Source organism: Rhamphochromis sp. 'chilingali', assembly GCF_963969265.1.
Source record: "Rhamphochromis sp. 'chilingali' genome assembly, chromosome: 13".
Classification (NCBI taxonomy): domain Eukaryota; kingdom Metazoa; phylum Chordata; class Actinopteri; order Cichliformes; family Cichlidae; genus Rhamphochromis; species Rhamphochromis sp. 'chilingali'.
This window is the reverse complement of record NC_137940.1, coordinates 36,804,703-37,093,060: the sequence shown is the minus strand read 5'-3', so window position 1 is coordinate 37,093,060 and position 288,358 is coordinate 36,804,703. Positions and strand designations below refer to the sequence as shown.

Sequence of the window (288,358 nt, the reverse complement as noted above, 5' to 3'; positions counted from 1 at the left end):
ATCAACAGGAAGTCTGCCTTTAGTCCTTGCCAGTTGTTCAGTCCTCAGAATATTAATCTGCAGTTCATCTGAGTTAGTGAGAAGTCGAACCAGTTCACTAGTGACTCCACATATTTTATGTCCTAACATTTAGGTATTAATTGTTATGCGAATAACATTGGACATGCCAAGAAATAAAATGCAGATGATTAGTGGCCAATCATGTTATGCTCTAACTTGGGCTGTGATAATGGTGAAATGTTAGGATTAACTTTATTTTTCATGTATTTTATCAAATGGCTTTCTTGTGATGTTCCTACATATTTATATGCATTTTTTTTCCCTTGGCAAGTTCAACTTCTTTCCTGAAATAATGCTTAATAACATTTTCCCATCACTGTGATTTTTACTGCACTGATGGGCCTTGTTGGGAAATGTTCACAGACACTCGAACACTCTCCCTGTTTATCAGTGGATAAGGATTAGATAGTTTCACGTGTCTCTGCCGGCATCGGTCAGTTGTTGTGTGGTGGGTTTGATGGCATCTGACAGATACCAGACCCAGTGCAGATTGCAGCCTCAGATCTATAACCAAGGGTGGCCAGACACGTGAAGTGCTTCCTATCATCGGCAGCTTTATCACTAGTAGTGCTCAGATGTTTTGATCAACAGGCCGTGCACTTGTGTGACAAAAGTAGCAAGTTTGGCTTTGCACCGTCCCAAAAATCCAGAAGTGGAAACTGCTGAGTGTTTGATCTTTGAGCTTTACCAGTCGCTTTGTGCCAAAGTGACCACGCAGCGTAACCGAAAACACGACATGAAACGATTTCCATGAAGTAGGTAACATCTGGGAGCAGAACAGGAGAAAAATACATTATTTGGCCACTTAAAAGACCACCTCTCTTTCCTTATGTTGCTTGACAAGATTTGAGAATACTGCTTTATTTGCTCACAAAATGTTGGCGTTTTGAGAGCGCTCCCTGCTGAAGCGTCAGGTTTTTAGAACCTCATAATCACATGACCTTTTATGGAAATATGACCACTTAAAAAATTGCTTTTGTTGATCCTCTTTCTGTGACACTTGACCTCTGATCCCCCCTTTTTAAATCCTCATTTTAGTTTATGTGCCATGGAAAATCCGTCGTGTATTTAAAACATTCCAGCGTGTCTGCCTCTGACTTATTGTGACCTGGGTAACGGCTCTCTTTCCAGGCTGTAACTGCAGTTATAAATTCATTGTGACCATTCGATCCCGCTGCCCTTTTCCACATATGCCGTAACAGTTCAGAGAACAAGTTCAAAGTAAAATTCAATTTTCAGCAAATGTAATTTTCTGTTGGCACGATCCATTACATTTGACATTTACATCTTAAAATTGGATTACGCTTGTTTGTCTCTGTTTTTAATCATGGGTAAACGTTAGCTTCTCAGTCACTAGGAATTTGATTTTTAAGTTTAAAAGAACATCAAAACCTGGTCAGTGTTCTTCTCGGCATCCTTTTCTTCTTTTTCCTTGTGCCACCAAATACTGCTTCCCTTTGAAACATACCAGGTCCATTTTCAAAGGCCCTTTTCCAGCGACTGGAACATAACATCGATAGTTTTGTCTGCAGGGCGAGCTTCTTTCCAGTACACCTTTTGTTGCTTTCTGAAAACATAAGTCCCCTCCCCCTCTCATGCTCGGCTCCTTCAGGGGAATGAAGTAGATAATAGGACATTTCTTCACGATTTGGCTGGTATTTGAAATGTCCCCGTGTTGTAAGACCTTGACATCTAACACAGCGGCAACCCCGGGGTATGAGTCAAAGCAGCGTTTGTTGCACTAATAGGTTTACTTTTGAGCTCGCATGTTTTCCCCTCGACTCTCGGGATGCCTTGCAAGAACAGAATCGAGGATGTTGGCGGGAATTTTAACTTTTTGTTCGCAGCACCATTGTCCCATACAGTGTGGGTTACAATTTGAATGCCAGGGCAGGAAGACCCTGTGTTTAAGCCTCTTTTCATCTCCCTCTGCTTCCACGGGGTCTTTGGTTTCTTATAAGACACATGGAGTAAGAGGGCGAAGGATTCTCGGCCTATTGTGGAAGACGTGAATGTGAGCACAACTTAGTCTGAAGCTCTTGGAGCGGTTCAAGATTTTCTGTGGCTCACAGAGGGTTAATTGTGAGTCAGAATGTAAGGCTGTCACTCCAGCGGATGATTGACTGACATGCAGTGTTTCTTTTTACTTTTTAGAGGCTGCTGGTTGTGATTGGCATTTCTTTTCCTAATCGGTTAGAGAGCACTTTAAGCACATTCATGCTTGAGCTATGAATTTTCATTTGATTTAAAAGAAGGAGGAAAAAAAGGCGGCAACATACATTTTTAAACAATGTGTCCAGTAACTAAAGTTCGGGAATAATTTATAACCTCGAGTGATTGAAGAACAGCAGCAAAAAAGTGGAATTGAGCCACATTAAAGCTAAGAGACCCTTTTTAAAAGAAACCATAGAAACTCCGTTCACATGGGCGAGCCAGCTGGCCTCTCAGCTTTGATTGACACATTGCCAGGGTGCTACAGAGGGGGCTGATGGACAAGTGGCATTTATGAGGCAATTACATGAAAGCTCATTCAGTGGAGCTCAGTTTAGTCAGAGACGGCTCAGAGTAGCAGAGCAAAGCTTGCCGACCAGTAGCTCCGAATTAATCCACGGAGGCCATGCCTGGCATTGTGAGACTGCTTCTGTTTGTAGCTCCACATATTTCCAGCATATTTATCAGCTCCCTCTTTATGCGACTCTTTATTCTGTGCTTGCTTTGTGTATGAATTCCATTAACAATCCTGCAGGGCTGAGCTTAAGAGTGTCAGGACTCGCATTGTTGGGGACAAATGTCATACCCTCACCCCCCCACCCTCCAGCCACTTGGAGACAGCAGTGAAGCAACACTGGAATCAATGATTTTTCATTTGCTGATGAATATGCAAGTCTTCTTATCTCCTAGCCCTTGCCCAATCCTCCTTTTTTCTACAGCTCCCGTTTCCCTCTATCCCTGTTTTTCATGATGTGCAGTGAGGGAGAGAGGCCAGCCACACCCCTTCGCTGAGTGGCACTCAAAGAGGAGAAGAAAAGGGGAAGGAAAAATCCGGCCTGGTACTTCCCCTAATGAGCAAATCAATGCATCTGTCCCTGAAGAGACGGAGAGAGTGAGAAAGAGAGAGGGAAGCTATTGGGACCTGAGAGACCAGGCCAAAACACTCACACAGAAGCAGTTACCTCAAGCTATGAATAGGAGTCTTTTTTAACTTAGCACAACAATATATCAGCCCAGACCCTCATTGAGCAGAGCTGTAATTAATTCAGCAGTTTGACCTACCCGCTAGCCTCTCGTTACCGTCGCTTGAGCTAATGGATGAACCTGGCTCATAGCTTGGGCTCCGTCTACCCACAACCCACAGCACTGGCATCTGAATATATTTCTCTGTGCTTTGCCAGGGGTTGTACTGTTCATCTTTTGGTCTTGGTCTAGCCATATGTAGTCCCACATTCAGCTGAGGTTGAAACCAGACCCCCTCTTTTAAAAGACACAGCATCATGGTAGAGTGCACCTGATGGCAGGATCTGGGATGGGTGGGTGAGGCAGAGAGGGGAAGGTGAGGGGCAGGGTAGGGGCGAACAGAGGATTCGTCTACATCCCCCCCTCACCATTTGTTTTCATGCCTATGCTTTCACGAGTAAATGGGAAGGACCAGTGGCAGATTATTATTGGTCGTGTAGACAGTGGCAGCGGCAGGCGGGGCTCCGAAACAGGCTTTGTCTCAATCTGAGAATTTGTAGCAGTTCATGCCTTCATAATGAAGTTAAATGAAGCGAGGAAATGCTTGGTTGGCCATGGCCAAAACGCAGCACCCCTGATGTTCTCTTGACAGTTTTGGCATGAGTCTGTCCAGGACCGCAACATTGCAAACTGTAACTCTGTAAGGTGCAGTTGCTGATTTACAATCTGCAAACAATTTTCAGGGTGTGCAGTCAGATTTACTCGATGTCAGATAAATCCGCTTTACACCAATAAAAATTCGACGTATGTGCCATTTCCCTACCAGATTGGAGCTATTGCTCTGCTTTCATCTTAGAGGCATTATTTTGCTCAAATAAGCGTGGCTAATCAAAATACGGTGATAAGCCTCGTTTCCACTCAGCACATGGTTCACATTACCTCTGTCTGCCTTTCCTGACACCATATATCAAAGTTCTGCAGTCCTGACTTTGGCCTTAGAACTAACCTCATCTGTCACCCACATGTCATCAGGTAGATCATGGAGGAAAACAGTGGGTAAGATATATGTTAGAAGTTAATCGTGTGATGAATCCAGTGGAGACTTTGCATCTCCGAGGTGCCACCTGGAGGTCCTGGCTTTCCCGCTGTCTCTCATTTTTTCTCATTTGGCTCTTCTGCCTGTTTTTTTTTTTTTTTAAAGTTAAAATTGTGTCTGAATTAAACTAATGACGCAGGTTGATTACAGGTCAGCACTTTAAAACCAAACCACTTTAATTTAAGGATCATTCGGTTATTTATTTTTTCCCTTACACTAAAGGGAAACATACTTTTTCTTTTCTATTATCTATAATTGCAATCTCAGCGGAGGCTGCGTTCCCTTTGATCTGATGGTAGGATAAGAAAGACATTGAAGGATGCTGTGTGGATCGTTAGTTTGTAGATGCAGTGATCCTGTCTCAAATCTGATCATGTCACTTATCTTTGCAATCACTAATGAAAAGCTTACACCGAAAGAGCAAATGGCTGCTTGCATGTAAATGTGGCAGCGTCTTCTATGATTAAAGCTTTCAATATCAAAACTGAGAGCAAATGGCTTTCAGCGTAAAATGACAGTGCTCATTGAAAGATGTTTCAAATGTTACAACACTTCGACTTCATTGTTTGCCACTAAAGTTGATGGCTTCTTAAAAAAGATTGTATTATAAATCTCTGATTGTATTTCTTCTGTTCGTATGTTGCTGTTTTGACTCATTTTATGATTTTTTTGTCTTTCTTAGATCTGGTTTGCATTCGTCAATGGCTTCTCTGGTCAGATTCTGTTCGAACGCTGGTGCATCGGCTTGTACAATGTGGTGAGTGTTTAGAAACATGTGCCTCTATAGAGACCACTTTACTCCTCTACCTCTGTCCCCTCTTTGACACAGAACGTATTAGCTGTGGTGCCTCAAGCCTGATCCCTTTATTGCGTGACTATGTCATCAGCATCCTGAAAAAGTTCTCCTTTATTTATGACCCGTTGTCAAGCCCGTATTCCCTGTGTGCCCTAAACTATGTACTGAATGCGAAAGAACAACAGCTTCGCTTGCCCCAAAGAGTATAGTTAGTAAGAGCAGCTACGTTTCAACGATAATAAGAATAGGAAGACTGGAGCAGAGCCGGCCGCTGATGTAGGGAGTCCCTCAGAGCGCCGTAACAGGACCACTCCTAATGAACTCATATTTCATATCTGTCATGAATTAAGCAGGAGGGAAAAAAGTGCATCTGTAGTCTGAGGTTTAAGAGTATACTGTTAAGACCACAATGAGTCAACATGTAACTTTAAACTGTTTATAAAAATGAACTCGATTCAATCAACAAAAATGAATGAGAGAAGTGTGAAGTGAAGTTTCCCCACAATCCCAATCGGCCTCAAGCGCAAGTCATTTATGGCAGGTACAAACTGAGATTTGAGCCCTGCCTTTTGCCCTGGTTCATAATATCCTCCCTTTGCCCCACACTCCCACACTTTGTAACCAGCGCTGTTTTGGTTGTGGGAAAAAGCTTCAGTCTTTCACTTTATCAAAAACTGAGGGAATTCCATTGGCTCAGTGGGAGTCTGTTAGAGGCAGTGGGCTGAATCTGCCCCTCAAAGGAGGTCTTCCTCAGCCTGGCTCTGAATAAGAAAAGAAGCCAGTGGAGCATGTCCTGTAGCCCACTGGTCCTGCCGACTGAGGCCTGAAGACTTCCACTCCAGATGGGCCTGTAGGGAACTCACACCAACTGAATCACTTGAGCTACACAAATAGCATCCTTCCTCTCTCAGCAGCTGCTATACAGAACATTACAACACCACCACGAAATGATGCTGTAAATGCCTGCTCCTCAGTCAAGAAGACCACAGATGCTCATTGGAGATGGTTTTTGCATATGAACAGACTTAAAGCATGACAAATCAAAATAAGGTCAGCCAGTCTTCAGTGAAGTAAAATTAAGAGTGGAGCAAGTGGAGAACAAAATGAAACAGAGCTTTGACAGGATGTTGGAGGTCAGATTTACTGTGGCAGCTTTAAAGGGAGATATTTTTAGCAAAATCATATTATTTCATATCAGATTCATCACTGTGTGTTTGTGCACGTCTGCGGGTGTGTTTTTTTTCGTAGATCTTCACTGCCTTGCCTCCTCTCACTCTGGGAATATTTGAGCGCTCCTGCAGGAAAGAGAATATGCTGAAATACCCAGAGCTCTACAAAACCTCCCAGAATGCCATGGGCTTCAATACCAAGGTAATTTGATCCTCTTATCTAGAGCAGGGCGATATGGCCAAAAATATTTATCACGATATATATTTGAAAATTTGCGATAACGATATAACCGACGATATAATTGATGCGAGACAAAATACAACTCCACAACATTACTAGCGCAAAAAGACAACCTTCCATTTATTTTCACTTAAACAAGAAGCTGGTTTTTATGTACATTAAAGCTTTATAAAAATGTAACAGTGCAAATGCAAATTCCTTGCTGAAAGTTTAACCAAAAGGCATTTCCAGTAGAAATGGGCTGACATATCCTGAGCATAACCATGTATAATATCCACTGAAGTTAAAAAGAGGTGCTTTGCAACATTAAACTGCAGTGTGCAGTATGTATTTTTCGGACCATAAGGTGCACGGGATTATAAGGCACATTAAGCGAAACAAAGCAGTCAGATAAATCAAACTTTATTAAACTCATTCTTCTTGCTTCCTCCACTTCTGTAACATTGATTCATTAATGTTGAATTCTCTGGCAGCTGCTCTATTCCCATGTTGTTGCAGTCTATTAATGACTAACCTCGTATTGTGGATGGATTATCTCAGTTGTTCTCCTGACTGAAGTTTGGTCCGTTTACAACATCCTGCCATGCGATTGCATTTGTTTCTAACCATGAAGAACCTTCACGTTAACTTTTATAAGTGGAAAAGTGTTAGTGTTCGTCCTCCAGCTTCACTGTTTATGTTATGCTAACATAGCTGTGTCGCTAGCGATCACGTAGCACATCATTATATACCAGCTAGCCCAACTTCAGTAACCCTACAAACGTCACTGCTGTTTAGTTTCCTGTCTTCATTTATGTTGCAAGTGATAGCAGAGGTGTACGTTTGATTTTTTTTCAGAAATCTCTCAGTCAGAACATGCAATATCATGCTTAGGTAACTAGCGAAACTAGCGAGCTAACTTCCGCTAGCTTCCTGCTAGCTTCTAACTCCGTTAAATGTAATAACTTTTGTTTTCATGGATGCCTGGAAGTTAAACTTCATAGTTACACCTGGTAAAGCAGCAATGCTGATCGTTTTATTAAAGATGAAAGAATTTAGACAGTTTTTAACTCTAAGTGATGCTGCAGTGTTGTTTGACCTGAAGCATATGGAGTTTAGGACCCAGATTACTCCCAGATTTAAGAGCATCTTAGTCCGACAAATACGACAATAACGACGGCCGCTTGCATGTTCTGCAAAAAAATGTGCTTTGTTGTGTATCTGACGGACAAACACCAAACCAGTTCCACATCACTGAAGTTGCACCATTTTTACAAACCAATTCTGGTTCATCTGTTTCACTCAACAATCGGCCATGTGCGTATGAAAACAAAGGCACTGCGCATGCGCATTTTACTCCCATTCTATCGCGATATTTCATTTTCCTATCGTTGCCTAACATTATACCGGTATTACCATGAACGGTATAATATGGCCCAGCCCTACTCTTATCACATGTATGTTATCTATGTGGATGTTTCCTGTAACACGTAAACAGATTTCAGTACTTTTAGATTAATTATTTTTCTCAGTTTGCTCTTCATTGCAGTCCTAAGTATAAGTATCATGTTCTGTGAATATATTTCATGTAAAGTCTAACAGTATGTGGGTGTAACAGTATTTTCCATAGACGTAGTATGTCATTAATACTGTTAGCTTTACTGACATGCTTCAACAGCCCAGTGTCGGTAACAGCCATTTCTTTAATTCTGCTCAAATTAAGTGACAACAACAACAAACTTATACTAAAGTATGTTATGTTCCTTTTTATTGTACCTTTTATGATTGGGAATTAATTTTGTTCTCCACTAAATTAAAAGGTTAAAAGTCCCAGTAATGAAATCACATTAATAACGGGACAGCGATCTGTTGTGTTGACGTCTCAGTGACCTGGCAGCTGCAGTTTGTGGGTATCCGGTCGTAGCCTGGTTTGGCCTGGCTTGACCTGTTCTGTCTGGTTGCGGGGGCTGTCTGTTAGCTTCCCCCTTCAACTGGTAATAAAGTCGTCTCGTCCTTTCTCCATGCTGAGCCAGAGACTCCTGGACCCTCCTCACAGGCGTGGTGACCTGGTTAGCACCACATGGAGGTGGATTAAAAGCAGATTGGCCATGGTGGTCACGGGCATGGAAGCTCAGATCTGTTGGGAGATGGCAGCAGAAAAGGAGGGAGTAGAGAGAGTGTGCTGTCACTGTGTAATGGCATTTGTCGCAGAAAATTATGCAATTTGTTTAAGTGAGGTGTTTTTTTGTTCTCTTAGAAGCCTATCAGATCGCATTTAAGCCACACAATACCAGACTGCACGGATCAGACGACGATGGTCCGATCCCGAGTTCGAGAAATACTCACTTCTGTTTTTAAAAAAGCCATTTTAAAATGCGTCCCAATGAACATGAGCGTTTAGCTCATTTGTTCTGATTTGTGATGAATTGTTACAGATAATAAATAAATAGATAAAATTTAAATGTAGCATCTGATCCTACTATTAAAAAACAGCTGGTTAGTCCATAGGAGGCTCTAGTATATTAGCATCTTAATATTACACCTAACAGCTGGATCGCCAGTCTGCTCTGCATGATATCAGAGTACAAATACACAGGAAGAGGTTGTTTACCAAGTATAACAAGTATACCTTAGTACTTGTCTTGCATGTAGTTTCTATTTTTTTCAAGAACACGTGTAAAGGATAAAGTTGCTTTGATAACACATTCGTTTTAAAATATCTGACACTTGCTGACGCATCCATCTGTCACTGACTCCATGATCACACTGGTTAGAACTGGCACTAACAACACCTCCTGCTTTATCTTTGGCACAATTTGTACTTCTAAGTATGTAAATTTTTCTACCACATTAAATTATAACCTTTCAGAAGTTTGTTTCTTAGCTACACACTTAAAAGTGACAGAAGGCAGCGTTAAGATTGAAACGTCTCATAAAGTTGTAGCTTTGAATCTTGTGTTTTTTTAAATATACATGATATGATTAATCAGTAAGTGTCTGTAGAGCAGCTGTTGCACACAATTAGCCTTTGTTTAATTAAGAAAAACATATCGTGAACATTAGGTGTAGCCCTGCTAATGTCACACATTTTTAATACAGCAAAAAGCTTTTCCCAGCAGTGTGAAATACATATATAACATTTAAAGGCTGTAATGTCACAGTTGATAAATTGGCATAACAGCAGTGAGTGGATGTGTGCTGACTATCTAAATGAAATGGAAAAAATAGGTCATTTCACAGAAAAACAAATAGACTAAATGTGAACCAAGCGCCCTGTGTTCTTTGCACATCACTTCAGATTTTATGATTCACAATTGTTTTATTATTAATCATACTTTAATGATTTATGACCACTTCATAAATCGTATGACATTTTCTGTGAATCCTGTTGTATGATGGATTTCCCTTTAATTAGCTTTTTGCAAAGACTTCATTAAGTTTCTGGTGCCAAAAAAAGGAATCATTAAAAATATTCATGTGATAGTTAGAAGCAAATGAACCTCCATTTTTGTTTGGGCCACATTTTCCAAGACTCATAAATGATGACTTGGCCAGGTCAGCAGGTTGTTTTTGCTGGCTTGTCCACTCTATTCCCGAGATATTTTCCTTGCAGCTGGCCCGAGGCGAGGCGAGAAAATCCAGCAGGAATTTGGCCCCTCGAAGCCTGTCTTTCTGCTCGCCCGGCTCTTTTGTACACAACAGATACTGTCTTTGTGAATTAAAGCTGTTTGTGTTGAGGTGCGAGAAGGGAGAGACGGAGGGTGTTAGAAACTTCAGGCGTGGCTTCAGCTGTGTCGCTCATTCACTTTTAATTACAAATTCTAGACACCTAAACCGCCCTAATAAACCGCGTTCCCCTTCGTGCGGCCTCGGTGATCGCAGCAGTTTACCAGAAGCTATCACCTCCTACATAGCACCATTACTTCTCTTGCATACGGTTTTCCTCAAAACTGAAACAGGAAGCGTGGGAGCAACTCTGGAAATATTTGGCTCGATATTAATTACTGGCCTTCGTGTGGTTTAGGTTCTTTTTCTTATTTTTGTTTTTGGCAATTAGGATTCTGACAAAGGGCCGAATATTTGCAGGACAGACGAGGCATTCATTCGGAGCGCCAGCCCCAGCAACTTGCTGCGTAACAAGAAAGAAAAGAGCCTGGTGGCTGGAGGGGCGAAAGGGAGGATCCTACTGTGACAAATGATTATGAGCATTTATTGATTTCATTAGCATTCATTATGGTAGAGCGGAAACTGGGGCTGGCTTACACTCCCACAGAGTTTGGGATTGAGATAGCTGGGGAGGAGGCTGGTAGAGAGCTGAGCCTGCCAGTGGGAGGCTAATTGGCATAAACATGTGATTGTAACATTGGTGATAATTTAATACACATTTGACCACAGAGATAGAGGAGTGGGGGTTTACTTTGGCTGGCCCTCACTCAGTGTATTGGGTTTTGTGTACACAGTGGGAGAGTGAGGTAATCCAGGATTGGGGGTGGCTGCTAAAGGACTTTAGATGAGGAGGTTGTGCTACAGCGACCAAAAACAAGCCCGTGGCGTAGATTAGAGCAGGACTTGTTCCTTCACTGTGCCCATTCATTTTCCAGCCAGATGATCTCAAGTAACCCTACACAGTAAAATAGTGCGAATAGCTGTTCTGAAGACCACAACATACAGAAAGTGAGTTTCCAGGATGTGTAATTCATCTTGTATAAGTAGTGTTTAATATTTCACTGACAGGTTTGCTGAAGTTGTTGAAAAGCGAGCCTTTTTAAAACAAGCCAGATACTAAAACGTGATGCTTTCCCCCGTTTGCTTTTGATTTTTTAATGCCCTGCTCCATCTGCCCTTTAATCTCCACAAATTTTCTCAGGATTCACAGCAGCGTCTGTGTTAGCACAGCGGGGGAAAGGCGGCACAAATATGGAGTGTTTTTTGGCAGAAAGGATTTTCACGGCTGTTTCATGGTACATCACCCATTAGTGTTTTGTTTGGCCATCGCGTCGCATAATGTAAATTTGAAGCACCGCGGCTTTGGAGAGAGAGAGAGAGACAGTATGGATGTAAACGATTCAAGTCTACATGCTTGCGTAGACAGACGCACACGCAGACTGCGGTCCACGGTTTTCCAGCAGGCTCTCAATAATTACCGTGAAAACAGTTTAATCTCTGTCAGGCCTGTCAGTCTCCCTGTGTGTGTTTCTAGATTTATTTTTGCTTTTTTAAACTCTGCTGTCATTTATTACTACACCAGTTAAAATCCTCACATGAAAGGGCCGAAGCCTAATGAAATATAATGAGAGGAAACCCTCACACTGGCAGCTCATACATTAATGTTATACAGTGTTTGTGTTGTTGAGATGAGTATTTTTCTTACACCCACTGATTCGTTTTGTTTTAATTTATTCTTGACTACAGGGAAAATGTGCAAACTTGTATTAGCTTTAACTGCCCATGAACACATTCAGCAACCTCTTTCTCCCCCATAACACACACAGAGGATATACAACGTGTCTGTCAGCGGGGCGGCCATTCAGCATGGAGGCCCCGACAAAACCGCCACTTAGCCTAGCGCCTGGCTGGCACAAAGGGCCCAGGTCAGGGGTCACTTGGAAAGCTGGAGCTCCCAACACCCTTTTCTCATGCTTTTTTTCCACTCTCTCTCCCTCTCACCCTCTTATTGGAATCTCTTGCTGTCCAACCTCCCCCTCCCCTGTCCTCCCCCTCCTATACATCCTTTCCCTCCATCCCTCTTCCCTCTTTTTTGCAGGTCTTCTGGGCCCATTGTCTGAACGGCCTCTTCCACTCCGTCATCCTCTTCTGGTTCCCCCTTAAAGCCTTCCAGCATGGTAAGTAGCTCCCAGAGACTCCTCCACGGCTCTCGGTGGACCTGGCGCATAAATAAGGAGGACAGTCAAAGACACGTATTTTGTCTTAATTAGTTCTCTTTTCAACCATCCAGTCATGAATTGCAAACATGTGTGTGCTCCAGTCCGAGGGACACGCAATAACAAGCCCATGTTCATGTTTGCCCTAATGACTGCTGAAATGCTTTAGCGTGCAGTTATTGGCACTTACTTAGCTTTGATAGATAACATAGACCCAATCAGGTGCTTTCTCTGCGGCCAAAATGATGTTTTTATTCAAACAGAGAGCTTCGTGAGTGCAAATAACTTTATTGATCCATAGAAGGTCAATTGTGCATGTTTGGCACGTTGAGATGGTCTCTGTGTGTGTGGGTGTATGTGCAGAGAGAATAGGGATCTTTGAGCCGGTAAGTCTTGGCTGGCTGGAGCTAAGGACCACACAAGCTTGGGCCTGCTCTCCAAACAAAAGGCGCCAAGCCCCTCACTGTGACTGACAGGCTGTCAGCAAAGCCTCAGCGCACACAAGACATGTGACCAGCCGGAAGTAAAGGGAAAGGGAGCCTCTCTTTCTTTACTGGCAGTGCACACTGTTGATATTTTAGCCAGAGCCCAGGCCCACTTGGGCGGTATGAAGCAATATGTCTGTGTGACTCACAGCTTATTTCAGTCTTATTAATTTAGGAAGTTATACGAAAAGCATCGGATTCCTTTTTAATGGCAGAATTAATTAAAATGTTGCCAGAAAAATAATTTAACCCTCTCTTTCAGCACTAAATTAGCCAGAACTTTTCGTTTTTGAATATGATTAATGGACACCAATTCTGCTGGATTTGCATACACATACTGCCTTGAAATTAACATTCCAGGCTCTCTCAAGGACAGTAATGGAAGCAGCGTTTGACTGTGGTTTCTACTTTTAGTTCCCTGCTCCACTCCAAGCACTTTATGACAAAACTCACATTGATGTACCTAAAGTGTTACCCTATGTGAAACCTAAGAGCTGAAGAAGGACAGCTTAAAAGCCTCTGCTGCTGATTCCCTTCACAGATACAGTTTTTGGCAATGGAAGAACTCCGGACTATCTCCTCTTAGGCAACATGGTTTACACGGTAAGTGCACCGGTCTTCTTCCCTGGCAGTGTTTCTGCTGTGTTACAGACTTCGGGTGTGTGAGCCAAGTGTTCTTAAATGCCAGCGAATAAACATCAGCTATATTTCCTTGTCTTCTTCTCTTCAATTGTCTGATGATCTTTTCCAGTTTCGTTTTTTCCAGTAAAATGCTTTCTTATTGCGAATTCAGGTATGTGGGATGAACTTCACATGATCCTCTTTGCTGAACGAACATGTGGTTTGTGTCTCCGCAGTTTGTCGTCATCACAGTTTGTCTTAAAGCCGGCCTGGAAACCTCGTCTTGGACCATGGTAAGTTGAGTCCTCCTTCTCTTTTGCTATGCTTCTGTTATCTCTTTTCACTTTTACGTGGCCGCTGATACCTGTGACTAATTTTACATCCTCTTCTTATCGCTAAATCCCTTTATGGTATGTTCTCGCTAGGCTTGTAAATGTAAACCAAGTGAAATGTACGGTACCTCTTTTAAGTTACCGGAGAGCATTCAGTGTTTTAAGCCCAAGGAAGCGTGATTAAAATGGCTCGAGTAAATTGTAGCAGTGCTCAAATCGCAAAACCTTTTGTGATACTTACTGTCCTCTGGTTGCTCCTAACAGTTCAGTCACATCGCCATCTGGGGAAGCATCGGCCTGTGGGTGGTGTTTTTCGCTATCTATTCCTCCTTGTGGCCCCTCATCCCTCTGGCACCTGACATGTCAGGCGAGGTAAACACACATGCCGGCGTGCACACGTACACATGCTTCCCCCAGTCCCAAAAGAAACTGCTGATATAATCAGCTATTATAGACACATCTGTAGCTCCTTATGATTCATTTTCTGTAGAAAGGAGCTGGTGGGAAAACCTTAAAAAAGATCTTTGTAAGTAGAGCCAGAGGAGTGTAAACTGTCAGACCTCTGGCTTGTGTTGCCTAATGACTTAATTGGGCCAATTTGCCCTGTGTTTGTGTTAAAATTTCTCCCTCAGCTCTGAGTATCCACAGGTGAAACTGAAACAGTGAGGCCGTCTAGAAGCTAAGCAAAGAGAGACACGGGTGACTGATAGCCTAAAAATGTACCCGACAATCATTCAACCCCTTGAACATCAATCACATCCGTCCTATTATCCTTCCACTCATTTTCTTTCGTGTTGGATGCTCGTATTGAACATCACTATGAGACAAAGGCTTAAGGCTGCTTTAGCCATCAGGTTTCATTCAGTGTTTCTCTGCTCTTGGATATCAAAGATGTCAAAGAGCTCTGGCTGTGGTTTCAGCAGATACACCTGCGGTTAAAACCTTCTGTTTATGTGGGACAACAACTTGGAAGAAAGTTGTCTTAAAGACAGAGGAGGTAAAATAGCTTTTTGTCAGACGGAGAAAGAAATGAGGGACTACACCAAGGCCCAGAAAAGTTTTAATTATTCAAATATTTTCTTTACTTTTTTCCTTTCAGGACCCGGTATTTACGTGTGAATGTAACTACTGTAACTGTCACCACAGGTGGTTAATGGGAACCTATTAAACAGGTGAAATTTCCCAGTACATTGTGGGCAGGAGACTGAGGCATCTTTTCATTGCGTAACAATAACACTGCAGGAAACCATTCAAAGAAAAGAGGAAAATGACATCTTACAACAAATGTTGTCTTTGCAGAGGTGCTGTGTAGAGATCCCTCTACAATTCACCTAATGTGAAACTGTTCCTTAAAAACAAAAGTGGGTTTTAGTCTTGTTGACAAGTAAGAAAAACTTGGGGTTTTATTACTTAAACAAAGCTTTATTCGTCCTGTGTGCCCAATTTGAGATGAATACTTTATGCATCTGAGGCCTCAGCTAACATGTAAAATGTAACACATTCATCACTGTTTGATTATTTGTGGGCATTTCAGACCGCTTGAGATTGTTCAGGGAAATGTAGAAATAAAAGGAAGAAAATGGCTTGTGAAACTCAGTCCGGGTATATTTTATGTGGACACGCTGAGTTAGTGGATTAAAATCCTCTGAACATATTGTCTCATAATAAACAGCTACAGTGTACTGCCTTATGTGAAGCTGAATAGAAGTGAAAAATATCTGCGCACAGTTATATTTTTTTGTTTCTCAGATTGAGGATTGGGTCTTTTTTCATGTATTATTGCTCAGTAAATTATTATTTTTGGAAAGAGTTTGACATTTAATTAAATGGTGAAAATGAGTAACGTCTGTTAGATATAATAATACAGCCAGCAGACAGTTGGCTTAGTCTAGCAGTAAGACTGGTTGCAGGCTGCAGCTTTGTTTGCCAGTAACAGGATCCACCTACTAGCACCTACAAAGCTCACTGATTAACACGATATGTCCTGTTTGTTTAATCGGTATAAAATCCAAACACGTCTCTTTTTTTTACAGAGTGTGCGTGCTTAATGTTATTTTGGCTCACAGAGCAATAATCCTGCACATATGAAAGCAGTAAAATATTATTTTTACACTTTGGTTTTTGTACAGATCAAACAAATGAGATAGAGCATGTTAAGTGGTGATTTTTGGATAGCCCCTGCTTCCAGTCTCTATATTTGGCCAGATTAACCTCCGGCTTGTGTACATTCATATATACCACAGAGATATAAGAATGGTATCAATCTTCTCTTCAAACATTCTGCCAGAAAGCAGAGGATTTTTCCCAAAATGTCACGCAATCCCTGTAGGAGCTACAATTCTGAGTCAGATGTCCTTCATCTCTGATCAGTTCAGTTGGGGAGATGATTGCAGGTTTTGCTTTTGGAAAGGAAGATCTCTGTGGCAGATTTTCTTTGTTAACCTTTGGACTGAAGAAAGAATTTCTATGTTGCGTCTAGTTGCATGTAGTATTCTCATCTGACAGAGGTTTTACTACTGCAACAGTATGTTTGGCGTACAATAACTCCACATGTTTTGGGTACTTGTTTGTGCGTGACACAGTAAATAACATAAGTAGGTGCACATGTACAGAAATGCTGACTGCTATACCCTCACTGGGCTCAGTGTACTACTCACTCAGTAGTACACACACACACACACACACACACACACACACACACACACACACACACACACACACACACACACACACACACACACACACACACACACACACACACAGGGAGTAGGTATATTAGCTTAATTCTATCCCCTGTCTGTGAAGCCTGCTGCTTTCATCCGTACCCTGCAGCACTTGACTGAAGACAGTAATGGTGTCCTCTGGGTAGTGGGTAACTCTATGCCCAGCCCTAACTCAGGGATGCCAGTATATCATCAAACAGGGACACATCTCTGAAACTCGAGAAGGAGTCAGAGACACAGGCGCCACTTCCAAGACCTTGTAGCCTCTGAAGAGTAGGATTATTCACAACCCTGATGAAGCCCCGCATATTTCACCATAGCCTCCCTAATGTGTACTTGAAGGTAAAAAGAAGAAGAAGAAAAAGCGCTCTCTGTCCTTTATATCTACTTTCTTTTATGCTCTCGGCTTTTTCCTGCGTTCTCCTTTTGTTCACCCCACCCCATCTCTGCCAGCTGAAAAACTGCCCGAGGGCCTACAGCATAACAGACACCAGAACTCCCTTCCACTCCTGCCTCGGCTCTCACACACAACCCAGCTCACCACCTTTAACATGTTAAGCAGCACTCGGCTTCACAAGAACCCATTCATCAATGTCAGGCAAAATATTCCTTGGACGTACGACCGGGCAGGTGCCGGATCAATCGTCCAAACACCCCGAAACAGCTCGTATGGTTTTCACAGGTACTCCCTGAGAATGGCTTTGTCCCAAATGATCACCTCACTGAAGTCTGAAACAAATATCAAAAGAAAATGTCAGATTATTCTGTTCAGGCAGCGTAATCTGCCACACTAAGCGGCTTAGCCTCACCTCAGGAGATGTCTCATGCACACTCTGTCGCACTGACCTGTTGCCTGCTGACATGCCTGTGCTATCAATGCAGCTGTCTCCCTGCACACTTTGTCCCCCGCTCTCTGCTCACACCTCTGCTGTTTTCCAATTTCTGCTGCAAGCTGCAGCGGAGCATCTATCACTCAGTCAGACTCGAGTGCTTGTCATCAGCATATGGATTGTACACTGCAACGGCTTCTTCACAGTTTCTGCTCAGAGACTCTTATTTTTCAAAAAGGAATAGCTTTGCAAAGATGTTTGTTGATGTGTAGCAGGCCAGGAATACACAGGGCTTTCTGTGACAGCCTGTGTGACATGGACAAGAATGAAAACAATTTCTAGAGAAACAGATCAGCTTAGTGACTATTATGAATGATTTTTATTCAGGACTGCTTTTATTTAGTTTAACGTTAGTTGAACTCTTCTACCAAACCACTACATCGCTCCTGTCTTCAGTCGTCTGTTAGCCACTTTATTCCCCCTCAGAGTACGCCTCCTGAAATATCTGCTCTATTTTGAAGCAGTGAAGCAACTTGTAAACAGAAAATATTAATGCAGTAATGGAGGAAAATGGAAGAGCTGCAAGAGTTCAAGCTATCAGTAAGTGTGAATCAGTGTCATTTATCTAAACTACGCTCCATAAAATGCGCATCAGCGTGCTGCGTGCATCCCAGCCAGAAGGTCGTGGGTTTGAATTGGGAACTTTCTTCGGACTTGTCTGTGTGGGATCTCTCTGGGTACCAAACACATCCACTTTAGGTCAAATTGGTGACTCTAAATTGGCCATAGGTGTGAATGCTTGCCTGTGGTTGCCTGTTACTCTGTGGTAGCTCTGCAATAGGTTTGCAGTCTCTGTGGTAGACTCGACAGCTGTGAATCGGATAAGTGGGAGAAAATGGACGGATGGATGGTTGGATGTCATATTAAAAACACAGACATGGATTTTCTAAAAAATTCAGTTATTTATTTTTAGTAGCTTTAAAAAGTGCTTACTGCTTTCATAAACGACAGTACCAGTAACTTATTTTACTCTGTCATTGTATTTTGTGCATTTGAACTTGCAGGGAATCACTCATATCTGCTTATTTCAGCATAGGGTGGAGGAAAAAACCCTACCTCAGCGAAAGCTGAAACCTGTCTGAAACCGCTAATCCATCATCTGTCATATTTAGCTTTCAGTTACAGTTGTTTATTATTGTTTGTAGCATACCTGAAAAGGAATCTAAGATTTGAGTGTTCACTGCCAAATTTCCTCCAAGCGCCAAAAGTCCTGCCCGTGATGAATGCTCTTGTCTGTGAAATAAAAGTCCTAATGAGCTTTTCTTTACAAAACAAACACACAACAGAGCAAAGAAACACGGCAGGTTATCAGATCTGACTGCAAAGTCTGTTCACGGATTAGAATTATTGTCACAATCCCCCCAAAACCTGCCCTATAATTGGTATATCTTCCTGACTATTTAACTTTTTTGAAATATTAGAAATATTATTCCACATCGTTGAGGCTGCCTTTGTCCCTTAATTCTTATAATCCTCCTCCAAGACTGAAGAGTGTTCTTGTCTAAGATTGACAAGCACCACAACACACATTTAGTGTAATTACCTAATTAAATGTACAGTAAGAGTAAAGAGTTATTATTAATGCCACATGTGGAGTTGGCTGTGAGACTGCTGACTTGTGTTTATAAAAGTCATAAGTTATATGTTTCTCTGCTTTTCCTGCTGTCTTTATTAAGCAACACAAAAATAACATGGAGTCGATGAAAAATACAACAGAGGAAGTTGTTTGTTTTCCATATTCTGCATTTTTTGGGTGGGTGTGTGTCTCTGCTGATGACATATGTAGAAGTAGTGGACTTGTCTTGTCTTACTAAGGCTCCCTGTTCGCCGTTTTATTGCCTTTGTTGGACGATTTTTGCGTTTCATACCCTTCTGTTATCGGATTGCTAGCTATGCTTCCATAACAAGTCTGAACTTTGTATTTGCACAAGAAAGGCCGCTGAGGGTTGAAACCACACTTGGCCAAATATATACTTTCATCTTCAATTTCCCTTCTCTCCTTGAAGCCGACATGCACATTGGTGTCCGGTCAAGCCAGTTGAGGGAAAAAACATAGATGCAGACTGAAGTCGAAGACAGGATGTAGCATATTAGTCTAACCCGTCTCCTCTCAGCCTACCTGAAAGCAAAAAGAAAACGTCAAACACAGAAGCTCTGTGTACTCAAACTGCCACTGTCTGAATATTAGCATCTCTTGGATGCAGCTGCTAAGTGTTATGAAGTTGCCTTTTCACAGTCTTGTTTGCAGAATCCAGAGCATATCTTGGGCCTGTGGAGTGAATAGTGGAGCAGTGGACAAACTCAGCTCACATTTACCATTACAATGGCAGGTATTAGCATAATTCAAGCTGCTGAGACTATGGGCTTTCTTAGGCATGAGCACCTGGCTGCTCATGCCTAGGATCAAGAATCAAGTCTTGATGGAAAAACAATCCTAAAATACTTTTGAGTTTTCCCTTGAAGCTTTTTTCTGAAGTTAAAGGATTTACGTCTTTCAATAAAGTTACCTTTTTGATGTTCTGTATGTTTAAACTTTTATTTAAACCAGGTAGATTTGCAGATCACAAATTACTTTTTTTCCTGGAACCTCTTCATTCAGATTCCACCTTGATAAGCAGACACAGCTCTGATTTTGTTCACTGGCCCCTGATCAGCTTTGTGGGGGCAGATTTTTAACTGCTTTTTACTATTCATCACACTGGTTTTGCATGACGCACAGTCCAAAATAATCCTTAATTTATATATATATATATATATATATATATATATATATATATATATATATATATATATATATATATATATATATATATATATATATATATATATATATATATATATATATATATGTATGTGTGTGTGTGTGTGTGTGTGTGTGTGTGTGTGTGTGTGTGTGTGTGTGTGTGTATATATATACATACACATATATACACATATATATATGTATACGTGTATATATATATATATATATATATACACACATCCTGAATAGGATGTGTGTGTATATATATATATATATATATATACACACATCCTGAATAGGATGAGGGACCTATGGATATATATATATATATATATATATATATATATATATATATATATATATATATATATATATATATATATATATATATACGTATACATATATATATATATATATATATATACGTATACATATATATATATATATATATACGTATACATATATATATATATATATGTATATATATATATATACATATGTGTATATATATGTATATGTGTGTATATATATGTATGTGTGTATATATATATGTATATGTGTATATATATATATGTATGTGTGTATATATATATGTATATGTGTATATATATATATGTGTGTGTGTGTATACATATACACGTGTATATATACGTGTATATATATATATATATATATATATATATATATATATATATATATATATATATATATATATATATATAAAAAATATAGATAGAAAAGATAGAGACAAATACTGTTAACCTGACTGTCTGCAGGTTTTACACACAGTTACTGTCCCTCTGTTTACAAAGGCAGAGGCGTCATGGTGTGATTATTTTACATGTAGTTGTTTTTTCCTGTGTAATAATATTCAACACTGTTATCAATACATTTTTCAAAAATGCCTCTCTGTGCAAAATGGGTTCAAAAACATAAACAGCTGTGACATCCTGTTTGTCCGTGATTTGAACAGGAGGAACAAATCGTGGCAGGATCAGCCTGATGTTATTTGTATCCTGCTGCAACTTTACTGTATAAAGAGCAAACATCTCCAACATGTCAGGAGTAGTTAGTCATTACAACAAGTGTTTGTAAAGTAAAAATCACGAATCTGGGATCCTGTTTGTCTGTGATTTGAACAGCCCAGCGCTGCTCCTGATGCAGGGGAAACCAATCCTGCAGGGAGACCTACCTCAGCAACTGTGCAGGTGAAGCCAAAGGGCAGATTTGCTTCACCGTATTTTCTAGTCTTTGGCTTAGAATGAAGTTGGGTTGGAAACATATTCAGTGATGCTTCATCTCCTGCTTTGCGTTTGTGTGGGCGCCCCGTGCTAGCAGTGTCCAAGCGGTTTCTTTTTTCCCCTCTTCATACCGCGCCCCCCCTGCAATGGCTCTACGCCCCCCCTAGGGGGTGGGCACCACACTTTGACAGTGTGAGAAGGATGAGTTAGGATGACCATCTCATCGCAACAACCAACCAATTTCTAACCCATTATTAGGAAATGTAGCATGAATTTATCAACCCAACACTGGCGCCATTGCTGAAACCAAAACAGATTTCATGGACTAGAGGTAAAACATGCAAAATATATTGTTGTTGTGCTGTTTCAGCAGACACCCTGTTGTATGATTGCCCTCTGTCTATTACCATGACTGGACCACAAGGACATAACCTAAAAAGAAAGAGCAGAGGAAATGCAAACGTGCCATGTAGCATATGATTCACTGCATATTTATCATATAAGGCTGAATACCTCAAACCAAGTTTGACACAGTGTGGCTCAAAGTAAATAACAGCAGTGTTTGCACTGCTCAGCATTTTGTGTGTGTCAACATATGTGTGTGTGTGATTGCTTCTGTGTGTCTAGTCTGTCTGTGTGTGGGTGTGTGGCCACGAGGGGGTCAATGCCTGTCAAAACACACCCTTCCATGCCAGCAGACACTACTGTCTGTCCAGCCAGACAAGTTTATTGGTTTGTCCTAAAAATACAGCCCTGCTCCCCGGACCTCTCTCACCCTGTCCAGCTCCCAGGGGGCCCCTGGAATGAGACATTGCTAGCATCTACCAACTCTGATGGCCCCGCTTGTAGTATTGGAGCCTTTCCAGATGCCTGAAGGCAAACATTTGTTGTTTGCAACTGGTCAGATCTGTTTGGATTTTTAAAATTTGGTGCAAAAATAACAAACTGAGAATGATTAATGCTGTTTGTTTACGTCTGGCATTGCTATGTTGCTTTCTCAGCATGCAGTAGAAATTATTATATCAAATGTCATCATCAGAATAATTGAATTTTAGGGTAAACTTGAGATTGGAAGCATCAGGCCTTTGTGTGTTTACATTGCTCAGATTTAAATACGGAGAAGTATAAATATTGTTCGGTTTGAGAACGACTAAAAGGTTTATTTTTCTAAACTCTTTGATACGTCTCAGGACAGCTTAAACACCCCCATCAAAAGGCACGATACAGCGGATGAAAACAAAAATAATTAAACTGACTTAACACAAAAAAACAGTAAATGTTTCCACCGGGGTGCGTAATTTCAAAATTGATGTGAAAATATCTCGTGCTTCACAGCAATTTTCCCTCATCTTGTGCATTTTCAGCCTCCAGGTGACACAGAAAAGCTCTATTCATCCGTGTCCCATCTCACACTGTAGGGGAAAAAACATTTTTGATTTCCTGTCATTTGGGGTTTCCTCTCCCCCGGTGTTTTGTCAGACATCAAAGTCAATTTGCAGGTAATGGCGAACAGATTAGCTCATTTGAGCAAACCTGAGCGCTTTGATAGTTCTGACACTGATCGGTGTGTATGTGTGTGTATGTGTGTGCGTGCCTGTGCATCCTTAGGGCCATGTCTGTGTCATGTTACAGGAAGGACACTGTCGAGGGGGCCTTAGCAGTTTAAACAAGCGGCGCATTACAATGCAAGGACCGCCAGTTTTGCAGTTTGACATGTAATGACAGATAGTCTCACTGCAGTGGGCCAAAGCAAACATCATCCTCACACTCATAGCTTAAAGGTTGTTGCCCCCACCAGAACGACCCACTGCCTTCCTGGCACCCTGGACACAGAAAGTAACCCCATTACTCAAACATGAACATTTCTAACTTACTGTGTTTAAATATCATTTGAAGGATTTATGTGAAAACGGAGGGAATGATTTCTGTCTGAACTTTTATTCAACTCAAAATTTATGATATGTTGGAGACAATGAACCTTTTTTTTTTTTTTTGCATGTAATGGGGATTTCACATAATTGTCTGACATTAAGGCCAAACAGTTAATCAAGACAACTATTTGCAAATTATTCTACAATAACAACGACTGTTCGTGCAGCTGTACAAGAAAACATAAGAAATGAGCCAAACATTATAAACTAGCTTTCGGTAACCCATTTAAAGCCGCTGAACAAGACATCTTTAACTGCTTTTGGTTTTCTGGAGTGATAAACTGCCAACATTAAACCTGAACTCACATAATTACATACATTACACTTCATCAACACTCACTTAGATTGAGTGGCTGCTGCAGTCGACGCACCGCAGAAGGCGTTTCTGTGTCTGCGCTGACGCACCGACGGGAGCTCTCAGCACGGCTCACATCTGAGCTGTTTTCCTTTGAAAGAGATACCGCTGTCTAAATAGATCACAGGTACTTCCTCCGCCCTGTGGAGGGGGATGCAAACAAAAACATGGTATCATTGAGTCATGGAGGATTAACCCACACTGAGTCGGTTATTTAGACCCATCTTCTCTCTGTTTCCACAATAAAACCGCTGCTGTTGTTATGTATGTGTTTGGATATGTGGCGCTGTAGAGGATGGTAGTGGTTGTGGAGCTCTTGTGTTTCTATCTGATCTGATTTCTATTGTGTGTGTGTGTGTGTGTGTGTGTGTGTGTGTGTGTGTGTGTGTGTGTGTGTGTGTGTGTGTGTGGGGCAGGCGGACATGATGTTCAATTCAGGGGTCTTCTGGATGGGCCTGTTCTTCATCCCAGTCACCTCGCTGATTTTCGACGTGGCCTACAAAGTGTGAGTCTTCTCCCCGCTCTCCTCGCTCATCATCGCTCTAATGCACATCCAGTTCAGGAAATTCCTGCAGAATCTCTCATATCTCCTGAAGCAATTCCCGCCCAAGTTTTTGTCCAGACTTCCAAACGTTTCTAGCGTTTCCATTCTGCAAGTCGAAATATTGCATTTCTGGTCTGGTTGACATCAGCCTGTTGCAGATTCGAGGTGTCAGGAGCAATTTGTAATGTCAGGGTTTTTATATTTTCTGATTCACTCCGACCAGCTTGAATTGGTCGAACTGGTTTTAAATATCAGCCTGTGGAGGTTCAGTCGTGTTCAGACATCTGCTGTATGATTCTGGTTTTACAAACCTTTGTTTCATTTACAGTGTGAAGAAGGCGTTCTTTAAGACCCTGGTGGATGAGGTGCAGGAGCTGGAGGCGCTATCTAAAGACCCTGGAGCAGTAGTGCATGGAAAGAGGTACTGTTACACCACATTACCGCTCCTCCACTCTTGCCTTTACAGCAGGATTTTGTCTGAAAGTAGATCAAATTTATGTTTAATAAAAAGTAGATGAAAATTTATGTCCCTACAAAAACATTAAGCAGTGAGAAAAGGTGATAAAATCTGTGTAATATTATAATAGTTTAAAAAAAATCTTTTTCTCTAGAAAAGTGTTTGTTTGTGTTTGTATGTGAAGCGAATAAATTGTGCATTATCATTCTCTTTACTGTGCATGTACCCACACATGTAGGCGAGGAAGATTTACAGTCTTTGCTCGAGATAAATAAAGTGCTCAGCAGCACTTGTTTTTGATTTGTTTTTATATCTTTCTTTGTACCTTGTAGTCTTGGAGTCATTAGACATCCGAGAACATTTATCAAATTATCTAAATAATGACACTCGTAATTGTCAGGTTGTAATTCTCACTGGCAATGTCAGATTTTGGCAAGTGATAACACAGAAGTGCCTAAAACCAAGTAAAATGAATGCCCGGCACTAGCCGAAGTCAGTTGCTTCTCCGATCAATACCATATGACGTGAAAACAACAATTCCTTCAAGTGCCAAAAACCAAAATTTCTGTCCTAAAATGACTTTATTTGTTTTGTTGAGTGAGTACAGAGCGTTCAAGAAGGTAAAATACTTTGCACTTTGGATCATCAACAACTGCATCTTTGCATTGTTGCTTTTGTGCAACACAATACCTTGTGTTATTTATGCCGTGAAAGAAAATTGGCAGCAAATTTTGCATTCCGGCGATTAAACATTGCAAGCAGGAATATGTATGAAACGTTCTGTCATCAAATTTGCAACTTTGTTTTGATATAAGCGATTAGTCTTTCTTTATTAGCGGATAAAACAACCAGATAACAGCCTTTGTTTTAGCTCATCTATCATATATAAATGACAGATTGGTAGTCTTTGTAACATCGATGCAACTCCTATGAAATCAAATCCTGGGTTAAAGCACTCTTTATTGATTTGTTGTGTTACTCACATGGCTCAGATTAACAGAACGGCAAAATGACGAATTTATGTTGTCTCGGGCTGTCATATCTCCCAACGCTATCGAGACTACATAGTTAATGCCTCGGCTATTATTGCTCTTTTCACAAAATGTGAACCATTCCCCAGAATTTTGAAGATTATCCGGGAGGAAGAGTCATCTCTGTCCTCCCAAATCCCTCAAAATGCTGGTAATACCCCGGTTCTGCTGCCAGCAGTATTCCTGTGTGAAGGAAAGAAATCTTCAAATTGCTGCTAAATTGCGGGAGTTTGACTGTAATGTCAGTAATCGTGTCATTGTCTCGTTTTTGGTTTTGTTTTTTTTTCTCCCCCTCCCAAATACTGAATGTCTCATTTTCGAACAACGGTCCTGCTATATTAAAGCCATACATTATATTTTGTATCAGCTGAAGCAGGTCCGCTCTGCTCTCTCTGGGGCCTGAGTCCGGCAGCAGCCAGCAACACAGAGCAGATCAGTGTGAGATCTGTGGCTGACTGAAAGCGATCCTCCTGCCTGGACGCTATCCCAGACCCAGCAGGCTGCAGACACACACACACGTCCAGATGCGTACAGAAGCAAACGTATAGTGATAACCGCTCAAATATATAAATGAACTTTTGCACGTAATGCTTGTAGGCAGCCACGTGCGTGCACACGCAGACATCTGTTGTTGCAAACATTTGTTAGCTGTACAGGAATGCCTTTTGGCCAAGCTGCTGCTTCAGATATTCCTCTCACAAAATCGCTTTGTTCTTCTGCGTCTGCACAGCAATGTTTCCCTACATGGTGTTTGTACCAGCAGGTATAGCAGTTGGCAGGTCCCTGCACTCTGGAGGGGCTTGGACAGCCTTGATGTATGGGTCATTAAATCTGCCTGTGGTGCTCAGCAGGCTGCTAACACACTGAATATTGCTCTGTGTGTGTGTAGTTTGACAGAGAGAGCCCAGCTCCTGAAGAACGTCTTCAAGAAGAGCACAGTGAGTCTGTACCGGTCTGACTCCATGCAGCAGAACCTGCTCCGTAAGTTACCCTCAAACCTTTTCTTTCTTTGCTTCGTTCTTTCTCATCCTTACTCGAGCTAGCTTAGATTTATTTCCTCCCAAATATGTTCTCTGTCAGGTAGGACAGATCACAGTTCGTAATTCCTCCTCTGACACATGCTACATCTCCAGAGTGTCTTCTCTTTCATCCATTGGGACACAGCAACACTCTGCTCTTTCCACTTCTTTTCACATGTAGTGTAACCAGGTGCAGATCAGTAATCGTGCCTGCAAATGGCCCCAACGTTCCCAATGTCTTGAATTAAACTTGTTTTCCAGTTGAGTTGAACTGCGCATAATATTAAATGTCACTTCTTTTTTCAATCATCTGAAAAGCTATTAGTGAAGTTGCCATTTAAAATTGGCTGTTAGTCTGCTATTAATTTACAGATTCATGGCTTCAGTTCAGTGTATTTGTTTCTCTTATGCTGGACATGAACAGTAAGTCAACATTAACATATCTATAGAAGTAAACTCAGCTGACGTTGACCTTGAAGCCCGTGTGCTTCAAGACTGAATTCACATGCCTGAATTATCCAAATAGCAGGTGGTAATGACGGTGAAAATTCATCACACCGTCTTACCGACCCACAAAAAGCCTGTTTACGTGGTGCTTAAGATTTATTAACAATTTTGAAATTTTAAGGTATTGGAAAAGCCGGATAAGAGGCAGAAAACGGATGATAATGAAAAAGTACCAGAAACTGGTGTGGCAGATTTGCAGTGACTCTCTAAGTGTGGGTTTGTGTTTTGTTCTTTTCTGTCTTTTGTCTGATCAGTTTGTTTTTTGTTTGTCTCATAGGTGGGGATGAGACCGTTGTTGTGTGATACCTTTTTAAATTCATTAATCAAACCTCGCCCTGTTTACACCTCCTGCCCCTCCGTAGCTTCCCGATAGACACCGCTCTTCTTCCTTTTCGTTGTGTACTTCCTGTCCCGCCCCTCGTGTGCCTTCGTGTGTCCTCAGTAGAATGAGATAACGATGAAATGATGAAATGTTATTCCTCCCCCACCCCACTATGCACTCGTCACAGCGGGTTCCTTTGAACTTTCCCGCTGGCCTCCAGGTACTGAGCGGGTCATTTGACACCTGAAGGTGAGTCAGGGGTCAGAGGTCAGAGGAGATCCTGTAGGAGAGTTTAGCACAGTGCTGCTTTTACGCAGAGGATAAAACTTTTGGGGGAGATGTAAACTCTCATCCTGTGTTTCCTTTTTGTCACGTGATTAATTTTAAGTCTGATGTTGTGGGAAATGTGCTTATTTGAAGCTTGTGGCAGCTCTCATATCTGTCTCTTCACTTGGTGCCTGTTGCTGACAACCATCAAGGCATTGTGCTTTTTAATTCATCTGTAAACTATTTCCAGCTGCTGCACAGTGGACGTAACCACCGTGACGCCACCCACTACTGAGGCCTTCATTTTGGCATTTTGGTCATTATGTTGGTTTTTGAAAAGGCAAATTGTCAGAAGTGCGTTAAACACGGTCAAGTTTGAGTTTAGGGACAATTAGTGGTGAGGAGACCGAGCAGAGTGCTTCACCCTCACCTCACTGGATGGGTGAGTTCTCTAAAGATTCACCTCCAGCACCGGTGTAATGTCAAAGTGGAAAATATATAGTGCATCCTGAAAGTATTCACAGCGCTTCCACATTTTGACATGGTACAACCTTAGATGGATTCATTCTTTTTTGCAGAACTTTGTAAGCTCTATTAACTTCTTTGAGATCCAGAGATGCTCAGACATTCACAGAGGGGTCCCAAAGCCACATTGTAGTCTTGGCTTTGTGCTCAGGGTCTTTGTCTGGTTGAAAGATGAACCTTCATCCCAGTCCCAGGTCCACAGTGCTCTGGAGCAGGTTATCATCAAGGACGTCTCTGCACATTGCTGTATTGATCTTCCCCTCAATCCTGACTGGTCCTCACAGCATGATGCTGCCACCACCATGCTTCCCTGTAAGGACGGTATTGGCTAGGTGATGAGCGGTGCCAGGTTTCCTCCGGACATGGCGCTTGGCATTCAGGCCATAGAGTTCAATCATTGTTTCATCAGACCAGAGAATTTGCTTCTAATGGTCTGAGAGTCCATCATTTGGCAAAGTCCTGGTTGGTGGAGTTCTGTTTTTTTCTTGTGGAAGGTTCTTTTCTCTCCACACAGCAATGCTGGAGCTCTTTCGGAGCAACCACATTGGTCTGGCTAAAGCCCTTCTGCTCGTTCACATTGGCCGAGGGGCCAGCTCTAGGAAGTGTCCCAGCCTCAATGCAATCCTGTCTTAGGATGTACAAACAATTCCTTGGACTTTATAGCTTGCTTTGTGCTCTGATATGGACTATCCACTATGATTGTATATATTATAGACAGACGTGTGCATTTCCAAATCATGTTCAATCAACTGAATTTACCACAGGTGGTCTTCAGTCAAGTTGTAGAAACATCTGAGAGATGATCAGTGCAAACAAGATACACCTGATGTAATCTGTGAGTGCCATGGCAAAGGCTGTGCATGCTTATATACATGTTACGTTTTTGCCTTTTAGCTTAAAAACATTTCAAGAATTTCGGGCAAACTTTATTTCACTGCATCGTTTTGGATTGCGTGTAGAATTTTGAGGTGAAAATGATCCTTTTTTGGAATGATGTGACAAAATGTGGAACAAGTGGAGCTCTGTGAATACTTTCCTGTTAACAGGCTATAAATTTGGGCCGTTTAAAGAGGAATGATTCGCTTTTGAGTTTAGAACAGCAGCTGACTTCATTTTCAGCCCTGGAGGTTTCCAGAGGTTCCTGGTCACAACGTAGGAAACAACTTAGAAACTGTTTATCGTGCCTTGCAGAAATCTAAACAGATATTTACCACAGTGACTCTAATGTGAGAGAAGCTCAAATTGGAGCTGGCTACAGCCAGAAGCTTCTTAACTCAGCATAAAGACTGCAAACAGGATCCAAAGCTTGCCTGGCAGACAGGTCAGATGTCATGTCGTTGGGCCTTGGTCACACAGAGACCAGTGTTCCAACCTGTGGCAAACACAGGTTGGAACAGATTGCAGGGGTCACCTTTATCTGCATTTTTCAAGTTTCATTACCAGCTGGAAGTTGATTGAGTAGTTGGCACGTGATTGCAGAGAAAGCAGGGTCTTCCATACAAGCTGACAGGACCTGGGACAAACTGTTAGCAATCAAAGCAAACACAAGGAAGTTTTCAATTTTGGGCTGTATATCTCTTTGCAAACAGTTTCCCTTAGCAACTGCCAATACCTTCTAGCAACCACTTGCCAACCAGTCAGGGAAAAACCATTTTGCCTTGAAGTCTGTGGTTGTCAGGTTACACCAAGTAGTTTCTAGGTGTGTGTGCTTGTATGTTCCACGGGGCAGGAGAGATGATTTTCTTTTTGTTTGGTTATCAGATTGATAAAAGCCAGCGTCTTCATCAGGATCTAACATCACTTTAAGTCTATATTGGTTGTAGCCGAGCTAACAATGCAGACGTGAGGCCTGTACTGATTTTCAGCAAGAAAGCAACCATAAGCATATTTCCCAAATTTTAAGACTTTAGATTTTGTTTGTTGATTCATGTGTCTCATATGTGTGTTTTTTTTATGTATATATATGTTTTAATTCAATGAATTACTGATCTGTACAGCCTTTGTTTGAATTTTATTCATTATGTTCACAGATGGCTACGCCTTCTCTCAAGATGAGAACGGAGTGGTGTCTCAGTCCGAGGTCATCAGAGCGTACGACACCACCAAGCAGAGGACCAACACGTGGTGAGGCGTCGGCCTTCTTGTTCACGGCCGGCCTGCTCGGAGCCACGGCGGCCGTTTCCAGTGGCGATATTTGAAGCTTAACGGGGAGAAGCGGTGGTGTGTGCGTGTGCCTCCGGCGCTGAGGGGAAGGGGGGTTTGGAAAGAGACAGAAGAAAGGGACATTGTGTCGTCTTTGGAAAAAAGGGATTTAAAAGAAAAAAACAAGGAACAAAACAAGTCACGTTCACTGTCAGCTGTAGTTGTGTGTCGCGCAGACATGATACGAGCACTGTGCTTTCTTAGCAGTCTGTGGTCTGAAGTTCTTCACTGTTCGTTTGTCTCCTTTCTGTTGATTTGAGCCAAAAGCCTAAAAATCCTTTTAGTAAATCGAAATCAAACACCGGACAGCGATTGGTTTCAGACGCTTTTGCACTCGTGAAAGATTGCCAAGGAGCAGTCGTATATACAATCGTCCAAGTACTAGTGAATCTGAGAAAAAACCTTAAAGCAAATGTAATTAAACTCCTGTGTGTGTCCAGCGCGACACAGACCACATCAGAGCAGATGTTTGGACATGTTCGTTTTGTTTTTGCACTCGAGGAAGCATCTGTTGTGTGAAGCCTTACATTTTATTATGCCTTTTCTTTCCGTCGGTTTCTTTTCAAATGCATTTTATACACATGTAGATACTGTGCCTCGTTCTTGCCTCTTCATTTATTTATGTTTTTTCTGAAGAAGTTGCCTCCTGCAACCTACCGTAGTCCTGTGTCCACCGTTTTCGCAGCAGACGTATTGCTCTCGACTTAAAATTGCATTCCACGCATCCGCTCCCGTTTCAACAATCACAACGGTGCCTACGTCAAACTGTTCCCTCTTAGAAGAAACAGATCGCTTAGACCAGTGCGCCGCACACACACCTACTGTCTCCCCACCACAGAATTGCACTCCTACAATGTGAAAACTACAGATTTGTTCCTGCAGAGGTGAAGAGGAGGCTCTCTGATGGGTTTTTCGTTGAAGCTTACAGTGGCAGCAGTGGTTCCCTTCAAATGGAGATTTTATCCCTCTAACATAAGTGCCATTAGCTTAAGGGAGAGAGAGAGATTAGCCAGGAAACTCCACGACAGTATCAAAACTGCTCTGTCTCTATAGTTATTTTGTGGATTTGTATTTTTATATTGGAGACGTATGAATTTTGCATCGACCGGCTTTGTAATGAATCGTCTGTAACGTTTCGTTTTTTCTTCCTCTGATGAACTGCGGGATAGATTAGACGTGACGAGGAAACCGAGCTTTCTTAAATGTCTTGTTATTATTAATATTAATATTGTTACAGCTTGATTTATTTATAATTGACTAATGTCTGTGTGATTGCTTTCTTCTCCCTATGGGAGATCAGATTTCTGATGGTGCGAGTGTGTGTATACGTGTGTGTCGGTTTTTTGCTTGCATGTGCATGTGCCGTACGAGTGTGTGTGGGTGCGTGTGTGTGTGTACCTCTACTGTGGATAATTTCTGTGTATGCACTGCATGTCTGTGTCCTCTATGAAAGACTGGGAGGTTTCTGGCACCTCAGTCCTCCTGGTGTGTTTCTTTTATTGTATATTTGTGTGCGCGCGCGTGTGTAGTGACGCTTGCTCAAGTTGTCCGTCTGCACGACTCCAGGTATAGCTATGGTGTACTAACGTGTGCCGATGCATGGCCTGTATGGGAACGCGAGGCTGCCGGCGTGCGGGTGTTCGCGGTGAAACGCTCGACCTCGACTGTGAGAGTTTCTGACGCACCGCTCGCTTCGACAGATGTTTGCACAATGCACTCGATGTACCTTTCCAGTTGTGGATATCTGGTATTTTCTGGTTTCGGTGTAGATTTCTCTTGAGTGTACACGTTTGTGACCTTTTTTCCACGCAGTGTACCTCCTGCTTTACAGGAAAGCTCATTTGTGTTTTGTGTTTCTGATTATTTTTCTCTGCTGGTCTTTGGCGTGAAAACTTAATCGGCTGTCATCTTGTCAGAAACTTTCCAAACAGCAGAATGTGGTTGTCGTCGTTGTGGAAGGTTTGGACTTTTGCTTTCTTCTCTTTCTTTTCTTCCCAGAAAACATAAAACACACGTCGTTGTCTGTGAAGGTCGTGGGCTGCATGAATGGAAAACAAAAACTGTTCTCCGAAGTGTTAACCGTACTACTTTACTTCTCCCTCAAGTGTTGATCACTTTACAAAAGCGGAAACAAAAAAGGCGCACCTTCTAACTTTTCTTTTCGATGATTCGTTTCCTTTCTGTCTTTTTGTTCGATGATTGTTCTGCATGTTGGGACTGCAAACTTATAAGTGTTGTCTTTACTGCCACGAAGGACTACTGAAATAAACTTTACAATCACTGACGAACAATGTGGAAGTCTGTTATTGCTTTTGTGTTATTTGCAAATTTGTAATCAGCGTGTGTGGCGACAAACTGGAGAGAAAATCCAAACAGGAAAAGGAGGGACGGCCATCGGCCTGCGAGCACGACAAACAAATTATATCAATAGACTTCTCATTTGTTATGATTGCGGGGTTTACTCGAACTTCTCGTGTGATCCCACACAGGCTAAGTCCTGTTTGGCTTTTCAAATTCTTATTGTTATAATCAAGGTCCAAAAACCTCCCTTCATTAGTTGATTGACAGAACATTTTTTTATACATAAACACTAACAATTCTCTGGTTACAGCTTCTAAATGTGGGTTTATTATTGTAAACTGTAACAGGATATCGTTGCATTTTTGCACGATGATCATTGGAAGCGTTGTAAGACGCCGGCCTAAGCCTTCATTTCTGTGACTGCTTTGCTATTTGCAGATATTTTACGGACTGAAAAACAAACAAATAAATAAAACATTAGTGTGGGGAGATTAGGTAATGAAATAAATACCGGGTACGTCTGAACTATAATTATTTTTTCAAGCTGGAGAGTGCAAGCTTTTGCTGTTGGTTGATGAGGTGACACCTGTGGTTACTGGTGGTGGGAGCAAGTGTGATTTTATTACATTCAGAAGAGGGTTTTTTGAGCAGCTGCTTTTTTCTACATTTTCTGTACAACTGCTATCGACACCAGGACTCTACTAGACTCTACTAGAGTGACTTTACATGTTTCATTGTTTAAAATGGTCTTTATGTATCTTATACTGGAGGGTAACCCCTCAGTTTACACGACTGAAAGCCAGTTTTCTCAAATAGGTTTGAGTAGCAGGTGGGTTGGGATGCTGCCGACTGGAGATGCCAATATTAACCCTTTAAAGCCTGAACCATGAAATAAATGCCAAGAAATTCTAATCTTTTGAAGATGGAGTGTTTATTAAACCCTCATTATTTTAAATTAATTAAAAATACTTTGAATATATTTCTGTTAATTGTGATTTATTGCTTAAAAACGTATTGTACAGTTGTTAAAGGATTAAGAAAATCCCCTCTCAAAACATCATACAGAGCCAGGGATTACTTGTATATGCTTGGACAAGTTTAATGGCGATATCTGTAATGTTAACTGTGTATTTGTGGTGCATCTGTTAAAAATATAATAAAGCAGAAGTCTACAAAGATCTACAGAAGTCTGGTGGTTTAAAAAAAAAAGTCAGAGGATTCAAAAGTTTAGGCCCTGAGAACAAATACAAAACTTGAATTGTTATAAAATCCACACGATTGTTTTAAATAAAAACATTCACTGTGTGGAGAATTGGGTTCCTACCTTCAAGGATAACTTGGAAAAGAAGTCGGAACTTTTCTGAGCCTGGCAAAAACAGAGGATTCGATGTATCCAAAAGGTTTAGGAAATATCATGAAGACATGTTCGCGACTTCTGTTTTCCTTTCATAAGCAGAAGGTGATACAGAGGTTTGAACTGACAGCTGCAAGTTCAAACAAGACAGGATGGAGGTAACACTCCGACAGACGTTATTCATGAGAGCCGTATTCTGTGATAAAAGACTTAACGGATACCTGAACGCAGCAGCAAACATCCTGAAGCCGAACAGCTTTCGGGTTTCGTGACAAACCGGTTGCCAAGTGTGTTTCACAGTCAGGTAGCCGGGTAACAGAGCAGTCTTTGTGGAGGTTTTTCCATACCTGCTGGTGCAACCCAAACCTCTATTTCTGGGGTGAGTTGTTTTTAACACTGTGACCACGCCATGCTCATTGAGCACTGACAATGACTGATCTCAGCGCTGCATTCCTGCTGTGAAGTCTGGCGCGAGAATGAGCGACAGGTAGGGAGATGATGTGCCGGCCTGACCTCTCCGGTTTCCTTTTTGTCTCAGTGATGATGATGATGATGAAGCCCCGTCTTTCTGGACAAAACTGTTACTTAATAAGCTTTACATCAAACAGCACACAAGTTACTATGAGACAACATTTATTTGCTGAAGTTTAAGCAATCAATCAATCAGAAGAGCTGTAAAATCCTTTATATAACATAACATTTCCTCCAAAATAAAACGTCTCTCATTCCCAAGTCCTTCCGATTGTCAGAAAAAGGAATTCTCTGGTTTCCCAAGTCTGTTATACCTCTGTTAATGCTTAGCAGAATCTGGTGACGGCAACATCTGTTTTTCAGGAAGATCGCTGATACATTTCCATCTTGAAACGTCAACAAATGGAAACCATGGAGATCTGTTCACAAAGTAAAAGTGCATACATTTTACAAATGGTGTCAGATCTGCTGATGTGTCCTGTGCTGCAGACAGGGAGTACCTCGGGCCATGCTGGTCAACCACAGCAGCTCTGTCACGCTTTGTGCCTACCCTCCAGCAACTCGCTCTGCAGCCAATTGGCCGGGCCTCATGCATAGCTTCTCTGGCACCAGCCTCGTCTGGCGTGTTTCTGTCTGTGACAGGTCGCATCCTGCCCACTAAAAATTGTGTAATCCTCTATTTCCCGTGCTAAGAGCCCTGTCAGCTCTGTCCAAAGTCAGCGAAGCCCTTGGTTGCCGCGAAGGCGTCAGGCTGCAGAGGGAAGAAGTACTGCTGGGGAAGAAGGAAGCTGGTGTTCTGGGACGAGTGAGTGGCCATCGGGGGCTGATGGAGCTGCAACTGGGTGTGGGATGAAGGCAGCGGGTGCTGGATCCCTCCTGCCATGGGTGCTGGTGGGGATGTGTAAGGGGGAGGTGGAAGAAGAGTCTGTGGGGTCTGGGTGGGAGTGGAGGCTGACGATGAGACGGTGGCTGATACCAGGCAGCCATGCTGCTGCTGCCCCTGACCTCCGAGAGAAAACCTCCGCATGGAGCTACCTCCTCCGGCTGAACTGGAGCTGGTGGTAGCCGTGCTGGATTGCCGCGATGGGGCTCGCAGGCTTGGAGGAGCCGTGGTAAGGATCATGGGGATCGTTTCCCCCTGGCAGCTGCGTAAAGAGAAGCGAATGGGCTGCTGGGTCGGCTGCTTGGGCCTGAGACACGTGCAGCAGTAGACAGCCACCAGTGAGCCAACTATGATAAAGGCGATGAAGATGCTCCCCACCATCAGGAAGGGCACGTAGATGGGCTCTGTGGGGAAGGAAACACGGGCAATTTTTAAAAAACAAATCTGTAATATTAAACCATTTATCATACATTTCATCAGTGACATCAGCTTATTTGGGTTTAACACAACTTACTATGTAATGTGCATACACCAGCCTCAAAATGTTTGCATAAGAGGAAATAAAGTCAGCAGCTCCATTACAAAGTCCTTATAAGTTTCACATAAAGTCTTACCTTGTGATAAACTAAGAAGCATGACTGTAGCTGTTAATAGTGGGAAAAATTGTGCTAAACGTTTCTAATCATGACATCTCTTTTAGGTTCTCCACAACGTTACGAACAAACAAAAGTCACATTCCTGCTGAAAACACAAACATCTCAAGTTACGCTTCATGAAGCCTTTTCACCAAAGAAATCCACATTAGTGTTTATTTATTTTTAAATGGGAAAACTGGGAAATTGTGAGCATACGATCCACTCAATTAAAGGCTTATAAGCTTATCCGTTGGGGAAATTTAAAGAAAACTGATAAAACCTCCCCCAACAGCAGGTCAGTCTAACACTCAAACGCCTCATAAAGAAGCCACAGAAAGGACTCGCCGTCTCCTGATGTTGTGATTACTTTAGTTTAGAAATTAGTGAGCTGTCAAAGCTAATGTGCTTTATTTCTGGGCAGCATAATAGACCTGTCTGTGTGAGAAGGGTTACACTCTTCAAAACATTCCTGGACTGCAAACCTGCGCCGCTTGATCAAATTTCCAACTAATTTCTGCTTACAAATTTTTGACAGGAATTTGTTTAAAGAGGTTTTAGCGGAGTGACTGGCGGGGTGGGTCATCGAAAACGTGTCCAGGTTTCCACTTTGCACTGATAATAATTTGGAGTGTGATGGAAACTGAAGGGAGCTGGATAAGAGCAGGTGGAACCTTAATGCTTCAAACCGCAAAGGATGTAAACCTCATATAAGAAAGCTGCAGTGGAAAAAGGTCTTACAAAACGCATTTTATACTCATTTCATATTTGAAATTCATATCAGAGTGCATTAGTGTCCTTCAGCAAAGGCACTGAACCTCTGAGTGCTCTGTGCTGTCTTAATTGTTCAGCTGACCTCTGACCTCTCTAGGAGGATCCGCTATAACTTAAATAGGCAAGTCCTTCTCACAGCGTCTCCGTGTTTACCTTTTAAACACTACAGGGTTAAATAAAGTAAACTGAGAGTTTAGTCATGTGTGTTTTTCTCCATTCAACGAATTAAACTCTAATAAATTCGGATTTTTCTGAGGTCTTGCTTAAATTACGCACATGACGAAGACCCGAGGAAATCGACACCACAATCTTGGACCTAAATTAGCTTAAAATCAGTGAACCTACGCGCTGCAAACTCGGTGTTATCCACCTCCCTGTCGTTGGTGCAGATGCCCTGGTCCAGCCGTGCGTCCGCTGCGGCGCAGCAGTAGCGCAGCGCGCAGGAGCCGCAGCAAACTGTGGCGTCCATAGTGTCAAAATCCTCCGGACACTGGAAACCCTCGTGATAATTTCCATTTGAGTCCAGCCACCCGTGGCAGTACTCTCCCTGAGCATCCGATATCCTGAGATTCCAGGTCAGATATCCCAGCAGCAGGCAGCTCAACAGGCGCACCATCCCGACGAGCCGCTGGGGTTCACGTTCCCTGCGTCCAGTGGGCTTCAGCTCAGAGCCTCAGTCCAAGTTTACACACTTTTCATTTGTGTTAATTCACCAAAAAAGAAGCTAAACGATTGGATCCTAAGACGTGAAGTTAGGTCACCGTCATCTTCCCAGCGCTGGAATCGCTCTCAGTCTGCAGCTGCTCAAAGAGGGGGGGGAATCCTTAATTGAATGCTCTCCGGGTTTCTTTTAAAAATCTCATTACGGAACTTCACTCTCATTCAAACGGGCTTCAATCACCAGCTGATGCTGAACAACTTGCTTTGGAGTGTCGCTCCAAACTCTCCCGTAACGCGCCTGTGCGTTAAAGTGTGAGCAGAAGTTGTGCGCCCACCTCACTGCAGTTTTGCTGTTTTTGTGGTTGGGGCTGGGGATGTGTGTGTGGGGGGGGGGGGGGACTAAGCGCGCACGCAACCTCTATTAACCGGACGTTGGGGATCACGTGGTGCAGAGGGAGCCCGGCGTGACTCTAAACGCTTTCATTCCAATAAAGCCGCTCAAACAAGGCGCACGAGCTGGGCCACGCTTGTGTTCCAACTCTGCGGCTGTGCTTTAAAACAGGTGAACGCGGAGATATGTGACTCCAGCTTTGCTCGTCAGCATTTTATGTTGCAGTGCTGCACACAGATGAGCGTTTTAATTCTTCTTATTCCAGCAGCTTCTAGCAGCTGCCGAGCCTTTCTCATTTTATCATTCACCTCACGTGTAATTATCACGGCCACGTTCGCCCTGCTGTTGTTTCATATTAGAGAGAAGTAAGAAGAAGTCTCCGCTAAAAGCAGAGAAAAACAGGTCCGTCTACTAAAAGCTCCGTTAAAAGGTATCGAGGCGGCGCCCCCGCGTGGCGCTGCGAACTTTTAGCCCCGTGGGCTGTTGGACAGCTGCTGGCCTGCCTTTGACGGACATCAGGTAAAGGGACTAAAATGATCACAGACACGTGATTTTGTTTCCCAGTGAGTAGGTGTGCGGCTGGCAGTGCCCTTCAGCTTACCTGTTTATTGTAATCAGCAGTCGGGTCAAATCAGGGACAGTGATTGGGCCAAAAATGCTTTCTTTACATTCTCATTTATCAACTCATTCGTTTTTATTTGTTAGTAATTTTCCATTTCAATTTTAAAAAACAATACTTTGATATTGTCTTTTGGCCTGTTTGATTTTTGCCCTCAGGTTCGGTTATGTGTGGAAACATTTTCCTTCCATCTATGCCCGCGCTTTGAGCTCAGTAGCAAAATGGCCTCTGCCTTTTCTTCCTTTCTCCATTCTGTTTCATTATTTATTTATTTCTCTCTCTTTTTTCAAATTTTCAGATTGTAGGCTAACTGCTACAGCGCCCCGTTGTTCTCGCTGAGGATGTTGGCTACAAAAGGAGGCAGCCAGTGGCGCACAAGTCCCGCCTGTATTTCCCTCTGGAGGAGTCTCGGTATCGGCGCCCCCGACTGGGGATTGGAGCGGCGACTTGTCAGTAAATTAGCCCACCCTTCACAGTGTTTGTGAGGGAAACCGAGACAGTGACGGTCTGATCCCTCGCTTATCAGCTGCCTGTCACACCAGCACGCTAAGACACCGACCCGCAGCCATCCGCCGCGCTGTGACACCTGGCCGGTATGGAGGGAGAGATGCAGCCCGCAGATGAAGGGCCGTGCGCCCCGAAGATGTGCCGACAGCAGCGGGGTCCGTACAGCACCCTAAAAACCTTCCAGAGCAAGCGCTCTGCGGGCAAGTCGCGCTTTGACCGGTCCGCTGTGGTCGAGATGCCCCTGTTTGGAGACGGGCATCATTTCACTTTTCACCCCGAACAGCCTCATCCTTTCCAGCCGCACCATCATCAGCAACAGCGTCTGCAGCAGCAGCAGCTCCACCAAACCGGCGTTTCTATCAGCAGCAGCCAGCAGCATCACCGGACGACTCAGCAGCAGCAGCAACGTTTCCCATGTGAGACCAGGCCCAGCAGCAGGGTTCCGACATCCACCTCAGCGGCAGCATCTCTCGGTAGCCAGCAGCGGCACGGCAGCAGCGGCGGAGCAGAGCCCAGATTTTCTCCGGACTGCACCTACGGTATCAGCACAGGTGGGTTTTAAACTTGCCCAGAGTGTGGCACGAAAGTCACTTCTCTTAACGTCTAGGATATTCAGACTTTTACAGTCGTTGAGTCCAGATTAGTGAAACGCTGGAACAGTTGTTTTTCTTTCTTTTGGTTCGCCTCTTAGATGAATGAGTGCAAAGCTTCCAGAGTCAATAAACTTAAGGGTTGCAGGCAAAAAGCCAACATGTCTTTTGTTTGTCTCACATCACCTTCATGTTTTTGTTCCCATTTCTTGCTCCTGTCAGCAGTGATTGATGTGCTGTTGTGATGAGAGCAGTCATGATTGAATCTCTAGTGTGCATGTGCTAAAAATTACACCGGGTCTGCGCCTGTGTGTTTACTTGCGAATGTATGTGTGTGTGTGTGTGTGTGTGTGCAAGAAGGGCTCTGTCTCCTGTTGTAACACATTGTTCCCTGCTCATTTTCTTCTCAGCTGCTGTTCATTAGAGGGGTGCACAGGAAGAAATGTGTTCCCCATGTGGAGGGCGGGTCCATGGGAACCAGCATTAAGATGAAAGCAATGAACCTAACCCTGGCATTACCAAGATTAAATATTATAAATATTAGACATCTCATCCCTTAATCAGATAATAATCTCGTTATCACTGCTGGCAGCAAAGACTCAATTTGCTGCTGCTTATTGTTGCTTTGGAGACAATCAAGTGCTCAGCCAGAGCGCCGGTCTCACTGCAAGCCCTGTATTAACTAACTTAGATGTGAAATGGCAAATTTGTGCATCAGGTAGGGCATATTTAACTTTTAAGTGATTGTTTATCTTTGACCAGCTCGCATCTGTGAAACCTGGGTCTCTTTGTTGTTTGCATCTATTTTGGCATGCACATGATCCTGATATCACTAATGAAACAGTCACATAAAACTGTGTTTCCCCTGCTCTAGTGAATCAGCCTATAATACACAAGATGTATCGTCCAATCAGAGCTAAAGCGTGCCATGCATTTCTTGCTGATAATGACACATCAAAGTGCTTCTATCTACACCACAGAAACAACTTAATGTTCCTCTTATGGCTCGGAAAAAGAAGAAACTTGATGTCCTTTCTTTCACCGGAGGGCCTGGGATTCAGCAATCAGTTCAGCACACAATAACACAAATTGCATTGAAAAGCCTCTCCCAAAGAGTTGTGATTAAAATAAATGGGTCTCATAAATTTTCCCTCTGCCGACCGTGTTGTTTTTAATGAAATTTTATGAGACTCTCAGCTCGCAGTGCCACGGAATTGGTGAGAGAAGGAGACGAGAGTGGGGGCGGGGTGCACGGTGAAGGCGAATGATATCAGATACATCTCGACGGGTAAACAGAGACGGCACGCATATTAATAAATGCGACACATCTGCGCCAGGCTGATAGACACGTCTGAGCGAGTGGGAACGCAGCAATGGCCGCCTAGAATTCATTTTGTGTGTGTGTGTGTGTGTGTGTGTGTGTGTGTGTGTGTGTGTGTGTGTGTGTGTGTGTGTGTGTGTGTGTGTGTGTGTGTGTGTGTGTGTGGCCAGTGGACTCATAATCATTACAGAGAGGTGTGTGTGAGATCATCTCATTAGGACGTGCCTAGACTACCAGGGAAACTATCCACTGAGGCTTGTTTCTAGACAATAGCTCCATGCTCATTTTGTGAAACTGTGACTTTAGAGTTTATTGACATCTGAATAAATCTGTATAATCAAGCTGACATTTCCATGAGCAGAGGAGCCAAGTGTCTGCTGCTCTACTGGAACACTTTGCCACAATAAGACGTGGCAGAGAGCAAAAGAAAGCAAAGAGTAAAGGCAGGCGGAAAGAGTACAAACTACAACCCCAAGAAACCCAATGCACACAATCACTCATGTTGTTGCCAGAACTGTAGCAGCTTAGAGCCTCATGTTTCAGCACTGGTGAAAAGTACAATATGTTTCATCAGGTAAGAACCTCAAACCTGATTTTACAAGCGAGGGTTCCTGCTTCAGTGCATTTCAGAACTTGGACATCTGTCAGCAGAAGTTATTGGTTACTCTGCTGTTTAAGACTTCAGCTAAAAAAACAAACACGAAGCCAAACTGAAGATTAAACCAGGGGGCTTAACACAGCATGTCGCTTTAGCTGAGGCATCGTCCTGTTTTAGGTTTCTATGCAATTCAAGCAAAACCATTTCCCTCTAAACACCTTCGTGTTATGGATGTATTAGTTAGATCCACCAATTTGGAGAGAGAACACAGGAGACACAGATGCAACGTAAAACAATATAGATATACTTATTTTCTTCTTATTGCATCAGGTAGAACCATCCCTATTCTGACAGCTGACCTTTTAAAACCAGACAGTTTCTCTACATTTATGCCTCCTTCTGGATCAGATGTCATCAACTCAGCTGCCTCTAGTTTGTCTTTCAGGCATTTATGTTTCCTGTACCCAGGCAGACCCTGTATAGGTGACACCAGAGTGAAGATGTAAGACCACACGCCCTTTCATCAAATTTAAAGTAGCAAACACAGACCTCGCTGTAATAAGGAGAGGTGATCAAATCTGTCTCACACAGTGCAAGAAGATCAGATTCTTAAACTCAGGCACAACAATGCTTTGTTTAAAATCTTACTAAGAGAAGTGAAATCACAGAAATCTGTGAGTTATACTGTCCTGGCTTCACTAATGCTGCATGTCACACCGTACATGACATTATTAGATTGTTCACATTTTGGAGGGATTTTACAGTTGTAGCTTTTCAAGGTGTTTTAATAATTGCAGCACTTAAACTGTTTAGTCCACTGGTTCGTCACGCAACGTTTGATACAGGAAGTGTAAAGTGTGCTCATCTCTGAGGTATGAATGGTGTAGGCTATACTTTGCATGTGTGTCTCCTGAAGGATTACTGCTGCACAGCGGAAAAGCCAGATAGAAGCCAACAAAGAAATTATTTCAAGCCTCAAACTCCTCAAGGACTTGTCTGCAGCTTTTGAGCTTATCACTACATCCTCAGCAGTGACTTAAGTTTGCTCACTTGTCCTGAAATCCTGTCACTGTAGGACTGTCTGCCTGTGTTAACTGATTGCATTGGTTAGTGGGTCAGCAGGGAGCATGTGAAAAAAGCCAAAAGCTCCAGCGAGTCTTATAAATGGACCTTGAGGGCAATGTTTGCTTGAGTGACTCTGCAAACACAAGCAGCTCATCTTAAATCCAATGACTGGCTGCTAATGTGAATGTCTGTTGTCTGCTTCAGAGAACCGTCTCATCTTAGATGCCTTCGCCCAGCAGTGCAGCCGAGTCCTCAGCCTCCTCAACAACGGGCGTCTCCTGGAGCCCTCCTCCTCCTCCTCCTCCTCCATCACCTCTAACATTAAGCTGGAAGACGGGCCAGGGGACACTCAGGGGCTTCATTGCTCCTCACAGGGGAAGTCTAAATCCGAGGAGAGCTCTTCCACCACAGACCCTGAGGAGGAGGCTCAACAAAGCCATTTGAACCAACAACAGACCTCTGCAGTTCTCCGCATCTTCACAGACTCCCTGCAGAACTATCTGCTCTCAGGACCTCAACAACAGCACCAGCAGCAGCAACATCTGTCTGCTAGTCTGGAGGACGAGCAGTGCCCGGCACCTGAGTCTGGTTCAGGAGTGTCTCCTCCAAGACACAACCTGGGAGGATGGGGCTCCCCGACTCCATCAGAATCATACGGCCACCCCTCGTCCACGCTGCCTGAGGAGGAGGAGGAGGAGGAGAACTGCTGTCCTCGCTGCCTGGAATTAGAGCAGGAGGTGTTGTCTCTGCAGCAGGAGAACGAGGAGCTCCGCAACAAGTTGGAGAACATCCCAGGTGCAGTAATAACAGCCAGGACACAGTGATGACTGCTTTAATCCTCACTCAACTGGGGACAGGAAATCTCTTCATCCCACAAATCTTTTGTTTATATGCTGCCATCTGACTTTTGATTTCATGTGCACGGCATTAATCGGTACCGATGATACACATCAATGCTATTTACAAAGCGTGTTATCGAGGGCTTCTGGGTAGTTGGTTTGCTTTATACTCTTATCTACTCGTATACACGTAACATGCATAGCATTTGTGTTGACATCATCACTGGAAGGACAGCAGGATCAAAGTCGGATTCTGATATAAACATTTAAAGTCCATGTAGTCAAATCCATACGTGTCATCTTTCTTACAACGTTTATATGAGTGTTTGTTTTCATCTGTGAAAAATACTGAGCACAAAATGTGCTTGTGAGATCAACAAATTATTAGGAAGTGCTTCATTTTCTTCCTCATGCTTTTGCAATCTAAATGCATCCCACAGTTTAAAAAGTGTGTTCAAAGCATCTATTTTTGTTAACTTGTCTGCTCTCCCCAAAGCATCCTGAGCTCCCTGTTGTCACACTAGCCTAGTTTGCACTAAAACAACTTATTTTAACTGCACATAAAATTCTGTGTACAGTGTCTGATCGGGAAAAACCAGGTTGTAAAGATTTGTTAAAAAGGAAGAAAACATAGCAGGGTGTCAGTGTTTAAATGCAGCAGATGGGTTGTTCTTTGCTGCGATTTTGACCCTGGGCTTCTCTTTATGGTAACGTTCGCTTGTTTTTACACAGTTCCCTGTCAAAATGTTCTTGACTACTTCAAGACTGTTCTCGAGTTCCACAACCAGCTGGCCCAGCCGATGCCAGAGGAGCAGCTCACAGAGGTGAGGAAGCAGCCCCCTCTTCATTATTCAGAGCAGATGTCATCAGTAGCATATCTTAAGGTGGGGAAATATCACATCAGGTCAACAGTGCATTAGAAATGTCTTCATGCGGATAACTGTGAATGTAAGTGATGTGAAATTAAAAGCTCTGTCTATACAGGAAGAAGAGCGGCAAACAGTCTTTGAGGTTTGTGTCTTAACTTCTTGTTTGTTTGTTTTTAATTACATGATAGAAATGTCATGGAAAGCAACATCTTTCGTTTTCTCCTCCTCCTCCTCCTCACAGGGCAGTAAACAGCTCCTGGAGAACTATCCGCTCTTCATCACGAATAAGCAGTGGGACGAAGCTGTCAACTCCTCTAAGAAAGATGGCAGACGGCTGCTGCGCTATCTGATTCGCTATGTCTTCACCACAGATGAGCTCAAGTTCTCCTGTGGTTTAGGCAAAAGGAAGCGGTCAGTCCACTCAGGAGAGGCAGGCCTGGAAAGACGACCGCTCAACCCTGTTAAAGTCAGCTGCCTCAGAGGTAAAACTACAAAACATTATAGTTCAAGACATATTTTAAATAGGAGGAAAACATTACAGGTTATTACTGTTTAAATACAGAAGATGTGGCCAGTGTCTATTTACGGGTCTATTTGCTCAAAAGGTCTTTTTACAAATTGCTTCACTCAAGGCTTGAATCAAGTGTGTGAAATATCCTGAGACCTTTATTGACACAGTTGTATGACTCTCATGTTAATCTTTTAATTATAAAATATGTTATTAGTGTTGCTTGATTGCCATAAGTGGCTTTCTCATTAGAGTGCTCCACTTCTTTAAACCACTGACAGACCTTAAAAGCAGCAGCAGCTATCTACAGTCTAAGATCTGATACATATGGGGTTTGTGGTCATGTGATGCAGATTATAGCAGCTTAAATTAAAGTTGTCTTAACTCCGGTTGCTAGGCAAAACCAGGAAAGTTTATGTGCGTTGCTATTTACATCTTACATCCAGAAAGCATTCAGATCCCTTCACATTTTGCTCTGGATTTAGTTTTAATGGATAAAAGTGCCCTTGTCCTCATGTTTGCCTTGTGGCAGTGTGGATGGTGGAACCTTACACACATGGGTTTGCTTTTCCGAAACTGTCCCATACGTTCATTTTGCCACATATGGACTCCAATCAAGGTTAATTAGCTCCTTAAGTCGTTGCCTTTTTTAATTCGATTTCCACCTGAAAAAACATCCCTGACTTTCATCGGTGAAAGCTCAAAGCTGTGAGGACTAAACGAGCAACTGTGGGAGAATTTTGAAATTTGAATTTTCTGCATACTCATTTCTCACTGTATACAAAATGTTATGTGACCGCAGTGAAGCACAACAATGCTATATCCATTTAGACTTTTGAACATTGAGTTGAAATCTATACGGCTGTGTGTGGTAGAAGGGATTCTAATAAACTGGATGCATCTGCTTATCTTAGAGAGCCACAGCAAAGAGTCACACTACTTGTAAATGAAGGATTTCAGTTTATGCTTTTAGTAAGTTTGCAAAAAAGAAACTTGAAACACATTTTTGTGTCTTTTTGGTTATTTGAGCATAGACTGATGGGAGAAAGTGGGCATTTTTAACCATTTAAAATTCAATACAGTGGCTTGGGTCTAAAAATGTTATTCAATAGACGGACAGATAGTATTTAGCAAAATAAAATACATCTCTGGATATGAAACACAAACTCATGATGGTGTAAATAAATATTTATAAGTTTCAAAGGGGATAGGTAGAAGTCTAACACTTACCGTAATAAAAACAACCAAACAGAAAACTGAGCTTTATACGAGCTACCGTCATTCTCATGGCTACAGTTATATGTGCGTTACAATAATAATGGAGTGTCACAGCTAGATGAGCAATATTCCCTGAATGAAGCAGAAAAACCAAACCACTTATTTACCGATTTAATCCATCCTCATAGCAGGAGTCTGTAATGAGTTTTTTTGTTCTGTTTTACTCTTGTATAGTATTAAAACTAATGTAAATATTACATTTTTAATATAGTTGATATGTGGCTTCCAGCATAGTTTAATATTTATTATCAACCATGGAAATTTAATTTGTATTTTTTAAATTCAATATTATTTATCATAATCATCTCACTGCTATAGATCCAGCAGTTTCCAAATATCATATATTTAGTTTTACTTAAGTTAAATATTAATTTGTTATTATCAACCCAGATTTTTAATGTATTTAATTTTCACATTCTGAAGTTGTTCCAAGTCATTACCACAGCACCTTAGCCTGTTGTTATCTGTTGTTTGTAATGTTCTTCTAATTTTACGCATATTATTCATGTTCAAAATGAACTTCAGTGGTCCTAACACAGATCCCTGAGGAACTCCACGTCGCAGTTTTAAATTGTGAGTCGATATCAGTCGATCATCAAAGATTGAACTTTTTTGGTTATTTCCTTCCTCTTTTGAGCTAAACACCCAAACACCACCCAGTAAGCCCAGGATGTCCTCTGTTTAGCACGTCCTGTCTTAGTAAGGTAGCTCAAATAAGTTGAAAGGTACAGACCAGAAAAAAATTAATTAATTTTTTAAATTCCTAATCTTGCCAGAGTTTATCCGGATGCACTGTGCTTCAAACCCAGACTGGTGGATGCCCTCTGAGGAGCAGATCAACAAAGTGTTCAGCGATGCCGTCGGTCACGCTCGTCAGGGCCGAGCAGTCGGCACCTTTTTGGGCAGCAGCGGCAGCAGCACCAGCAGCCTGTACATGGACGGCTTTGACGGACATCTTTCACAGGATGAACTGTATTTAAAAAGCTGCCAGAACGGTCAGTCGGATTGAAGTTTAAGGAGAAGTTAAAGACAAATGCCTGAAATGTAGCTGTACAACAACATATCCCAAAACTCTGACCTTGTCACTTTACACAGTGAAGAAAACATTCCAGAAGACGTTTAACATATAGACTACAGTCCTCCTTTTCAAATAGTTTTATAGTTTTCCCCATTTTTATACCTAAACCCTTTGTTTAGTGAAAATTGGACTCTTGGAGGTTTTAAATTGAACAGGTTGAGTCTTCCATATGCTCCTTTTTTAAAGTTTGAGCAGTTACATCACTGCCAGTGGAAAGAAGTCACTTCAAGGAGGCTGATTTCTTTTTCTTTTCTTTGTTTTTACTTGTTTTTTTTACAATCTACATGTGCATTTAAAGTTCATATGGAAGTTATTTATGTTAATGACCCAGTTAGAGACTTGTATGTATGTACCATTGACACCACTTATAAACTTTACCATGGAAAGTAGCACTTAATATATATTTTTTGTCACTGGTGAAGCACCTTTACTTGCAGCCCTTCAACAGGAGTGCCTCTGAGAAAATCATGTTTTGTTATTTGTAGTTTTGCACTTTGAATCTCTTTATTTTTCCCTCATTTAATGGAAGGAAAAGTGCATTTAAAAAGAGAAAAGTTTGTGAAATGACTTTGAATCCAGCCTCCTTTGGCTGGAAAATGTTTCAGTCAATGCTGCGTTGCTCCTAATCTTCATGTTAGGAAGAATACCGCAAGTTAATCAAAAGCACTATATTGGAAATTGCTAAAATGTAAAAAGTCAGTTTGGTTTTGACCCAACTTCCATTTTTGGCTTGTAAGAATTCCTCACGTCTGCAGAGGACACATGACATTTCTTGTTTGAATTACTGTGTGTAGCAGTGATATAATACTGATGTTTTTTCCACATAATAAACAAAAATTGCAGATTTAAGGAAAAAATGGAAGCCTGGGAAATGTTAATCAGGCTGTATCTTTTTATTTGAATGTTTGCATTTTTTACATCAATGTTTTTTTTCCTTTGCATTCTGAAAATTTGGAATTCAGCTAAAAGAGAATTTGCGGTATTTCGCGAGCATTCCCTTATTACAGTGTTGCCGTACTCGAGCATTTCATGTCGGCATTGATCAAGACATCTGGTTTAAGGCAGCTGCCATATAATAATGCCTTAAACTCGTTTGGAGACCACCACAGTGTAAAGTGTTAAAGATGTGTGTCAGAAATCCTGTAATGTGTTTCGTTTGTGTGTCGGTCTAAAGTTTCTTTAAACGTCAATCCAAGTGGAAAAAATGTGATCACTTCATCGTTTTCCTGCAACTTCTCCAATTTGCACCTTTAAGTGTCTTACTGTAGGCAAGGCAATCCTAAAGTGAGAAGTCCACGTGCAGGATTCAACCACTTTTATTCTTTTGTGCTTATTTGACGCTCATTGACTTCACCTCATGACACTGTTTTCTGCGTTTGAATGTACCAGATTTCTTAGGTCAGTCCGCCAAGTTGACAGTGCTGTGTAAATGTGTAATATAAAGTACAGTTATTGTGTGAGGTGTCTTTGAAATACCACTTCTCCCTCTTTAAAAAGCCAAGTAGAAAAGTGCCACAGAAACCTTAAACCAGTCGGATTCTGTTGTTGTGTTGCTGTTCTGAATGTGAGCGTTGGTTTGTATTTACTCCTTTACCCTCAAAGTGGCTGTTATCAACACTGTGAAACATCAGTTGGGTTTTTACAGATATAGTTTCTGTTGTTTTTTATTTATAATAAATAAAATAATACCTGAATCCTATCTCTCTATGAAACAGTATTATCTTTGTGACATTAAAGTTTGTCAAATCCATTTTCTAATAGAGTGATCCATCTGCTGGATTAATACTGTATGTACTTGTTAAAGACGGCCTTTTGTGCCGGCTGGGATCTTGGCAAGAAAAGCAAACATTATACATTTAATCCAATCACAGGTCATTTCACTGTACCAAAGCAACAAAGAAGGAGACTAAGAGCATTCATCTTCAGTATTAACTTCTTATGTTCTGCCAATCAGAGATCTATCATTGACAAATACAGCTATTGTTAACAAATGTTAATGTTTACCACATAACTAATAATAAACCAGCTGGTACATAATTTAAATACATAAATTATCCTAAAAAATGTTGAAAGCATTATAAATGTTTGACATTAGTATTTTTCATATGTGGGTCGGAGACTGTAAAATTTCTTAGGCAGGCTGCTTTTTACTTGTTTAAAAAAAAGACTGAATGAATAATAGAAACACCTGTTACTGTCCCGCTCCTTAAGCTATAACACTACATCATATTTTATATCTTAATTTTATGAATCGGCAGTGTAATTAGCTGTAATATATGTGTAGTAGAAGAAAAGGTGCATAATTCAGACGAGGGATGAAATAGAAGTCTTGTAAAATGGAAATGTTTAAACAAGCCACAAAATCCTGTGGGAGATACTACAGAAATACAAAACTGCAGGGACTTCATGAAAATGATTTGGCTGAAAGGGAGTCGCTTAAAAAAATACAAAAAACAAACAGTACGTGTGCACAATAGAGTGGTAAGCTTAAAAACATCATCATAGCTAATCTGAAGAAAAAGAGAGGATGACAGGATGTGTTGTGTGCTTGTGCACAGCAAAACCAATGTGTGATTAATTAATAATCTAGGTAGGGAATGAAGGCAGGGTGGGCAGGTAATTTTTCCAAAGTGTCAGGTGAGAATCTAGGGAACCACGTCAGCTGTCATTGACTGTATGGCAGAAATGTCCTTTTAGTCCGTTTAGGTGTTTGCCAGGTGACTTCATATCATCTTATTACACCAGATATATCATAACATTCATGTTTTGTTTTAAATTTCTTTGCTGTCAAATTAAAATATCCTTTCCTAAGGTGGGGGACGTTGAAGTTCATAAACTTCAGACTTACTCAGCAAGGAAGCAAAAAAACCTCCTTGGACAGTCACGAACATTTGGCTATTGTTAAACAGCCTATATGTTAATATTTAAATCAGTCATTTGTGATTCAATGGTTTATTGTAGCTTAAGGGACATGATCACCTAACGTAATATTATATTAACTTTTTTTCTAGGCACAGTAAGCCAGGTAAACTTCAGCTGCATAAATATGAGAGCATTTTTACAACAATGAAATAATGTAACCGAGATATCAAGGAATCCGTTTGTGGTAAACAGCGCATAAAATTAGAAAGTCTACAGCGTCTGAGTTGTGTAAACTGCATGTATGACTGACCTGTCTCTGAAGTCCACTAGATGGCGCTGCAGCTCCAGGATAATGTCCTCGGGAAAGGATTTTTTATCCCAACTAATATCATTTTTTTTTATTATTGTTGTTGTTTTTTATTTTTGATATTAGGAAGTAGAGCTCTCACAGGAAAAGCAGCTAGCAATATATTTTCATACATTAAAAAAATGTTTGATCACTTTTAGGAGTATAAATAGTTAAAATTATACGGATCAGTTTTCATTTGCCATTTACAAAACCCGAGTAATTTGTGACCTGGAGGCCCATATAACTGGTTTTACATTCAGCTTGCACTCAACAGGAAACAACAGGCGAACACACTAAAAGACAGAAAAACAGGATGAGCTGCAGAATATTTGGCTTTGACAGAAGGTTCCGCCCAGAAACTTCAGTAAATCCATTTCCCGCATATTAAGCGAAGCTGCTGAAGCTGGTCTTTCTGGCTCAAACGCACTGACGTCGGCTCTGAGCAGAGCTTCTGCGCGTCGGTGGATCTGATGAAGCTTTGTTGGGTGTTCCTCTTTAATTCTGCGGCATCTCTCTGGTTGTCTGCGGGCCCGTGGAGGAGGGCGGGCCGTAAACGCTGGGCAGATCTGTGGACTGTAAACTAACTGATGCGACGTGAGCCGAGCATGGATGATTTGAGCACGCAGCTCACCTAACGGGATTTGCATTTATTGAGTCATGGTAGTATGCGAAGCTGGAAGTTGAGGAGAAGCCGAGTCTGCTGTCTGGAAAGTGACCTCGGATAAACCCTCGGAGGCTTGGCCGACTTTGGACATTTTCTGCAGAGGGTTTTTTTGCGCAGCGCGGAAACTCCAGCACAGCGTGAAGGGGGATGATCTCCTAATCGACTGATAAAACACGCCACTAAGTAAATTAACGACTGCTGTCGCACACGCAGGGCCCCTTTGTAGCGGTGCAAGATGATGTCACTGATAGATCTGGACGATGATCAGAGATGGGTGCCCACTCATGTGAATGTCACCGTCCTCCGCGCAAAGGGACTGCGAACCAAGGGCAAGCATGGCAGCCGCTACCTCTACACCATCATCCAGGTGGGGAAGGAGAAGTACACCACCGGCCTCGTGGAGAAGGCGGAGGTGCCCGTGTGGAACGAGGAGTGCTGCTTCGAGCTGCTTCCCGGGATCCTAGAGGATGGCGGCCGGAGCGCCTACCCCCCGGGGAGCGGGGACCTGGTCCTCACGGTCATGCACCGAGTGCTTATCGGGCTGGATGTGTTTCTCGGTCAAACCATTATACCTCTTGATAAGATATTTCATGATGGAGTGTGTCCAAGAGATGAGTAGGTTGGCTTTTTATTAGTGCAACTTGCCTGCCAAACGTGTTGTTGTTTTCAGTTTAGTGCCACAAAGAAGTGATGTGTCTTTTTCTTTTTTTGTCAGACTATGACAAGATTATGTTAAATATGTTTTCCAGGAGAATGATGTGCAACTTTCAGGTCTTCATTAAAAGCATGTAGTTCATGAAAGATCTTGGGAATAGTTCCCATCTCACGCAGCAGTGATTATCAGTCATGTGCAACATTACAGCCCAAAAGGCAGCAGCTCCTTCCACGGGAGACTTTAGCAGTGGAATCAAATGTGCTGTTTTTGCAGGATGACGAAGAGGTTAGAAAGCTGCCAAGCCTTTAAAACTCGTTACACGCTGGCTCTTTGGCCCCCTGTCCCAATACAGAGATACTCCAGCAGCAGTTCCCACAATGCACCGCAGAAATATGAGATGAGATGCAGTTTTCACTGAGATCCATTGTAGCCAGAAGACCTCCATCTTTATCCCACATCATTTCAAAGGAGACATTTTCTCCAACTTGTAGGAGAATAAAAACATGACCTGTAAATAGGTTCCCATTAAAGAAACCCATTAATGCTTATATTCAGGATAAGATAAGAACCAGTTGAAGTAAAAGGCCAAAATATTGGCCAAACAAGACTACAGTTGCTCTAAATGAAGTGTATCGCACTAAGCGCATTTGTTATAATCAAACCCACTGTCTTTCCTGGCCAAGCTGGAGAATCTCTGCAGGACTTCTGCATCCAGTTGTTGGCTGTCAAGTTGTCACAAAAGCTCCAGTATTATTTTATTTTAATGCTTTTTGCAGATTATTAACTCTGGCTTCCTTTTTTAAAACAAAAGCTGTTTATCTTTACTTTTTGTTTTTCAGTAATACAGTTGAAGAAAAGACACCAACAAAATGTTACAGGCTAGATTCTCCTCCCAATCCAAAGGGCTCTGGTTTTACTTTAAATTTAACCATGTGAGCAGAAGAAGGTTCTTATCTTTAGGTGTTACCCACCTTCATCTTTATATTCCGTCATTCGAGAGCTCGGCTGTGGCACAGGTGGCATAACTGGATGCATGACATTGGTGTGATACTCTTCCACTATTAACACTGAAGAGCAGAATGGAGTAAAGCAATACAGCACATCTGGCTTTAATTGTGGCTTCTCCGCCCTCTCGCCTCTCTCTCTCTACGCTCTGTGAAACTCATGCTGGATTCCTGCTGTTAGTTTTGGCTCTGTAACATCTTCTCTGGTCAAGTCTCAAGACTTTAGGAGGCATGAACAGAGGAAGGATTTTATTAGTTGACCTCTCATGTTGTCCATGTCTTTTTGTCCATACGTGCATACCAGGTGTAGGTGGGTAGATCTGGAGGAATTTGAGTGGTGATCTGCTGTCTGAGGCTTACAAAACAGTTTTTCCCAGGCAGTTTGACACAATCCCTGAACCAGTATTTTCAGGTTATGTAATATTTCGAAGGGCTTGTTTTGTTTTTTTGTTGTTGTTGCTAAAGTTCTGATTTCACCTTTAACCAGATATGGTAACAGTATCCTGCTCACGTGCTGTATTGTATTTCTGTTTCTTTTACTTCTGCAGGTGGTTCAAGCTCAACTCGAAGGCAGGAAGAAAGGAGAAGGAACGTGGCCAGCTCCAGATAACAGTCCAGTTCACCCGCAACAACATGACAGCCAGCATGTTCGACCTCACCATGAAGGACAAACCTCGCTCTGCGTTTGGAAAGCTCAAGGATCGTGTCACAGGGAGGAAGAGGGGGGACGTGGAGTCTTCATCGGCCATCGTGCCGGGCCGTTACGCCGCCCTTTCGGGATCCCTGGGGCAGCCGTTTGGAGAACAGAGCGTAGGGGTGGTGGAATCGCGTGATGTGGAGGTAGCAGAGGAGAAGAGGAGCAAGATGAAGGATTTCTTCAAAGGCAAGCTGCGGAAGTCGTCGGACACCAGGTCGTGTTCGTCTCTGGCTTCAGAGAGTAGTTTGTCTTCCATGGCCAGTGATAACCTTGGCCCTCCACCCAGTCTGGATCTGCTGTCAGACCCTCCCAGTTCCCCCATCTACACTAGCAAAGTGAGGGTTGACTCTCACTATGGGGAGACAGATTTAGCAAAAAAAGGTAGGCTTTGAAATAGTTCAAGTGCATAACGCAGAGTTAAAGAAAAAACCAAACCTTTTTTTCTGTTTTCTAGCAGCCATGCTACACAAATTCCACCTACTCTAACATCACAAACATTTTATTTTTATTGAATAAAAGTCAGATGAAAAAAATCACATTTATATGAAATATACAGCATATTTAGCAAACACGGATTTTCTTTAGATTTGTGTGCAGCGGCTGTACTGATCAGGACATAGGAGACATCAGGATCTGAAAATAGTTTTGTTTTGAATGACCTCCATATCTCATCATGCATCTTAGTAATCTTTATCTCTCCTCATAAACGCGGCTGTTTCTTTGATAAAAAAGCACAAAAAAGGGAACAGACAGTTATCTCTATGCCATCGCTACTTAGAAGCTACACAGCCCAAAGTTTCCCTGAATAATGGTGCAAACGCAAAACTTAAGATATTTGTTGACTGGCTTCAAAGGCAACTCCAACTATGTATGGACCATCGTCTAGATATGAGCAATGCCCGATATCAGCATATGATTAAATACAAATAAGTATTTGATACATTTTTTGTATTTTTCAGTCTGGATTGTGAAAAACAATCTAGCTGTCATTAAAATGCAACCTTAAAATTAATTGAAAACCTGACTGAATTTTAAATATAACAGTTATTTTTAATAAGTGGAAATAGTGCAAATAGTGACCCCCTTAAGTCCAATACCAACTGATGTCACTAAGTGCTGCGTTTCCTCCCTTGAAAGGCTCTGCTGGGCCTTTACTGGAGCTTCCTTTAATCACTGCTGGTTTGTGGGTCTGTCTGCATTCAGCTCTGCATTTGTTTATCAAACTGTATTCAAGAAATATTCAGTTTCTTTGCCTTGAGAAACTCTTGGGCTCCTGCTCTTCTATCAGCAGTCACATCATCAATAAACAACAGTGACACAGTCCCAGTGGCCAAAATACATGCCTGTTTAACAGGTGATGGTATGCTTCAGATCACGAGTCCTCTCCATATTTTTCTCTGTCCTTGGGTTTTCTTTTCACTCTCTCTGATAGGTTTATTTAAGTTTTTCAACCAAATGATCATTTCCTTCGCATTCATCAATATCTCAATCGAATTCATGATGAGAGTTCCAGTTGAAATTATACCAAATGCACATTCAACACTTGGAATTAACTCCGGATTTCTTATCTGCTCAATTTATGATAAAATAACAAGAGAACAGGCCTCAATCGGTCATGTAACTGCTTGTCAATCAACTGTCCAATTACTTTTAGGCCTCAGCTGTATCAGGAAGTAAGAAGGCATTTACCATTCTGCTTACAGTTTTTTCTGATTGCTTGAGCACATTTTTTGTAACTATTGGCTAATTTTGCAAAACTCTTCACACAAATAAGAAAACCTGTCACCCAATCATCAAAACATTGTAGTTCTCTTGCAAAAGCAAACACAGCTAGATTAACTCTTCACACCTTCGTAAAAATGGTGTTTCCGTATCAAACAGTACACACAAGCCATCATCTACTAAGCACACAATGCGCCAACTGCACACTGATGGTATGAATACAAAACACATCTGGCTTTTGCTTCCTCTGTGCACAAGGTAGGCTATGTCAGTTTGAGCTCATACTTCTGTCATAGATCCATAAGCATAGAGGGATCCAAACTTCAAGTACATCAAAACAAACACAAGTGTTCATTTCCAAGTATAGGATTATTTGCAGTCGCCATAATGACTATATGGGTTACTTGGTCTGCAGTGAACATGCTTCCTCTGCCCCAGCATCTGGTCATCTAGCAATTCTGTAAAGTAACAATTTCAGTATTTTTACATCAATGGTATTGGTGTGTTTCTCATTGGCATATGGCAGTGCTACAAATCTTTGTGTGGAGTGACTGTACTCACCGATTCTCATTTCAAGATGTCCTTATGGTACTTGCTACAGTGTAGCGGCTCGAGTTAGGCTGGACCCGTTGGCCAGCTACCCTCAGGGTCATTCCACGGTTGATTACATGGTCCACTATTGTAGCTCTGATGTCATCAGCAATTCTATTTCTTACTCTTCCTACCCTTCCTCTTCCCCCTCCTCATCTTCCTCTCCCTCCTTCTCGTCTTCCTCTTGCTCCTCCTTGTCCTTGTCGTCCTCTTCATCCTACTTCTTCACCTCCACGTCCTCTTCCTCGGCCTCCTCTACTTCTCACTCTTTCTGCTCCCTCCATTGTACTCCGCACACACAGCTTACCTGTATTATAGTGCTTAGGCTGATTGCAAAGTGAACTAATTATCTAAAAAAGTTTTCACATGTGAAAGTGTGCCAGACAGTTGGCAAATTAGTGTTAATGATAGCCACACATGTGTATACTTTTGCTAGGAGTGTGTTGGAAATTTGGTAATTGAGTGTTGTGCAGTGAATTGTGCCTACAGTTTTGCAAAGTGTGTGTTACAAAATTGCAAACTGAGTGCAAAGCAGTTTTTGTGCTTTTAGTTTTGCAGACTCAGTGAGTGGTTTTGCTATAAGTCTGAATAGTTTTAGAGATTGTGCTACAGGAATCACAGTTAGGGTTTAAGCATTCAGAAAAAACTGTAAATGTTCAGAAATAGTGTGATCTTTGCTGCCCCTAGTGGCAAAAACTCAAACATTACCGCTTCAAACCAAAAAAGAAAAAAAAAGAACCAAGGATCCTCCTCAAAATACAGATTCAGATACATAGCCTTATACAGACACAAAGCTTTGTTTGTCTTCAAATAAAAACAAAGATGTATGAAAGAAGTCCTTATTTAGTTTTATTAACCTGTTTTTCCCATCTTTTCAACAGTGCTCACCAGTCAGCACACCACAAAAGTTCTCACTCACAAGCGCGCCTTCAGCGATGAAGCTAGTAAGATCACAACGGCCTTCCCTCGAGCCAATCCTGCAGTCGAGTCACTCAAGGGACAGACCATGACTCAGTCCCAGTCATCCTTGTGTATAAATGGAAGCCATGTCTATGACTCTGAGCCATCGACCCCAAAGGGTTCTGGAGCGCTCTCGTCCAAACTGGTTCTGCTGGAAAAATGCTCCCCGCTCTCTCGCTCGCTGCAGAATCTCACCAAAAGAAGCGAGGACAAAGCTTCCTTTGCAGAGGGCCGACGCTGGTCCTTTGACAAACTGAAGAAAGAGGAAAAAGAGGAAGAAAAGGATGCTCAGGCATCGTCTACTTCTATTCAAGAAGCTCAGATAGGGGGTTGCCCTGTGCAGGCAATGACGGTCTCGTCAGCTGCTGAATCAGCTGACAAAGGAAAGAAGCTAAGAAAGACGTTCTTTTCTGGAGGGAGGAGTGATTCTCTCCCATCTAAGTCAGAACTCAGCCATGCTGGTTCCACATCAGAGGGGAGGCTCAGAGGCTGGTTTGGCTCTAGTGAATCCCAGAACAAACCAAGGTGAGTTGGGCTCATTTACGACCTCGTGTCTGCGCTTCAGACACTTTGATGATCCAGGCGCAACAGAGGCCTGTGCTCAGTTGGGTGTCCTGGGTTCAGCCTTCACTCTTCTGCCTGCTCATTTGAAAATGGAATTGATTTAAATCATAATTTTTTCCATCTTACAACCATGCTGTGCCATCACCTCATGCTATATTTTCCACAAACAGCACTCCTGCATTGCCAGTTTTTCTACCCAGAGTGTGTTTCTTTCTGTGAGTGGTTTTGAAAAAGGATGTGAAGAATATCATTCCATGTTGACACGAGCTCACCCAACAGAATAGCTGCCAGTGCAGTTGGTGCTTGAATGGCTAAGTGCGATAGTTACTTTTCGTTGCTTGATTATTTTGCAGATGTGCTTTGCTTCTTTGTTTTATTTTACGTTACTCTTTCCATAAGTCTGTCATGAACCTCGTGAAGTTTAAAGACTGACGTTAAGCAGGAATATCCCTCTTTTGTTGAGGAATATCAGCTTGTATTCTGGTTATCTTTTCTGTTTTTGTACCAACAATGTTCCCCATCTGGTTACCTGGCACATCATTAACTAAGAGGACTATTGTGCCCTATTTCCTTCACAGGCTGGAAGTTTCTCCTAAGGTAGAACGCAGCTCAGATGTACCCCCTCCCCTCCCTCCTCGTTCCCCTGTTCCTCCTCAGTGCTCCTCTCCCTCTGCCTCTCTCTCCGGTCACGTCTCACCCGATGACTGCAGTCACATCAATGTCTTCACCCCTTCTTCCTCTCCCTCCTCAACCCCCATCTCCCCTTCCAATCCTTTCCTCCCACGTATGCAGCGCAATCCCTTTTTTGAGGAGCTCATAGCAGGAGAGTTGCAGAAGTCTCCTCCTTTTGAACCTTGCTCCTCTGCTGGCTCATCCCCCTTTCATTACACCACTCTACCTGCCCAGCCCCACACACCCACTGCTCCTCATGAAGTTAGCGCCACAAATATGGCTTCCATAAAGCGGGAGCGCCCAAGGGCAGTAGCTAGGCAGATATCACTTCCTGCATTATCGCCCAAAGTGGCCTCACCAAATTCTCCTAATCACTCCGCCCCTTGCTCCAGGTCAGAGAGTACAGGAGAATGGGAGGACTCATTTGATGCCTTTGCCTCTAGCAGGCTCAATTCCCCAAAAGTTTGTCCTCCCCAAAAAAAGCTGACAACCTGCCCGGGTTCATCTCGTAAACGTAGTTATCCCCTGGCCAATAACAATAACTATGCACAAGAACTGCAAACATGTAATGAGGAGCCTCCACCTTTGCCTCCAAGGAGACTTTTAAGAACATCAGTGAATGAGATTTATTCTGATGGCTGGCTGCATAGAGGTCAGGAGCTAGCTGTCCATAAAGAAGCCTACCTCCTCTCTCAGACCGGTGTGGCCTCACTACAGCGTGGAAGAGAAGGAGAATGTAAAAGAAACAACATATCTCCTGACCCGCACACGAGCAGCGAGACCAGCGAGTCCCTCAGCCTGAACTCCCAGTCGCACACAAACGTTACTTCTCCGGGGCTCACGCCAGAAGACAAGCTCAAAAAGTTCAAATATGAACCTCTGGAAGACGAGACTGATTGCTGGGGGGGGATGTTGTTCGAGCAAGACTTGTACGGACGTGTGTGTAGAAGAAATTATGGACAATGCAAAGTAAACAGTCATCGTTTATCGCTGAACGCCGAGGAAACTACTGGAATTGAGATCACGTCTAAGAGCTCAGGGCCTAAAATGCTTCTTGATAGTGAGATATCCGTTGCAGAGCTTTTGAAAATGTCGCCCACTACTCTCTCACATGCAGATGCCAAGGCGCTAGGTATTTCTCCCACTCCAGGAGAAGACATACTGGAAACGAACCTAGCAGAAACTCCCTGCACCAACAATAACATCTCTTTCTCGCTAACTTTAGGAGATCTGAACATGAATGTGAATAATACAGACTTTGGTTTTATTGATTCTGATGGGTCTTCGCACTCGGAGGTTGGCGATAAAAGTGGGACTTTACAGCAACCGCTTGAAAATTCACAGGTGGCCGTGTACCATTTGGAAACCAAACCTGAGGAAATATTTACTTTGAAGGACACTTACATCCCCGAGATGAATTCGTCATTTGAAATATCTTCCAATAAGCTGTGCAAAGTAGCTCCAGTCAGCCAAGACAATTGCCGTGATTATCGAAACGAACTGAACAATGTAGCACCGCTTGGTCACTCCAGGGTAACAAGCCGAGAAATGACTGCTTTGATGTCTCAAAATCAGACCAGTGTTTCACCAGCTGCTGAATGCAGAGAAGAAAGAAGAAATGACTATGATGATTTTAACCAGACGCAGAAGGACTTTGATGAAAATTGCAATATTCAAGCAGAGATGGGTAAACCTAACCAGCCGGAGTCATTTTCAGGGGTAGTTAGTGCACGTTTTAGACCAAAGGCAGTGTCCCGACAGAGCAGCAGCGACAGCCCGAACAGCCAAAGCAAAAGTGGAGACAGAGAGTTTGAACAGTTTTTATGTCTTGTGCAAAACATTTCAGAAATCAGTGAAGGACCGTCATCATATCAGCCCTCTAAATCAATTCTTTCTTCCTCGTTTGATTTCGATAAACAGGCAGGTTTGCTTGAATGTAGCAACAATGAGCAAACGTGTCACAGAGACTCAAACACAACATCGGCTCTATCTCTAAAAGGAAAAACAGCAGCGTGTCTTAAAGAAAACAGCGTTACAGGAAAACCTTCTGAGATCAGTTTTGAAGACCTCCACGCAAAAGTAGCGCCAAACTCGAGAAACCCTTGTGAGGCAAAGATTGGGCAATCTTTGCACGAACCCCCTTTTTCTCCCTCCATCTTGTCTGCACTCTCCCTGTCAGCTGATACACCTGTCTGCTGTCCGTCCATACATCCCTCAAGCATGGGGCCAAGTGCTGGAGCCAGCACTACGCTGGCCGTGGCCCCCTACACCTCCTCCTACTCTACCACCTTCACCACTGACCAGCCCCTGGTCGCTGCACGGCACTCACTTTTGCCTGAGGAGACACAGACAGCTAGCAACCTGCCCCGTCAGGAGAGCAGGTGAGAATCCTCACACTAGGACATCACCTGTGTAGCTATTTACAAGCTGTACTAAATTAGAAGACCTGACAATAGCCATGATATGCACATATATAACTGGGATGTGTTGTTGTTTTTAACTCTTTGGTTGCTGTGATAGTTTTGTTTCCTGCTGGTCCGGCTTGCTTCTCGTTGAATGCACTTGCATATATAAGTTCTGCCTTCTCATCCAAAGCGATTGGATGATTACTGCTGTAGTGCTCTTGGCTTTGCTGCACATTTATGTTATTCATCTCATGTTTCAGTTTGTGGTTGCCTATTGTATTTCTTTATTTCTTTATTCTCTTTTTGCTTTCTCACACTTTGCTGTGCCTAAATTTAGCCAGTTTTTCTGCTAAAGAGTCACATATGTAAACAGCACCAAAAAAGTGGTAAAATATGCATTTTTTCTAACCTTATTCACAAAAGTATTACATTTTTGTACTTTTGTCATGTACAAAAGTAAGGCAGGCAGCCAGAATCGTCATTGGTGTTGAGCATTAAACGTTTATGAGACTCAGAAATCAAAAGTCTGTTTTGTGTCCCAGCTGTTTTGGGGGTGAGGTTAGAATTTTCAGCGGGACTCAATGGAGCTCAAAGAAATTACACTGAAACTCGATCTGGACAGCTGCAGCTTTTCATGCTGTGCTCCAACCTTTATGTTAAATGTTCACATGCTGCATATCTTTCCTTCAAAGAGTGAGGTCTCAGATGTGTTAAACCTCTCTAGGAAATGCCAAGCTATCATTTGACTTGGACTTGGAAAACAGTTAGAAGCAGTTATGCTGAACCGGTGTGGAAATGCTAGTGCTCACCCCTTTGTTTTTCAGGCCTCACCCAGTGAAGCCAATAACCTCTAGCCAATCAGAGAAGAAGGAGGGTCGTTCAGTTCTGGAGAAGCTCAAGTCGACTATTAACCCTGGACGCAGCACTCATCAAGTGACAGCTGAACCTGAGAAGAGTCAGGTACTGTGAAAAATACTTTGTAATCTTACTTTGTCCAGTGATGATTATTAATTAAATAAATTCTCTGTCATATTGGGATGAGGAACTCTAGAGCAGCGGTCTCCAACCTTTTTTCCGCCACGGACCGGTTAATGCCCGACAATATTTTCCTGGACCGGCCTTTAAGGTGTTGCGGATAAATACAACAAAATAAAACCAGTACCGATACCAAAAAAAAGATTATTCATAACACACGGGAAAAGACCCAGGGAAACCGAATTAAAGATAAAAACGATAAAAAATAATGCTAAAAATTGATAAAACCCCTAAAAACCATAAATTTCACACCTGAGCCTCAACTCTCGCGGCCCGGTACCAAACAACTCACGGACCGGTACCGGTCCGAGGCCCGGGGGTTGGGGACCGCTGCTCTAGACCGTTTGAATAACACATCAGGGCAACACAGGAACAGTGCACCAGCTGCTTCCTAACACCCCCCTGTTAAACTGAAATCGCCTTCAACACTAGGAGAGAAATACTGATCCCATTACGCCTTCTAGGTGTGGCATAATTCTTTGACCTAGATAAGCATTGCACTTGAAGACAAGTGTGGAATTAATTTCATATCTGTAACTACTTACACGAGCATATTATTTGTTTCTGCAGGAGAGCTGTTCTCTTTTACATTTCTGCATCCTGTTTAAGTAAATATGAAATGTTTCAAACTGCAGAGGATTTAAAATCACAGTTGTACTCAAGCATTTCTCGCATCGGTGAAACTTAACTAGCAAATCAGCAATATTGTTTTTCTTTTTTAATATAACACTGGATAATGTCGCCCCATGTGTGGTCAGTTGTTGGTCAGAACTTGGCTCATAACAGTTACATTAGTTTCTAATTCACCATTTCAATTTTCAAAACACTGCACAGTGGAAGAATTAAGTCATTAACCTGCCATAGTAAATCACAGAAAGCCATTAGGTTTGTGACTGTTTAACGCTTCCATGAGCATTTATTGGCACCAGCAGTGCACGTGGTGCTAATAACTGCACTGCAGGACTGTTGTGATGACCTCACTGTTTCCTGTGACTCATGTCATTTTTTTTAACCACCTGCAAATGAAAATGTCCCCACTTTAACTTTTTAACGCAGGGATCTGTCAATCATCAATCGTTTCAATCACATTTGGCACAGAAAGAATAGTTCGACTTTCTTTCTGAGATGCTTAGAGAGCGCTGCCTGGAAATGTTTAGGTTAATGTAAACACAGTGAATCAAGTTCAGACTCTGACTTTCACTCTTTATGCTAAGCTAAGGTAAACACATTTGCTGTCACGCCCAGAAAGAATGTGAATTAATATAGTTATTTCCTCTAAATATGATTGTTTACAGGTATTTTTCACATATGAAACCTTATTTTCCTTTGACCTGTCTTGCAGGAGGTGATGGTGGACAGGTCAGCCCAGTACCAGCACCTGACTAACATGGAGCTGATCTCCTTGCTGCTGCAGCAGGAGATGGACATGCAGAAGCAGCAAGCAGCCTCGGAGCAGCAGGAGGCGCAGCTGGAGAAATGCGAGGCCGAGCTGAAGAAGGTCAAGTCACAGGTTCGAGACCTGGAGGACTACATTGATAATCTGTTACTGCGGATCATGGAGCAGACGCCAACGCTGCTCCAAGTGCGTGCTAGGCACAAGTGAGGACAGTGCTAGTGTGTGATTGGTGTGTTTCAGGCCTCTAGGATATTGCATTATTGAAAGTTGTTATTTATGGATGAGAGTACGTAACTGTTCTGGAGGCAGATCTCCACCAAATCCGATCTCACAAACATCCAGGTCTTCTCACTGCTGATACTGCCCTGTTGATGTAGACACGATATTACCCAACATGCATGCTGGTTACTATCTCAATTTGGTACAAACAGAAAGCAGACAAAGCAGAAAAAAAGCTTTTATCAAAGCAGAAGCAAAAAATTCTTTTACTCATGCTTATGCATTAATGTAGTCACCTGTTGTAAATTTAATCTTAAAGTCACTGCTTTCACATGTGCTTAAAATAAAAGAAAATAGGATACAGAAAAAAATTCTGGAAATGTTTTTGATGTGCTCTGGTCAAATATGATGTTAGCTTAAGTAACACTTTAAAAATGTAGGATTTACAGCCAATTCAATTTTGACACAAGGCTGTTTTATCAGTCCCGTGAAAAAATGCATCCACAGAGGTTAACTTGAGCTAACACCATATTTTTAGATTGTATTTAAGAATAAAGGTTGTAGCAACACATAAACTGCTGCTTCGCAAAGTGGATTATATTAAAAAAATGACTGTTTCTGCATTAACATTGCTGTATGATGACCAAAAAAACAGCATTTATGTTTGTGTCAGAAAAGACTGAAGAGGATAAAGACTTACAGTTTGCATTTGCAATAAAATACTCTGTTTCTTCAGTGCTCTCCCCCTCTCCTGGAATTTTACAGGCTAAAATAGTCAGAATGTTTTAATATATTTTTAAGCTTTTGTTGTCTGTTTATGTTGAAATTATAACATTTTACTGTAGGGATAACAGAGTAAACATTCAGTAAATAAGAGTATTATAAGTTATTTCTATCAAATAAAGTTTGTCATAATAACATCATACCTAATGCCACTCTAGTGTGACTGTAGCTACTTGCAATGCTTTACACGACCGCAGTACTGTAATATAATAAAATAAAGTGCACATGAGCCGAACCTTCCACACTACTTATGTTGTTTTTGCTACTGATCAAACTGCAGTAGGTCTGCAGAGTGACAAATCAATGCCGTCCTGCAAACTGTGCTGTATGTGGTAAGTCATGCAGCAATGCTTTTTATCTCCGCTAGAGGGCACTCCTGACTTTACAGCTTTGGTGGAAACCTGCTGGTTCAACAGGGACCTCTGCTCTGCAACTTCATTAGAAAATTGCATCCATGACTCCACAGACCAGGCAAACACATCCCTTTGCAGGAGTGACGACGTAATTGTGCTTCTGGAAGTGTTGGTTTCAGGTGGCTGGATTATAGTAAAATAAGAAAGCAAAGACTTTATCAGGTTTGGCACAGTTCCCGTTTAGAAGGAACAGATCTGTACACACAGAAAGGGGCTCACAAAATTTAGCAGATAAAATGTAATTGCAGTCAGAGAAGGGCTATCCTTATCTTGTCCTTATGTAATAGTAGAAGATAGCATTTAAAATCTTATTTTGGGGGGTATCTGATGCATATTAACAGTGTTCATAATTAAGTAACCCCAAAGTAACACTATAGGGGACAAAATGAATGCTTTGAAAGTGACGCTGGAAGTGTCATTTATCCGAATTTATCATGCACATTTCGCTCCATATGCCACAGTTGGCTTATTTATTATTTTTTCTCAGTTTCCTCTTATTTTTCTTCATATGTATCAGCGTTATAAGAGGAGAAAAAACTAAATCTCTTGTCTTTTTTCTTGGTGTTTTGAGATGGAAGTAATTTCCTAAGCGGCAGTGTCTTGCTTCTCTCCACAGAATGATAAGAGGTAATGAAAGTGTCCAATGCGCTGACTGATAACATAGATTGTCGCTGCTGGTTCTTTATTAAGTCGCTCCAGGCCGACCATTACTCCTTGCAGACATCCGGCCACGCCCCCTCACATTATGAGTAATTGGGTCTATCTGACACCTATGGTGGCATCAGCGGTTATCTCTCCCCAAGATCAATCCGAACAGTTATGCAATAGCGTTCACCTAATCGATTATTTGGGATGTGTAGTCATGCGCTTCAACTTTGCCAGCGTTAAAGCAAATGAGAAAACTACATCTCCCGGCAGGCTTAGCGGCACATTGCTTCACTAGTTACACATTGAATGTAGTTCGCTGTACTTGGAAATCCGTTCATGATCCAGTTCATTAATAAATAAATAGTTGAGTGTCATGGCGGAATCCGCAGCGTGTCCTGCATTCCAGCTCGGGAGACCCCGATACGACCAGGTAAGCCCCCCCTCTACCCTCCGCTAACCATCCGTTAATGGGATTTTGTTTTCAGGCTTTTCGGTGGAAAACAGCTCCATCCTCCGCCCTGCAGCCGCTCCGTTCCGGATGCTGAGGCAGTTTGTGGGCACAAAGTTGGCTTTGATTTGTGATCCGATTCTTCGTTGCCTTTATTTAAACCGCAGTAACTTCCAGCTGCTAGTGAACTTGGTAGAGATGGATGAGTTTTGACTTTATTGCAGTTTTTATAGTGGAAATGATTTCTCGTCGGCAGTGCCATATCAGTGTTTTATGAGATTCCACGCCTCTTCGACGCACGGTTATATCACTGTTCGGATCTGCAGTCAACACACTGAGAGCTCGCCGTCGGTCGTTTTCTCTCAAATCTTCAACTGGCTGTCTGAGTTTGGCTTTTCCTATTTTCACTTTTAATCTAGGCTTCAAAATCTGTTGGAACATCTTGTACAATAATCCAGTCCAACCAAACTTTCTTTTTACCCCCAGGATGCTTCCTGCAGACTGCTGTTGCTCCCACTTTGTTTGACGTTACTGGACTTCCACGAATGTCTGAAGCTCATTACTGAATTTTCCCTCCGTTAGTTAATTTGCAGTGGTCAGGCCTGACAGATAACGTGTCCTTCACGTTGACTCCGATGGCACGTTGAGGACAAGTTAAACTCGCATCTAATTATTCTGTGGTCATTCCCATTTAACGAACAGCAGTATTAAGGGAGTTATTTACGCTGTAATGTCAATGCAGAGTAAAGTCTTCATGCGTGGAGTGTAAATTAAAGTCACACTAAACTGCTTTAAATCTGATGTTCTCTCAACTCACACGAGCGACCAATACAGTTGTTATTATGCCACCATGACAGCAGAAAAAAATATTGGAAAATATGAAAATTTTCCCACAACTACTGAAGTGTTTTCAGGTCAAGTACATTTGATGTGACAGATCTTTACTGAAGAAATGCACAAAGAGACACAGAAATCATTCAAATATTATTTAGATATTATTCTATTATTCCATTCTATTTCTTAACTTGCTGTTCAGTTTAACCAAGAGGCACTGTGTTTTGCAGGAGTGACCTAACCTGGAGTGTTTTTCAGTACAGGCAGGAGCTGGCACTCTGACAGAGCACAAACACGAGGGGAACATGCAAACTCCACACCCAGTGGCCCTAAAACCAGGTTTAACCCCAGGACCCTCTTTCAGTGGTTCAGAAGTGCTATCGCTGCAAAAATTGTAACCCCCCCCCCCCCCCCCCCCCCCAAAAAAAACAACAAAAAACAACAAAAAACAAAAAAAAGAAAACCCTGCAAAAATGACCACAAAAAGATATAAAGCAGCAAGTAAGAGTTACAAAAGGATAAGGAAGGGATGCAGCATTACACAAAATGACTACGGTGAGATGTAGAACAACACAAAGAGACACAAGATGACGTCAAAGAGACAAAAAGACCAAAAGAGACACAAATGAATGTTGTCTCTCGCAATCTGTCTCTCTTGATCTAATTTAGGAGGATTGAAGCACTGCATGCATGAGTGTGCCTCCAGATCTGTTTCATAATTCATTCATGGACGCACCAATTAGTACAGGATATTGCATTGTTCACAGACTGCCCAAGTGACAGCTTATTAACAGTCTTTGTCTCAGGATATTTATCATTTTTTTTAACTGATTACCATCACCAAGGCTCCCCAGCTCGGCCCCGCCATTAGTTTTTCATTGCTCTTTCCCCTCTGGTCCTCAAAAAGACGTTCGTTTTTCATCAGTAACCTGCAGTTCATGTTGGGCTGTTCAAGGTGCTGCAATACTTTTAGTTCTTTGCATCAAAGCATTAAAAATTAGGGCAGTCCTTGAATCAGCATGAATCTTGTTTGGTTTGTCTGTGCTCTGTGCCGCGCTCCATCTCTGCTAGCCTTGTTGTGTGTTCTCCAGGGAGCTGAAACTCATGCATAATTAACGCGGGCTCCTCACACAGATCCTCCCTTCGCCCCACTCTTACAAAACAGCACTGCAGCACATATGGCCTGTCAGAGGAGGAGACATGCGATGAGGGAACGAGGCAGTGACAGAAAACCCAGAGCAGTGATACGGATAGATTTATACACCTACGGTCTTTATAAGGACAGAAGGTTGTTTCCAGTCATTTCAATTTGAAACTGGTGCTAGAGAGGTAATGAAAATAGAGACGTGTCAGTTCCACTGTCATTCTGCTGTGTTTCCCTCCCTTCATCTCTGATAAATGTCTCTGACGGATTCTGATTGAAGCTGCCATGTTTTCACCCGTCTGGTTTGCCAAAGAGACTCTTGGCACAGGCTCCTGTTGGGCCTTTTCAGATTGCTGGCACACATACTTAGCAATTGGCATGCTGATGTAGAGACAGTGAAGGGAACAGAAAACAGGGCGCTTGACCAGCAGCTTCAAGTCTCACTTGGGAGGAACTTTTACTGGAGTAAATGTGCAGATTGCTGGTGCATTTCCCCCAAACTTTAATCTTAAAATACATAATTTGCTTTTACATCTCAGCATTATTTCCTTCCATATGATTATAAGAAAACTGCTACACAAAGAAGTTGTGAATTACATTTTGAAGTAGATTAACGTGATCATGTGTATTCATTTCAGTGTTTCTGAACCTTGGTTTTGACCTTGCAAATATTCTTCCGTCAATATAAAACAACAGGATGCAGACATGTGATGTTATGAAGCTATTGCTGACTCAGTGTAACTGTGAGGCAGATAAAACTGTTTGTTATGATCACGAACAAGTCGAATGGAATTGGTTCTGTGTATTTGAGTGAAAACATGTTTTCCTGCTATTTTTAAGGATTAACTCTGTCATGCTGTCTTTCCCAGGGTTCGTTCTTTGGTCGACTGAGACACTTTGTAGACATCATTGACCCGAGCACTCTGTTTGTCTCAGAGGTAACGTTTTCTCTAAAACATCTAGATGTACAGACAGGTGTCAAACTAAAGGAAAAACACAACAAAGTCTCTTTGTAAGATGCTCAGCCATCTCGGGCTGCCAGGACTGCTTCAGTGCAACTCTAGTCTCTAGTAGTGAATCTCCTTTTTATGTTCTACTGTGTTGAGAGCGGATGATGGTGAAGGTCATACGATTCACATCATTTTCGTACCCATCAGCCAATTCAGGGTAGACTTGCAGTCAAGACCGCCTAAACCAAGACCAAGACAATACCAAGACCAGAGGGTATCGAGACCAAGACAAAGACGAGATGAGACCGAGAACGAGACAAAAAAGTCTTTAAACTGCAGCCGGATGCTGCTTCGTTTACAGGTGTCGGGCATATTTATGTGTTCTTGCGATGCACTCGCACAGCCCTCCTCACCGCTGTCTACTGTCTCACTCACTCACTGAGAGGACAGACGGATGCTCCACTTGACTGTCGCGTCTCTCACCCTCTCTGTTTTTCACATAATGATATTATCCTATATCCTCGCATGTGATTATGGGATTGGAGCATAGCTGAGCCACTGTGTGAGAGCTGAAAGGAAATTAAGTGAGGAGCGGCTCTCGCTCAATGGGAGTCGACTCTTCTGATTCACTACAAAGCGCTCTGTAAGCACGGCTCGTAGAGCTGATGCTTTTGTGCATGACACATTATCGAACGTTACGCTGTGCGTCGTGGATACTGTTGACTCCAAATCTCCCGACCACTATGTCGATCTGAGACAGGAAGACCAAGAGAAGACCGAGACCAAATCCGTCAAGGCCAAGACCGGTCTCGAGACATCCAACTCTAATTCAGGGACCCCTCGTGTTCTTTGGATGGTGACCCTGGTATCCTGAGACGCCACTCCCACGAGGACAGAAACATTTTATTAGAGGATAAAGTTGAACATGGGACAAGTGGATTTAAACCATTCCAGGAAAACCCCCCTTCCACATCATAACTGAGCCACCAGGTCCCCTCACTGTGTGGGCAAGGGGCTCAGGGTTTTTCTGCAATTTCTCACCCTCAGTTTGTACAATAAATAAAACTCCATATATCTGTATCTGTGTGTCATATTTCACAGTGATATTCCTGATTCATGAAAACATTTTGTATTTGAACATCTTAAAAGGTGTCACAGTGGAGTAATAAAAACTCAAGAATTCAACTATCAACTTGCTAAACATGCCATGTGCACATGATGGATAGGTTTCTCATAACTCTACAACAAATAATTGTTAAAATGCCAAATTAATTACAAGGTAAAGCTTTTTTTGCAGTCTTAAATATTTTCCTGTCAAATGCAAAGTGATGTTCAAGTGTATTTTCAGATGGAAAGGTGCTGTATTGTGGATAAATTTGTTTATATATGTTCAGGTACAGCGCCGCAGTAATACAGAATTCTATATTCTACACAATCTTTTTCCTGCAAAAGGATAATTTCATTCTTGTTCCAATTTTGACAGAAACGGCTAAACGAATGCATCAAACTCCTCGATGACTACAAACATGGCTCACTCCCACCTGGAGTGTCTGACGTTCAGGTGAATGTTACGACATAATATTACACAATCTGTTCCTGAGAGAAATCACAACATCCTGGCTACAGCAAAATGTACATTTTCACAATATAGAAAAGGCAAACTCAATAACATCTTCCATCCATTTAAGGAAAATTATAATAATACTTCATATTTAATTATAGTTCTTTTGTTTTATTGCATTGCTCACATGTTCAGCTGTGGGAAGCACAGAAGATCAAACAGGTAAGTATTATATCGGACGTAAGTCGGCCCACGTTTACTGCCCTTTCATACATTCAAGTCTCTGGGCTGCTGGCGGCATGAGGAAGCTTTCATGCTCTCTGCACGCAGGCCATCATTCATCCTGACACAGGAGAGAAGATCTTCATGCCATTTCGAATGTCAGGTACGGCCTCAGATGAAGATCTTTGCTGAACTTGTTTGAGTTGATCCATTGTATCATCATTGTCTACACTGAAAATCATGTTTTCACTGTGCAGGTTATGTACCATTTGGAACACCAATTGTAAGTCACATATGAAAGCCATGCATTTCATAGAACACGGTCAAATTTGGGGACAGATGAAAGGAGATTTTGAACTTATTTTGTCCAAAAATAAGCTCCTATTCCCTGATTTCATCTAGGTCATTGGCCTTCTTCTCCCAAATCAGACTGTGGTGTCTACCATTATATGGCAGGTACTGTAAATAACATGCTTATTGTAAATCATTGCATTTATTGTCCATTTTGAACATCTGGTAAGTGCACTTTTACTGGGTACATGCAAAGCTTTACCACCTGTTATACACTGGGACATTGTAAAATAAAGTGCTGCTGCTCTGTTTAACACTACTCGCTCATCCTTTAAGCCCGGCTCTTCCCTCATGTCCTCCCTTCCTTTTTTCTTCAGTGGTTGAACCAGAGTCACAATGCCTGTGTGAACTATGCGAATCGTAATGCGACAAAGGTAAAAATGCAAATAAATACAAACTAAACTAAAAAAACGCAAAAAAACCAACTATACAAATGTTGTGACACTGTTTGTTTTTCTTCAGCCTACACCAACATCCAAGTTTATTCAAGGCTACGCAGGAGCTGTGACGAGTGCTGTATCTATTGCAGTGAGTGGGTTTAAGATTAATACAGTTCGTCTTGTGGAATAACTTTTATCATGTTGCAGATGTTTAACTGCAGCACTGTGGAGCTGTATAAAAAGCTGGTTTTACTTGGAATTACGAGATTTAACAGATATTTATTCTATATTTTATAGGTGGGACTGAATGTGCTGATTCAGAAGGCCAATAAATTGAGTCCTGCCACCAGAATGATAATACAGAGACTTGTCCCCTTTCCAGCTGTAGGTAGGTTTTCAAAGGAGCCTTTGTTATGATGAGGGTGGGTTTCATGTGGCCCTCTGCTGGTTGATCTTACATCTTGTTTAAAAATGATTTCAGAGTTTTGTAATTGTGCTAGGATATTTTATGTATTCCTTTTATTATTGAACTTGTTATTCTCATGAACATCAGCAGTTCTACAGATTAATCCACGACATGCTTCTATCTTCTTCTTCTTTGTCAGCTTCATGTCTGACTGAACACCCTGGTACTTTGTACAAATTGGTTAACATCATTTCAACATTTTAATATCAGGTCATGTTTAATTTTTGTATGTTTCCTGAATGTTTCTAGCTCTGAATAAAGCTGTATGGGAAAGGTTTCTCATAACTAAAAGACCAAAAAGTGCTGCATTAATTCATTTTATATCCTAGAATATTAGCTAGAAACTAACAATCACACTACCCGCTACAAGCAAGCACTTGACAACAGTGGGAACGAAAAACCCTCCTTTTAACAGAAAGAAACCAGATTCAGGGAGGGGCAGCCATCCGCCATGATTGATGAAGAAACAGTGCATCATTAGAAGCTCCCAGCAACCGGACATTTTTGCAGTATAACTAAAGGCTGGTGAAGGGTCATCTACACGAGTATGAACTGCAAGCTTAATCAAAAATGCACATTTTAGGTGTAATCTTATCTGGCTCCATAGCAGAGAGACCTGATAGCTGAAGGTTGTATCTGATATTCTGCTTTTGATAATGCTGGGAACCACTCTGTACATTCACTCAATTCTATTCTTGTAATTTAACCAATCCGGAAAAAGTAACCGGAAATACATAAGAGGAATGAACAGTGCTGAATAGGCCAATCACAATAGGTGCAAGCTGCATCAACCTGAAATGTAGTTACATTTCCAAGGAAGTGCAGGTTGGGTTATGCCGTAGGTGTGGGGTTTCAAAGAGGTTTGCAGTTATGACATGCCAATGGTGTAGATTTCCCACTGAAGCATAAATCCCTGGTAAACCTTCAGTCACAGAGCGATGCTCTGTTAGGATAATACGGTACTATGTGGTCTTTAAATGGCCTGGTAAAATGGCCTGCATTTGTATAGCGCTTTTCTAGTCCCTAAGGACCCCAAAGCGCTTCACACTACATTCAGTCATTCACCCATTCACACACACATTCACACACTGGCGATGGCAAGCTACGTTGTAGCCACAGCTGCCCTGGGGCGCACTGACAGAGGCGAGGCTGCCGGACACTGGCGCCACCGGGCCCTCTGACCACCACCAGTAGGCAAACACGGGGTTAGTATCTTGCCCAAGGATATTTGGCATGCAGCCAGGAGGCAGCCTGGGATCGAACCACCGACCTTCTGATTAGTGGTTGACCTGCTCTGCCACCTGAGCTACAGCCACCCCATAGTCTTTAAGATAAGATGGAGGCTGATTATGTCTTTTATGAGAATTAAATTCTGATAACACGGAGCCAGTGAAGAGAAACTGAAAATGAAGAAATGTGATTTCTCTTTTAGTTTTAGTTAGCGCTCTCGCTGCAGTGTTCTGGATCAACTGAAAGTGTTTCAGGGACATTTAAAGTGACCTAATAATGCATTACAATAGTCATGCCTGGAATTGATACGTGCACGATCTTTTCAGCATCGTCATCACTCTGAGACAGGATTTGACAGTGATGGTAATGGAGAAAGTAATGGTAGTGTCCTGGTTTGGGCCACAGTGTTGTGGCTGCACAGACTACAGTCACAACGTCTGTGGCTGCAGTCGTTGTTTGTCAGTCTCTGCACAGATTCTGGTTAAAATGCATTATAATTTCTGAGCTGTCTCCCTCTCCCTTTCCAGCTAGTGCAAACATCTGTAACGTGGGCCTGATGAGACACAATGAGCTGTCCGAGGGCATCGATGTGCTTGACAACAACGGGAACATTGTGGGATCCTCCAGAATTGCTGCGAGACATGTGAGGGCTCTTTCATTTTTGCATGCATGATTCTCGTTTGAAATCCAAACGCCATCTGATTTCCTGAAAAATAAATAAATAAACTCAGTGTTTGAAATGGAGCATGTGCACAATGTTCTCTATCCCCAGGCAATCATGGAAACTGCCTTTACACGTGTGGTCCTCCCAATGCCAATCTTTGTCCTGCCCCCCATCATTATGTCCTACCTCGAGAGGTTTGTGCAGAAATACATTGTTAAGATTTTTTTCCTGTTAGGGTTGCAACTAGTGACTTACTTTTGTTGCTGTTAGTTGTTGTTAGTTGTTGGCCAGTTGGTCTAGAAAAGTACATAAAGCTGCTGCCAAAAGTTCCTAGAGCGATGTGGCACAGTTAAAACAGTAACAGCACAAACCTCAAACATGTAAAATGATCAGAATGTAAAATATAATGCAGTAAGTTTTCCAACAAAGCAAATCAAACAAAAAAGAAAAGCAAATGAAAAGAAACAAATGTACTCATATAGAATAATTACGTTTATGAATGCTGTTGTGGGTAATGATGCTTTTTATTCAACCTATAATACAAGAAAATGCAGCGACCACCCATTTAGTCAAAACTGAAGTAACACTAGTACTTAAGTATGACTGTGACTAAATCAAATCATGGCAAAAGAACAGTTGAAGCCTAAGTTAGCCTTTTAATTAAAGTACAATTTAATAATCTGGCAGGTGCAGGGCTTTGTATTATCAGCTTTGATGTTTTTGCCTCCTGATGGTTATCCAAAGTCAGACTCTAACACAATCAGCAATCAATAAATCCATTACAGTAGTTTGCTTTGTGTCATTGTGCAGCAAACTGGGACTGCTTTACCATTGCTTTAATTGTGCTCTTTTTTAGTATTGGCTGCTTGAATTTGTTCTAAAAATGCACAGCAAATACTACAAGTACTACTTTGTGTGTACTGAACCAAAGCTGACATGTGTTGTGCCCCGAAGTGTTTACTAAACTATTCATTCAGTCAAAGGTCACAAGAGTAAAGGACAGACAATATAAGAAGAAATAGAAAAGTAAAGCAGATTTTGTGCCTTTAAAGAAGACTCTGCAGTCAGATTTATGATATTCTCTCACACACACATAAATCTCACACCCTCTAATCGTGCAGAAATAGCTCCCCTAAATCTGCACATGATGTTTTTCTCCAGATCCAAAAATAACTCATAGCTTTGCAGGAGTCATCTGGGATCGATCCACACAGCACGCTCACGTTTCTTTTTTATCTCTGCCTTGACTTGTGTAGGCTGCGATTTCTGCAGAGCAACCGCAGGCTGTTGCTGCCCATCCACAGCGTTGTGTGCCTGGTTACCTTTGGCCTCTCCTTACCCGTGGCCATCAGTCTGTTCCCCCAGATGTCTCAGGTACAGTACATACACTGTTAGACGGGCTGCTGCCTTCAAGGCCAGATGGCACAGGGAGCAGCTGTGCAAAAATTCAAATTACATGTACACAGCTTGACATGCAGAGCCCCGACCCACATCCTTTTATTCCAGCGTCTAATTAAAACTCTAAATGACTTTCAAGGCTAAAGGAAGGAGAGAAGAGCTCAATTCTTACATTTGGTTTCATGGTCTTTGTTTTGCTTTCTTTCACTCTCTTTTTTTTGTTGGCAGATCGAGGTGTCTTGCCTTGAGCCGGAGATTGCCATGGCAACAGATTGCAAGGTGGTGACCTACAACAAAGGTTTATGATGGATGGTGGTGGAGTGGGAGAGGAGAGCAAAGGGAGCCAGGAGGAAAAGGAGGCTGCAGTGTGAATAGCTGTCAGGGAGTCTCAGCTGTAGGGTTCCTCCTGTCGACAGGTTTGGGAACTGTGTGCTGCATTTTTATCACAGGAAAGACTGCTTTTTAAACTGGTTTCTGCATTTATCAAGATCCCAGCAGTTATTAAATCATAGTTTTCTGAGAGGTTTTTTATTCAGTCGTCTCCTTTTTAAGAGCTCTTTGTATAGAAATGCTGATTTATTCTCTGCAAAGTCAGATTTAGCATCAGTTCATTATTTAATGCTGTATAAATAAGTGTTCCCTACAGATATGCTATTCTTTGTTGGTCCGACCGAGTACAGTTCTTCTCACTGCGTCATCCCTAACTTTGTCCGTCTGTGACTGGGGGACTGTGTATGCCGTGCAGAGCCAGTTTGTTTGAGCTTTTTGGTTTGAAACTGCTGCAAATGAACCAAAACAGTAAAAATATTCCTTCACTCTGTTTTGAATCTTGGGACAAACATTTGTAAAATATATTGAAAGCAAATGCAGTATTGATTATATGAGAGGAAATCAGCCCAAGGAGAGATGAACGTGTATAAGCTTATGAATCCAAAAATCGTTGGACAAACAGCGACGTGTATGTCCAGAGACTGTTCTGTGCACTGCTATTAAGCTGTAGCCACTTAATAGCAGTACAAAGACCAGTGTGCACAATTTCCACAGCCATTAATAAAGAAGAGCACACAGGTACCTAACTTCTTTAGTGGTGCATGCATGCATAAAGAGCAGCACCATAATCCAATAAAGTTAAAAAAGTTAAAGAAATGTTGCAGATGAAAGGTTTTCCCTGCCTGAAAGGAGGAATTAGATTTATTTCTAAAAAAGGAACCTTAATTTAAATTAAGTGATGTTTATTCACAGTCCTGAGTTGCTTGCGCTGTGATCAGATTTTAGTTAGATTTTTAAGAGATTTGCTGCAGCAACCTCCTAATTACAGCCCTCATATGGGAAACACAGTTCTCACAGTGCCCATGCTGAGCCACATATATTTAAAACATTTTTATTGTTTACTGACAGTAAGGAATATGGCCATGCAGAATAAGTCTTTTATATTGGATAAGACAAAACCCGATACCAATATATTAGGATCATTATGAGCCTCTTAATATAAAATGTATTTATTTTTCCTTGTACTGGCTCCTATCCATCTGATGACTCTGTGGAGGTAGAGGCAAATATAAAATTATATATATATAAAATATAAAACTACAAGTAGTAAGTATTTTTCATCAGGTTCATTAAAGACATAAATCTACTGTATTGTGGCTGTGACATGTAGTGAGTGAGATGAAAACATCTTCTGAACTGCAGCTGATAATAATCTGATTATGGAGATGGAAAGGAGTCAGCTGCATGCAAACTAAGTTGTTCAGTGAGACTCACTCGGACGAGGGAAACTTTCACTATGAAACAATGTAAAAACGTGAAGCTCCTGTTAAGTAGCTGCACTCTCGATGTCTTATTGTTTATACAAGTTTTAAACTGGCAGTTGATACATGCCAGTGATTTTAACCCACACAATGTGAAAGAACTGCTAAAACATGGCATTACATTTTCTTGTATGAAGGTCATTTTGCTCCATTACTGACTGTTGTCAAGTTACTGTTTTATTATTAAAGAATTGCTTCTTTTGTACACAATTTGAAATAGAACCATAACATATACTACACAACTGACTGTTTTTAATTCTTTGTGTAAAACTTCCACTGATACTATTGCAAATGTTTGCCAGTCAAACAATGTAAACCTGATATTATTTTACTATATAGCCTGTAATAAATACTCTTACTGTATGTAAAGTGTCTGCACTCTTTACTTCATGTTGCTACAGGATGCTTTTCCACCCTTTACAGTAAGGCTTCTGTATTATGTTGGTTTCCCTGGTGAAAAAGTAATTGGCTGTTATAATATGAATGAACTCTGATTAACCATAACTTTTTGGAAACCTGAGTTCAGTTTCACTAGCTGTGCCCCAGCCTGATTACTGCCTGTTGAAGCAAGAAATCACTTAAATAGAACCTGTCTGACTAAGTGAAGTAGGCTAAAATGCCACAATCTAAAGAAACTCAAGAACGGATGAGAAACACATTAATTTGCATCTGTCCGTCTGGAAAGGGTTACACAGCCATTTCTAAAGCTTTGGGACTCCAGCAAACCACGGTGAGAGTCATTATCTATACATAAAGAAAAGTTGGCATAGTGGTGGACCTTCCCAGGAGGGCCAACCGACCAGAATTACCCAACGACGGGCGCTTTCCCGCGTCAACGAGGGTCGTTCAGGTTAACCCACTATGAGATCTTGCCTCACTCTATCATGTAATCTATTGGGGTCACCTGAAGCAAGAGGCGAGTGGGTGTTAAGGTTCCTGGGAAGGGATCCTAAGACTGCATTGTAGGTGGCAGACGGTGCTGCAAGCCATCCCCTCTGTTCAACATGGCCTTTTGTAGTGGACATAGATGGTTTCTTTCACTCCTCTTTCAAACCATCTGTCTTCTCAGTCCAAAACGTGGTAAGTGAGGAACAAGCCTGTCACTGGGGAAAGTACTACAGCTGTGGAAGACCTCCTGCGTGGTACCAGTACCAAAGACCTCCCATCCTAAGGACGCAAGCAGCTACAGTCCAGTAGCCCTGACATCACATCTGATGAAGACCCTCGAGAGGTTGGTTCTAAACCATCTGCGCCCCCTGGTGAGGTCTTCATTGGATCCGCTACAGTTTGCCTACCAGCCTGGCATCGGGGTGGAGGACGCCATCATCTACCTCCTGCACCAAGCTCTGACTCACCTGGAGAAGCCTGGAAGCTCTGTGAGGATCACGTTCTTTGATTTCTCCAGTGCTTTCAACACCATCCAGCTACGACTTCTGAGGGACAAGCTGGAGCTATCAGGAGTGGACCAACACATGTCCCAGTGGATACTGGACTACCTCACAGGCCGCCCACAGTATGTGAGGTCACAGGGCTGTGTCTCTGACACGCTGGTCTGCAGTACGGGGGCCCCACACTGTGCTGGCACCGTTCCTCTTCACCCTCTACACCGCAGACGTCTCCATCAACTGCCCACGCTGCCACCTACAGAAGTTCTCTGACGACTCTGCCATAGTCGCCTCATCACAGGTGAGGACGACTCAGAGTGCAGACAGTGGACTCTGGACTTTGTGGACTGGTGTCAGCAGAACCACCTGCTGATCAACGCCGGGAAAACCAAGGAGCTGGTGGTGGACTTCCGGAGACGCTGACCCACCACACTGACACCGGTGAACATCCAGGGAGTGGACATTGAGATAGTGGACTCCTATAGGTACCTGGGTGTTCACCTGAATAATAAACTGGACTGGAGCCACAACACTGATGCTCTTTACAGGAAGGGTCAGAGCAGACGCTACCTGCTGAGGCGGCTGAGGTCATTTGGAGTCCAGGGAGCGCTTTTAAAGACCTTCTATGACTCTGTGGTGACATCTGTCATTTTTTACAGTGTGGTATGTTGGAGCAGCAGTTTATCTTCAGCTGAGAGGAAGAGGCTGGATAAACTCATCAGGAAGGCCAGCTCTGTTCTGGGATGCTATTTAAATAAAATGTATTATTATTATTATTATTATTATTATTATTATTCTAACTTGCACATTACTTTTTTCAGTTTATATACACACTAACTTATTGAAAGTTACATATCTACTTTTTAATGCACAGATACAATCACACAATCTGCACTTTTCTAATTATTCTAAATATTCTCAACTATTTAAACATCTTTCAGTATCCTGCTCTGTTTGCACACTACAACCTGGGTTTGCCACGTATCTGTAATTTAATTTTAATAACTGTACAGTGCTCTGCTTTCGTAACTGTTGTCCATGATGTAAATATGTAAAAATTGTGTTTCTGTTCTGTGTCCTGCTCTGTTTGTATATGTGTGTTTTTTTGTTTTTTTTTGCTGCTGATACAACCAAATTTCCCCTTGTGGGAAAATTAAAGGATTATTCTATTCTATTCTATTCTATTCTATTCACTTGACTAATTTGTCCTTATGTCATCCGGGGGAAGGGTGGATTTAAAAATTTTTTTTTTATTTATTTGAAGTTGCATGTTTTGCTGTGTTCCCATGTTGAGTGATTTATCTTTGCAGTATTGCATGCTTTTATTATATTTACTGTGGACTTGTCCCGGGGACACTTCTCCCCTCCCCCTCCTGATCACTAATTGGACACACTCGCTTTTTTTCGCTTCTAAAAAGTCGACACTTTAATTTTTTTTGCTTTTAGTGGCATCCAAAGTCCCCTCCATAAATCAAGAAGACAAAAAGGTTTTTGTCCGAATCAGTCTGCGCATCTAAGCTAACTTCATGGCCAGATATCATCAGTCCCAAACACCGTTAAAAACGTCCGTCTGTGTCAAGACTGCGTATTGTATCTGCTTAATTTCGACTGTTTTCAGATTATTTAATAAACAAACGAACAAAAACTCCCGTTAATTTCAAAGCGCATGATCTGAGCATGCGCGGAATGTCTTACAACAGCTACCCAATCGCAGACCCTTCTCAACATTTATGCAACTTTCTGTTCACCACCAGAGGTCGCTGCCGCCTGTCTCACAAATAAAACGTCAACGTCAGAGTTGAAAGGTCGTCTGAAACATGGCTGCTCCCGTGGATGACATGTTTTCCTTCTGCGTGGACCCCGGCAAAGTGTCCAGCTGTGTGGAAGTCAGATTTATCGACAATGTCAAGGTCAGAGTTGTCCGTGATTTTCATATTAAATGGATTTAGAAGAAATCTGCGGCTGAACACAGATTTAAAGCGGCGGTGCTGTAGTCGCATGTCGGCTGTCAGTGCGGATCACAGCCAGGCACGACTGGCTGATGTATGACACACAGTGGAGATTGAATGATTGTCTAAATCCTCCATGAAGGGTTTGATTTCTATGTTGCCTTCAGGAAAATTTAGGACAGCAGCTTCCAGAGACCAAAGCTTAGCTCGCTAATATCACAGTATAAGAACTACTAGCTGAAAATTACCCCTACTATTCATGTCCACTAATAATAATAACTGTGATAGAGTGCTAACAAGTTCACGTCTTTAACTTGGTCTTTCTGTGCGTGTGTGTGTTTTTTTTTTCTCCTCTTCTTCTTCTTTTAAGGAAATTCTTAAATAGACAAATGTAATCAGTTCTCTTGACACGTGATGTTGCAGGCATCATGACGTTTTCCACAGCTTTCAGGTCACATCATCTGTGAATGAGAATGGAGCCCCTGGTGGACCTGCCTTCTCTGGTGTTCTCTGGAGGATGACAGCCTGTGAGCACAGGTCCCGCTAAACCATGTTGGGCTCTCATGGAGTCTTTTTATGGCACTTTAGTCAGTAACATGCACAGAATAGCCCTTGGGGGTCATTTTGTAGGCCTCTTCCATCGCTCCTCCTGTCCCTCCTTGCACAAAGAAGCAGTTTCTGGTCCGCTTTTCATTTGATGACCTTCTACGCCCTGTCCAGCTCACCTACTGTAACAGCCAGATATCTATCTATCTATCTATCTATCTAGAGATATCTCTCAGACACACAAAATTGAATGAATTTCTGTAGGACAAGCTAGAAAGGGCACTTCTGCCATCTCTTCTTTACTTTGTTACTCTTCATTAATCAGCTGTTATAAATGCAAATACCAGTGGATTGTTAATATAGTCGCATTAATAAACTGAGTGGACTCTAAATGGTGGTGCTTGTTTTTTAAGTGGTCTGTCTGGACTGAATGCAGCAGTATGTTATTCCTCCTCCTTACAGTTTTTACTCATGTTGATTGGTTGATGTGTGATTGGTGGATGAAAAAATGAAAACAACAACTTACAATTTCTGGGGAAAAACATGTTTGGGCTGCAGCAAGTTATGAGTTTTCTTAAACATAGTGATTAAGAAATGAATCATTTTAGGTCCCACTGTGATTTACATTTTAATTTCTTGTAAAATGTTCATAGTCTATAACTTTTCTGTAGTGACTGAAGGCTGCAGTAACAGTTAGTTATTCATGTTACAGGGCAAGGGTCTCTTTGCCAAAAGGAGCATAAAGAAGGGAGAAACCATTTTCATTGAGCGGCCTCTCGTCTCTGCCCAATTCCTGTGGAACACTTTGTATAAATATAAAGGTGAGATGTTTGATGCACATATAGAGAAGCACTTATAAGACTTATAATTGCATCTTTTCATTGATTATTGAGGTTTTGGACTAACTGGACAAAATAATCTGCATGTATACTGCATGTGGATCTACAATGAAACTTATCATCTCAATGCTGCCCTGCTGTGATGTCATCTCTGTTCACCGGCTCTACCATCATGCCCCCTACAGCCTGTGAATACTGCTTACGTGCTTTGGAGACTGCAGAGGGGAATGCGAGAAGACTTAGCGGCATCCCTGGACTCAGCCTTCCTCATCCTGAGCTGTGCCGTGTACGCCCAGAACAGCATCAAGCATGCCCTCAGTGCCAGGTAAATCTATTTTAGTACAGTCCACTACCAAAAAGTATAACTTGCAATTTTTTGTGAAAGTAAAACCCTCACAGCAACTGGTGAGGTCAATATAAGATACAAAACATTGATTTTAACCTGGCAGTGGTTAAGGAAGAGCTTCAGCTACATCAATGGTGGTTGCTTGCTAATCAATCTTTAGAGGCCACTACTAACACCCAGTCAATAAGCCAAGCTAAGGTCACATGAAAATGTAAATACATGCCCCCCCCATTACTGCAAAAGAGGATTAAATGTATGCTCTTCTAGTAGAGGATCAATGCCTGTTCGAGAAAGGGCTTGGTTATTATTTGGATGCGAGAATTTGACCACAAAAACTAAAAATTCACCAAAGGATGAGTCAAAAATACAAAAATGGAGGGTTTTTGAATGGTGTAGTTGGAGCACAGATTTGAATCTCTTAAGCGATAGAGCTGAGGAGTCCCGAGCACTTAATCCTGATCATGTCATTAATCTGTATGGGGGTGGTCACCTTGGAGGACAGAAGACAGATTGTAGTAACGTCACTTTTATATGACTTTGAATGTGGAAAGGTTTTTGGTGGCAGGTGGGTTGGTCTATTTCAGAAAGTGCTGATCTACTGGAATTTGCCCAGACAACCTTCTCTAGGCTTTACAGAGACTGGAAGCAAATGGGCTTCGGCAGCAGAAGACCACACCGGGTACCACTCGGGAAACTAAAGTTACAGTTTGAACAACAGAAGATTAGTCTGAGTCTCGGTTTCTGTTGAGGCATACAGATTGTAGCGTCACAATTTGGTATAAATGACATGAAAGCACGGATGCGTCCGTATTACATTTAACAATTTAGGCTGCTGGTGAGGGTGTAATGGTGTTGGTGGTATGTTATGGCATTCCTTGAGCCCCTGAGTGTTGTTGCTGACCATGTCCAACCCCCTGTATGACCACAGTGCACCTTTTTAATCTTTACCACAAAGAGTTCAGGCAGTTTTGAGGCAAAAGGGAGTCTATCCCAGTACTAGCAAGGCGTACCTAATAAAGTGGCAAATGAGCCTGTACAGTACCTGCAACAAGCAAACAGGCAGGCAACGCTTAGACTATATTAAAGTGAACTAAACATAATTTCATGCCGTTCTGCTTTGGGGCTTTTGAAGCGCTACACCTTCACTTTTAATGCTCACTGCTTTCTCAGTATAACCGAGTGCTGGATGCAGATTTATCAGATCTGCTTTTCAGAATGGATGATGATGATGTTCCAGAAATGCTTTATGTCCTTTATTAACTTCAAAACTGGCTCCAGTAAATTTCATTCTCCAGAAAGTCATAACTTTCCTGATTTCTCCAAAGGAAACTTAAACTCATAAATGGGGATTAAAGAGTTCGGTGATGAATTTATCCCCGGAGTCACTGCGAACTTGGTAAAAGCAGTGATTTAAAAACACGAAGCCATAGTGCTTTACTCAGCCCCGCAGATTCAAGAAATTATAAACCATAAACCCAGTTTCCTCATTAGTTTAACATTTCGAATGTTTTTGTTTGGGGTCAATCCCCCGGCCTCTGCTCCCTCTGTAGGTGATGTACTGCAGCAGCGAGTGTCGACAGGCAGCGGCAGATCAGTACCATCAGGCTCTGTGTCTGGGTCCTTCTGAAGAAGATCCTGATCACCCCATCAACAAGCTCAAAGATGCATGGAGGTGAGGAAGCATTTTAAAAACGTTCATCTTCTGGGAGCGCTGACTTTCTAATTCACCCCAATAACCTACTGCTGCTTTCTTTCAGGAGTATGCATTATCCCCCTGAGACCTCCAGCATCATGCTTATGGCCAAAATGGTAGCTATGGTAAAACAGGTGAGACTTTTGATTTACAGCTTTGAAAATATTCAAGTGTTTGTACTTATGCTCAGTATTAGAGATGTAATACAAACGCTTCTCTGTAAAGGAACATGATATGCTGCACCTGATTAGATTTTCCTTTTTTTTAAAAAAAACTCTGTGTTGCTAATGTTTCACTTTTAAATGAAACTATATGAAATTATTGCTGGCTTGAAATGAACTTTGCTGCGATTCAGGTGCTGTAAACAAGAAAAGCTACATGTTAACTTTTGAAAGGTCACAGGGTCACTAGACTAATGTTTGCAGACTTTCCTCTTTTCACCAGACTGACAGAAAACAAATCACAGTGTGATGTATGTATTCATTTTAAAAGTCCTGGTTATTAGTTTCTGAAAACTCTAAAAAGTGTTGACTTCTGTTATAGGATGTTAAGATTACTCGTGCAGGTTTGAATGAGTACTATCGTTTAACCCTTTCAAAAAACACCCCCAAAAACAAACCATGCAAAACACAAGTAGGTGTGTGGGAGATATTCAGTAAGTCACAAAACATTATTTATGTTTTCCAGGCCAAAGATAAAGCACACTTGCAGAAGCTGTTTACTCACTTCTGCAGCCGGACAGCCAACGAGGAAGAGGAGATCGCCCATAAGCTCCTAGGAGAACAGTTCAGAGTGAGTTACCTTCTTCTTATTTCTGCCTGACGTGTGAATTCATTGAGGTACAAAAAGTCAAAAGTTCAAATTCAAACACAGTGTCATGCTGTTATGGTGATCTTAGCTCTTCACAGCTCGAGTAAGCAACACACGCCAGGCGTCAAACATACAAGTGATGTGTATTTTCTGTTATGTAAAATATTACATGAAGTTATTTCAACGTATTTTTGTAGGGGCAGTTGGCCTTGCTGCACAGCCTTTTTACAGAAGCACTTTATGACGACCGTCTCGGCCGGGTAAGTATGTTCTGTGAAGCCACAGCACACGTTGTTTCCTCTTGTTTTCAATCCAGCGTTCATTCATTTTTTTAGAGAATGCTGCCAAAAATATCACAGAAAGCGGTTGTTGCTCGAGACAGCTAATTAAAGCTGCTCACTGGTGGAATTAGAGCTGACAGCTCTGATTTATTTGGCCGCCTTTGCCTCCTTAATATTGTTCGACCTATTAAATCATTTTTACAGGTTATTTATTTAATTATTTTTTTGAACACATGAAAACCTAGTGCCCAGTGACTGTAATCATTATTATCTCACTTGGCAATCACAGGAAAATTGAGAAAAATGCCCTCACATGCTCCCAGAGCCCAGTATTGGTCCAGATGATGATGCTGGACAATACTTCAGCTGCTTAAGATATATGGATATTTTATTTAAGCTATAGGACAAGAAAATACTATTTATATCCTTGTAGTCTGATGTGGCACAAACACTTTCACCGTAATACGATGCCAGTGTGCAGTACTGCCCGCCTTCATACTTGGCGAGACAATCCCATTCGCTTACAAGTTTTCCTGCAACACTGAGACACAACAGTGGTCCAACATTAAATAATAATAGTACATTAATTTGTGGAAACGACAAAAAGAGAAAGTAATGAACTATAAATACCTGCCTGTGTTTTTGGGTTCAAAATGTCTCAAAAGAACATGACAACAGTTTCAGCATGAAACGGCTCGTTTTCTGTTTAGACTTCATAATGAAATGCATAAAATAGTTTTGATACGTTTCCTCACGATTGACCTTTTTGCAGCTTTCCTTCTTGGCTTTAGCCAGAGCAGATTTGTTCCTTTCAACCAGCTTATTTGTCACAAATCTTCAATGACCATAGCATGGATAATCCTCCTGATGATTTACAGAATAGAATCAACTCTTTTATTGAATATGACCTGAAATGATAAAGCCCAATGTGTTTGCAGAGGTAGAAACAGAATGCTGTTTTTCACTTCTACAGGATCAGAAGTCCTTTTTTTGCAACCACAGCTGTCGCCATCTGTTAGCTTTGAGATAGAATGCAGGTTCAAGGCGCTTCCTGGGTTTGGCTTAACTTTTGCACCTTGAAGCTACCTTCATGTCTTTATACCGTCTTTGTTTGCGGCCTTTGTAAGAACTGTGAAGCTCCATGTTCACTATTGGTCATATGGAGCAAACCCTTCCCTGTACAGGTAAATAATGCCATAGCAACAGAGTTAGGCTGGAAGAAAAGAACGTACTACTTGGTTTAGCAAGTTGATGGTTGAACTTTATCAAAAACAAGTAAATAAAACCATGTCCTTCACCCTACTTGTATGATATGAGTCAGTTTGCTTAGTTGAAAGAAAAAGACTTAAATTATGATTACGTCATAATTTCTGAGTAATCAAAATCTGGTTTATTCCAACGGACGCTCAGACTTTTTCTGGGAATTCTGTTCTTTGATCGCAGCTTGTCAAATGTGAGGGGTTTCTTCTTCTCCTCATTATAATTGTTTGTATTAGTTACCTTGGGCTTGAAGTGAAAATCTGACTGCTCTATTTTCTTACAGTTTCTTTGATTTGTATAATCAAAGAGGAAAAAAATGTATTAATTACCAAAAGAGTTACTAATTTGCCAGCTCCCTGCGTGGATGATTAACGGTGTGACTGTATTGCAGTGGTTTGTCCCTGAGGGTTTCCGTTCTCTGTTTGCTTTGGTGGGGACCAACGGACAAGGCATTGGCACCAGGTAAATATCACTGCAACCTTTAACCAGCTTAACACTGGGGCTCAATATGGTTCTAACACTCCACTGTCTTTATGTTCTGTTATCCAAACGTAGCTCTCTGAGCCAGTGGGTTCATGCCTGCGATGCACTTGAGCTTCCTGCCCAGCAGAGGGAGCATTTGGACTCTTTTATTGACCAGCTGTACAAGGACATTGAAAAAGGTCAGTTTTATCTCAGTATTGCAGTATTTTCTACAATAAATTCTTTTTGTCTCAACTGAGCAGATTTGCGACGGCTGAATTGTCTGAGTTAGTTTGTATATGTGTGTTGACCAATGCTGTGGTTGTTACATAAACCCGTGCGTATCCAAGCAAAGGTCAGAAATATGCATAATTTGTCTGTTCTGTGCAGAAACCGGAGACTTTCTAAACTGCGAGGGGTCTGGACTCTTTCTGCTTCAAAGCTCATGTAAGTGCTGATGATGTCTCTCTTATGAAAACTGTTACTTCAGATTAAAGATGCTGTTGGTCTGGGCTAAAAGGCCGTATGATAACCTCCCCTGACACACACACACACAACCATATGCTTCTTTGACCTCTGCAGGTAACCACAGCTGCATACCCAACGCAGAGGTGTCGTTCCCCGACAACAATTTCCTCCTTCACCTCAGTGCCCTCTGTGACATCAACCAGGGAGAGGTGAGCTGACACGTCTGGGTTTTGAGTGATAAATTCTGGCCTGAAATAGACTGCACAGAACATTTGTGTGCCCCCTTGTCAGGGGGCATTAGAAGGCTGAGACTTTAAGGATTGGAGCGGGTTAGTCAAGCTGTCAGAAAGATTGAGAAGCCTTGCATCCGCGCGGCACAGTAATGTCACAGCGGCCGTGCTACTTTCACAGCAAAGATCTCCTTTGAATGCTGGCGAAGACTGAAGCGTTTTGTACCAGGAGAGCGAGAGAGCAGGGCAGAGCGACCTCCTGCATGATGAAGCGACGGCATTTTGGGAAAATGTTTTGTGCAAAATCTGGAAAAATTGCAATACGAGTAGTTTGTAACTGTTATGGTACAGTAATATTATATTGATGTTGGGATTCTTCAGCCAGTTCAGGAGCGTGTATGTGTGTGTGTCTTTTCCATCTTCAGGAGATTTGCATCAGTTATTTGGACTGCTGTCAGCGGGACCGAAGCCGACATAGCAGACATAAGATTCTGAGGTAAACATCTGTAATCCCTGGGATACTTCACTTGAACGGGGTCATACTCTTATGAATTCCATCAGGATCAATAAAAAGCCTTCCAGGCAATAATAGGATGTCTCGAAGCAGATAGGCTAGTGGGTCTGATGGTTACTCCTGTGCTCACTCTGCTCATTGATTAGCATGATCCAACAGCTTTTTTTTTCTTTGCAAGTTTCTGAGATGCATGATGGTGTTAGAGCATCCTGTGTTAATTCTCAGTCTCGAGAAGGTGTCGTTTCATTACAGGATGGTGTTGTGGTCCGGAAGTATTAATTACAGTGTTGAACAGTCGGTTGCTTTTGTGCACAGAAGCCACTTAAAAAGCCAAGATTTTCTTAACAGCAAAGTGCAGAATGGTTCTAATTAAAAAGAGCTGTTATCAGAGGTGCAAACAATGTGACCAGTGGGACACTTTCTTCACAGGGAGAACTACCTGTTTGTCTGCTCGTGTCCAAAGTGCGTTTCCCAGATGGATGAATTGGATGTGACATCCGAGGAGGAAGAGGAAGAAGAAGGTGTGGCAGAAGGTGAAACAGAGGGAGATGAGATGGAAGATGAGATGACAGATGTCTGATGAAAGACTTGACCATATTGTTCTCAGCCGCCTCCCATTCCTGCCACCACGCTCAGCACCCATGAAGCCCGGAAGATTTAACGACCAGTCCAGACTGATCTGCATTTCACTGGTGTCTCAATGTGTGTCGAAAATGGCCTGTTGGCACACAGCGCTTATTTTAGAGATCAGTCACAGAAATTGTGTGATGTACGCCTGTGTGTGTGTAAGACTGATGTTTGTTCTTTTTTTCACTTCAGCACACTGGTGGTTTACAGTGGAACAAAGAAAGTGCGTGCCATTCAAACACATGGGGACTTAAAACTGTCAAATTGATGTTTTGGAGCTCCTTTTAAAATTATTTGAACTGCACGGTGATGGCTTTTTATTAAGTGTTGAGTGAATAATGCTTGGCTAATTGTGCAAGCAGCAGTAGTGTAACATGAATATTTCCTGGATTTCTGGTTGTCCACAGGGAGGCAGAGAGAGAAGCCAGCGAGGGAACTCTCTCAAGCTATTTTATATGGACAACTTGTAAAAATACTACTACTCTCCAAGGATAACTATACCCAATCCCAAATATTCGTTCTACTTGAAGAAAAACGAGTAAAGATTGAAACCTTTTAGTTTTCTGGCATCACTCCAAATCAATACAAAGTTTTTCTGGGTGGTCACCTTTGTCCTTGGATTGCAATCCTGAAGTAGGTGATCTATTCCAAGGTGAAAATCTACCATCCTCAGGATGCAAGAGGCACATATTGCTGCCCTCACAATCAGCAGGTCTACACACACACACACTGGAGAGTTAGAGAGCACTTGTAAAACCATCATCAAAACACCAAATGATGGGATGCCGTTTGGAAGAATGGCTTATTTTCCTCCAGCAGATTTCCAGGAAGCTGGAGAATTGAACTGGAGTTCTGGCAAACATTCATTATCTGTTGTTGTCAGCACCGCTGTCACAATAGAAGTTTCATTCACCACCGATGTATACAGTAAGAGGATAAGAGCAGCTTTAGCACAAGGTCAGGTCTATATCCTATAGTGTAGGTATTTTGTCTGTAATCCGTTGTGTTGGGAGTAAAGAGCCAAAGAAAAACTGTTAAAATTGGCGTTTGCAATGTGTTTGACATGTAAGTTCACTTAATGTAACATTTGTTTCTAAAGACTCTTAAAGAAAACAAAGCAGTTCAGCAAAAGTCAGTTGGTTCATAGGTGCTTCTGTTTTACCTAATATATGTTTCTTACATGACTATGCATACAGTGTTGTTCAGGCTTTTTATTTATAGGCCTAATTACAGCCTTGTCATATGGGAGACATCCAGCCGGTGAATATATAGTTTGGTTTCCACCTCTTGATCTATTGGGTTGAGTTAAACCTTACTTAATGCATTATGGAGACCTTGAGTGGAAAATTGCTTTGTCAGTAACTGTTTGCCCTTTGTTGAGAACTGTATTTCAGACCACGGTTCCATATGAGTGAAATCGCTGCTGCTGCTGTACGTGAATCAATATTACAACAATGACTGTAATCACAAATCGCAGTGTTTTCAGCTGCTCAACAAAGATTGGAAATATTGAACGACAATTTTCTCAGTTAGCAATCAGCGCAGTGGCACAGGAGAACATGGCTTTGTAAGTCGCATGTAAAATTTAAATATAACAGGAGCCTAGCAGTTGTCATTTTTACTGCTCTGGCATAAAGCATTGAAATTGGATGTCTGTTGAGTCATTTATTTGTTTTACACGCCTCCTGTCTTTGCTGCTGAAAATTGTACTTGTAAAATATTTGTTCAGTCCTTTTGCATTAACTTAGTCAAATTGTCTTTCTCAAAGAGGTTAGGTCTTCAGCAGTTGTCTTTTTTTTATTTTTTATTTTTATTTTGGGCCCTTTTATCCTCGACAAATTCCATTAAAGGTCCAAAAGCAATGAATTGATCCTTCTGCAAAGTATCTGCTATGTGTCTAACACCACATTTATCTTATTTCACCGTGGTTAGAGCTCTATTCTTGTCTAAAAACTATTGAAAACACATCAGTGAGCCACAGCAGCTCCAAAGACTAATAATGGCAATCGCTGTTACTGCCACTTGGAGATTTTTTTTAAAGGATTTTTTGACAATGAGAGAAATATAGCAAATGTTGTAGCAAATTATGTTCTCAAATTATCCTTCAATTAGTAGTAAAAACAAGCACAAAAACCCCCAGCAGTCAATTATGGTAATCTACTGCTGACTGCCTGTCACTCCATCACTATGAATATGGGCACTAAGAATCTAAGATGCTAAATAACAATGAATTTATTTGAAGTGTGTAGTTCTAAAGTTGACTATATTCTGTTCTTTCCTCTGTTGGTTGTACATGGTTGACATTTCTCCATTAACAGCCTGTGTTTACTCCAGTATCTGCTCTTTGCTGCACTTACATCAAGCGCTTATTCACTACGGATGCATGTAAGAGAAATGGAAAATAATAGAACGCATTATGTCTGTGAAACGATGCACACCTGGGACCTAGCACCGTATGAAGTCGGACCTCTGGTCACATCCTTCAGTTGAAGCTCCCACACCATCAGCTGTCACCCTGTGAAGCGATTCCAGAAACGCTGCAGGAGCTTTGTAGCTGTGAAATGTCGTCTTTGCTGTGGCAGCCCGCTGCAACGGTCAATCCCGCGCAGCCAGGCATGTAGTTGTAGGCCTCCACATCACAGAGCCTGGCTGTTTCAAGTAAAGAAAGCAGAGAGGTCACAGTCTGCTGTGACAGAAGTTGGGCAGATAGAGGCTCATTTCAGGACTGAAGGAGTGGGAAGTGACAAAAGTGTTTGAGGAAAGGAAAAAAGGAAGTGGGAAAAGCTTTATGAAAGGCAATTGTTACTATTCAGAGAATGAGTCTCTTATTCTGACAAGTACAAAAAGCCCCTTCAAACTAAAGACTACAATGATATAAAAGCAGCACATTTCTTTATCCTGCCTTTGCCATATTATGCAGATACAAGAGGGAGAGTACTTGACTTTATTTAAAGAGATAAAAGATGGTACATTTTACTGTTAATGTTATGTGTAGGGAACATTCAGTCTTACTTGAAATGGCTCCACATTTGTACTGCAGAGGTTTCTTTTCTCTCAGCCTGAGAGGCCATGCAGGTTTGTACTGCTGCAGTCTTACACAGAGGTGCATAAATTACAAATCTGGACAAAAGAATACAGAATAACTCAAATGGTTTTGTCAGGTTTTGGTTTTGGAGATAAAGGTATACCCCAATGGCACTTACTGTGATTTAGATGTAACGTGTTGAAATGACTATGACTGAGTTATTTGCTATTCTATTAGCTGCAGTTTTGCCTAATTTCATACAAAGTATCTTAATTCTTATTTGGCTCAGTCTGGGATGTTTCTGTAAAAAAATCTGATTAAGTTTTATAATTTAATTTCTCTGCCTTATTTTGCTACTTGTGTTCCTTAAATCAATATTTTTATATTGATTTATGGAACACAGCTGTCATAATTTTACATTATTTTTCTTAAGTAATGTATTATTCAGCTTTGAAAGTAAAGGGTTAGGTAGTTAAAACCTTAACATTGTGAAATGTTTTGGCTACCTGTCCGTGATTTATACGCTAAGGTTAAAGGTCGACTGTTTTGTTTATGACTGGTAGTGCGAAAGTTGTTTCACATCGCCTGCTTGAAGTGGTCAAACTATGAAATGAAGCTGATTTTTAGACCCCGTCAAAGTGACTCTGTTTGAAATGGACCCCATATGGAAACAATCTCCAGCCTACATTAGCACTGTCCAGATTGGTTAACCCAATGGATACCATTGCTGCCTTGGAGGGCTACACCACAACCTAGCTGATGAATGACTGCTCCATGTGAAATCACCCGACCTGAAGTAAGGTTATAGCACTTTAGCTCGCCCTCCATTAAAATAAACACGAGAGAAACACAGTTTAACAACACAAACATCGCTGCTGAGTGAACTGTTGGATTTGATCAGTGTTTGAGATTTATGTGGTTGAGTTCAGCTGAAACCATTTCCTTGGTTAAAGTCAAAATAGTACAAAGTGTCAGCAGTACCTCTGCCATGTAGTCATCTGGGAAACTTTTGAAACATTGTGGGGGAGCCCAGTAACCTCACATTCATCTTCAGGGAGAAACGTTAAAGACCTCCACGGCATCGTATAAATCTTGCTGTGCAGCCTGAGCCTGTGGAATGGAACATGAAGAATTGAGTTATGAATCATCCAAACGGAGGTTTTATGAATCACAAATGTTACAGTACGGCAAGACATACAGTAGAAATAAGACAGTGTTGTGACAGAAGAATGGAGAGCAAGTCCACTTTATCAGCAGACTCTCTTTTGTATAAAACTAGCTTTGCTGTGAGGTTAAAGTTCCGGCAGTCGTACGACTGCAGTAACACAAGTGAACCACCAGCCATGGCTAATGTTTCTGAAACTCATTGATTTAAGCGTTCTTTGTGAATACACTTAAAAGATCTGCAGTGGATTCAGCATTATGAGGTCCCATATTGTCTATTTCATCTTTTACTGTTTGAGTGAAAAGGCCAATCGCACTGTTCGGGTTAAAAATTTACTGCATGGTTAAGATCTACAGAAAAACAACCGTAAAAACTGAACAGGGAAAATTCCTTCAATTTAAACACTGCACAGTTTTGTTTTATTAACCTGTCCAGTCCAGCAGGAGCAAGGAGACTTTTGGTCTGAATGCTTTGTTGTGCCAAACATATTTTGCTTTCCCAAGAGGAGCACCGTAGACTATCTGTAGGCTCCTGTTATTGTTTTTGTTTTATTTATTTACTTAATTTTATTATTTAGATTATTGTCCTGTGGATGTTATCCTGATGGAGACAGGGGTTAAAGGTCAGAATGGTGAAAGATAAGAGAAGAAAGCAGGGGAGAAAAAAAAGAGAAAAGAAGGGGGGGCTAAACAGAGGAAGGTACACCAACAAATATACAGTTTTGCTGTGTTTGTTTCTCTCTCTGTGTTAGCGTTTAGCATAGAGTGTACTTGAAAAATGAGGGTGAGAGTTTGCAATAATGCCATCCCCCCCAAGAGCCAGCGGCAGACATCGAAAGACCCAGGAGACCCCGGCCATCCACGGCAGCCGAGAGCTAAAGATCTGAGGCCAAGTATCCCGATGACAACCAAGTGTCCACCCTGGCCGTGAGAAGAGGGAGGCCCCGGACGGAGCTCTAACAGCCAAGGGAAGGGGTGTCAGGAGACCAGAGGCAGCGGGCAGCTGACCCTGCTAGAGGCCAGCCACCCCAGATCTCTGAGAACCGCCCGAAACCCGGCAGAGCCCCCACCACATGATGAAGAAGCCTAAGCCAACCCCAAGAGAGCAGGCCAGAGCACAAACTTAAGCAGACATTTCAAAGAAACTGTATTAAGTCATTTTATTTATTTGTTAATATGGTGTGTGGTAATTTTAGTGCTGTTTACTGTGCCCAAATTTGATGATGTCAAGTACAGACGCTAGCAGTAGTACATGTCTGCCACTGCAGTCTTATAGGGTTGCTGATGTGGTTGTCAGATTTTTGTATTTCTTCCTAACAGAAAACTACAGCACATATTTTGAGGTTGAATGACTGTTTCCTGGAGGTGTTTTATGGACGTCTAGTTGTGGTTGAGAAATAGCTCCAAAAAAAGTTTGTGTTGAGGAATTAGACGTTTATTGATAAGAATCAAATGAAATCAGTAAAAACATCAAAAGACTCTGCGCTCCAGGGGCGATCAAACCCCAGACCTCCCACTCTGGATCAAAAACTTGTATTATACATGGAAACAATATGCATCCATTTACAGTTCAGTTCCTAACAACAACAACAACAACAATCTTTATTTATAGAGCACATTTAAAAGCCTTGGGCATACCAAAGTGCTTTACATAAAACAATAAAAGGTTCAAACATTGATAACGGATAAATAAAAATAACGAGTTATGTTCATAGATAAAAGCTACCAATAAGAATGACTACAGCACATGGGTAATAGCAAGATAAAAGCTGTACCACCATAATAAAAGACACCAATAGAAAGATAGGAGGGAATTAATACAAGAGGTCAATAGGTCACAGCAACCAAACAAACAAACAAACAAACCAGCAATTAAAAGGTGGAGAAGGCAAGTTTAAAAAGATATCATCATACAGAACCACCCAAGAGATAACGTTGCTCTTTCAGCCCTGTTTGCGGGGTCTGCATAAGTTGATGAAGTGGTGCGAAGACTTCATGTAATATTTTGTGTCAGCATTTGTTGTTCTGGACAATTTTCCAAGCACAGCAACCCATTGTTGTTTTGTTCTTTTTACTCTCCGCAGCTCGGGTTTGAGGCTAATAGGATGTGAATTTTATATTTATAGTTCCTGCAAGATTAAGACTTGGACAATTAAAAAAAAGATCATTGTGCTATATGTGAAAGAGGTCAGCTGTGAATGCCTGGATGCATTCTTTCTCTAAGGTCAAGCCAGACATTCCCACTGAGACCAAACATGGTCTGACTCATGTAGTGCAAATGAGGCATTTGAAACACACTGGCTATTCAGCTTTATCTCATCTTATCTTATTTTCATATCTCTTGTAGGACATTCAACACATCGTTGCTGGATGAGGCTAATACTTTCTTTTGGCTGTGGCATTTCAAAGTCTGGGATGCAAAAGCAGCAACAATATTCAATTATGTGCAGCTTATTCTCGCAAGTCAGAACCATAAGCATGGTAGTAAGATGGCTTGTCTAGATAAGACACTTTCCAATATCAAGGGCTTCGCTCACATCCTGTGGGCAGCTGGTTGATGGACTGTTCATCATTAAAAAGGTCACATTTGTGAACCAATTACAATATGAAACTTTCACAGAAAATTGGACGTGAATGAGATCAGACACTTCTGTTATTCAGCCAGTTTCACTTAGTTTTACCAAAGATGATTGAGATAAACAGCAGCATTCACAACAAGCAGATACACGAGAATATCAAATTGTTATATAGCTGCTTTTTTTGGCTGAGATCTGTGTGAAAATCATTGATGTAAATATGTAATGGACACACAGTATACAGTATAGGTGAAATTATCATTTCAAAAAGCCTAAATTTTTTTGACCATCTGTACTTACAGCCTTTATATTATAAGAAGTTTGTCGTTCCATACAACTCAGATGAAAATGTCTGCAGAACCCTGTCACAGTGAGTCTGTTAAGGTGCTTGATCTCCATGTTTCAACTTAAAGAAAATAGTACGTTAGCTATAAATTTAGTGACTCTCTCCCAAACGAAATGGCCTGAAAAAGTGAAAGTGAGCCCACCCATCCTCCCTCCTTCATTACCATTGAGCCCGGGGACATGCTTTGACCAGCATATGGGTCAGGGGTGGGGGTCCTTATTTGAAGTCCTCACAATTTCCATTGATTACACATAAAAAGAGCCCATGAGAGGCTTGGTCTTGTAAAGCCCCGTCATTATGATTTCAGGGTGAAATAATCCAGCAACTATTTTCTTCATACACACGTGTTATATTCACAAATAATTGCATTTGTAATTTTAGAACGTACGGTACACAGACTGCATTTTGTATGCAAAACGACACTTTTGGATTTGTTTTCCAGGTGGATTTGAAATTAAATATTCTAGAATCTTTCAAATTTATTTCACATCATAAGCCTTGTGCAAGACGGGGGAGACTTTTATTGGAGGAGTTATTCTTAGGCATCAATATCACCTCAGGACATAATCTAATTACTAAGCAACGCCACGTCTGGAACAAACAATAAGTATATTATCTAGCAGCAGTTTTCCATTACATCTAATGTTTGTTAATGAAATGAACGGATAAAAAAGAAAAACGACTAATAGCATGTTCAAAGCTCAAAACATGTGCACCGGTGTCCCCACACAAGTCAGAATTTCACAGATGACTCAGTGTTCACATCACAATCTTGCACAAACAAGTCAAGCACAGATCAGTTGCTGCATCAGGTGTTTCTGTTTATACTAAGATGCCGTAAATGTCTTATTCTCCAGATGGAAATGCTTCTGAAAGCCTGTGTTTACTGAAAGCAGACTATTCCAAAAAGTTTCATGATTGAGCTTAGGGGTGCAAAATCCACCAGGATGGAAAGTTGGATCCGAGCGCAAGCTGGAAATGTGATTAAGGCCTGAAACTCCGTGGTACGTGATCCACCCAACAAATCCCACACCCTACACCAGGGGTGCCCAATCCCGGTCCTCGAGAGCTACCGTCCTGCAGCTTTTAGATGCATCCTTGTTCCCACACACCTGAATCAAATGAATGGCTTGTTATCAGGCCTTTGCCAAACATGATGGCATGCTGAAGAGATCAAACCATTTGATTCAGCTGTGTTGGAGTAGGGATGCATCTAAAAGCTGCAGGATAGTAGCTCTCGAGGACTGGGATTGGGCACCCCTGCCCTACACTGTAATTCTGCTGTGGTTCCTCAGGAGGCATTTAGCATTTTGTTAACATAAACCTCTTTAGTGTGACATGGAATGAAGGCCCCTGAAGTGACAGATGTTTCTCTTAAATGTGATGGGGAATCAATTTTTAGGGGAGGATGTGGGGGTGGTGCCAGTGGGGCACACTGTGTGGTTGAGTAAGAGAAACTCAGATTGCTTCAGGCTTTCTGAAATCCAGTGTGGATCCACTCTTTCCTTTTTTCTTGGTGAAAGGTCTGCATGTTGACATGGACGTCTAGCTCAGAGCTAATAAAGTGCACCCTTTCTTTTTCTCTCTCCTCTAGTCCACAGGTTACAAAAACGACTTGGTGTTATTTCAGACACTGGGGAGTTAAGGGCCATCGTAGATCCAGCCGAGGTGCTCTCAAACTCTAATTGTTTGACATATTCAGTAAGTTAAAGTAAGGGCTGCTTTCTGTCTTTTGAAAAAGGACACTAATATGCACCCTGAAATTGGTTTTAGGTTCATATAGGCAATTTCTGTTGAAACTTTATTGCTTGTGGGATTTGTGAAGACACTTCTTAGCCATTAAAATACCTCGGATGAAAATAGCCCCGCTCCATGTTTCAGATGATGGACCATCTTCATCTTCTAACTGAAGGAATTGTATCACAGGTTTTTCAAACACTGCAGTGTTTGTTCAAATCTAATAGGACGGCTCAAGCATTGTAGAGGAAAAGAACAAAAACAAAGGCCTCTCTCATGAAGCTGGCGCTCTGTTTGTGTGGCTAGTAGAAGAGTCTTGAGACACCAGAGGGAAATCCACCAGACCTTCAAAGAGACAGCGCAGTGGGGAGTGTTGGCAGACTGCTGACTTGGACAGCTTGCACACCATGCAACACAACTTCAGTTAACAGACCAGCTCCCACAAACAAAACATCACCCACTATTGTTGATGAGCAGGGTTAATGCATTTAAACTTCGAAAGTGATTATTGACAACAGGCCATGTTAGCAATCCATCTGCTCTGCAATGATGCACATGATCGCTGCAGAAGAATACACCACTAGTGGTTATTGTTAATACATGGTAAATTCAGTTATATATATATATATAAATTTAAATTCTTGTAATTTTCCTATATGTAAGGTTTATTTCATCATCCGCCTGCAAATGTGATGTTACATTCTCTGTGTTTCTTTCATGTCACTTTGAACGTATGTCACCTGCATGTAACTCAACAGATCACATTTGTGTACTCTACAGAAGTCGCCACTAAACACACTGTGAAAAAATTCAAAAGGTATTGCAGGACGAACAAAAACTGCCTCTGGGGCAGCTTTTGGATAGTATCTAATAATAAAATATTTGGTACATGGTGGCCGATGTTGACAAAGGTGAAGGTGACAGGGCTGCAGGTAATCTCAGATTTACAGCATCAGAAATGCTGATATATATACTTCTAATTCAGTTAAAGGTGGATACTGTGTCTCTATCTATAGATATATATCAGGCATATGTGAATTACTAAATGTGTTTTCATACAATAGCACTCTCTCTGACATACACAGGAAGCCACTGAATTATAGATGCAGAAACAGGAAATTCCTCCCTTTGCCCTCCGTCACTCAGGCTGCGACCTTGTACTAAATCAATTAGTAGTGCTGCAGGCAATCAGAAGACCTCCCTGGAGACGTTATGAATGTTCCCTTAATTCATGAGGGCCTCTTGGACCTCTCTCCACAGTGACTACCTGATGGGTGGCCACGGCTCCTGTTCATACAAACAGGGCTGTGATTTCACGCTGCGCAAATCAAAGAGCAGCAGGGGTGAGATTGTTTTGTTTTCTCTACAGTGCAGCATCCTGTCTTGTCCATAGAGGGTCCTCTCATGTGTGGTTACTGTTTCCTGGATGACCACTGGATGACCACTGTGAAGGTTCCTCATTTTGTCCACAGCAATTTGCAGTATCTGCCTCCTGGTGGCTTTTGTCCTTTATAGCGATGGCTCAAGGTAAGTGCTGATATAAAAACAATTTATGGTGTGATTATCTTGGCGAAAAATGCCAGGATACATAATGGTGATTACTTTTAGAGCCCAAGTAGAATTAAATATAAGATCTCAATCGTCTTTAGTGCTGAGACAATTAATCAATTAACTGATTGATATCAACAAGCAGTTAATTAATAGTTATTTATTTACACTGAAATTAAATTATGTATAAAATATCAGATTCTAACAGCTAAAATGGATCTACTTGTTTTTGTTCTGTTAAATAATAGTGAGAAATCGAAAAACAAAATGTTACCCAACATTTTTCAAAAAAAGACTTGTTATTATTGCTATTGCACAAAACACTCAGGACACAGGACCACATGGTAAAAAAAGAAAAAATATGTAAAATATTGGCAAATAGCACACATTAGTTCTGCTAATTTGACATGCTCCAGGCTAATCTGCAAATTTTACATTCATAGCTCTGATCTTCCTCCCAGCCTAGCTTGGTGTTTCCGTTTGGGAAACCTGACACTTACTCAAGCTTCCAGCCATTCAGTGTTTTTCAGCAGGATCAATGCTGCATCTGTGTCTTTCTCCCCATGGGACCCTGTGGGATGTAGTCCTTCTCCAGCCCAGTGGATCCTGAATCTTCCCATTCACTCTGGCTCCCCCGAGGACACAAGGGCACATTTCCTATGGACGTGAATAACTCTGCATTTGTGCAGTGTATTGGAGAATGGTTGTATCATAAGAAATGCCTTAACGCATATGGTTTCAATCACTATGTTTTATCATGAACAGGGCATGTATTTCTTTAGATAGTAGGACAGTGGATTACTCATATTACCCTCAGTGTGTGTGGGGTAACTCATACTCGTATAGCACAGAGTTAGGAAACAGATCCAGACTCAGATCAAACAAAACGCTGGGGTTTTCTGTGATTAACTGGGACTTTGCATCGATTTCCCTTGGTGATATATCTGTAACATCACTATGAATTTAAGATGAGAAACTCCTCAGGGGCTTACAAGCTGCACAGGAAAATAAAAACTTAAAGGGCTTTGCCTGTACTCATACTCACTCAGGAGTTAAGAGTATGTAACTAACGAGGCTTGGAGAAATTGAACATGAAATTTAATAAAGCAAATGATTCAGATTTAGTTAAGCCTTTTTATTCATCACACAAGCTAATGACTAACACTGTGGAAAAAGGAAGTTATTAATTTTTTCAAGTGGAAAAAAGTGTGGTATGGATTTTTTCCCCTTTCATTTTAAACTTTGCTGGGTTTTATATATAAAAAGTAAATTAGTAGTAATTTCCTCATTTGGTTTGACCCATTGCAGTCACCAGCCTTCTTTCAGTTCTCAACAGCATAATGAGACCAGCTATTACTTCAGCTAATGGTTATTGCATAATTATCTCAATCAGCTTTGATTGTACGGCTACTTTTCAGCACTTGTAACAAGCATCTCTGTGCTTCACTCTGTGAAGGTGAAAAGAAATGAATGAATGAATTTTTACAAGTTCTTAGCTTTTACTTACCGATTTTTCTAAAGTTGCAGATAATCATGGACACAAAGTGTTTTCCCACCTAACTCACTCACCTTGGCTGCTATGTGCGAGTCCTTTAAGTCATACAGCCAGGGTTTAAGACATGCTTTTACCAAGTGTAACCACTGACTCATTAAAAGTTGCACATCTAAAATCTTCATGAAATTTGAAGTGTTTAAAATAAATAAATGCCAGATCATAATTACTATACCTTCATGGGAATCGATTTAAGAGCATGCAAATGGGTGATGGTAAATGGTTAGAACCTGCTTATAGAGTAACAGCTGGAACCTGACTTACTCAAACCTCAGATATTGGTCGGTTGTTTTCTCTGTGGAAGCTTTTGGTGTCATCAGGCCAACACTGAAAGAGCTCTCTAAGACCAGGATCATATTTGGTTGCATACACTATAGATTAGCTGTCATTCAAGCCCATTCTCACTCCCAGGGCATCCATTAGTGCAGTTCTGTCAAAATAGCTGGCGTCACTTATTTATGCACAAGGTGTCTTTTGGTGTCTGTGTCTTGATGCACTGGTTAATGCACTGATGAGAAGGATCAGGCCCTCTCAGCCCTTCATTTTTCAACATGAGTGTGTTTTAAGTGAAACAACGTTTTGCTGTACCTAATCATTTTTCAGTCCATACCTTACCAAGATGTTTTCAGAGCTTAAACCTAACTATTGAATGAAAGCATGAATAAAAGCATAAAATATAAAAGATTCCCAGAAAAAAATAATCCCCTCCCTGAGCCTGGTTCTGCTGCAGGTTTCTTCCCGTTTAAAGGGAGTTTTTTCTTTCCATCGTCGCCTAAATGCTTGCTCATAGGAGGTCATATGATTGCAGGGGTTTTCTCTGTTTCCTTTATGTTATTGTAGGGTCTTAACCTTAGAATATCAAACACCTTGAGGCAACTGTTGTTTCAATTTGGGGCTATATAAATAATATTGAATTCAATCTGTTTCATTCAGGCTATTTTTTCTTCCATTTGACAGATAAGCAAATATGTGTGAAATGTAATAATCGCAAATGTAAAAAACTTCTGTGACTCTTCTTATTAAAAAAATATAAAAATAAAAATCATACCTGATCTAACTTTAGCCGTTCTTGTACTTCAAGCATAGCTGCTATTTTTAAATGTACCTTTAATTCAATTGAGTTCAGTTCAGTTTAATTCAATTTTATTTATATAATCACAGCTGATGTCCCCATGGACCTCAACCTTACACAACTAGGAAACATGAACTGACCTGTCAAGTGTCTTTACTGTAGTGAGGGATGTTCTGCTCAGAAGAGTCCACGGCGTACTCAAAACAAGTTTCAGCTCAACAAGTATTCTGTATCAGTTAGGCTGTATTAGACTGGAGTTCTCCAAGTAGATGACGAAACCCCACAACACTGCAAACTGTCTGTTGCTTCTTGTACAGAAATAAACTTGAAAGCCACCAGAATTTTGCTTTGTTTACACACTGTGCAATTTCTGATGAAAAGGTCAGAAGAGAAGGAAAAAAAGAATAGTTTTAGTGAGCCTATATAGCCTAGATAAGGAACTGAAGGTGAGTGAACTTTGTAATACAAAAGTACTCTGAGGTTTGAGCTGTTCATTCATTGGTATGTCTGCCTCGGATGACAAAGGTGACGTCAACAGCGGCAAATGTCAGCTGCACAGCTTGACGAGGCACATCAGTTAATCTTTCTGCTCTTTCAGTAAAGAAACATTCATAACTTTCTGATCTTTGTCTGTATGCATAAATTGCAAAAATGCCCGAATAAACAGCTGTTTATTCTTTGCAGTATATCATGCTGATGTGATGAACCACCAGAGATAAATGTCTTAAGGGATACTGGAAGACAAAGAAGAGCTCAACAGTTCTTAATTTCTCATCTTTGCAAAAAATGAAACGTGTAAAGCATGTTATATTGCAGTGATTTCCAGTATAACTATGAAGTGCAAGCACTATGAGATCTGGGGACTCATAGTTGCAACAGTTATTTATTAAAGCAGGAGGGGATGACACCTACAGCAGATTGCCTTATTATTTATAATGCTTGCTGCACATTATGTGAGCAGTTTTACAATGACAGCTTATGAGAGCACTGCTGTGAAGAGAGTTAAGCTAAAATCATGACATAACTTCTCTCGTAGCAGTCACTGACAGGTCATTTATTTAAAGTTTCTAAACGATTTATGTAAGTTTTGCTGTGTATGCGGTAAATGTACTGAATTTTACGTTGGAGCTTAATAACGAGCTTCACCACTTATAGCGTCCAGAGAATTTTATAATGAAAACTTACCTTCATAATAAAGATGTATATTAGACCGATATCATTGCTGTGCTGATTGCATCGAAGTACTTCTGAAAACTTCACCACTTATAGTGTCGAGAAAATAATAACCCAAGATAATTGAATTAAGAGTAACTTACTTACTTTTCATAAAAATGCTGCATATTATGGTCATAACTTTGTCTCCACCGTGTTTGAAAGACAATGTGATATGTTTTAGATCACAAGCTGCTTCACTTCTTTTCCGGACTTTTCTCTTCTTGGTTTCTGGTGCAAAGATTTTTTTCAGAACTGTGAATACTCTTTCGAATGTTTTACCAACTTTACATCAATAAGATTCCAAATTAAAAAATGATAATAATAATAATGATAAATTTGAGCATGACGTTTAAAGAACCTTTGCCTACCTGATATTGCCTACCAACCAACATAGCCCTACTCTGTCTAAAGAATCCTGAGATAGATTCTTCTTTGCCCATTATTGTAAACAGTATACACTGCATACATAGTGCTAGATTTGAAGGTTGAACAAAAAACAATAAAGATGGAACAAGATTTACTTAAGCAGTAAAAAAGGAGTAAAAAAGTTTAAAAAAAAGAACAACTTAAAAAACCAAACACAATTAAAACGACGCTTTATATGCGACTGTTGTTTTTGGCAAATATCTTTGTTTGCCCTAAAATCAGCAATGGAGATCACACTAAATGTGAGGTATCCCTCTTCCATAACCCCTATCTATAATTCATTAAGTAATGGGATACACGGCACACAACATGGAATTCACCATAGAGCATAGTACTATGCAATATTCATGTAAACCTCAGGCCAGTATGAGGAATGCAAGGTACTGAAAGTCATACAGAGCTGAATACTGCATGACTTGAAGGATAACATCGAGTTACCTTGGGGCCAAAAGATTGAATCACTACTTGACGTAGGAGCTGTCATACTCCTTACATACACCACAGATGGTGAAAAAAAATAAAAATTATTATCGCATATGTTGCCACAGCTTCCCAACAAATCCTCTCACAAGCAGCTGCTGCATTCCTTGTTAATACAAATCAAGCAGCAGCAGTATAACAACAGCAAAACTCCACAAAAACAGCTTGCAAACTGCTGTCTGGATTTTTAAAGTTGCACCCCCCTCTGCACAGCCAAACAGATCATTTCACGAATAACTACTTGCATAGATGCAGGGCTCATCAAAAATTGTAAATTCATTTTTTTCCTGCTTGAAGACAGATACGTGGCTTCAACCACTCACTCTGCAGCCTGTTAAGTAAAGACACAAGGTAAATTGTTACTTCAGCTTGTTTGAGGGGGAATGAAAGCAGTGAGGACTTCAAAGGGTTTCTGAATACATTATGGAAATTATGTAAAATGTTCTATGAAGACAATTATAAACCGTGAGTTTAAAAGAGAAATTTGGGCACGTGAACATTCTGGTATGTGTTGATGTATGTAGGTGTTTAGCGAGTGACGAATAAACACAAAATAACAACCTATGTTTATATGTGAGGTTACTGTGCGATAACTGCAAAGGTAATTGAGCTGGCTGAGCTGTTTGGCTTAGAACCACTATGGAAAACAGCTTTGGCTCCCATTTTGACCTTTGCCCTCACCAGACGCTGCCTTCTAATTTGGCTAATTGTGTTTTTCCCAGGGGATCCATATACACGGCTGTCAATGAATGGGTGTCAGGTCAGTGTTAAAACATAGGTCACAACACAGACATGTGGAAAAGAGTTCCATCTTTTACTGTCAGAGTAGCATTAAAGTATTAAATCTGCATATTGATTACGATCTCCACTTTATACTGATGTTTTTATGTAATTACTAAAACCCCTAAAAGGATTAGTAACTGTATGCATATCCTGTATGTTTCGATGGCTGTCCCCCACCAAGTACAAAAACCATTTAATTTTAACCAATGAGCTGCCAGCATAAGTCTGCAAGAATTCATTCCAGTTTATTTGTATTCTCACAAACTGAAATCCATCCATCCACACGTTAATCTACTTTACAACTTATTCAATGGGGAATTGAGCATATCCAGCAGAAACCCACGCAAGCACGAGGTGAGCATACAAACGCCAACTGACTTGGTGGTTAAACCGCTCACTATGAGGCCAAAGTGCTAACCGTTACACCACCATGCCACCACAAAGTGAAATGCCCAATGCTTTAATGTAGCATTAGTCATGTACTGTATATGCAACTTATGTGATGCAGTCATTGTAAATAAACAATAATAATAATGATAAGGTCAGTTCCTTACAACCTAGTGAGCTCAAATACTTTTCTGGGCTGGTGTGAGGAGCATACAGTTGTTTCTCAGGTATTCAACGATCAGATGAACACATCCATTGTTAAACTATAGTCTCACTCTTGATTTGTTATGTTCTGGTAGTTGCTAAGGAATCCCTTTTCATCATATTTTAATGAAACCCGTATGTTCTGACACACAGGGATACCATTTCTGTGCAGATTTTGAAACGCGAGGAAGAACAAAAACCCATTAAAGCCCACATTATGAGGTAGGAGGGCTGACAGATGGCACAATGAAACAAGCATTGTGGGGAGTTTTTGTTTTTTCTTTTGCACACTTGTTGTTTTTAACTTTATCTTTTCTGTTAACACTTGGTCAGGTTTAGGCATTAAAAATCGATGTTCGGGTTTAGGCACTAAAAGGTTAAATCTTGCGTGTGTTTACCTGCGTACCCCTGTGTGTTTGCGGGGTGTTGGTGGGGGTTAAATACGCATTCAAAAGCAACTGCTCTATGCAGATGTTCCAAACTAATGATCTGTTTTCAATCTAAACAAATTCCAAGTGTCTACTAACGCACACTCACAAACTCCAACACAAGCTTGATCACTCTCGTCTCAGACTGACATGTAAGTTCCTTCTTTGTTTAAACTAAAGATCTATTGTGTGTAATTGCATTGCATCACATATAATGTTTGGTAGATTTTCTTCTCATTTGTGAAGAACTTTTTCTTCTATTCTGTTCTCAGACTTTTAAAAATAGCATTTAAAGAAGTGCTAACTTGTGATTTGAATGATCAGCAGGAAGATATAGGTGATACTTTAGTTTATAATTTAAGATGCACACATCGTTTAACTGTGATAGGCATTAAGTGCAGGCTGAGCATAGGTATTATAGATATTATCCCACAATAACACCTCTTTTTTGAAGAGTGTCATCATTATATTAACCAACTCCAACAAGGTGGAGATCTAAAAGTTTCTTGTGGGACTATTTCACTGAAATAAAAAAATTTCTGTATGAAAACTTTTGTACCTCATTAACTTATTAACTAAATTTGGGAAACTACTATATACTCTATAGAGAGATTGGGTGGAGCAGTTAACGCTTAACTGCTTACACAGTTACACAAGCTGTTGGTAGTCTACCTTAAACCACCTACCAGACTAAAACACACACACCGGTATACCAAGTTTTCAGGATAGATACAAATACAGACTGGGGTCAATTCAGGGAATTCAGAATGACACACTCAGATTTTGTTGTCCTTGCCTGACTGGATGCTTGGTTTCTGTCGGTCCGCGGGTGTTTATCACAGCATGGGTAGATTATAGTTCAAAATAAATGAACTTTGACCGCAGTGTATGTGCGCTTTGCTCGGTGAAGCGGCAAAGTTTTGTAGTGGAAGCCACTGGAAATAATGGGCTTCATAGTGCAGTAGTGCCATTGTTGCATCATGACTGAAAACCCTTTAGCACAGCACAAGCAGCAGCTGAAAAACAGTGGAACAACACGTCATCCAGATGTGGTAGCATAAAGGAAGTCAGTTAAAATAGAGGGTCCATGTACTACTAAACTGTAGCATATCATCCTGGATTAATAATGATATGTCAAATGAATCTGTTGATTCTAAAGCATCACAAATACACAAGTTAGTCAAAATCTTACTGTTATTAGTACACAGTGATTAGCTGTAGAAGACTATAATCACCTGAAACCTACGAAGCTGGAAGGAATGTAGGAAGTATTTTACAATTCAGCATCCCAGCAGTGAAATAAAACATCATGACTAACCTCTTTTTTCAACAGCAGCATCTCTTCCTACAAACATCTCATAGAGATATCTGTGATAAAGACCAAAGAGAGACATCTATATACAAGCAGAAAACTTGGACTGGCCCACTTATTTTGGTGTGAATACTCACACATGAGAGAGGAGTTGTGGAACTTAAAACACAGAGCTGTTGATCCAGGTGCCATCTGATTATTTTTGGCCACCGGGAGTGTCAGGAAATCAGTGAAAGATGTTCTCGGATAACCTTATCACCCCTTTAGACCTACCCCACAGATAGATAGCCTGTACTGAGAAAGCAAGAACTCATGAATCTGTCACTGCCAGTGTAACTTGATCTTTTCGCTCTACTAATCTTTGATTACATGAGTGATAATGGCTGAACTCCGAGGTGAAAAAGAGGGTTTAAAGTATGAGAAAAGACTCAGTAAGCATGCTGTATATTCTAAATAAAGTTGTTGGGGAAAAATACCTTCAGTCTTCACTGAGGCATTAGAGAACTATTACCTTTGTATCACTTACTGATTAATTAATTCAATAGTGCCCTCTCTCTTCTGTCTCTGTGCAAGTGTGTGTGTTTGTGTCTGCACCTGTGTGGTCCAAATGAAGTTTAAGACACAAGTAGGCATCTAGAGAGGAGTAACCTTCCACACACCATGCACGAGACACACCATCTGTTCTAGTGAGAGGTAACAAAGTCACCGTCTGTGCAAATGTTCGCCATGGAGTCTGGCACCAATTGAGCATCACTCTATTTGGCATGGTATCGGTGACACGCTTGCCAGGTTGTTGTGACTACATACTCCTAAATTTCCTTGCATGTTTAACAGTACAATAAAATTGTATGGTGCAAAATTTAAGCTTTAAGCTTTAATAAATCACATTACACTTCTTTAACAGAGAAACACAATTCTGTTACTTAAAAGGAGACGGTCTAAGCTGTTTCAAATCTGTCCTTAGTTCATTAAGGTGCAAAAAAAGGGAGAAGAGTGAGAAAGCAAATGTCTCAAGCGTTCACAGAGAACAGCTACTGTTCTGTTTGCAATCAAGTACAGACATGATGTCACTATCCTGGGAGCTGTATGTATGGGATCCTTTTAAGTCAACGCTGTGAATGTTTGAAGGTGCAGAGAGAAGCCACCCCCATTATTGAACACTAAACATGAGCTTTTGCTTCCAGTTCTAACCCACCGTCCACCTTAAAACAAGTGATGTGTTGTTATTTATTGTGTTTGTATGTTGTTGTATGCAGTTTATTTACGCTCGTCATGAACATGAATACCATGCTAACTGTTCTTTTTCCAGGGTGGAATGATTGCACAGTATGCATCTTTAATTAATCCAAGAAGACTTGGGTGCTGAAGTTTGAACGTATGTTTATGTGACAGGTGAGACCTGAGTCTGGGAACCGCCCCTGGTAGGCGGGGCTAGGTTGTTCCCTTTTATAAGCACAGGTGCAGGTAGTTAGTCCATCTGTTGTGTGAACCTGGAGCTGTGTGAATACCTGGTCTACGCTGTGCTATTTGGCCTTTTTAACTTTTCTATGATAGCTTGGTGTGGATTGCATAGCCTTCTGTTGGAGCAGTAGGTCACAGAAACCATTCTGCTTGAGTTTTGGTAGAGGTTTAAAGTTATTTGCACCCCTGTGGAAACTTGTAGTGGGCTCCCACCTCTTGGATGTTGATTACCGATACTTACTTTAGTTACCTGGACACAGGTAACTGAAAAACGGACAAAGTGGCAGAGATATTCCTTCTGAGGTAAATTCTTCAATGTAATTGATGTCCTGTTTTCATTTACAGCTTGCCAAGCTGCTGCTTTGCCAGGGTGGATTTCTGGCTGTTGGGCCGAGGTCCTTATACACTGCTGGCTGTTGTAATTTGTTTTAAAACTGGTTTAACTTGACAGCGAATAGCTGATGACAATTTTAATGGGTGTTGCTGTTTATTTGTTTATTGTTATTTCATTGTATCAGCAGGCACCAATTAATGTATTGATTGTGGCTTAATCCTTATCATTGCAGACAGTGAAGGTGCTGCGTGGAAGATGTAAACCTCTGATCACAACTGTAAATAACCCAAATATGTTAGAAATGAGTACGAGAGAAAAGGTAAAGTAATGCGCAAGTTCTTGCTGAGCACATTTTCCTGCTGGGAAAAGTCAGATGATCGGCAGCAGAGGAGAACAAAAATCTTCAACTTGGGCAACAAAGTAACAAAATTAAATTGAAAGCATTGTTTGCTGTGGTGGATCATCCACCCTGGTACAGGTTCAAGTGAGTGTCATTTGTTTACAACAGCAGAGAACAAAATGCAGTTAAAGCTTCTTCTCAAGGACAGAAAGGTCTGATCTCATATTATGGTAATAGGTATACAAGAGAAGTGATTAGTACAACATAACTGAGAACAAACTGGCAGTAATTAATAGCAAAGTCACTATTTAAACATTATTGCATTGTGCATATAATGTTTCAATTCAGTCGTTGTCTTGTGGCTATTCACTTGGCTACTTTATCCTTAGTATGGCCTGGGGGGGGGGGTAAAGGTTGCTGTTGTGGTGACTACTTAGAGCGCACATGTGTGAACTACTGTAAATGGTATGCTAAGCTAATGAAGCCTGTGTGTAAGTTCAAGAAGGTAGCTGTGTGATCACTGATCTGCCTGCTTCCTGTTTGGCTGCTGCTCTTATTGTTTCAAAAAACGCTTTCACATCTTTACTCTATTCCCATCATCTTCTTGTCAGCCTTTTTTCTGGGCCAGTCATCCTCCACGATGCGTGCTCTGTCAGACTCTTGTGTGATGCTATCCACCCCCCAACTCACCCCCTTTACCACATTCATGTCACTCAGATCTCCATCTTCACCTCCACCAGCATCTACACTCTGGTGGGTCCCGTTCTTAATCCAGTCACTGCTGGGATTCTGTTCTGCCATAAGTTGTCACTGGAGTCTAAACACCACAATGATTAATTCTTTATCTCAATAAATCATGTTTAAGTCATTTCAAATGCTCTTTCCTTATTGGAATATAGTGTTTGGGGATCTAACATTAATGAAGATAACAATATCCAACCAGCTGTATATGTTACAGAGTACATACCCTCACATATGATTGGGCATAATTGTCTGCTTGAAAAACTGATCCATCCTAATCCCCGGCAACCTCCTCCAACTCATCCAGGACAGACACCCAGACGTTCACGTGCCTGAAGTGCCCAGGAGACATCCTGATCAGATGCCTGAAGCAGTTTAACTTGCACCCCTAATTCCCCCTGGAATGATCAAGCTCTCCACCCCGCTCCAACAGAGAAGTCAGACATCTCCAGAGGAAGTCTACGGCTGCTGGCTGCATCCACAATTCCATCCCTTTAGTGCCTACCCAAAAATCATTATGTCAGGAGTCTTCCTCACCTGTTGTCTGCATCAATATACCACTAGACAAATCCATGCACCAAGCTCTTGCTCTTCTATCCAAATTTTAGTTTTAGGCTACTAGATAGCCCTGCGACAGACTGGTGATCTGTCCAGGATGTACTTCTTGCTCCATTGCACCTGGGATGGGCTCCAGCTGCATCCCATGACCCTGTAATGAATAAGTGGAAGAAAATGGATGAATACGACATCTCTCTGAGCTAAACTAAAGCGTTTTAATGTAGCTCTCTAAATTCTTTGAGTAGTGAAATTCTTTCACACTGTCAAGTTTTTTGTTTTTTTTTTGTATCAGCTGTAGGCCTTTCTTTTACTTTTGAACTCCTGGTTTCGCATTACGATAGATGCTCCTCGGGACAGTATGGTGTATTCTTCCTTTGTTGTACATGCTGCCTCACTGTTGTACTGTCATCAGCAATAAAACTAAACTACAAAGTATGGCACAGAAAAACAATTAACTAAACAAATAAAAGTATCCATCAAATAGGACACTCTAGACTAAAGTAAAAGACAATGAGGATAAAATGCTTTGATTTTTCAAGCAGAAATCAGCCTGCAGTGAATATGGCTGCTAAATGGTTTCAAGAAATATTTACAAAGCTTCTTTTCATCACCCAGTTTGGTGATTTTGACATTAGTGATTATGGGTACAATAACTAATCCCTCATTAATGTTGTCCTCACTGCTCTGTGTCACAAGGATAGGAAATCAATGAACCTTCGCCTGAAGCAAAAACTGAGAGCTGTCCATCTCCCACCTTTAAATGGCACCTCCTCTCCAAACTGAAAGATCGTTATAGAAGTAAGAAATTCTGGATCTACTGGCAGTAACTTAGTCTCTAAAGGGCAACATAATCATGTTTACCAGGCAGGTCCATCTACAAGAGAACTCCTAGCGGAGGGGATTAGGATGACATTTGGTCAACATTCCCTAATTTGAGCATAAAATAGACCTTTCTGAATCCACGATAGACTTGGAAGGAGCCGGAGAATAATGGGTTATGAGAAAACAGACATTTTCTCTCTAATTCTTCCATTTACTTGGCTTTTTCATTCTTCCAAATTTAATGTTAATTTGAATTACAAATGCAGATGTACATTGCAAAGAAATCCCCATGGCACTGAGCTGCTCTTTAAAGATTCAGAAATTAGTTTCAGAGCCCATCTTCCCATGTTTAAGGACTCCCAATGGAAATGTTAATGTATCGTTCCAGAGATTCTCACTGCAAACTTGTTAGGGAACTAAAATTACAATCGTTGAGCCATAAAGACATTTTACACTTTTTCCAATGTGAGACTTCAGCAAAAAATAATAAGTTGAAACAACTAAGGCTCTGAAAATGTTTAAATGAATGTTGCTGGCTCATGTAAGTCCATTGAAGCACTACAGCACAGCAGCCACAGGCAGTAAAGATAATACTAACAGGCGGAAATGGCCCTTCCGAGGTCTTCATTCTGTCTTCCATACACAGCTGGATCATCCTTTTGGACCCTTGGTTGCTTTATAGACACAAACACGTGCACAAGTATACAGTAAAGCATACACACTGAGGCTGATCCAATACTGTGACTCTTTTGTTATCTGCTCCTCACCAGCTTTGTTTGCATGGATCATCTGGAAACTCTATTTGTTGCTGCCGTTTTGGAGATGCACTAAAGTGGTCAGTCAACAAACTCTAAATGCACATCCTGGTCCACTGATGTTCTCTTCCCTCTGAACCATAAAACGAACAGATGGTGCGAAAGTTGAATTCTTAACACTAAAGAATCAATAACTGTCTGTTTCAAAACAGTGAACAGCTCTGAAAATTGAGCATTGTGGGTCAGGCTGTCAGTACTGATCGGGAACTGCATCCACCTCTCTGTAGGGGGCAAGCATTAAAGGTTTTCCGTGAAACAAAAGAGAAAACTTTATAGTTTGATAAGACTGCAGTGTATTAATATTGTTTGAAACATGTGACTTTCACACTGGTATCCAGGTGTTGTCCTGTGATTAGAAAAATGATTTTTCTGTCTTCAGCCATCAGATGGTGTCTCTCGTATTTATCTTATGTGTGTGTCTATATTAGCTATCTCATCAGTATCTTCTAATAATGATGTTAGGTTAGCATATGTCAACTGTTAGAGCTCGTACAAAGACGCCTAATCAAACAGACTTCTGGTTGAGAATGCCCCGAATGTGCCTTTTTTGAGAGTCGGTATTGTTATTAACCTTTTGTTCGGCTTCTTTAATAACATTTGGGGAGCTCAAACACTTTCTTTATTAACTGGCTGCAAAATCTCATACTTTTTATTATATAAGCAATTTGAATGGCAGGTGTTAGACCTTGAGGTGATGAGACAGGACAGGGAAGTGAACAGTAGGAATTATAAAAAAGGGAGCTCTTTATCTCTTAATGTTTCATGGAATTCAGGTAGCGTTAAAAGTATAGAGTCAACTGCTTGAAATATTCTGCATTTTTTGGGTTAGAAAATCAGAAACTGTAAGGAAAACACGAGATGCTCAATAGTATCACAGAGTAAGTGAAGACACAGTTAACTACTTTCGCCACACCGTAGGTCCTCTGAGTCATAACATTATAGTGTTTCTGTGAATTAACGTCTCATTTTCACCGCTAAGCACTGACCACGTAAGCATGCGGTTTAAAATGTCCCTTCCTACACAAACAGTCCCCCCTCCTCCCCGTCGTTGGCAGTGGTTCTCCCCAGCACTCTGCATCTCTCCAGCAGCGGACTCAAGGACCTGTGTGACCACCTCGACGTGCAACAGAAGGCTCTCTGACAATACCGGACCGTACAACGCACAGGACAACTTCCCCTCACAATATTACGCATGGCTCTGCCTTTGCGCAAAAGCGCGACTCTAACAGCGACTTGGAAGTAACTGATGGGATTGTAAGACAAAAAAGACAGGGGCAACTAGAAAAAGACGATTTGAGGATTTTTCAAGAGGTTATTCTCTTTGCGCAAATAATGATCTCCAAATGCATAAAGGGGCACTTCATTCTTACCGTGTAATTATCCTGCTGTAGGTGTAGCTCCGACGCATAACCAGAAATTCAAATTTGAAACGGAGATGGATCTGTGGGGAGTTTATCTCTTTCATCTTATAACTTTGGGTGAGTAAAAACTTGTCTTTTCTATTAGAGCACCAATTAACCAATGTCACCTGTCCTCGCCCGGGAAACAAAGTAAAACAATCACGGTTCGGGTTTTGATTGCAAAAAGCTGATGAAATGAAGTTGGAAGGAGTTCATCGGTCGCCCCCTCCTTGAGCCTTTAGCACGGCTGTATGATCACAACTGTATTTCAAATCTTCCCGTAAAATGGCATTTAATTAATCAACAATAACTCAAGAACGAGAATGATAAATTAGCGCTCTACCTCAGTCTGTGTGGTCGGCTATGCAAAACGGATATGCCTACGTGCACGTGCTTATTTGTGAGCGTCCGTGCGTGGATGCTTTTGGTGTAGGTGCATTTTCCCACTACAGGTATCGATGTGTATAGTATCTTTGCCTTAACCTTTGCATTTATACGAAATACACCATGATACATATCCACGTGACATGTGTTCATATACTGAAAAACGTTAAATGGCTCTATCAGTCAAAATATCCTTAAATATACATTTTCAAACTTTAAATAGCAGAATTTCTTCTTTTTCTTTTCAAGTAAAGCCTCTAAAAGTGACCATCAGCAGCAGTACATCAGTCATTGCTGTGAGTGTCACTGAGGTACCTGCTCTCTGTGTAATTGAATGGAGCTGGAATATTGATTTTTTTTTTTTTTTTGTGGTAACCGTCCACTGTCTTCAAAGAGAAGAGCAGCTTGTTGTTGGGTCTCAGTGTCTCTTTGTCATTATACACAAATGTGTCAATCTCAGTCCTGCTGCCACAGTGTTAACTATTATGATTATACCCACTGATGGCTGCAACACAAGGCAGCATCATGCCCATTTTAATTGGCACCAGGTTTCCTGCTTAACAAAGACAGTAAAAAGCACTGTATCCAACTCCTTTATTCATTATTAATATCCACATTGGTGGTCTTCATTAGAGAAATGAAAGAAGATGCCAGTAAGAAATGCTGAATGGGAAAACAGTTTGCTCAGCTTTTCTCTCCATATTGACCTGTGATGAAAGCACTTTATTTTGGCATGATCTGGCTGGTAATGGATAACTGGAAAAAGACAGATATGACCATATGCCTTGTAGCAACTCCCAATTTATATTTCACTTCACAAACCTGCATATTCATGTTAAGATTTGAATATTTTTCATAAAAAAGCACGTCTTTATTCAAAAGAAAGTCTGTCTAAGTCTGCTTAGCCATCTGCTTAAATTAATCAGCCAAGATCCAACTGTAAAAGGTCAGAAAATACAGCCTGGTTGGATGACTCAACTCATTTAGTCAGCCTTGTGGGCAGAAAAATAAAATCACACATTAACAAGCTCTCCTAACTATTCCAGATACCTGCAAGTCAACACAGAGTGATCTCAAAATGACCACAATTTTGCAAGAAAGTGCTCTTAAACCGAACACCAGGAGACGTAGTTCTCAGCTGGGAATTGGGCCATTAGAGGTTGGCGCTGTCAGATTATTCCTCTGGGTTTGTTGCCTCACTTTGCTGTGAAATCAAGTTAGAACGGTGAAAGATTTTCGTTCCAGCAAAGAACCACACAGATTTACACCATATTAGGATGTAGTAGGGCACTTTGAGGCATATGTACTGGAGTGCGCCCTGTGTGTGTGTGTGTGTGTGTGTGTGTGTGTCATTTCACTTTTATTGTTCCCTTGATAAGAACCAGACGTGTTTCCTTAGGGGCTGAACTAATGAGTCAATTAATTGGATAGAGTTAGTTGACAGCTTTAAACTCTTAAGTCTATTTTCCCGGGAACATGCATGCTTTCAGGTTATCACAATCTAAGCGTTTTTCTCCTTTGTTTTTTCCCCCTTTTCCTTTCAAACACTTGGCAAAACAAATCTGACAAGCTGTTTGATTTTTAGTACAAATAAGTGACATATTTTTCAACGATAATAATAATAACAAATTAGTTGCAGCTTTATGCTTGTTGGCTTGGTTAAAAGAGCTCTGGAAATGACTTACAAATGGTTCCATTGGTGCTTTTTCATTAATTAGCTGCACCTGGCGAAATCTGGTTGGTTGGTCTGTGACGAGACACAAACAGTGATGATGTTCGGTCCAGACCTGCAGGTACTGAGGAAGACATTAATCTCGGAGAGGGTCAGTTTATGCATTCGGAGGACTTATGGAGTTCAGAGTGAATCAGTCTTGCCTGCGCTGTTATGGAAAGCTAAAATGAATCTGAGGCTAGTAGTTGACTGTCCGAGCTTTGATTTTATCGTGCGTGATAAATGTGTGCTGGTGTTCACTGACGGGTCCACACCGAAGCTCAAAATTATATAGAATTAAGCACAATTGTGCTGTGCAAGTCTTTTTAAAGGTTAGATAAGCTTTTCTTTTAGTATAAACTTGAAATGGAAAATTGTATGCCACAGTTACATCACAGTGATTTCATATCAAGGTGCAACTCCCAATTGCAGGACAAGGTGATTGCATTTAATATTAGTAGGTCTAACTGAGTGAAAGCATCAGAAGTGATCTCTAGTGGCACTCAAACTAGTAATAGTTGCAGTGAAAACTCAATATCAGGTGACAAGAATGCAAATGTATTTCTCTAACATTTTTCCTGATTAAAGCCTGTTACAGCGTTTTAGTTCATCTTAAGAAGAAAGTGCACAGAATCTATCATTTAAAAGCACCTTCTTCAATCACAGCTGCTTCAGCACCCGGTTTAAGCCTACCATCATGCTATATTCTCTGATTTAATGGTTTTGACATTGTGGGATATGACCTGTGTCTTTAATGGAGATAGATAAGTACTGCCACGCATGCTATTACCTAGCATACTGGCCGGCCTCTCGTAGGGGGATTTGTCATGAATCTCATTTGAAGCAGGTAGTCCCCATGGCGAAGAGACAGCCCATCACAAGCTTTCTTCTATCCTACGTGATGAAAGCCCATGCTTCTTCTTAATGCCACTTTAACAAAGAAATCCCATGTAGGACACAAGATGCATGTGAACCCTAACATCAATGTCACGTAAGGGCTAAAAACCCTGTCTCCATTCCCATTCTGGCTAAAACACAGATTATATAACACCTTATGCAATTTAAAGGGATGTTGTTTCACTGCAGCTAGAAATTCAACAAATTTTATGTTATGTTTAGCAATTGTTTTATCACTCTATAAAGAATTAGCTCATTAACAGCTTAGCTTCCACAGACATTTATATGGACGTCTTTGATTGAGACAAGAATAGTTTATGTCAGAGAGCCTGAAATTTTCATAGCACTTCTCTTAGTGGCCCCTTGGTATCCAAATAACATCCAAGAGAGGAACATTTTCACTTTCTGTATTTCTTGGAACACAGAGTCTGTTTCACTGTGTAATTTAGTACTGATTGTAGGGAAAATGTAGCCTGGTTCCAGAGCTCATCACCACCCACACCTCTGATTTGTTCAGTGATTCAAATGAAGTGAAATAAAATGGGCAGGCAAGGGAAGATCAACTATTCAGATGGTAGTAAGCTAAACACACACACATTATAAAGCCAAGTATCCATTCTAAACTCTATTTAAAGGGAATCAACAAAAACGAGTATACAGACTTTTCCACATTTCCAGCTCATAACAATAAAAATAAAAATAATAATAATGGATTGGATTTATAAAGCGCTTTTCCTAACATCAATGACACGTAAAAATAGTAGTTAGTTTACATAAAAATAAACTAATACGAAAAAATGACTTGCCAGCATAATGTAATACAGCAACACTGTAAACTGCACTACGAATTTCAAGCTGACCATACATCTATACTGGTTTAGTTTTAGTTGGCGGTATTGTACTTCATGTTATGTTTTGTGTATTGTGTCTATGCCATAAAAATAATATTCAGTTTTTCCCTGTGAGTTTTGATCGTCCGTCCATCCATCCATACATATTCTTCCACTTTTCTTTCATGTCAGTGTCACAGTGGGGCTGGATCCCAGCTGTTATAGGGTGAAAGCCAGGTCGCAGGTACCAGTTTGTCACACAAGAGAGCCATTCACACTCAGTCAGTTTACTATTCCCAATTAACCTAGTGTGCATGTCTTTGGGCTATGGGAGGAAGCCAGAGTACCCTGGGAGAACCCACGCAAGCTTCTCCCTCCCAGCTGGCAGATTCAAGTCCAGGACACTCTTGCAGTGAGGCAACAGTGCTGACTGTACTGCCTGCAGTTTTAAAGACCATTTAGGAAACTTAGTGGCAGCTGTTAGCTTTAAAATTATGTCCTCTTTTATTTCATTTTCTTCACTGCCTGACTGTTTAACCAAAGCCACAAGACAGTTATAATTAGGGGTGGGTTTTTATAATCGATTCATCGATTAAAATCGATTCTGGCTTGGATAACGTAAAATCGATTCATTAAAATCCTGAATCGATTTTTTTAATAGAAATTTATTTTGCCCGAAATGCCAGAATCTCTGGTGAAATCTCACAAAATTTCAAGAACCACCAAACAGCTAAGACAGTAAATGAGAGCAGGAACACGGATTCTGCACATAGACTTAAACACACAGTGCGACCCGCGGATCAGAATCAGTGAGATGTCGCCTTTCTCACGGTCGGGGCTGAAAGCCGACAGCTCGCTGATTCTGATGTTTCGGCGGGTCGGCGCTTTGTGTTCACGTCCTTTATGAGCCGATTCTAAAGCTGTTAGTTTGATCTCTCTCCAAACAATATTGACCGAACCAGCAGCAGAAGAAGATCCAAACGCTTCACATAAACATCGTCATGAATTCACTCTGACTTTTGCTGTTTTGCTTCCACTGCCATGCACAGCTCTCTCTCTCTGTACTTCAAGAACAGTTTCCCTTTCTTCATTATTCGCTTGCTTGTTACGCACAAGTCTACTGTTGCTTACAGGCTGTCGGCCGCTGTTTTTTTCCCTTTTACATTCTTCCGAAAAGAAAACCTCATTTCTGCCGTTCAATACTGAACAAATTTAAACTTTTTAAAATTATTCAAAATGCAAAACGCTTAACAGTGTCTCTAATAAAACCTCTGTAACTTCAGAGGTGATGTTCATATGTTGATTAATGGTTTTCTTTCGTTTTTGATGTACTGCAGAATATTTTTATAAAATCCAGGCCAGGAAAATCTCCTTCATGTTTTTCTGTTTTATCCTCAGCTACTTTGACACAAAGGCCTCTGCTGTGACGCTCACACCTGTGATAGAGTCTTGCGAGTGTCAGCTTCCTTTTTATTGATACAAAAATATGTAAATGTACTGATCTGAATTATAATATTTCTGACTGTCAAAATTTCCCAGATTTAAATCGAATCGAATTAAATCGAATCGTGGATCGAATCGATTCGGGACCTTGTGAATCGGAATTGAATCGATTCTAGAAGTCAGTGACGATACCCAGCCCTAGTTATAATTTCACTGTTACCGTTTAATTTTAAATGTTAATATTAAGCACTTACCGAAGCGATAATCATTTGGTTATCCAGTAGAAAAAGGACGTAAAGTACCATTTTGTACACAAAGCACTTTTTAATATAGAGCAGCAGGTGAGGACATAAAGGAGAATAAAATTATGGAATTCGGCACAAGTGAAAGTTGCATTAATAACTTAATGCATCTGTCCTAAATACACCTTTGCTGAGCTCTATATTATTAGACATCAAGAGTTAGTGTTGCATCTAGTGAACATCAGTCTACAGAATATAAAATTATAAAAGATGCGAGTTTTCATCTATCAATACAGTACATTTGAGCAGCGGTCACTTGCTGGCAGAGCAGGAAGCTAAACGCTTCAGAGACAGAAAGGCTGTTACACTTTTCCTGTGGGCTGCTTCTCTTCTCCTGCTATTCTAGGAGCCCTTTAAATGCCTTTGTATTTAATTATTGAGGTTTCAGAATCTGCTGTTAAGCTGGCACATTGCCATTCATCTGATGTCAGTCAGTCTGATGGCTCCGACCTTTAACGGGGACATTATTTAATTTCTCATCATCTTCCTATAATATTTAACTATGATAACTTTAAACAGTACATAAAGTTTGAGAGTAAAAGAGCCACTCACCGTTGGACTGTCTAAAAGTCTGAGACAAGCTGGGGGAGGGTTATTGCGAAAGACATGCCATTGATTAGGAGTGATGGATGTGGGTGAAAAATAAATGAGTCTGAGTTTAAAGCCCTAATCCATTATTATAGCCGGGTGCCCCGAGTTATATCACTGGTACCTCATTACCGAATGTGTTTACACTTTAAGATTTATGTGATTGAAGACATTAGAGGAAAATGACCAACAACAGGTAATTTGGAGACACAGTATACAATGCCTGTCTAACATTAGCGGTCTCATTTTCCTGTTTTCACAAATCAGTCATGTCTCATTTGGTTATGTTGTTCCCTAGTGTACTGAGATCTTATTAGGTGTTTCAAGCTGCTGCAAGCAGAATTTTTATATTAACACCAGGTCAGAAACAAATCACTTTTGTATATGAAAAGTTTTTCTTACTTTGTTTGTGATGAACACACAGATAACTCAGACAGCTCTACAGACTCTTCCTGCAGTTCTGCAGAGCATTTCAGCAAGGCATCATTAAATAGTCTAACAGTGCATTTAAATTACACATAAACAACACTCTAACCCAGCTTTAACTCTTCATGTGTTATGTAAACTTATAAAAAGCTAAAAATGTAAGAACATGAGATGCCAAATATGCCTGTAGTAGCATCATTTTACACGTAACACAATGATATTGCATTTGGGTTTCCAGCCAGCAACTAAACAACAGACAAACAACATTAAGCTACTTGCATGGTGATCACAAAGGATTGCTAGTATTACATATTTATCCTTTTATGATGCTGGAAACCAGTGCACAGGAGAAAGGAGAACGAGCATTGGAATTAATTATGTTGGGATTTGCAAATACATAAATTAATCTGAATTTTGTAGGTGTAGTAAATTTAGTGAATGAGTAAATATCCTGAAATGTAAAAAGCTTTTAACGATGCTGTAAAAATCTTTAAGAGTTCTCTCCATAATGTGATGAAAGCCTTTTATATACCTCTTGGTAAATTCAGTAGTGCCACGTTCGTTTTTCCGCATTCTATGAAATAAATCTCAGACAAAATGTATTTTTCCAAAAGAGAATAAAAGAATATTCATCCAGGTGAACTGGTTTATAAATTAGCTGTAGAGGTGAATGTGAGCATGAATAACTCTCTCTTGTTTTTGTGAGCCCTGCGACAGACTGACAGCCTGTCATGGTTGTATCCTTCACCTCACCCATTGCTAGAATCGGCTCAAACCCTGTCCCCACGGCCCTCGGTTCAACAGAGCTATGAAAACAGCCATAATTAAAGCGTACTTGAATACAAGTCAAAGGTAAAAGAAAACTTGTCATTCATGATTTTCCTTCTTTACAGTTGTGATATGAAATGGACTTTTTCTAAATGATAAAACCTGATGAAACAAACCCCACACAGTGGTGGGTTCAGCTGACAAGTGAAAAGTCCAGTGTTCACACAGCCAGTTCTTTGTCACTCTTCTTATGTAAGATTTAACACTTATTGGGAGGCTTTTATTGCACTTACAGTTGATCTAATTCATCTTCACTTAAACTGTCACTTATATGCTCCATTATATGTGTATGAAGAGAGACAACGAGAGAGGGAGAAATACATACGTGTGTGTTTTTCTCTTTGTGTTACTTACAAATGAATCCCAATGCTGTAAATTGTAAGTACATATACTAAATGCAGAGTGTCATGTTACCCAGTGAATGGTAAAAGTAAGAATGTAAGGATAAGAATAGAATAATCCTTTAATTGTCCCACAAGGGGAAATTTGGTTGTGACAGCAGCCAAAAAGACAAATATACAAACAAACAGTACACAGAGCAGAAACATACAATTTTTCTTACATATTTACTTTAAGGACAATGGTTACTATATACAGAGAGTACTGTACCGTTATTAAATTAAATAAAAATAACTAATAAGAAGAAGAAATAAGAAGCTTTAGGATTATAATGATATTAAAACTGTAGACATTTGCCCCAAAAGTTGATTTTGTTCATCTGGATGTAAAGTTTTCAGTTCAGTTTGCTTATTAAAAAAATAAGGCAGCATTAGCTTGTTTAGGCGAACCAGCCAGGGAGCTACTAGTCAAAACTAACCAGTGCTCTCTTCATGGCTTTGCTGTCTTACTGACTCAAGTTTAAAAAACAAACCTAAAATCTAAACGTAAAATAGATGTTAATATTTTTATAGCCTAGCCTATACCCAGTATAGGTAACTAACAATCAAGCGACACAGCACAAATGCTAACTATTTGTTTTTCTTTTTTCTGTCAGCATTGGCACCGCAGCTTTCTGTGATTACAAACTGATTGGTTGAGGTAACTGTTGCCCCTGGGTTTGATGCAAATGTTGATCACATAACAGCATCAAGTTGGGAAAATCAGGATGTGCATCTGCATCAGTATCAGGTCTGAACAGTTAGGATAGATGGATGCCTGGACACTATATATACAGAGTTTATTTTCATTTTTAAACTGTTAATCTACCACCTGAGTCAGTCTGAGCTCTGCGTGGAAACCTCATGGAACAGTTTTCACACACATTACGCAAGACTTACAATTCTTTATATATTTAAAGAAATCTGGTTGCAAAATGTTTTTAAAGTACAAATAAAATGTACAAAAACAGAGAGCTATGCTCCTAGGTGCCAGAATAAGACTGGCTTTCCCTCCATACATAATTACAAACTGAGATGCAGCGGCTGCTTTATAACTGACTTTGTTATATCAGTCCAGGATCATGCAACGGCAGCCACTAACAAAGGTCTGGGCAGGAAAATCACTGCGGTTTAAGTTGGAAGAACATTCTAGCTCATGGATAAATGCTTTTGAAGATCAGTCTTACATTTTGTTTTGTTTTACCGATATGTATTGTTGAGCAAGCAGTTTCTTTTAGTATGAAGTAAATTTGTGAAGAACCGGTGAGGATTTAGTAAAATAACACACTGTTTAAAACAGCTATAGAAGACTATCCATCCATCCACGCATCCATCTTTGGTTGTTTATCCGAGTCTGTGGATAGACCTCGCTCTCTCCAGCTCTGAAACCAGGATTTATGTCGATGGAGGCAATTTGTTCCTGGTAGGATCTCTTAAGAAAAACTGGCGCTGGGTGAAGAACTGACGTGCTTCACAAGAGCTCTGTGGCAAAAAACAACAGGCCATGTTACCTCACTCAGATTGGGATTACTAAACCAATATCCCAGTTGGTTTAGTAACTGGGATATTGGTTTGGTATGAGCCCCTCCTCCTGGGAGGAGGGGCTCATAGGTGAGCATCTGTGGTCAGATCTTAGCCCACGGGGTGCGGTCGCGCACAGCCCAAATGAGCCACATGAGCCAACACTCCTGCCGAACCAACACCTGCAACGGCTGTAGGGGCCCACTCCAGTGTGGATCAGGTGGCAGCCAAAGGTGGAAGCCTCGGTGGTCTGGTTGCTGTAACCATGTGGAATTATATTTGTGGAAAAACTGGTGTGTGTTAAAACGTAATCACAAGCAAATAATTCCATTTTAGGGGTGTAAGGATTTATTGCCACTTGTTCAGTTAAATTCCTCATGTGTAACTTAAAAAACCCACAAACTCGGAGCCAAGCCCACAAACTAGCCATCATGCATGTAAGAGTATCTGCTTGGCAAGAAAACTCTTGATAGTTTGAAGGGTGGAGCAAAGAAAGAAGGGCTCTAATGTGATTGGTCAGTTTCAAAGAAGTGGCACCACAAACTCTAGGACTGGGAATGATTGACAGTGTGAGTTACGCCGTGGCAGCAGTATAAGTGGTGTTTTACACCATGTTTGTTAACAGTTTGAAAATAAAGTTCGACAAATTAACTATCAAAAGTTAGTTTTTGCTGTGTAAAAGCAGATATACTGTTAACTGTCAATGGATTACGTTATTGCTGAAGAAACTGGAGGGTTATGAAACCGCTGCACTCCTGAGATAAAGACACAATAAATTCAACCGTAGTTTGAAGGCTTTATTTTCTTTACTTTGTTCTCCTTTTAAAGCTTTAATTGCCGACTGTCATATTTAGCAGAATTAAATCAGCTTGTAAATCATGGTATGATTTTGCTTCAGTGAATCAGCAACTACTGAAGGGCAGGATTTAGGATCCTTCTTTCACAACTGTTAAAAGTTGACAATCAGTGGTCACTGGTAAATCAATGAGGTCTGATCCTTAGAGAAGATAAACTCTATTACACCTCTTTTCAAAAGAGAGGCTAAGAAGCACTAAAAACACTCAGGCGAAATATTACTTTTTAAATTGAGTAACAGTGATACAGCTGCAAAATGGATTTCTTCAATCTGCTTAATATGAACGCTGAAAACTGCTGAGGATTACAAAGTTTAGAGGCACAAAGTGAAAACGATACGTAGACCTGATCTGACTAAAAGGTGCATTAGACCCGTTAGCAAATTCAGAAGATGGCTCTGAGGTTATAGACATACAGTGGCCTCTAAGGGCCAAACAGAGGCTCATTAACTCAGAGTCTGTCAGCGGTTATCGAGAGAAAAAGGACTGTTCCAGACAAGTAGGCATGGCCCCATTATGACACCGTTTCAAATGGAGGGCTTAAGCTCCATTTTTTGCTTTCCTCTTGCATTTCTGGGCCACTGCTAGATCTATTTGGGGTGAGTGAAGTTTCACGAAGATATATGGAGGTGAATACTCAGGACAAAGACCCAAGACATACTTTTTGGTCTTCGGTAGTTGTTTTGTTTTATTTAAATGTCTGTAAGCTAGCCTTAAATACCTCTGAGTCATCAAAAATACATTTTTTATGAGATTCAGAGTGGTGTAATCCTCTTACAAATTATAAGATTAGCTTATGTGGCTTTCTTAATAACATTGATCTCTCTTATTTTGATTAAATAACCTTGAGTCTGCTTTGGAATTTATTTCTGAATAATATAGTGAGTTTTCTGTTTCTTCTTTGACTTCCTGGCATTAATAACGACAGAGTGTAGGCAGTAGTAATGTATCCAGTGTTTTTCCTCTCAACAGAAATGACAGCTGCTGAAATTCATTCCCTTATCCCCTTTCCAATTTTACTGTGGTAAAAGCTACTCTGTCATACACTGGTCATGTTTTTTGAAAAGACTGTATCCAGCAGTAATAGTAATTACTGCTTAAATCCGCATACTATGAAAAGGCCAAGAGAAAGTGTCTTAGGTTTGATATGTATGTTCCCCTTTCTCTAAATTAACTTCTTTTCACAACTGCTGGCCTATTATATTGGCCCAGAAGATTTAAAATATGTGGCAAAAAGTTTAGAAACCAAACTCTAATCCAGAAAAGGAGCTCAGACGACATTGCTTGCACATGATGGATGCAGCTTCCTTGTATCATTGTTGCCTAAAAAACAGGTTTTGTGACAGGCAGGATGAACAAGCTCAGCAACGGGACTATTTGATATCTGTAGCCGCGCATATGTGTTGTAGGCTTATATGACTGCTATTATTCAATTAAAATAAGTGCTGCATCAGACTTTATAGTATTTAATTACCGTTTCGTTGTTTGTTTACAGGCGCAGGCAAGTGAATTACACTACAGTTCAGCCAGCAAATGGAATTGTTTCTTATCAGCGTTCCCAGACTAGACCATACAGCAGCCGAGTTACGACACCAAACAGTTTTTCACTGAAATTAATTCAGCATCTTTTATGCCTTAGGAGGATCTCTTCAGTTAATCAAATCAGCAAAATCAGTTTGTGCCCTTATTGTAACCACAATAAAAAGAAATGACTGGAAATTCTCGTTTGCACAGTATGAATTGAATTATTGTCTTGACCGAGAAACATGAAATAGAGAAAATGGCACTAAAGCGATTAAAATCAGAACCTACCAGCAATCTGCGGAGCCGGTCCTGTCCTCAGTCTGATCCATATGACTCAAGTTACAGTTGTAAAAGTACTGATCCTACCTTGGAGCTTTCCAGGAGATGAACATCTATGCAATACTAACAAAGACAATATTAAAGGTCACACAAAAAAATACTAAATTACCTAGCGATATAAATATGTATATGTGTTAGCTATTAACATTTACCTGAATTTCCAGGAGGAGGTGCACTCATACGATACGGGCAGTAAGTCTTAATTTATTAAAACAGACATGGATCAGTTTTCCAATAATTTTCATATATCTGACAAATAAAGACGTCTGTTCTTGTGTGCATGAAACACCACTGGATGAAAAATACAGTAGTATACATTTACCTTTGACACTTGGTGAGATGCTAAAAACATCTGCATGCAGGAGAAACCCCATCTATCTATTGAGGCTCCCCTGAAAGGTGCTGGTAATGATCGCACATTCATCCTTCAAAAATACACATTCACACTGACATTATAGTTCTCAACACCACCAGCTCAGGAGGACAAATAGTGGACAAAGTGTTTCTTGTTCTCATTTTGGTGTGAGCTTTTTCTATTTCCTTCCACAACCCCAAAACACCCAGGACAAGTGAACTGGAAACTACATTTCCCGTGGCTATAAATGCAAATACGCTTGCTCCAGCCCACTGTGACCCAGCACACAAGTAAGTGAACAGATGCTTTGAATGTTCCACCCATAGCGTCACATTTCTAAATAAGATTAGACAAAGACTGACATAAGAGCTAAACATCTTGAAAATATCTCAGATATAGAATCCTTGAAGCTGAAGTTTCAAAAAACATCCAAAATTTGATGCATTTACTTTAAAAGGTTTTTCAGTGTGTGTGTGTGTGTCCTTGTAATACTCAGGCGGCAGAACACAGTTACTATCCTCTGAGAACCCCACTGGATTAACTGGAATTTATCTGACAAAATAGGGACTCTTGAGCAAACTCAATGTATATCTCAGACGCAATGCATTTTATCCCACAGAGCATACTCTTGAGGTGATTAGTCATCTCATGCTTTATTGTACAACCTTATAATAAGTAGATGATAGAGGTTAGATTGAGTGTTGTTCAATTCCTCCAGTGTTCCCAGAAAGGAAACAAACCATTACCAAAGCAGCAGACAGGAACCGGCTGGAGGGCACCTGTCCTCGTGAGCTGCATTGGATTTACAACATCTGCTCCATGCAGCCGAGGATGCCGCCTCCGTTTACCACTACTTGATTAATTATTTCAGGCACTGGGTATGACACAGCCAACAAATTGTAAATTGCATGCATAGAAAATCACCATGTTAGCATAAGCTCAATACTTCTCAGGAAAATAAGTTATTAAATATTCTGTTAGGACTGTTTGGTTTCCTCCACATTAGTTTTAGCACAAACGTCTGATCTGAACATGAAATTATTCTACATTAATAGTGAGACTGGTTTGCTTTTCTACATGTTTATATGTAGACGGCTTCATGTCTCATTAACAGCCACGGTGAGATGGATGGTGGCCTCATTTGAAGGCCTTTGATTCTGTCACCACCCTGTAGATCCAAATCCCTTTCCACTCTATGGCTTATTAGGTCCTAATTAATTGGATCAAGTGAATGCCACTAAGCATTTGACAGCTCTCTGTGAGTGATAACTGTGAAACCAGAGCCACATTCCCACGTGAATGCCCCCGGAGAAGAATCCCTCCACATTAGGTCCACTGACTCTCTGCCACGCTCTTCCTGAGGGATCCAACCCTGCTGCTGTGATGATAACACATAAGAACCACGCTTTGAAAGCTGCAGTGTGTTTTGAAGTTATGTAGTAGTGTCATGATAAATATAGCTTCATAATAGTTGGTGAAGTCGATCAGCTTATAAACAAAAATAGTTTGATCAAACATAATGTTACATAATCATTGATTGATAGACATGTATGAAGTTAATATAAACTTACTTAAACAATCAAATTGTCATTTAAAATTGAGCCATAAATTCCATGTATTCATTATATTTTTATTTAATCAAAAAAAAAAAAACGCACTTTGCACTGTCTGTCAATGTGAGCGCTATAAATGAATCATTAATCCTCTTTTTGGCACAGCACAGCACACTGAAAATTCAAATACCAATCTTAGTTTAATTTCCCATACTGGTAGCCTCATTAAAAATACGCCTCTGCCTCAGACACCTTACATAAAATAATAATAAAATAAAAATATATTTTATGTATGTGGATTTTATGCATGCTGCTCGTCTTCCTGGTGTGGTCAGCAGAAGCAGAGTGCTGTGGCATCCTCTCTCCATTAGGTGTTCGTGGTAGCCTTGGGGTGACTTGTTTAAAGCGCTCAGATCTTTAGTCCGATCTTTACCGTTATAATTTTAATCCGAGTGGAAGGTATCCAATCCTCCGGTGCGTGCAGCTCAGTTAGCAAGATGGCAAAGAATTACCAAGGAATTCATATTATTAAAAAGCCCATGGCTGAAAGGGATAAGCACAACATTACATTAAAATGCAGAATTTTGCAGGTGGAGAGGCCCAGTGAGCAGGAGGTGCTACGGCTTTGAAACACTAACATGTGCTAGTGCCATCCAAAGCTGTCAAAGGGGAAATTAATGTATGTCTTTGCTGTTTACACTGTGAATAAGCAGGAGATGCTACTATCAACTTGATATGTAATGTAATGACGTACAGTGTTCTCACACTATTTTATCTGCACTACAGATAAACCCCAGAAGCTGATTTCATTTGACAGGAGTGATTGCTGTGTGTTGTGGCCCGGGACACTTGAAGAGACGAGGCTAAGCGTCATTCAAGTGGATTCGGGCACAGTAATCATGTTGCATGATCTCCAAGCGTGGAATTCCAGTGTTTCATCAGCTGTTAGGTAATTACCAGATTTAAAAGGCGTGCAAGAGGGGAGGATTTCACTCTTTCCAGAAACTGCCCCAAATAAGTCATGAACCTCATGGTTCTCTCCAAGAGAGCTTCTCAAAAACAAGGAGAAGAGTCGAGATGCTGGAGCAAACTGAAGCATACTTGGGCTCGGATCATTAAGTGCAGTGGGATTGCAGGCCAATTTTGGCGTGAGGAGGGTGGGCAAATGCACACTCTTAGAGTCAGATTGTTCAGAGGCAGATGCACGCTCTCTGGGCAGTGTAAGCTCTGTGCACAAGGAATTGCAATGGAAAAGAAGACATTTTTAATGTTGGTAATATTTTTGATGAGACAGTAAAAAAGTAAGTTACAGGATACATACAGAGTGAGTTACAAAGTGCATACAGGCATCTGTACTGTAATTAATTCAAGGTGTCGACCCCACTCATAGCCACAGCTGTGTATCGTGGTCACGAGTAAAAACCGCTGCTCTGCTGCAGCAGGAGAGCCGTGAGATGTGACACAATCAGTCATCTTTCTTCCTTGTTGTTTTTGTAGTGAGCGGTTGGGCAGGTATTACTGCAGTTATTTAAAGTTACATTTAAGGGTATTTTATAGTAATTTATGGCTAACTTTGAGAATAGCAATAAGACCATATATTTAAGCCCCTTTACACAGTAACTGACATTTGGAGCATTTTCATTTGCAGGTTTCTTTATAAAGTGCAGCTTTAAATATATCAGCTTTATATTCTTTAACCTCCTAAGACCCAAACTCTTCCATGACATGCATTTTTAATTTATCTTTGCTATTTGGGCTGATTGGGACCTGAAGAATGTAAAAACCGATTTATTTATTTATTTTACCTGATTTTTGTTTCTGAGAAAAATTAGATCCACATATGAGAACATTCGTTTTAAATTTCAATAGAAATTTAAAGTGGGTATATAATGATATATATAATGTCCTCGTAAGTAGATATCAGGTTCTTGTGGAAAAAAAAATGTAGTATTTTGGTCTAGACAAGCGTCTACAGTCTACAGTGCAATGTCACTTCAGCACAATCTCTTCTAACTATTTGGGCTTAAAAACACATAATATAATGTAAAAGGTTATGTTGCTCTCTTAAAATCCTGAAGACACAAAGCTGCCTTGTGAAAAAATAGGTAGTTTCAGGATTAATATCGAATCTAAATATTGTTAAGCCCAAGAATCATAGACACTAAACTTCTTTGACTAATTACAATCATAAGTAAGTACACGTGGAAGTCTCTTGTTAAAACTAATTTGGGCATGTTACTTTATGGCATTTCATATATTGAAATTATAACAGAGCAACCTTTTGGAAAATGACACTAAAGTCAGCTTGACATTTACAAGGAACATTTTGAATAAAGTTAAAAAAGGAAAAGAAAGGGAAAAATAAGTAATTCCAAAACTTATGGCGTGATGCGCTTTATCTCTTCTGTGAATATTTTCAGGTCACGTTGTTTCCATTTTCATTTCAGTCTTTACAAATATTTATCTATCAGTGGGGATATTTTTTTTTATTAAGGTGGAAAATCTCTTTAATGTGACTATACATACATTTTTGAACAAATTAACACTAGGACACCTTGAACAAGCTGCTGGGAAGTGGCACACACTGCATTCACTATGAGCTAGCCTTGACAGTCTTGGTATTCAGGGACAAAGGAAAGGCAGAGAAGCAATCTATGTGATTATCATACAAATGGTAATGGAGCACACACACTATAACTGAACCATATAACCTAATGTTGGTGAATAGTTTTATATTCACAGAGAAGTCTTCATTTCTCTTTGTTCCCAACTGCTAATTCAGTTTCTTTTGTCTTCTCTTCCATCAGTGTTCCACTGAAACTCCTTTCATATTGGAAATGCATGTATGATGTGGGTCCTTTCAACGTGCACTCGACCTATTCAGAAAAGACAGCTGTCATAACTTAATCTCTGGTTGTCACTGTTGGCTGAGACGTCTGTTACATAGTTCCATAGACTTCACGACTAAACTATAAATTAGACTGAAATACGCTGAAACCACAAAGCAGCGTCTCAGTTCTATTTAATCTTGGACAGGTGGGAGGTTGATTCTGGAAAGATTTTTCCCACATTTTCTAATTTTTTTTGTCTTCATAGAAACATGGGAGTCTAATGAATAATGCAACCTTCATGTATGATTACTGCCACCAGCTGATTTAGTGCTTTGATTCAGTTTGGCATAAAAAATAACTCCAATACTCATGAGCTGCGACTGTGATTAAGTGAAAGCAGACTCACATAGAGTCATGTGGTACAGGGCAGATTTTGCAAAAGAAAGTAAAGCAGCTCGATGCTGAATTAATACAATCTGAGAGATTTTATTTATGTTGTCAGTTTTCTAGCAATGAATCCTGCATAAAGCAGAATATGTTGACATATTCTGCTTTTTGTGTTACATTGTGTGTAAGAAGGCTTTGTTAGGAGAACCAGATATTTCCTACGATGACTACTCAATCTATGTTATTTAATGTTGTATCTTATTTTCAGGACCAGGGACATCTGAAAGGCTTTAAAAACAAGTATCTAAATAAACTGATGAGCCAGGTGCCAGTCTAAATGGGGTATGACACAGAAGGAGTGCAAGTCAAATGAACACGGCTCCAAAATGTGTCATTCAAGGATGATGTGGTATAGCACTTATATGGAGATTTTTTTCTAAATGAAAGCTTACACTCTATCCACTTCTTAGAGAAGACACTATTCAGCGTAAGCCTGATTTTCAATGTGATTGCCATGAAACTTTTGACAGCTGCACTTGGTGTTAGATGCAGTTTGCTGGTTAATCTTACCACCAAATGCACTTTTCAACACCTTTGTAAATAGGTAGTATTCAATGTTGTCTTTTTAAAACAGTTTTTGCTGAGATGCTGGAGCTTTTTCGTGAAGTCAGAGTAGAATTTTGATTATAGTGTATTTCACCGAAATATGCCATATTTTTGGTCTGTATACGCCTTGCTATATTCCACAGCCTGTTAGTCTGTTTCTTAACATTTCTTAGATTCTTTTTTGTTGCCTTTGCAGAAATACAACAAACACAGTTAATGAAGCCACTTTTTCAATTATACTTCAGCCTCAGTCATGTTTGGCCCTGCAAGCTATAATCCCGACAGTCTGTTTGACTAACTATGAATTTCAGAGCTGAAATTAATTAGGACATTGTTATGGTTTATTGCCACTGGAAGTTAAATTGAAGTGACTGGAAAAGAAAATTGTAATCATCTCATACAAAGTGCTTTTGTTCTATAAACTGTGACAGAAATGCCTAATGGGTTTTTTGTTAGAATAAGAGATAGCTGCTTCAGTCACTCAGTGTTCCTGTTTGCAGGAAAAATACGAGGATAAATCTGTAGAAAAAACACAAAACAGTGTTGAGGATCTGAAGAAAAATTTACTTAAATATAATTTCATATTACACACAGTCAGAGTCGATCAAATCAAAAGCATGAAATGATACTGAAATCCCAAAGCACGCCCAATTAAAATGCACAGTAATGTTTAAATAACTACCTGGTTGATTAGCAGTCAAAGCTTTTAGAACCATGCAAGGCTGCATGGTATGTTATGAATCACTCCTGTGACATGCTAATGAGGAGAGGAAAATGCTGAGGCTTTGCTGTCATCCTATCTTGACTGTACTCCTAGTATTTTGAAAGACTTCAGCATCTGACTGTAAATCACAAGTATCACTAACAGTGTTGTTAAGCATGATTGACAGCTCTGAAGATGACAAATAGCTGCCAGGTTTTAGATACTTGAGGAATGACTTTCACACGTCCTTTACAATTCAACTCTGTCCATAGTCTAGCTGTGTAAACAGCTCTGTTTTAACACATGCGCTAGTTAAAGAAGAAGTTTGTTGTTTAGCAGTGGACATTTCCAGCCTTGTTGCATCTTTATGCTTAAGTCTGTGCTGACTAAAGGCCTTTTGGTTTGTCTGATCCCTTTGTGACCTGTCATTTGAAGCTTTAAACAGTGAATCACAAAGGAACTCAAAAACTCATGTAACTGAGATACTGCAGATGAATGGTTTCCACTAGGGCTGAACGATTATGGAAAATAATCTAATTGCGATTTTTTGCCCCAATATTGCGATTGCGATGCGATATGCGATTATTTTTTAAGGTCTTTGTCTTCTGTATTATTAAACAAAGACAAGCAATACATCATATAGTATGGCCAATACTATATTACATTAATTTTAAACTGTTCTTTCCTGGAAGACAGACCTCTGTTATGATGACATGAGGTGATGCATGAATTGATGACTGACATTTTTATTTAACTTCTTCAATCACAACAGTATATTTGAACATACACAATAGTTTATTTTTAGCTTACAAACATCTGAGCATAAAGTGCTGACAAGGAACCCTGGTGTAAACATTAAAATGAAAGTCAGTACAATGTGCAGATTGCAGAAATATACATAAACAAAATCTGTGGCTTTACCACACTCAGTTTTTCGACATCTGTGAACTACTAGACAGTCATTCAATTAAAAAATAATATTAAATAAATAAAACTAATAAATAAAAAATACACACATCTTACTGATCTCTGCAGTCAGTAACATTACACATAAAGTGCAAACATAATAGCAATTGTATAAACACACACACAAACACGCCTTTAAAATTTAAAGGCGTGAAATTGGACGGTCTAGTTCTGATTAGCGTCACCGCTGTCTCGGTGGAGTTTAATAAACTCGGCCGTCTGCTTCTTGCTATCTAAAATATAACCAGACACTGGTGTAAATTCTCGACTGTCTCATACTTCTGTTTAATAAGTTTTCTGTTTGACGTTTAGTCAGCTGTGTGAAAACCAAGGAGGAACCCACCCGGGGGATTAATAAAGTTTTATTTTATCTAATCTAATAACTTTAATCTCAGCCAAACCGATTTACTCACGAACAAACAAAACACTGAAAAAAGCCCAACAATAACATTTTTAGGTTGTCTAAGTGACTTATATATTACGTTTAACCCGAGCAGCGAAACTCCGCGGTGATCTGAAAATGATGTGCCGGGAGTTGTGCCGTTCTCGGCCGCATCAGTAACCCTCGAGCTCCCGGCTAGCTGTCGAGCTGGTGGGTAGCAGACGCCTCTGAAAACGTCGAAGCACTTTTGCAAATATGGGATATCTTGATAAACCGAGCAGATATTTGATGTTTACACAACTACTTTCTCGCCTGAAAATATGTTAAAAGTTTATTTTGTGACCCTGAAAGATTAGTATGAGTAATTTTAAAACTCAGTAGCGGCCGCCATTGCTGGAAACTGGAGTTTGGCTGGGCCGCGCTATGAATTCTGGGATATGGTAGTAATTTGGACAGCCTTCGGCGCGTCGCTGTGACGTAATCGGTCTACAAATGCGGCCTCAGGAGGATGCAGCCCATGAATTTGGACATGTCCAGAGTATAATCGCAGCCTTTGCGGTTAGAAAATTGCACTTGATCATGTCGCGATATTATCGCAAATGCGATATATCGTTCAGCCCTAGTTTCCACCTATGGGTCCTGCATGATTGACAGAGTCCTTTGCTCCAGACTCTACTCTAATAGCTTAACATCTGGTCACACTGACCCACATTTCACTTTTTGTCATCATAATGTTGTCTCTAGGTGAATGATAATTTCCCAGTGCAGACTTCTCAAAGAGGTTGGAGCATCTGTGAAGATACCGATTACTCAGTTACTGAGGAGATGCAAATCAAATGGGGATAAAATGGCATTTTGTAACGATACATATTTAAATGATGCACAGCTGAAAGAGACTAGATTGTTTTATATCACCAGTAGAGTGTGTCAAGACCCATGTAATTAAAAAGTAGAATAAACCTGCAGGATTTCTATACATCTTGAATCACATCATGCCACTGAAAATGTTCCACCCGTTTATGACAAGGCAGGTGAAGGCGATCGGCTGAACAGCCCTATCTTAAGATTCATGTATGACGTCCTGTCAGTGTGGCTGCTTCTGCTGCACTACACAGTGCCAGACAGGTCTCAAGGACTGGAGGCATGCTGAGAGTCTGAGGAACACAGACGACACAGAGCTATTAAGGAGAGGAACTACCAGACCCCTGTCATCAACGTGTGCCCAGTGGAGAGAGTGGACAGCTTCAAATACCTCGGAGTTCACATCACGCAGGACCTGTCATGGTCCTGTCACATCAACACCGTGGTGAAAAAGGCCCGACAGCGTCTCTACCACCTCAGACGCTTGAGAGACTTCCAACTGCCCTCCAAGGTGCTCAGGAACTTTTACTCGTGCACCATAGAGAGCATCCTGACGGGAAACATCTTAACCTGGTTCGGGAACAGCACCATGCAGGACAGACGAGCTCTACAGAGGGTTGTGCGGTCAGCTGAGCGCACCATCCGCTCCGAGCTCCCTGACCTGCACTCAATCTACAGCAGGCGGTGCTGGACCAAGGCCAGGAAGATGGTGAAGGACCTCAGCCATCCCAACAACAGACTGTTCTCTCTGTTGAGGTCAGGAAAGCGATTCCGCTCCCTGAAGACCAACACAGAGAGACTGAGGAGGAGCTTCTTCCCGCAGGCGATACGGTCTCTCAATCACACCACCACACAGTACTGACCCACACATATGGTTCTTACACACACACTGGACTTTCTGGACTTTGTTTTCACTTCATTACTTAAATCACGCTGCTGTTATTGTGCATATATTTATTTAGATTTCTTCATACATTCTTATATAGTTCTATATTGTGTATTTTGTTGTACAGTTATTTTATTTTCAACTTTAATTTATATATTTTATCTTATTCTCCCAGTTAAATTTACCCTTCATTCTAATTTGTGTTGTACAGTTATTTCATTTTTAACCTTAATTTATATTTTATTCCTTCCTAGTTAAATTTACCCTTTTTAATTTTTCATATTTATTTCCTATCTTATTCATAGCCTTTTCCTTTTTTGTTTTCTTTCGGTCACGAGCAGTTGTCCAAGCATTTCACTACATATCGTACTGTGTATGACTGTGTACGTGACAAATAAAATTTGAATAAAATTTGAATTTGAATTTGCGTCTCATCAGTAAAAGTGCCCATCAATCATTGTACTGGAATTCATGGCCCCTCGCATATCCTGTTATGACTCTTGAGTGACAACCACAGCTGCCAGGTGTTATGGTCTTGCCACAACATCAGACCTGACAGTGTTAACACTTAATAACAGCATGAAGTCATCCAGCTAGTATTCTATAAATATTTTCTTATGACTTCCAGAGAAGATGCTCTTACTCGGCCCTGTCCTCTCATTTCAGGATATCGCACAGCCCATTTCTCAAACAGTGGTGGTCCACTCATCAGCAGTAGCTTGGCATTCTGTGATTGCCTTAGGCTTATGTTAGTACTGGTTGTTGGGCCTGCTTTTTTGGGTCCTCCTTTTTAGGTCCTAATAAAGGAAATTACTTCACCTTCCTGGAAGCCTTCAGAAGGCTGTCATTCAGACAACCAACAGATTACATTTGCTTTGGTTGCATTATATTGTAGTTATCTCTAGTATATCCAGATGTAGCTCATAGGTTAGCACCATTTTTTTTTGTTCAGCTTTCTTTGAATTATTGACTTTGTGAAAATTATTACTGTGTGGCTCTAACTTCTTAGTTACATCCTGAATTAGCTAACCATAGGAGGTAAGGGCACCTCCACTGATAAAATCTAGAAAAGCCTTAAACGTTTATACCTGCAAAATAAGGTTTGGGAGACCCAGAGTGAAGATTTTTCTTTCTTTCTTTTTTGGGGGGAGTGAGATGTGTTTGGGTGGTTGTAACTGGGTATCTTTATTTACTTATTGCTGTCTGACTACAGCATTTTTGTATCCCCCAACAGTTATTTTGTTGTTTTCAGGCCTCTTTGTTATTTTTTGAGTTGTCCATGGGGTTGAAGAATTGGGAGCAGCTTGGAGTATTGGCTGAAACATTCTGTCTTCCCTAATACAGGAAATTTAGACATGCATCAATACCAGCTGCCAGTGTGCACATGACGACAAGGGGGTGCATAAATTGGGGGTTTAAACCAAAACGCTTCAGGTTATGGAGAATAATTGTGTGTTTGGTTCCTCACATTGCCTTGTGTTCTTCTTCTGGATTGATCCTCCTTCATTCTTTCTAGCCACATAGTCTAAGGCAACTGCCAAATATGGATACTAACCATAGTAATGCTTTGATCTTTGTGTATCTGAAAAGATTGTCTCTCAAAACGTTGGCTTAGGTTACAAATGCTGGTTTGGTTAATTCAGCAGTAGACTTGAACTGGTTAAAAAACTGAAAAAATTTCCCCAAAAAGGCTGACTTAAGGAGTATTTTTGAGGTGTGTAAGTATCAACATAACTAAACAAAAAGCTAGCAATCCTGGCTCCAGTGACATTGTTTTAAAAATTATTTAATGGGTCTTTGTTATTTGAGAAGGAGAAAGGGAAGGATAAAATAAGAGTTAAGAAGTGTTACAGTTTGAATAAGACCACGAATGGCTGATGGATGAGGCAGCATTGGGAAAGTTGAGTGCAATAGTGGAACAGTTAAAACTGGAATTGAGAAATGAGGGAAAAACAGATGAGCCCCCGACTGTTGGGAGAAGAACACAATCTAGTGGTTTCTGTGGTTTAATGTCAGGGGAGGCTTGAGCCATGAAATTTGATAAAAAAAGACCCACATTCATTTGTCACTCTTTCAGTATGACGCTGGTTTATTCATGAAACCTTGATTTTCCAATGTGTGCAGTTTTCTGGTCCTAGCATTTAGCTCTGTCCTTAGTGTTGATCCAGTTTTTTCTTTTTTGCATGTATGCATCAATTTATACAGTGGTGCACGTCTTCTGAAACAGAAATATGATGGTTTATGTGACCTTACTGCCTTTGAAGAGTTTACTAGCACTCTGCCTTCTCACCTTGCTACTTAGATTAATGAGCAGAAGGTTAAGACGCCTTATTCTTATTAATATCAGTAGCATTATAAGCCTGTTGCTCTTATGGTCGATGAGTATGTTTTGAAAATTCTAGATTTAGGCCAGGTGTGTCTCATGAGGCTTCTCATAGTGCTGTGAGAGATGTTCCAGGTCCAAACAAAGTCTGCTACTCTTGTCAAAACGAGGGACACTAGAAAGAACTGTCCAATAAGCAGGCCTCCCTCCAAATGTACAGACTCCCCCTGTGTGTGGTCAGCTGGGCTTATGCCAACAGTAAAAAGCTGAGACTTATCTGATAAAACTAACCTTCTTTCTTTAAAGAGCACACTATTCAATTCTGTTCATGTAACTCATGCGCTTTTTAGATGGTTTTGTATCTTTAGATGGAAGGGAAAAAGTACCACTTAGTGCTTTATTGTGGAGTGTTTTACCTTTCTCAGCCTGCACTTCAACTTAAATCTTCTGTGCTTGGCATAGGTTTGGTTCCTCTGTGGATGTCCTTTGATACTTTCAATCTCTATTCCAATCTGATTTGAAGAGAGGCGGTACCTGTCCCCAACACCTGTCCTTCTGGGTAATGATTTAGCTTTGGAAGGTTTGGAAAGAGAGTTCACAAATCTTTTATTTTGGTCAACCCTCACAAGAACCTTAGGAATCAAATGAATGTCTTGGCCAGCATCCTCAACCAACTCTTCTGCTATGACACATGCAAAGTGTAGGACTGAGAAATTTCAATCCATCATGCTTTCACTCCATTTGAATGTCTAATCTTGTATTGTGTGGGTCCATTACCAAACATCAATGCTAGGAATTACTATATGATGACTGTAATATGTAAAAGTTCTCATTATTCTGGAGCATTTCACTTGCACTCCTTCATGTCAACTTTTTGTGGTCCAAACTGACCAAGAGGGCAATTTCACAGCTCTCTGTTAGATTTGTATACAAACCTATCACTCAATTTCACACGAATGATAAAACAGCTTGAGGCTTAAACACCAGGTGTCAAGTAGCCTCAAGGAGCCCTACAACATTTGGACGAGACTTTAAAGTCTATGTTATACTTGCAATGAGGGAACAAGAAAGCACAAACATCAGTGCTAATGAAGCAGTATTTGGGCACACAGTATGGGGATAGCTAACTGAGTTAGGTGATGAATTAAAGAATGTTGTGCCATCTTATATTGCCTGTTGCCTGCTCCACTGCTAAGATGCAAACTGTCAGTTTACCAAGAAACACACAGCCTGTTGATAGGAAAGCTGAAGCACACATTTTGAATCAGAAGATCAAGTTTTGTTGCTTTTGACAAACTCACCTTTTCAGACTGGGTTTAGCAGACTTTAAAAGCCGTATCTCATTTGATACTCTAGAAAGGAGGAAGAAAGTTCAGTCGTATGAAGTAAACTATTAAAGTCCTATCATGCTGCCACCTCACTCTGAAGTAAACAGTGATTGGTGGGCTAGGAAACTCCTAAGTTGGAAACTTTAGGAACATTTGTCACAGTGGGAGCTTTGTCTGCTGATTACTTAAAATTTCCATCTGGACCCATTCTAACAGGCAAATTAAAAAAATTCTGAGTATCTAACACATTTAAACAACCAGTTGGGTTTTCTGTCAGATGTTCAGCAGTCAGACCTTGTGAAGCTGTTTCAATAACACTCATCTCTCTTAACACACTACACACACCACACTAATTGAGCATGACATAAATGTGGGGGCTGCTCAAGCCATTAAGCCAGCATTTTTATGGGATGCCTATGGAAAAGTGCAAAGGGATGGGAAAAGAAGCTAAATACATTTGGAAAATGGGACAGCTGAACAAGCAAGCTCTATTTGTGCTTCTCCGTGTCTGCTGGCAGATAAGGCTGATGGTTCTGACAGATTCTGTACTGACTTTAGAAAGGTTAATGCTGTCACTGAACCTGATTGTGCAGTGCTACACATGAAATACTTCATTGATTGGGTTGGAAGTGAAAAATTTGTCATGAGACTAGACCTTTAAAGGGATATTGGCAGATGTCAGTAACGGCCAGGACTGAAGAAATCTCAGCTTTTATTACTGATTTCCTGCAACATTTCAAAGCCTTATGAAGCCTTCGGCTAGTTTGACAGGCTGTGTATCCCATTTAGACGATGCTTTGGTTTATTGTGACATGTGGGAAAATCATACTTAGTGTGAAAATTTATGTGGCACAGCTACATGAAAATTTAACAAGGAACTGAACAGATGTGAGTTTGTTAAAGCAATAGTGACCTGTCTTGTCAGAGTTATTTAACAGCGTGATGTCACGCTCCAGGATACACTGGAGACTACTTTAAAGATACAGGTTGATGTGAGATTGGTGCTAGGCTCGCCCTTTCCAGAAAGGGAGGAGGATTTGAAGTTGTTCATTACATTCTTTTTAAAAACAAAAAAATAAAATAAAATTTGAAAACACAAAAGAGCATGCAAGTTATGTAAGATAAATTAAAAGAAGGGAATTGTTAAGAGGATTATTTTTACTTTTTTCTTAAAACCACTACAAAAAAGACGGCCAAGTTGAAATCACTAATTAATCTAATATTCATATCTTTGGACTCTGGAAACACGACCAGGAGAAAATACACACATGCAACTCCACACAGAAAAACCTCTTATAAAAAAGAAAATGAATGAAATGCGCCGGCTCCAAAGGACAACTTTTTTGCATCGTGTAACTTGCTCAGGCTGCTCTGTATCTTGTTAGGATTGTGAGGCGCTGAGGACGAGGACCAGACTAGAAATCTTGATAGACGAATGGCAACCCATCCAAGAAGTTCTGGTTAGCCTTGTGCAATGTGTAGCTGTTATTTTTCTGTTCAATTGTAGGAGAGAAAACAGTGAAGTGAGCAGTGAAGTTAACGGGGGTTCAGATTCAAAATTCTCCAGCCCTGATCTCATAGTTTCTGATTCTACTGTGTGACAAGGACTCCTTTTAAACCTTCATCAACAGTTACTTTGTGCCTTGTCGATTTGATACCCACCTCTCCATGCTTTTGGTGTCTCACATGTCCTCCTCATAAAAAGAAAGCAATCAGCAAATGCTGATCAAAACTAACCAAACTTCTCATTTGGTTTGATGCCATCAAAATAAAGCTTTAGAACATTTTTATTTGTTTTTACATAATAAAATAATGCAACATGAAACAGGGAGTTAATTGCTGTTTAAAATTTAGAGTGAGTTGTACCGCTCTTTTCTCCACCACATGCATTAAACATATTGTAAATGTTGCTCTATGAACACTTCTAGACCAGGTGTTTAATCTGCAAAAAAATAATCAAGTTGCCCTGACAGTGAGAAGATGATTCATAATGAAGCTTTCAAGGCTGGTGTTTGTTTATGTAACAGAGAAAAAACTGCCAGCCATCTTGTAGTATGCCCTCTGTATTTGAGAAGCCTCATCATTTGTATGCCTTGGTTTCTTCTTCAGTGCTGCAGACAGCCAACACTTTCACACTGGGAGAAAAACCTGATGCGTCACGCTCTCGCCCTCTGCAAGCAAAGGACGATGTTCTGATAAGTTAATTGCAGCCATTACATACCAATAGTTGACACACTCATAATGTCACCATTTCCGAGTGGAGATAAAGCAGTCTTTGTTGTGTGACATTGAGACTGAACCCTGACAAGGCTTCACAGTGACACACAAATTGGCACACACCCACCTTCGCTCCTCAAGTCTTGCCACTAAATAATCGCAGATGAGAGAAAAATAGTTTATTTTTCTCACATCTGGGAAAATGTATTAAATGTAAATGTTTCCAACTCAGTCTGATGGAAACTGCTCTGCATATCAAAAGAAAGCATTTCATAATTTCCTCTCTCATTAAAAGTAACAAGTTGCATCTCCTCCTTCCATGTAAATGCTCGAAGCTGCCTCTTGGGTTATGACTGGAATATATAGGCTCTGCAGCAAAGGAAGTATGAATAAGTACTCTAAGCATTTATTGTAAAAACCCCAATAATATCTTTCACTATCACACAATTTAAAACAATTCAATATCTGCTTGCATGTTTACTTTTTCTCCAACAAACAGAAAAAATGCTATATTGACAAAGTACACGATGGCTCCTCAGACCATCTCGGCATTAAAGCAGATACAAGGTGTTAATGGATTTCTACTTCGGCCTTCACAAAAACTTTTTCACACACCCAAGTGAAAGTTTTAGAGCAGTTGTGACTTCAGAGAGACTTTTTAAAATCAAATAATCACGTCACATGGTAAAACTATTGTCTCTATTACAGTATGTGTATAACTTTAAAAAACTGAGAACAATGAAAGTAAAGAAGGAGAACATTTGTCTGCATTATTCATTTGTCATGGAGTGACCTCAGTCATCCAGGAGCTGTGTTGTTTCCTTCATTAAGACCTGATCCTTGTTGGGCTCACCAAAATGACTGGCATTATTTCCAGGTAACTTAATTAGGTACCAGGACAACGAGCCAATCCCAGCCAAGTGTTTTGTAGTCCTTCTTATGGTTTAATAAGAACATACCATGCTGTGGATTAGTAGTTGTGGTTGTGTGTTTGTTTCAGCAGATGGGAGGTGTTGCACTGGTTTGCATGTTGGCACCTGGCCCAGGGCTTCTAGACCACTTCAGTCTGCTGTTGATACAAGCCTGATGATTCAGATACACTGTAGAAACTAAATGAGGAATAGCAGGTGAGGATTTTTGTGGACTAGGTTCCTTCTGTGTCACTTCAGTAACAATAACAACTGTTTGTATTGTGTGTGTTTTTTTTTTTTTTTTTTTTGTGTGTCCCGTTTGGATCTTTAGCCGTCAGAATTGTTGTCTTAAGGCCAAGAAAGATGCCAAGCGGATTTATTTTACCAAGTGGATCATCATGGCCTTGCCATATTGGTCCATTTGATTGACCTTTATTATAATTATGAATTTATTTTATTTTCGGTTGCTACAAACGGGACAGACATGACTGGGGGATAGGACAGGGAGAAAGAATGAAAGAAAGAGAGGGAGAGAAAGAAAACCAGAGGGGAGAAGAGACGGTGAGAAGGGGGGGAAGAAAGAAAAAAAAACAAAACAAAACACCTGGATCACCTGTATGGAGAAAAAAAACAGAAGAGAAAGCAAACAGCAAAGAGCAACATAATAAAAAAAACAGCACCATCACAATAAACTAGCTAGCAGTAGATATCAGTAGATACTAAATAATAAACGATATTGTGCACGCAAGATAGACAGCGCACAATGTGCTTTGAGGCAGCAGCCAAGAAAGCTTTAGTCCGCCTCTGTGAACACCCGTGTGTACACCTGTGTGCACACCTGTGTGGATCAGCATGCTTGCATTCCAAAGGTTTCTCCATGTAACGATCTGCTAGGGAGTGTGGGGAGCCACAGCCCCGTCCTCCAGGGTATGAAGCAGGTATGGAGGAGATCCAGGCCCCAGATATCCAGAGGCCTCAGAGTACAAGGACCCGAGGAGGACCACCAAAGGGGGGGGGGAACCGTGCCACCCTCCTGGGAAGAGCTGAGTAGAGCCCCAAAGGAGAGGTCACCCCGCAGCTACAGAGCAGAGGCCAGAGGGGGTTGCAGTGGCGTGCCCGTGGGCTCTGCCGGCAGCCAGCTGTGCCAGAGAGGACCGAGCTTCAGGCTCAGAGGCCAGAGGCCTGAGGGCATCCCACCCCCCGGAAGGAGCCCAGCCGGGCCACAGGCTTTTGTTTTTTAAGATCAAATTTGAAGACAACTCTATTTGCTGGAAGACTGGATTTGGCAAAAATCTTTCTTGTGTCAGTAGTAGCCAAGCAGACTGCGTGTATGCTGGTCTCCTCCTGCCATCTTTAAACCATTAAATAAGAAGACTGCTAAAGTAGGACTACAGTATCACACTGATGAAATCCTCCATAAAAGACCAGAGCAAACTCTAGATTCTCGATTGTGGCTGTAGAGTTACAGCACCTGTTAACCATCGAGCAGTGATCATCAAGATTTAGAAAGGTAATGATGATGATTCGATGATGATGATCGTGTAGTTTACAACTCTTGTCTCAAAAGAAGGATAGAAAGTACTTCACAGCAAACAAGGGAGGAAAAAAATGGAAGAATATAACCAAGCACAGTTAGAAATCTGCATTCCTGGAGGAACAGCATTTTAAAGATGAGACAATCTAAATGAGTAATGGATTTAGATTCCACCTCTCATTTCATTTTTCACTTCTACTTCTTAGTCATGTGGTATTCACATTTATTCATTACATATAAAATCTGTTTAAATGTATCTACTGGATCTACTAACAGCAATGCTTATTGTTCAGTTGATCAACTACTTTATCAAGTCGCTCTGTTTTTCATGGGGGGACAATAACTGGCCTGTTCATGCAGTCGGTCTCGACAAGGGATAGCCCGTCTTTAACAGTAAAGGTGAAATGTGAACATACAGGCTGGAGAGCAGGAATTGCTTCTCAGCCTCAACACCCCAATGCATCTTTGTCTTTTTTTAAAACCTTTATGTAACTGCAAAGTAAAACTCTTGATATTTAAAATCTTCCTTTATTTGTACTTGGCTGACATAATGACTCTATGAGGTTGACATTTGTAGCTTTTTGCAAAACTTCAAAAACTCGCAAATAATATTTTCATGTGTTTAGTGTTAAATATTCAGTAAATACATTCACAGAATTTTAGCGTGCTGACAGATACATTTAAAATCTCTGATCTTGGTATTTAAGCAACAGACAGTGTGCAATGTGAGCGAGATAACTCTTAGAACTGACTCTTTGGACATAAAATACTTCCAAAATGTCTCCACACTTAGCCTATGGCGATTGGCACACTTTATCCAGACAGCTCTCATGTGACTTGGGCTATATAATTCTTTTAGTGTCATAAGTTACTTAAGGTATCTTTAAACCCCAAACGCCTTAATCTCACATTTCACTTGATAACACATTTTCATCCAAGACCAAAGTTACGGCTTCTCAAAAGGATAGCAGTTCACATTGACACAGAGCTAAACAAACATCAGTGCTAGGATACTTTTGTAGCTGTGCCAGTCATTTTTGTTGCATCTAGCCCTTAGATCAAACTGACACGGATGCTCAACTGAATCAGGAATTCAAGCCATGAATAACAAAAAGCCTCTTTCATGCATTCAAATATAATCTTTTGTTTAGGATTTGTTCCCTTCACACAGCAGCCCTTGCATTATAGGATCAATTTGTTTGTTTGTTTTTTTCTCTAACTGCATAGCAGGGACGAAGAATTCTAAAGTATACAACTGGCAAAATGGAAAAAAAGACTTAAGTACACACAGTTGAAAAGAAAACTTGTCTGGCAAGCATATGAATGCTACTGCTTCCAGTAACAGTAATCTATAATAAGAATATTGAAAATAAGAGCTTTGGCAAAGATGTGAGTACATGCAGCATCACAAAGAAGGATTAGGGTTTATTGATAATTATAGTTGATCCAGAGTAGCAGACACGTGTAATTTTGATATTTTTAAGGATGAGTGTGGTATATATTTGTTATTCACACAAGTGTTTCAGTGCAGTGTTTTTGTGAATCTTTGGATAAGTGAAAGGAAGAAGAGTCACTCCTTTTGGGCTGAAGCTCCTCTGAGGGAAAGCATTGATTAAAGACGGGGTCGTTCATGTTGCTGGAGGAGAGAGATTGTTATCAGGGAACTAAATGGTTTCTATCCAAGACCTGATGCAATCTCAGGGACCTGAGACGTCATTTAGAGGAATACAGGTTTTTAGTGCTTGCTGTAACAGACTTCTGTCACTCTGTCTCAAATAAGATACTGCAATTGCAGCTGCAATCTGATTTCGCTCTGCACACTGCGTGAAAAGTTTAGCACATGGCCGTGAGGCACACTAAGGAGTTTGTTACCATGGCGAGGATTTGGAAGTGTGCAGTTCAATCACTGCTCCTTCATGTTTCTCTAAAATGATCCATATGGAAAATTTAAAGAGAACAATTTTGTTTGATAATAACACATGGTGGATCTTAATATTCCATTTATATCACAGTGTGATTTCTGTCACTATCAAAATAAGAGCCAACTCAGTCTTCCTGTTGACTGCTTTTAATGTGATGCAGCTGCAGCAGGAAATATTTTGTTAGAATTACTGTTATCTTAGTAGAGCTCTGACACAGCTGGGAAAGTGAACAGTAAACAGTGAGGCTGATAGCCACAAGTTAAATTACAAACTAAAATGCTGATTACATGCATGCGTTGTTTCAAATGAATCCCCTGTGAGTGTGAAGGTGATTTGAACCCAGTGGGGGAATAGCAAGCTATTCTGCTACCAAGGAAAATAAACATACAGAATGTAAATACTTTAAATGGCTGTTACAGAGAAAATCCACCCATCCATTAATTTTCTTAACTGCTTATCCAGTTTAAGGTTGTTGAGGGGTGGGGGCCATTTAAAGCCTATCTATAGCTCATAGGGCTAGAGGCAGGGTGCACCCTGGGCAGGTCATAAGTCTATCACAGAGCTAACCAAGAGAGAAATCGACAGCTATTTAAGTTCACATTCACACCTGTGGCCAGTTTAGAATCACTGGTTCTCATTACTATCTGCAGTAATTTCTATTTGGCAGTACTGGTTTATTCTAGGACCACTGTGGCCTTAAATCAATGGTGTGCGATACTGCATATTTTTGTATTGATCCTATACCAAGTAAATACAGGCCAGTATCGATATCAATATTTTCAATAAATAAGGTGGATGCGTCATTTAATGACCTTGAGTTTTTTTTTGTTTTTGTGATGTTTCCTTTTTTATTATTAAATAGTTCAAACCCAGGAGATAATTAGGACAAAATTTATAATTAAATCGAAAACGCTTTATTATTGTGGCGGGCCATGGTCTGCGATGCCGTGCAGGTGAGATGGACTCACCTGCACGGCATCTACAATCATGCCTGGCCGGCTTAAAACCTGTGCTCTGCTTGTGCTGTTGTAGTTTTTGGTGGTGATGTGTACAGCTGGCAGTGGGAGAGCTGCAGCCGTTGATGTAGTTTTACAGCAACCGAGTGATTATTGTAAGAGTAAATGATGCTGGGAAGCATGAAAATTATCAAGTGTTTTTTTTGTTTTGTTTTAAAGTGCACGCAAACCAGTAAACAAATTCAAACAAACAGGTACTGTTGAGAAACTATAATACAAAAATTACAATTAAAATTCTCAACAAAAACAACTGGTGAAAATATGATTAATATGTAAACAACTTAACAACCCCCAAAGCGTGTAAGTCACGTGACAGCACAACACCTAAACACAAGGGGGGCAAAATGTGCCTGGTCTTCGCTGACACAGGAGCGGCGAGTCCGGCGACCTGGCTGTTTCGTCTTTGCTGAAAGTACACCATTGCAAACAAGAGCAGAACTTAAAGTAAAGAATCGATCTCACCAGGCTAGTATTGATCAGATACCGATGCCGACTTGGTATCGATACAATCGATATTTGGATCGATCCGCCCACCACTACCTTACATGTACATGCGTGGAAATTTGTAGACAGACCACAAGCAAGATCTCACCACAGACGAGAAGTGGGTTTCAAAGTAGCTTGCAGAAGTGAAGCAACTGGGGACAGTAAAGCAGCTTAAACAAAACATCTGCAACATTTGCTCTGATTCTGTGGTCTGCCTGAACTCCTGCTACACTAAAAAAATCTAATCTCCTAATATTTATATATTTATATCCTAATAATATAATATAAAAGAATGAGAGTAGGTTATTGGCTGACTGATTTAAACTAGTGAGACAGTCTTTGTATTATAATGAACTCTTTCACTGTAGCCCTTCATGCTACTCCTGCTGTCAGGCATTTATTTCATCTTTCATTGGTTGTCCTTTCATCACTAGAGCGTCCTATAATCCTGGTTCTTAAGGCCCAGTTTTGGTGGTGCTTTTTAACTGTGCTTTAAGTGCTATGAATCTTATGTTTGGGCAAATGAGCTCACCTCAAAAATAGCTCCTTCATGTGTGTGTCTTGGACTTGCTATTGTACCTGTTCCTGGTAATGTGGTCGCATATTTGCACCGAAGCTCTCAGTAAACAATTTATATGATGCTAAACATTTTCCTTAGTAAAAGTGGGAAATATCTCTTGTTGGAATGGGATCAACTGAATGGATAATATTTCTAAACTGAAAAGAAATATGTGTGTAGCTCATAACGTGATGTATTCTGCTGAAAGTCAGACTGCTTTCAAAACTTTGAAGCTAAATTACAGGCCTATTTAGGTCTTCATGTGCTATTTGTTTGATGTCTAACATGAAGTATAAGTGCGGCTGACTTTGCTTTATTCTGAATGAAGATGCTATTTTGCGGCTTCATTTTTCCAAATTCAATCTACTCTGCTTTGATGTCTGAAGTTACTAATTTTGTGCTATGAGTGGAAATAATGTTGCCTTATGCAGAGCATCAGACGGCAATAAGTTATAATAGAAAGACACAGGCTACATCTCTGCTAAGAAGATTGATACACTGGAAGAACAATTTACGCTCACTAACAATTCATTTAAATCATAACCTCGTAGATGTCATCACTGAAAAGGCGGCCAAATTTCACAGAACATTAAGACTTAGATCACATTCACAGGAAGTTGAGGTTCACTTTTCTCTCAGAGGTAAAATGCCAAACTTAAGAAGTTCATTGTGACCATTTGTAGATCAAGAAGGAGTAAGAGCAAATTTCATTTGAATGTTATTAAATTATGTCATGTGGAACACTTTATATGTTAAGGACTTCTGATGTGTGAATTAAAGTGTTAAACGCATTTGTAATAGTGTCTTTCTGGTTTCTCTCTGAATTGTCTCAGTGGTTGTCTGTACTCGTCGTCTAGATAAAATGATTGTAGCCCTGGCCCCTGTATTGTTTCCTTCCCCATGTTCTTCTCTGTGTTTTGTCCTTTTATCTCTCCGGTCCCAGTGTCATGTGTCTTAATCAGGGTCTTTTTGTGTGTTGCTTCTTGTTTTTGGTTTTTTTTGGTCTAATGTGCTAGAAACTACTTTCAGTTCCTTCCTTATTCACACGATGCTATCACAGCAGGAAGCTCCACATCATGTTTGGAGGTGGATTTCTTTTTTTCTTTCTTCTTTTTGTGTTTTTATGCCAGATGGCCTCCTTGATGCAATCCCAGACACTGTTTAACTATTATCAATTACCCAGATGTAGACCTCTGTGTTGAATCTTTGTAGAGTTTACTATGTAACCTACGTAAGTGGCCGATGCCGTTGCCAACATTCATGCTTGTGTGGTGCATTATATGTTAATTACTTTGCTGTTGGGTTTTATATGTGGTGATAATTGAGATCCTAGGACTTTTTTCCTTTCTGTGCCCCCACTGTTTGCACATTACCTGATACCCATCCCAATAGTTTCACATATTCTCTGATATCTCTGATTTCTTATATTTAGGCCATTAGGTTATTCTTCCTTTTATGGACTTGATGGATCCGAATGATTGAAAAACTTTGGTTAAAAAGTAGCCAGACATGCTTTGGAAGATTTGTCAATACTAAACTGAGCAGTCTCAATAGTTTTGCGCTGTGGCAACATAAAATATATCTATATTACCAGGGAGGCACTAGTGAGGTATGATAAGCTTTAAATTATGTCATAGGTTACTAGGGATGGGAATTGATAAGAATTTAGAGATTCTGGTTCTGTTATCATTGATTCAATTCCTTATCAATTCTCATTCGGTTCTCACTGGCTCTGCTTTGAGAGTCACCACCATCTCTAAGCAACGTATTAAAGACAAAACCTTGAAATATTTCTGCTTTTTGCTATTTAAAAATATCTTGAAATTTTTAGTTAATACTTAAAATTTAATATGTTATAAATACATGATAATCATGTTGACTTTATTTTGACACTATGTGAAAGAGCTTAAAATAGCACTGTCATTGTACACTGTACATATACTTATAAGTACATAAACTACAATACATTATAGATTATCTTATTAATTTATTGTCATTTTTCCTTCCATGGTATTGAAAATGGCAATGGTTATTGGTTTTTTCTTAGTTATCATATCAAGATTAAATTCTAGTATAATTAGAATCTTAATTTATAGGATGGATCATTTTGTGGTGCTACAGGTACACCAGATTATTTATCATTATTTATCTTTAAATCCTGAACAATGGTAACACAGAGCCTTGTGATTCAATGAAATTGCTGCGTTGCCACCCATGTGAATTAGTAGAGCCCCTCTCGCAAATCATATAATCTCTGCTGGTCTGTAATGACTACAGGTGTTTAATTAACTGCATAGACAGACTGCTCACTTATCAAACACAACGTCAGTATTGACATTTCTTTGTAACTGGATCACACTTTAGTGGATTGGATTATAGGCAAGAATCTTCATCAGTTGCAGAAATAAACTGTATTTCAGTGCACACGCCACTCTGCAGTAGATGGAAAAAAAATGGTAAAATAAATTATTAATTACAAATTACAATATTTGCCCGTGTATTGCGGGAGCTCTGCAAGTGCCTTGGCTTAACCACAATTGTTTGGTGGCAGAAAATGACTCAAGAGCTCCCAAACTCCCTTTGTCTCAGTACAGGTTTAGCGCTGCAAAATAGAGCAAAAATAGAGCCACAATTGTGTTAAATGAGCAGTTGCACTACAATGGCTTGTATCACGTTGGCTAACACCCTTGGCTAAGCAGTCATATAATCACTTTAATGTGAGGCTGCTAGTTTTAATCCAGCTATCCAAGATAATTTACAAATTCTAAAAGCACTGGAAAAAAGACACTCATTACATGCACCAGTGTGTTGCCATTTTAGCCCACAGCTTCACAGCTTTATAGAGACATAGGAGTGACGGTAACATTCCAGCTGACTTCATTAAGTTTCATTTTCCATTTTATCTCTCTTGAAGTGGACGATTAAGCTGGCGCACGAGGGTAACTGATCAGCTAATCTGCCTGTGATTTATGTGGCAGGGAAACTGAGGACTTAACTGAGCCTTGGAACGCATTGATTACTGACATGGTTAATTGGCTAACCCTACTGGTACATTGAGACAGGCTTATTGGAAATGTCAAATCAAGTGGCTAATTTGCATTCATGATGTATGGTGTCTATTCCAGCTTCTGCCCAGGCAGCACAAACTGACAGACATAGCTGTAAAGAAAGGCTTGGGATAAATTTGCAACTGACCATCTGGCCTTCCAGGACACTGGCATTGGCTGCAACTTTTCCCCAACCCAGCATCCACATGTCTGCGCTTAGCTGGTATGTGATGAATAGAATATGAGCGTATGCATAACTCCTGATGTGAGTGAGACGCAGGACACCTGTGGGGTTTGAGTAAAGCTCCAGCTTTGGAAGGAGATGTAATTGATAGCATAGTGCTGACTGAATGGAAAATTATTTGTTTTTTAATACATTGTTCCTGAGTATGCATATATGTTTTAGAGATCAAAACGGTAGCTGAGACAATGTTGCCCCAGAAATACCCGCTGTGTAAGCAGATGAAAACAGCATGAAATGGAAAAATGTGGTTTTAGCTGATGGGGTAAAAGATTTCATGTGAAATGAAGGTGGTATGATTTTTCACTGTTTGAATAAAAAGATACAATTGGTTTCCTGCAGGCCATGCTAAGGAATATGTTTACAGAATTTCCCTAAGATACAAATGTACACAAGGAGCATCCTTAGAAATGGCAGCACTTAAAGGGGTTTGTGACTTAAATAGACAAAAACATATTCTGAGAAATCTGACAAAAGTGGACAGAAGTTTAACACAAACAACAGAGCCCAGTTGGCTGTAGAAGAAAGAAAAAAGCCTTTTGCTTGGAGGTTATTTCACTTTATTCTAAACCTTAATTAAAAGCCTTTCTTCACCAAAGCAACAGATGAATGTGTGTGTGTTCCTCTTAATCAATAATGTTCTTAACATGTTCTGTAAATGACACTCATTGGAGGTTCAAGAACCTCAGCATATTGAATAGAATGAGCTTGAGTCATGCAGTACAACTGTAGGAGTCCAAGCTACTCGGGACAAGGTCTGACAATGAATTGTTAAGGACATGAATTAGCATCTGTATAGGTCTGCCATTCAAGAGGTTTCCCACAGTAACTGAATAAAATACATGCACATTTAATATGCAGAGACATTATTTTCATATCTTCATCCTTGAAGCTGTTCTCTTCTCAATAAAGCAGCAAATGCTGTAGCCTGCAGGGCCATTTGCAAGGTACTGAATAGTCCAAATACATGTCATCCAGTTATCCACTGAATTTGAACAAACCTATAAAGTAATAGGTTTGTTTTCAGAGTAGGTGTGCTCAGTTCTTCAGTTCGTACTTTTCTGACGTAAAGAGAAACTGTGTGAAAGAAATACTGAACCTCAACAAAAAGATCTGATATACTTTATGCAAAACTCTATTTTCCATTTCTGGACACAAAGACGTATTAATTCATGCTTTTAACTATCAAGACTCCTTTTCTCCTCTTTGATGTGTCGACATATCATGTCCATTTCTAGGTTTATATTAAATTATTATAACTCAAAGCTTAAAGTCTTCATCTGTTATATTTAGTCAGGTCTGAAACATGCTGATTCATTAGGTGATTTTAAGTTCAATATCAACCGACTGCTGTCTGGAAATAATCTCTCATCAAACTTCAGTTGGTTTTTTACTATTGTGTCTTCTCTTTTATCATGTGGCCAACTGCATATTGTCCAAAAATGTTCCGCTGCCCTATTTGGCTCATAGACCCAACCATGAGAAGCAAAGCTCATTTTTCTAGGTTTTGGGGAAGTTTTACAAACAAGAAACCACAATGGAATAAAAATTCATAATGGCAAGAGCAAAGAGTGACCTTGTTTGCAGGTGGGGGTTTTCCATCAACAGTTGCAGGGGATTTGTTCACTGTAATTTTGCAGTGGTCATTTTAGGCATTTCTGTTAAAATATTAATGGAAGCTATGGAAACAAACAGAGTAATAGTTATATTTCACTTGGTTTTAGAATGAAATGATCAATATGTTACCACACAAGCATGAAATATACAAAAGAGAGTAAACTCGTTCATTGTCCTGCTCACCTCAACCATTACATTGGCAGGATTTCACAATAAAATCTCCGGCTGTTTTAAAATTCTGTACTTTTCAGAACACTTTACAATTTATTCAAAGTGTCAATTCTTTCCTTCCCCTTTCTTCTTATGCACTATTGGTCTGCATTAGCATGGGTCTTTTTTTCATCTCATGATCTTACACATTAACTGCTTTTTCCAATCCCCTCATGTTTCTACATTTCTCTCATTTTTTCCTGAAACAGCTCTGTTAGAGGTTGTACATGCCAGTAGAGACTGCTTGGTGGCCGGAGACTCGTGCTCGAGTGATGAGACTTGTAGTCCACGTCTTCGTACTTTGCGCCAGTGTGTGGCAGGCAATGGCAGCATGAAACTGGGCCCGGGCGCCAGGAGCCAGTGTGCCAGTGCAGTGTCTGCTCTGCTGTCCAGTCCTTTACATGGCTGCCAATGTAAACGAGGAATGAAGAAGGAGAAGAACTGTCTAAGCATCTACTGGAGTCTGCACCAGTCTATCATACATGGTATCTAACACACACACACACACACACACACACACACACACACACTATCTGAACCAAAATGTGTTTCTCGTTATATGTATACATTTTACAGCGTGTAAACTGGTGGCTTTGCCATTTTGATGGAATAAAATGAAGGTTGGGCGTAACAACCATTTGCCTGTTTGTCAGGTAACATGTTTTTAGCATACATTACCTATGTGGAGCAATGAAATACATTTATGTTTGGAAGCCACCCAGGCTGTGTACATGCCCTTGTTTATAGACCTACGTATGGCCAGAATTTAGTTTCTGTGGCATGAAAGCATATTCTTACCACCTGCAGAAACAATTGGTTCTTGGCTTTTTAAAAACACAACATTATGATGAAGCAAAGAAATAATTAAGAAAATTGTCAAGCATTCAAAGTCATACGTAATTTATAGATAAATTAGCATCCAGACCGGTTAGCTTAGCTTATAGAATATCACTTAAGCACTTCAGCCATTTCATTTTTTTTCTATATTTTTTAAATGTTCTTTTTTTGCTGTTGTTTTTTCGGTTGTCTACCAATCTCAGGCAGAGACAGTGTCTCCCAGGAGGTGGTGATCAGAAGTCACGACTAATGATAATAAACACTGTCAGCATTGATGTATATATGTACATGAGAGTCCATTGATAAATACAAAAGAATGATCAGAATAAAAGAACAGGCTTTGAACAGATTATCTTTGGCTAAAATGGATAGCAGGAATGTATATGTGGCCAGTATGGACTATGTCAGATTAGAGCCTGACCAATACTGTTTGTATGGGTGCATATGCAGATCTAGAGCGTTAAAAAAAAAAAAAAAAAAAAAAAAAAAAAAATTGTAATCATACACCAGCCAATACTCTGCTACCCTCTTGACACCCTATGCCCTCATATGGACCTTACATTTGGTTTTTCTGCACCTTATAATTCATTCTACTCAGTGTTTTATCATTTGTTACATTGTTACTTAAAAAACAACAACAACAATTTACGTTAATGCTTAGTTTCAATACTTAACATATTTGGAATAGCTAGGTGAAATTTAAAATGCGTTGTGAAGCAGAGCTCGGGTCACAGGCTGTTATACCGGATAAACACAGATCATGTTAAAGTTACATTGAAGTAAAGGGAAAATAATGAGATATTTATTAACTTTAAAGCAATGTTTTTGCAACCTAATTGGAAACTTACTACAAAGACACTGCATGACTTTTCACCACCGTCCGCTTTGCTGTGATAGTATCGTATGTGGTGTGGGCAGTGCTGAAAGGTACAGCCAGCAATAAAGTCGAAGGCACTCTGCTGGGTAACCTATGAGAGAGAAATTTTAAATGAAATGCAATTTATCAACATTAGATTCAGTAAAAAGAAAAAACAGACATATTGGATAACATACACACTGATGCTTATTTATCTGTGAAAGGCCAATAGAGGCTCATATATCAGTTGCGCTGTTCATCAAACAACATGGCACAGCAGAAAATCAAAGCAAGAAGCAACAGGCTGAGGAGGATAACAGACAGAGGAGCACTCTCCTACTGAAAGGCTGGTTCCAGTCTTCTCATGGCTCCCCAAGGAATACTTTGTCACTGATAATAGATAGATTCCAGACATTTGTAAATAAAGTGAACTGTTCTCAGTGTCAACCTAAACAATTAATCAAGAATCAGTTATTTTGAGGCACCGTTAAGAATGCAACTAGTGTTCATATTTCATGAAAAGGTCTACAGGAAGTGTGTGGCGGAAAATTAAATTGTGGCCAGAGGCTGTAAGCAAGCCTGTATAAGAGGACTGGATTACTGGGGGATTCCACATGTGGTGTACAATAAAGTATATCATTTGTTATTTATGTTCATAGATGTTATTATACTTACCCCCATTCTATTTTCTGAAAACAAAGAGCACCATGAGTGTTTAAAAATACCGCAATGTCGATATAAATATAGATATGAAACCCTTTTTAGGTTGAGAAATGTTTGGATTATACATGTGGCTACAGAAACGTAAATGCCAGCATTGGCGAGTGGGTTGAAAATAACACAATAACCCTGACAAATGAATAATAAGCTGAGGGAATGTGTGTGTAATTTATGACTGAGTGAACTGGAGTCTCAGTGACTAAATAAAAATGACTACATGCCATTATTTGTGTTTCTTGAGATTTAGATAAACTGTAGTGCCTACTGAAGCCTTTATTCCTAACTGTGTGTTGTTTTTTTCCCCAGGACTCAAGCTGGTGGAGAGTTACCCTTATGAGACAGTGGAGAGGGATTACAACTATGTCCGCTTGGCCTCTATTTCTGCTGGCAAGTTCACCAACCTTCATTAACTTTCACCATATTGTAAACCCCTTTACCCTTTGAAGATGTTTGTGTTCTATTAAGTATACAACATTACGCCAAAGCCTTTTCACTGTAAACATGCCCAATATAAACATTCACATCTCAGACTCAGCTGAAATAACATAATCCATGAACGTCAAAGCATACTAATGGAGGCATTTTTTGATACTACTGTCTTAAAATAAGTGACTATTCCAAATCTGGCCTATGAAAAGAACATACTAGCTTAATATAACACCGAATGACAACAGACTGAACTAAATATCCCTTATCAAATGAGGCAAAGTTTTATTTAAGAACAGCTGAAATCAGGTTTTGATACTGATGTGGTCATTGTTATCAAGAGCCAAAGCCATGTTTTGGCTCTACATTATATGAATCTGCTGGGAATGGGACTGGAACCAACACAACAAAACCAAATTCATAAATAATGAACACAAGTAGCAAATGTTTATGTTAAAAACTGGGACCAAATATTTGGCATTTAGCCCAAAAAAAGAACTAAAAATAAATCAGTTATTAAAATATTGCTGACTTTTCTCCGTTGACATTTCATAAACTGCACCGCTGTCTTCATCTAGTTTGACCAGAGGACCTGCCAGCTTTAAAAATATATATATGTAAACAAGCTTATCACTCATCTCTGAAGTACACAACTCACAGAGGTCAGCTCACTTCCACATTTCCCAACATAAATCCCAAAGGCTCATTCACAAATTGTCACAAAGTAGCAAAAGCTGCAATCACTGTGCTGTTCATTTCAGTGGCAGATCTACACAGAAATATTTGATATATATTTATTAGTTCAGTCGTCATATATTACGAGCAAAAAAAAAATAACACTCTTCAATAATAATAATAATAATAATAATAATAATAATAATAATACTAATACTAATAAATCACTGAACAGGCTCAGTAGTCCCTATAATTATGCCCCGCCTATATTCTTATCATTAACAAACATCAACAAACAGAATAATGAATTGCACATTTTTATGCACATATTAACATCATTCCACAATTTAATCCCAACAACAGAAATAAATCTTTGTTGAATCTCTTTCTTTGCTTTATTATAATAAAATAGAAAAAAAATCTCTCAAGTCAAACTTAATCTCCCACACTGAGAAAAACCTTCACACGCAGTTTGAGAGTACCTTAGATTTAGCTTGAACTTAATTAGCATTGTTTAAAAAAAACAAAAAAAACAAAAAAACACACACACACCACAACAACAACAACAACAACAACAACTTTCATTTGTTTGCATTTAATTTAAACCAGTTTCATCATATCGAACCTGAGAAACAATGGCTCAGTGTGATCATAATATCCAGACTTGTTAATGACCCCTATTACTCTTTTTTTGTAACATAACTATTGGATTTATTGTTTTGAGGGTCATGCCCCACAGTTCCACACAGTAAGAAAAAACAGGAAGCATAAGTGAACAGTAACTTATATGCAGGGCATTATAATCCAACACATCCTTAGTTAAAAAAAACAAACAAACTCCTAATGATTTTGATATATTTTACCTATAATATAATGAAACATGTTATGTTTCATGTTAATTTATAATTAGTCATGACATCTAAAATTTTACCTCAGACTCTTAATTTTAGATGTCAAAACCTTTAATTCAATATTACATTAGTATAACAATAGTGTTCTGATGCAAAAGATAACTTGTTACAATAAGTTTGTGTACCTGTGCTATTGGATGTTACATACGACTGAAGATTTACAGTCACCATGAAATAAGAAATGGAAGATGAGATCTTGTAAAGTAAAAGATAAAAAGTAAGTAGTTAAAAGTCTGATAGTGAAGTATTTTAGCTGTTGACAAGCATTTCAGTCTTGTCTAAAGCAAAGGACATGGCAACTCAGAAATCACTTTGCATTTAATTCAGGTTTTTTTTAAGCACCAAATCAGTAAAACAAATACTCCAAGGCGCTTTATGTCGTAAGTTAAGGACTCTATAATAATACATTAAAATTCTTTACTGTTCTCTGGTAATACCTTATTTAACCTACTTTGTGGAGGTGTGGGTAAATACATGTAAACGTTCTGGTGTACATTCTGCAGAAAAGTAACAAGAATTGCACGTCTTACTGGGTTTTGTGAAAGCACAATTTTTCTTTTCTTACTGTCATGTTTAAATTCTGCGACCCTGTGGAATTCAAATTAGAAAAAAAAGGAACAATTGAGTGTTCATAATTTTTCTGTTGGGCTGGGGGACGGGGTACAATTTAAAAGGCAAATTAAATTCAAAGATTCACAATATTCAGATTAAAGGAGCGCATCTCAGTTATGATAGGGCCAGAGGCAGGGTAGACCCTGGACAGTTCTCCAGTCTGTCACAGGGCTAACAGAGTGACAGACAACCATTCACACACTCATTCATATCTATGAGCAATTTAGACAGACCAGTTAACCTAACCCTACTAGCTGCATGTCTTTGGACTGCAAAGGGGAGAATCCAGACAAACACAGAGAAACATTCAAACCTCACACAGAAAGGCCCTGGCTCGATTTGCACCTTCAGGACCTTCTGATGTGAGGCAATAGTGCTAACCACTGCGCTCTACCAAATATGAAACACTTTAAAAAAAAAAAAAAATTTTTCTCCAGTAGAAGGTCATAGAGGGGTGTTAAATATGTTAAGAGTTGAAATAAAGCAATCAACCAATCATTCAAAATTATGACATTGTGCTATGTTCAAAGCACTGAAGGCCAGACTCTTCGTCTGATGCTCCTTTTGTTTTTCTGATAGTCAAAAACAAGTCCCCCATTTTTTGTTTACACACACACTTCCTCCTTAAACCTGATGTTCAATTCCAAACTCCTTATCTGATGTTTTAACAACAGGAGATTACATCTCATCAGGATGAATTGGTAAACTAGTACATGCTTATGTTCTCATTCACATACACACAAAACCTCTCGATTAGTTTTCTGTTGAAACCTTGTCACTAACCTTACTTCCGTCCACAGACTCTGATGTTGGCATGACAACTGTGAATCGCTGCCTGGATGCAGCCAAGGCTTGCAATGTGGACGACTTGTGCCAGAAGCTCCGCACAGAATATGTCTCGGCTTGTATCAAACCCACTGCCAAGTCAGGCCTGTGCAACCGGCCCAAATGCAATAAGGCCCTGCGCAGGTTCTTTGACCGTGTTCCTGCTGATTATACACATGAGCTGCTCTTCTGCCCATGTACGGACACAGCCTGTGCAGAGCGTCGAAGGCAGACCATTGTGCCCAGCTGCTCGTATGAAACGGTGGATAAACCCAACTGCATTGCACAGATGAGGATCTGCAAAGCTGACTATGTGTGCAGGTAGGAACAGAAGTAAATACGTAATAATAGACTAATAACAGACTCCACTTGGCAAATGTATAAGATAAGATAACCTTTATTAGTCCCACACGTGGGAAATTTGTTTTGTCACAGCAGGAAGTGGACAGTGCAAAAGTTATGAGGCAAAAATTAGAATACAATAAGAATAAATACAGTACACAGCTGTACAGAATAGAATAAAATAAAATACTATATACAGTAGAATAAAATAAAATAAATATACAATAAGATAAAAATAGAATACAAATACTATATACAACTGAGTAAAAATACAACGATGACAGAAAGGATTATTGCACTTAGTGTTATTGCATATGTATGGATGTGTGTGCTTGATCAGTTAAAGTCTTTATTATTTAGTATGCATCAAAACATAAAGGAGGTTTGCTTGCATCCGTAAATTATTTATATAATATCAACATGTTATTGGTTTCTCCTTACAAATATAATTTTTCAACAGTTTTTTCAGTTTTTGGGAAATAAATAACCAGCAGATATAATCAGACACCTCCCCAGTGAGGTCACGGTTGTACTTCTTGTTCTGCTTTGGAGCCAGGACCAGTTTTTCACCTGCTACAGGTTCTGGCTAGAGGGTAATTCAAGCCTGAAGTAAATTTTCCAGGGCAGAACAAGACTAACATCACCAGCTACTGAAGTTAGAGTTTCTCTCTGGAGAAGGTAGCTGGTGAGAAAGCAGGAAACGGAAAGGACTGAACAGCAAAAACGACTCTTTCAAAGTAAGAGCGAGGGTATTACCAACTAGTTAATCAATTGCAGATGGCATTTTCTCCCAGAAGAAGAAAAAAATAAAAGTTTCTAAATGCAGCCTTCTTCAGCAACCTGCATGAGTAAAAGTTTTTTGTTGGAAAGCATTTATCACTATGCATCTTATTTTGATACAGCAACACACGGCACTAAGATAATTGTTTACTCCAGCTTTGATATTGCTAAATACTCTAGTTTCTCTTGTTTTTCTTGGATATAGATTTTACTTGTATTCTCCATACATATTTAGGCCAGTGCTGTTCAATCGTATGGCTCTTTGAAACTAAATAAACAGCCACTCAATCAACAAAATGGCCTGCTGTTTTACCCTAAAGCTTTGTACCACCAGTGGTTAGAACACCCCAGAGAGCCTGTTGGAATAACACATTAAATATTTAGCACAGATAAAGAGCCAGATGGATCAGAGTCATCACTCATTGCTATCTCTGGTCATGGCCATTATTTTTTCCACAGCCCCATTAGACTCAGAGGGCTTTACTAATGATCCCAGGTCTGGGGAATGAAATATATTACTCTTCTATCACTTTCACATTACAGCTCAGTGCTTTCACTCTTCACCATGGCCTGCAATATTTCTTTAATGTTGGAGCAGCAAACTCTTAATTAAATGACTGAGTTATAACTTAAGTTACTTAGAGTAAGAAATGATATGTAAAAATGAAATCAGCAAACCTTTTAGATAAAAATGTAGAGTTCTGTTGTGTTCTTCCTAACTAGTATGCATTTTGTGTTTTTATAGGTCTCGTCTGGCACAGTTTCAGTATGACTGTGAACCGTCCAAAACATCTGCCAGTGGCTGCAAGCAAGAGAACTATGGAGCCTGCCTCCTTGCCTACACAGGGCTTATAGGTATGTGAACATCTGGAATGTAACACGGAGAGCGAAAACACACAGTCGAAAACATAAAATCACCACCTGTAGGAGGAAAAAGACAGTATGTAAGTGACGCTGTGTGGCATATGTTGGGAGAGAGAAGGAAAGAGAAAACTGTGCAGCCTTAAATGCACCGGAATGAGCAAAAGCTAGCTAGAAGCTAAATTAATAAATACAGAACAGGTTAAGATTGAGTGGGAGAACGAAAAGACAAAGTTCAGCTTGGTATAAGATGGTATAAGTATAAATATCTCTCATTGCAGAAAAAACTGAAGCTCTTTATGCAGAGTGAGGTTTAATCTGTTTTATAACAGGTGGCAAAAGAAAAAGAGCAGGTAGAGCAGACATTTCTTTTCCATGCACTGGAAAGAGGAGCTAACCTAATGCATTTCAAGAATCTCAAATGGTGCCCCTCAGCACAAACACACACTTGGCGTTTTCATTCTTGTCTTGTATTTATTAAAGTACTTGAAATCCCACCAACACTATGTTGGGGGGCGCGGGGGGAACAGAAAACAATCTCAATGCCAGAGACTTCTGTGACCTAAAAAAGAGAAAATTGGAGCATTTTTCAGCATCACTCTATTATATAATATGACTGCAGCTAATCTAACCTGTGGTGTTATAATATTACCATGCTTTTACATCAGGTCAGTGTATAGGGAATGCAGAGTCCATTAAGGCTTCAGAAAATAATGCATCATGATTACAGTGTAACAACTCAAAAGCAATGCGCATTTAATATTGATTGACGGCTGGCGCTGTCTCTCTGCAGGAAGTACAATAACTCCCAACTATGTTGACAACTCCACGTCCAGCGTAGCCCCATGGTGCTCATGCTCAGCCAGTGGGAGCCAGAGAGAAGAGTGTGAGAATTTCCTGGGATATTTCACAGACAACATCTGTCTCAGTGAGTGCTACCTTTTTACTCTAATGTCAACAAAGTAGTGCACAGACTCAGGTTTTTGTTGTAGGATTGTGTTCATTTAGAGATATTTGGGAATAAATCATTAGACTATGCTGTTGGCAGCCTGTGGTTCAAAAGAAAGGGTTAATGCGCCTTTTTTGTAAGTTTTGGTTTATAGATTAACCCTTGCCTGTGTAATGTCAATATTTTTGTTACTCTGCCAACATTTGTGTTATTAAATCAATACAACCACAACCATCCATCCATTCTCTTCCGCTTATCCATGTCAGGGACTTGCTGGCGCTGAAGCATTTCCCAGCCGCCACGTGGCGAGACGCGGGGTACAACCATAGCAGTTTATGGATGTTTACTTTTTCTCAATGGCAAGCATTGGAGACCACATGTATGGTTAATATTTAGAATTTACCGCTGTTAAAACACATGTATGTACAGAAGTGATACTCGTGACAAAATGTAATGAAAAAAGAAAAATCAATCATAATCAAGATATACTGTAGGCAGAAAGAAATATGTTTATCTTGAACAAATATAAATGAAGGAAGGTTTTCTGGTAACTAACTGTTTACTTCTGTGAAACTGACTAGATTATTGCCACTCTGGAAAACAAATAGCCCGTGTCTGCTGATCTATATGACACATGAGGGACTATTTTGCTGTGTCTTGCATATGTATTTCCTACACTTGATGAAAGTATACTGTGACTGCCTGCCCATTTTGTTTTGTCACACATTGCAGCTCTTATATATTTGTTGTCACTGGATCTAGAACAGAATTTAGAACAGGGAACATTTCTTGATGAATTTTAGTGGCATCTGGGATGAAAAGTTCTTAATCAGATTTGAGGTCCTGGTCATGGTTGCACCATGCTGGCAGTTCTGCGGGGTCGCTCATTCCTTGGGGAAGAAGGCCAATCAATTTCAACAGTTTTCTCTCCTTGCTGGTGTTGGGCTTGTTCTCGGCATAAATTATGGTCAAGCTCATCCTTGTCATATGCATTGCTATACCTTAAACGGTTGAGCACAGGGGTGTAATTTCCAGGGGGGTTAGGGGGGTTATGACCCCTCCAATATAACTCCCTCAATAAAATTATGAATTATTTTGCATAAATAGGCTGTTGATTTTCTTTCCTAATTTCAGGTATTACCAGCAAAATAGTTGCATGTTTAATCATCTGGCAATTTACCCAGATTGTTACACCCCGGCCTAGGCAACCGGCGTGCAACACAGGGAAAATAAAAATAAAGGAAAAAAACAAAACAAAAAAAACTACTACGGGTCTCCACAAAAAAATCCCAAAACGAAAGTATCAACAACTATTTACATCAAAGCAAACTAAGCCATTTATTTACATCAAAACACCAAACTATTTACAACCAGGGGGGAAGATCGCCAACCTGACAAACTGAAACACAGGGCTTAAATACATAGAGGGAGCAATCAGGGAATGGACAACAGGAGGGAAACACAGCTGGGGCAAATCAGAACTGACGAGACAAGGAAGCGTAAACTGAACACACTGAGATAAGACAGACTTTCAGAGTAAAGCAGGAAACACATAACAGTCACGCCTAAAACAAAACACTGACAACACCGAATCGTAACAAGATTTATTTATTTATTTAGACAGAGAGTTTGACTCTGCCCCAGACCATTTCCTATGGGTTACCCCCCACACACATACACTCCTTCCCCACCCTTCTAACTAGAGTTTACACTGTCCTATCCAATAAAAGCAAAAGGCCTTGCATTCATTATCTTCCAAATTCGCCTCTCTTCTACAATTTCTGAGTTCAAAATCTTTTCACTGTCTTGATGGATACACAGTAACACAGGCGAAGTGCTGCGTTCCACCACTGACTTGCAGTCGATTTGAGTAGTTCCCAAAAAAGAGGGTAAAGTGTGCAGGATGTACAGGATGACAGGTGTAAGTGCATGAAATGTAACACTGTTGGGAACTTGTGCAGGAAAATCAGGAGCAAAGATGAAAATGGACATGCATGCAGGTACACATACACAAACAAATACACCCTGCTCCATCCACCCACTCAGTGTTTACAGAATGAAGTTAGGGGTTAAACTTCAGGGAGACTTACTGGGGATATTAACAATTTTGCTCATTTATATTTCATATTATATTCACTATATAGTACATTACTTTATGTGAAATTGAACTGCATCTGGCACAGGTAAAAAGACAGAGCCTGCAACTGTAGAGATGAAACAAATCCTGTTTTCCCAAATTGCTGGCTCGCTCTGATTTCTGTGGTTTCACATCCTTCCACTTAACTCCTGGTTGAGCAGTGTAATTTCATTTGTAAGATAAAACAGAAAAAATGAATTTTGTAATCAGTATAATTTTCACTGATAACCTGTAATACAGGACATTCAAGGGGCTTGATATGAAAACCAAATTACGCTCCATGGCAGGCATAATGATAGGATGGAGCTGTTGGGATTCAGTGAGAAAAATGTTTTCCAGCATACTTCATCACTGGCACAGAGAGAGATGTGTTTAAATCAAGGGTCTCTTTGTAAAATTCAGAGTGTGCCCTTTCTCACTCCCTCTGGTTCATTCTTTCATTTATGAATGAAACAAAACACTTTTTTAAATGTTGCACGATCATTTGCACTTTATGTGGTTTCTTGGTAATTCCACCTGCTCTTTCAGACAGTCACTTCTAACTGAATTATATGTAAGCAACCCTGTAATTATTAGCCTATTTAAAACTTATATCTTATTTAAAGAACTGATGGAAAATAAATGCTGTTGAAGATTTTGGAAATTTTTTAATTCCCCAGGTGTGTTAAAGTGATCAAAAAAGAGATAAATGTGCAAAAGCACTGTCTACTGACCAATCAGTGCTCAGGAAAATAATCACACCATTCTTGGAAGATCCCTCAGACCTTGGTGGGTAGGTAGAAAGACGCTTTTCTTTGCAAGCTCCTTTGACTACAATGACCTGGATGACTGAGAACCTTCACAGACATAAGATATCAAGGTCTAAAGAACAATAACATTACTTTAAAATTTCTAGTAGCCCAAGAGAAACAAACAAACAAACAAAAAAAGGGATAAAAATTGTGTCTAAGAATTTGTTTCTTGCTCACCTCTGAAAGAAAAAAAGAGTTTAGAAAAGGAGTGGGCAATTAATTTTCTCAAGGGGCCACATGAGAAATTGGGACTGCCCCGTGTGTCTTATGGAAGCTCTGGAAAACTAATAGTCCTTTCCTGCTTTAGATACTTGTAAAAACCTCTTTCTTAAAGAGAATCTTAAAGATTCTTTAAAGATCTGATTGATATCTGATCTTTAAAACAGAGCACCTATTTGTACTATACTATCTATACTATCAAATTAGCAAGTATAGGCTGCATTTGAACTTTGGTTTTATGTTTATTCTTTTAACTTATTCTTCATTGTTAATTTAAAGGTATTTTACACACATCTGTACATGCATTTAATCTGCCAGGTTCTCCTGTTATTTAAGAGGGAAACAATGCTGATACGTTTGTTGACTTACGTAGTGAGCATTTTGTTGTTTACCTTTATAAGATAACATAGGCCAAACTTTATTTTTATAGTGTTGCTAACCAAAGTGCTTGAAGCTGTTAAACTAAAGTACACTGACACACTCTTTGATTATCTGTAGCCATGTAACAAGGATGCTACAGCTTTCCTTGCAGAACTTGCTGATATTTGTTGAAATGTCTATATACAGGGAGTGCAGAATTATTAGGCAAATGAGTATTTTGTCTACATCATCCTCTTCATGCATGTTGTCTTACTCCAAGCTGTATAGGCTCGAAAGCCTACTACCAATTAAGCATATTAGGTGATGTGCATCTCTGTAATGAGAAGGGGTGTGGTCTAATGACATCAACACCCTATATCAGGTGTGCATAATTATTAGGCAACGTCCTTTCCTTTGGCAAAGTGGGTCAAAAGAAGGACTTGACAGGCTCAGAAAAGTCAAAAATAGTGAGATATCTTGCAGAGGGATGCAGCAGTCTCAAAATTGCAAAGCTTCTGAAGCGTGATCATCGAACAATCAAGCGTTTCATTCAAAATAGTCAACAGGGTCTCAAGAAGCGTGTGGAAAAACCAAGGCGCAAAATAACTGCCCATGAACTGAGAAAAGTCAAGCGTGCAGCTGCCAAGATGCCACTTGCCACCAGTTTGGCCATATTTCAGAGCTGCAACATCACTGGAGTGCCCAAAAGCACAAGGTGTGCAATACTCAGAGACATGGCCAAGGTAAGAAAGGCTGAAAGACGACCACCACTGAACAAGACACACAAGCTGAAACGTCAAGACTGGGCCAAGAAACAGGAAGAAGTCTGCATCCTTCAAGAAAAACATGATTTTCATGCAGGACAATGCTCCATCACACACGTCCAAGTACTCCACAGCGTGGCTGGCAAGAAAGGGTATAAAAGAAGAAAAACTAATGACATGGCCTCCTTGTTCACCTGATCTGAACCCCATTGAGAACCTGTGGTCCATCATCAAATGTGAGATTTACAAGGAGGGAAAACAGTACACCTCTCTGAACAGTGTCTGGGAGGCTGTGGTTGCTGCTGCACGCAATGTTGATGGTGAACAGATCAAAACACTGACAGAATCCATGGATGGCAGGCTTTTGAGTGTCCTTGCAAAGAAAGGTGGCTATATTGGTCGCTGGTTTGTTTTTGTTTTGTTTTTGAATGTCAGAAATGTATATTTCTGACATAGCTAAAACTAAAATAGCTACAACTAAAAACAAACTAAAAACTGCTTCCAAAAACATTCAGCTTTGATATTAATGAGTTTTTTGGGTTCATTGAGAACATGGTTGTTGTTCAATAATAAAATTATTCCTCAGAAATACAACTTGCCTAATAATTCTGCACTCCCTGTATATAATGTATATAATGCTTTTTTAAACTGTAACTCTCAGACACTCTCAGCTGACACAACATAAATTAGTCACCATTGCCATACATGTATTTGCATTATGTCTTTCTCTAGTCTCTTTGTTTTCCATGCAAATTTTTAAACTTCCTCTCTTTCCTTCATATTTTTATGACCTCTGCTCTGGAGTGTGAATAATGAATGTCCTTATTACTGACCCTGGCAAGCATATATCTATCACAGAACCTGTACACATTGAGAATATCTTTGGTATGTGTAGCGAGGTGAATCTTTGGCCAGTCTTTCCTCGGGCCCCCTGCCTAGAAAAGATACAGAGACGTCTCACAGTTATTTGGCCAGTGCAAACGGTCTAAGTGTTAATGAGGTCGATGTGGAGAGGCAGGTGCAGTTTGGATGCTTGAAGAGAATACTGAGTATTTTCGCCTTTCTTTTTTCCTTTTCTCCTATGCTGTCCAAATCCAAACTGGCCTTGGCCTAGGAGAACCTCTTATGCAAGATTTACAACGCAGAACAGGAGGCATCTGTCATGACTGAATAAGACATGAATGTAACTCAATGAAAACACCAAGGTGCTGCTGCTGAGGAATAGTAACGTTTTTTACTGCTATATCTAATGTTTCAGGTAATGCGTTCATGATGTTTGGAAGGGAATCAGACCAACAGCCGACTCACAGCCAGTACAGCACAACCAGCCAAGGCAGAAGAGAAAACAGCAGCACCACCTCTCCACCCGGAACCATAGAAACTATGAGGAACATTCTGGATACAATAATACCAACACAGGTGTGCAGTTTTCTCGTCATTCTTTTCTTGCATCTCTACAAAATCCCACGTTTAGAAGTGAACCATTGGCAAAACAACTTTCTCAGATGTGCAACATTGTAGGCTTCTGAAATTATTTTGTACAGGACTGAGACAACGACAGTGAGATTTGTTGCTGTCTGTGTTATTGTTTCAGCTGCTCATTTTCCGTATTCCAAATGGAATTTGTCTGATGAAAATGACATAAATCGTGTTAATATGACCATTTTTTTAAGGTATAAACATTTGAATTCACCTCCAAAAGTTGATTCTGTTCATCAGTATTCGTCACTCATCAGTCTGAAGCCGTCACTTGGATGAGTGACGAAACGTTTCTCCCACTGAAAACGCTTCGTCCAGATGAACAGGATCAACTTTTGGAGTTTTACTTACCTGGATGATTGAACATGCATCAAGACATTTGAATTCACCCTTATATAGGACCATCATGGGACACTTTTATAACTAATACTGCTGCTAATACTTGCATTAGGCAACACAATACTAGCCAGATAATACCCTAACCAAGCTGACATGGGGTGCTGATTAGGAAGTCTCGAAATAAGGTTTACCTTTTTGTTAATTCATTTCAGTGCAAATAAATATGTAGTGCATTTTAACTTCTGCATACACATACAGCACAATAGCAAGTTCACTCTCTTTATTCAGAATGAGAAGTATAAAAAATACTGTTTTCATTGCCAAGTGATGATCTGCGGCGCCTAGGTTAAATTTTATTCATAAAAATGTAAGTTGCACACATAAATATTCAATGGACCACTGCAGCTAGTCTTTGGCACATCCATGTGCACCAGGCTATGCATGTTCAAGGTCCAATGTAGCACTGCAGCCAGCCATTTTTCTTGGGGAGGACATTAAGTATAATACATTACAATATAATATATTACATTTTTGACTATGATCACCTAATCTGACACAGAAACCATTTCAAAACGCGATTGTGTGTGTGAGGGTCTTCTCACTGCATTTCAGCAGTGGAAGCAGCTCTTGCTTCCACTTTAGCTTTACTTCAGTCCTCACGGTCAACCACAAGCAAAGCTAAATTGTCCTTTTTATTACTTTTGTGAATATAGCCACATTACAAATCCCTAAACAGGTACAATAATAGAGATTCTAGTTATAGAAAGATTTTTGTACTTATGTACCATTAAGCTCTACATTTTTGCTCACTTGTCTTTAGGCTGAATCCTTTTCTCCCTTTCTCTATGTAAAAGCAAAGTTTAAAAGTATCATTAAGTTTGTCCTGTGATTATTGGTAGCAGCAGGAGAGAATGGCCTGGTACTTACAGCGTGTCTGTTTGAGCACTCAGACTGCTTTCTTACTACAAGTCTCATTTAGCCACACAGTTATGCAGCACTTTTATCTACGCCTTGCATTCACACACACACACACACACACACACACACACACACACACACACACACACACACACACACACACACCACTGTCTGTAGGAGAGTCCCAGCTGATAGGGTTTTTCACGGTGCAGCTTTAAACACATTTTTCACCCAAGTTGCTGCCTGTATTTGCATTGGGAAGTGCAAATTTGGGCTACATTGCTTCACTGCATAGCTTTTGTATACAATGATGATAACTAAAAACTTTACTTTGAGTGTCTTGTTGTGAAATAAGAAAATAAATATGTAAAAATTCAATGGGAGTGGAACAAGATGGATTTAAGTTAAAGTGGTTACTGAATAGTTTATATTGAGATGTACTTTAGGTAGAGATGTAGTACAGAAGCTGCAGAAGACTGCTGAATAGCAGGTTCCAATACAGACTAGACCAGGAGGTGGGGGGAAACAATCAAATGAGCACATCAGGTATGAACCACATTCTTTGAAATGTTTGTGTAGCTCCCACAAAGTCCAAGTATTTTAATTTTACTGAAAATGAAAAGAGAAATTTCAAAGGTGAAAGAGATAAATTTGTATTTGACGAGAGATGACACATATCTGTGTTTGGCACCTAATCACTAATCTGCTTTTATATGAGCAGTAATGACACATGAAACTCAAAGTGTTTACAACAATTAAAGAGATTGGAAGTCATGAAAAGATGAAAAGACTAACTTCCCTGTCTCTTTCCAGGTCTTGGGAAATGAATTACTGGTGGGCCACTCCACCATGTCATCTAACAGTCTCCTAAACGCTGCCTCACCTCACAGTCTAATGCTTCAAGCTGCCTTCAGCCTTCTGTTGCTACTCCTTCAAATCCTTATCAATGAACGCTAAAGAGCACAGGGGGCATGCCAAGGATTCTCCTAGTACCAAGCAAATGGGAGCACCTGTGCAGTTCAGAGGAAGTGGACCGTGTGGCGCTATTCCTCCCTCTAAATTTGTACAGCGATTCTGTTCTTCTATTTTTCTCTCTAAATAGTCCGGTTCCACCTGTCAGAGTTCTCATTCTGAGTGTGGGAGCCTTTGACAGACAGATGCCTGTCTGTGCATTTGTATATTATTGCGATCAAGCTGAGATGAAGTCAAGGTGCTGCTTCTGTGGACTAGCTAAGTTTTCAGCTCTCTGTGTATCTCTATTCAGTTATAATATAACAAATGTGTATGATATTTAGACATGAAGTATGTACTGTGAAGATTTGTATTACAAACAGAGGCTCTTGTTTAAATATGGTTCTGAAAAATGACTGGAGCAAACTTTGTATGTGCTCTGTGGATAAAGTGTTCAGAAAGCTGCTGTCTCTTCAACTGAGTGAAAGAGGACCATTATACCTGACCAATACTGGAACTGTCGAGCGACCAAGAGACAACAGAGCTGCATTTCACTCAGACATCCTGGACTAATGCACTGATTCCAAAAATGTCTAGCACAACTATCAAGAAGAGATGTGGCGAGAACATAAGAAAAACCTTGACATCATCATCATCTTTTCCATTGAAACTGTCCCTTTCTCAAACTCCCCAGCAACATTTCACTTTTTATCGTTAAAACCTCAGAAGCTGTTGATAGAAAATAGAAGTCCTTGGTCTTTATCAGCGAAGGTGACTTCTGGGACTTGAAAGGAAATAACCAGAGAAGCTGAGACTCTTTACCTGTAGCTGCTGTGCTTTGTGTTTGTGAGTGCAATGGCCCTTTGTTTCTCATTGTGTAAGTGACCATTTCTATACAGAGCTCTGAATTTTTGTGCCGGAGAACAAAGGGAATGGTTTTACTTATTGAGGTGTCACCTACACCAGTAGGGAGCCTGTTAGAGATTTGACAGTAATGAATGATTCAGTATTTCCTGTCTGGGAACATGCCAACCAGAGGAGTAGCAAATAAAAGTTCTCTGATCATTATGAATACATTTTGCTATTATTCAACCTTTTCTAATTAAATTAGCAATGTTTAATGCTGTTGAAGTTAACACTATTAGGTTACAATTTCACTCCATATTTTTTACACTCACCAGAGTTTGAGAACCACTGACAGCTAAACTAACAGTCATAAAACCTATGAGGTACTATCAAGTGATTATTTGAAGTAAGAATATAACAGGATTTACATAATAATTCAGCCCTTTTGACAAAGTCTGATCTGTCTTAAGCCGATAAATTGCTTCATATTGGAGATGCGCTTATATCTTGCTTCGAATTCCTTAACGGCTATTTGAAACTAATTTTAAAGGCATTCAATATACACTCAACAAAAATATAAACGCAACACCTTTGTTGCTGCTCCCATTCCCCATGGGATGGACGTAGAGACCTAAAATTCATTCCAGATACACAATATAACCATCCCTCCCAAACAGTGGTCACAAATCAGTCCAAATGTGTGGTAGTGGGCACATCTGCTATATTGAGATAATCCATCCCACCTCACAGGTGTGCCACATCAGGATGCTGATCTGACATCATGAGTAGTGCACAGGTGTACCTCAGACTGCCCACAACAAAAGGCCACCCTGGAATGTGCAGTTTTTTGCGCTATTGGGGGTCTGGGGACCCAGAACCGGTCAGTATCTGGTGTGACCACCATTTGCCTCATGCAGTGCAACACATCGTCGCATGGAGTCTATCAGATTGTCAATTGTGGCCTGTGGAATGTTGGTCCACTCCACTTCAATGGCTGTGCGAGGTTGTTGGATATTCGTGGGAACTGGTACACGCTGTCGTATACGCCGGTCAAGCACATCCCGAACATGCTCAATGGGTGACATGTCCGGTGAGTATGCTGGCCATGCAAGAACTGGGACATTCTCAGCTGCCATCTGCCCTGAACAATGTGAACCATGATTCATCCGTGAAGCGCACACCTCTCCAACGTGCCAGACGCCATCGAATGTGAGCATTTGCCCACACAAGTCTGTTACGGCGACGAGCTGGAGTCAGGTCAAGACCCCGATGAGGACGACGGGCATGCAGTTGAGCGTCCCTGAGACGGTTTCTGACAGTTTGTGCAGAAATTGTTTGGTTGTGCAAACCAATTGTTCCAGCAGCTGTCTGGGTGGCTGGTCTCAGACGATCTTGGAGGTGAACCTGCTGGATGTGGAGGTCCTGGGCTGGTGTGGTTACACGAGGTCTGCGGTTGTGAGGCCGGTTGGATGTGCTGCCATATTCTCTGAAACGCCTGTGGAGACGGCTTATGGTTGAGAAATGAACATTCAGTGCACGGGCGACAGATCTGGTTGACATTCCTGCTGTCAGCATGCCAATTGCACGCTCCCTCATTGCTTGTGGCATCTGTGGCATTTTGCTGTGAGACAAAACTGCACATTCCAGGGTGGCCTTTTGTTGTGGGCAGTCTGAGGTACACCTGTGCACTACTCATGATGTCAGATCAGCATCCTGATGTGGCACACCTGTGAGGTGGGATGGATTATCTCAATATAGCAGATGTGCCCACTACCACACATTTCAGAATCAGAATCAGAATCAGAATGGGTTTATTGCCAGATGTTGAGGTTTACAACATTAGGAAATTGCTGCGGTGCTTCAGTGCAGACAATAAGAATTAAAGTGCTATGTAGAAAGAAAGATATGTGCATGAGATATACATGAGATATATACATGAGAATAAGAATTATGAGTGCTACGTAGAAAGATATATACATGAGTGCAGGTGGTGATCAGTGCCAAACATGAAATGATGCAGTGACACAGCGTAGGGTCATGTGTTAGTGGCGGGGACAGTCATGTGGTTATTGTTCATGTGTCCAACAGCAGAGGGGAAGAAACTGTTCTTGTGGCGAGAGGTTCTGGTGCGAATGGACCGGAGCCTCCTGCCTGAGGGGAGCAGGTCAAACAGACTGTGTCCAGGGTGAGAAGGGTCAGCTGAGATCCGATTTGTGACCACTGTTTGGGAGGGATGGTTATATTGTGTATCTGGAATGAATTTTAGGTCTCTACGTCCATCCCATGGGGAATGGGAGCAGTAACAAAGGTGTTGCGTTTATATTTTTGTTGAGTGTATTAATTATACATACTTAAATAAGTTAATTATCTGAAAACTGTATTGATTTTTGCTGCACTTACTAGCTATTACCAACAGTAGATACAACTAGTGCTACATGTTACTGCCAAAGACCAAATAAGAAAATACAAAATTCACTAATTTACTATACCATCATAGCTGAACATGTTGCAAAACATATTTTTTTAAAAGGAAAGCCCTTATTCATAAGAGGCTCAACAGAGTAAACACACACACACACACACACACACACACACACACACACACACACACACACACACACACACACACACACACACACACACACACACACACACAAATTGCCGTGAAATGAGTATCATGAGTGATCCTTTTTTTTTTTTCCCTGAGAATCCTGAATAGCTTTGAAAACTGGAACTGCTGTAACGCTCAGCAGTAAAAGTAAAATCTGGCTGATTTGCTGATTTCTGCAGATAGTCACTATAAACATTCGTCCTTTACCAGTATTTACATTTTGCATTTGGTTTAAACAGAAAATTATCGGTATTCAATAAGCTGTGACATAAAATGCTGAATTATCTTGTTGTTAGCATTGTAAAAATTGCAAAATGAATGAAATTTGCATACATTTATGGAATATAACAAATGCCAACATGTTTTGGGGTTTTGTTGATTCACTGCATACAGCCGGCTAAATGAATGCCTGTTTGCTCATAATTGTGTGCAAAATGAAACATTTCCAAACACTGCCATGATAAAATTCAGTGTGCTTTTTACTAACACTCATGAGTTTAATCTTTGAATGGAAGTAAAGATCATTTACATCTAAATTAGAGACAAACTGATTTTTAAGACAGAAAGCAATGCCAATATTTCATGATGTTCTGATATAAATGAGTCAATTTTTTTCAGACACATATAAATGCTGATAGATATTGGTTAAGCAAATTGCTAATATCAACCAATAAACTGTTGTAGGCCTAATCCAGCTATTTATGTAAAAAAGAAAGAAAGAAATAAATTAGCAAGATTAGAAATATTCATTGTGCCTGTTGCCAAACCTCTTCAACAAACAAGACAACTTCAAATATATAAATAGCTATAAATTGAGTTAATTGTAAAGTTGAAATAAAGGTCATTCGACTGAACTTGCTATGGTGGAACTCTGCTTGCAGACAAAAATGGAGCTTGATAATCATTAGCTCAAGCTGATGATTATCAAGCGTCATGCACCATCTAACAAATTCAAAGTGTAGGTGTTGGAAATGCAAATATTATTGTTGCAGTTATATGTGGTAGTAAGTCCAAGACAGAATCAAAGTTCATAGTCATCCCCTGACTAGCTACTAAAAATAGCAATGGACTAAATTACCTTTGCAAACATTGCAAGCAAGACTGGGTACACACACACACACACACACACACACACACACACACACACACACACACACACACACACACACACGTAGGTAGTATGGTAGCTTTTATTAACCTGTATATGCCTCACATATGTCTACTTATTATTTTGAGGATTTGTTACACTATGACTAGGATAGTTCTGCTAATCAGAAGCTTGGTGGTTGGACCTCTGGCTCCCTTAGTCTCGTTGTATCTTTGGGTGAGACAGATGATTGAGGAAAATGATTCAAGTGCTCAAAAGAAGTAGAAAAGTAATAGTTATATATAATATTAAAATTCCAGTCTATTGGCCATTTTGGCTCAAAAATATCCCTTTTTGTCGGATAATTTGAAAACGTCTTAATGGCAACACATATTGTATTAAACAAATCTTTGGGAAAATTGTCAACACACAAAAATGAGACTAACTACTTATTTGACTATTAAACTTTCTTTGTGTTGTTTTGAATAATAAATGATTATTACTCTTAAAATGATACAAAGTTACAAGTTTAGTTATCCCTAATGCACTACTTTTTTCTAATTAATAACATAAAAATTCCCAAAGATATTAAAGATTAACATTATGGTTTGCAAAACCTATATGTCAATATTGACCCAGAACACCATTTCAACAGAGATTCCTAATCTGAAGAATTTTACTCTCTGATTAAATACAATTTAAAAAACAGTCACACATAGTAGAACTGCTGTACAATGTCATGTTTGCCTTTTTTCTACAGCACTTTTGTCCTTTTCTATGTCTTCTATGTCCGTGTTATTTTAAATAATTAAAAATAAACATAGCAGTTTTCCCTTAACGCAGAGATAAAAGAACGATAGGCTGGAAAGTTAACAAGGAGAAAAAAATAATCAGGTAAATCCAATTTGTACAAGACTCAGAGTTATGACTGCAGATGAAAGTCCCCACTTATGATAAAAAAATGTGGAGCCTACAAAGCTCTTTATCAGAACTAAGTGAAGAATACAACACTTGTTTGCATCATCGTGCAGTTACACCGTAGGAATGTATAATGAAGTCAGTGGAGTGACCTCCAACATAATGCATGGCAGTGAGGAACAATGCTCATTTTAAAATTAATGTGGATGATAAACAGATTGCTGTGATTATATCAGAACTGCTCAGCTGATTTATACCAGACTCATTACCTCATGAGTGATGCATTTTCATTTTCACTGTGCAGCGTCGTGGAAAAAACAAACCCAGTTTAGAATCATCTCTTATCCCTGATGACCCATAATGCAATTTGTCAAACTGGAACTTTACTTCTTGTAATATTGGTCCTTTAATATCCACGAGAAAATTAAAAAAAATCCTAAAGAAAGTTTAATGGAGCTCTGGAAATGTCAAATGCACACCTCCACATGCATAGAGCTTGCATGTTTACTCTTGCTGAGTTTGTCACAGGAAGGTTTTGCTAATAACATTGTTCCATATAGCATAGCTTGTTTTGCAGTCAAAAAGATGGTGGTTTCCATAAATATAAAGCAGTCCTACATTGACTTAAACACAATCTAGGATCCCACCGACAAGACCTTTCTGTGTAGGCAGTGAATAACTGAAAACTTATTATTGGACACTTTTATTTTTTTATTCGTTTATTTTTACATATAAAGATGGATTTTAAAAAAACAACTAATAAAAGATATTCAATGTATTTTGACAAATGCAGCCCACTTTTACTTTACACATAGTGTTTTCTATGTCCATGCAACCAAGGCTTGCTGGAAAGTGGCTGAACGTCAATCCCACAAACACTAGAAGTTGGCTAACTGAAACCAGAACGTTATAGTAGAGTGCTGCAGTGTGCAGTATAATAGAGATTAACTATAATTTAAATCATTTAGCATAAAAGTATAACATTGCTTTGGATGTTTAGCGTTCAAAGCAGTGTTTTATATTAAAGCATTCAAATCTACAAGTGGCCAGCTGTATCCTCGGGTGGGACGCTGGGAACTATGGGAACAATGGCCTGTCTGCAGCTTGTCAATAACAACAAGTGTTTAAGTGTACTTGGCACTAGGAGACCTTAGGTAACAGGCTGATGGCTGTTTGTCTTAATTGTAACATTAGACCTGAATTGGAATCAGATAGCAGAGAAAAAGACTGAGAGGTCTGCTTGGCAGACTGGGATGTCCTCTCACCTCTGACAGAAGTCGTACGCCATTCCAAGGGAGGCGGGAGACACTGAGTCTGGCTGAGCAAACGGAGGTGGTTTGGGCATCATTCTCGGATGCCTTCCATGTGAGCCATGTCCATGGGATGAGATGCCAGGATACACTGGGTAGATTGTGTCCTTCAACGGGACTCTATTCAGTTACATGAAAACCTATGTCCACCCTTCCTGCTTGCATAGGAATTAAGAGGGTAAACAGCAGACAGGGCTGCTAATAAAATGGATTTGATCAACTGATTAATCAGCAAGTGTGACCATAGTCCTCCCAGGACTGGGCACTCCAGCAAATGCTCAGAGAAACTGCAGATAAAACCCAAGAGCAAAGAGCTACAGCTCAAACTATACAGGCCTGTATAGCATGTTAAATGTTAAAGTTCATGAAAAGCTTAGAAAAAGCAGGTGGCCACATGCCACATGGTCAGAGTGTCAGAGTCCAGCCTGTGACCCTTTGCTGTGTGTCTTTCCCCTCAATAATGTTTTTTTTTTTTAAAAGATGAAACTAAATATAATATTTCAGCTATAGAGTGGCACAAGGCAGAGCTTAAAGATCTTTTGCCTACACTTGTCTTCACTGATATTATCAGTGGACAATCATGACAATGAGATGGATTATCTGATATCTGGACAGACAACTTATTGAAAAACACAATGACTTTATCTTAAATAAACTCCACTCTAGAACCTCTGTAGTTTACTTAAGTATTTAAATTAATGTCCATACTTTTAATTTAGGACATAAAAGTGATAATGAATTACTTGCAAATTAATTGTTACCTTTTTACACCAAGGAATTCATATCATATTCATTATTACCAATTACAGCAACTTGATACATTTGTAGTATGTGCTAAAATCCATTTGCTGCTCACTTAACACATTTCCAGGACCCCACTTGTGCCATACAGTGCCTATTGGAAACTAACATATCACTCTCACTCAGTGTTGGGGAGTAACGGAATACATGTACCGCCGTTACGTATTTAAAATACAAAATATGAGTAACTGTATTCCGTTACAGTTACCGTTTAAAAAGGTGGTATTCAGAATACAGTTACTTTGTTGAAATAAATGGATTACACGGCGGTACTTCCTGTTTCATATTGTGGCGGGTCAGGACTGTTTGGGTTTTGTTTCACAGCTACGTTCTGTTGTTCCAGGCGGCAGTGTTACGGTTGCCATGGTTACAGGGTGACATGCTCTCCCTGTAACCATGGCAACCGTAAGCATGTAAATATAATAATAACCACTGCAGCCAAGAAGAGTGCCTGACGAGCCCAGTTGTAAGTACGCTATTAAGACTCGACTGTGTTCGTGTTTTCCTCCGAAACAATAAGTTCCGTTGGAGCAGCCTTTCAACGCCTCTCTCTGTCTCAAAGTTGACCCACACAACAAAGTAAAGCTATTTTTCAGCTACAAGCCGACACGGAACCCAACGTATTGGCCAGAAGTCCCTTTACGGTTCGGAGCCGCGGACCTTCAGTAATAGTAATAAATCACAGCAATAGTACATTCATGTAGTTGCAAAAAGCACGATAATATATTAAGTAATCCAAAGTATTCAGAATACGTTACTCTCATTGAGTAACTTAACAGAATACGTTACAGAATACATTTTGGGGCATGTAATCTGTAATCTGTAGTGGAATACATTTAAAAAGTAACCTTCCCAACACTGCTCTCACTGCCTGTGAAGACAACATATTTTGTTCACTATCCTGGTTTGAAGATTTTTTTTTCAGATTAAATATAAATTTAGCATTTGGGTCAGTAACCCATTTGTGGTATTCAGGTTAGCTTCGCTAGATCGAAAATCTGCCTTATAAATTGGGCAGGTAAAATGATCCTGAAGCACAAAACAAAAGAAGAAATATGATGTTTTTCCCTCTACATCTAACCTCATTCCTTTCTAATATATCTGTATTTTTCTGTAACTTTCATGTGTTTGGGACTATCACTTGGATTCATTCACCCCTTTTGCCCTTCCCCCTCTGTACACTGCAGTTTCCACCCAGTGGTGGCTCTGAATCGAACAGCAATCAATAACAACAATCAAATTCTGCCCTAGGGTGTTAAAACCTCTTGCCATTTACCAGTGGATCATTTTACCTGCATCAAATCAACACAAAGTTTCACTTGTAGTATTTTCAAACTCCATGAGGTTACCATGTTATTTTCTGGTGTGTTTGTCTTCTGTTTCCAAGGTAAAGCGAGACTGCTACCTGCAACTAACTGCTGTAAACACAGAAGAAAAATACGTTAATAGCTCACGACATTATCATGACAATTTTTAGCCTTTCAAGGGTATAATGACTTGTTAGCTTCTGTAATTTTACTTCCACAGATAAATGTAACAAAATCACAACACTCACAAAATATACTCATTGTTCTTTCACAGAAGTATAAATGTAGCTGTGTATCCACACCTACTGCTAATTTCTAACCAACATGCTTGTCTTTCATGCATGTTGGAAGACAACATGCTTAAAAACACCAGACAAAAAAGCCTCAAGCAAGTACAGTCCCAGAATCTCCTGCACCCCCTATGCCCCCTGTACATTGTGTTCAGATTTTTAATGAGTTGGACTCAGTATTACTAATCGGTCTGAAAAGCATCACTGCAAGAGTCACAGCAAGAAAATCTAATGCAGGTTATTATTATACTGGACTGTGACATTTGCCAGCCAGACTGTATGACAATGAACAGACACTTTTATATTTTATTACCATGATATGAAAAATACACAGATTTTCTTCCACCAGTCCAATTCAGGGTTAGGTTTGTGCTGGAGCATCTGCCAGATGTCATTCTATTGATACAGATTTAGTTATTCTGATTGAGATGATTTTTATGAGGGACTGTGTCTTCATAAAAAATAAGTAAAACTTAAAAAGTAAAAAAAAAGAGTTTATCTATTCTTTTTGAGGGTGTTTCTTTTTTAGAAATGTCCTTAGGCTGACTTTGGCAAGTCTGGGCAAAGAGTGCACAGATGAGGAAAAGTAGCTGCAGCATGAACTGCTTTGGCAGCAAGCAAGCATTCACGTTCCAAACCACAATGATAGGTCTTAAATCTCTCCAGACAATGGACACATACAGTGGGGCAAAAAAGTATTTAGTCAGCCACCGATTGTGCAAGTTCCCCCACTTAAAATGATGACAGAGGTCAGTAATTTGCACCAGAGGTACACTTCAACTGTGAGAGACAGAATGTGAAAAAAAAATCCATGAATTCACATGGTAGGATTTGTAAAGAATTTATTCGTAAATTAGGGTGGAAAATAAGTATTTGGTCACCTCAAACAAGGAAAATCTCTGGCTCTCACAGACCTGTAACGTCTTCTGTACAAAGCTTTTCTGTCCCCCACTCGTTACCTGTATGAATGGCACCTGTTTGAACTCATCATCTGTATAAAAGACACCTGTCCACAGCCTCAAACAGTCAGACTCCAAACTCCGCCATGGCCAAGACCAAAGAGCTTTCGAAGGACACCAGGAAAAGTATTGTAGACCTGCACCAGACTGGGAAGAGTGAATCTACAATAGGCAAGCAGCTTGGTGTGAAAAAATCAACTGTGGGAGCAATCATCAGAAAATGGAAGACATACAAGACCACTGATAATCTCCCTCGATCTGGGGCTCCACGCAAGATCTCATCCCGTGGGGTCAAAATGATCATGAGAACGGTGAGCAAAGATCCCAGAACCACACGGGGGGACCTGGTGAATGACCTGCAGAGAGCTGGGACCAAAGTAACAAAGGTCACCATCAGTAACACACTACAACGGCAGGGAATCAAATCCCGCAGTGCCAGACGTGTTCTGCTGCTGAAGCCAGTGGATGTCCAGGCCCGTCTGAAGTTTGCCAGAGAGCACATGGATGATACAGCAGAGGATTGGGAGAATGTCATGTGGTCAGATGAAACCAAAGTAGAACTTTTTGGTATAAACTCAACTCGTCGTGTTTGGAGGAAGAAGAATACTGAGTTGCATCCCAAGAACACCATACCTACTGTGAAGCATGGGGGTGGAAACATCATGCTATGGGGCTGTTTTTCTGCCAAGGGGACAGGACGACTGATCCGTGTTAAGGACAGAATGAATGGGGCCATGTATCGTGAGATTTTGAGCCAAAACCTCCTTCCATCAGTGAGAACTTTGAAGATGAAACGAGGCTGGGTCTTCCAACATGACAATGATCCAAAACACACCGCCCGGGCAACAAAGGAGTGGCTCCGTAAGAAGCATTTGAAAGTCCTGGAGTGGCCTAGCCAGTCTCCAGACCTCAACCCCATAGAAAATCTGTGGCGGGAGTTGAAAGTCCGTGTTGCTCGGCGACAGCCCCAAAACATCACTGCTCTCGAGAAGATCGGCATGGAGGAATGGGCCAAAATACCAGCTACTGTGTGTGCAAACCTGGTAAAGACCTATAGTAAACGTTTGACCTCTGTTATTGCCAACAAAGGTTATGTTACAAAGTATTGAGTTGTATTTTTGTTATTGACCAAATACTTATTTGCCACCCTGATTTACGAATAAATTCTTTACAAATCCTACCATGTGGATTCATGGATTTTTTTTCCACATTCTGTCTCTCACAGTTGAAGTGTACCTCTGGTGCAAATTACTGACCTCTGTCATCATTTTAGGTGGGGGAACTTGCACAATCGGTGGCTGACTAAATACTTTTTTGCCCCACTGTAACTACGGATAAGTTTATTATACTGCATCATACAAACAGTACACAAAGTAGCATGTAGTCAAATGCCAATAGATGACAAGGCGAAGAACAACAAAATGGCAAATTCAGGTTTTGTCTACAGACCAATCAGTATCAAGTAAAAGGAGCCCTGAGCATAATTTGTGATGAGAAGGCGTGGGCAGGGATCTTATATAATTGTGACATGAAACCAAAACGAACTGAATTACATTTATAATGTAAAATGTGAAAAACGTGTCTTCATAGGTTAATAAACAGTGTTGCACAGCTCCTCCAATTCCATGTGTATATTCACTTTCATCCACTCGTATCTGCGCTTCAATACAAGCCTGTGTATTCATGGCTATGTGTGTAAAGCCTGTAGGTGTATGTCTGCAGACATCTGTTTTTTTGTGTAATTAAATGTGTCCATGTGAGAATGCATGGACAACTACAAAGAAGTCTAGTAAATGTAATTTTTGCTTCGATTTCTACCATGTTTTCTGATAGAAGGGAATTCAGTGTACCTTTAGCTGCATATCTTATGGGGTTATAGATGCATGTAAGCGTTTACACTTAAAGGTTCACTATGTTGTAATGTGTTACAGTTGCCAGCAGCTGCACTGTATTAGCTGCATTCAGGTCCTGGAGCAGAACAGCATCAGAGGGAGAGCAGCTGGACAGTAATGACTGCCCACTATTCACCAATCCTTCAATGGCCTTTAATCCTATGGGTCCAACTGAGTTCTCATGGGAGCTCACTAGATTCCTACATACTTAAAATTCTCCCTGTGGAGGCCATTTTCTGAACAAACGCTCCTTCTCCTGAGGCAATTTCACAGTTACTGTCTCAGTATTTCAGGTGAAGCTGGTTACATTTTTCTTAACCTCTTGTTTTTATTAGTGAGTCTCGGCTAAATAACAGAAACAGATCTTTTCATTTACTTCTTTTTACTTCAAAATGATCATAAAATGAAACTAACATATTTACAACACTTTTAAAAAGTGTTTTAGGTCGAATCTTTGTCCAGATGAGCTAAAAATGGAAACGATTGACTTTAACAATGATTACTTTTTTATGAAAAAAAAAAAAATCTATGGCCCATGTGATAGGCAAATGTACACGGCTTCATTTGATCTTAGTTTCATCCACCCCCACCTCACCAAAACTCTCCAACTTTTAGCCTCTTAGTTTTAATCTCTGGGGTCCAGCAACCCTCGAAAATATTTGCTCCTCCCTGTCCTCTCTGTGCTACTGTGGTTTTAGAAATGGTTGAACTAGCAGTGAACCATGCCTTTCCTTTCCTGACTTGCCTCTCATGTGTAGTTGTGATCTTTAGATGGCAGATGTCTAGGGCTTATGGGAAATAATGATTGTTAAAAGCGAACGACTGAATAAAAACATGAGGTTGTTTTTCTTTTGAAAACACAGTCAACACATGTTTGCAAAAGGTTCCCGTTCAGTTCCAGTTTCAGTGCAGCTCTTCATGTAAATGTAATAGGTACATTGAGAAAGGCCCTATAAATAGATAGCCCAAGTCAAGTTGAAGTGCAATAATTAAATGAAACTCTTCACCCATGGTTATTTCTATTCCCATGGGATTTAATTGGAGGAAAGTGTGTTTTCGGTTTGAAAAGAGCAGAAGCAACAGAAGCATAGCCTCCAGTGCAATTAATTGGATGACCCAGTGGTAAAAAAAAAACCTCACTACATTTTCAACAAATGACTCTTGAATGGCAAAGCAAGAACTTCCAGAAAAAAGGGTTTGAAATTAGATAAATGATCCCAAACATGAGATTTTCCAGAGCAAACATAAAGGTGTCATTACACACGATACTCACAAATGATTATGCATATTATTTGTTAGTAAAAGTTGCAGATAGACACACATTCAAATTAGGCCAAAAAACATATTTTGGCTGATTCAAAATCTTGACGCTGAACCAGCGCACTGACATTAATCTTTCTGAGCATTTCTATCTGTATTTCTGCTCTACTGCTAAATGAGACATTCTGAAGGCAACAGTCTGGTGGGCTGAGTGTATGAGGATGTCAGTTCACATCCACTTCTGATACCAGCCATGCCCTCACTCAGTCACTATCATTGTTGTGAAGCCAGTCAGATTAAACCGAGCAGCTATTTGGCCTGAAGAAAAGTCTCTGCATGGGCAACGATATGGGCTAGAGGCTGGCATGTTGTCTGCCTCTTCTTTTTCTGCAGATTTACACATATTGCTGGGTAACCTTTCAACATCTTTAGCTCCAGATGTAAGCCAAGTCAGCACCTGTCCATTGGTGATCTAGTCAGCCTTTATAAAACCCACGCGTGCATTCTCCATCTTTCCCTTAACAAGGAGTGAATGTTACAACAAGCCTTTTCTACACACAAAATCCAAAAGTTCAATCTCCAAGAGCCTTGTTAATATAAAAAACTGTTATCAGTTATCAAAATAGTATTTTTTATGAATCTACTCGATAGTTGAGCCAGTAATTGTTGCAATCATTCTAATTGTGACCCTTATTTGTCTTTTAAAAACACTCTATAATGAATACTGACCATAGCACAACTACAGTGTAAGTGTGGGTACGTAAAGAATAGAAATCACTAGGAAAGATGCAATTAACAATCAAAACACAAAAGCAATCAGTCCTGGAGCTGACATGATCAACAACACTAAAAAGATTATGCTTTGTAAACCTCACAGGAATATTTAATCTCATCGCTGTTATTTTCTGTATAACATTAATTAATTCCTTATATCAAAACTGAAAAACAAGAAAATATTATCTGTGGTTTTTCATTTTTGAGAGACTCAGCTGGGTTTATACTGCCCTCTAATGGGTTTAAAGAGTAGTACAACTCCCGCTTCTCCAGACTTTGAAACACAAAGACTCCATCACTCTTAGTGATAAGAACACAGTCTCATCAGTGCTGGAGTCAATGAAATGAAGCTTGTTGTATATACTATCTAAGAGTGATATTCTCACACTGCTGCCTCTTTGTAGCTCTGATATTTCAGAGCATCTTAAAGCAATCTGCAATAATTAAGGCTCTGCAGTCATGGCAACCCCCAGAGAAACAGCCTGAGAGTCTACACAGGTGCTCAAACATACTTATATAGAAAAGTCAAGTTTCACACAGACCAGCGAGGAATGCCATTTGAAAATGGCAAATGCCATTTATTGAGCTTTCCTAACACATAGTTTAACATTTGTCATACTGAAAATAGAAGGAAACAGACACAGTAAAGGATTATGACAAAATATATCAAGTAGAATAACAAAACAAAGTTACTTGATAATGGAAATACTTTTAAGCTGCAGTCTATTTAAATATGTATGCTTTCACACAATTATGCGAGTTGTGCTTTTCCTGACAGAGACTTATTAACCGAGACCTTGATGCAAAGGTGTTATTGAAAAGCCGACAGGGAAATTATATATTTTCTCCTGTGTGTTATGTGCAAAAACAGTCTTACGTTGCAAAGCTGGCAGAACTTCTTCATGTGCTACCTTGATGCAACCTATCCCTGTCACCTTATTAGCACTGCCTCGATGCCAAAGGTCTGTTGAGGCATTGAAGCAGAAAAATATGTTACCTATCTGTATTATTATGTCTGCCCTTTTTGTAAAGCTTGAAGTTCACTTCTCACCATGGTTATTATAGATAGCTAACACCTCTGTCAGGGTCAATAGAAAACAAGGTCACTAATTACCTAATTGTTTGCTCACTAACTCCAAAGCCCTTATGACCTCTTCATACCAGTCTTCCTTATCACATTTCAGGCATGAACCAAGCAACAATGAAAACAGATTTCAGGCAGCTATGTGAGCTTTCGCTTTGCATTTTAAAGCACTGCTAACTGATGTTCATAGTGCATGCACTCTTTGTGGCCTCCAAAATAACGGACTAATTTATGCTAGATCCAGGTTTTAGCTTTGTCACTGACGTTAATTGATCTGAGAGCCATGAAAGCGTATTGTTTTATCAACCAACCAGCAGGATTATCCACGCAAAATATTCACCAAAATGTAAACACAAATAAGACTTTAGGATCTATCTATCTATCTATCTATCTATCTATCTATCTATCTATCTATCTATCTATCTATCTATCTATCTATCTATCTATCTATCTATCTATCTATCTATCTATCTATCTATCTATCTATCTATCTATCTATCTATCTATCTATCTATCTATCTATCTATCTATCTATCTATCTATCTATCTATCTATCTATCTATCTATCTATCTATCTATCTATCTATCTATCTATCTATCTATCTATCTATCTATCTATCTATCTATCTATCTATCTATCTATCTATCTGATTTGTGGCTACCTTATGTCCCACTTGCACATTAATAATAATAATAATAATTGACCTGATCTCTACATGTACAGTAAGCCAATAAAGACATCCTATGAAAAGAATGTTCGAATGTTTTACATGGTATATACCCATGCTTTATTTTTAGTTGTTTGGTCTGTGATTTTCGTCTGTTGTTAAATGGTTGTTAGGCAACATGATGACACCATAGTATATAACTGAAAATTCAAATGTTGTGCTTTTCTTAGGTGTTATACATCGGTGCACATCCATAGGTGTTATATGGACTAAGTGCTCCAAATGGTTAAATTTAGCCTGATAGAAGGTGGGTGCTAGACAACATGAAAACCTAGATGAGAACCTTCAGGCGCTTAACATGTATGGGTGTTGCATGTTTGGTTGCTGAATTCCTGATGTGTAGGGGCAGTTCATGTATGCTGGTGATGTATTATATGCACGAGGTTCTGGAAGAGGCAAGTATAACGAGTAGAACGACAGGACTTAGAAGAAAGTATGAATGCCTGGAAAGGCTTCTGTGTTAAAACTGTTATTATAGAATGTTATTATGTGAATGTCCAGGTCACGCAAGGCTGCTTAGTTATAATAAACTTATAATAACAATTGTTTTAGATTGATTAACAGAATTACTCATTGACTTTATTAAAACATAGAATTTATTGCCTTGAATTTTATTTGCAGTTCAAATGCAAAAATTAATAACAAAGAAAGGGATTAAATAAACGTGCCAGAGGCTGGTGGGCTGTTTACAGTTTTTCTCAGTCGCTTTGGTGCATTTCTCACAACAGAATTGAACTCTCCACCACTACTAAGGCACTTCTCAAAACAATTAGTGCAAACTGCAAAACATGGTGGATAACTTGCAAAAGTGAGTCACTCCATCAAAAAGAAAAGTCAGGTGTCCAAAATAAGTTGTCAATGCATCAACAACAAATCCCTTGAGCAAAACAGATAATACATTCATCAAAAGCAAGTACTGATACCAAACAAAGTGTCAGGGCTGTCACAATTACAAGTCATTAGACCAGCACCTTTGGTCACAAAATCAAATGGTTTGAACATGTTCTCATTGTGACGGATTTCTTTGTAGGTGCTTCCCAATGACATGTCAAGTCTGGACAGCATGCATGGCATGTTGAAAACCATAAATTGTAAAGGAAAATCAAGACACTCCATATGCACTCTTGATAATATTTAATTGAAACTGTTCACAGCATTGTGCAAACTGGGGAAATACAGTAAATCAAACATTTTACAGCAAACATAAACTCACTTAGACAGTAAACCTCACTCCAGTGGTTATGAAACAAAAAAACAAAACTGAAAAACAGACACTGCTGCATATCAATCATTGATATCTAGACGCTCCCGTCTGTCTGCCCACATATTTGCATCAACATCACAGCGAATGTCAGCTCTATCGATGCATCGGGGAAAGTATCTTCTGGAGTGTCAACTCCACTCTCTGCAGGACTCTGCTGTGATGTCATCACAAGCTGCATCCATAGCTGCTAGCAGGGTCATTTGGGTATGTGGATGCCTGTCATATACCTTCCACCTCCAGAAAGAGAAAAACTCCTCAATTGGATTTAGGAATGGAGTGTAAGGAGGAAGAAACTCCATAAGTATCCTGTCGTGTGCTGCAAACCACTGCCCGACTACAGCAGAGTGATGGAAGCTAACATTATCCCAAACCACTACATACATTGTCCGATTGTCACCAGGATCATCCCTTTCATTTTGTGGGATTAGGTCCCTATAAAGAGCGTCCAGAAAAGCCAACCGGTGTTGTGTATTGTATGCACCAATACGAGGAATATGGGTGTGAACGCCATTTTCTGAGATTGCTGCACACATTGAAATATTTCCTCCTCGTTGGCCTGGGACATCAATGGTGGCTATTTCTCCAATGTGATTTCGTTCACGCCTTTTGCAAGATTGAATCCCGCTTCGTCAAGATATACAAACGTGTGCAGGGGTTTCATGGAAACTCCTTAAAAATAGGGTTTTCAAAATGGGTGTACAAAGTGTTTGACAAGATGTTCAACAATTTTGAGTGCACTGACACAAGCAATGAAATGAAGACTATTAGTTGTGAGGACAATGACTATTCAGCCGGTACAAGTATGAATAATTGTGACATTCATGATAAAAGAAAGGAGATAGTGATGAATAGGAAGTCAAACGTGACCATTCTTTAGATATTTGTACTCACTCAACTGCTTCATGTCCAAAGGCATTTGCCTTTGGACGCAGTGAACGTGAAACCGCCACAGGGTTGTGCCAAAACGACTACATGTTGTGGTGGTTGAACTAACTGTTGTGCAATGTTTAATTCTGTTGTGAGAAATGCACCAAAGCGACTGAGAAAAACTGTATTTGGGATTCCAGCAAATGGCAAAGGTAAAGGAAAGTGGAGGGACTGAAAGGCAAAGATGTATTGCAAAATTTGAAGTGATAATTGTGTCTCTGTGATGAAGTTATTTGCATAGCTCTACTGTCATGACATGTCAGCTTATTTGTTATCAGCTGTGAGGCCATATTAAAATGCTCCACATACATTTCTTTTTTGTATTTCATTTCTTTAAAAATGTAAGGTGATGGATTGCCCAGATTTTAGACACATATTGTAACATAGTGTAAACGTATAAGCAAAAGTGGCACAGTTCTGTTCTGGGTCATTTTGACCGAGCATTTTTAGTTTCTTGTATTTTGGTATTATTCTGTGATATGATTTATATTCTGATTCTCTAGTTGTGCTGTTTTGATTATTATTATTGTCCTATGTTTCAGTTTAATTCTGGTTAAGAGTTTAGTTTTAGGTTTTGTTCTTGTGCCCTCGTGTTTAGCGTAGGTTTAGTTCGGTGTCAAATCTGTGCCTGTCGTGTTTCCTGTTTTACTTTGAAAGTCCATGTCTCATGTCAGCGTTTCCAGTTTTGCTTCCCTTGTCTTGTTAGGTCTGATTACTCCCAGCTGTGCTCTCTTCCTGTGTCCCATTCCATCCTTATCTCTCAGCGTATTTAAGCCCTGTGTTTTCCTTGCTCTGTGTCGTGTTGTACCTGCTTCGTGCTGTGTTTTTCCTCAGTGTTTCTGATAATGTTCAAGCTCACTGTTTCCTGGTTTTGTTTTCTAGTTTCCCAGTTTTCTAGTTTAAGCTTCATGTTTTGAGTTTCTAGTTTACTTCCCTGTATTTCATGTTAAGGTTTTTCTCCAGCAATAAAGCTGCTGCCTTTAGTTTATCATTCAGTCTCCAAGTCCTGCATGTGGGTCCTACATCCTCCTGCCACACAGCACGTCCTGACAAAAAGTCTTGAGCCACTTCTCATTTCTTAATATTTTGCTTCCAAGGATCCAGACTTTAATTTTTTTAAAGTGCTCTTGAGCAATAGTTTTCCAGTTTGTCTTTGAACATTGAACATGAATTTCTGCCCAGTGCTTTTACTTGATCATTTAAAGGAGCCTTTTTGTTTGTTTGTTGAGTCCTAACTCAAGAAATGAACCAGTTGTGTCTAAATATAACATACAACTCAACATAACACAGTTTTAAGTTGCATCTTAAGGCACTGTCACAAAGCAGAAGTCTTTTTCCCCATTTCTTTAGGCTCAGAAAAATGCCAACGACACCACAGTTCGACCAACATAAAATGCTGTTTTTGCATCAACATAGTGATGCCCAAAGGGAAAAACCTGAAATTTGGCATATGCCACCATGGTGTGCAGTGTGTCCTTAAAAATGGATAAGGGGATGAAAAAAGCTATGAGCTATGAACACACAAAAGTCGTTTTTTTTAATCCACCATACAATACCATCTGGAAGCATCTAATTGGCAACAATTCAACCTTTTCAGCATGAAAATGATCCCAAATATGTTGTCAATGCAGTAAAAGCACATTTGGATAGAAAAACATACAATACAACACTATAAGTCATGGATCGGCCTTCCCACAAGATTACTGAAGCAGTATAGGGTTGTCTTGATAAATGGACTGGTACTTATTTAGCAGCTTTCCACTCTGACTCTTGAACGCACTTTTCACTGCAACCCTCATTTAACAAACCACACATGATCATTCAAGCATGTTTTTTCTATACCTTGTATACCCAACATTCATTGACATGTTCACACTACAATGGAGCAGCGCAGAGTTCAGTATCTTGCCTAAGGATACTTTGACATGAAGCTGGAGAACCAATCCAGTGACCTTCCACTCTTTTGGTCCAAAGAACAAAATGAAAGGCACCCAACACCCAAAGATGAGCTTTGGACTGTCCTTCAAAAAGCTAATTACAAAAAGTGTTGGAAAACTAAGATGATCATACCAATTATAGGCTTTCAGGCTTGTTGGAATAGTAGTCTAAGGAGCTTGGAAAGAAAACGACTGCACTTCTTGGGCTGCTTGGAGAAAATTCTCCTGTGTTTCTTGGATAAACCTGCTACATAAGGGATAAAAATGTTGTTTCGTTTGTCATTCTGTTTCTTCCAAGTTGGTGTCTCACCTTCTTTCCTGTCTAGCTTTGCTGATTCAATGAAGACCCAGTTGGGATAACCACATATTTTAAGAGCTATCTGATGATGTATGTATTCCTTTTCTTTCTCTTCTGGCTTTAGAGGGAACGTTTTCTGTCCGGTGACAGCTGATAATACATAAGATGACATGTCATGACAGTAGAGCTGTGCAAGTAACTTCATAACAGAAACAAATGTATTACTTCATCAAAATATATTTTGAAATACTCTGTCTTTGCCTTTTAGCCCAAGGACAAAACTCCAAAACACAACCTAAACAACATAGTGTATGCTGTGCAGTGAGGATGCTCAGACCTGTACATTGGAGAAACCAAACAGCCACTCCGTAAAGCATGTCACAACATAGCAGAGCCACCTCGGCAGGACAAGACTCAGCTGTACATCTGCATCTAAAGGACAAAGGTCACTCTTTCGAAGATGCCAGTGTTCACATTTTGGACAGAGAAGACAGATGGTTAAAACAATGAGTGAAAGAGGCCATTTATGCCCACCGTGACTGTCTTTGAACAGAGGCCATGGCTTAAGACACCAAATGTCAGCCACGCAGAATGCAGTTTTGAGGCCCCTTCCCAGGTGCCCTTAACCCCTACTCACATCTTGCATCAGGTGACCTCAACAGGTCACATGACAGGTTTAGACAAGGTCTCACAATGGTTCGACTTGAAACCTCAGCTGATAATGACCCCCGCCCTTTTTGGTTCATGTGATGAGGCACATGATCAATGGTTGGTCATTGACCCTCTTAAGGGACAGCTCCCTTTTTTTTTAACTGAAGAAACTTCTCGAATGAGAGTTAAAACATCTTCAAGAATTTTAAAGAAGTCCAGTCGCTTTCTTTCGAAGCTCCTTAGACTACCATGACCTGGATGATTGAGAACCTACACATACCTGTTGGAATAGTACAGTCTCAGTTTTAGCCCTATACTTATACTTCATTTCTTGTATTTCCATGTATCATTGGACCTATTTCAAATTAATGAGTGATAGCTCAAAACACTCTGCTCTGTTAGTAAAGCAGGTGGATGATTTGAACCCTGGTTCATCCAGCCTACATATCTGAGTGTCCTTGAGCAAGATAGTGATGAATAAAGGATGATGAAGACATTGTGTTTTCCTGACAGTTAGAAAATGCTTAAAAGCATAGAAAATAGTGCTGTATGAATGTGTGTGCTCAGTTAAAGACCAACAGTGCTATAAGTACCAGTCAGACTCAGACTAAGTTGTGACACTGTCACGATCCTGGGTCTTATGACCCAGTGTTTTGAGTTTTAGTTCATTTTGATGTTTTAGTTTATGTAAGCCCTTCAGGTTCCTAAGTTCATTTGTTATCATGCTTAAGTGTTTCTAGTTCTTATTATTTCCCCCTCGTGTTTCCAACTATGGTAAATCTCCCCTGCTTTTCATGTGTTTCATGTCTGTGTCTTACATTGTGAAGTTTGGGTTGTCATGTCTACGTCTCATTATGTTTCCTGTTTTATTGTGAAGAGGTCTGGTGTTTCTGTGTTCATCGTGTTCAGTTTTACTCTTCCCCTGTGGCGTTGTTATGTTCATGTTGATCTACTGTGCCTTTCTGTTCCATGTTTCAGATCCCTATGTTCTGTCTCCCCCAGTCTGTTAAGTCCACATGTCTTGAGTTCCGTCAGTGTGTTTCCTGTTTTACTTTCACAGTCTGTTCTATGTTAATGTTTCTAGTTTTGCTTCCCTTGCCTCGTCCTGCTTAATTACTCTCAGCTGTGCTCTCCTCCTGTGGCTCATTCCCCCTCGTTATCCCTCAGTGTATTTAAGCCCCATGTTTCTCTTTGTCAGTGTTGCGTCCTCCATCATAGCTGTGTGATTTTTCCCTGTGGCTCCTTGTGCTTTAGTTTTTCCCAGTTTAGTTTATTTTGTATTGTTTTTCGTGTCCCACTCCACGCCAGCAATAAAGCTGTGTTTTTTGAGTTTAACTTTTGACTCTGTGAGTTTGCATTTGGGTCCTTCTCCTGCCTGCCACACAGCCGAACTGTGACAGACACCTGGCTTTATTGCTACTACAATTGTATTTCTAAAATATTTCTACATAAGAAAAGGTCATTTTTTTCATTTTACAGTTTGTACATGTATGTATGCATGTTGGCAGACATGCACTTTAGACTTCCTTGAACTTTTTTGTTGTTTTTTTTTTTTATTCAGGCAGTTTTGATGTAAATAGCACTATTCTGCTGCAATCAAATCATTCTGGATAATTTGTAATGTAGACTCAGCCATGAACAGCAGGCGAGTAATTGGATAACTTGCTGTGAAAATGCTTTCCTGAAGCAATTTGAATAGTGTTAGCAAGTTCAAGCAACTTTGGAAGAGATTTTTTTTAAGTGTCCTCTTCATTTGCTTAAACGTTTGTCCCCCACACAGAGGAGGTAAGAAAAAGACTTGAAAGATTAAGATAATGTGGAAAAAATTTAGTTAGTACTCTGTTTTATGGATCTGAGGTTTGTTTGAAGAAGCTCACACAATAAGTTACAAATTACACATGACGGTAGATGATTGCACTAAATTTAGCTCCATTGGTTTAGGAGAAGAGCTTGTAAGAGGTGAAGTCAAGGATATTTGCTCATTTGGTCCTTTTGTTTGCAACTTTGGATTATTGTGCCTTGTCCGTCTCCACTGCTTGCTTAAACAGCTCCCAAAGTGTGGCCACGAAGAGCTGCTGAAAACTTGGACTAGACTAGACATACACTACTCTGAATTTGGATAATATGGGCTACGGAAACTATTTCCCTAGTAACTGCTTTAATTAGTTCACAACAGTGAGTAGCATTTGGCACAAAATAATTTATACGGAATTTATATGTATACTTAACATATGCAATAACTTTTTTCTTGGATTACAAAGATTATGAATATAAAAACATGAACTAACACATGCCAATATCTACAATAATAGCAACCTTTAAATAGTGCTAATGAATGCAGAAGTAGAAATCCTTGGTTTGAATGCCTGTGATGTTGTAGTGAATCATACATATAAACACTTCACTGGGGAAAAATAGTTTGAAGTCACTGTTTAACAGCAGTAAAACTTTTACAAAGCAGTCATGTTAAGATGGCAAAGAGTCCCAGTTTGCGTTAAAAGTAGTTTCATTAAATATTCCACCTTCCACATGATTTTATGCACTTAGAACCAACTCGTCTCTGATTGGCAGAGAGGGCATTAAGGTGCTATGTGTAGTGACCCAACTCTCTTCTACCTGTGGACCTGCTTGCAAGACCATTCAAGCTGCAGCTCTTAAAAAAACAGCAACATCTTCCAGTTCTCCTTAAGTTTTCTTTGCAATATCATTACCTTTTCCTGCATCACAAGAACTAAATGAAGAGCAAAAAGGAAGAACGGGAGACGTCAGGAGTCATCGTGAATCAGTTTGCACATGGTAATGATCATCAGACTGTATGTGGATCAGAGTTTTATGTGTGTTTAGTACTACTACTAGTACTCTTTGCTTCTGGAGCACCAGATGATGGGACATACTTGGTAAACTTTTTTTATTTTCACGCATAATAATTTAACCTTAGCAGATACTATATTCTGGCTGTCATTATAATTTGATCAGTGAGAAATCTTGAATTTAGCATACCCAACATTTTAAACAGAATCCACTTATTTAGAAATATTATTTCTACCTAACATTTAGCAGAAAATAAAATCAGAGTATGTGATGAAACACCACTTATTCATTTTGCCTGTTTGGAAGGATGACGGTTTTTTGGTTCCAGACTCTCATTATTGTAAATATGTAAATGTTTGTATGACTTTGTTATGTCAATGGTGACAATAAGCATGTGATAATAACACATTTTTATCTTTAAAACCACAAGTATTGATTAAAGGTCAACAGGAACAATACAACAAATAGTACTTCATACGTGTGGTAGGTGTTACAGAATCAGCACGAAGGAAGTTTATCATGATGAAGCATTGTGCTTATTTCTGTTATAAACACTGTGTTTCTCGTTGAACAATGCTTATGTGTTTGTATTTGTATGTTTCCCCACAGTTATTTCCCTCAGGGTGCTTGTGGGGTTTGATTAATGGTTCACACTAGAGTAAGCCAAGCTCGTTTACTTGCGGTGAACCCCTTGACCACAGAACATTAGTTTATTAATGCAGTATTTCATTGCTTTCCTGGGTGCTGTGTTAATGACTGTTAATGTGGTGATGAAAGGTCCACTATGCAGATCTTTCTTCCTTGAGCAGAAGTGTAAAGTGTTGAGGATCAGTTATTTAGGTAAGATGCAAAGAGTCTTCTGAGTAGACCTTATGAACTGGAAATAAGGATTTTTTTCTCTGTGTTCTGATGTGATGCTTATTTGAATTGGTAAAATCTCAATAATATCACTTTATTTTGCGGATTTTATTTTGCAAATATGGCATGCGTGAAAAGTTTATTCAGTGCATAACTGATATAGATAATTGACAACTGGTTGTTAAAGGCAAGGCAATTTTATTTAGAACCCTTGTTTCATACTCACACTACAGAGGCAGATTCATGGTGCTGCAAATGAACAACATAGTGCAGCACAGTTCAAAGTTCAAACAGCGCAGAACACAATAAAAGATTAAACATCTACTTATGATCAAGGTTTCAGGCCTTTGAGCTTAATAAAAAAACAACAACAAGCAAACAATAATCATTTATTTCCACATAGAAATTCAAATTAATTAAAGGTAGTTTGTAAGTAGTTGCAAAATAGCTTGTAAAAAGCAACAGTATGACTTTAGTGGTCAGGTTAGACATTAACACTTGAGAATGAATGAGGAGTACCCTCTTTTAGCCACTTCTGAGAGTCTCAGTCCTTTACAACATGCAGAATTCAGTTTGCTATGAAATCCCCTACAGAATCCCAGCCTTGTTGCTGCCATGCTGCTTTAACACCAGACTCTGCTGCCATCTCAAGGCAAATGAGGGAATCACTTCTTCTTCCTAAACTGAACATTAGTCTGAAGCCAAATTCAACCAAGAACACAACAAACAAGTGATAGATATTAGATATTCTCAGAAAACATCGAATCTTATATACAGCTCATTACAAAATATACATCTCAATATAAACGTTATTTATGATTTTGGAAACGTTCATTGCAAATACATACTATAAGTGCAACTTATAAATATTAACTAAATATTCACTCTTATTATTCCAAATTCTGCATCTGTACAATGTCAGACAAAGGTATTCTATTCTATTTTATATTTTCAAATATTAAGTTAATTACAGAATTATATCTTTTGGTGTCAAGACACTACTTTTGCATCATTCGATTTTATTTCTAAACTGTCATTGAGTATCTTCATTTCATAACCAGCATGCAAGACACGCTTTTAAATAACTGCCACATCTATCTGTGAGAATAAACATCATAAGTTGAGTTATTTTATACTGTAATAATATATAATATACTGTACTGTTATTTTATATCGTAAGTTTATAATATGGTTACTTAAACCTTAAAACGGTTCTTTTTCACAGCTTTTGCCAGGTCTGCTTGTAGCAGTTAAGAGGATTTCCCAGCAGTATGTGCATATAGATAATTAAAATAAAGATGTAGATCCAGAATAAAGGGTAAACAAGTAAACTTTCCCCTCAGAATCTACATTAAAATAATGAAAGTGATTCTTATAGTGTAACTAAAGAATCTTGAGCATATTTTTAATGTTATGGATCAATAGTTTTAACACGGGTTATTTTTTTTAGTGTCTTCATGTTCTTGGATGTGCATCAGATTATAAGGAATAATTTGAGCAGGTGTTGTGGAAAGAAATACGGTATGCCAGTGAGGAATAAAACAGTGTCCTGTTGTTAAACAATGGGAATTTGAATTTCTACTGAGTCTATGACATTCAATAACAGATGTACAGGACATGTATTTCATTAACTCGGCTGCAAATGCGATATTTATATTTTACTGGTCTCTTTAAATGTTTCAGCCTCTTATAACGAACATTTGTTCACTTTTTCCTTGACTGATCTGTCAGAACCAGTTTGTGTACAATCTAAATATTCCCATTGTTTTTTTGTATTTATATGACATTTACAAAAAGAGACATGCTATTTGATGACTTTTGAATTGTTTATTGGTTTGAATGATTTAACCTTTTAAAGCTTACATCACGATGCTGAAAGAGTTACCTATGAAAATAACATACCAAAACCCTAAAATTGCCTTTTTAAAAGTTACTTGGAATATAGTCCATTTCATAGGCACAAGGACCCAGCAGAAACAAGCACCTCTCTCCCCCTCATGCTTTCCCTTTCTGCCCTCTCTCTCCCTCTTCCAAACTCGTGTGCTCCCAGAGGAGGTGCAGGGAGGTAACGTTACATCAGTATGTATGTATGGGCGTGTGTATAAAAGACGTGGAGGATGATTAGTAAATGCTGACGAGCAGAGCAAAGATAAAAGATTATGGGTTGAGCTTTGGAAAACAAATGACCTAAAATTTAAAAAACCCCTGGAGAAACATGGAAGACAAAAAGGTCCTTACTTTTGTGCCCTCTGGTAAGTTTTACAGGAGTGGAGTGAGGTGAGGAAGTGAAATGTGTCAAACATGTGGAGGAAGCCGTTTTAGAGTGTATGTGTGAATGTTTCTTTCCTGATGCTTTTCACTTGTGGTTACATTTTTAATGTCTTCTTGTTGTTAACAGTAAAACTACAGAATAGGAGAAAGATGCTTTCATTGCCCAGAAAGTGAAAAGCAAAGCACATGGGTCAATATTTACAGTATGGCAATAAATGATACTCATCTGCCATGCAGTGCTTTAATAACAGACCTGCAAAAATATTTCCAGCACCAGTTTTAACTCTGTTGTGGCACCAGGAACAGTTCAAGAAAATTATCCAAGTTCTATATTTTTTCTTAGTGAAATTTGGCTTTTCTTTACAAAATAGTTTTCCTCTCTAATCTTGCAGAGTCTGTACATCATCCAGTGCCCTAAGATGACTATTATTGAAAACGGGTGCTATATAAAACATTTGAAAAGAAATCTACTGAAGTGTATGGGCTCATGTTAATGGTTCCACTGGCTGATCTGATTATTAGTGATTATTATTAATTAGTAAGTGTTTATTACAAGCCAAAATATGTCTAACATTAAAGGTACCAATATCTAAAATGGGACAATTCTCTTTGTGACCTGGAACTTACTTTCATCATTGCCATTAATATGTTAATTCCTACTTGAATTTTCTCAGGTCAAGGATTAAGAAGATTATCTGGTAGAAAAATGTCTAATGTTCTAATCTGGCAAATCTCAAGGTTTTCCATTCTCAGCTCTTCGTTCTGTGGTTGTCGTTGGTGATAATTTCAATGTCAGAAAATCTACCAACCTCAATAACACCCCTGATGCTCGACTTTAGATTATTACCTAAAGGCTTCCAGGTTTTCTATAATTCAGCAGAACCTTCTTGTAATGAATCAATTTGCTCTTTTAAGATTAGTACCACATGGCAAATAAATTCTTTTGAAGTGAGCAAAACCTCCTTTCAGTCAGATACTCAGGTTGGTATAAATTATGTAACTGTAACTGTACTGTTGGTTTCTAATGTTTGCATATCCAGCACATTCACTGTGCTGGATATGCAAACCGATAAAGATAACCTAATATCTTTATCGGTACCCTTTGAGGTGTTGATGTGGAATGAGCGCTAGTTCCTCCTTCCTGTTATTTATATTATAACAAAGCATATGTCTGCATTGTGAACCACAGTGTACACACTGTTCATGGTACAGGAGCGTGCACCCACCATGGTCAAATTAAGTCTCGATAAGATTTTGCTTTAGCAGCAGGTGTAGTAATTCAGTGTATTTTATTGAGTGGTGCATAGGAGGATATCATTAGCTGACCTTCTTATTTGATAGACAAGCTATTATAAGTCCTTACATGTGAACACCATGGTCCTTCTGCTTTCATAGTTTGACCTTGTGCAGTTCAGCACAGAGTTCTCAGATTTGCAGCTCAGCATACTTGTTTCCAGAGACCCAACAAGGATTCTCCTGTTTCCTTTTTCACAAGGACGTAGCCTGCTTGAAGTCTACAGATGGCAGTGTGGCTGTCTGTAAGAATAAATCATATGTTATGCTTTAAGACTTACAGATTTGGTTCATGAGATAGACCAATAACAGATAGCAAACGATGTGCAACAACAGAGGGGTGATTTGGCACGTCAGACTTCAAAAACTGTAAAATACAATTTTAGATTCAAACATAGCGAGAAAAAAATACTGAAAAAATTCAGATAAACCAGCGATTGATACAAGGATACCAAACAAGCTGCATTAGCACTCTTAATTGTACTTAAACACAATTTTATTTTGAGCCAAATGCCAACACCAGCATACTACTATCCTGATGGCAGTGATATCCTGCTTATAAGGCATAATGGTCATTTTTTGTGGGGGCCGCTAGCCATAATAGATGATAAGCAAGAAGCAATAATAGACAAGCATTTCTGTCACTGACAATTCAGCCATTTTTTTCCCTTAATTTTTTCTTCCCCAAATGTCATTTATGTCCTCACCTCAGCTTTCAGTAGGGACTAATCGGAAAGTGATGCCATTACTCCTTTTGTTCACAATATTGATAAGGAATAGTTTAGCATATTTACAATAAACCTGACATTCATGTTTTCATGAGGCAGTTTCAGAGGTCACATCCACACACTGTCCTGGCACAGACGGCTGTGTAGTCTGTGTGGACTCCTGTGAAGAGGAGGAGGCCTGGGAATGTTCTATCTAATCTGCTTTGAGATATAGCCTTGCTCGCAAGCCCCTAGAGCCAAACAGTGCTTCAGGCAATGAAAACTCATCTGTACAGCTGCAGCCGTGTCTCACAGATACATGACCGCCAATACAAACATCAGACACAGCTGGCACTAGATTTGTTCTGTAACCGAGACTTCACAGATCTCTTTTAAGATTCCCAGGTTCTTGTCTTTTTCCCCCTCTCTCTCCACAGCATTACCATAACTTGACATAAGCTCCTTAATTTTCATAACAGCATCACATTATTTTGGTAAATCTGGAAGTAATTGTGCTTAGACGTGTGTGTGCTCGCTTTGTTATAGGAATTGGTAAAATGTGTATACAGAATGCACAAGCATGTGCACAGAAAAGAAAAGATGAAATCTTGAGATGCATCCTGAAATGAAAGTGAAACTGATTGTTGCTCTGGTGAAAAGCCACTGTTTTTGCATGTTTGAGTCCAGTTTCGCACAGTTACCATGTTAGCTGTGTCAAACATGTCACTCAAAACAATTATAAAGACTTTCCTTTATTATCATTGAAGATGTTGTGGTTTCAGACATGGTTGTAGTTTTGACTGAAGAAAGTTGATATCCTTAGAGGTTCTATTAACAACAATTTATGTTAGCCAGTAGCAGCTTCTGAAAAATGTGCTTGATGTGTAAAAAAGAAACATTAACACTAACACGATATATTAACACTGCAGTTATTGTGCACTTACATAAACTTCATTATCTGAAAAAATATTAGTGATTCAAAATAGTTTATTCTGTGCTTATAGCGATGTGATTCTAACTTTTCCATACTGCACCTAAAGAACTGAATGGCAGACAGTACAAACAGTGATGAAAATCTTTAATATAAAAGACTGCGCTTGAAGCTGAGCAGGACATTTTGTAAACATCATATTTGTTCCTTCCATCCACAGCGGCTCCACCCACAGAGAGGCCTAACAATGGCTACTTTTTCCAAGAGATGGGTGCGTATTGCTTTTTACAGCAGACTTTTGCTCTTTTATGAAGTTCAAGTGATCTGCACAGTAACAAAGATGATTTTTCCCTCAGGACGGTGGGGATCGTACGCGTCTAAATTTATTGTATCACTATTATTTATGCAGATGTCTGTTCTTCTCTCTGCTCACTGATGACCCATTTCACATGCTGGTGGGCACAGCCAGTCTGTTCGCTGTGTGTTAATTAATGAATAACAAGACAGATGATCTCTGAGTCAATGATGGGAAGAGTGAATAATCATAGCTCAAAGCTTTGCCCGTGAAGGGTTAATTGTCTAATTCTGAGGCCATTTTTTCTTCCCCCATAAAACTAGCAACTGAGAAGCCATATTTATCTTCTATACAATGAAGGACTTTACGAGAGGCTGCTGTTGTTATATTGCTGCATGTCTGGTTTAAGGGTTTTTTTTATTATTGGCAGTCTCTCTCTCCCTCTCGTCAACAGATGGTAGACTGGTGGGAGGGCAAGATAAATTCTCCCTTACTGGAGGCATTGTTAATGTGGCTAGCATAGCATCTTAACCTTGATGCAAAGAAGAGGTTTTATCTTAGTGTGATTTATCTTAATAAACACGGTTGTATGATGACCTTTACAAGTCAAACAATTTTACAGTGAAAATTTATTTACTGGATATTATTGGATTATGCTGTTTATGAGATATAACTCCTCAGTTATGTGTAATGTATGTACTCTGGGACTTTGTTGCACTCATTTATGTTTTGTTCACAGAACTGAGGGATGGAGAGGATTCACCTACTACCAACAAGGACCACATTTATGACAATGAGATCCAGATTAGTCCTTCAGGTCTGCCTTTTTGAAATTTGCCTTCATTCTGTTCAATTCGATTTTATTTACATAGCGCCAAATCACAGCACTTTGCATTGTAATGTAAAGATACTACAGTAACACAGCAGATGGAATTATTTAGTCTTGTCTTGTTTACTTGTCTAGGATTTGAAATCACATTTGACTCCAGCCTCTACCATTATCAAATCATGTGTGGCAGCTTTGATTCAAATAAAAAAACATTGTTGAAAAATCCGGAGTGAAGGAAGGAAACCTTTAGAAATATGAAAGAAAAGACTGTATTAGAGCAACAGTTTGGTGATACTAAGACAGTCTTTGCATATAAACGTAATGTTTTGTGTTTCTTTTGCTGAAGATCCTGAAGGACCTGGACTTGGGCTTTTAAACACAACAAGAAAAGTAAGATTTACTTTTTTGTATGAATTTTTTTATACCATTACTTACTTTTTTCTTATCTAAACCACACTGCAGCAGCAAAAGCAAATTAAAATATTTTCTTTAATGTAACTGAGACAGCATCAGCAACTTACAGCAGGCAGAAAACGATACCCTCATTTCATTCATTTGCATCCATGATTTAAATGTTCTTGCTTCCCACCAGTATGTTAAGCCCATGAACTTTGAGGAGGAAGTCCGCGCCCACAGAGACCTGGACGGCTTTCTGGCCCAGGCAAGCATCCTTCTGGATGAAAAAGCTGCCACTCTGGATGAGGTGCTAAGGCGAATGTTAACTCATGTTGTGGTCGAAGGCCGTGAGAGTTGGGATGTGGATGAGATCATGAACTCACTGTTCACAGACGCAGGAAGGAAAGAGATCAATGGTGAACGAGCATGTTACCAAAGAAGTCTAAATCACTTGATTACATTAAAGGCAACTAGAAAATGAGCATTTAGTCTGATTTTGCTGTTTATTGGATTATGCTTCCACAGTTCATCTTCTGTCAGAAACCATTCAGGGTGTGACGGCAACTTCTACTGGCATTCATTACCAGCAGTCCTGGCTTTGTATTCTGTGAGTTCATCTCCTGTTAAAGCTGTCTGAGGTTTAGTTCATGTCTCTTCTTGGTTAACTGATTTCAAATAATAAATTTCTTTGAATTCAGCTCGAATGTGAGGAATCTGCAGAGACGTCATGTCTGCATCACCCGCCTGGAGAGGCCACAAAACTGGGGTGTCAACTGTTGTGAAGCTCGCTACGTCGTCCTTATCCTCGCTCCACCTAGAACAGTAAGGTCAAATTCTCCACTCATCTTCTGAATATCATCTTAATTTTTTCTTAATTTGTCGATAGCTTACTTCTTGCAAGCAATTACTGTTTGCTGATGACTGGCCATAATATTCAGTTGCATAGACTGCATGTAAAAGCCTGATGTAGCCACTGTTACGTCACATATTGGCTTACGGGCTGCTGTTTGGAAGCCTTGAGTTTGTCGTTTTGGCCTCTGTCCATCCTCTTATCTTATCCTATCAGGGTTGCAGTGGAGCTGGAGCCTATCCCAGCTACCATAAGGCGAGAGGCAGGGTACACCCTGGATAGGTTGGCAGTGTGACGCAGGGTTAACACAGAGACAGAGAGACAATATACCATATTTGGATGAGTTATATGTCTCAATTCTAAGATGAAACTGAAAAGAGAATTTGTAACATAGTATAATTTCAGGAGGGATTTTGGTAAATGGTATTTATTAGATTTGACTTGTGATCCTATACATGAAGTTTTTAGGTAATATAGTAGATAATGCTTCAAAATTCAAAAACTTCCTAAACACGTGGCTAGAGATTTTGCCCGGCAAGCTTGATTGCTAAAGTTCATCCATACTTTCACTCCATCAGTGCAGCACACAGACACAGACACGTGCTAGTTATGCCCAATAAACAGCTCAGGAGGCCCAATTTGAGAGGTCCAGTTCATCAACATGAATCAGTTGATGTTATGCCTAGAACATCTGGGAAGTGACAGCTACAGTTGTGGACATTTGCCTGTCACTCAAAGAGGCCACACCCCTAATAAAACAAATATAAAATTTACTCTTGTATCATTTTCATTCTTAACTTAAGAATTAACTTTAATTTTTTTTGCCAACCTCAAAAGGCCATTTGAGGAACTTTGTGTTTGGTATTAACTAAATATTCAGGCTTTGACATAAATCAGCTAAGTCCACATTTATAATAATAATCGATTATTTATTTTGACAGTCTGTTTATTGATTACTTTTTTGGTCAGTATTCACTGGCTTTCCATGACGTTTAACTTAACTCTTCACTTTTCCTGACTTATTACAGACCAAAAAAGAGTCAAGTGAATAAACAACACAATTCAATTCAATTTTAAAGGACTTTTAATGTAAAAATAAAAACGACATGCTTCTAATGGAGAGCTGTCAAACTGTGTTTCATTGTTCTTGTAACAGTGACAATAAAAATCTATTTTATTTATATAGCGCCAAATCACAACAATAGTCACCCAAGGTGCTTTATACTATAAGGTAGACCCTACAATAGAGAAAACCCCAACAATCACATGACCCTGTATGAGCAAGCGATTTGGCAACAGTTGGAAGGAAAAGCTCCCTTTTAACACATAGTGGTCACTACAGTGGACAGCCATTCAAAGCATTTGTATTTCTTGTACTTGTGTCAGTGTATATTGGCACTTCATACCAAAGTCATAAGTCAAACTGTATGTTGTCCACCGAAGTGGACATGTAACAAACTGTGTACATGTTTTTAAAAAATGAACTTTTTTCATGCTAAAGATGAATAAAAATCCTGATTGAGGTTGTCATAATTTATCCAAAGAGTTATTAACTGTAAGAAACCTCCAGCAGAACCAAGCTCAGGGAGGGCCCTAATAACCACACTCATTTGTCCCCTAATCCCACTGTTTCTGAAACACTAAACAAAAATGACACTGAATATTTAAAACATGTGTAATACATTATCCTCACAAGTCAAATTTAAAAGAAGCCCTACTAAGTATTTCAGTGTTTTTGCTATATTATTAAATGCAAAAATCACATGTGATAATTAACATAATAACACAACATAATAACATCACCTAAATTATCATTTAAATTGACAGAAACTAACAAAGCCAAACTTTGTTGTTTTTGTTTTGTTTTGTTTTAACATTTATTTATTGGTTTTAACTGGTTTTACATGATACACCGTGGACATAAAAAATAAAAACAAAATAAGTAAATAAAAAAAAAACCCACAACAACAACAAAAACAACATAGTAATAGAAACAAAAACAAAGCAAACCATAACAGAAGGGAAGAGCAGATATACAAATCAAGTTAGTGCTTCAGGCCGTTAAGTCCACAGTGTGCACGCTGCAGTTCTCCAAAAAAGTTGTAGAATTTAGACCATATCGCCCAAAACCTGTCCAGTTTATTTCTTAATGCATAAGTTATTTTCTCCATAGATAGTATAGATGTCAGTCCATTAAGCCACTGAGATAGTCCACATATTTTTTGATTTTTCCAACACATAGCAACAGCGCTTGGATTCCAAAAGTCGAGTCGTTAACAGAGCTCTGTTGTTTGGGTATATATTTAAAATACATATTTTAGGATGAAGTGGAATCACGTCACCAGTGATTTGACTCAACAGATTTATTACCTTTTCCCAAAAGATTTTCACATGTGGATGCTCCCATATACAGTGAAATAAAGTGCCTGTCCACTCCACACTTAATACAGGAGTCTGGGATGTTTCAGTTAAAATGATGCATTTTTGACGGAGTAAGATATTGTCTTGTTAACCATTTATATTGAAGTAGTTTAGATTGCACATTAATTGTTTGACTCTGGGCCAAGGAGCATGATTTATACCACTCATCATCAGATATATCCATTTGCCTCTAAAATAGACTGTGTTGATGGAATTTTCCATAAATAATTTGTACAATGCAGAAACTCGGCCTCTCCCATTTAGATGCTTTATAACTGTGCTCTCTAGAGAGGAGTAGGTGGGGATTTCTAAGCTGTTACCTTGTGTGGTTAAGATAAAATTTCTTAATTGAAGAAATGTAAAAAAATGTTTGACAGGAATAGAAAAAGTACTTCTAAGTTGTTCAAAAGACATAAGAGTATTATTCCTAAATATATCAGACACTTTTCTTATACGTTGATCGAACCAAAATTTAAAGCCTGCATCCGCGCTACCAGGAGGAAAGCTGTTATTGTCACGGCTCTGGGTCAGTATTGACCCAGCATTCTGAGTTCTGGTCTATTTTTGAATGAACCTTTTGTTTCTCTTGTGTATTGTTGATGATGATGATGTTTGAGTTCTATGTGTTATATTCGGTAGGCCTGCTTACGAGTCTGCGTCTGTGTCTCTGTCTGTCGTGTGCTTCCTGTTTTATTTTGTAGGTCTGTGCCTTATGTCAGTGCGTTCAGCTTTGTGCTCTCCCTGTCTCGTCAGTGTAATCAGCGTCAGCCGTGTCTCCCAGCTGTTTCCTCTTCGCTCTGTTCACCTCTTGTATTTAGTGTCTGTGTCTTCCCCTACTCGGTGTCGCGTCGTTAACGTCTTCTGCCCTCACTCCCTCTGTGTGTTCTTTTTGCCAGCCTGCCAACCTGTCTAGTTATTCGGTACTCCTAGTTTAGTTAGTGTTTTTCTGTTCTGCTTCATCCCAGCAATAAAGCTGTGTATTTTGAGTTTCTTCTTCCTCCTTGAGTCCTGCATTTTGGGTCCTCTCTTCCTGCCTGCCTACACACAGCCATGATAGTTATTTCCAAATATGGGAGTAAACCTAGACAGTTGTAACATTTCTCCCAAGTAGTTATGTGTTTCAAACCAGATCGTTATAGTGTTTTTTAAAAAGGGGTTCTTAGTTTGCTTATTTAGTGTCTTCCTGTCGGCTGAGTAAAGATATAAGTTCGGGGGACTTTGGATTTCTGTAGACTCCATAGAAACCCACACTGGAATTTGCTCATTAACAAAATAAAACATTGCCGCTCTGATTTGAGCAGAAGTACCACTTTAAATTTGGAAGTTGTAAACCCCTCTTTCATAAGGGAGGTTTAGTAATGAGATTCTGAGTCTTGGTCTTCTGTTGTTCCAAATAAAGTTTCGGAATAGTTTTTGCAAATCTAAAAAGAGTTTGGTGGAGAGAGAGGTACTGATTGAAAAAAGGTAAAGATATTTTGGCAAAATTGACATTTTTAGTATATTAATACGACCAATTAAAGATATAGGTACTTTCATCCATCTATTTAGAAGTGTAGTAACTGACGTTGTTAAGGAATTATAATTGGATACCAGAATATTTTCAATTGAGGGAGTTAATTTCACACACAGATAGTAAACCCATGTTCAGATAGCAGAAAGGGAGTGTTGATTGGAGGATTTTGTCGTTCATTTTAATTCAAAAATAATATTTCGGATTTAGCAAAGTTTATTTTATAACCCGAAAATGTACTAAATGTATTAATGAGACTTAATATGGATGGTATTGATTTGTTTAAATTAGTGCAGAACAGGATCACATCATCTGCATATGGGGCAATACGGTGGTCAGCATTACTTTAATTCCTGATATGTTTTTATGATTCTGAATTGCCATCGCAAGAGGCTCAATTGCCAAGGTGAACAAGAGAGGTGACAAGGGGCACCCTTGTCTAGTTCCACGATATAATCTGAATGGTGCGGATAAAAAGACCATTAGTTAAAATCTCTGCTTGAGGGTTGGAGTATATCAACTGAATCCATTTGATATCTGTTTCCAATGCCAAACCTTTTCAAAACTTCAAATAAGAATGGCCATTGGATCCTGTCGAAGGCTTTTTGCTGTGAATCAGAGAATGCAGAGAATGACATAACATCAACTTTGTTGTTCTGTTTTTTTAGAAAAGCACCAAGACAGCCATTGAGGTGGGTAGAACATTTGCAACAATGTTCTCTGGCATTTCCTTCAGACAGAAGCTTCTGGAGACAAAGACCGAAGAGGAGTTCAAACAGGAGCTTGTCAACCACCGACAACAGCTCTCTGTAATCAGTGATAAACCGGTCACAGAGGAAGTGGAGGACTCAGACCCACGCAGGGGCAAACCACTCCAGGTAAAAATAAGTAACCAAGAGAAACATATGTGTAAATCTAGCTAACTAGTCACATAAACAAATTTCTCTACTGAGTGTTAGGTTGTTTTCAGATGTGGAGACCACCCCCGCGTTTCCCTGTTATTCAGGCATATGTGCTGCAGTAATATAAAGTAGTTGAGCCAGAATGCACAATAAAGGCTGAAAAAGCAGCCAAGTCTTTGATGGAAATGTCAGCTGAACGTGTGCACGTCCATGTATGTCATTAAGTCCAGTTTCTAAATTAAGATGAAATGTGTTTGTTCAGCACGAGGTGGGAGAAAGGAAACACCGAAGTACAGTTAAGCGAAAAAACATGTAATAGGTTGTAAAAGACTTAAGTTTACATCAGGTTGTGGTTACACCTGATGTTCTGACTGCTTTCAAAACAGCATTTAAGTATAGGCTTGCTGCTGCCAAGCCTATCCTACAATCCTAGAATAGTAAAATGTGAAAATAAACATTATGGATGCCAGCACCTCAGTTTTATATCGTATATCAGCTAAATTCCTTCTGAAATGTCTCCACTTGGATCATTTTTAAATACAAAAGTCACAAAGATAAATTCAAAGCACAAATGTGAATGTAATTTTTTTTAAATACATTTTTGTGGTAATGGAAGTCTATGTTTGTGATCGCTTTCACGTCATTGTTTTTTTTAAAGGAGAAAAAGGGTCTTTTCTAAAACACCAAGAATATAAGAAGAGAAGAAATCCAGTTTTACTTCCAAAATGTCTGTGTCTATTTAATAATCCGTGAATGTTGAAACAACTGCACCACACGGTAAAGGATCCAGGGTCATTTTACATGAAGGCCAAACCCTCTTCTAGCCAAATAAACATTTCACACATAAGTGCAAACTCCTGGTAGTTTTTGGTGTATTTATAATATTTATTGTAATGATAAAGTCACATTATTATGTCCACTGGGTAGTTTTTTCCCTTCTAATAAGTCTTCAAACTGACAGATACATTACTCAGAATAGCTTTCCAGTGTTCATCTTCTCACTGATACCTAAAGCAACATGCGTGAACAAAGTCTATGGCATTTATGCTGCCTGTACTTTTAATGATGTATAAATCATGGCCACAGTGTACCAGCATAGTTCAGACTTCTGTACAGTAAATGACTGCATGTTTCTGGTTTAGTTCAAAAGCATATCACATTCACATTTCTGATACATTATGCATTCAGTTGTAATAGCATTATATTATGTCACATTATATTGTCACAGCTTCAGTGGGCCTGACTATGTCCTACCTTCTTCGCAGTGCACAGATTTCTTCAGATTTGGTAAGGGTGTTTATGAGGACTTCCGCCGCAGGCTGCCTTTGTACCCCTCAGACTTCACAGATGGTAATAACAATTTCCTTCACATTTGTTTTGTGGATTTGTTACTGTGTAGCTTTAGTAACATTTTGTATAATTCAAACAGGTATAATTGGAAGTGACCGCTCTCTCTTGAAGTACACCACCACTGCGATTTTCCTCTACATTGCAGTTCTACTGCCTGCCATTGCCTTTGGTTCACTGAATGATGAAAGCACAAGAGGAGAAATAGGTATGGGATTTTTCTTTACTCTTAATTTGGCACACAGTATGTTCAACAGCTTTAATGAAAAATACGTATCTGTTTCATTCATTGAAAGATGTTCAGAAGACCATTGTTGGCCAGAGCATTGGAGGAGTGATCTATGCTTTGTTTGCTGGCTCGCCGCTTGTCATTCCGCTGACTACTGCACCACTGGCCATCTTCATAAGCGGTACATTCACATTGCTTGCTACGATTTGGATGTCAGACTATAGAAGTTAGATTTTTGAATAAGTAACACTTATTTAATGACAAATAAGTCATACAATTAGTTTGCTTTGAAGTTTACATGGTGGGATTAGGTGCAGCAAATGAGGTCAGAGTCAAGCCTGATGGCTAACATTAGGCAGCATAAGCAATCAAATGAAGTCATTACTGGGCCACAGCAATAAAGAAATGAATGCAGTCTGAAATGACTCGATGTAACTCATTATCACATCCTTTGGCTTAAATGTTGGTTTGCAAGGATCCACTCAGAGAGACTTATGACTAACCTCTACAGACCTTTGCAATCTCGTTTGACTAAAATTTATTTCAGGATTTGTTTTTTTTAAACACCATCTCCAGTCACCACAGACAGCTGTTGTTATATAAAAAAAGACTCCTGATAATCTACTTCATACAACACCTGCCTTGCATATAATTTATACAAACAGTAGTCAGATCTGAGAATTGACCATTAAAAATGAAGGTATTAATTTCAACAACTCGCTAAGCAATATGTTGTCACTTAAATAGTGGAATGCTCTTGAAATTAATAAGCTTTTATGAGTTTGTGTGTGTTATTGTATAATTTGCAGTCATCAGGGGTATTTGTGATGACTACGACCTCGACTTTGATGCTTTCTACGCCTGCATCGGTTTATGGAACAGCTTGTTCCTCATCCTCGGAGGCTTATTCAATGTCAGCCTGCTGATGAAACTCTTCAAACGGTAAATACACGCTCGCAAACAATATTTGTTACTATTAAATATCACAGACAGAAGGCCACTACTTTTGTCTAAACACTGAAGTGAACTGATAAAGGCTAATCTGTTATTACTTGTTGTTTTCAGCTTTAATCAGTAATTTTCTTTCATTCTCTCGTGCCACTGTAGCCATAATTTTCCACTGAAGTTAATGTTTTGTCTGTGCTTTGGAAAAAACCCACACTTTTGATACAACATGAATGATCGCACCATGCTGCTTGCTTCTCTTTTCTTCCAGCTCAACAGAAGAAGTGATTGCATTGTTCATCTCAATTGCATTTGTTGGAGATGCGGTGAAAGGCACAATCAAAAGTGAGTCCAACTAATGTCAGACTGCCACAATAAAATCTTTTTAGGAAAAACAGGCAAATAGTAGAAACAGAGCAGTATTCTATGAGGACATACAGTATATAATATTAAGGAAAACATTTTTTGTGAACTATTATTTTTGTGTTAAGTTTCTGTAACAAGTCAGGAAAAAATGGCTAAACATATCTAGGATTCTTAAGAATTGTTCTTCTGAGCCTCAGGCTCTTGTAATTTTCTGCCAATCGACTCCAAATTGAGCAATGCTTGAATAACTGTAAATATGTAGAGAATGACTTAAAGGTGATTACGTTAATCATCTGTTACATTTGTTAAATACTAACTGTGTGGATGCTCTATATCAGCGGTCCCCAACCCCCGGGCCTCGGACCGGTCCGTGAGTCGTTTGGTACCGGGCCGCGAGAGTTGAGGCTCAGGTGTGAAATGTCTGGTTTTCAGGGTTTTTATCGGTTTCCAGCGTTATTTTGTTATCGTTTTTATCGTTTACTCGGTTTTCCTGGGTCTTTTACATGTGTTACGAATAAATCTTCTTTTTTTCGGTACCGGTAATAGTTTTATTTTGTTGTATTTATCCGCGACACCTTAAAGGCCGGTCCGTGAAAATATTGTCGGGTATAAACCGGTCCGTGGCGCAAAAAAGGTTGGAGACCGCTGGTCTATATTACATTTCCTGCTACAGACTTTAATAAGTTCCTGCAACTGTGGGATGTGTTCCACTAAGATCACATACAGCTATATCTTGTCTTCTAGTTTGTCTTTAGTGACATATCTTTTTTCTTCTTCTTCTTCCATCTTTCTACTCCACTTTCTAGTTTTTCACCATTATTACCACGGGCCCATTCTCACGACCACAAACAAAACACTGGTGCTTCAGCAGATTAATGAGATTCTAGACAGTGCAAAAAACAAGACAGACACCCCACTGGAGCATCAAAATGAGACCAGGGTGATGTCAGGACATGCAGAGTCAATCTTCCTGCCTGAGTCTTTGGTGTTATGCACAAGAGAAAGACCCATCCTCTGTCTCCTGCTCATGCTGGGGACTTTGTGGCTGGGTTATACACTCTACCTCATCAAGAGGAGGTAATGTTTGTTCACTTGTTGTTTCACATTATGGATATCTGAACCATTTTATAGCTTATTTTATCGTATCAAAATATATGTAGTAAGCAGAGGCGCAACTCTAGTTTTTTTTCTCCTGGGAACGCATCTTTATAAAAGAACAATAAAGTGTCACCAGGTGGAAATACCACATTAAAAGTACAAGTTCCACATTGAAATTTGAGCCTATTAAAAGCAAACTGTGCTTCAGTACACTTTACACGCAAGAGAAAACAATATTTCAAAACATACCAAATACATCAGGGGAAATACTCTGTTTCAAATGCTGCCCAAAGCAGACTCTTTTCCATCTGGAGTAGCGAAGCCATAAAAATGTCATGTCGTGAATATTTTAGTCAGCTGAACTGCAATAATAGAAAGATGGAACAATCAAATGTGAAAGATATATGATGTGATACAACCAGAGACGCTGTATGAGATATAAAATGGACTGCCACATGTTTAACACTTAGTATTTAAAGCAGTAGGATGTACTGCAGTATAACAATGTTACTCTTTAACTAATAACATGAAAGCTGTGTTTTAACTGTCGTCCATTTTATATTCAGAATTTTAAAAGTCTGCAGGACAAATTTAAACTCTGTTGTAAGCAATGACAGAAAATGCATTTACTCATGTGCAGCACTTATGTGTGCAATACTGAGAGGAAATATTAAAGTTATCAGGAGCTTTACTCCACTATGTGTAACTAGACTGTTTGCTGCTTTTACCTAGTAGTGATTTTAAGCCTGGGTTTAAATTAACAAAGGGAACTGCAGTTGTATAATGTAGTAGATACTTAGCTAGTTACCTTTATCCAATTCAAAAGAAGCCATGTAATTTATGAGACATCCAGCTAGGATGTCCCTAGAAGAGCTTGAGGAGGTTGCTGGGGAGTGGTTTGGGCATCTCTGCTTAGACTGCTGCCCCCATGACCTTCACCCAAATAAGCTGAAGCAAATGAGAAGATTTGTGATAGTTACTTCCACTTCCCCTCATGCTTGCTGCAAATAGGTTCACATAACGTACAAAACAAGGACAAAACGTGCATCCCAAGACTGGATTGCAAGGTTACAAATCATGTGCAATGAATTTCACCCTGCAGTAATATTACTGGAATACGTGAGTTAGATATATGTGACTCTGTTATCATGCATTTCTATATCTGACTCCTGGGACTTCATTGTTCTTTTTCCCTCAGTGGCAGCTTTCAGCACTTGACATGAATTATTTCCCAAACACAAAGAGTAACTGCAGTAAATGTGCTGTAAAACTACTTGTAGAAGTCGAGTTGCAAAACGCTGAAATATTTATTGCTATTTTCCCAACAGCCCGTACCTGAATGACAAAATCAGAGAGGTGGTGTCTGACTGTGCTTTGCCTGTGTCTGTGCTGATACTCTCCTTCACTGGCTCCTACCTTTTCATTGACATACAGCGTGAGTATGGATCTTTCAAATGAAAGAAATGATAGAAGAGTACTTCAGGGATAGCTCAGTAGGTAGAGTGGTTGCCCCATGATCGGAAGGTCGGGGGTTCGATTCCCCTTAACAGCTACCCTGAGGTACCCCTGAGCAAGGTACCGTCCCTACACACTGCTCCCCGGGCGCCCAATGGCTGCCCACTGCTTCACTGAGTGAATGGGTTAAATGCAGAGAGCAATTTCCCCACGGGGCTCAATAAAGTACAATAATGTACACTTTCTTCTTCTTCTTGAGGCTTAAAGTCACAACCCTGGCACATAACGTTTTTCACTGTTCATAAATCCTCTGTTGAAAGGGGAAAACATTTGCTTCAAGTGAACTTTAAACCCAGTCTGGGGATTTTGTGTGTGTGAGAGATAGACACAGATTTTAAGCTTTGCTTTTAAAACAGAGGCTACTAGCAGAAAGGTTAGTTCAAGCAATTATTTATTTTTTGTTTTCATTGTATGTTTGTAACAAGCTTTCTGTAAATGTTTTGCTTCTATTAGTTCCCGTGTTCAGTGTACACGATGGTCCGATCTTCAAGTTCCCTCCATTTGAAAAGCTGTCAGGAATGAATGCACTGAGTGCAGTTGGTCTGGGGTTTCTACTTGCTTTGCTCATCTTTATTGACCAGAACATCGTCATTTCACTGACACATGTGCCGGAACACAAGTACGAATCCCACTTTATGTTTGAGTTCTAAGCTATGAGAAGAACGACACACAGCAGAACCTGTGATTTAAATGTTACCTTTACAGTATTTGGTATTGATGCTGTGCCTTTACTGACAAACCACTTTAAGCTTATGTGTGTGAACATCTATACCAGGTTGCTAAAAGGCACAGCATTCCACTGGGACTTAATGCTGACAGGCTTCATTAACATCCTCATGTCCTGTCTGGGGTTGCCATGGATGCACGCTGCTTTCCCACATTCCTCTCTGCATGCCCGTCAGCTTGCCAAAGTAGAACAGCAAGTAGAGAACGGACACCTCTACACGACGTGAGTAAAGTTAAAACGAGGTGTGCTCTGACCGCACGGAAAGCACCAGCTTTTATGAATGCTTTTAACACTCAGTTTGAAACCTTTGTGACAGAGTGTCAGTTCAAAACTAAGCAGAATAACAAAATGGTTACTGTATGTAGTTTAAAGAAACTCTGGCTTATCTCTGCAGCAGACGTAGTGTGCATAGTTGCCCATAAATTGTTTAATACGTCAGTGATCCATTTAATTTCTATCCTTTCATGTTGGATTCAAAAGCTGATCTTATGCATTAAAAGATATAAAGATTGTTCTGGGTTGCTCAAACAACTCATTCCTCTCTTTTTGTCCTAATAGCATCGTTAGTGTGAAGGAAACACGTCTGACCTCACTGGTGGCCAACATCTTGATCGGCCTGTCCGTGTTCATGCTGCCCATTCCTCTGCAGTGGATTCCCAAGCCTGTGCTCTATGGGCTCTTCCTTTACATCGCAGCCACTTCACTTGACGGAAATCAAATGGTGGACCGCATGACCCTCCTGCTAAAGGAACAGGTGGATATGAAGCAGATAAGAAGAGTGTGGTTTACTGATCCTGTTCCTCATTCTAGTTTATTGTCTCTTTGTTTCCTTCGTATTGATTGAACTTTACAAATGATAACCAGTAGCAGTGTAAAAAACAAAACAAATAACTAACTAACAAATAAAAAGCAGAAGAGTGAAGAAACTAAAATCCAGCAGAAAAAAAAATCACTCTTCTGGGGAAAGAAAAGGAAACAAAGATCTCTTGTTATCACATGACTGGTCCCACTCTTGTTATATCACAGAACTTTCATATGATAAGTTGGTGCACACCATAACAAAAACAACTTGTTTTTAATGGAAAACAAAGTTATTTTTGTCATAAGAGTTTATCATGGTCTGGTTTAAATAGACAAAATATAGTACAATAACATGGCACATTTTTGCATAGCAATGAGTAAAATATAAAGCAACGCACTTCTGAAAAAAATGCAAATGTTGCATTACAATTCCAGAGCTTACAGGAGTATTTAGCATACCTTTTCTTCTCAAATGGTAATTTATACTGCAGCAACAGGTGTGCTGTTATATACAAATCTTGGCTTGAGAGGGGTATTATACACTCAACAAAAATATAAACGCAACACCTTTGTTACTGCTCCCATTCCCCATGGGATGGACGTAGAGACCTAAAATTCATTCCAGATACACAATATAACCATCCCTCCCAAACAGTGGTCACAAATCAGTCCAAATGTGTGGTAGTGGGCACATCTGCTATATTGAGATAATCCATCCCACCTCACAGGTGTGCCACATCAGGATGCTGATCTGACATCATGAGTAGTGCACAGGTGTACCTCAGACTGCCCACAACAAAAGGCCACCCTGGAATGTGCAGTTTTTTGCGCTATTGGAGGTCTGGGGACCCAGAACCGGTCAGTATCTGGTGTGACCACCATTTGCCTCATGCAGTGCAACACATCGTCGCATGGAGTCTATCAGATTGTCAATTGTGGCCTGTGGAATGTTGGTCCACTCCACTTCAATGGCTGTGCGAGGTTGTTGGATATTCGTGGGAACTGGTGCACGCTGTCGTATACGCCGGTCAAGCACATCCCGAACATGCTCAATGGGTGACATGTCCGGTGAGTATGCTGGCCATGCAAGAACTGGGACATTCTCAGCTGCCATCTGCCCTGAACAATGTGAACCATGATTCATCCGTGAAGCGCACACCTCTCCAACGTGCCAGACGCCATCGAATGTGAGCATTTGCCCACACAAGTCTGTTACAGCAACGAACTGGAGTCAGGTCAAGACCCCGATGAGGACGACGGGCATGCAGTTGAGCGTCCCTGAGACGGTTTCTGACAGTTTGTGCAGAAATTGTTTGGTTGTGCAAACCAATTGTTCCAGCAGCTGTCTGGGTGGCTGGTCTCAGACGATCTTGGAGGTGAACCTGCTGGACGTGGAGGTCCTGGGCTGGTGTGGTTACACGAGGTCTGCGGTTGTGAGGCCGGTTGGATGTGCTGCCATATTCTCTGAAACGCCTGTGGAGACGGCTTATGGTTGAGAAATGAACATTCAATGCACGGGCGACAGATCTGGTTGACATTCCTGCTGTCAGCATGCCAATTGCACGCTCCCTCATTGCTTGTGGCATCTGTGGCATTTTGCTGTGAGACAAAACTGCACATTCCAGGGTGGCCTTTTGTTGTGGGCAGTCTGAGGTACACCTGTGCACTACTCATGATGTCAGATCAGCATCTTGATGTGGCACACCTGTGAGGTGGGATGGATTATCTCAATATAGCAGATGTGCCCACTACCACACATTTGGACTGATTTGTGACCACTGTTTGGGAGGGATGGTTATATTGTGTATCTGGAATGAATTTTAGGTCTCTACGTCCATCCCATGGGGAATGGGAGCAGTAACAAAGGTGTTGCGTTTATATTTTTGTTGAGTGTAGTTAATCTCACTTAAAACATAGTTAATCATATCTTATTCTGTCTCTGTCTAGACCTCCTATCCTCCCACTCACTACATTCGGCGTGTGCCTCAGAGGAAGGTCCACTACTTCACGGGGCTGCAGATAATCCAGCTGATCATTCTGTGTGCATTCGGGATGTATCCTCTGCCCTACATGAAGATGGTTTTCCCCTTGCTGATGATCCTGCTGGTCCCTGTCAGGTGAGATAACCCAGGCCAACAGGGGGCAGAGTGGGAACATGAAAATCTGCATGCATCCTTATCTGCAGCTCATTGGCACCTCAGGAAACACAATTTTATGGTCCCATTTTTGCAATTAGTACCAGTTTGTGTTAGAACAAATGCAGTACAACACGACCTTCTTAAAAACAAAACAAAACAAAATTAAATGTTTTACATGGAAAAAGTAGCATTAAACCTTTACTTTCTCACATTAAAAAAAAGGAAGAAAAAGGGGACTGCTGCGTCTGCAGTTATTTTTATCATATTCTACGTGTAGAAAGACACTCTTCCCACTGAACCCCCCACCACACACACACACACACACACACACACACACACACACACACACACACAAGAAGTGATGTTCTTACCCTAAGTACTTGAAGATTTGTTGTTTCCTTGTAAATAATACACGCATTTTTAATGTGTTTTCTCTCAGGACGAGCTTGCTTCCAAGAATGATTGAGGCCAAGTATCTGGACATCCTGGATTCACAATACATGTAAAACTTTAAAGCAATTTCATGACAAGATTCAGTTTCTCCAGGAATTAATTATCTGATGAAATAAAATTATTTGGACTGCAAGATTTCGCTATCATTTATAACCATCCTTTTATTTTTTATTGTTCATTGCAAATGTAACTTAAATGTAGCTGACTTTACTATGGAAAATCACTGCATATTTGTTGTATGTAACCCTTTAACTTTAACACGGGTTTTCATGCACAGATACGTGTTTCGAGTAGCCCTTGACAATGAGTGTAATCCCTTTAGAATTAAGTGGAATTTCAATTTTTAGCTTAAATCACAGTGGTATTATAGAATTAAATCATATAGAATAGTTTTAAGGGGGTAATTTTTCACAATTATAGAGACAAGAAGGAATCATTATACAATGAGGACTAGAGAAGCTTCCACCTCCTCCTCAAATGAAAAATCATCAGAAGAAAGTGAAAAAAGAAAAGAAAGAACAAAGAAGAAAAGCCACAGACAAGAAGAACAAAAAGAAAGCAAAGAACTGAACTACAAATAAAAACATATAAATTAAATTATTCACAGGTAATATGAATAGTTTATTGTTACTTCTGTTGTGTTCAGTTTTGGGTTTGCATATAAATACTAAAAACCACATAATTCTATTGGACTCTGGTCATTCACATTGATCATTTTTTGTACTTTACTTATAGTCCTTTTAAATATTTGTGTTACAGGAAAAATGATTCTATGTTTCTTTACCTTCTTTTAAATGTACAAAGATGCCTTTTGTCTGCCCTCTGCCTATGGTTAGATTAGTTTAGAATTATCTTTTTAGACTTTCCCAGCAAACACATCTTGTTTCTGGGACATATTGTTTTAGATTGTTTTATCTTCCCTAGCTCTCTGCTGACGAGACTAGCACCATATATGGAGTTGTTTTATTTTATCTGTTTATTATTTGTTATCCTGTTCTCACTGTCTCTGTGCTCTGTGCCTATAAAAATTACCAAGCCACTGTGCATGGTGTGAGTTGTTCTTAGCAGCTCACCCGTGTACACGTTTGATAAAGAAAGTAACTTTGTCTCATTGTGTCTTTATTTCTCCTGGGTTTTTTTTACAGAATTTTCCCCCAACATTTCTTGTAAGGAAAAAAAAAGTTTGACTTGGCTCCATGATTGTTTGCTGCTGTGTTTTTTCTCTTGTAAGTAGAAAAGAAAGAGTAGTCCTTATCACATTTTTATGCCTAACATAAAAGAACAATTGAAACTTACAACATCTGCGATGCGAACCAGTATAGTGCACAATAAATGTGTAAAAAAAACAAGGTTAGCTACATAATGTGGCCCATGCTACTAAGGCTAACGCATATTTACTTTATAAAATGAGGAAATTTTAACTGTTATTTCCACAAAAATACCTGGAAATTGCAGACTAATTCAAATTAATTACATTATAATTCATGCCTCTTTTCTGTAAACTATCTGGCAGTTATGCACTACTTACAATAATTACATACTACTAAAGATTATTTTTGAACTGCTACTACTTAAACACAACTTATAATTATTATTTTCCCCCTGTAATATACCTAGTTACACGCTGCTAAAAATGACTTATGCACTACTTAAAATTACTTACACTGCAGATTTTTTCTTCTTTCCAGTAGTTTAGTGTATCACTTGTATGTACATGTTTGTTTTATTACATGGTATAACCAGGTAAAATACATGGAAATTCTAGTTAATTCTAGGGAAAATCACTCTTAGTTGCAGGCTGTATCATAAAGTGCTAGGGGAACCTAAAATTGCCATGTCAGAGGCTTTCAGCTCTTGTGCCCACAGACCAAAACAACACTTTATATAGTTACTTGGAGGGAACCAGTATTGCCAAAGAATATTGGCAGGATTTTCTTTGCAGCCAGTGTCTTGAGTTCTCATTTGCAGACATTACAGACACACGTGACACTGCACAGGTTTGGAACACAAACCCCATCAGGTCATTGAAATGTGTTTTTCAAAGCCAGTTGTATATAGACTGTACAATATTCTTATGGATGAGTCCATCAACAGACCAACATATCATATTGTGAACTTTTTTTGTTGTGGACAGCTAGGATATTTTCCCAAATTACAATGGCAGTTTGGGGCTTTTAATTATTTTTTTGAATAGTCCCTTTTCTATACGCCCAATAATATTTGGTTAATGTCCGTAAAAAAGAGGCACTATTTAACCTTGGTTGGTGAATTTACCTGAAACCTTTTTAGCAGTTGAATATTCAGTTTTCTTTGCGCCTACTGAACCGTAGTTTGATTCGAATGTTAGTTTGACAGCACTCACCACTCTTGGAACGACATCACAGTCTACATATTTGAAGCAGAACAAATAAACTATTTGTGTGAAATACAAGCAAACTTTTAGTGCTTCTCGAATGACCATGTATGTACACAAAAATGCAAATGACAGTAACAGTATCAGTACATGGGCTACCTGTGTTCCTAAGCGTGTAAGAGGGGTGTCGCCAGCACAAATAGTAACATATTTTCAACAACTACATATATTTTAAAATCCAGTATCTCTCAAAGAGACAAACACACTTTCCTTTCTGACAGTTTTAGCTATAGACATCCCATGGGTATGGGGAGTAATCCACTATATACTTTGGGTCTTGGAGAGCGGCCCTATGAGCTGTTGTTTCAATGGCAGGTAACATGTTACTCTTAGGATGTACAGAGTAGGTCCTTGTAAGAAGGTCAGACAAACTGCTTTTCATTATTTTCATCCATTGTGGTCTTCTCAAGAGCTCATCCCTCAACAGGAAGGAGGTAGTTGAGAAACAATGTCATCAGGATGTTCAGATGCAGTTCAGAATGAAAGCCTTTGATAGTCTCAGACTGGCATCGTGGTCTAGTAATCCTTTCATCCGAATCAGTCCAACTGTTTACCATTAAGCCTCAAAAATCCAGCATCAGTTTTGAAACTTGGGTTCAGAAGGTCAAGTGAACAAGTTAACATAGTCTTTCATTAAAATATTTCATATTTTGTTAATCCTTTCATTTGAATTTTTGCATAGAGTTGTGCAAAAAAGACATGCTTCAGTTTAAAATGTGATGCTGATGCTATGATAAGGGATGTGATAACTTCTGTGTAAGCTGAAAAAGCCTGTGTGAAAAAGAAATTCTAACTGTGAAGGTGTGAGTTCACACTGGTGAGTTTCTGTTCAAAAACACTGAAGCCAGATTTCACAAGAACCACTCCAGCGTTTATGTGAAAAAGAGCTTTTTATTAAATTCCATAAAGATCTGTAATATGTATTGCATGATATTTTACAGGCATTCGGTGTTTAGTGTTGGTGTTAACATTTTTATTATATCACACATGTTTAATACTCCTAAAGCAAAACTAGGCGTGCAAGAACAGCCATAGCAAAACGGCCAAAGTCTCAAATGCTATTTCACATAGTGCAGTGCCTTCCTTCAGGGAGATGAGAACTGACAGTTATAAAGCTAAGAATAATAAATTTCCCCAACAGATGGCGGTAGAGGTTTGCCTTTTGGGAAGGTTTAAGCTCAGGTCTTGTAGATAGTAGATGTATACTCATCTGTATGTTACAGAAAATAAATTTATCAACCAGTAAAATAAATGTGGATGGTAAACTTAAGAATGGGCAGATATAAAGAATAAGCAGAAGAATCACCACCTTTAGATGTTTTGTCAGGTTTTAGCTACATTTGCTTCCCATGAAGCCACCTTTGGCTGCAAACAGACTATTTTACTAATTCTAGACCCATTTTGCAGCTTATGCTGTTTATTGCACCGTTAAGACATTGACTGCTTAATCATGCCTGTTTTCTGTATTAGCCCTGTGTACTGAATGGTATGAATGGACATGTGCTTGCAGGGAAAAAGCAAAATAAACCAAAAGGCTCTTTTAAAATGGTGCAGCAAACAGCAAGCAAACAGCAAGCAAACAGCAAGCTATGGAAACAGTTATTGAATTTGGGCTGAGAATATGAATATGGATGCAACAGAAAAGATAAGGGTTGTAGTTATGTTCTAAGTTATCTTCCATCCATCCATTCTCTTCGGTTTACCCTTATCAGAGTTGCAGGGGGCTGGAGCCTATCTCAGCTAGGGCGAGAGGTAGGGTACAACCTGGACAGGTCGCCAGTCTGTTGCGGGGCTAAAACATAGAGACAGGCAACCATTTGCACTCACTTGTTTCCACAGCAAAATATGAAGGATTTGACAATGTGTGAATTTTCAAATAATAAGTATTCCTTGTTTCAACAATAAGAAAATTCATAGTTTGATCCTATTCAAACTGACAGTTGACTCTTCAATATGATTCTTCTTTGCAATTTGTCCATTTGGGAAGTGACACTGCAGGAAAGAAATTCAAGAGAGTCAAAAATAACACAAATTGGCATTCATCTTATGTTCCCTTTTAAAAGCTCACAAAAACTAGAAGGAAATGTTAGAATTTTATTTTTATGAATGTACAAAATGAAGACAATGGAAACCAGAGAATACAGAGGTTGAAAGGGGAACCTGACCTTCTTGTATAGTCCTTCAGTCCAGGTCGATCAATACAGTAAGCAAAAAAAGTAAAGTAAGTAAAAAAAAAATCCAATTATGCTGCTCGACTAAGATTGGCTCTTTGAAGACATTTGATTCTCATGAGTAAATAAAAGGGACAATAAAAGGGAGGGAAATGTCCACCGCTTGGTCGTCATAAAGAAGCTGCCAGTAACTTTCCCCATTACAGAAACCTGTAGATTTGTCAGTGTGCCACTGGCAGGACAGATCTCCCTTATTTGAGAGATGTACTAAATAATTTGGTGCCCTTGTCGAGGGTAAGTCTGACTTTCCTTCATATTTCAAGTATTCTCCAAGTGTCTGTGCTGCATTGCCTCCCTGTTGTCTCCTGTTCTTGATGCGGCAAAACCTTCAGAAATTCCAGTGTTTCACCAGACTGACTCAGACACCAAACAGCTTCTCGCTGAAAGGGCGAGAAAGAAGAGCCTCTTCCTCCCTGGGGTTAATCTGTACACACATGCACACAACCAGTGTCATCTTGCTATTAATTACCGAGACGCAGGGTGTCTTTGAAACATCGAAATGCTGCTATAGGCACAAAAAGGGTGCTAGTAACACAATGATCATTATTCTTATGAAGCTTACCCACAGATTGAGAAAATCACACCGGAAACATTATAAGAGAGAGACAAGAGTGAAAGAAGTAGACGCAACTTCCAGACTTGCTTCTTTCAAAACAGATGCCATAAAACGTAATAATATTATCTTAATCTGATTGTCAAGTAACACTTATCTGCTTCAGAGTTAAAACCAAAGTTGGGGCAAAATGTAAAGTAAAAGAAGTCTGTGCATCTGTTTGTCAGTTAGTTATGAAGCCATCTGTTACTATTCATATCTGCACAATTCTTCAATCCTATCTGCAAGAAGAAGGGTTTTTACAAAAAAAAGACAAAAGAAGAACATATTAACTTTGCATTGGTGGTGATGTAAATCAAATTTCAAGCTCCGTCTATAATGTTAAATATAATGGTTATAGACGCCAAGCGACTTCCAGCACCTTTGAGCAGACTCCAAGCAGACTAGAGATGTGCATAATAGGATCCTAATAGGATTTTCTGTTGAACTTAGATAAAGGTAGTGGCTAATATTGTTTTAATGGATAGGTGTGTCCTAAGAGTCTGTCGAGAAAAAAAAAAGCAGACAGAAGGAAGGTGAATAAACTGCAAACTCAAAGTAGTGCAATATATTCCAGTGATACTTCTAGTTTAATCCTTTCACACTTGTCTAAAACAAAATGTTTGAAATGTTTGTTCCTCTAAGAATAGACAGGCTTCCTTCTGTTAGGTCTACTTCTAAACAATCATTCACTCAACTCATTAGATGGAAACTGGATCAAGAGGAAGCTAGGGCATCCCAGTTTATGTGAGACTGTAAAACTTTGTTATGCATCGTCTCTGAGTTGAATATTGAGACAATGGCACATTTGGTTGGCTCGAACATAAACATATCACACGTAAAATATGCGTCTCCATTAGAGATGTTCAAAATTGATGATTACAGGGCAGGAAAGTAGCTGAAATAACAGTGATCGTGACATGAAAGGTTACTCCACAAGCATCCAAAGATTATTCTTGTCCCATATGATCACCCTGAAGAAATGCTTCTCAAACTGTAAGGCGAGCTCCAGTGTTGGAGATCCTCTACAGGTGGGGTGTGGATTATCCCAGCGAAAATAGAGGATGAAAATAGGTTTTAATAATTTATTTAGCCTGTTGACTCTGAGTTAAGCTTTGAGGGTGGGTGCGCGCCATATTTGTGCACCTTATTGATTGGCTGCTACTGAAAAATAAAACCAATAGTTAGATGCCACAAAAACTACTTTCACACACAAATTAGCAGCGACATTCTAACACATACTCACACCTCCATTTTTCACACGTCTGCTCTTCATTTTCATTACGCTCACACTCGTTTCTCACACCTTCACTTAAATGTTGTGAACACAGCAAGCATCAAGACAACATGAGCTGCATGACAGGATTTACACTCTGTAGGTCAGGGAGGATCAGAGCAGATGAGGTGACAGAAGACACAGAAATCCACTGCATGGACTGCTGTAGACAACCTTATAGTGTCTTGCATTAATAACTAGGTTGTTCAAGCCTGGTGCAGATGTCAGGATGCTTTAAGGTCCATCGTGGAGTTAGAGCTGGAGTATCTTTACAGGCAGGAGAACTCTGTGTGTGGAGCTAGTAGATTGGTAGAGTGCACTGGACGTGTTGTTAAGGAGTCCAGGCAGTCGGCAGCTTGATGCACTGAGTCATCGCTGTAGCAACATATACATGGGCAAACAGTCATCAGCAAACACAAACAAAACCCACATGTCACTCATAATTAAAACAATACTTTACTACTTTAAAACAACACATTAGAGAGGTGACAAAAATCAATATCACTCTCTTGTCTGAATTTAAAATATGAAGCTTGAGAGCTAGACTTTCATCTTTCCTGGAAGGACGATTATATAAAAAAAAAACAACCTGTCATTTTGGTTATAAACCAGAAATCAACTCAAACATGTCACACTATTCAGAGAAATCAGGCTGACTAACAGCTTTAACTGGAAGCAGCAGGCAGCAGCAGACAGACGCTGAGCATGAATATATTTATCATTAAACTGTGCGAGAGTTGGATATGTGATAAAATCAGAAGGTGGTAACTGAAAACGACACAGAGAGGCAATACTGAAGGAAAGAAATATATAAATTAATACATTTGGAGTCATACTCGATGCAAAAAAACCCTAGAAAGTTGAGAAGCAGGATGCTGACCGTTGCTTTAGGTTGCATCAGCATTAAAAAAAAAGTAGATAAATAAAAAACATGTATGAAGCTTGTGGATTAACTTAACTAAACATAGTAAAGTAGTTTATTTCCCCAAATATCTTTTTTTAAGTGCAGAAAAAGAGGAAATAGTTTAAATGCCATTTAAACTATTTGACTTTGTTACTTTGCTAGCTGTTCCATGCAGAACATTATCCAGTGATTGAAATAACAGTTCATATTCTACGCCAAGCCTAAAAACTGGCTTATGAGGAACTGACAAAAACGCCAGTTTTCTCAGATAAATGAAGGCTGTAAAAATCTTAGAGTAAATGATGGCTTTTATCAGTGCTGGAGGCTTGTTTGTGTGCCAGGAGTCTAAAATGGCACAGCAGGACCCTGGCATGCAGCAAGCCCATATGTCAGCCCTGCAGGGAAATTTAATCTATGTCACTATGTCTAGGACATGTGCCTGTGTTACCTTGGTGTCCAAACATCGCAGGTAGGAACAGATGTATTCTATGCTGGACCCAAAATAGGTGGAGGTGCATGAAGGTTGAAATGATCCCTAAAGATAAACAAATTAGTCATGCAAACATGTTAATTAAACTGTCAAATGCAAAAGCATACCTAGTGGAAAACCGGTAGTCTTATGATTTCCATCAAACACGTGTTGAGACGATTTGGAAATATTCAGGAAATCCGTTTGCATTATTCTTCCTCCTCTTCTCTGAGTGAAAAACATGCAAAGATGCATCAAGTGGCTTTTTCTCTGACTCCCGGCACTGTTAAGAGCCTCTTGTGTATTGAGACTCCAGATTAGAGGCGGTTTTCAATGCTGTTGTCACTCATCAAAGCTGCGTGCTACAGAAACTCTCCAAAAGCTCAACCAAACCATCTGTTCTTGGCAGTCTGATGGGACCTGGAGAGAGATAATCCTCCACCACTGCTAGAAGTTAAAGCACCGAAAATGCCGACTGAAGAAACACGAAACTCACGAACACCCAGCTGAGATATTGATGTTAACGCTTATGATGATCTGACCTCAATGTGTTCACTAACTTGTACTCCTGAAACAAAACAGCTGAGAAGCTAAAGGTTATGTAAGAGAAACTCTTTTAATTCAAGTAACTCTTTTTGCATAACACAGCAGGGGCTGACCCTGTGCAGTCAATGTAGTTAAAGTGGAAAAGAAGAATACATTTAAGGAATAGATGCATTAATAGGGTAATATAGCCAAAAGTACACGTCAAGGAAAACAGCATCAAAGTCCATTTTAAATGAGCTCTGGCCATAGAAGATGGCTGGATGCTGTTCACATATGGCCTGTTCTCAAGGCTTTAACCTGCATTTGTGAACTGTGTTCACAGGCAGTGACTTCTGGAGGTGTTTCTGGGTCCATGGTGTGATTTCACTCCCAGAACCATACCAGAGGGCCCCTACAATCATGGGCATCCAATATTTGTTTTTAGCCTTGTCCTTTGGGCGCAGAGATGAAAAATCATAGCGATGATAAAACATTATAAAAAACAACATACACGCACATTGAAGTCTAGGCACAGGGAAATTATTAAAAGTGGACCAATACCAGTCACTCACCAGTCCTCAGCTGAGATTGTGGGATGACCAAAAAACCCTTGGCTGAGGACCTCATGTTACAACCGGTGTCAGAGGATCTGAGATATATTTTGATCTAAACCCAGAACGGGCTTTAAAAGTCCTCAGAAAAATCTAAATGAATTCTGAAATTAATGGCTGGCAAATGAGAAGAAGCTACAAGACGAAAAGTGTTGCATAATCAGCACAGTAGTAATATTACATGTTACTGTATATTTCTCAAAAACTAAGTTGGGGGAAGCATGTATAATGAAAACAGAAGACGTCCTGAAGTGGAGCCTCAGAGGATGCCACATTTAATGGGAACTGGGGGAAAATGAGCAATTTCAAACTTTGAGCGAAAAGCTTCTTTCTCTTAAATAAGAGTTAAAGCGCTTCATCGCTGGGCTCTTAAGATCAGTTTCATCCACTTGGTTTCTTATGAGCGTGTCATATTCAGTTGTGTTGAAAATCTGCATATGAACTGAGTTGAGAAGGATATCATTACACACCCTTACAAGAGCCGATTCTGTGCTCTCTGTAAAGGCATTCAAGAGTAGAGCAGAAAAAGCTTCCTTCAAACATTGCACTGGAAAGATGTCTAGGGGTCAATAAGAAGAGTTCATTAGTGAGATCACCTCTGATAGTTGTGAGGATGTTATAGGCTGGAACTGCTTATGGTAATGTTGAAGGATGAAGCTCTACAAACCCAGAACCAGGGAGAGAGATGCTAGCTCTTATATTTTCTATTTTGTCGGTGAAGAAGCTCAGGAAATGCTCTCATGATTCAGTAGAGATGTACAGAGCAGGACCACCACTGAATAAATCCACTTCAAGCAGATTTATAGCAAAGAAAACTATTTTAGGTCTGTTGGCATCCACATTAATTAATTATTTCATTATTCAATAATCTTCCTTGGCTTTCGTCACACCTCTTCACAGTCACCTCTCTTGACACCTGGACTTTGTCTTACTTCCATTTCCACTTAGCCCGTCTGTATGCTTGTCTTAGGGAGCAGGTGGAGTCATTTAACCAGGTGCTTTTCTTAAGTCTTTTTAATTTTAAGGGGGCGACATAGTCCCCAGTGCCATAGTAAGAGGCATTAAAGAGTGTCAGTACAGGAAGACAGCGCAGCTGAGGTGTGAGTGAGTGTGAATGTGTTTGAGAAAAGTCTTCCTGGGTTTATGCACTGAGCTAAGGAGTGAGGCTGGGATGGGGAGGAAGCAGGGCAGGGCAACAAGGATTTAAACATAATCATGAGATGATCGGAGACACGAGATAAACCAAGGTCTAGTTTTGCATTTGAATTTATAAGTATCTTTTGCCACAGAGAGTACCTTACATTATTTTGTGAATTGTGGTTGCTTTTGTGCCAACAAGGTTATTGGTGGTCTGGTCTGCAGGGCATTGCATTGTTGGGGGTTCGGATAGAGACTGTTGAGAAAAAAAAACAACTTAAGAATGCAGCAAGTTCATTATAAGATGGATTATAAGATATTATCTGCCATAAGTCTTATTTAGTCTTTTATACAGGGTCATTCTGGTTCTAGTATCCATGTTTGAAACACATGAACTTGAAGTAAAAACCACTCCTGAGCACAATCAAAGCATTATATCTAGCAACCTTCCAGTTTGTTTAATCACTACATGTATCTCAACAATCATATCTGCAGACATGTTAAGCTTCTTTTCAGTAATAATCTTATTCCTGAAAATGTGTGGGATTTGATGACACGATGAAGCATTAACATCACACAGTTACACATCTGCTCAACACTTCGCCGCTCTTAAAAGCTGATTTTAATTTAGCTCAGTTTTGCCCTGAAAAGGCCTTTGCAGCTCAACAACTCAAACAAAGCCCTTTCATCTTGTATATTGTTGCTTCTCATTTCCTTGAAGGCATCAGTTCAAAGATTATGAAACTGTGTTCATCTACAGTCACTGCGTGAAGGGTGTGAAAAGGCAAAGAGATTCAACCCTTTGTTTTCTGATGAAACATTTTCCCTCAGAGCTGAGCATCCTGTTTTCCTCCAGTGTTCACTTTACCAAACAAGACGTAAAGAAGAGTGAATCTGACATAGAAAAGTGCCAGGATCTTTAACTGTGGCTCATCTGTGCCTCAGCAAACAGCCAGAGTGGGCTTGAACAGAGGACAAGCACCATTGGCTACCTAACTACCTGTAAGCCAATCACACAGTCACTTTACTATGACACAGTGGATGCACATAAGAGCAGGAAATCTGGCTCCAAATAGATAGATACGACACTCAGTGAAATCCAGCATAATTTGCATTTCCTTTTTCTTCCCCAACAAGACACAGCAAGCTTTATGTTTCATGCTCTGGGCCAGCGGATGTACTTGACAATTAACATGTGAAAAAGGCTTTGTTTACTTCTATAAATAATTTGGTTTATTATTCACTCGGGAGACAAATGGGCATATTCCCCATTATCATAAAGTCACATTGTGCTATGTAATCTAATGAGTAAATGGTCCTCTTTCTCTCTTCATATCTTTCTCCTATATTGGTGTAATACTGTTGTAATTATGCATAGCCATTAGCTCAAAGTGACCTAACACTGGGATTTCCAGGCTTCTACCGTTCTACCTTTAAAAGCCGGAGAGCAGTCAAATGCTGGAAGTGGAAGCTAAATTGGCTAGTCATTCATATGTATATTAGGTCGTTACCTAGGAATTCTGGAGGGAGGGGAGTGGGGGTGAGTGATTGAGGGGGTGGGGGAGTGGAGTGTTTCAGTTTGCCATCTTAGGGAGAAATCAACACATGTCCTTTGTATGTCCTTTGTTGCTGACATTTATTGATGAAAACAGTACAAAAAACCAACCATTTGTACACATATTTACAAATAATGATAAAGTGAGTGAGTACATTTCAACATTTTCAGCAATCACTCACAATCCTGGCACTGCCACGGTATCTGTCGTCTGCATTTACCACATGTGTACCTGTAGCAGTGAACACATCGCACAGTGGCCTGATTTTTTTTGCATCTGTGTTTGACCTGACACGTGGCCCTTTTTCCAGGGCTAGGTGTGGAGTGGCATACCTGAGTGGTGAATTCATTGCGATCTGTCTGTCTAGTGGATTGAGGAATTTCCCTGCGAATCTTGTTGACTGTGCCGAGGATGGTGGTTTTCCGTCCAAGAAGTTTTTGCGCAAGTGAAAGCGATGTGAAGAAATTGTCCGTGGTAACATTTCTGCCCTTGTCTAGGAGTGGTTCCATCAGCCTCATTACTACATTTTCAGAAAGTCTCTCCCCAGTGGGACGATTGGGGTCCTTGCCAAGATATGGGAAGACATTGCAAATGTACTTGGATTTTAGGTCGCAGGCCACCCAAAACTTGATCCCAAACTTGTCCGGTTTACTTGCAATATACTGCAGGAAACAGCACCGAGTCTTTGATGGGAAAAGCTGTTCATCAACGGTGATATGTAGACCAGGGTTGTAGCACGTGATGCAGTTGGTGACAAATGATCCCCACACACTGGAAATTGCAGCGAACTTATCAGTCTTTGCTCGATCACTGCGGGTGGACTTGTCATCAAAGCGTAGGTGTTGCATGATGTCTTGGAAGCGGTTTCGTGCCATAGTTCCAATTATCTGTGGGTTTCCCAGGTTTGCTGACCAGCAGTCATTTACCGATGGAACCCTGTAAACCCCCCGCAAGATGACAATTGCAATAAATGCCATTAGTTCAGGGAGGTCCATGAACCAATGAACATGCTCCGTTTGCTGTGCCGTCTCCCTTTCACCCCAATAGAACCGTACACTGCAGATGGAGAGCCAACGGCTAAGGCCAGGAGAAGTATCTCGAGTCGCCTTCAGAGCTTCCTGTGTTTCATCACTCTTGACATGCTTCATAGCATTCAAGAATGGACTATTCAACATGCACAGCAAACGGAGCATGTTCATTGGTTCATGGACCTCCCTGAACTAATGGCATTTATTGCAATTGTCATCTTGCGGGGGGTTTACAGGGTTCCATCGGTAAATGACTGCTGGTCAGCAAACCTGGGAAACCCACAGATAATTGGAACTATGGCACGAAACCGCTTCCAAGACATCATGCAACACCTACGCTTTGATGACAAGTCCACCCGCTGTGATCGAGCAAAGACTGACAAGTTCGCTGCAATTTCCAGTGTGTGGGGATCATTTGTCACCAACTGCATCACGTGCTACAACCCTGGTCTACATATCACCGTTGATGAACAGCTTTTCCCATCAAAGACTCGGTGCTGTTTCCTGCAGTATATTGCAAGTAAACCGGACAAGTTTGGGATCAAGTTTTGGGTGGCCTGCGACCTAAAATCCAAGTACATTTGCAATGTCTTCCCATATCTTGGCAAGGACCCCAATCGTCCCACTGGGGAGAGACTTTCTGAAAATGTAGTAATGAGGCTGATGGAACCACTCCTAGACAAGGGCAGAAATGTTACCACGGACAATTTCTTCACATCGCTTTCACTTGCGCAAAAACTTCTTGGACGGAAAACCACCATCCTCGGCACAGTCAACAAGATTCGCAGGGAAATTCCTCAATCCACTAGACAGACAGATCGCAATGAATTCACCACTCAGGTATGTTGCAGGTCTTTTGTGGTTCTATGTTTATGTGTTTCATTGTGTGTAAAAGTGCTATGGAAATAACAATTTATCTTATTTCTTAGGTGTTTTCAACCTCTGCTGCCACGCTGACGGCGTATGCGGCCAAACGGAAGAAGACAGTCTATATTCTTAGCAGCATGCACAGCTTGGTTCAGACTGATAACACTACCAAAAGGAAGCCAAACACTGTCACCCTTTACAACAAAACAAAGTGTGGCGTGGATGTGATGGACCAGATGGTTCGGGAGTACACTGTCCGCAAAGGAACACGGCGCTGGCCAGTCGCCGTGTTTTATAACATGATTGACATGGCAGCACTGAATGCACATGTGCTGTATCAAGCATGCACCGGGACGAAGGAAAGACGGGTGGACTTCCTGGTGGAGCTTGCAAGGGAGTTGGCTCGCTCTCATGTAGCTGCGAAGAAGGCAAGAAAAGATCAGTTGCTTCGGACACAACCCTCCACACCGAGCCCTGGAAAAAGGGCCACGTGTCAGGTCAAACACAGATGCAAAAAAAATCAGGCCACTGTGCGATGTGTTCACTGCTACAGGTACACATGTGGTAAATGCAGACGACAGATACCGTGGCAGTGCCAGGATTGTGAGTGATTGCTGAAAATGTTGAAATGTACTCACTCACTTTATCATTATTTGTAAATATGTGTACAAATGGTTGGTTTTTTGTACTGTTTTCATCAATAAATGTCAGCAACAAAGGACATACAAAGGACATGTGTTGATTTCTCCCTAAGATGGCAAACTGAAACACTCCACTCCCCCACCCCCTCAATCACTCACCCCCACTCCCCTCCCTCCAGAATTCCTAGGTAACGACCTAATATACATATGAATGACTCCAGCATTTGACTGACTGCTCTCCGGCTTTTAAAGGTAGAAACGCAAAATGATGACTCCGCGGGGGTCTAAGGTAGAAAACCAAAATGACTGCTCTCCGGGGGTCTAAGTGTTCTAAGCAAATCTGGAAAATCCATCCATGTTAGACGAAGTATTGTTAGTGCATGAAATTGTTATGCGATGACTGGACAAAGGGAGCACGATGTAATGCCAAAAAAGTAAAAATGGTTGAATCTAAACCATAAATTATAACCATAATGTTTGAGGCTGTTTCCTCCTCTTGGCCCCACTTGTCAGTGATTTTTTCTTATTATGATCATCTCAGGCATAGAGCAAGATTTAATCTTCTGTTTTTGCTGGTTGCTGGGTTCAGAAGACAGTTGTCTCAAAGGAAAGTGGCCTTTAAAGACTGAAAGATGTCATTTCAGACAATGAACTACAGGGTTGCACAATCACTTAATATAAGAGAAATGTAGATTATGATTTTAGTGTCCCCAAACAGCTTCAGGTTCAAAACCCTAAGTTCATAAGTAAAGAACACATTTAGACATTCACGTGTATAAACTGTAGAAAATATATGGAGTAAACCGTAAAAAATGAGCCCCTTAACTCCAACTTTAGTCTTATGCACAAAATGAAACTGAAAACAGAAACAGCTCGTTTTGGACCAGTAATACATTTAAACAGAAATTAGGATTAAACAAGTAAAGCACAGGACCTACATTTGATTCAAATCTGTCTATACTATGTAATAGGGAATCGTAATTATAAGATCTTTGAGGTCCTGCTACCGTCTAATTTGTCTGTAATTAATGAACCAACAGATAAAGAGGTTTGTAGAATTTGGTTTCAGTTGTGTGAGATGTAAACATTGTATGAATATCGGTAGGAAAACAATTAATTTAAATATAAATCATCAGTGTTTTAAAAGGTAAAAAATCAACTTGCATTGTTGTCAAAGATATGGAGGTATAAAAATAGTTGATCACAAATTCAGAGCAATAAAGAACAGATCAAAATGTAATTTACTGAATAAAATGGTGAAGATGGTTATAGAAACTAAGGTGGTGGAAATGAACAGCAGTCTTAAGCTAGTAGGTGGATTGTGAAGATCTTTAGATGCTTTCTTTTCTCGGTGGCAGGCAGCAAAAACATGGATGTTGCAGGGGAGATGGAGAACAAGTCAAGTAGTAGATTTATTCATAAGCTGAACAACAAGACAACAAAAAGTTGTTCAAGGAGCAGTTTTAAAAAATGATGTTAATGTATAAAGAGCTGTAGTCCTAAAAGTGATTCACAAGGAGTTTCCATCTCTGAGATTTTATATTTTCTGCCTTTGAAAGTTTACTTACTGTGCCCAGGTCGAAAGGAGTTAAATGGTGCTGATCCATTGGTTTTAGTGAACATATTCCACGTACTACTGTTAATTCTTGCAGCCATATCCTACTAAGGACTAAATGCAACATTCAGAGAAATACCTCCTTGAGTTTATCTTTCATTATTCCATGTTTTTTTCCAAATATTCATTACCATGTAGACTATGGACACTGTGAGAACTGGAAAAAGTGGTGAAATTTTGACTTGATGGTGAGGCTGGAGGTAAAGTGATTCGGGTGCAGTGTCTGGGAGATATGATGTATTCAACAATTCATGAATTCATTTTTCAGTAGTGACATTCACTGACTGACTCACTGATGCTCGCATGAAGCTGTTAAAATTTCAGCACTTCAATTAAATACTCATGCTACTGAAAAATACAGCCTAGACAAAGCACCAGGTACTAGCAGTCTCTCAACTAAGGCTGAAGTTCAGCTGCATCACAATGAAAACGTGTTTTTTTTCCACGGAGAAAACAAACAAATTCTTCCTGAAATAGACATGAGGCAGTAGAAGAATTAAGCCGGCATCAAAGAGGCAAAGCAAAACAACACAAAGTGCTAACGCTGCTACAGATCAAACCTTGATCAGCCTTTGACACCCTTGCATAAAGAACCGAGGCCAAGAAAATCAAGGTGTTTGCTTGCATCATTCACAATGACATATATTTTGATTGAACTGTCTAAAATGATTGCAAGTTCTGCTCTAATCAGGTCACAGTGGTCTTGACTCGTCTACCATGACAGTTTCTGCATGCATGTATTCGAGTATGCACATTTACTGTACATGCATCTTTTCATGCTGGGGCACAGGCCTCCTTTTCTAACCCAGTTGTGTCTGGATGATTTATTCAGTGACAAGTACAGTCCCTGTGAAGATTGGCCTGTAATGATATGTCATTTCCGTGGAGGAGTTAAGGGAGGAGAGGAGAAGAAAGGAGAGGAGAAATAAGTAGAAAAAAGGGGCAAAACAAACATTTTGTCAGGGTAGGTTTTTTATTTTTTTTCACCCCGTCTTATCCTGACTTGATTAGCACTCTGTTCACTCTTTCTGTCATTCCACTTTAGCGTCTCCAGCTAGGGTAAATTAGAAAAATAAGAGGAAACGTCAATGAAAAACAAGCCACACACTAATGCAATCAGACACACCAAAACTTGCTCTCCATCCCTCTCTGAGTCACACTGGCATACACACAAGTGGTTTCAGCAGCAGCAAGAACAGCAAGTACAAGGTCCAGTTTTAAATGGACTTTTACTTTCACTCCCCATACTTTTAAACAAAGATCGGTAGTTTCTACTCTTTACATTTTCAGAACAGCCTCGTTACTTTTGCTTTAACGGATTTAGAGGGAGTCATTATTTCGTCATTGCGAGCCTCCAAACATCAAGCCTAACTATGCCTAAACAGGAACACATGAAGGGCAGTCCTGTTCAAATTCAAATTTTATTTGTCACACACACACAACCATACACAGTATGACATGGGGGTGAAATGCTTGTAGCTGTACAATGCCCGACCATTAAATGACAGAAGAAAAGTTTTACAATATTTACAATTCGTTCATTTATTAATCACTTAAGGTTAAAAGTGGGAAGGAGTGTTTTAGTTGTTGTTGTTGTTTTGTTTGCCACAACACCGGAACGACTGCAGATGTTCATAAGTGACGGTTGTGGTACTTCAGCATCCAGCCCTAAAGAGCATAAAGGCAGCGACTATTTTATTCTAGTATTATTCATGCTAGTATTTTATTTTAGTATGTAGCAGAATGAATGTTTTATTTCAATAATCACATTAGTGATTAGTGAGCCAATCACATTAGTTTTTGTTTTTTTAATAGTAGCTGCCATCTGAGTATCCCTGACTCGCTCACCTGTTGCCAAACACATCCGGGCTTCGGTCACTTGACTTTCCTCGTGGTCCAGGTGGGAGTTGCGTTCATGTCGCTGCTGCCTGGCTACACTTTTGTTGGTTGGTGTTCTGTGGAGATCACCTGCCGATTATTTCCCAGAAGCCTCACCTCAATTGCTGGTATGCGTTTATTCTGTGCCAAGCCTGCACACCAAGAAAATCTACTGAAGCTCTCAGTAGAAATTATTGTGACTTGTAATTCCTTACCCCACACTGAGTCATTACAACCAAAGACCTACCGTTTACTTTCTCACTTTGAATACATTTCAAAGAAGGTATTTTTTTTTAAACTTTGAGCAAAGAAGTTGAATCAGTACTTCAACTTTTACTGGAGTATTTTTTAACTGTAGTATTTGTACTTCTACTTAAGTACAGAATGCGTATATTTTGGCAACTCTGATAAAGGGAGCTGATTTGATGGACACTGCTGGCATGAACCTTAATGTATTTTATGCATCCAATATTTCACAAGAATAAAATTAAAAAGAAATAATTGAATAAAGTTCAGTTGTCAAACCTTATGATTAAAAGGTTCATAAAGGGGACATTTCATTCAGAAAATCATCTTTACCATTTCAGGAGCACATGCTCAATTTCAGACATTGGCTACGTTCTCATACATTTGTTTTTGCAATGTATGAGAACATAAATGTTTTTTCTAAATAGAAACGGAGCATTATAATAATGAATATCCTGCTAAGTTATATATTAAGTGTGATCAAGTTAAGCTGCGTAAGCCACTGTGATCCAGTGCCATGATCAGGAACTTTGAAGTAATAGTTTAACAAGTTAATGGTTGGAAATTTATCCAGTGCAAAAGTGGTGATCTCTAAACCCTGAGGCAAACTCAAGAAACCCTTACTTGTGATGTTAAAAAGCGGGTAAAAAAACGTCAATGTTCAACTATATATGTATGTAACATTAATATCCAGCATTCAGCCGGAGGAATATGTAGACTTTTAATAAAAAAATACTGTATTTCATTCTTGGCAGAGTTCTGATGAAGAGGCAGGTCCATTGTCTTGCTGACATGTAATTTTCTGTACAACAAATTTCCATCACTTACTGGCTAGCAACTGTATATGTAGTACATTTATGATATGAAGTAATATTGGCCTGGACAATTTCTCACTCAGCCTGTGATTACAAGTACTCGAACACAATGTAAATGTAACCATTTTAACTAATGATTATGGAAACTCAGCTTGAGGGGTATTTGCAATTCTATTTTTAAAAAAATGCCGTTCACTGGCCGTTGGAGATGCTTAATTGCCTGAAATATGTTAAGTAGGGACAGCTCTTCAAAGTCATCATCCCTGTTCGAGCAGCTGTAACATTTCCAATGGCTGAGACAGATCAGGAGGATGACAAGCACTTTAACCTTTTTAGAGGTGGTGGCTGAAACATATTTAAGGGGACAGTAAGGGAAAATGATTGATTGTTTGCTGTGAGAAAAATTGCTGGTGGAGGCTGATTGGAGTGTGATGCTTGTGTTGAACGCTCAGGTACTGCTGCAACACAGTTTCTCAAGGGCAGTGTTCCCAATGACCAAAGAGGGCTGGGGGAGTGTGATGAAGCTGTGGCTTGACAAGTGCCATGTGAAACACAACATATCTGGTGACACTGTTCATGTTGATACTTGTCAGTCACTGGAAAAATAGTCATGAAAAAGCAAGAGGGTCCATTTTTTCCCCTTTTCTTGACAGCATCTCCTAGACATATATATCTTGCAGGTTTTGTCAATAGTGGGGGAAAAAAAAAAACATGGGAAAAATAGGTCGCAGCAACATGTCACTGGATTATTTAAAAATTAAAACAGGGCAGTGAGTGCAAGTTATTCATAGCTTAAATTAACATTGTGCTTGCACTAGCTCAGTGAATGCAATTTTTATACCCTGCCATCACGATTACCAGGTGAATGTACTTCTTTTCATGTTTCTTTTGCATCTACTGGAGAGGCTCACAAAGGTCAGTCAAGGAAGAGCACTGACCTGGAGAAGCATGATAAAAGAAGAAGAAACACTGCACTGATATTTGCTCCAGTGACATTAAAAACTTGCAGCTGCTTCATGAAAGAGTCGGGAATAGCTGGCATTAAAGCCTGTTACCTGCTTGGAATCAACACTGGAGAAATGCTTTTCTGAAGTTATTATATAGACTTGGTTCAGAAGACCAAAAAGCAGAAAGTACACACAAATCTATTATCTGCTGAGACCCAGTGTCACAAAAAGAGACCTTTTGAGTATGTCTGTATAATTAGCTGCAAAATAATCAGGGTAAATGACATATAGAAAACAATGTTAGCTGCTTGTGTGGACATTTTTATGAATGAGTGAGATGTTTGGACAAGGGAGGTGGGAATTGCCAGATTAGAGGTAAATGAGCAAGAAGAGCTTCTGTTTAAACATGGTAACAATAATTAATTACACTAATTGAATGGAATTTGCATTGTTTTTTAATATTAACCTAGAGAAACATGGAATTTTAATAACTATATAGGAAAAAAAAACATTCAGGCACTAATAAAATATAGCATTATACAATATAATATACCAGACACTTTGTTAGGTACACCTGTTTAAATGCTTGTTAATGTGAATGTAATAATCAGCCAATCATAGGCCAGAAACTCAATGAATTTATGCATCTGCACATCTAGATGGCCTGTTGAAGTTCAAACAAAACATCAGAATGGGAAAGGAAGGTCATTTAGGTGACTTTGAAGATTTGTGCCAGACAGGCTGGCGTGTGTTTCAGACACTGATAATCTACTGGGATTCTCCCACATAACCATCTCTAGGGTTCACAGAGGCTTTAGAGAAAGAGAAAATATCCAGTAAGCGCTAGTTCCCTGGAAAAATATTCCTTGTTGATGCTAGAGGTCAGAGGAGAATGGCTACACTCTTTCAAGGTGATAGTAAGACAAAAGTAACTGAAGAAAAATTTGTTATGGGGACTGGGTATACAGCCCAAGGATCTACAGCAACTACCATGATTTCAGAAGTGTTTTTTAGCCCCTTGTTGAATCTGTGCCACAAAGAATTAATGCAGTTCTGAATGCAAAAATGGTGCCCAACATGGTACACGCAAGGCATCTAAAATCCCTGGTGAGTGTACAGCTTGGAAGAAAAGGTAATGAAACATCTTATGAATAGTGGCGGGTGGGAGTCATGCTCTTAACCTCGGCAACTCAGGGGTACTAAGAAGAGCAACTATACAGATTTAGCAGCTCTGAAGAAGACATGGAACTGAAAAAGTAGGCCACCAGGAGACATTTGTCAGCACTATTTTAGTATTATGATTAGCCGGGTACATAGCTGATTGAACTGCAAGCTCATTCTTATGCTAGCTTACCTTGATGTTACCATCGTCACACCTTCACGTCTGTAGTTTTCAGTGAAATTACATCTTTGTAAAATTTTAGTATTAGTCAATGCAGTAATATGTCTTTAGAATTATTAGGATGGCACACATTAACTGTGCTACACATTTGTTCAAAAATGTATATTTGGTTTTCTCTTTAAAACCTCTCTGCCTGTCAGCCTTGAGCAGCCCCATTAAAATTGTGTGCCACCTTAACTGCTATTGTTAAACTTAAAAAAATACTTTTAAGATTACTCGTTTCCATGTTTAAAAATATAATCTGTGACCAATGTTTTAAGTTGAATTACCTTTCAGAACTGTCTCTAATAAATGTTTTAAGGTTGAAGAGTCCCCTAAAAACTGTAGAGCTTTCCTCAGGTTTGACATGAAGGCTTTACTCTACACAGTAGAATCAGAGCTTTTTTCTGCTTTCAGAAACCAAACATTGCTCAACGTTCAGCTCTGTAAACAGTTCTTGGTTGACACAGTGGCACCTGTCTTGGAGTTGTCAGTCATGGCAGTCTTTAGGTGTACAAAGCACACTGGGAAACAAGAGAACCCATTAAAACACTGAGATCGTGTTGCCTAATGCCTGGATGGAGCTTAAGTGGCACCAATGCCAAAAGAGGTTTTATTGTGCAGGGTTGATGCAAAAACTATTTAAAAGCAATAGAATGAAATGCACTATAACTCTAATGGTTACTCACTCACACTGCAACCAAGTTTCAAACATGGCCTAGAAATAAAACATTTTTTTCTGAATTTTGCTTTTCTAAAGCCCTCCAACTTCCTGTTGATGTACAAAAACTGAGAAGGAAATACTTTGTTCCATCTCTTATTTTATGATGTAACATCAACATAGAGCATTACAGAAAGTGAATGGAGGCATGACAGCAATATCAAAGGGGTCATTTTCCCAAGATATGCAAATATATTTTGCCTCAGATTGGCAAAATAAATCTCTGCTGTGGGGTAAAAGTTTATTTGTAGATTTTATGTGTCCTCAAGTGCCTTCTAACACACACACACACACACACACACACACACACACACACACACACACACACACACACACACACACACACACACACACACACACACACACACACACACACTTACTTCCAGGCTGTTTCTTGGTTTTAGTCTGACACTGAGAGAGATACGTCTGTACAAGTTATAACCACCTTTAGTTTTGCTTCCAATAACACAATGTAGTTCCCTTTTAACATTTTACTGTTATTCGAATTATTCATTTCATGCAGTAAGTTTTTTCATTGGTTACTGCTACTCTCACACAAAAGTCAAATGCTTTTAAATTTACACAGTTGGAAGAAGCATGTAATCAGTATTACTGTTTGCAGGTTTATTTGATTTGATGTGTTTACATACACTGTCATAACCTGGTTTCTGTAAACGCAGCAGTTCAGTAATTTATATTCTCTTCTACCTAAAATAGTTTGCTGTGGCAAACCAAACATTTCATGCTGTTACAGTTTTTGCCCGTTGCTTGAACACCATGAACCCATGCCTAGACTAAAGTAACACAAGTTGAAGCTTTTGTTACCATACCTCAAACACATGTACCCCTACCTTAAACAAAAGCGCTGCTTTGCACCCCAGTTCCAATTATGCAACACACCTACTCCTTTATGCAACACACATGGTCCTGCATGCTACACTCCATTTCATACATAAGACACTTTGCTCACAAAATGAAATTTCAGGGTGCCATTCGGAAAACACATGTATCCAAAATACAAAACACATCGGGTAATTGCAACCACTCAATACACGCCTGAAGGCACTTACTTGCAAAACCGAACACCAATTAGCCAACTACAAAAAGCCCTCAGCGTAGCCATTTCAAGAACTTTGCAAGCATGGATGGAGGGAGAGCAAGAGGAAGAGGAAGAGGTAGAGGAGGAGGAGGAAGAGGAGGAGGAGGCCGAAGAGGCCATGCACGGACCCATATTTCTGATGAAATAAGAGCAACTTTGGTGGACCATGTCATCAACCATGGCCTGACTATGAGGGAAGCTGGGCAGAGAGTCCACCCACATCCGAGCCGCTTCACAGTGGCATCTGTAATACGAACATTCCGACTAGAAAACAGGTCTGTCTTCACCTCCATACCTTCTGCTCTACTCAGATGGTTTCATAGCACTGTTCTACAGTATATCACATTACCATATCAAGTGTACGGGGTGCTAATGCTCCTTTTGCAGCCAAAGTGGCTGATTCCTTATATTGAAGTACAGTGTTGTACAGTGGATGACACAGTACATACAGTAAAGTACTGTAAGAAAAATAAGCAAAGCCATGACAGTATGTGGTTGTATTTCTCCAGAATGACCCGAAGACCTTCTGGGGGAGGACGCCAACGCCTGTTCACACAACAGCAGGAACTTGCCGTTGTGGACCTAGTGAGGGCAGACAATGCCATCCGTCTCCACCAGCTACGACGGAAAATACTTGCAGACAGGCGAGTGTTCAGCAACATAGACCATGTGAGCATCACCACCATCAGACGCATCTTGGGTAAACACAGCATCACCATGAAGCAGCTCTACAGAGTCCCATTCGAGAGGAACAGTGACAGGGTCAAAGGACTTCGAGCTGAATATGTACGGGTACGTGTAACTGTCCCTTACATTTACAATAGAGTATTGGTGAAGTCCAGTAGCAGCTGAATATGTACCATATCAGTACCACATGGATCTATTCTGAGAGCTACACAGGTACCTGTGTGATGGGGTGAGGGTGCTGTATGTGTAGCACTGTAGTACAGGGACATGTTCCCCTTTTTTTCAGAGGATCTTGGCCATGGATGGAGCTGCACAGCCTCATGAATACATTTTCATTGATGAAGCTGGATTCGACCTGAGCAAAACAAGATGACGGGGTCGTAATGTAATTGGCCAAAGGGCAATTGTGCACGTCCCAGGGCAGCGCGGGGGAAACATCACATTATGTGCTGCCATATGCCTTCGAGGGCTTCTGCACCATCATGCAGTACTAGGTCCATACAATAGCCAACACATACTCACATTTCTAGATGCTCTCCATGATATAGTTGTACAGAACAGAGCAGATCAGCCCAGGTTTGTGGTGATATGGGATCATGTCAGTTTCCATCGGGCTGCTCTGGTCCAGGCCTGGTTCTCCAACCACAATCAATTTGAAGTGGTATACTTGCCCCCTTACTCACCATTTTTGAACCCTATAGAGGAATTTTTTTCGGCTTGGAGATGGCGAGTATATGACCGCCAACCACATGCCCGCATGCCTCTTCTGCAGGCAATGGAACAGGCCTGCGGCGACATTCAGGTGACAGCAATCCATGGATGGTTTCGACATGCAAGAGGATATTTTCCCCGGTGCCTAGCGGGAGAGGACATTGCTTGCGATGTCGATGAGGTCCTGTGGCCAGACCCCAACAGACGGCGGGATCCATGAGCCCACTTATGCACAATTGTCATGGTTTTTTGTGTTTACAGTATAGTGTTTTTTCTATTGCAGTATTATTTTGTTGTTGTTGTTGTTTTTTGCTTTATCTGAATTCATGGTACTGCAATGTACAATATTGAGTAGGTCTATTTGCGTTTTTGGTTGTTTGAAAATGTGTCTCCTGTAAATGTGCCTTCTGAATAAACAATGGAAATCAAGGACTGCAGTGTTTTATATAAAGAAGACTACTGTGTTCCCCCTGATCTGTCAGTGTTTGCATATGATGCAAGTATGTGTCATTTTGTCAACAGAGTTACATTTTGACAAAGGAATGTCAGGTTTTGACAGCAGAGTTTAGGTTTTGAGAGTAGAGTTTCAATTTGGCACAGATGTGAATGGTATATTTCCCAGTGTTGTGTCATGTGTACTTGTGTGTACAGTTTTGGCACAGAGAGCGGAGTTTTGCAAAATGTGTTCAAGCAGTGGGCAAAAACTGTAATAGTAAAGACTTCCAAACAGCAACATGGGGTTGCTATAATTGTGTAGTAGAGCTAAGAATAGATACTGAGAGAGCACCTGCTCCATAATCATAGAAATAACAAACAATGGCTCTGACTACAACAATGACACGTGTCCCCAAATTGACCGGGACTATAATCTGATATCTTTATCATTATCTGGCTTGAATCTAAAATTCTTGCTGTCATTTTCAATTTTCTGTGTGTAAGGTCACATTCAATACCAAAGCTCTTAATCAGTATTCAGCATCATGCCTGTAGGGCAAACTTCCATCCCCACGTTTATGGTGCTGGCTTGATTCAGGGACAAATTAAAAGACACTACTTAAAATGCACCAAAATCGTCGCAAAAATGTAGGCAGTGGTGTGTTGAATCATTTTCCCAAGATGCAATATTCATCATGCAGGGAAACCCATTATGAAGTAATTTCTTTATAACTACACTACAAATGAGGCTTTTTTTTCTTGAGATTTTTCCATTTCAGTACTCTCAAACACGAACAAAAGTGTGTCCTGCCTTAACTTTGTGTGTTAGTTTTTCTTAGTTGCCACTTGTTCTCTCTGTCTCGCTCTCCTTTAACTCAACTCTTATTCTCTGATTGATAAACAAAGAAAAAGAGCAGATAAGCAGTGATATTCACATTTTCTTTCATTCACAAGAAAGGGAGAAATAGTTAATATCATGCAGGGTTAAAAAAAAAAAAAGGGGGGGGGGGGGGGGGGGTCCAATTTTAACTCTGGTGAATCAAGGAAAAAAAAAATCCAACCTAAGATCTTCTAATCAGCTTCTTTCACTGCAATGCGGACCAATTCATCAGCTACAGTGCTGTGCAGTGCGTCAAGTGAGGTGAAAATTGAGTACCGGTCTGTACACTAGCATCCAGGAGTGATTGTGCTGCTTAATAAGGCAGCTGCTCTGGAAGTGTAGGGCCTCATTCATACAGTATTAAATGTGTTTGTCCTATAGAGCCACTTGTATTATTATTTTTTCCTTATAATATTGCATTTTATGGTAAAAGTAAACCCTTTTTTACCTTATCAAAAGCTGATAAATCTGCTAATTTAATGATTACAAATTAATGATCAACAAAACAAATATAGATATTAGTTTCATTATATTATATATATTTAACATGTTGTCTTTGCATGATACTCTTATTAAGTATTGGGTTGATTTTCAGAATATCGAATTCTGTTTTTATTTTATAGCTTCCTGGCCTGAATTCTAAGTTGGATCATACAGTTAAAAATCAGAAGCTAATATGTGACATTCTTAAACATGTTCGTCCATCCATTCATCTTCTAGTGTTTATTTGGGGCTGGATCCTTAGATGAACAACAACAACAAAAAAAAAAGGTGTCATTATTTCCTTAACAACAATTAGGCCAAAATGCAGAAGCACTGTGTGAAAATCTAAGGACCCATTACTTCTTCATTGGAATTATGAGGGTAAGTAGCAGCCAGATGGTGATAATCAGATGCACTTAATTGAGTGATCATCAGCAAATGACCACCTCTATAAAAGCTTGAAGGAGCAATGATTTTAGAGGAGGGAAGAGTTATAAGGCTATTGACTAATTTGAGGTCTGAAGTGAGACAGATTATTATTTACAACTAGAAATCATTCAGGACTGTTAATATTCCCAGGAGTGAACATCCCTGCAAATTCACCAAGGTCGAACCAAAGAACTTTATCTTGGACTAAATCATGCCTAAATTAGCATGCTAAATGCTAAAGTTCATGACAGTATAATCATAAAAAGACTGAACAAGTATGGGTTATTGAGAAGGGGTGCCAGGACAAAGGGTCTTTTTGTTTTTCTTTTCCCCAAAAATGAACACGGCAGCACACATTTTGCCAAACTGCATCTGAACATTATCAGGAACAATGGGGGATGTTTGGTCAAACACCAAATATGGTAAAAAAAACAAACCCAAAGACTCTGATAGGCTCATATCCTATCAAAAACAGTTGTAGGCTGATCATTTGGGCGCCACAGAATTATAATAGGGTGTGCTAGCTTTTTACCATGACTACTAAATGACCATCAAGGAAAAATGACAAATATGCTCACCAGATCTTTCAGATAATCTTAAACTCTAACTTTTGAGATTTTTACTAGCTAAATGTACCAACTGACAAAGGTTTTGCAACTGAAGGATAAATAATATCATTATATAGCAGCTGCCTGATGTACACATTGCTCAATGTGTGAAAAAACCTTTAAAAAAATAAGAGTTACCTTTACAAGGTATCACTCAAAAGGTACTTGGGAATACGCTGAAATAAACACGATATAAATGTCTTTTAGGTTTCAAGGTAAACATCAATTCTCTCCCACACATCATTCAAGTGGCATCATGAAGGGACCGACAGGACATATTTATCTGCCCAGAATATTTCAGCCTTTTCAAAACTAGAGAATAACAGCATTTCTGACTGGAAAAAAAGCAGAAGGTTTGAATTGTCAACTCGTGTTTTCATTCATGTGGTGCTGACACATTTCACAAAGATAATTAGAAAGCGCTATGCCAAATTAGATGGAAAGTGAGAAAAACTATTTCTTGCAAGCAATATTTTCTATGGCATCTCTTCACTTTGGAAAAAGTATCTGCAAGCTGGGGCTATTTGACAACACAGCAGGTGATATGAAAAGTGGATTGCTGCCTGAGGAACTGTTTTCTGTGGCTCATTAAGTTCCTAAAGGTAATATTTTATTAAATATGCCCTTAAGATGTGATTCTCAATATGGTTCTCAGGACACAAAGATTTTTTGTTTTCCATTTTAGCCATTTAAAGAAAAACATTTGGTCAAAATGGCAAATGGTGTTGATCAAATAAACAACAACCGCAACAGATTGTTTCATTCTTCCCTCTCTGCAAACACACCTTTAGCTACAAACATGGTTGTACAGGAAAATCGGCATAGCTAAGTATTGTGTGCTTGTTAAAGTAAGACTGATTTGCTAAAGCAAAATAGTAGAAAAATCTACCTTAAGAGCCGAGTATGGGGAGGATATTGAACTAAAATGGTAAATTGACTGTTTCTTATACAGCACTTTTCTACTCTCAAAGCTCTGTATATAACATGCCACATTCACCCAATCACACCCAGTCTCACAAGCACTTTATCTACAGTATACTTAGTGCTTTCTAACTTTCTAACGCATCGGAGAGCAACTTGGGGTTAGTATCTTGCCCAAGGATACTTGACATGCAGACTGGAGGAGCCAGGGATCGAACCACTAACCTTCCAATCAGTAGGTGACCTGCTCTACCTCCTGAGCTACAGCCTCCCTAAAAGTGTTTCAATTTTACCCCCATTGTCCAATCTCCAGTTACATCACAATGTAGTAACTATAGAATAAAAATTCAATTGGTTTTTACACTGGTTGCCTTAATGTGCTATTGCTTTTATAATGTGATGGTGTTTTTATTTCCTCTGGTAGCTACTGATAACTTGCTCCAAGGAGCTCAAATTCTTGACATTAGAACAACTGCAAATGTGGCCAGAAGTTTACATATGGGCAAGAATGTCATAGAAATTTAGAGTTTTTAATGATTTTTTTTGAACTGTTCTTTTTCCATGGTAAAATGATATACAGGATACATCTTTAATAACTTCCAAAAACAAGAATTGGATGCACAAGCACATACAGGTGCAAATATTTGCTTCGTTTCCCTTAAATCTTCTAATAAGTGGTGCTGAAGACTCTACGCTCTACAATGTGTTAACCTGACAGAGCCAAACCACATTAACTTATTAGTGATCATAAATGACTACAACTGGTAATTTCTCTATGCTAGCGCAGAAAGAATTTCTTTGACAGCACTCATTAGACTGACCAATACAATGGGAAGGCAGAGGAAGATGGATGATTATAGATTTACCTGTCGCCCTCACATGAGAATAAATTTATTTATTAGGCTGTTCAGAAAGAGGCCAGAAATCAAAAAGCCTGCTTTTTGATGTAAACTGAAGTGAAACCTGCTGGAACACCGTCCACAGTGAAGCAAGTTTCACCATGACAAAGAAAGAAGCCCCTGTTCCAAAATTGACACCTTCAACTGAAATTCACCACCACCCACACGTTTAAGCCAAATACTTTTTGGGGAAAAGTTTTATCATTTGACGAGGCAAAGATTGAGTTATTCGACTAGAATGACAAAAGATATGTTTTTGGAAACATAAATGAGTAAGTGAGGCTTTTAAACCTAAAAACACTCCACCATCATGCATGCTGATGATAGCAACATATTCTGTGGATTTTTTGCTGTCAGTTGTAGTAGTAGTAGTCGTTGTCAACTTCACCTTAAATCAGCATCTAGACAGTTAAAACTTTGTTGCTCTAACAAAACAATGATCCCAAATTCAGTTCAAAGGTTTAAAACCGATAAAGCAGGCTAACATTAAGCTTCTGGAATAGACTCCCCAAAGCCCCAAGCTCAGCCCTATTAAAGATGAGTGTATGTAAACTACTGACCACAACCATAACAGCTAAATACAGCACAGTGTTTTAAAGCAGAAAGGGATCCAGTCAGCAGGTGCAAATGTTGAATGTGTTTACCTCTTTAAGCAAAATTACTGTTGACAGCTTGCAATAAAGTATGGAGTGTATATGTTATGGATATGTATGCAATGAGAGGTGCGTATGTGGTATTGAAATTTATAATTGAGAGGTAAAGAAAAACAAGAGCAGAGAAAAGCAAGTCAGTAACATAAAGCAGAAAATGTTCCCATTGGAAGAGCAGATTAGATTTTTTTGTATAAGATAAGATAACCTTTATTAGTCCCACACGTGGGAAATTTGTTTTGTATTAAAATATCTGAAATTCTAAAACACGCGCACACATACATGTTCATTTTCTGAATGTTGATTAAATGACAAAGGTTTTTAATATCAACATCTAAAGGTTAGAATGTTCATTTTACAAAATAGTAGGCTTTAAACAACTGAATAGACTCAAACGCCCTGCTCACTGACACCCTTTCAATCTGGCTGAAATATTGTAAGTACTTATGTGTACTTATATGGACATTTCCTTCACTCCGTTGTTAGCTTTGTTTCATCTCTACAGCTGGGAAACACTTTTGCGGGAACAAAAACAAGTCAAAATATCTGCACATGTGTGGAGGGAGTTTTTCTGTTTCCAACTTTATTTATATAGCACATTTAATAACAACAAAATGTTGCCAAAGTGCTGTACAAAGATATAAAAATAAATAAATAACAAATTATACAATAACAAATAACATCAGTAACAAATACCTGGTAACAGAAGACTAAGTGAATAGGATAGAATAGAATAGAATAGAATAGCCTTTATTGTCATTGTACAGAGTACAACAAAATTGGAGTGCCACTCCCTTGGTGCAAGTTTCAATAATAAATATAAATGTAAAATATAAAAAGTACAAAAAAAACAATCGTAAGTACTCAAACAATAGTATGTACAATATATACAGGATAGCAGCATTAATATGATGACAGTATGAATAGCAGCATAATATAATGACAGTGACGGTATGGAATAGGTTCAGTTGTTTTTGTGCTTATTTACTACGGTGATAGCTCTGGGAAAGAAGCTATCCCTGAATCTGTTTGTCCTGGTTTTATGTGACCTGTACCGTCGGCCTGACGGTAATAGTTCAAACAGTTGGTTGCTGGGGTGAGAGTGGTCCTTGATGATATTGCCAGCTCTGCTGAGGTACCGAGAGTTTGCAGTGACCTCCAGGCTGGGCAGAGAGCAGCCAGTGATCTTCTGGGCTGTGTTGATGACCCTCTGCAGTACTTTCCTGTCTGCAGCTGAGCACCCTGCATACCATGTTGTTATGCCGTACGTTAGGATGCTCTCTATGGTGGCTCTGTAAAATGTCACCAGCAGCCTCTCCTCCAGGTTGTTCCTCCTGAGCACTCTCAGAAAGTGGAGACGCTGCTGGGCCTTTTTAACCACCGCTGTAGTATTTGCAGTCCAGGAGAGGTCATCAGATATCTGCACGCCCAGAAACCTCATGGAGTGTACCCTCTCCACACAGTTCCCGTGGATGTAGAGTGGGGCCGGGTCTGCTCTGCCCTTCCTGAAGTCCAAGATAAGTTCTTTAGTTTTCGTGGTGTTCAGTTGGAGGTTGTTAACTGAACACCACTCAGTCAGTCTGTTGACCTCATCTCTGTAGTCCGACTCATCCCCCCTTGAGATGAGTCCAACCACTGTGGTGTCATCCGCGAACTTTATGATGGGGTTTGAGAGATGGGTAGGGGAGCAGTCGGATGTGTAGAGCGTAAACAGGAGGGGACTCAAAACACATCCTTGTGGAGACCCGGTGCTGAGTGTGATGGTGCTGGACCGGTGGGGGCCGAGTCTGACAGACTGTGGTCTATTTGTCAGGAAGTCCTTGATCCAGAGGCAGATGGGGGTGGAGAGTCCCAGGTGAGACAGTTTCTGGACCAGGATCTCCGGGATGATATGATTGAATGCTGAGCTGAAGTCCAGAAAGAGCATTCTCACATAGCTTCCTCGGTGCTCCAGGTGACTCAGCGCAGTGTGGAGCGCTATGGTGATGGCGTCCTCGGTGGAACGATTTGTCCTGTAGGCAAATTGGTGGGGGTCCAGAGTGGGAGGCAGACCGGCCCTGATGTGCTGACAGACCAGTCTCTCAAAGCACTTCATCACTACAGGCGTAAGTGCAACAGGCCTGTAGTCATTTGGGCTGGCCACAGCTGTCTTCTTGGCGATGGGGATGATGGTGGAGGTTTTGAGGCAGGGCGGGACGGTGTTTGATGACAAGGAAAGGTTGAAGATTTTAGTGAAGACTCCGGTCAGTTCGTCAGCACATGCTCTGAGAACCTTTCCATGTATTCCATCAGGACCTGCCGCCTTCCTGGGATTCACTGACCTTAGAACACACCTCACTTGGTGCTCCCTAAGTGTTAGTGTGCCAGTGCTGGGGGCGGGTGGAAGTGGTGTGGCAGCTGAGGGCTTGGTCGTCTCAAAGCGGGCGAAGAAACGGTTTAGATCCTCAGCCAGTGAGGCATCAGTCCTAGATGTTGCCTGGTTATTGCTTCTGTAGTTGGTAATGTGATTGATCCCCTGCCACATTTTTCTGGGGTCGTTGTCAGCAAAGTGATCTTCAATCCTCCTCCTATAGGCAGCCTTAGCTTTCCTGATGCCTCTACTCAGGTCTGCCCTGGCCGCCCTATACGCAGCCCTGTCCCCTGACTTGAAGGCAGTGTTGCGGCTTTTTAGGAGGGATTGCACTTCGCTATTCATCCAGGGTTTTTGATTTGGAAACACCCTGACCCTTTTGTTGACGGTGACATTGTCAACACAGTTCCTGATGTACGAGAGTACAGTGTCCGTGTACTCCTGGAGGTTGTGGCTGGAGAATAAATCCCATACAGTTGTTGAGAAGCAGTCCTGCAGTTGAGAAAGGGCTCCTTCAGGCCAGGTTTTTATTGTCTTTGTCTGGGGCTTTGTTTTTCTCAGCAGGGGGGTGTAGGTGGGGGTGAGGGACATGCAGAGGTGGTCAGATCCAGCCAGGTGGGGGAGGGGTGTCGCTCTGAAAGCATGCCTGATGTTTGAATAGACATGGTCCAAAGTGTGTTCTCCTCTCGTAGCAAAGTCCACAAACTGGATAAATTTAGGAAGCACAGTCTTTAGGCACGCTTTGTTAAAGTCGCCGGCGACAATAAAAACCCCATCGGGGTGGGCAAGCTGTTGTTTGTTTATGGTGTTGAGCAAGAGGCTGAGAGCCGTGCTAACGTTAGCATCCGGCGGTATATAAACAGCTATCACAATAACTACTGTAAACTCCCTCGGGATGTAAAAAGGTCTGCACGAGACTGCCAGAACCTCCAAATCAGGAGAACAGTGTGTGTGAATGATCCTGCTGTTACAACACCACTCGTTATGCACGTAAACACATAGCCCCCCTCCTCTGCTTTTACCTGAGTTGCTGTTTCTGTCATGCCGGTGTAGCGTGCGGCCTGCTAACTCGACTGCAGCGTCGGGAATCAGCGGGTGAAGCCACGTCTCCGTAATAAGAATAATGCTGTAGTTACGTGCAAAGCTTGTGTTGGCTATCTGTAGCTCCAATTCGTCAAGTTTGTGGGGTTGTGAATAGATAGGATAGGTAATTCTCAAGCGGTGTTGAAAGCCAATGAGTAAAAATGTGTTTTAAGATGGGATTTGAAAGGATTGACAGTTGGGGCCTTTCTAATGTGGAGAGGTAAATCATTCCACATTTTCGGCGCCACAACCCCAAATGCCCGGTCACCTCTGTGAACCAGCCTGGCCAAGAGCAAGAGATCACTTGATCTTAGAGCTCTAGGGGGTATATATGGCTGCAGTAAGTCAGACAGATATTCTGGAGCCTGACCGTTCAGCGGTTTATAAGTCATTAACAGAATTTTGTATTTAATTCTAAAGCAGACTGGGAGACAGTGAATTGAGGTGAGCACCGGGGAAATACGCTCGTGTCTCTTTGAACGTGTCAGGAAACGAGCTGCAGCAACACTGGCTAACACCTACATATAGAGAATTACATTAGTCCAGTTGAGATAAGATAAAAGCGTGAATTGCCCATTTTAGGTTTTTAAAAGATAAAAGGATCTCACCTTGGATAAGAGCCTCAATTAAAAAAAAAGGACCGCTGTACAACAGAGTTAATTTGTTTCTCAAAGGTAAACTTACTATTCAGAATAACCCCCAAATTTTTTGCATGTGGTTTAACAAAAGGTGCTAAACTGCACAGGTCAAGATCTGAGGTACTAGAATTGCAGCTTGGTCCAAAGATGATCACTTCAGTTTTTTCCTCATTAAAATTAAGAAAATTTGAGGCCATCCAGGTCTTAACTTCGCCGAGACACTGAAATAAGGATTCCAGCGAAGCGGAGGTTCCTTCTTCTTATTGTTGAGCAAAATAATCCAGGTGCCTTTTGTTTTTACAGACTGTGTGGCTTAAATCGTGACCTTAATGTGACCTTAACCCTATGGCAGTATTTTCCTCTCCAATTTGAAAATTCCATTTCAATCTAATTTAAACTTTAACTAGACAGAAAGATTCAAGAAGTGAACTTTATTACTGCTGCCACTACTATAGAGGAAACATGCTATAGTGAACAGTTCTGAAATCTCATAGCTTTTTTTTTTAATCAAACATTTTGGCAAAAAACTACCAGTAGGGCCATTCTTCCATTGTTCCACGAAGTCATGAGAGTCACTGTGACCCAACATGAACAACACCAGTAGCCTGAAAGAGAAATTGTATTTTTCTCAGTGTCATCCAGAAAGTCACTCATGAAAACTGTCAATGTGACACAGTTTGTAAACAGATTTCTTTGAAAAGGCTCACATCGGCTTGTGCACATTCAAGGCTTTCTGCAATGCCAGAGAGCTGAAGATATGTAATTTCTTGGATCAGTGAAGTACAGGCTGATTTGATGTTTGATTAAATCACTGATTATCATCAACTGTGATGAACTAAACCTGCACTGATATACATAAAAAGTCCACTCAGTGCCCAAGGGGTTACAAACAGAAGTGCAAGAAAGCAATGCTTTAAAGAAATTTGCCCTTAGCTCACATAAGCTGCAATAATGCTGAACATAAGAGGGCAAAGGATTACTGGCACCATTGGAAAGATGCTGTTTTGATCTTCTTGTTACCCGGAAAGTTAAAAAAAGAAAAGAAAAAGATGACCGAAAGAAAGGGCATTATTTGAATACTTATCTTAAATTGCAATACAGTTTAAGTTTTATTTGTCATATATTAGGTAACAATGGCACATCACTACTGGCACTGAAAATCTTAGGCTCAGAGCCCCCTCAAAGTGCACATAGAAAAACAAAATTGCATATAAGATAAAAATAAAATGAACTATATAAAAAAGAAGTTTTATACAAAAAAAAAAGAGTAAAATAAATACAGATTACTAAAAAAATACTGTAGCACAGGGGTGTCAAACTCATTTTGGGTTAGGGGCCACATACAGCCTAATTGGATATCAAGCGTATTTACCTATAAATAGTAAGTCCATGTTTTTCCCTTTGTTTTCATGCAAAGAAGTACATTAGAAAATCTTCATATTTGATTGAATATATTTTTGCAAAACTCAACCTCAAATGAAGTGTTTGCACAAACGTAAACAAAGCTTTAAGTAAAAGGCATTTGAAACTAAAAATATAGTATTGTACTTTAACATTTATAACATTGTATGAATAATAGGATTCCACCAAACAAAACTCTTTTGTAGGAAAGCTGTTGACTTGCATTAAATTGAATATTTTTTAATTGTTTATACAGCAAGAATTCATTTTCACAGAGCTGTGTTCTTTAAGTGTAATCGGTGTCTGAAGCAACAATTTAAAGTTGGAGTTGGTCATTTCTGGAATACTTCGTTTTTGCTTCTGAAACTTGGCATCTTTTGGTCTGCACAAGTGCATCAATATCAGGTGTCATGTCCTAACTAGCAGCCAGTGTCAGAATGTCATGTAAGTGCTTATGTGTGAGCCTTGAGTTTTGTTTTATTGAGAAACCTTGTTCACAAAGGTGGGTTGTCTCAAACATGCACAAAATTTTTGCAGCCAGTGCTGTTAATTTGGGGTACCCTGGCAACAGATATTTATAAAATGCGTCCAAACCTACTGAGGGAAACTTGTCCTTCAAATCTGCATCACATTGCAAATCAGTTAGCTCTAGTTGGATGTGGATGGCCACATCAGAAGCTTTGAGTGTGAAGAGTGAGCAAAAAACTGCAAATTCTGTCTCGAGTTCACCAAAGATCTGAAACAAACTAACACAGCAATCCTGCAATATTGTCTTTATACAGTTTCATGTAATTAATGTCTGTTGCACATACCTCTCTTAGGCAAATGTGCAGGGTCACCACTTGACAGCTGTGTCTCCCATGAAGTCAGCGTCAATTTGAATGCACATATGCTGTCATAAAACTGTGGGACAACTTTTTTGCGGCCTTGCAACATTTTGTTTAGAATATTCAAGTGCTCATTTCCACCAGAAATGCAAGATCCTGCAGCCATTCCTGACACTGTAATTCCATGACTGGATTTCCTTTTTTTTTCTCCATGAGTTGCCCGATTTCCTCACGTAGATCAAAGAAATGCCTCAGCACAGCACCTCTGCTTAACCCTCTTACTTCAGTGTGGTATGGCAGGGTATGAGTAACGTGATCGTCACTGAGAAGGCACTCAAACTGGCAATGATTCAAATTAACAGCTCGGACAAACGCCTTCATGACGTGATCCATTTTTAACGGCTTGCATCACAGTGCCTCCTGGAAAATACAGTGAAATGTCCAGAAACTACCTCCGGTATTAGCGGCTTGTAACATCACCATCTGTAACCAGGCTGACGACGCGGGACCAGCCCACCCTGCCATTGTCCGGCGCCACAGAGCCAAAAATGTCCTCCGCTGTTTTGGTGTCGGTCATAGGCACCAGCTCAAGGAACTTCTCAGTGACGGTCAATGTCTCATCAACTCCACGAATAAATATCATCAATTACAACAGAAAATACAAGAAATGACTTTGTGTTTCAACTGGCTGTCTAAAAGTTCCAATATCCTCTCTGCCATAGTATTTCTCATCAGACTAAGGTTGGCAATTGCTCGTCTTTTCTCAGGACACATGAGTTCTGCAGCTTTCATCGTGCATCTTTTAACGAACTAACTGTCAGTACACGGCTTTGATGCTAATGCTATTTCATTAACAATTACGTAGGTGGCTTTTACTGCTGCTTCTCTGACCTCTTGGCTCCAGGTGAGAATTGACTGGTCTTTCCTCAGACCCGCCAGCAAGGGGGGTCTGAGGAATGTCTTAACCTGACATTCTTATCTTCTCACTCCTCAGTTGTCCTTGCAAAATGTTGTATTTTCCACCACGATTAGTCTCATAATGCTGCCGACAGCAGACGACACTACAGACACTTGTTGATTACACACCAAGCACACAGGTTTCCCATTTATCTCTGTGAATAAATGGGAAGCGGTCCAAACACTACACTCGGTATCCACTCTTCTCCTTTTTGAGAAAGACATTTTGGCTAATAAGGGCGTCAAGGTGAGTAGAGAAAAGGTAGCCTGCACCATAATTAGCTGCATTGCAACCATCTGTTGTTCAGACTGAGTTGCTGCTTCTTTTACTCTAATTAAAAGGGTGCACCTCCCCCCTTCACTAGCACAGTGCGCCCCTCCCTCCTGACTAACAACCTTGCGGACGATTTAGGAACTGCATTTTATTATGGACTTCGCTCATGTCATTTATGACTTTTTCTTTTTCTTTTTCTTTGAAAGTTCATCCAGCTGGCCGGATTGAATCCGCTAGCGGGCTGGTTTTGGCCCGTGTGCCGTACATTTGGCACCCCTGCTGTAGCAGCTGTAGTGCAGAGGTAATGGCATAAATACTCTGGTAGGAAGCTAAATTGTTTTTCACACAGGACATTTTGAAGTGGTTTAGGTAAACCTAAGTGCTAATGAGTCTTAATTAATCTGATTAGCAACAACTGTTCTCCTACGCTGGCATGTCAAACTGGCTGCTATGAAAAAAGTTCACTGACAAAACTGATTCTTGTTGGTTCCTTCATAGTTTATCTTAACTAACAGGTAAGCTCATCTCATTAATGTTGTTGTCTAAACAAAAATAATAAAATGCATCAGTTTGAGGTGATGTCTTCCCTCCTCCTCCAAAACATTCAGCCTGATGCATGATATTCATGTGCTACAAATAATACCGTTCAGAGTCAGCTGTAGGCAGCTACGCTGTTGCGAGTGCTCTTCTCTCCACTCCTGACTGATTAGGTATTATTATCTTGTTCCTGTTTGAGCCGCTCCACTTTATTCCTGTAGGTGTCCAGCTGGCAGCTCAGGCAGTGGTTCTTCTCCTTTAAGATTGCTGCTTGGAAAATACCTTCACATTTATATGATAGGAAAGCAAACAACGACCCATCACAAGGGTTTAAACGAAATGTTGACATTTTCAGTAACTTCTGATTAATGACTACAAAATGAAACATCTGTCAATTCAAGTCTACAGACTTTGTCCTGGAACTAAATATCAAACAGAGGCATTAAGCAATGGTATCACATTTTTTCATAACACTACTGCACAATTACTTCTTTTTTAAACTCGAAAACAGGAGAAGTATAAAGAAACTCTCTTGAGACAAAGAACCATTTTGTTCCTTTTTACATGTCTGAGCCAAGTGTAGGGTATGGGAGTCTTTAAGAAATATGTTCCCATGCAGGGAGTGAAACAATCCCTTTGAAAAAAATGTCAAAAGTGCCTTTTATCTCTAAATAGGCTTTTGACTTCAATGGGATTCTTGTTCTATACTTTTTGTATTAACTTTCCTAAAAAGATTTAATTCACTTTGACCTTAGTCTGACTAAAAGCAGAACAAAGCCAATTTACAGATTTTGATCTCAACTCCACGGATAATATATTAATAAATGCCCCAAATCTGATTTTAGCTACATTGACAAACAAAGACTTGAAATTCTAATGCAATCTTAATTCTGAATTGCGTGGGTAGGAGTTATCAATTTTTATGGTTGAGAAACGGGCAGTGTTAAAGTGGAGGAATTTACCTTCATTGGTTAGATATTAATAATAACATCTGCTCCTCTTTTAAGACACATGCTGGACAAGATACATTTTCCACATACAATTACAGCCAATTTATTAGGTACATCTTGCTAGTACTTGGTTGAACCCCTTTTGCCTTTAGGACAGCCTTAATTTTCTGTGACACTGGTTTTAACAAGGTTCTGGAAACATTTGATTTTGGTTCATTTTGACGTGACAGTATTACACAGTTGCTGCAGATGTATTTGTTGCACATCCATGATATGAACTGCCCAACCCCAAAGGTGCTCTATTTTAGATCCAGTGGCTCTGCAGGCCATTTAAGTATAATGTTCAAGAAAGTGACACATTGCACTTCCAGAGATGCTCTTCTGCATGCTTGGGCTTTCACACAAGGTTAATTGAGTTATTGTTGCCTTGCTATTAGCTTGAAGCAGTCTGCCCATTCTCCTTTGACCTCTGATATCAGCAATATGGAGAACTGCTGGATATTTTCTCTTTTTAGGCCAATTTTGAGTGAACTGTAGAGATGGTTCCAAGAAAACCCCGGTTCAGAAATATACAGACCAGTCCATCTTGTAACAACAGCGTTGCCCTGTTTAAAGTCACTTAAATTACCTTTTTTCTCCCATTCCCTGTGGCTGAGTGTATATAAATGACATTGTCTCTGTAGAAGAACCACACCGGCCCAGCCTGGAGAGCAAACAACCTGATCATTGCATATCATGGTTGTTATGAAACCGGCCTGAACATTCAAAAAACTTCTGTCCAAAAGTATACTTGAAGTTAAAATTATTTCACCAGCTGCAGTCTAAGCCTTCCAGCTGCTGCCTGAATCAATTCAACTGTTTTGTGACCACAAAGCCTCCCCTGTTCCCTGTTATTTCCTCTAATAAATGTAATCACAGTGTCCTGCCATATACCTGTAGCACCTGGTCTACCACACAAATCAGTCTGCTTCAGGAACTATGTATTGCTAACTGGATTAAATGTTCTGGACAACTGCAACGTTTTAATACAGAAAACTGTCGGTTCAACAAAATATTGGACTTTTATTTATTTGGCTGGGCAATGCTTGTACAACCTGTTGTGTGCAATGAAATGATATTAGTTATTTACACCGTGAGCGTCACATTTTAAATGGTAACAATATACTGTTAATTTTCCCTGTCCACTCTGCATAGACACTCTCATGGCTTCTATGAATGTCGAATAATAATTTGAAAGTAATGTTTTTTTTCTTTCTCAAGCTATGTATGGAAACATGATTAAATTACTCACTCTTGGAAATTTGAAAAGTGGTATGAAGACCCCAGCTTATGTGACAGAGGTTATATGTTTTCTCCCAGTAGTATTCATTGAGGCAGGAAAGGACTAAAGATGGTTTTGATTGGTTTTATTAACTCTCTGCTAAAGCAATTTCCTCTGCATCTGCGCTGTGTCACCAACGGCAACAAGCACATGTACAAGTATACACGAAAATACACCATGCTGGTAGGAAACCTTTCTCCCATTCATCTCTTGTCTCTGACAGAAAACCCAAACTTAGCTTCCTATCAGGGATGTCTTCCTCACCTTCCTTACTTATATCTTACTCTACATACATAATTTGTCAAATTTGACAAGCATAGCCCAGTAGTACATATTTTTATTAGAATAAGCTTCAGCAACACTGGCATTATTCCCTGTTTAATTTTCTGTTCTTTGGTCACACATCAGTGCAGGGATTCACTTCAGTAATAATAACAAAGCTCTTCGCAATATGATGCCTAAAGGGCAGAGCGTTCCTTTAGAAAATTAGATTAAAAGATTAGCTCTACTTCCTGTTCTGCACAGCTTGTTTATCCCTTATTGTGTTCCCTCTTTCTTATATCAGATTGCAAATTCTTTTCAGATGCAGTCCCTTGTTCAGTGTCAGTTTATGTGAGTAGTTTGTTTTTTTTTGCCTTGGAGGATATCCTCTGTTACAAGCAGCTGTAACCCGGGGTTTTTTGTTTGTTTGGGGTTTTTTGTGTGTTTTTTACAGCCAACTTGATTGACCTTTTTTGTTTACGCCTTCTGCGTTAGGCGACGTTGTGGACCAGTTCTGTGGGGCAACAATGAAATCTGAATTATGTTGTGAGTCAAACAATACTTTTAATTTAAACTGTAAACCTTGAAATTTCAGCCAAGTCAGTTTAAATGTGTTGGGAGAGTTTCCACGAAAAATTCATTTAGCAGCAGAAACAGTTTTGTTATTTTAAATTCAACAGAAAAAATCTTTAGAGTGTAAATGAATTTACAGCGAAAGTGTATGGCAACTCCACCACAATAAGTAAAATAAATTAGTGAAAAGTTTAACAATCTCCTCTTGGAAGTTCCTTTCTTACCAATGAACTTGTTAATTCTCCTTCAGTGTGCCAAACAAGCAATCCCTTAACTTCAATAGAACTTTGGGGAAGGAGACCTAGAAAGTTGCAGGGAGTCAAATCTGGTTATTGGGACTAGTAAAAGGTGAATACTGTCAAAAACCTGGTAAAAAAATTGTTACTCAAAGGCCTTAGGCTATTGCAACATAACAAACTACTGACATTCTTAACCCGACAAACAATTTAATGGTGGATAAGTGTTAGGATGCCTGGGTCGTTGACCCAGGGTATTTGAGTTTATTATATTATTTATACTTTTTAGTCTTTGGTTTCTTTGAGTTCTGTCTTATGGTTTATGTCTCTGTCTTCTTTAGTTGCTCTGTCTCCCCTATCACCTGTATCCCCTTGTCTAGTTCACGTCTCTGTGTATCCTTAGTTCCTATATCCCCGTGTTCAGTCAGTGTTTGTGTCTGCCCTGGTCCCACGTCTCTGTTCCCTCTGTGGTGCCTGCCTGTGAGTCTGTGTTATGTTTCCTGTTTTACTTTGAAAGTCCATGTCTGATGTTAATGTGTCTGGTTTTGCTTCCCCTTGTCTCGTTAGGCCTGATTTGCCCCAGCTGTGTTTCCCTCCTGTTACCCATTCCCTGATTGCTCCTTCTGTGTATTTAAGCCCTGTGTTTCTCTGTGTCTGTGTCGCGATCTACTGTTTTCCTAGCTGTGTGTTCTGTCATTCCTCCAGTTTAAGTTTGTTTTGAGTTTTTTCAGTTATGTTATATTTTGAGTACCAAATTAAAGCCTTTTTGAGTTCACGACTGTCTCCGGAGTCTGCACCTTGGGTCCTATTCCTGTCTGCACACAGCCACACCTAACAATAAGCTTAAAAAAAAAAAGCAAAATAGCAGGAATGCTATTATTTAATGGTTTTTTTTCATGGACAGAGGAATAGAACGTTATGATTACATCTTGAAATTGTCTTGAAAGTCACTGTGTTATTAAGGGTACCCAAGCTTATAAATAGTACTTTAAGTACTCCTATTTCAGTACTTCAGCTGTTTATTGGTCAAATTGAAATGATCCTTGGAGGCTTTATACTTATTTATTATTACTGTTTCCCAAACTACAGACATCTTTATGCTAAAACTGTCATGAAATGCAGAGAATTGACTGATAAAATAAAATGTAACGGAACCCACTGAGCTGCTGATTGCACAACCATGCTACACCTATGTCATCCTAGGAGAGCGTCATCTCCTCTTTTCCCCTGACTTTCACTAGCTGGGCCCTGTTTCAGGAAGCCGGTTTAGTGGAAAAACTGTATACCCTGAGTTAACGAAAACTCTGGGTTTTCGGTTTCACAAAGCGAGTTCAGCTGAAGCCTGAGTGAGTCACTATGACGACACACGCCGTGAAGCTAACCTGCCCCCTAGCAGGTTTACTACAACTAACCCTGACTGACCCCGCCTCTTTGTCGGAAACCTGACAGCAGGAAGTGTCAGACATGGCGTGTCCCTTCCTTGAAGAGCCAGTAGATCTTGAAGCCCAAATTCTCCGCAGAGCACTCCGCCGGGAGAGAGTGATCAGAGCGCGTATGGACATCTTATCATTACCTGATGATTTCCTGTGCGAACGTTACCGTTTCTCAGCACAATCTATAAGTTATTTGGATAACATCCTCAGGCCATATATTACGCATGTGACACATCGCGGACATGCGCTCAGTCCATTACATATTCTTTGTACCGCACTCCGTTTCTTTGCAAACGGGAGCTTTCTGTACAATATCGGTGATGCTGAGCACGTTTCCAAGGCTACCGTCTGTCGGGCAGTCAGGAATGTTACAGTTGCACTGAAACGTCTCCTGTACTCGTCTGTGGTGTTCCCCGGTCACAGACCCACAAGATTTATCAAAGAGGGATGCCACAAAATTGCAGGTATCAGGATGAACAAAACTCAATGCATGATGTGGTGTTACGTGAACTACCACTCAAATGGTACATAAATTTCCAGGGTTCCCAGGCGTGATTGGCTGTATAGATGGCACCCACATCCCAATCATTGCACCCTCAGCAAATGAAGGAGACTATGTGAACAGGAAGTCCGTCCACAGCATCAATGTACAGGTACATAGTTCCCTGTAGCATTTCACACCAACAAGTGATGGCATCATGGTAATGGATGCTAATATGTGTTCTCTGCACTGGGCAGATCATATGTGATGCTGCCAACATCATCACAAATGTGGAAGCCAAGTGGCCAGGCTCTGTCCATGACTCACGAATCTTCCGGGAATGTACACTGAGCACCAAATTTGGACATGGTGGGTCGAAGTAACTGTGAAATATACAGAGACCAATTGCCACAGGGACGTTTGCACTGACATGTATTCTTCTGTCCTAGGAGAGTTCACTGGCCACCTGCTTGGTGATAGGGGGTACCCATGTCTACCCTATTTGCTCACCCCTTACCCTGACCCTGAACTGGGCCCACAGCAGCGTTATAATCTGGCCCATTGCAGGACACGGGCCAGAGTTGAAATGACCATCGGAATGCTCAAGGCCCGGTTCCAGTGCCTTCGTGGACTCAGGGTCACCCCAGAAAGGGCATGTGACATCATTGTGGCATGTGTGATCCTACACAACATTGCCACGATTAGAGGTGAACAGTGTCCAGCTGAACCAGACAACAGCAGTGATCCACACGATGAACATCCTGACCCACCCACGAACGTACAGGATGGAAGAGCAGTCAGAGACACCATATGCCACAACCATTTCCTGTGACCCGTCAACCCAACATGTTACAAGACAAATACACAGATACTGTGGTCAACTGCCTTTATTGGTCACCCTGTATGTCCTGTACACAAAGAATAAATGCGTATATTAGTATGTTGTACAAACACTGACATGATTCGTCCATCTCTGATCACTCCACCCACCCTTAACTGTTGTTCCAGCAGTACAATCTCCAGCTTCGACTTTTGGATCTGCAGCTGGAGGTGCACCATTTCCATGTCGCACTTTCTTATCTTCCTGGCCAGATATGTCTTATACAGCTGCTTCACAGGGAGCTATTGCAACAAGGGACATAGCATTGGCATCCATAGTACATGCCTACTTAGGTTGGTTGTAAATCAGTGCTGAACAACCCACTGTGGAAAGGTTCGTTGTAGGAGTGGCTGGACCCTCTTCCTCTTCATTTCCAGCATCACTCTGCCGGGGACATAGTAAGTCCATGGTGTCATCATAGTACCACATTGTCGTCAGTTGTTATATTTTCCACTGTACACTGTATACCTCATAGTGTGGCTCTGTTGCGGCCTCCTCTGTAGCAGCTGTCACCGTTTTGTCATCATGTGCCTGTGGTGGAGACATTTAACAACATTGCTGTTCTACTGTTGACACATGTAGTCTGTGGAGTATTACGAGTACTCACAACTGCATGTCGGTCTGGCTCAACAGGGGGCTGCACCAGATGCAGTACACCATCACCGTCAACTGGAAGAATATGGGGTTCATACAGGTCACTCATGACTTATGTGGGCGCAAATGGCAATTACCAGACATACCAATCACCATACACCTCATTGTCAGTATGCTCTCAGAGACAACCGACACTGAGGGAAGGCAAAATCAGTAGGTGTCAGGGTGGAAACGCTTTTATGAGCTTTATGTTGCATTGAGGTATATGTTCATATGTTACACTTATTGGGAAAGGTACGGAATGTACTACTCGCTCTGTCTCTGGGAACAGGGAGCTCACCCTGTGGGAGGTTAACACACACACACGCATGTATGCAAAATTAAAGGACACTGCTATGCTCATAATAAAGACGTACCACTGCAGCTCGGTGTGTGTGTGAGTCTCTCCCTGGGCCCTCACCCGTGCAGCACGTTAACAGTTTCCAAGTGTCTCAGTGTTGTTTATTCACCTAACTGTTTGATGACTGTCATTCTCTGTCAGTAGGACAGTAACTTCACTACGACATAGTTCATTTTGGTCAAGGTGACTGTGCAGAATGGATGTATGCACGCCATGTATTGTTTTGGATTTACCCCTTATGTAGGCACTTGTGTCTTGCGGGGTTATTGACTCAGAGGATGTCCCCGCAGAGATGCCTTCAGCCACAGGGCGCCCACTGTTTTGGCTGAGGGCCAACTGCTCAGCCTCTGTGAGTGGTGGTGGTGGAGGACCCCCACCTGTTTTTCGGGCCTCCGCTTTTTTTCTGTTGGCTGTGACGGCACACATTTGGGCATACAGAGTAAGCAAATATGTACTTGTAATGTGCTCAGATAATTTCAATATGTGCTTACAGGTGGTATATTACTGTAGCCTCTAACTGCAATTGATTTACATCGGACACACAGACCAAGCACTATGGCTCATAATACAATTACACCTTACCTGTTTGGACTATATTTTTATATTTCATTTTTACTTGCTGCCAGGAACGTTTGGGGCCTGTTGGGTTGCACCTGCGCTCACATCACAAAATAAAATGTATAACATAATAAATAGAATGACATATGATAAAATAACGTGTTATATGGGTGGAAATCCCTAGATCAATGTTTAAATTAACACTCACGCATTGACTCTGTCGGCTATGTTTTGCCATGCATGCTCCCTTTCTTTTGCAGCTGCGGCTGTGTTACTTTTTTTCTGCATGATGTGCATGCTGTCGGCATATGCTGCCATCAGAATTTCCGCCTCGAGCGCTGTGAAATACGTCGACCGCGCCTTCTTTCCCTCCGTCTCCATGGTGACTCGCTTAATCTGTGCTCCACTGATCGGGGCTTTATGTATCCTCGTCCGCGCGCTTCACTTGGGGTTAAAGCAACTCCGCGTTGACTGAACTAATTGTTATCAGCCTTTCTGAAACTGAATATTCCGAGTTGGACAGTTTGGGGTTACTCAACCGTGAGTGTCGTTTTTCACTCTGAGTTTTCTAAACCGGCTTCCTGAAATAGGGCCCTGCTCATTTAACATGTTTGTCTTCAGCAAAACAAAAAGCTGGCACCTGGTAAATATCTACACTTTATGCAGACTCTGCTGCCATCCACTCGAGCACGCTGGTGCAAACCATTGCATAAAGTCCTGCACACGGCCATCTGTTTAGCGTCCTTGGGGATTAAGCTCAAGGTCAGCAATAGCCTAAATGCAGACACGTAATCTTTAAATATAAGCACACACCTGGACTGAGTCAAATAAATGACAAAATGCGCACACATGTATTCCACATTTGTCAAGACTGCACCTGAGGAAAAGGGTAACATATCACCTCAAACTCACATTTGAGCTAGAAGTGAGAAATAAAATGACCCGCAGTGTTTTAGTCGATCACAAACACCAAATGACTGCAGTTTGACAGCCCAAGCTATTGCCACATTTCCCTTTCATACTGTTTTGTCAGATTTTCAAAGGCCTTGTTTGTATTTTAAGAAGAATAATTAGTTTGGCATCCAAAGATATTCTGTGACAAATAATATTTAATGCAAAAATTTCCCTGTTGTGGGATCAATAAAGTCTTATCTTATCTTACATAATAAAGCTTATGCCAACAATTTTTACTTTGTTTAAAAATGTATGAGCTATTTATGTTCTATATCATAATGATACATGAGGGACTTCCCATTACTTCTCCAAAATGTTCTGTAATCCAAAATCTTTGTTTTGTTTGTTTTGCTTGGTTTTCAACACAATATCCAAAGACAAAATCAAATTGTGTCAAAATATTAATTTGTGGTTTGGACATCACCGTGTCTCATTGAATATTTACCATATTATGATTATTGCTTTGTAAACACACACAAATGATTTGGTCTGTCCTCTTACATTGCAAGGATCAAGGTCCTTCCTAGACCGTTTTGTTCCTTCTCTCGTTTATGCAGGTGTAAAACAGGTCATACGGGTCTGCATTTTTTCTAGCTAGAACAATATCCATCCATTGGCTTCCGCTTATCCTTTTCAGGGTCACGGGGGGCGCTGGAGCATATCCCAGCTGTCATAGGGCGAGAGGCGGGGTACACCCTGGACAGGTCGCCAGTCTGTCGCAGGGCCAACACACAGGGACAGACAACCATTCACACTCACATTCACACCTAGTGGCAATTTGGATTATCCAATTAACCTATCCCCACAAGCTGCATGTCTTTGGATGGTGGGAGGAAGCCGGAGTACCCGGAGGGAACCCACGCAAACACGGGGAGAACATGCAAACTCCACACAGAAAGACCTGATGGTGGAATTGAACTCAGGACCTTCTTGCTGTGCGGCAACAATGCTAACCACCGTGCCACCGTGCTGCCTAGAACTATATCCTAGTGACCTAAACATCACGCATTGTCAGGCTCATCTTCTAAAGGCATTTAAAAAAAATCCCACACAAGAATGTTCCTCAGAGCTTGCCATACTCACAGCGAGCAAGGACAGCCACAACTAGGAACTCAGCTCCACTGTGTACTAATAACAGAAGTGTGATGCTAACAGTTAAAGTAAATCACTGTTACCTTCGATAACCATGTCTACCAGTAGAACCTGAAATAGATTTTTCCTGTTTTTCTTTTTTCCGATTCGGATCAGCTGAACATGCTGGTAACAGAGATGCTGATTCCAACTGGAAAAGAAGAGAAACAGAAATAAAGAGATTTATTTTATTTTCATTTGTTTCATTTAGGCATTTAAAAGAGATACTTCTGCTGTGGTGTGTCTGGTGTACAGATGGTGAGGCAGTTTGTCTCATTACGGATACAGTGATGTAAACAACACCTAGTGTGGCTGAGGCACCAACAATAATTCGAGGCTGATTTACACATTTTTAGGCAGCAGCTCTAACAAACAATGGGATCTAAGCAGACACTCACTCCTATGAGCTTCAACCTTTGATACAAAAGCGACTGCCATACACTGGGGAGTTGAACAACAATGTGAAGCATGGTGCCCCACCTAACAGCAAATCAATATTCGTGGGTTAAAGTGTAAAGTGTGATTAATGTATCGGCTCTCTATCGTGGACAGCTCCCGGTAGTGGTTTTGAATGCTTGTTAATGTCACAGATCTATTTCAGGAAAGTTATTAGCATTTTCATAGTTCTGCAGGGGACGGAAAAGAATGAACGCTGTTCTTTTGCTACTGTGCATGAATATTCAGAAAGAACAGGCCCTCATTGTCATTCATCAGGAAAAAATATGTTTCAGTTACAAGCTGTAACACAGTTGATCTGCAGCCGTGTTCTTTGTAAACCACAGTATATGCAGTGTGTGTGTGTGTGTGTGTGTGTGTGTGTGTGTGTGTGTGTGTGTGTGTGTGTGTGTGTGTGTGTGCATTCACCTATAGATCATTTACTTATAGCTTTCCATAATTTGGTTTCTTTTCACACAAAGAATTTCAAGTGAACTCCACTGGAACCAAAATGCGTCATTACAAACCACGTGAGAACATTCAGTCCACTCAGTGGCCAGATGTGTTTGGGCCTGGAGCAAGAAAAGTAAAGACTGGAACCACCTGGAACCACCCAAGTGTGATTACTGTATTCATATCTGCATAAACCAACCACACTAACAGGTGAAGAAAACTAGAGTTTGATCTTAACGGACTAAACGCTGCAGGTCTAAACACTTCAATAAGAAGAGATGACTTGGAAGAATTGAACATGATTTTTTTGAGATTGAGAAATGAATGTACTTGGTGATTAGAGTCCAATGACCCATCATGGCAGAACAGAATCCCAGCAGCAATGGGATTTAGGACAGGACCCTCTGGAATCTAGATGCTGGTGGTGGAGATGCAGACTGAGGCTTGAAAAGAGCTCTGGCTGAGGTGTCTGCGGTTGAGATGGGGACGAGGTGTATGGGCTCAAATTGTGGTCATAAATATTTTGAACTTGTAAATCACATGTGTATTTGTGTACTGAGTTTTTTAACCTTGTAAACCAAAATATCTGAAAGTTTTGTGTGTGTGTGTGTGTGTGTGTGTGTGTGTGTGTGTGTGTGTGTGTGTGTGTGTGTGTGTGTGTGTGTGTGTGTGTGTAAAAATATTACAATTGTTTTTTGTTAGCGTCTGGTTACAGATACAAAGCAAAAAACTACCTGTAAGACTTGGTGCTCAGGTTTCCTGGCTGCTTGTTGATTTCAACTTACAAGTACAAACTTTGACCTGATTTTTCTTCCTTTCAGCTGATTGGTCAATGTCATGTCAATCACAAATTTAACAGTCCAATCAGAGAACAGATGGGTTTGGTCCTTTGCTGAGCTGGAAGGGAGAATGACGGAGAGCACAGATTTAAACCATGCAAAGCAGAGGCCGATTGGCTCAAAGAAGGTGGGCGAGAAGATGATTGGATTAGAGTACTGCTGTCAGTATTGAGATTAACGGTGTGGGAAAACGGTAGTCATGCAAAGAACCGATCTTACTTATTGAACTCAAGCTTCATTTAAGGGCTGTTCAAGCAGTGAGACTAGGTTTTAGCCTGAAAATTGGAGTTGGGCTAAAGTTAGGCATTAGTCATAATAGTTATGATTATCATCACTTCCACATCAGACCTAACCCCACTGCTACACTTAAAAAAACAGACATTATCGTTATTATAATAAATGTGGCATTTGTCTGACAGTAACTACCAATGCAAAAAAGAAAAAATCAAAGTTTCAAATAAAAGAGCAATGGTGAAGCAGTTTAGTGCAGACAACAGACAAGTGACTCATACATAAAAAACGAATGCAGCATGACTTTAAGAGCACATTTACACTAGTCTGATCTATTTCGGGGGAGATAACTATGACTCCATTTACACACGTGTTCTCATTTGCTTCTTGTGAAAGCAAATCAAGTCAAGCAATTCCTATATCTATATGTGATGCTATCTCTGCTTGACTGAACGTTCTGATAATCATCTACTATTCCAACCCTAATGATTTTCTGCTCTCAGGATTGTCAGGAATCAATAAACTTATCTTTCTCAGATTTTAAGTGTTGCTAACTCATCTGTCGCCTTGCTGTAGAACCGACAAATATCCTGCAGCTCCAGAAAAAATTATGCTGCTTCAGATCGAAAGATAAAACTTAATGAAACTATTAATATATGTAAAGTAAGAACTATTACACTCACCTTGATTAGACTGGTGAACTCTTCAGCTGGCTCTCTGCCCTGTGGCAGCTGGAATAGCCTTATTCCTGCTGGATATCTATTTAAGAAGATGGATGAATGGATGGCATTTGGTGGCAAGTGAAGAAAATATAAGTTATGCAGAATTTCAGGTACACAGTGCAAGTTAAACTATATGCACAGAAAAAAGACTTCCCAAAAGAATATTTTCAGAATATATCTGCACCTTTCCTTAATAAAATAAATTATACAGAGACAAGATTTTGTGGGTTTTTTAATTGTTTCATTGTTACAGCATAGTTGTTAAATGAAGAAAAAAAGTTTTAACAGGTGCACAGGATCAAATAACTTGACCACGGGAGATTTTGTGAGTGTTTAAAGTTTAATGGTAGTTATGTATAATGTATTCTTAGTTATCAATGCAAGGAGTGGAGCAACAACCGTCATGTTTCACTGCAGTTTCAGTTCTAAGTTCCAGACAATCCACTGACATACAGACCAGTAATTCATATACCCTATTAGTTTAGAGAAACCAGTAATTTATTACTAAATTATACTTTCTATACTTGACACACACGTTGATTATTTTTCTCTGTTGCACCAAGATATGATCCCTTTAGAGACAGAGGTATTCTCTACAATGTGAATATAGATTACTTTACAGCATAAAGTGTTGAAAGATTCTGTTTTGTTCTTTAACTTTTGAGTGACTGTCAAAAACGGATGTTTCTTGCAGCAAAAGGAAAAAAGTTTTGATCTAAGAAGGAAACGTTTCTCTGAGTAAGAACTGACATATTTAAAATGGCATAAAAGTAAATATTTTTACCCTTATTAAACATTTTTGACATATTTAAAGCCTTAGAATTTGACAGATGGTTACTTTATATAAAATACATACACTTATTTGATTAATTTAGTGAGATTAGGCTGACTTTTGGGAAACCAGATCAAAGATTATAAGTTGACTTAATTATGTGAACAATGACACATTTCTGTTTACACCTAATCCATTTTTTAAAATTTGTTTTTTTATGCAGTGGCAACAGGGGAAAAAGGATCCTCAGTTGCTTTGTTATCAGTCTTCAGTCTACTCACTGCTAGCAGCCAATACAGTGACAATAGTTGGCCAAGCATTAATTTAAAATGACAAACACATTGGAATTTATATTATGCCAAGAAGAAACTTGTATGGTTTCTGCTGACTTCCTTCCCTGGAGAGCCCGTCATGGTACTTTGAGCCTGTCTTGTTAGACTAAAGCTGATGATGGTGAACTCGGCATTACATCTGAATTGAGTCTCTCCATCATTCACGAGAAAAAAGCAACGAGCCGGATGTAGAGCTCAGTCTACTGAATCCTTTATAGTATTGATATCCTCAGGGATAAGACAACATCAGCACCGGGATAGATTATGGTGTATTGACATTGCCATTTCCCTTCAAGGTGCCTGCATTTTATTTTATGGGTGTAAACATATTGCAAGGTTTTCTCATTATATTGAAGGAGTACAGTGTAACCTTGGAACAATGTAAGTGCGTATGAACTGTGTATCGGTATTAATCATGCATTTATTCCTAAAGCAATTCACTTTCATTGATCAATGAGAAAAGGAAGAACACAATGAACAGCTACTCTGCAGAACTTTTAATCTACTGCTTTGTCGCTGTGCAGTTTCAGGTAGTCACTGCAGAGGAGGCACTGCTGCTTGCTCATTAATTAGTGCAATGACATATCCTAATAAAGCCAGAATTAAAACAGAACTGTGCTCTTTATATGTATAAAATCATTACCTGATCTGAAGGCATCCACAGGTGATTCAGCATTTTAGTCTTACTTCTACTATTATATATTCATCCATCCATTTTCATAGTCACAGGGGTGCTGGAGACTATCCCAGCTGTCATAGTATGAAAGAGAGGGTACACCCTGCTGTCACCAGTCTTTCCAATGGCTAACACAGAGAGACAGACAACCTTCGGTGCTCACATTCACACATAGAGCCGGTTTAGCCAATTAAACTAAGCGTGTGTCTGGACTCTGGGAGGAATCTGAGGTGCCTTGAGAGAGCCTATGAAAGCACAAAGGGAACAAGCAAATTTGACACACATCCCAAAGATGTGTGTCAAATTTTAAAAAGATAAACTGCAAAGGCTCTACTGCATATACAGTAAAGACAGCTAAAGCTTTTTAGTGTTAGCTAATCAAGAAAATAACAGGCAGATTTAACCAGTAATAAAACTTGGATGAGTTTTGTAATTCTGTTTGCATGTATTTTATTTATTGCCGCCTTTAACTGCGCCTCAAATAATATCACACGTTTCCTGCATGTGTGTTAATTATATAGTGTGTGGTGTTATGTCTTTTACAAAAACGAGTCAAAACGTAAAAAACACAAGAAGCTACATCAACACACTACGCAAAAAGCTGGCCAAAGAAACAAGCTGAAAAATCGAGCTGCACACAAAAACAGGCAAGCAATCATGCAATCAGAAGCCTGGACTTTCCGATATTTCCAGTGTTTGTTATCTTAACTCCACTGTTTGCAAATATCTCTCAAAATCATGTCCAAATACATAAGCTGTAGATAAACAATGCATCTTATCCAGCAAACGTTTCAGCTGTGAAGGTAAATTCCCACTGCACAGCCACACTTGTGTGCAACTTGGTCAGTCGGCTAGCAAGATTTGGCACCTTAGTGATGCTGGAGACTTTTCCATCATTAGCCTGCGGCGTTAACGTTGTGTGGATTGTGATTTACAGTTTATTGCAAACGTAATGGGATTTTGATCAGAAATTTAATCATGTAAACATGTACTAGAAGTGTTTATCTACTTAGATTCCCTGTTTTTACATGTTCAAATAGAAGTTTTTCAATTTTACCAAACAAAAAATTTGCCAAATAATGATTTTAAAAATAGTGTGTGTGTGTGTGTGTGTGTGTGTGTGTGTGTGTGTGTGTGTGTGTGTGTGTGTGTGTGTGTGTGTGTGTGTGTGTGTGTGTGTGATGGTGGTATATATCTATATTTTTATTATTGCTGGGGTTTTGTTTTGTTTTGGAGGTTTTTTTGTAACTAACTTGTAACTAACGCAGTAGTAGAAGAAATGACCTTCTCAGGAGATGCTGAGATAATAGAATAAAAGTAAAATAGCTGAGAAAAATCACGCTTTGCTTTACTCCCCCCCTCCTCCTCCTCCTCCTCCTCCTCTGGAGGCACTGAGTTGTGAAGCAGTCCCGCTGGTGAAACTGAACTACCCAGGAGAACTACCCTGTGTTTTTGATGGAGACAGGCATGCTATCAAAAAATATGTCAAAAACTACCTTTGGTGTGCCCACAGTGGTCAAAGCAACACATTTGGCCAGGATTTTCATTTCCCCTGCTAAAAGGGGATTCCCCTGACCAGTTAACAGAACATGGTACAAAATGGGCAGTCAGCAGTACATCAAACCCAGGAGTGTCTCAGAGGTAGTGGCAGGTCTGGGACAGTGTGCTTGTTTGTTATGATTTTGGGGAAAAGAAATGCTTTTGGCTTAATCTGCCTGTCAGGGAATTATACATTATTCTCAGGTAAAGGGGTTTACAGCATTTGCCAAATCTTGGAACGTAGACTAACACATGATATTTTTCACTGAATATAGGCAAAACCTGACGGATAAATTAGAGCAAAATCTCAGTCTAAGTGTGGCTCTCCTCACAGAAAACCTCTTATCAAATAAAATGATAAGTTGTGTTCAAAGAGAAATTGTCTTAAAGAGTCGGATGATTTAGAAATATATTAGTCTCAGGATGTTTTGGGATTTTCTTTATTTAGATTTTTGCCTGCAATGTGAACAAAAACAACAGTCGCAAGCCTTTTTCTATACAGAAAACAGATAACGACCATAAAGTTGTCAAAGGCCAGTTTTTTTTAGTGGATTAAATATTTTGTTGATGTAGCATTCAGTAAAATGACTGATTTTAAATAGTCAGAACAAGGACATGTCCAGAGGTTTTGACAGAAATGTGACTGTAATAAGATGTCCATGGATGGCAGTGTGGAGCTCTAACAAAAGCAGAGTCTAGTAAATGTGCATGCACCTTTTGTTCACAGGTGTGGTGCATAAAACCACCCCATGGGAGACCATTCTCAGTGTTGACATTTTCATGGGTGGAACTACAGAGAGACGAAGACAAACTCATGAATAGAAATAAGTGTTTGTATGGATTATTGTACTGAATGTGAATGGCCCTAAATGAGAGTGAAACAGAGAAAGAAAGACAAGAATGAGTGAACATAACTGATATAGAAACATGCAATGAAAGGAAGGCAAAGTCCTAGCAGACTGCAACCTACTTACCCTCTGTAAAAACAATTAAAGTGCACAAGTGTTACTACATGTTCACTGAACATGTAGTACACAAAGAAAATATGAAGATAAACAATCTGGGAAATTAAAGGCAATCAAACCCTGTTTGTAAGAAAACTTGATCAGTCTCAGCACAATAAGCAATAGACAACGACTGCATATAAATGCATGAAATGCTTAAATCAGGATGATCAAATCATCATTTTAAATGTAATGGCAGCAACACATTTCAAAGTTTAGACAGAGCCATGTTTACCACTGTGTAGCATCCCCTCTCCTGTTAACAGAGGATTCTAGCTGCTCAGCCATCTGTCATATTTCTTATTTCATGACTGTTCATGATTGTAGGATCCGTACCTTACAACATAAAGAGCCTTGAGTGACTGTGATTCTGATTTGGTTCATTTCAATAAAAGTAAATTGAAAACTAATGCATCAAACATTTTCAATTGGAGGTCTGGATTGCAGGCAGGCCAGTTCAGTCCTAGACGTTTTTACTGTGCAGGGATGCTGTTGTAATAAATGCAGTACTGCATTTAGCATGGTCTTGCTGAAATATGCAAAGCCTTCTTTGAAAAAGAGGTTGTCTGGATACGAGCGTATGTTGCTCTAAACCCCATGTATACCTTTCAGCACTGGTATCTTTCCTGATGTGCAGTTTTTTCCAGATTTCAATCTTTTCTTCAGAGAAACTCTGCCTGAGATGCTCTTTCCAAACACAGTCACCTTACTGACCTGTTGTCAGTTAATCAGATAAGTTGCAAAATATTCCTTATTATTATTTTATATTTGCAGGCATTTGAGACGTGGCCATACAGAAAGACTCTGAGGATACCTTGGACAGCCAATCGTGTAAACGAAAAAGAGAAATTGTCAATCCCATCAAGATGGCAATGAAACATAAATACTTTGGCCACACAGTGCGAGACAATAAATCCCCTCTGCTACAATAACACGTAAAGGGTGAAATCAGGGACGATGTGGCCTCAGTTACAGAAGAATATCCTTGCTCTTACATTTAGGCTGAACACACTGTTCATAAAGGCAATCAACAATAAAAACATCATGCTGCTGATAACCAGTGCTCTTTAAGGAAAGGCACTTGATTAAGTTAAGTACTGACATTCACTATTCTATGGTTCACCAGTCTTGTTTGTATCATTGACTTGTTTTTATGTTTTTATCATTTTGTAACGAATACAAGATTCATTCATGTAGTCTTGCCAGACAAATTTAAATGCCAGCTGCCTACAGCAACTGAGAATAATAGCTTAATCTTATCTCTTTTAAATGGAACAAATATGTGCTGTTTCATTGGCTCACATGTCTAAAGATGCAGTAGTAGTCATTCATATTTTAATAAATGAAGAAATCACTCAAATCATCATTGACATTTTATTCTCTATAAATGGTCATAAGTAGGTAACAAAGTTGCAGATATTTGTCATGGAAGTAGAAGCATTGAAGACATGACAAGAGTCAATGCACCTTTTTCTCAAGTTCCTTTGTCATTATATTTGTGAATACATCTGCCAATACAAGTACAGATTTATTTTTGTCACTCAGTAAATCTTCAGCTCTTCAGTTCAGCTACTCGAGGAAAATATGTTCCCAGCGACAAACAATTACTGTAATGTTTTACTTGAATTCAAGCGTGTAAAAGACAGAGAGAGAAAAGGGGAAGAGAGAAAGCCCTTGTGTGCGTTAATCTGTGTATCTGTGAAAATGTGTGGGTTAGCGCTTATTTATGTCATGGTATTTCTTGCCGGGTATTTGAGCATTAGATATGTCGCATATACAGCAGTGACCTGTAATGAAACGGCAGACTGCAGAGTGCCATGGTAATTACAGCAGTGTAGCATGGTCGATTGCACCTGTTACCCAAGTGTTGCAAGTGAATGGTAAATTCCGTAGGATGGTTCTGACTTAAGATGAATTGTTTACCAAATGTGTCTGTGTGAACTAGAAAGGCACAGAGTCCACAAGCTCCTATAAATCTGGTAATATCCCTCTCAAATACTAGTGACAAGGGACCAGACGCGCATTTATGTTAAGACGGGTAAGTGGTAAGATTTTTGTCAGGGAGCAAGTGAGAACAGAGAACTTGTACTACAAAGCAAGATTTGGGACTTAGCAAGGTGACTTCAGGTTAAACCTTGGATTATCAGTGTTTTGAAAGAGTTTCACTTCTTACCAGGTAACTTATGTGGCACACCTATGTTTAAGATGTTCACACATAGTAAGAAGGTCCGGGTTGTCTGATCTTTTTGGGGATCATCTAAAGCCTTTATCTTTTCATGATTCTTTCAGTGAGAATTTATATTCACAGTTAGATTTACTGTCACTCAACATGTTAAAAACTTGAAAGAACGAAAAAAAAAAATTCTTAGGCCAGAATTACAGGATTAATTCATGTAATGCATATTTAACCTCTCTTTTTCTTTTTTTGTAACAAAACTAAAGTTTGCTCTTCATTCGTTATATACATTCACGTATTTAACATGTTTGCATCTGCACATCTTCCAAGTACTCCTACAGCTAGATTAGGAAACCCTGGATCAACTTGATAACCAAAGGTTTGTGAGTGCTTGGACCAGTTACAGCTCTGCATGTAAGTGAAGCTAGAAAAGGACAAGATATTGTGGGTTTGCAACAGTCAATATATTTCATGGTATATAATAACAGGGGTAATATATTTCATGGAGACCACAGAAAAAGTAGAATTTATGTGTCTAAACATTTAGAAAGGTCAGCAAGGTTCACCATTATTCAAAATCAGAAAGGGAAAAACAAGGAAGTGAAAATACAGGAAATAAATAAATATATTTCTAAATTTATTATAACACACTATGTTAAACTCCAGACAAGGGATTAAACAGGCATCCAACATGTCCTTGTCCTGAGTTGGCCTCTTTACTTGATGTGGACTGGTGCATAACAACTGCATTAGATGACTCTAAGGCTCTTTAATTTTTTTTTCCCTGAAAGACTCATTCCATTCAAATCCAATATCAAAGGCTTGTTCATTAAATGTTAAGTATGTGTCTAGTAATTCTAGTGATCTTTTTAAAATCTATTTTTAGACATATGGGACTACATTTGTGCAGTTATTGTATCTCCTAGGCCAGCAGTCTTCTTGTGTTCAGACGAACTTGAAAAATCTCATTCAGACCTTTTTTTGTTGTTTTTGAAACGGATGACAGGCAGAGTTTTCCTACTGGTCTACCAAAGCAAAAAACAAATTCTACCCTTTGCAGTCATCCTTTAAATGACCTCCACCTTGTATCTGCAGTTGGCTATTGTCTGTGGAAGTAGGCTTAAGTACATTCGCACTCAGGCCCATCAAAATAATATTTAACTGTGTTTATCTGTTGTCATGGCCCGGGTGAGTGCAGGGTTTTTCCACTCCGCTGGGCTCCACCTTCAGGCAGAGACTCCAATCAGCTTCTACACCTGGTTCCAATCAAGTCACCAGCATATAAGACAAGCACTCACAACAGACCTCTGCCAGATCTTCTGCTAACTCACGTCAGTGCTAGGCCACCAAGCCCTTGTGAGAGCCCTAAACAATTGCATTTCTCCTCACTGTGTTTTCTTTGTCCTAGGACCCACCTGGCAGTCACGCTTCCCAAGCTAAACTACTCACATCTCCACCTGAACGCTGGTTCTGTCATCTGGTTGCTTCCTTTTCATCATTAGACTCCACCTGCCTGCCTCCCTGCCAAGTCCCTTGCTCCAAGTATATTCTGGACCCTCTCTGGACACTCCTCACCCGAAACCCCTTGGACACCCCTCCTCGCATGACACTTTAACCTGCAACACTGACTGCATACTTCCAATCAAGCCGCTGCCCCTTTTTCCATTCCCAGGATCCGTCCATGAAATCTAGCACCTAGTCATAGCACTCAGTTTCATGTTCATAGTTTGACCTCATAGCTTCCAGAGTTCATAGCATTCATAGTTTCCTGCTTTGTAAGTTAACTAGGCACTGTAAATAAAGCACTGTGTTCACGCCCGTTTTGCCTCCCTCTGTGTCTGCATTTGAGTCCACACCCACAGCCTGGCCCTCTCAGCCGTAACATCTGTGTCTTAGAGCTTGCCAAACTTGGTTGCCAGCAGCCTTTTCTGTTGTTTGCATAGACACATTGTGCACAGTGCTGTTTTATCAACAAACCTTGATGTCAGTTTTTATGTCAAACTGGTGAGGATGCAGGAGGAAGACTGATGACAATATATTAGCTGTATTTGAGTCTTACAGCTGCATCGTTTGAAAGAGGATAATACGTAACTCACAAGAACATACAGAAGATCTACATTACACTAGAAAGAAGCCCACTATTATCCTGCCATCTCTTCTCATTCAACAGCTGGCGGAGATGCTTTTGGATGATTGAAACACAGAGTAGAGACTCTTGGGGTTCCTATCTTTGAACCAGGTCATGAATGGACACACTGCCTCAGGAAGTAAGTAAGTGAGCATAGTATAATAAATAGAGTCAATATTTAGTATTTATTATCATCTGGAGAAAAGCTCTGTGAAAGAGAGATGTGCATACATAATACTTTAAGAATTCCTAGTCTTCTGAACAAGGTAGAAGGAAAATATTAAATATAACTGGAGGGTAAAGATAAATAAACTACAGCCCATGAACAATACCATGGAAATACAACAGAACAGCCTCTACAACTAAAATTGTGTCAGTTGAAAGGGGGCATCTGACACAATGCATGACCAAGAAAGCTGTATCTGCAAATTTTCTTCTGAATAAAAATCTAACACTGAAGGAAAAGATGGGGCTACAAGTTCAGCATCAACCTAAATAATGAAAACATTTTACAAAACACACACAAAACTATTCACCCTAACTTTCTGCCCAAATCTAAGCTCTGAGTTTACTCAGTGTCTCTGTATCACTCACTTTAGCTCCATACCTCTAAAGCCAACATCCAATTTCGAAACCCAAGAGAGAAGATGCCCTACAGACCTGCCAGAACAAACACCCGGAGAAAATGTGTTATCCACAAAACTTAAACAAACACCAACCTCAGCACAACTCCCAGGACGCTACAGCCTTCCCATATAAGGTTAATTGCATAACAGGACTCCCCAAAACAAGTTATGAATTATGCATGAGAATAAAACTTTACCTGTCACCAGCTCACTAACAGTTTATGTGGAAAGGTACAAATTATATTCTTAGGGATCCACAAATATAAGAGAAATGCTATTCTTAATCGAACTTAAACGAGTGTAGTGTTCCTTTTACCGCATAATATACGATGACATTCAGAAGTTAAATATCAGAGCATGTTCCAGTAGTAGTAATCAGAAAAATTACCAAAGGAGGCAATGTTTTGCTTTTTAGCAAGGTAGAGCCATGCAGACATTGGTAGCAATACCTGGAGTACAACGCATTGCCTGTGTTTTGGGGGGTGGGTTTCACTTAAAAATACTACTGGAACATGTTCTTGAGTCTAATCAGTAATCTATACTACAGTGGTAGGCCAGATTAAGAACTCTGTACTTTTACTGCTGTTTAGATGGATAGTAGAGTGGATTAAAGTGAACCTGAAGGCAGCTGAAAATTTTAATAACTTGGTTTTCTGGACTTTCTGCTTCAAATGGAACAGAACATAAAGTAAATGTAGAGCATGTAGAACATTTCTGAACAAATTAAATGACTAAAGGAGGATAAAGACATTCATTTCTATAAGCTAAATATAAAAGACTCAAGGTCAAATGAGAAGAACAGATTGCGGTAAAAACGGCTAACATATTTTCTATAAGTAACTCTGGTAAACGAGTATCAGCATCAAAGGTGAGCACTGTGTTACATAGCTGCCGTTTTCAGAGTGCATGCTGTTGTTCAGCAGTCTCTTTTTGTCTCGTGAATAATCAGATGATGTCAAGATATTTTATAGATTTCTATTGTTGTTAATCCTCTGTGGGTTCTTTCTGTCCTCTGCTGCTTCGATGATCTGCTTACAAGTCAGCGAGGTATAAGAAGGACAGACGTGGGAGTGTGTACGTGCACTCTCCCTCAGACCTCCACAACCCACACAAAGCTACATCCTGTGCATCTTGTACACACACATTTTACTTACAGTCTTTACAGATTGAGGAGCAGGTGAGGTTTGCATTTATTTGAGGCTGATGCTGCTGATGCTCCCAATTTCTCTCGGTCACCCTCAGCCACACACTCGTACATTCGCTCACTCTCCTGCACACACACATACACAGAGTGTGGTCCATCAGATGGCTTGCATGAATGATGATCTATCACAGCTACAGATATTGAATCAAGGTGTTATCTCATGAATCCCTGAGGTGTTTCTGTTTGTTTATAGGCAGAGTCGGGTCTAATAATACATGGCCCCTGCAGCAGCGTTATTAATAGACAATCTGGATGAATATTAGTGGTGTTCAATCATTGACAGTGGCCAGAGGCCAGAGAAATTTGGATTCTCATTATTCTTTTTAGTCAAACATAAATACACAATAAGATTATATCAAAATGAATTATCTTGGCTTATCAGGAATAAAAGCCCAAACTTCTTGCTACCAAGTCTTTCTATATTTGTCTTTTTATCCACACATCTGCTGCAATTCTGACAATGAACAGATGGAAGAGTCACATTAAACTTGCAGAAAAGAATCCAGAACACATCAATTTTCCAAGACAAAAAAATGTGCTATTTGTCTGCATGTGCCACTGTGCCATTGGATAAATACAGTCAACCCCAAGAAGCTCTGAACTGCTGTAGGAGGAAGACTATGTAAATGTGTGAAATGGCTTGGTAAATGGTGATGTACTTAGGCAAGAAAATGTTGCCTGTGAAATCATCCACTGATGCCTCCCACTGTGGACACAAAGTTGTGGGAAAATGGTCAATTAGCAGATAAATTAGCTATCGAAATATTAACAAAGAAATTCTACCAAGGAATTACCAGAATCACCAACTCTATCTCATATGCTATTTAAATTCACTCTTTCTAACTTTGATGTTAAAGTAAAGAGAGAAGGTTAAGGACAGGAATGTCACGGAGGATCAATGAGGAATACGTCGCCACAGATGTTTCACGCATTAGAAATCCACAAGGCTCAACATATTCTGACATCCCGGAGGGCCTTCCTACCCACCCTCTTTGTAAATGTGCTCTGAACATTGAATAGAACGATACCCGGCCACACAAGGGATTTTGAAAATGAAAATTACAGTTAAACTCCTTGAAGTCAAAATGATTCATGAGTATCAAGTCACTTTAAATTTTCACGAGGAAGCACTCGAATAAGAAAAATCCTGGAAGACTTAAAGAACACTCACGAAGATAAAAATCAGCTGACTCTGTTAACAAAACAAATTTCAGATGTATGTTAAGCACGAGGTTTACAGCTGATGTAGATTTAATTAATTCTCACTATAGTTGAAATGGCTTATTTATTAATTTGGCAATCAGAGGATCGAGCAAAAAGCAGCACGATGTACGCTCAGCTGTGTTAACTGCTAACATGCTGACATGGCCACAATGGCAATGTTAAAAAGCTGACCATAATCTTTAAGACTATACTTACCATTTTCATTTATTATGCTTATGTATACTAATGATTGCAAGACAGACATTAAGTACAATTAATAGGTATACAACTAGTGGACAAGTTACAAATCTAAGATGTAATCCAGGTTGTCTTATTCTTATTCTGTGCTTCACCTTGTTATTGCCCTGTTTGTCTCTCTCTCTGCAGGTCTGTCTGTCCAAGCATGGTGCCACGTTCCTGCCTCTCTGGCCAATCATCTGGTATACCTAACCAGCACATCCACTCATTAGGACCCAGCAGGATTTATACCTTCACAATTGTCTGACAAATTGTTCAGTACTTTTTCCGGCACTACAGCCGTGTTCGTGTTAGACTTGCGTCTTCCTTGTGTTGTTTTTTTGAACTCTGCTTTGACTAATGCTTGTTTTTTTTTTTTTTTTTTTTTTTTTTCTAAATGACATCAGAAACAGCAGTATGCGACATTACGTGATGGCAGAGCTTCAGTTCATCCTTTGTCATTTTTTTTTTTATTTTTTTTTATTTTTTAATAAATAGGACAGGGGGAATGAATGAGAGAGAGAGGGGGAGAGAAAGAAAGAAAACCAAAGGGGAGAAGAGACGGTGAGAAGGGGGGGGAAGAGAGAGAGAAAAAAAAAAAGAACTCCTGGGTCACCTGTATGGAGAAAAAAAAAAAAAAAACAAACAAACAAAAAAAACAAACAGAGGAGACAGCAAACAACAAAGAGCAACATAATAATAGAGAAAACAAAGCACCATCACAATAAACTAGCTAGTCATAGATATCAATGTTTACTAAATAATAAACGATATTGTGCAGCACGCAAGATAGACAGCGCACAGTGTGCTTTGAGGCAGCAGCCAAGAAAGCTTTAGTCCGCGTCTGTGAATACCCATGTGTGCATACCTGTGTGGATCAGCATGCTTGCATTCCAAAGGTTTCTCCATGTAATGATCTGCTAGGGAGTGTGGGGGGGCCACAGCCCCGTCCTCCAGGGTGTGAAGCGGGTATGGAGGAGATCAAAACTCCAGACATCCAGAGGCCCCCAGAACACAAGAGACCATGGAAGACCAACAGAGGGGCAGCCGCGCCACTGTTCCAGTAAGAGCTGAGGAGAGTCCCAGATGAGGGCTCGCCCAGCAGCCGCGGAGCAGAAGTCAGGGGGAGTTGCAGTGACGCGCCCGTGAGCTCCGCCGGCCCCCAGCTGTGCCTGAGTGACCGAGCCCTAGGCCGAGAGGCCGGGGGCACCCCACCTCCAAAGGGGCCCGAGCGAGCCCCAGGCCCCAGGCCCCGACAAGCGGCCGCCAAGGAGTGAGCCGGTGTGTACCCGGACGCCCACCCCCAGACACAAAGAACCACCAACACACCGACACCTGAGGGAGTCCGCCACCGGCAGGGGAAGTGGTGGTGGGTGGAGATAGGCCTCCAAACCTTGGAGGGCCTGACGGACGTGGGTTACTGACCTGGCAACCTGGCTGCCCCTGGGTGGGTCCGGGATGGGCGTGAGGTTCTGGGGGCGCTCCGTCTCTGGGCTGGGGCCCGGGCCGGGCCTCGGGGGCTTGGGTCCTGGTTGGTGTGTTGCCGGGGTTGTGGGCGGGTGGGTGCATGGGGGCCCGGCCCTGGAGCAGGGTGCCGCCGGTGCGTTGAGCCGCCTGGGGGGCTCTTCAACTGGTGGGGGGGATGGTCACATCTTGCAGGAGCTTTCTTCTCTTCAGGAACTCTCTGCAGGAGGGGGAGATACAGGAGAGGTGGAGGAAGATCTCAGCCTGGGCGTTTACCGTCTTATGTAGTCTGGAAGATGTGTGGATGGTGGGGTGGGTGCAGTTTTCTCTGTGGTGGGGTTGGGTGGACTGTCCAGGGCTCTGTGGAGCCGGGGGGCGCTACTGCACTGGGCCCCGGTCTGATGGGCCTGGGCCCCCCTTCCCTGGCGGGTCGCGAAGGGTGGGAGTGCCTACTGGGGTCAGCGGGGGAGCTGGCCCCAGGGAGGGGTTACCTGCCCCCAGGGAGGGGTTACCTGCCCCTCCCTTCCTTCCCTCCCCATCTCCAGCTGCCTCCCTCTTCCCGCTCCTCCACAACCACCCACACATGCAGGGCCTTGGAGTGGGGGTATGTCACCAGGGTGCAGAGGAGGCTACCCCCCCCCTCTGTCCCCTTCTGGCTGCCTCTGCCTCAATTTTATCCCACAACTTAGACATTCACATTATTCACACTCTCATTACACATACATATAGGATCTTGGGGGTGGGCACAATCACGGAGTCCAAATCACCATCAGGGGGTACACCTCACCCCTGACGTCGTTGCCCACCTCTCAATTTTAAATACACTTAGTCATTGAGGGCTAGCAGGAGGGACTATGCGCTTACCTGCTGCTCCTTGGCAGGTAGCTCCATGCCCTCCTGGGTTTTAATTGCACCTTAGAACACACATGCATCAACATTACAATGAGCGGGTGGAGGGAGGTTTGGAGTCTTCTCCCACCCCCATTCTCTGCGGCCTGCTGGAGCGGGAGGGCTAGTAGGAGGAGTTGGCCGTCCGACTGCGGTCTGGAGTGTGGGGCCTCCCTGCTGCTGCGGAGTCGGGGTGGTCTGCCTCTCCCCACCGCAGGGAAAAGGGTAACACCACCTGGGTCTGGGTGCAGTTCCCCCCTCCAGGGGCAAGGGTACCTAGACCTGGTTTGTAGAGTACGCTTGGGGAGTGTGATTGTGTGTACAGCGTCTCTTTATGTCTGTCTCCACGTTGGTTGAGTGTGGAGTGAGTGCATATGAGAGCATGAGGGTGGGAATGGATGTTTGTGTCTGTGTGTGCCTGTATGTCTGTGTCTATATGTCAGGTTGGGTATCAGACGCCACCTCTCTGGGCCTAATGCTTGTTTTTGAACACCCACCAGTCGGCCTTTGCTCTTCGCTTCCTTCACTCATCACAGCTTTGTTCTTTAGCCAATCTCCCCAATGCTTTTCAGCCTCTCGCCTGCACCAGGCAGCTTCCATTATCTCAGACCACAGGTCCAACCAATAAACCATGTTTTACTGTGATCTTTTTACTTCCTGAAATATGAATTATGTTTCACTTTTGTTCATTTCTTCACTATTTGGCCCTCCTGATGACTCTGCTTGAAAATTATTACAATTTCCACTGAAGAGTTTTGGGGGTTAATAGTCTCAGCTGTCAAAAAAACACACACAAGAAGCTTTTCATGTATTCGTTCACTGCTTGTTTTGACTACTCTGTTCTATACTGCATGTAGAAGTACACCTGGCACGTGTCATATTGGACCAACCTTTGATCTTGTATCCCAAATCAGTGCTCACAGTAGTGGTCAGGGGTAGGGGAGGACAGCCAGAGGCGATCCTGCTGGCTACTCTCTTCTCTGGCAAACTTGCAATGTCAAGTCTATAAAAAAGGTCCCGGTAAAAGCTAACATTGTGCGAACCAGAGGCATTTGTCTGAATTACAGCCCAGTGACATACAGTAACTTTAGGAGAGAACGGAGATAAAACTGAGAAATGATATCTAACAAGAGATTTCACTGCCTGTGTAAAAAAAAAAAAAAAAAAAAAAAGTCAACCAAATTAAATATCATTTTCGATCAAATGCCTCACACCTACACTGATGCACAGCAGATAGAGATAAGAACAAGTAGAGGAGAAAGCACCGATAGGCAGATATCCCACTGATAGGAATACAAAAGGATAAATCGATCAGCTTGTCCTCATTTTCCTGCACACAGGAGTGAACAAGCAATCTTCTTTTGCTGTCCATACCTGTGTGTTGAAACGCTCCTGGGTTCAGATGCATAAAACTTGTGGCTAAATTCTTCTGTAGGTATATGGACTAAAATGTATGTATGTGAAATATAGAGTATTCTTTTTGTCAGATCTATAAACCACACACTTGATTCTGTTTGCCAAATATTAATCACTGTGAAACTATTACCTCTATTTCCATAAGCTGAAGTGAAAACAGCCTTTAACTTGCAATTTCATATTAACACCTGAGCAGTAGTTGGAAGTAATGAAGTACAAATACTTCATTACTGTACTTGAATAGAATTCTTAGTTAACTGTACTTTGAGGTTTTTTTTTTCTTATAATTTTTTTACTTTTACGCCACAAAGTTTTGCACACACATCTCTACTTTCTACACTTTGCATTTTTTAAACAGCCTTGTTCCTTTAGGTTTAAAGCTTTTCAGGGAAGTTACTGATTATTTTGCATTACTGCGTGTTTTCAAGCATCAAAGCAATTCAAACCTAAATGTCACACACTTTGTCTGCAAGCTAATCATAGATGATGGAGAAAGTTGTTTGAAAAACAGGACACCGGTTGCTGAGGTTAGGTGTTTATATTGTGAAACGTCCTGCAGGTATACTACCCTTGTGTTATTCTAAGGTTGCATGAAATTACTGGTTAGTTTACACTAGTTAGTTTGCAGCACTTTATATAAGATGCTGGATTGGTGCGGAGCGGCTATGGTGCTCACGGTCAGTGTTGGGTAACATCAAGGATATGCCACGTTTCCAACATCAATTTATATTTAAACTAATGATCAGACCAGCATCATGAAAATTATAGCTCATGTAACATTTGCTTATATCCTGGTTAAATCCACAAAGTGCAGCAGCACAGGTCAGCTGATCACATCCTGTACCCAAATCTACTGGAGCTCACAAAAGACGTTGTTGTGACTTATTTCAAAATGAATCATCACACTGCACCTGATCTTCCCAATATGGTGTTTAAATATGTAGACGTACCCATATAGTAGGTGGGTAGCTAACGGCAAACAGAGCTACGTTTTAAAATTCCCCTTTGTTTGTTTTTTATCTGCTCATGTTCTACATAATGGAAGTTCAAGCTGACTAAATTCATTACAGGTTAAATTGAAATAACATTTCCTTTCCACTATATTAATGTTATTTTTATACTATATTAATTACATTATATTCAGTTAAGCTGGATAGTAAATGGGTTATAGAAATGTCATTTAAAAGGAAGGTTACTATTTTCTTTTGACTTTGTGTATTTCAGATCCTGTACTTATTCACTCATACTTGAATCAGTACTCATACACATATTTGTACTTCTAGCTATGTGATGAATGTGTGCTCTTTTGCACCTTTGCCTTAGAATGCTTTAGCTATCATCAGATGTGTCAGTGACAAGAGCAGAAGAGTAACATCTGTAACAATCAGTAACACAGCAGCTGTCATATATGTCATAACTTTCATGACCATAATTCAGAGCTGTGGTTCATCAATGAATGTGAATTTATTCAGTGTTCATACTGAAAAAGACTTTAAAAGACAAACATTTTATTTTATTTCCATTTCAGATTCTGGCATGCAGATTTCAATAAAACAATAACACTGTTGTACTATGAGTACCATGTGCATAATTCCCACCACGTCATGTCAGCTGCATCTGCTTTTTATTTTATAAATGCCGGTTTATTTACAGAATCACTTATGCATGCGTGTGTGTGTGTAAATATACCAAGCCCTGAGAGTTATAAACAGATCGACAGGCAAAAGCTTCAACACTGAAATAACTTCCGTTTGAAAGTCACTTCAGTGCTTTATTTTTAAGGCACTAATTATGGTGGCCTAACATTTCCTTTTGTTAACTGATTAGTGTGAATGATCTGCGAGATGCTTTTGTGTTTACACTTCTATGTGAAGTCTGACTCAAGAAAACAAGCTTGAACATCCTGAGCCACACTTTTGTCCAAATACAATATCATTGCACATCCATAACAAAGAAAACCAGAGATAAAGTTGGATGTCAGCTCCAAGCAGAGGAAAACCAAGAGTTCTTTTAAGTTGCTTCTTGAGTCTTACTGCTCAAGATTCTTGGTTTTCTTCAGTGATGTTTATCTGTGTATGAATGTGCTTGGAAAGAAGAGGCTGAAGTTCACAGAAAACGGTGATATATGAGAGAGTTTTGCAAGTTTGTCCGATAGCTAATATATGGACAGAGCCCCAGTCTCTCTATAGAAAACACGCACACACACATTTATGCACACATTAAATAATGCAGATGGTATTATTGCAGAGGCCTGCGTTTTGAATGAGCTTTGGGAAGAGGGAATATATGGCCAACAATTGACAGTGAGGTTTGAGGCGTCTGTGCCTAAAAAGCTGCTGGGTGGAGATAAAATAATAATACAAAAAAATAATCATAAGCTGGGGGTCACATAAAGAGCATAAAGATCTGAAGGGAAAACATGTACAGTATGTACCAAAAATATAACTGCATAATGATGACACTGTGATATTCTACTGTGTAATATTTTATACACAGGCATACGCATAAGGCATGGTGCACTCTAAAGGTTAGCATTTTATCATTCCCAATGTCGTTTGTTTGTTTTTTAATGACCTCTGTCAAATTTGTATGTTTTAATGATCACCCCCCCATCTCAGTGGAAAACATTAACATTTCTCCTTTACCTTTTAATGGGAATTCATAAGTGAAAGAATCCAATAGCATTTACTGTAGGCTACTTAATAACCTCACAATGAATAATTTTCATGTAGATTTTTGGCACCAGAAGTACAGTTTCATGAAGCTCGTCAAAATAAAAAGAAGAATTTCATTACCAAGGTTGACAAAAAGTTTTAGTTGTTGGGTTGTGAAACAAAATGCTTGTCATGTTGAAATATGTTGCTCATCATCTATTCATGTTTTCCTTCCCATACTGTAAAACACCATTATTAGAATTTCATGTGCGATTTAAATAATAATAATAATAACGACGAGGAATACAGCCAATAGACTGAAACTGATTAAAGGGCAAGCCTTAAAGTCAATTTGTCTATGTCAATAATTATCTGTATACATGGTATTCTAGTGGCTACCTAAGGTAACGGTTAACAATACATTTGACTAACATGAGGAAAGCTCCCTGATTCTCAACCAGGAGGAGACACAAATCCTTGCGAGAGTTGCATCTGACATAAAACGCTGTCAAAGAAAACATGTGGTTACATTTGCTACGGTAACCCCATGTGAATAAAGGAACAGCTTAGAGTATCCATCAATAAGGTGTTTTTTTTTTTAAGTTATGAAGTGAAAATAACAAGCACATTTTTAAAAAACAGCATGAAGTACATATTTATTTTATTTTTTTTAAACGCACGAAACATATCAGCTGTTTATAACATGAAAGGGAAAACACACTGTTAATTAACACTTACGTGACCTGTTTGCTGTGAACAGTGGGATAGAATCGCCTCCTTTCTTGTGCTAGAGGACTTACAATAACCACTGAACAATCTTTCATTATAGCTCTTATTTGGTTTGCTTGTCACAGAATCATCTTGTTCACGTTACTCAGGACTAGGCTGAGCAAAATTGACTATTTGATTGTAATCCTCATTTCAACAGGGGATTGTACTTGTCAGATAATGCTAGCAAGCTTGGTAGGCAAAGTGCATCCAAAGACTATATACGGATATATCGTAAAGTCACAGATATTTGCTAATTGGTTATAATGTAAAAATAAAATCCTACAATTTCATAAATTTCCCTAAAATATTGATCATATACAGCTTGGAAATGCTGTTAATGCAATTATCTGCACAACAAGCCATATGATATGTGATATAAAACTACAAAGCTAAATGTGAATTCTCCTAAAAGCACCAGCACTACAAATGTTGGAGTTTCAGTTCAGTGACTTAATTTTAGCTCATTTTTAAATATCATTTGAAATGATTGCATGGTCCACGGTTTGTGTTGTTTTTGAGATTTTTCATATTCAATGAAATTGAGTTTACATTTTTCTGTTATAGAAGTGTTTGACGTTTTGAATCATGTGTTTTGTTAAATATATTTTAGATTCTTGTTTTGATGTGATACAATACTAGTAGTGTTGAACCTCAGCTTTTCAGTTTCAAGAGAAAGATTTTAATGCATTTATGACTCATTTTAATAAATGTACTACAGAGAACATACAACAGATGTTTGAAGCAAAAATAAGAAACTGGTGTTTTAAAGTTTTTGGTGATCTGTGTTTTATGCACAATTAACAACACAAGACAACCAAAATTAATGAAAGAGAGGGACAACAGCAAGGTTAATAGTCAGGCAATATTTATTCATCGGCTACTGTGCCCAGATCAGCCAACAGACACTGGCCAGTTCAAAGTTAATTGGCACATAGGTGGAGGCCTGACATCTGAAAGACAAAAGCAACAGGAAAACGGTGCAACTTATCGTGGCATGTTTCATTTGTCACACAAATTTCTACACAGGCAGTTGCTTTATACTAAGGCTGAAAGCAGCACAATTTATATTTTTAACCTTTATTACCTATTTCATCGAGTTGCTAAGCAATGCTTTCCTTATTAGAAGTCTGCTCACACTAAGTGTAGTTTCATACAAAGGGCATAGTTTTGAATCCAATTTTTGTGTAATGAGGGAGTCACTGGTGGTAATGAGGGAAAAGCAAGCTCGTCTTTTCAGTTTTACCTACACTGAAAAAAAGGGACTGGCCATCTCTTGGATTTATGTAAGCATCTTGCATGTATTTAACACAATTACCTCATGTTTTAAAGATAAATGTAACTATATAGTGTAAAAACTACATGATATGCAGAAAGGGTGTATTAAATTGTTCATATCATGTTCAGGTGAAGTAAGTCAATAAGATAGCAACGTTAAATCTCGTGAAACCACGCGTGATTTCATCTCGCGGGCTTTGGATCGTGGTTCAAAAAAGGCATCCATCTCAGTCAAGTCGAGCAGCCAACTCTACGTTTTTGGTATGTCTTGATTTTTTGAATTAATATTTACCATATTTCAGCCAAATGTAGTTAAACGTCTAGAGTGTCGCCATGTAACATGCTAAAAAAGAGCCATTAGCTTATTTGCTGTTTTATCTGTTGTCAAAGAATTGGCGCTTTTTCATTTGAATTTGTCTTTGGCACAAGAGCCGTAATATCACATTAAACCTAATTATGAGGCACTCATAACATAATTTGGTTTTCTGTGTGAATAGATTTGCCAACTGACTCTTCAGTTACATTGTGTATTTACTGCACCGTGGTGTTAGTGAGATTTTGGACATTGAACAGCTTTAGCTAATATCATTAGCGGCATTATGCTAGCTTACATCCCTACCCCTCCTGCCCTCACCTGCTGTCCTTTTCTTTTTGTTTTTTTTGCTGCACATTGAGAGACCACATCTATTCTGCATTTCACCAGGAGTCAGCTGATGGATTGTGGGTTCAAGGTGTTATGGTAAGAAAGTATATTCTATTTTCGCTTAAGGTTTCTGTAACTTAATTATAATAGGTTTTGTATAATTATTAGGTGCATGCATACACAAATAGACCACCCTATTAAAACAACTGAGAAATCCAAAATCTGCCATAGGTTTAACTTATACCTGTATGTATTGTCAGAAAGGTGATTACTGGACTCACATTAATGCACACTTGAACTAAAATGAGGTTGTAACTTGTGGGTTCTTGGGTTGCAAATCAGAAACAAACATCTTTGGATTTTTTTAATCCCATAAGATCTGGAAACACAGTTTTTATTCAACAAAACATTACTGATTAACCAAGCACAGTGCCTGCTGTTATTTCAAAATTTCAAAATGTTATTTCAGATAAAATGCAGCATTCCAGTGCATCCCAACCATGCCTTTACAGTCAAGGTTTCTGACGGAGCTGAGTTTCTCTCTGACAGTCTGCTGAAAGTGTTTGCAAAGTGATCGGGGGAACAGTGCACAAAGCTAAAGGATGTAGCTGCCATGATGACAGTAAGAACTTTAAAATTCTTTAACTACAAAGTGTATATGTATTGCATTAGGTCAGTAAAAGATTTTTATGCTGCATCCATTGAAACAGTCAACTATTACCTGTGAGTACTGATTCCACTGAAAGGATGCCATTCTTTTTTGTCATGCATTTACTGGCCCACTGAGAAAAAATTATCTTTTTTTAAAAATATATGTTCTGGAAACTATATATCCATAAAGTTGATGTCAAACAGGAATTTTTGATATTGCTTTGTAGATGCTGGTGTTGCATGTTGACTGGTTTAAAAAGTCAAGTTTTTGTCTGGGATCATTTTCTTCTGTGCTACTGAAAAGTTCACAAATCTCTGTTTTCTTTGTTATAATACTTTAGGATGACATTAATGCTCAAAGGGAGTCTCATCAAAGTGCTCCGCATCTGTGTGAAAGACAATTGCAACATCTTGGTGCAGGAGTTCATGGTGAGTGTTTTATGAGTAGATTGTGGCTTTGCAACATTTAAAAATGCATTTAGTTATCCACTTGATCCTCATTGGACTGGTTAGGACCAGTAGTCCTCTTTAATAATTTGAAGTTCACATGAGGCCTAGTAGTGAACTCGGCCGCCGGCCCTTGAGGCCCCACCCCTACCCCTGTATTAGGGGTCACATCAGTGTGAAAAAACTTTAAATTTGTCATTCTAGTGAACAAAGAAAAATCCCCCCAATATTTACATTAGCTTTTGTTTGGAAAAAAAAAAAAAAGACCAACTGACCAACAGCTAACCAAATTGTGGGGCTGAAAGTCTAAATTCTAACATCTTCTGAGTGACATAACCTGGATTTCTGATGGGCCGGTGTCTTTCTAACAAAAACTAATGTAAAGCATTTGAAATTATTATGTTTTTCACTCTCTCTTAGAAACTCTGTTAGACCATGAATGGCAGCATGGCAGGCAACTCTTTGGCTATAGCTATTTACTATGGTTTAAATTACTCTAACATTAGAACTGGTAGATTCAAAAGAGATGAGTTTAAAAGGGAATCTTAAAAAAATGTTTTGTGTTTAACCAGGACTTGACTGAGGCCACTGCACAGATTGAGAAAACCACAATGAACATCTGTCTCCAGAGATGCGCCAGGCAATGACTTTTCTGATGTTGGCATCATCATCGAGGGTATAGTAGTTCTTCAAGATCTGGATAACGTGACCTTTGCAGTAGCCATGCTGTTTGGACCTTTTTTATTCCTTCAATATGAGTTACCCATCACAGCTCTGCTACACTTTTGAGGTGATTCAATGGGTGGTAATGGAGTTGGATGCAACTCAGCTCTCAAGAAAAGCTCACAACTAAGACAAAACTGCTCCTGCAAGGAAAGCTCACTGTTATGCATGCAAGGTGATCAGCTCTAGGTGAGAGGACATTTAAATCTCACACTTGTTCTGCTGCATTTTTGAAGCTCAATTCCAGGAGCAGATCGCAGGGTTCATTTTTATATACTCTGCAACTGCCATGAGGACAAGCTGTTTTTGTTGTTGTTGTTTGTTTTTCCTTTTGCTCTGTACAAGTTCTCTGTTTGTCTGTTTGGCAGCATTTTTCAATTTCTGTTTGTATTTTTTCTTTCTTTTACTAGTGAAGAGATGTAGCGTGAACAGTTATA

General features: G+C 40.0%; 9 protein-coding genes and 2 long non-coding RNA genes across 15 annotated transcripts in view; 10 read left to right on the top strand and 1 right to left on the bottom strand.

Moving 5' to 3' along the window:
- atp8a1 (ATPase phospholipid transporting 8A1) overlaps positions 1-34,561 on the top strand; it is a 119,325-nt gene extending 84,764 nt beyond the window's left edge. For both annotated transcript variants that reach the window (XM_080900484.1, XM_080900485.1), the window contains exons 27-36: positions 5,013-5,087; positions 6,375-6,497; positions 12,280-12,358; positions 13,424-13,485; positions 13,740-13,796; positions 14,100-14,207; positions 24,135-24,223; positions 24,591-24,683; positions 26,640-26,731; positions 30,421-34,561. In XM_080900484.1, the coding sequence (XP_080756610.1) occupies positions 5,013-5,087; positions 6,375-6,497; positions 12,280-12,358; positions 13,424-13,485; positions 13,740-13,796; positions 14,100-14,207; positions 24,135-24,223; positions 24,591-24,683; positions 26,640-26,731; positions 30,421-30,518 (876 nt within the window). In that variant the 3' untranslated portion in view covers positions 30,519-34,561. The remainder of the gene's footprint in view (positions 1-5,012; positions 5,088-6,374; positions 6,498-12,279; positions 12,359-13,423; positions 13,486-13,739; positions 13,797-14,099; positions 14,208-24,134; positions 24,224-24,590; positions 24,684-26,639; positions 26,732-30,420) is intronic.
- A 302-nt stretch (positions 34,562-34,863) lies between these two features.
- On the bottom strand, positions 34,864-38,012 carry shisa3 (shisa family member 3). The gene is made up of 2 exons (XM_080900490.1): positions 37,353-38,012; positions 34,864-36,005 (listed from the first exon to the last, which is right to left on the bottom strand). Exons 1-2 carry the CDS (start codon positions 37,621-37,623, stop codon positions 35,419-35,421), a joined length of 858 nt encoding a protein of 285 aa, XP_080756616.1. The 5' UTR covers positions 37,624-38,012; the 3' UTR covers positions 34,864-35,418.
- Positions 38,013-38,157: 145 nt separating this feature from the next.
- On the top strand, positions 38,158-49,016 carry bend4 (BEN domain containing 4). 3 transcript variants are annotated; one of them, XM_080900486.1, is made up of 7 exons: positions 38,158-38,577; positions 38,976-39,735; positions 42,963-43,553; positions 44,330-44,481; positions 44,582-44,608; positions 44,708-44,948; positions 47,029-49,016. In XM_080900486.1, the coding sequence occupies exons 2-7, from the start codon at positions 39,273-39,275 to the stop codon at positions 47,259-47,261; spliced, it is 1,707 nt and encodes a 568-aa protein (XP_080756612.1). In that variant the 5' UTR covers positions 38,158-38,577; positions 38,976-39,272; the 3' UTR covers positions 47,262-49,016. The 3 variants fall into 3 exon arrangements, with proteins under 3 accessions (XP_080756612.1, XP_080756614.1, XP_080756613.1); XM_080900488.1 differs by having other exon boundaries at positions 38,160-38,577; positions 44,330-44,421; XM_080900487.1 differs by having other exon boundaries at positions 38,186-38,229.
- Positions 49,017-50,915: 1,899 nt separating this feature from the next.
- On the top strand, positions 50,916-63,860 carry rab11fip5b (RAB11 family interacting protein 5b (class I)). Its single transcript, XM_080900396.1, has 6 exons — positions 50,916-51,820; positions 53,413-53,942; positions 56,756-57,359; positions 57,977-60,451; positions 61,300-61,435; positions 62,853-63,860. Exons 1-6 carry the CDS (start codon positions 51,441-51,443, stop codon positions 63,111-63,113), a joined length of 4,386 nt encoding a protein of 1,461 aa, XP_080756522.1. The 5' UTR covers positions 50,916-51,440; the 3' UTR covers positions 63,114-63,860.
- Positions 63,861-65,150: 1,290 nt separating this feature from the next.
- Positions 65,151-76,762, top strand: sfxn5b (sideroflexin 5b). Its single transcript, XM_080900894.1, has 14 exons — positions 65,151-65,399; positions 68,265-68,333; positions 69,829-69,906; positions 70,102-70,128; positions 70,237-70,291; positions 70,386-70,411; positions 70,531-70,584; positions 70,797-70,853; positions 70,942-71,007; positions 71,157-71,247; positions 73,083-73,198; positions 73,328-73,413; positions 74,476-74,593; positions 74,846-76,762. Exons 1-14 carry the CDS (start codon positions 65,343-65,345, stop codon positions 74,921-74,923), a joined length of 978 nt encoding a protein of 325 aa, XP_080757020.1. The 5' UTR covers positions 65,151-65,342; the 3' UTR covers positions 74,924-76,762.
- A 2,842-nt stretch (positions 76,763-79,604) lies between these two features.
- smyd5 (SMYD family member 5) lies at positions 79,605-89,486 on the top strand. The gene is made up of 13 exons (XM_080900976.1): positions 79,605-79,723; positions 81,021-81,129; positions 81,333-81,472; positions 83,044-83,165; positions 83,251-83,320; positions 83,874-83,978; positions 84,194-84,256; positions 85,929-85,999; positions 86,093-86,199; positions 86,390-86,446; positions 86,582-86,676; positions 87,123-87,193; positions 87,641-89,486. The coding sequence occupies exons 1-13, from the start codon at positions 79,631-79,633 to the stop codon at positions 87,789-87,791; spliced, it is 1,254 nt and encodes a 417-aa protein (XP_080757102.1). The 5' UTR covers positions 79,605-79,630; the 3' UTR covers positions 87,792-89,486.
- Positions 89,487-112,211: 22,725 nt separating this feature from the next.
- Positions 112,212-169,733, top strand: gfra4b (GDNF family receptor alpha 4b). The gene is made up of 9 exons (XM_080901701.1): positions 112,212-112,475; positions 112,556-112,642; positions 151,739-152,014; positions 154,249-154,329; positions 157,367-157,712; positions 159,259-159,368; positions 160,168-160,302; positions 165,853-166,013; positions 168,144-169,733. The coding sequence occupies exons 2-9, from the start codon at positions 112,600-112,602 to the stop codon at positions 168,285-168,287; spliced, it is 1,296 nt and encodes a 431-aa protein (XP_080757827.1). The 5' UTR covers positions 112,212-112,475; positions 112,556-112,599; the 3' UTR covers positions 168,288-169,733.
- A 22,013-nt stretch (positions 169,734-191,746) lies between these two features.
- On the top strand, positions 191,747-216,041 carry LOC308409066 (solute carrier family 4 member 11-like). Its single transcript, XM_080901599.1, has 20 exons — positions 191,747-192,021; positions 198,317-198,367; positions 199,131-199,208; positions 199,567-199,610; positions 199,813-200,032; positions 200,142-200,223; positions 200,315-200,438; positions 205,066-205,275; positions 206,565-206,649; positions 206,729-206,854; positions 206,943-207,056; positions 207,685-207,817; positions 208,092-208,165; positions 208,993-209,263; positions 210,613-210,719; positions 211,253-211,418; positions 211,575-211,748; positions 212,085-212,280; positions 214,275-214,444; positions 214,905-216,041. Exons 1-20 carry the CDS (start codon positions 191,961-191,963, stop codon positions 214,969-214,971), a joined length of 2,553 nt encoding a protein of 850 aa, XP_080757725.1. The 5' UTR covers positions 191,747-191,960; the 3' UTR covers positions 214,972-216,041.
- A 12,273-nt stretch (positions 216,042-228,314) lies between these two features.
- Positions 228,315-229,138, top strand: LOC308408806 (piggyBac transposable element-derived protein 4-like; the record flags this gene model as incomplete). Its single annotated transcript, XM_080901214.1, has 2 exons — positions 228,315-228,500; positions 228,590-229,138. The coding sequence occupies 2 exons, from the start codon at positions 228,315-228,317 to the stop codon at positions 229,136-229,138; spliced, it is 735 nt and encodes a 244-aa protein (XP_080757340.1).
- Positions 229,139-257,656: 28,518 nt separating this feature from the next.
- On the top strand, positions 257,657-258,250 carry LOC308408561. Its single transcript, XR_013973804.1, has 3 exons — positions 257,657-257,878; positions 257,955-258,067; positions 258,153-258,250. It is a non-coding gene; the product is annotated as an uncharacterized lncRNA (long non-coding RNA).
- A 27,200-nt stretch (positions 258,251-285,450) lies between these two features.
- LOC308408971 overlaps positions 285,451-288,358 on the top strand; it is a 3,844-nt gene continuing 936 nt past the window's right edge. The window contains exons 1-4 of one of the 2 annotated variants that reach the window (XR_013973884.1): positions 285,451-286,196; positions 286,570-286,722; positions 287,093-287,180; positions 287,771-288,358. The exon at positions 287,771-288,358 is cut by the window's right edge and continues 936 nt beyond it. This is a non-coding gene — a long non-coding RNA (uncharacterized lncRNA). Of the gene's footprint in view, positions 286,723-287,092; positions 287,181-287,770 lie in introns of both variants that reach the window. The other variant, XR_013973885.1, reaches the window with a different exon arrangement.

Excerpts from the sequence above, each read along its gene's own strand:
- shisa3 (XM_080900490.1), bottom strand. The coding sequence starts at position 37,623 with ATGGTGCGCCTGTTGAGCTGCCTGCTGCTGGGATATCTGACCTGGAAT. Across the intron at positions 36,006-37,352 it reads TAACACCGAGTTTGCAGCGC|AGCCCATCTACGTGCCCTTC; the intron begins GTAGGTTCACTG and ends CCTTCCCCACAG.
- bend4 (XM_080900486.1), top strand. The coding sequence starts at position 39,273 with ATGGAGGGAGAGATGCAGCCCGCAGATGAAGGGCCGTGCGCCCCGAAG. Across the intron at positions 44,609-44,707 it reads AGCGGCAAACAGTCTTTGAG|GGCAGTAAACAGCTCCTGGA; the intron begins GTTTGTGTCTTA and ends TCCTCCTCACAG. Across the intron at positions 44,949-47,028 it reads TAAAGTCAGCTGCCTCAGAG|AGTTTATCCGGATGCACTGT; the intron begins GTAAAACTACAA and ends TAATCTTGCCAG.
- rab11fip5b (XM_080900396.1), top strand. The coding sequence starts at position 51,441 with ATGATGTCACTGATAGATCTGGACGATGATCAGAGATGGGTGCCCACT. Across the intron at positions 51,821-53,412 it reads GGAGTGTGTCCAAGAGATGA|GTGGTTCAAGCTCAACTCGA; the intron begins GTAGGTTGGCTT and ends TTACTTCTGCAG. Across the intron at positions 53,943-56,755 it reads GACAGATTTAGCAAAAAAAG|TGCTCACCAGTCAGCACACC; the intron begins GTAGGCTTTGAA and ends TCTTTTCAACAG.
- sfxn5b (XM_080900894.1), top strand. The coding sequence starts at position 65,343 with ATGGCGGAATCCGCAGCGTGTCCTGCATTCCAGCTCGGGAGACCCCGA. Across the intron at positions 70,129-70,236 it reads AAGCACAGAAGATCAAACAG|GCCATCATTCATCCTGACAC; the intron begins GTAAGTATTATA and ends CTCTGCACGCAG. Across the intron at positions 70,854-70,941 it reads CGAATCGTAATGCGACAAAG|CCTACACCAACATCCAAGTT; the intron begins GTAAAAATGCAA and ends GTTTTTCTTCAG.
- smyd5 (XM_080900976.1), top strand. The coding sequence starts at position 79,631 with ATGGCTGCTCCCGTGGATGACATGTTTTCCTTCTGCGTGGACCCCGGC. Across the intron at positions 81,473-83,043 it reads AAGCATGCCCTCAGTGCCAG|GTGATGTACTGCAGCAGCGA; the intron begins GTAAATCTATTT and ends CTCCCTCTGTAG. Across the intron at positions 84,257-85,928 it reads ATGACGACCGTCTCGGCCGG|TGGTTTGTCCCTGAGGGTTT; the intron begins GTAAGTATGTTC and ends ACTGTATTGCAG.
- gfra4b (XM_080901701.1), top strand. The coding sequence starts at position 112,600 with ATGGATCTGTGGGGAGTTTATCTCTTTCATCTTATAACTTTGG. Across the intron at positions 152,015-154,248 it reads GCACCAGTCTATCATACATG|GACTCAAGCTGGTGGAGAGT; the intron begins GTATCTAACACA and ends TTTTTTCCCCAG. Across the intron at positions 157,713-159,258 it reads AAAGCTGACTATGTGTGCAG|GTCTCGTCTGGCACAGTTTC; the intron begins GTAGGAACAGAA and ends GTGTTTTTATAG.
- LOC308409066 (XM_080901599.1), top strand. The coding sequence starts at position 191,961 with ATGAAGAGCAAAAAGGAAGAACGGGAGACGTCAGGAGTCATCGTGAAT. Across the intron at positions 206,650-206,728 it reads CCCCTCAGACTTCACAGATG|GTATAATTGGAAGTGACCGC; the intron begins GTAATAACAATT and ends TAATTCAAACAG. Across the intron at positions 211,419-211,574 it reads ACACATGTGCCGGAACACAA|GTTGCTAAAAGGCACAGCAT; the intron begins GTACGAATCCCA and ends CATCTATACCAG.